The sequence below is a fragment of the Scomber japonicus genome, chromosome 2, assembly GCF_027409825.1.
Source record: "Scomber japonicus isolate fScoJap1 chromosome 2, fScoJap1.pri, whole genome shotgun sequence".
Lineage (NCBI taxonomy): Eukaryota > Metazoa > Chordata > Actinopteri > Scombriformes > Scombridae > Scomber > Scomber japonicus.
This window is the reverse complement of record NC_070579.1, coordinates 13,814,169-14,102,526: the sequence shown is the minus strand read 5'-3', so window position 1 is coordinate 14,102,526 and position 288,358 is coordinate 13,814,169. Positions and strand designations below refer to the sequence as shown.

General features: G+C 38.9%; 10 protein-coding genes across 10 annotated transcripts; 5 read left to right on the top strand and 5 right to left on the bottom strand.

Moving 5' to 3' along the window:
* Positions 1 to 97,060: 97,060 nt before the first annotated feature.
* On the bottom strand, positions 97,061 to 104,003 carry LOC128370519 (cytochrome P450 4V2). The gene is made up of 11 exons (XM_053330972.1): positions 103,730 to 104,003; positions 103,461 to 103,573; positions 101,559 to 101,644; positions 100,315 to 100,505; positions 100,096 to 100,165; positions 99,862 to 99,988; positions 99,596 to 99,769; positions 99,405 to 99,507; positions 98,590 to 98,724; positions 97,475 to 97,654; positions 97,061 to 97,345 (listed from the first exon to the last, which is right to left on the bottom strand). The coding sequence occupies exons 1-11, from the start codon at positions 103,920 to 103,922 to the stop codon at positions 97,182 to 97,184; spliced, it is 1,536 nt and encodes a 511-aa protein (XP_053186947.1). The 5' UTR covers positions 103,923 to 104,003; the 3' UTR covers positions 97,061 to 97,181.
* A 2,011-nt stretch (positions 104,004 to 106,014) lies between these two features.
* tlr3 (toll-like receptor 3) lies at positions 106,015 to 111,386 on the bottom strand. Its single transcript, XM_053334458.1, has 5 exons — positions 111,290 to 111,386; positions 109,639 to 110,100; positions 108,951 to 109,142; positions 106,957 to 108,812; positions 106,015 to 106,831 (listed from the first exon to the last, which is right to left on the bottom strand). The coding sequence occupies exons 1-5, from the start codon at positions 111,320 to 111,322 to the stop codon at positions 106,600 to 106,602; spliced, it is 2,775 nt and encodes a 924-aa protein (XP_053190433.1). The 5' UTR covers positions 111,323 to 111,386; the 3' UTR covers positions 106,015 to 106,599.
* Positions 111,387 to 126,700: 15,314 nt separating this feature from the next.
* On the top strand, positions 126,701 to 177,666 carry sorbs2a (sorbin and SH3 domain containing 2a). Its single transcript, XM_053329375.1, has 27 exons — positions 126,701 to 127,002; positions 133,495 to 133,681; positions 146,078 to 146,133; positions 147,417 to 147,506; positions 149,416 to 149,442; positions 149,588 to 149,712; positions 150,001 to 150,648; positions 151,262 to 151,732; positions 154,034 to 154,160; positions 154,796 to 154,971; positions 156,558 to 156,624; positions 158,373 to 158,423; positions 158,545 to 158,761; positions 158,916 to 159,030; positions 161,869 to 161,940; positions 163,373 to 163,429; positions 164,254 to 164,303; positions 165,356 to 165,534; positions 165,892 to 167,736; positions 168,865 to 168,944; positions 169,205 to 169,302; positions 169,703 to 169,817; positions 169,947 to 170,075; positions 170,414 to 170,608; positions 174,701 to 174,738; positions 174,923 to 175,029; positions 175,840 to 177,666. Exons 3-27 carry the CDS (start codon positions 146,124 to 146,126, stop codon positions 175,899 to 175,901), a joined length of 5,151 nt encoding a protein of 1,716 aa, XP_053185350.1. The 5' UTR covers positions 126,701 to 127,002; positions 133,495 to 133,681; positions 146,078 to 146,123; the 3' UTR covers positions 175,902 to 177,666.
* Positions 177,667 to 180,950: 3,284 nt separating this feature from the next.
* Positions 180,951 to 195,615, top strand: LOC128371670 (PDZ and LIM domain protein 3-like). The gene is made up of 7 exons (XM_053332044.1): positions 180,951 to 181,123; positions 186,707 to 186,858; positions 188,064 to 188,148; positions 188,232 to 188,419; positions 191,844 to 191,971; positions 193,476 to 193,587; positions 194,941 to 195,615. The coding sequence occupies exons 1-7, from the start codon at positions 181,031 to 181,033 to the stop codon at positions 195,128 to 195,130; spliced, it is 948 nt and encodes a 315-aa protein (XP_053188019.1). The 5' UTR covers positions 180,951 to 181,030; the 3' UTR covers positions 195,131 to 195,615.
* An 8,028-nt stretch (positions 195,616 to 203,643) lies between these two features.
* On the bottom strand, positions 203,644 to 204,759 carry npy2r (neuropeptide Y receptor Y2). The gene has a single exon (XM_053334622.1). The coding sequence runs from the start codon at positions 204,748 to 204,750 to the stop codon at positions 203,644 to 203,646; it is 1,107 nt and encodes a 368-aa protein (XP_053190597.1). The 5' UTR covers positions 204,751 to 204,759.
* An 11,469-nt stretch (positions 204,760 to 216,228) lies between these two features.
* Positions 216,229 to 217,371, bottom strand: si:dkey-30k22.5 (lecithin retinol acyltransferase family protein). The gene is made up of 2 exons (XM_053334964.1): positions 216,886 to 217,371; positions 216,229 to 216,384 (listed from the first exon to the last, which is right to left on the bottom strand). The coding sequence occupies exons 1-2, from the start codon at positions 217,369 to 217,371 to the stop codon at positions 216,229 to 216,231; spliced, it is 642 nt and encodes a 213-aa protein (XP_053190939.1).
* Positions 217,372 to 218,044: 673 nt separating this feature from the next.
* lrata (lecithin retinol acyltransferase a) lies at positions 218,045 to 220,550 on the bottom strand. Its single transcript, XM_053332710.1, has 2 exons — positions 219,885 to 220,550; positions 218,045 to 218,617 (listed from the first exon to the last, which is right to left on the bottom strand). The coding sequence occupies exons 1-2, from the start codon at positions 220,416 to 220,418 to the stop codon at positions 218,465 to 218,467; spliced, it is 687 nt and encodes a 228-aa protein (XP_053188685.1). The 5' UTR covers positions 220,419 to 220,550; the 3' UTR covers positions 218,045 to 218,464.
* A 7,640-nt stretch (positions 220,551 to 228,190) lies between these two features.
* On the top strand, positions 228,191 to 231,941 carry fgg (fibrinogen gamma chain). The gene is made up of 9 exons (XM_053329309.1): positions 228,191 to 228,320; positions 228,406 to 228,453; positions 228,557 to 228,743; positions 229,012 to 229,096; positions 229,811 to 229,941; positions 230,264 to 230,397; positions 230,805 to 230,989; positions 231,143 to 231,420; positions 231,583 to 231,941. Exons 1-9 carry the CDS (start codon positions 228,258 to 228,260, stop codon positions 231,765 to 231,767), a joined length of 1,296 nt encoding a protein of 431 aa, XP_053185284.1. The 5' UTR covers positions 228,191 to 228,257; the 3' UTR covers positions 231,768 to 231,941.
* A 2,186-nt stretch (positions 231,942 to 234,127) lies between these two features.
* Positions 234,128 to 242,727, top strand: plrg1 (pleiotropic regulator 1). The gene is made up of 15 exons (XM_053330973.1): positions 234,128 to 234,430; positions 234,656 to 234,762; positions 235,541 to 235,677; positions 235,908 to 235,961; positions 236,648 to 236,741; positions 236,837 to 236,927; positions 237,031 to 237,129; positions 237,238 to 237,330; positions 238,379 to 238,528; positions 238,661 to 238,762; positions 240,341 to 240,443; positions 240,586 to 240,694; positions 241,564 to 241,703; positions 241,835 to 242,028; positions 242,123 to 242,727. Exons 1-15 carry the CDS (start codon positions 234,422 to 234,424, stop codon positions 242,180 to 242,182), a joined length of 1,542 nt encoding a protein of 513 aa, XP_053186948.1. The 5' UTR covers positions 234,128 to 234,421; the 3' UTR covers positions 242,183 to 242,727.
* Positions 242,728 to 245,829: 3,102 nt separating this feature from the next.
* Positions 245,830 to 274,811, top strand: dchs2 (dachsous cadherin-related 2). The gene is made up of 20 exons (XM_053326198.1): positions 245,830 to 247,563; positions 250,490 to 250,681; positions 250,815 to 251,046; positions 251,975 to 252,211; positions 254,634 to 255,659; positions 255,753 to 255,940; positions 256,332 to 256,431; positions 256,518 to 256,687; positions 258,100 to 258,943; positions 259,040 to 259,279; positions 263,096 to 263,230; positions 265,429 to 265,638; positions 266,168 to 267,028; positions 267,129 to 267,242; positions 267,982 to 268,193; positions 268,286 to 268,437; positions 269,235 to 269,365; positions 269,513 to 269,799; positions 270,354 to 270,495; positions 272,203 to 274,811. Exons 1-20 carry the CDS (start codon positions 245,830 to 245,832, stop codon positions 274,809 to 274,811), a joined length of 9,816 nt encoding a protein of 3,271 aa, XP_053182173.1.
* Positions 274,812 to 288,358: the final 13,547 nt, after the last annotated feature.

The following is a 288,358-nucleotide window of genomic DNA, read 5'->3' as shown; positions in this document are numbered from 1 at the left end:
TTTAAGTGGCACGTGTTTCCACAGCACCTCATTCTTACCTGTTTGCCCACAACACAGTAACTCATAACAACCTTTTGTGTGATGTAAAGTTAATTAGCGCTGACATTTTCAGTCCATGCAGTCATGAATGTAGTGTTCATTGCCATTCTTACTTTTAGTGATCTTGACATTGCTCTGAGCAGTACTGCAGACAAGGCCTCTTGCTAGCCTGTGGATTATTGCCTGAGTTAAATTACACACCTGTCACTGTTTTAGTAGCTTTATTTACAGTTGCCTGTCTGTTTTCTTGTTGCCCTGAGCACTAACCAAGAATCCACGTTGAAGGATCTGTGTGCGTGTGTATGTGTGAAAGACACAAAGGGACCCACAGTGAGAGTGTTGTTCATTCTTGGGCATGCATGCTCACAAGTGGATGTTCTTGTCACTTCATCTTCGTTTTGATTGTCACTGTGATGTCTCAGAGCTGTCCATCAAGAAAATATGGGAGATCAAATGAGGGACATATTCCATAGCGATGCCTCAGACCGCTGAGATGCCAAAGGCTTTTGGCATAATGTTTTATTCTGTCATATCGTGTCTAAGACGGAAAGGGAAGGTCATTACATCTCTTATAGTAAGTGTTAACATCTTAGGCAAACAAACTAAATTGAGTGAAATATGCATGGCAGCATTCTTTTCTATGAGAATATGTCATCTTCACTGCCCTACACTACTCTGTTTATCTGTTTACCACTGGGAAAATAGAAAAGGGCAAAGGTTTATAAAATACAAGCCTACAAAGCCCAAAGGGTCAAAAAAAGATCCTTGTATCATTTATGTGACATGTTACCTTTGCAGTGAGAATGTATGTCTGTAGAGTGAAGATGAAATATACTTAGCATAAACAGTAAATATTTCAAGCACTGGAGCTACATGCGACTTTGGCATACTTTTTAAAAATAGCATCATGTCTGCAAACAATGAATAATTCAAGAACATATTTAAAAGCACACATACATGTTTTAGCAATGGAGGTCTAATGCATGTTCTCATACCGCTGTGGTTTGGTGTGTTAGTGACGAGCAATAGGCAACTCGAGACAAGAGGATAATTTCAGCATTATGAGTATACTCACATATTTTTTTATGTGTTCACCAGCCTGATAATTTTTTTAAAGTGACCGTCTACTGATAAATAAATGTTCATATTTACCTACCACTCAATAGTATATCATTATTTTGTGCTTGAAATTTACCAGCCGCTTTCATTTTTTTTACCAGAATTTTACCCATCCTGGACTATGTAACTTGGTGCAGAGCAAAATGGTGTTCTCTTCATTAGCAAAATCACAGCAGGATTTTAATTAAGACAGTAGACATTGGCCATGTATCCTTCTGCTAAATCTAGAAATGTAGTTAGCCATCCATGTTAAGCTTGAATTAATGGGAGAGCTGCACAATACATAAAAAAAGTTTAAAACCTCAGTTTTGTTGCAGACAAATAGTCAGTGAAATCAAAGATAGGTAAATGTATTCAACACCCCATAATACTCTAAAACCAATGTCATTTAATAAAACTTTAAACGGGCCAGCTCGAAAATCCACAGAGAAACAATTGTGTTAAGGAGATGCATCAGACATCTGTCTGGACAGTTATAATCTGTAATTTAAATTCTATTATGCTGAATTATGGACAGACTAATTGGGCTTGCCCCGCTTGGTTTCCCCTCAAGTCGTGTTGCCTGCTTATGCAGATGATATTATTGTTTTTATTGTCATTTTTAGGGATCTATTGAAAGTCCTTCTAGGCTAAAGTAAACTTGGAGAAGAGTGAGATCTTGCTGGTGGGGCTTTTGATATTGGGCAAATGTGTAAACAGGACTGAAATATCCTATACAAGTAGTAGTACAGTGCTTGTGTAAAAAAATACTCAGCTAAAATTAAGAAGTGGCTCAAAAGTACTCAAAGTAATAGTTACTTAAATAACCTTACACGTGCATCCCATGCAATGGACTGAAAAAGGAAGAGAGGTATATTATTTAGCTATTTCTTTGCCTCCTTTAGTAACAGGGCTAGGACTGGGCGATATGACCAAAATCTCATATCCTGATATATAGGTCATTTCATATCCCGATAACGATATCCATCCCAATATAGCACATTGTAATTCATTGATTGAATAGTTGGTCCGTCTTACAGACATATGAAATCTCTCAGTGGGACTTCCCTGCAAAACTAGTTAAATGTCTATTTTAGGGTTTTTAGATCACTTAAAACTGAGTTTTCCTAGTTTGTAATCTTGTCTTAGGAGTGTGGATTGTGTCAAACAGGGACACTACATGCAAATATATACTATTGACAAGGCAGGGGTATGTTGTCCTTCAGACTGCTACCTGAGGGTTTTTTGTCTTCCCTATCAAAACCCTGAACCATACTCTGCTTTAGCAAAGTGAGACTCAGTTTTGACCCCACTGATGAGAAAGCTCTGTATAAAGTGTCTGTGTCTGCTTAAGTGTCACTTGTGTTCCTTGATAGGTCTGAAAGTGAGGAAGGCTAAGGTTTTGAATCCAGTTTCAGGGTTAGGGTTAGGGTTTTGTGTTTTGTATTGCAATTTAAGTTCATGTATACTTTGTTGCCCTTTATGGTTCACCAGAGACACTCACCGTAGATAAATGGTGGTGTGTGAATATGGCACTTTATGAGATTCATATCCTGTCAGGCTGAAACATGTGCAAAGAGGATTTCATCTCAGGATCAGTGACAAATGGCTGCTACAAAGAAACAATCCCACTGTGCTTGACATTGGTATCTCTGGCCCCAACTCATCTCTTTCAGAGATTAACTCTACCTCGGGGATCAAGGTGGAAATGTTGTGTCCCTGCTCTTTCAGACAGCATTGACCTCATAGTCAACATTCCTCATCTGGTGTATGACCACAAGTTTCATTGCAACTTAAAGAGCAATTTGGAACCAGAAGATAAAATAAATACAAGTACTTTATCTCTTGGTGATAACTGCCTCAGGTGAGCCCTCAGTTATACAGACACGGTTGTTGTTCTTGGGCCTGAAGCAAATAAGTACTGGAATCCATTTTTCTCTTCCTTGGACCTGCCTCCCAGGACCCGAGAATCTAAAACTGTCATAATTTGGTCAGAGGCAAGAATGTAGGACGTTGTCATCAAGAATAAAATATGATAAAGGATTAATAGTTAGGACATTAGAGTGAAAATAACCATCAGTCATGTAGCTTATTGAAGCATCAGTGCATGCATGATCCTGATTTCAAACACTTTGAAAAAAATGCCTGCATCCGTCACTGCAATACAACTGCTCCTACATCTGGGCGGCTTCCTGCAGAGACTGCATCTGTTCATATTGATTGTCTGCTCTGATTCACATTGGGCGTCACTAAACACATGAAATGAGAATAAACACATACAGCCTTTCATTCGTTTGACAAATAGATATGTAGTATACAGATATACAGCTGCATTTTCTGCAGGAGCTTCTTCACAATGGTCACCTTCAGAAATATGAAGGAGAATGTGTTTGTGTTAATACTGTTTGTGTTTTGCAACATAAAAGGTGTTTTATGGCGTATGACTGATTTTTGCCTATGCTTATTTATACAGTTTCATCACCAATTTTACTATGTTTCTGCTTATTTGGTGCTGTGTTGAAGTCAAGTAGAGTTCTATCTAATTAGCTAATTATGCCTCTTTGCTCCACTGCTCTCCAGTCAGCAAGATATAAATCAATCAAGATGCACCATCTTGAGGATGATGTCTGTTCCCACAAATGGGATGAGGACTACCAAGGGAGTAATGTGTGATGAGGTCTCCTTAGAGAGAGGATACTAAAGAGCACCCAATGCAGAAGTCTTTTTTCGAACTGACACAAGCCATCATTGGAAAACTATTAGTGACTGGCTTTTGCAGCTTGACATGTAGGCTACATCCAAGCTTAGAATACCAGATAAAGACCAAAGGCTGTAGTTGTAATTAATTAATTAATTAATTAATTGATTAATTTAAATTGTGTACATTCCACCAGTCACATAATGCAAAGATACACGGCTAGCAATAATGTTTTAATAACGATCCTGAAGATATTTCCTTTATAATGATAATGATATTAAATGTCCATTTTATAATTACAAGACACATTCTATAATATTCTATCATATTCTTTTAAAACATTAACTGGGTTTGGATTCCTGAGGCATTCTTGCAGATTGTGATCCCTCCTCACCTAAACAAACAGCTGAAGTCATAGAACAATATTCATTATAGAACTGCACATGGAAAATTGAAAACTGTAGAACCTCACTGGTCACATAATTAAAACTATTTTTATCCACTCTCCCCCTGGGACTACACTTTGAAACCTCCAGGAGTCACCAGTCTGTGACCACAAAGTGATGGCTCACAAATCATAATATGTGATTCAATTAACTATCATCTAAAATATTTCCCCCGCCTGTTTTCCACTGTACCCATCTTACTCTGAAAACAGCTGGAAAGAAAAGGCACCATGATGCTCTTTAAGTGTCCAGACTACGTTAAAAAAACAGTGTGAGATGCATTTGCAAATTTCAGGCATAGTTAGTACAGACATTAAGCTGTCTTTCCTTATCTCGTGGTCTCTAGAGAAGATGGATATTACTCCACCAACTGCTTCCAGGAGGGTCGATGATGGTCGCTTAATACTCTAATCCACTGGCTAATGATCATTCTCCAGAGATGAGATGCTCTTGAGATGGTAAATAGAATGAGAAATACCAACAGATTTATATAGTCTTTGTTTTTCTTTTTTGTTTTGTTTTTTATTTGAATTTAGTTCATGTTTTTATAATTTTGTGGAAACTAAACTGGTTCAAACTACGTAAAAGTCTGCCACTGCACATTTTGTGCCTGAGAATCCCTCCCCTTTTATCCTCTGAATGTCTTTTATTTCTGTCAACACCTTTCGTTTTCATCCACTGGGCTTATGTGTACTCACTCTGTCTCTTTCTTTCTTTTTTTTTTATTAGAGTATCTCCCCTTTCTTTTACTTGACATCTATTTCTCCTTAGTTCTGTGAGCTCGTTCCTCCTAAAGCATTTTCAGAAAACTCATCCAGGGGCAGAGTCATAGATACAATGGTTAAAAAAATGTGAGTGAGTATTATGTTTCTTATCTCTACAGACAGCTGACTTAAGAAACAAGTAACGAGACTGCAAGATAGCTAGCGATATTGGTCTGTGTGGGGGTTTCGTTCTTTTGCGTTTTAAAAATAAATTGCTGCAGATCCAAATAATGGTTCAGGGAATGATCACAGACAAGTTGCTGAGGACATGTCCTCTTTACACATCTACCTTTTTGCAGACACAAATGGCCAGTGCACCTGGGGCCCTCTGGCCATTGATACACACATTGTGATGTATCACTGAATCATACAAACTACAGGATAAGCACAGCAAAAGCAATAACAACAATAACAATAATAATAGAAATATGACTAATGAGAATAATTAATGTCTGGAATATCAATAGGATAGAGAGGAGTGAATGCTGTAAAGGCCTTTACTCAGCAGAGATTACAAATTAAGAGTTCTAAAAAAAAAGGACTGTAGAAGAAAGCAGGGAGTTTCATGGATATGGACAAAACCAAGTTAAGCTGAAGTAGGTACCTGCTGTGCTTCTAGTTCTTTGCTGTAGGATACAACTAAAATGCTATTTAACTTTGTTACAATAACGAGTCGAGTGAACTTAGAAAATGGACAGGAAATACCAGGCTCTGCAGAGGGTAATAAAAACTGCCCAAATAATCATCGGCTGTTCTCTCCCCTCCCTTGATGACATTGCCAGTAGCCGCTATCTCAGCAGAGCCTCAGCCATCATCACAGACTGTACGCATAATGGTCACCATCTGTTCCACCTTCTGCCCTCTGGGAGGCGCTACAGATCACTCAAAACCCGGACTACCGATTCAATCGCAGCTTTTTTCCTACAGCAATACGAACCCTGAACAGACTCAAGTAACACAAGTAAAGCATTACTCCTTCCGTGCAATACAATAACTCAATTGACTTTTCACGTGCACTATTCTTGTTTTTATTGATTGATTTTATTTTATTTTATTTATTTATTTATGTATGATCTGTGATTGAGTGTGATGTGAATCCGCTATTCCGGCACCTAACAGAGCAGCACTTTTAATTTCGTTGTATTGTTCACAATATAATGACAATAAAGACTTTGACTTGACTTGACCCTCATTTTTTCACAGAGAAGATGAAAGAAACGCTACATGAGAGATTGCGTTGAGCTACAGAAGCTAGTGGAATTGTGGCTAACTGGATGTGATGTCAGCTGAGGAAGTCACTGAGGATGACCCTGGTGTTTAACTATCAATCTTCAGCAACTGCAGAGCAGCACACTGATCACATTAGGAGGGTCTGTGTGTACTCAAAGAGCAAGGGTTACACTGCGTAACCCTGTCTCTATTTCACACATTAGCTGTGCCGTCTAATGGACTATATAGGGATGGAGACTGCACTGCCTGTTCTGACTGACCCAATGTTTCCAATAAGTATTTCTTGTGCCACGTGTGTCACTAACAGCCACACTCTAAAACCCTATTGACTGCTGTGAATGAGTGAATTGAGTCAGCAGCATCCCACTGCACACTTTCACACTGTGAAAATTGCATGTGTGTCACAGTGCAAACCCAGTAAGATACACACACCTCACAACTATTTCAGATGAAACAGACTTGGGGCTTGCCCAGGGAGGAAAAACCAGGACTGAACAACAGACCCACCCTTATCGCCTGGGGAAAGGTAGTGGATGCAGTGAAAGTGGAAAGTATGGATACTGTGACAACACACAGTTCGATTCACAACATTGAATCCCACAGAGATAAGACCGCACTAAAGGGCAAAGCACAGACCAAGACATTTTGACTGGCGTACTCATTTTGTCCACACAGAGCAGATCACTGCTGCATGGCAAAAGGTAGATAACATACAGATACACTCTTTAAATGTGTATTTGTAAAACTGTACATTGTTTTAGAGGTCACATTGGCAGTTTTCAGAGAATACCAACTGCAGAAATAACATGACTTTTGTTTAGAAGATTTTTAATTAACAATGTATCAGCAGTGGGATTTTCATGTGCCTCAGTGACAGAAAAGGTGTTTGGGCATGAAAGAGGAAAATAGAGGGAACAAAACTAATTACAAAAACTGCTGACACCTCTACATACAAATACTCATTCAATTGACAAGCCTAGTACTAATCCATACAGAAAGTTGAAACTTAAACAAATAGGCAACATTTTTAAATTACACTCATTACCTTTCTTTACAAAGAGTTACATGAGAATAATGATGTAACTAGGATGACTGTATTTTCAAACCTCCGAACCGGGACTCTTAAGTGTACCATACTTTCATGCACACACACATATGCACTAATGCATGCACCATAGGCATTTCAATTCCATGGACAATGAAAAACCCGAGAAGACAGAAGTAGTTTTGTCTCTAAAAATCCACAAAGTACTGTCAACTAGGGATGGGCATTTGAATACATTTTCTTGATTGATCATCGGGAAAATTAACAATCAATTAATCATTATTTTTTATCTTAAAAATGTCATGATACAGGACGCTTGTAAAAGCAGCTGAGCCCAAAGCTCCGAGCCAAACTTCTTCACATATCAATCAATAGAGCACTCTTAAAAACAATTGAGCCTCTTTTAGAAACACTTCCAAAAAAACAATCAAATCTAATAACAACTTAATCAAAAAACAGAATATTACTCCGGACTGACAGTGTTTGCCAAAATGCACCCAGCCAAGCCGAGAGAGAAAGAGGGAAAGTGAGTGACAGAGATAGTGTTACTTATTTCTTCACAACGCTCTTTAACTAGAGCCTCATAAAACAACCAGAGTGACTCACCTAAAGGCTACAGTGGTGACTGTCCACTGCTAACAAAGTAAAGTAACTCCAGCCTACTGATTCTTGTTGATTAGCATGTTAGCATGCTCAGGGATCAATGAGCGCAGCCTGGTGACAGTTGGTCGAGCAGCTGAAACGCTCTGACAGGACCAAAAGTAGCCGGGATGCAGAGGCATTGTCGTTCTATCCTGGGTAGCCTGGCCAAGGTGCAGGCATGTTTAGTTTGAAAAAATCCCACGCCAAACTTCACCTTGACCTCTTCATGTTTACGTTTGATATCTACTGCAGCTAATAGGTAGCTGAGCCGTTTTCTCTGTCAAATATTGCCCCCTGTTGGTAAGATGTCTCATTGTTGCCACATAGTGAAATTCATTGCATTGCTTCAAGACTCACACTACGCAACACAACTTCTATTTGAAACCAGCGTTTGATCGATAAAAATTTCATGTGATCGACAACATTTTTAACGATCAATTATCGATCATCGATTAATCATGCCCTCCCCTACTGTCCACTATATGCCAGTGTGCACAAGCACATACAAAACAAAAGACAAAAAAACGAAAGACACTATGCCACAAGCTGGTCATGAGTTCACAAAGATTAAAACAGAATTCCACCCCATTAATAACAACAACCCCAAAAGGGCCTTGAAAAAAAAATTACCTATGAGAAGTACTTTACACTTTGCAGTCTTTCTTCTTAGAGTTCCTGGAGCTCTCAGCTCTCAGGGAAACCACCACTTATGTTTGACTGTCTTAAAATAATCTTATATAGGCATTTCCACTGTGCATGACCAAACATGTACCTTTGCTGTGTGTGCAGAAGACAGCATTTCCATTGCTGGGTGCTTGAAGGAAGGAGTAAGCTTCCTGGAGCTCTTTAGAAAAGAGCAACTTTATTTTTGGCATGACAGCTAACCGTTTCCACACTGACAGATTCTGCCAGAAAGACCTGCAAGTGTCATAACTGATAGATTACGACACACTGATAGATTGATATACGGATCCCCAAATCAGTATTGAATTCAGACATGTGGTGCATTTTTAATGGTTATATATTGGGTTAGGTAATATGAGTTGGACAGAACATGATTAACATCTATGTAAGCACTGAAGACAGTCTAATATTTTAATTGATTTTAATCGTTGTGTAAACTGGGACTATCTGAGTGTTCTACATATATTTGATGGGTCTCAGGACACTCGGCTAGAAACAATAAAGACAATCCTGGACAAATCAGAACATCTGGTCAGCATAAATGACCAGATGTTCAGGACTGCAAAGCCTGTACAGTAAATATGTAGCTAGATCTAGCAGTTAAGCTTAGCATGACAAAGACTGGAAACCGGGGGTTGTATGTATTACAAAAGAGTTATCATTTTGCACATCCAAATCCAACCAACTGGTTGGATTTGGATGTGCTGGTCGGCAAAATAGCTGCTTCCCTGTGTTTCTAGTCTTTGTGCTAAGCTAAGCTAACCAGCTGCTGGCTAACTTAAAGTTTAATAGACTGAGGTGAAAGTTTTGTGTTATTATACAGTAACTGTCGATAAGGAAGTAAATGAGTTTATTTTTCAAAATTTCAAACTATTCCTTCAAGCTCAGAGAAGAACCATCACAATCACATTTTTACTCATAATTTCATAAAACTGTTAACTCATCCATCATACTCTACGCATTCATAAGATTCACATTATATGAATTAAAGAAAGATACAAACAGAGCTACTAAAGGCCCTATAAAGCACTTGAAAGTAATTAATTAATGTTCTCATTCATACTTTGCCATACATTCATGCCAAGGCATGTTTTCTGTTCATTCATCATTATGGTACTCACATCCATATGCACACTGTCACCGGGGAGATGACTGCCTGTGTTCCACAGTATGCAGCACAGTGGGGGTCGGAGTTGTGTGTCTGATGCTCATTCTGCCCCAGGCGTTCAGCACATGCAATCTCCCAGTGAAAATGTATTCATACACTCTCACTTATTTTTTTTCTTTCTTTCTCCCTCCCTTCAATGAAACATGCACTTGAGTATGCAAACACACGCACATGCTTTCTTTCAAATTGTGAATAACAGACAAATAATACACAGCACTCAGTCAGGATAATAGTGACAACTCACAAGCACATTTATATGTGCTGAGCTTCTGTTTATGTGTGCATGATGCCACATGCACATGTTCATTGATGTGATTTCCATTCTACCATTGGACAGTAATACATGGTTGGTGTTAGTTCAATAACCTGGATTTATTACTTCAGATAGTCTCCATTGTTAATAATACCAGCCTTCACATCTATTGACATGTGGATCCCCAATATTAAGCTAAACATACTGCATATTGAAAAACATAAATTATCTTTCAAGCTACTCTATACTGTCTCTTTTTGATAATGAAAAAACAAGTGTAACCTTGGTGTTTACATATGTACTGTGCAAGTTGTTCAAAGGCTTTTATATGGTATTGTCGTATTGTATTGGGCTAAAAAAGCTGTTTATCTGTTCAAATAATGCTCAGATGTTTCTTACCTCTCTAGTGACACATTTCTTGTTTTCTCTAGTTTCTGTGCCAATTGATATTTTTACACTTAAAAGACACGTTAAAGGTTTTTAACAAAGCAGCTTTCCAGTCAAGGTATTTAGTAATGCTCTAACATTTCAGGCCCTTTAGTGTGAAAAAAGCTCTCCTTGAAAATGAGAAAAAAATTTGAGTCAAGATCTACTTATTGACCTTTTACAACATTTTCAGCTGCATCTTGTGGTTTTAGCTCTGTTTTTAGTTTGTGCCAAATCCCTGAGAGAAATATCTGGATCTTTAGCTGTTAAATGCTCCACTTGTTTACCAGCTGTGTTTGTTTGGCTCAGTCTTGTGAAGGACTCTTTGCATGGGTATAGTATGGTCTTAATCAAAAATATCAAGTGCAAAACTTCATCCAAAACGACCCTAACCAAAACCTGCGTGGGTCTCAACACATTGTGAAATATAATTTTTATTTTTACACAAACCTTACAATGTACCATGGAGGTTTTTGGAGGGAGACTTGAACTTTAGATTTTTGATTGAGACCATACTCTACGCATTCAATGAGCCCTTCACAAGATTGAAGATGCACAATGCACCTGAAGTATCTAAAGAGCAGCTGTATGTTATTACCACAAAGACCCAGCAGAGCTTCTTGTGTTTGTTTGTCATTTGGTACTGGGTAGATAGACTTAAAATTATACCATGAAAAGTGTTGAGGGTTAATTAAAATGGTAAAGTTGTGGGCTAAAATAGAAAGGTAAAGGTTACTCTCTTAGATTTTGCCCACTCTTAGAAAGTTGTGGGCTAAACAGCAGACTAGAACTCAATATAAAGCTTTCTAAAGCTGATGGAAGTTGCAGTGTTGGGAGACAGCTCTCTGTTGGTTCATCACTACGAGGGACATTAGGGCCTATTCAAAACTGGCACTAACATGCGTCTCAGGTGATCCTGTCACAAGTGGACAATCGAGACACATTGCTGTTTACACCAGTCTCTATTCTTTATCTCGAGCAGTCTCAAGTTGACAATTTTTTTTGTTTTTAGTGCAGACTAAAGAACTAAGAGCTAATTAAAATGTTTTGAGAACTAATTTAAATGTACTGGCTATTCCCACTATTTAGATTACTCCAACCATGTACATCTGTGTCCATCTCCATTCTTTCAGTCGTTTATCAAAACACGATCCGCCACGTATTGTACTGATGATGTATATTCCTGTTACATCCTTGCCAGGGACATCAGGACACTGAAGCGTTTACACTACAAAAGCTGTGCAGTCAAATGTGTGATGAATGATTGGATCCCAACGCATCTCAGAAGTCATTTACACTTGTATTTATCATTGTCTAGTTGTGATCAGATCACCTCAGACGCATGTTAATGCCAGGTGTAAACAGGGTATTACTTTATCCCTTTACACCTTGTCATCTACAATATATATTTAAAAAAGGATTATAACCATTAGGACTTCTGCAGTGTATATAATGTTGAAGTATCGCGAACCTAGGGCGCGAGGAAAAAAACACTGTGAAATTCAGTCTGACAATACTGTTAATTTAATGGTAGGAAGTTTGACATGGCCTATTTTAGTCTTCATTAAGGCAGATCTAAGAATCATCTGCGCCTTGTGCCTCCAGCCACATAAATACCAAAAGTGCACTGCCACTGCCTCTTAGCACGATATACTTGACTGCACTATACACTCTGTAACTTGAGTCATGAAATTAGTGCCCATGGTGTCACTCACAAAACGCAGGTCAGGCCAGATGGTGTAAATTAAAAAGATAATGTATTCCAATATTTTTTTTTCTAAGTTAATTTTTTCCCCCTCCTCCCTTCCCCCCAGGGAGATCGGAACAAAATCAATGTTGATGCAATGTAGCTCATTGTGACGTATTAAAATGTGCACTGGAGTAAATACACAACAAGTCTAGTGTGTCAAAATGTTGCGATCAAGTTCATACAAATTAAACGGTACAGTACATACAATTTAGGAAGTACTTGAGCAGAGATACAGCTCCACTGGGTAAAAGGCTTTTTTTGCTCTGAGGATCCCAAATATGGAGAATTTCACCAATGAAAAGATTAGCTTTGGCTCTCAACGGTTACTGTTAAATATGGCCCCACGTGCCTGCTGCTGAGTAATCCCGTGAGTTTTAACAAAGATAGTACTGATGATGTTATTATTATTTCTGGAATATCCTATAATAATACATTATAGACCTCAAAATTCTTCAAGGAAAGTAGCTGGAAATCTGGTGGTAGCTCAGACACTCACAATTCAATCTAAGATCTGTGGTTAAAATTACCTGCTGATGTGTCAATGACTCTTCTTAATCACTTTCAATTGGACTCATATTAGAATGAGACATTAATTTCATTACACCTACTAAATTAGATTTCATGTTTCTAGCAGATTCATAGATTCATGTTTCTGCAGCAGGATGAAGTGTGTTCTCATAGTTATGAGTTTATTCATTTTCCTAGAACTAGCGGCTTCAATCAAGGACTTGCTGTTATTTTTAGCCATGCTAGCAGTTGGAGGATAGTAATGTCAGTCTGTCGGTCCCGACAGAAATAGCTCAATAACTACTGGATGGATTTCCATGAAATTTGCTACACACAATAATATTCCCTTCAGGATAAATTATAGTCATTGAAGTGATCTCCTGACATTTGATCTAGGACCACATATAGTCAAAATTTCAATTTATACAGACCAAATATCTTCAAAACGGATGTTGTGTTTTGTGCTACTTAGTTTGGCATGTTAACATTTGCTGAGATTTGCTGGTAAACAGGACACCTTATATCTGCTAAACATCAGTGATTTTGTTTAGCTCAACACATAACTGTTAAATATGGACTGGCGTACAGCCTCACAGAGCAGCTAACATGGCTGTATACTCTTAGGGCCTGATGTACTGAAGGTTTGCGTGTGGAAAAACGTGTGGAAACTTGACCTCACTCGCAGTTATTCTTAGTAGATCACCTGCAAAACCCATGCTAACGAAACACGCAATCTATTGCACTGTGCACGCAAATTAGGTACCCACTATTTGTGATCTTAGTAAATCAGGCCCTTAGTTTTGTTATCCAAGTCTCCTGAACAACATGCAGTTTTAAGTATTAATGTTTAGTTTGTTGCTGTGCTGTTACTATAGGGTTATATATAAATTAAAGATCTACCTTTTGAACCTTCTTTTGACAAAGTAGTGATTATGTGTCAAATGACTTTGCAGCTAAGTTGTCAAGTCTTAATATTTCAAAGCTCTCGAGACCACGGTCATATCTTAATTTAGTTATTACCCGTAAGCTGAATTTTCACTGTTTGGTCTTGGAAGATTAAAGTGTGTGCAATCACAGATGCATTGTGATTAAATCTAGATCGACAGCTGTGCTTCTTCCTCTCACATCTTTAAAAGGTCTAACCAGTCAAACATTTACCTCTGTATTTGCCACATCAAGTGCTTTTTTTTTCTTTTCTAACAGAAATGATTTGTTAAATTGTTATGATACTGTACGTGTTTCTCACTCATTCATTCCATTCTTCTCTTTAAAAATTCCAAGCATATTAACATACCCTTTCGTAAAAGCCTAAGTATGGGTATACAGTATGTTGCTTCAAACACACTGTAATGGTAGCCAAGTAAGCATACCAAAGTCCTTGCGCAATATTTGCATAAGAATTTGTTATTTTACCAAAAAAAGAAGTTATTATTTAACCTGATTGCCCATTGTGTTAATCCCGCTACTCTTTGTGTCAATGGGTTTTCAACTCAGTGACACAAGGAATACTGAGACAGTTTTAACTTTCTTTTGAGGTAAAGGTATTGAGGTTATGAGTTCATGCCTTTTTCAAAATACAATTAGTCACTTCAAAAAACAGTTGGATAATATGTAACCTCTCATACGAAGTTTTTTTTTTGACAATTTACCAACTCTTTCAGATCCTGGTCTCTCTATCACGTATAGCTCCTTGTTATACTTTCTGTTGTGCTTTTGTTGTGTTCTTGAATATTGTAAGAATGATAAACTAAGGTAATGATTCTTCTTATCTCAATAACTCTATATCGAAATGAACTTTGATTTGCAAATTATGCAGACAACTGTTACTATGCAACCCATGCTAGTCCTGGATAATAGCATTTTTGGCAACACTCAACCTATTATTATTGTTGGGGTTGTAAATGACATCTTGTTAAATGCTGATGCTGCCAAGAACACTGTATTTGTGCTCCTTGACATTTGTCCATCTTTTGATACTGCTGGCCATTGCATTCTTATTGACAGATTGAGCCAGTGGGTTGGTATCTCAGCAACAGCAAAACTGAGTTGTATCTCCTCAGGTTTGAGGAGAAAATGCTGAGTGTCTATGGATGGATTTGTCTCCTGACAATGCCTCAAGGCTCAATTGTTTTCATCTTTGTATATGCACCTTTGGATCATTTAGTTGGGACACATTACATCTCTAAACATTTCTAAGAACATTACACAGTTATGAGTCAAAGGGTCTGGGAAATGGTTAGGACTAATTTGTAAGTCCACTGGCATGTATCGTATTCTTTCAATGTTCAACATGGATTCCTTTATGCTCATCATGGACATTTCTGCCTCTTAAATTCTTAAAATCGCAAATATTTGGTATACAGCAGCATAAATCTCCAGACATGCTGACGTGATGTCAAACAGTCGCTGAGGTATGACGGTGGCTGCAGCTGTAATTAGTTTGCTGTGTGTTTTGTTACAGTATATATCAAGATTATTTATTACCAACATCATACTGTAGTATGCTAGGAAAGTTAAGTCAAGAAGGTGCTTAACAGAAACTGTTGGTATAGCAAAATATACCAAAATGACTAAGACTACAGTAGAAAAGTAATTCCAAGCAAAAAATGTGTGAGAGTGTTTACAAAATGAGAATGGAGAAGGAGTAGGGGTTTCAGGTCCCTGTAAATCCTCATCAGCCTGGATTTTGGCAATGGGAAACATAACAGTTTAATATAAATCACCTTTGAATACACCAGTGATCAGGTAGCACCTCCAGGGGCTTCAGGGATCTGCCGGCCAACTCCTGCTTGTCAGAGAAAGATCAGAGACGAGGCGTGATACAGGTCAGAGAAAATTGCTCTAAAGAGAGAAAAGTAGACAGCGAACCCAGACCTTTTAATCAGGAATGGACACTCTGACCCTACACATATGGTGTTAAGGTACACTGTTGAGTCACCGGTATTTTGGAAGTGCTCAGAGCCCAATAAACAATGACTGTGGTTAAGCACATAAAACAAAGGAAAAACTTCCACGACCAGTTTGTCTCATATGCTCTGAGATCATGGCGATTGTGAAGCGCCACTTCAGATAAATAGTAGCGATCTAAGAGCCCAATATAATCAATCCACTTTATTTTAGGATGAATATGATTTCATTTTTAAGTGCAGCCCTTATTTTACTTGAAAAAGAACATGTATTAATTGTTACAGTACTTACCCTATTACTTATATCATATAGAATGCTAGTTTCTGTCACATTTACTATATTCATTCTTCTATGTATTGAAGTAGGGGCTGGAGGCTAAACGATCGGCTCATTCTTGACAGGAACATTTTGAACAGCATTGCACTATAGTCTCCATTAAAACTTACATGTTTTTTGTGTGTCTGTCTTGTAGTTTTAAGTATAATGTCTTTTTAGTTTTAGTGATGGCCTAAATGCCACTTTTTGCCATGTTGATTGATTGCTATCAAACTTTGCTGTTTACTTTGTGCCTTCCTCCCTGCAAACCCACAACACCTTGGAAAGAGAAACTCAAAGGTCAAAACCAAAAAGCAATTTAAACATGCCCTGTCAACACAATATCAATCACCCTTAGGTTACACATCTTCAAATACTAGCCCATCCCTGATGCTGGGTAAGAAGCAGGAGTCTAAATGAAAGCCAGAAATCTCATCATCAAGCCATCAGTTATTTTTGAATCATTTTGATTAAGGTAGATTATATTAGTGATATAAAGTAGATAAGGTGAGAAATAATATGGCCATTTTGTCCTTCAGACAGTGATAATCCGACCGTTATCTATTTATATGCACTCTATTTTTGGTCTCTACAATGGTGCCACAGAAACTGACAAATTGAAAAGCTCCACACGTGACAGACTTAGCCTTTGCAGTTCACTGCTCCCCCTCCCCTTGCATCCATCTTTCTCCATTATTTTTTTTGGCCATCTCATTGAGGAGTTTGTGTTTTTTTTCTCTCCCCCTCCCTTACATTATGTCTCACTCATTTTATTCCCCCATTCTTCCTTTACCTGCCCCTGCCATTCAAATCTCTCGCTCTCTCTCTCACTCTCTCTCTCACTCTCCCTCCCTCTCCCTCTCTCTCTCTCCATTCAGTCGTGAAGCACTGACTACACAGTCACGTTTTGCTTCATACTTTCACAAACCCCTGAAGGCAAGCCATATCAGGATATTTCACAGCAGAGCAACACACCAACCCTGTCACTCTCATAGATGTGGGCACACAAGCCAGTACACACACACACACACACACACACACACACACACACACACACACACACACACACACACACACACACACACACACACATCTTTTTGCTTCACATGTGTATCCTTAACCTGCCACAACTGATAGGGTTTTACCACACCAAGACGTTTTGTGTGCCACTTGCAAATAAGCCAAGCAGCAACAAAAGCAAGGATGGGATTTGCTGTAGGCAAGAAGCAGTGCAATTCATATATAGATTCATAAATGTATGAATGCAGCGGAGCTAAAAATAAAACCATTTTATTTATTTATTTTCTCCCAACGCACATACACACACCCTCCACACTCCCACTCTCCCCGCCCAAAATCATTCAGCTCATGCTTCTGCCTTGCTCTCTGAGGAGATGTGCTAAAAATAGAGGTGTTTCCCGTGCACGTTCCAGAATTATTTCCCTCAGTCTGCAACCCTCTCGCCTCCTCCTCCGCCTTCTCCTCCCTCCCTGTCTTTCCCTCTCACATGCACTCTCCATTCTCATGCAGTCCTCTGTGAGCCAGATACAACACACAGTCATTTAAGCTGGCTACTTAATTTATTCTACTGCATGGGCAGGTGGTGTTTCCTATCTAAGCACACACACACAAATAAAACCAACTCAATCTCAATTTGGTATTTGTTAATAGCTATGTGGGTTCCAGATCCAGGACAATCTAACAGTAATCACCTTGGCTCAAACATGCCGTACAGAGGTTTGTGAATTTGTGAGATGGATAATGGGAAGAATGTCGTTTTATGGGGGAAAAATAGGTTTATATGTTTTGCCTGTTACTGTATGTTTCAAGGTAAATGTAAATTCCACTAGGGTTATATTCAGTCAGAATGTTATTTCAAGTCAACAAAGTGCATTGTTCTTGTACATCATTCAAACCAAATCTGACCATGCAGGAAAAATGGTACTCTGCTTATTCAATTGAATTGGGGTAGTGTGTTTAGGTTGTGGGAGTGAGAACTGCAGTGTGTTCAGCAAAAAAGTCGTCCACTAAAAAGTACCAGATTCAACTTTTGTCGAAAGCAACCCGACATCACACTGCAAGCTGGCTGGCAATCATGCCAAAGACGCCCACAGGAAGAAGAACTTTGTTGACTTTTTGTCGGCTTCTCGACTCATTTTTAAAAAGACAAGAGAACAAAGAGAGAGAGAGAGAGAGAGAGAGTGAACATGCAGAGAGGACAAGTTAGAGAGAGAGAAAGGGAGTCTGCCAGATTTTCTGATGGGGGTCACATGCTGGCTTTGTGACGGACCCCCTCCAGTTGCCCTGTTCTCGCATTTTGAAGCAAGCTATTGATTCTCTCTCTGCCTGAAATCACTGAACTACTTTGTACATTGTGCTGCGGTTCTCAGAAGACCAGGTGCATCTGCAGTTACACAGGCAGTTACCTTGTCCCAAGCTCTCCTGACTTCATCAAGTCGAGGAGGTTTAGTTGTGGTACCAAATATTCACTCATGTCGGCCTTGAACTTCTTTTTACCAGTTCTCCAGTTTCTAACAAGGTAAACCAGTCCTGATGCTGCCTCTCCGAATTGGCCATTCTCGACAGTCCTCATGCTTGATTTCACGGTTTATAAAAGTATGTGAGGGGCATACAGATTTGATTAAAATACAGTGACTTATTCACACACCCTCTGCATATAATCCACTTCATGACCCCTTTTCATAACCCTTTTTCACTTATCAGATATTGAACCAAAATTGCTCTGTCCATTTGTCAAGTTAATTTGAACTCATTTAATAAAGCCACGATCTTACCCTAACCTTAATGGATTTGGGAATGTCAATGACTGCACTGGGTGAAATGTTCCTTTTAAAATGAAGACGGTAGGCATGTTAGTTTGTTTAGAATTGGCTACAAACACCAATAACAGCAATCATGTTTTCAGTCTTTGGAGAAGATAAATACCCATAATGGACATTAGAACATCAGTGTGAATTGAATCAGGGTACAGTACAATGAAAAATACATAACTAAGAGATGAACATGGTACATGGTACAAAAGGGGGTTGGGGTGAGTTTAAAATATGTAGAAACCATTGTTCAGGGTTGCACAGTCAGATATGGTAACTATTGATGATAAATCAAGATTAACACAGTTTAAATATTCCAATCTAATATGGATTTAAGTATTGGTGTGTTATTGTTTTATTGTAGCAAACTGAGGAAAATCCACAATAATCCAAAGAACCAAACAATGACATTTCCAGAAAAATGAGGCCAGATTTACAGTAGCTCCATACATGAAAGTGCAGCATAAAGAGAGTACTTTCATTCTATTTGTTAGAGCAAGCTGTAAGAAATTTGCATCAGATTTACTAAAGCAGAGGCTTATTACAGTCAAATACTGCAGCTGTGCCTTTATATATAAGCAGGTTTGCAAAATTAATGTAGTAGAGATAATGAAAAAAATGTAAAAGAAAATGAAGTACATTAAAAGACTGCTTAGTGCAGTGGCCAAAATGCATTACTGTACAATAAACTCTGAAGGTTAATCTAAAATGTAATGACAAGAAAGCCATAGCTCCATGTTCACTCTTTGTTTTGTGATAAGCTGGTCACTTTATCTTCTTTTGGTCTTTAGTTATTATAGGTATCTTGTGCCTTCTGAGTGGCTGTTATTTTATATTGGAACACGTCGAGTGGCGATCTCCTGCATACTTTTTATGATGCACTCACTTTTTCTGCTGTCATGGTGATTTCTATTGAGTAGGTAAATTAAATTTACTCGTCCCCACCACAACAATCCTTTAATATACCTATGCAAATAGAAGCTGCTTTTAGGCCTGCATGTTTTTCCATGAAAAACTGACCCTCATAAATTGCATGAACCTTAATAAATCCAGCAAACCTGCACACTGAACCAGAGGTGGATCTAGCTTAGCTTGGCCAAGAATCCTGTGGATGAGTCAACATGTGGTCACATGTTGGTCATTAAATATCACTATTGCTGCTATCTATGTTGGACTGAGACTTGGAATGGTATAGGCTGCTACTGAGGTTTGGACAAGTGGAAAGCCTCAAGGGATGGTGTGTGCAAGTTCTCATTTCCTCCTGTCACTGCATGTCACTTCTTTACCTCTCTATTCATTTGCTCATTCATTTCCCTTCCTCCCTGTAATTGACTTAGACCTCTCCTTCACCTATAGTAGAACTGAAATCACATTTAATCATCCCTTTCTGCAGTCAAGAAGACTTGTATATAAACCGAGGAGCTGATGAGGGAATGGGCAGCAGGTGCATACAATTTCAGTTGAAACAGGTGTGTAGATTGGAGAGAAAGTCCAGCGGTATCTGATGGACAGCTTGAGAATGGCAGGTCTGGGGGGTTTAAAGAAAGAACAGGGCCAGGGAGGGCCAGCCATCTAGCCGTGGAGAATGTTGAGGTCACAAGACAGATGTTTACATTTTGTGGGACTGGAGTAGGAAGCTTTAGGTGGAACTTAGACCTGCAGCTGGAGATGTTTGGTGATGAGACTGGTGATTATAGATACCAATTGTTATAAGTTAGCTGACATTTTCTTTCCTTGAAAATGTTAAAGCTAACAATTAATCTAGACGACCAACCAGTACTGATTGTATAGCCAAAACCCTGATATATCTTAAGCCTCAAGATGACTGTGGCTCAAAAGAGGAGAAGCATGGGGGGGTAAAGTAGCTAGCTAGCCATCTGGACATAAGCTGGGGTCTAATCAGCCTCAGCTGGGCCACCTGGAGGAGGCTGTATGATGTTGAAAGACCGGATAATTCCAGGTTCATCACTGAAGATGCATCAGCAGATGTACTTGCAGAGCTCTGTACCACAGAACTTAATTCAAGTATAAGACACAGCCCTTCCAACCACTGAGTCAACCTGGAGGGAGTGACACAATAATCAGCGAAGCTACCTACCACTAAAACCCAGTGTCATTATGGAAAAAAGCCTCTGGCTAAACGGGTTTGATGTTGCATTTAATGACCAATCCCCCGACCTGAAGTTGCATCAGAAACTCTCGTAACGCTTATCTGTTTAACGGGTCAAGCTAGTTTGTAGTAACATAGCCCAGTGTTTCCCACACATAGACTAATTCGTGGCGGTGCGCCACAGATTTAACACCGGCCGCCACATATTGCGTTTCGTTATTAATTTTTTTTTTAACGCTAATTAAAAAATACGCATCGTATTCGTTAAGCTGCATTTCCTTTTTCCTTTCTCTGCTCTCCCTGCGTCTCTCTGTCACTCACGCGTCTCTCTCACATAGCTCACACACATAGCCCCCCCCCCCGTCGGCCGGTCTACCGAAACCCCGTCGGTCGCCGGACTACCACCACACATTGCCTTCAGATCTGTGGGAAACACTGCATAGCCTACTGTTAGCCTATCAATGTGCTTGGATAAAAAACACTCACTTTGGCCATTTATTGAATTCAGAATCCCACACGTGTTCTTAACTGCCTGATTTACTTGCTATTATTTTTTATTGACCAACTTAAAGCTCTTTACATAGAGAACCCAAACACTTTGGATCGATGTAGTTGCTTTCCTATGTTGAACCTTAAACTTAAACACTGCTTTCTTTACGTTATGTGATAAACATTTGTAGCCCAACTGCTTAATTAGTCATTAACTTGAAGTCCACAAGGAAATGCATACTTCATTAGCCAGCATTACAATGTTAGCCTAGCTAGCAAAACATGCAGACCTCTTTACTTTAAATAAATCTTAAATTAACTACATTCATTATTATTATTATTACAATACATGTAACATAAATAAATAACTGCTTCCATTTAAGAAATGACAATAGAATGTACTCCTGAGAGTCACTTACTTGTGAAGCACCAAAGACTGTTAAATGTGTACTTAAAAAAATAAAAATAAAAATGCCAAGCCTTATTTAATTTGTGAATCTTATAAAATACAGATACATAATATCAGCACTATGTTAACTTCACAGCCAGGCTACTGATACTAATACGTAACCTGGACAAGGCAAACAAATTGGAGCCAAACCGAGATATAACAGTTCAATTTTCAGATATGTTTACGTGCTGTTTAGTGTGCTGCAGCTAGGTAGCTAATCAGCTATCCAGCTGTCTAGCCTGTTATCTGATGTTAGCAGTGCATTTTTTTTACCGTGAATAAACCTTAGCCGATTCATCAAGCGAGTGTTAGATGTTAGATAAGAGGGAGACTAATGTAAGTTGTTATTCAGGGGCTCTCATATAGCAGGATGCTATCAGGTTCAGTGTGACCATCTGCTCTGCCTATGATCAAACTCCACATTATTGCTTCATTCATTCATTATTTGATTTCTTGTATAAGGACGACAGCTACGTGAGCAGATGATGGAACGATCTTTCACTGTATTATGCATTCAATATTACAAAACTACAATCATGAAATCAAAGAATTTAAAACATACATTTCTCCCTTTTCGATTTAAATGTCAAATGTTTTGAAGGTGGTCCATGCGGCTTGTTTTCATCTGGGAAAATCTGTCTGTAACCCTGTCATAATCAACAGCAGCCAGATATTCTTTTTCAGTGGACACTGCTAGGTGGCGAAGCCTTTCTTGGCCCATGGTATTGCTGAACCACTCTGAAGTCAAGGCATTGTTAAAACCTGAAACACTTCCTTAGTGTCAAAAGGTCATGGATGTTTTTATTTTCTCCTTTCGATGAAGTGTTTTGCCACTGTGACCTGGAATAACTGGAGTTTTTCATTTCATTGCAAGCATCTTGAGAGACTTTTCAGAAATGTCTCTGAGCCAGGATTAACTGAGTGACTCTCTTTAATCAACTCTGCAAAAATGTTGTACTGTTATAATTCAAGCGGTTTTGAATATTTGTTGTGGTTGAAAGATATGCATGGAAGAATTCATAAACAATATCCAGATTATTTAAAAAAGTGGCTTGAAGGACAACCACGCATGTGTGGCAAAGCCCAAGTTCATGCATAGCAGTACACATACAGTTTGTTGCTTCTGTATGAGTCTATCAAAAGAAGGCTTGTGCACCTCCCACTGCTTCACTCCTGACTGATGCATCATAAGCTTGTACAGCACACATCAGATTTTGGAGGCCCTTTGACTGCAGTATCTCCTCAATAGCATTAGTAATGAATGCATCATTTCTTTGTTTCGTCTGCCAAGAGAACAAAGTGCATGCCCTCAGGTGTAATATCGTATTCACACACTGCAAGTTGTTCAGTATGCCTGTCTCTCACTTCATCTGACATGCAAGCGTACTTTTGACACCCTTTCATTAATGATTATTTCTAGGAATCTTACTGAGCAGCATGAAATTAATGGCTTTTTTGAGGGCTGAGCGGGACATATCGCTGTATCACTATCACCGAAGAAGTTTCATGTTTCATGTAAAGTAGCCTTGATTTCAATTTGACTCCTGTTCAAGAAAGAAAGTTAAAGCTACAGTGCTGTAAATATTCTCCAATCTCTATTATTTGAACAACTAAAGTTTGAAGTTGTGCCCCTGTGTTTGTGTGGTTTTATGATTTATCCAACACATCATGATGGCCTTATGCAGAGGAGTTGCATGTTCTTCAAATTACTATACATCCCTTTTATAGAAGGCTTTTGAGAGGTAGAAAGTTATTCATGCATCCTTGTTGCAATACTGAATATTCAAGCCATTAAAAAGTATTGTAATAATACTTCTTAAAAGCCTTCTGCTGTAGTCCAAACTGACTTGGGGGATGCTTAGGGAGCTGTTTTGGACAAGCTGAAACCATCTTCTGCATTTGATGGCCCTATGTAGCTGCAGCTCTGTTTCCAGGGGTTGATGTCTTTCTCCTCTCCCTTTTGGTTTATCCGTGACAGAGCAAATCAGTGAGCTTAGCTGCATGATTATTTCCAGTAATAATTAACCAGTAGTCTACTGCACAATTCATCAATCATGGATTCATGGAGCACAGACTACAATACTAGGAGCCTACTCTACATGAGATATTTCATTCAGGGAAATGTTATTATATAAAATCACGACCCAATTTAAGTTTAGGTAATTTATCGTATTATTGTGATACAGCATGCCTTATGCAACAGCCTGTCTGCTCTAGTTCATTTAGGTAATAGTCTCTATGTCACCTGACAAAACATGCAACATTCATTCACGCCATCACATGAGCATTTACATTAAAACATTGGCTTAGCATAGTAGCTTCTTAACCACACATGCATTAAGTAATGATGTTTGCTAACATCCACTGTTAAGCTAGGCATAACTAGGGGGCTTCACCGATTTCCTCAAACCACTATGTTAAAAAAATAAAATTGGTTTCCATTGTCAAGTCAAGTCAAAATATATTTTGATAGCACATTTAAAACAACCACATTTGAACAAAGTGCTGAACAGGCTGAAAATACCAAATAAATAGATCAAATTAAATAACACAGGAATAAAAGAAGATGGTAAAAAAAATTAAATAATAATCATTATAATAATAATAATAATGATCATTTAAAAATTGCAGCACAATAGAAGACTAAGTGAAGGAGTGAAGCTCAACTTGAACTCAAACAAGAAGAGGTGGGTTTTCAGCATTCCTGGGGTATCTTGGCCCCTTCCTCATGGGCAAAGTTCACTAATATTCTTGGGTTAACTGCTGCAACTGCCTTTTTCAAATCCCACCAGAGATTTTCAATGGGGTTCAAGTCAGGCGACTGTGATGGCCACTCTAATATCTTCCAGGACTTCTTCTGAAACCAAGCCTTGGTGGACTTTGAGGTATGCTTGGGATCATTGTCCTGTTGGAAGGTCCAATGACGTCCAAGCTTCAGGTTCCTCACAGACGGCATGACATTTTCTCCCAGGATTTCCTGATACTTGATTGAATCCATCTTACCCTCCGCACGCTGCAGGTTCCCAGTGCCAGAGGAAGCAAAGCAGCCCTGGAACATCACTGAGCCACCGCCATGCCTCACTGTAGGCAGGGTGTTCTTTTCAGCGTATGCCTCATTCTTTCTCCTCCAGACTTACCGCTGATCCATAGGCCCAAAAAGTTCCAGTTTTGTTTCATCACTCCACAGATCAGAATCTCAAAACCTCTTTGGCTTATTTATATAGTTTTGAGCAAATTGGAGCCGACTTTTCTTGTGCTTTTGGGTCAGTAGTGATGTACGTCTTAGTACGGAGTACAGGAATGGAGCCCTTCAGTGTTTAGTATGCGCCTTAGTGTGGAAACTGAAACCTCAGTGCCTGCTGCCACCAAACCTTTGCTGCAGGTCTTTTGCAGTCAGTCAAGGGTTTTTGACCATCTGCCTTCTCAGGAATCTGGTGGCAGCCATTGATAGCTTTCTTTTTCTGCCACATCCAGGTAGTGTAGCCACTGTTTGTAAATTTGCGAACTGTGCTTCCAACTGTATCTCTAGGAACATTCAGTGCCGTTGCTATCTTTTTGCATCCTTTTCCTTGTTTGTGCAAGGCAATGACCTTTTCTCTGAATGTTTTGGACAATTCTCTTGACTTAGCCATATTTCTAACATGCAATGAAATGTCACCGTCAACAGTCTAGGTATTTGAAGGGTCCTATCTCAAGCACACCTGATGCAACTAATGAAGCCCTTGATATGTTGCATCAGGTGTGCTTTAGACCACACCTAATTTTCAAATGTGAGGAATTTTATTCAGGGGGTTGAATATTTTTGAGACTGCAGTATTCATTGAAAGTAGGATTTAGTGTTGAATTTCAATAAAATCCTTATAATATTAGTTTTATTTAACTATTTAAACTGTTCTTGTGTAATTTGTTTATTTCAAACACCTGAAAAAATTTAAATTTTACCAATAAACTTAAAATGCAATGAGGTTTGAATAATTTTGATTGCAACTGTATATGAAGCATTATTAACAGAAAGTGATTTTGTAAAAAAGATTGGGCGGCTTAAGCCCATAAGTTCAACCCTGTTGCCCCCTGTGCACTCAACTAAACGTATCCTATCTTCTCCCAGGTATTTGTGTGATCTCTTAAATGCATATGCAATAAAGACAGAGGTGCACTCAACTGATTACTCTCAAAACATAGAGAGCCAAAGTCATGACATCATGTCTGGTCTAGCCTCTGTTTCACTAGCTTCCAAGACTCAAAGCAATCTGTCATTTAGTATTTCTTTCATCGGTCTTCCTAAAAAAAATTGAAAATTGATTTAAACAAAGTTAGATAAGGATTACTTGTGAGCAAAGAAAAAAACTACAGCTCCCATGAAAAAATACAGCTACAAACTAAGTGACTTCATGCATCACCATAACTTGGTTTTGTCCATATCCATAAAACTCACCAATCTTGTCTTTGAAAGCATTTATTTTAACTTTTTAGTTGTAATCTCTGCTGTCCTGCTGTTACTACAGAGCCAGTAGCTTCAATTGCAAAGCACATTGATTTTATGCCTATCGTATGAAAGATGCTAAAGGTTTAGCCCACAAAAGTTGAGGGCTTATAGGAAATGTTGAATGTATTGAATAAGTAGTGATTAAATCTGTTAGGCTGAAATTTTAGCTATGAGCATAATTACAAATGTCAAATGGGATTTTGAATTATGTTTTCTTTCTTGTAAAACTGAATACAGATTTTTTTTATTCATACTCTAAATGTAAGAAAAGTACTCATGACTATACAAGCAGCACAGTTATTATGCAAACCTGTACCTGGATTATGTATTTGAAATGAATGGCAGGTTTTTCTGTGTTGAACATACTGAATCATCTTTAGCTTTTCTTTTCTATTGCAGACTGACAACAGGGGTTAAGTGCAGTGACCCACACTATTGTCCTGCTTGGATAGACCAAGGACATTCAATAAGTGTCTCCTTCCTGACCCAGTTCTTGTCTGTGGTCATTCATTTCTACAGCTGTATCAGAGATGTGTTTGCTGGGTGAATTTAGTGCTACTACAAATTAAACCTTTCCTGCTGTTGCCACTGGTGCCGGAAGTAGGGGGGCCCAATTTACAAAAGCCTCACATTGTTTGTCTTTAATGAGCAGAGGTCAAATAGATAGAAATATGAGACGGGTGATACAATTTCAATAGAATTCATTCGTACATGTACAAAGACATAAGAATAGCCAATCATAATTAAGTAGCGCCGCACCGAACCGATCATGCTGGAATAGAGCCAGTCAAGTCAGGTTGAAGCACACAGCGCACGTGCTATAGTTTGGGCTGCAGCAGTGAGGGACCGTTAACGGAGATCATAAGCGAGAACTCGAGCGACCAGGTGCCTGAAAATGACAACCCAACGACAGATCAAGGTTCAAATGCTGAAAACATGGTTGAAAGGAAGGGCCTGAGAAAAGACAGCACACACACGTGGCTGTCGCACATCCCCCCTCTGATTAACTGGGTTGTAATCGTAACAATGACGACTTGGGTGAGTTCGAAGGTGGCCTTCACCAATTAGACAAATAGGCATTATAATAATAATAATAATAATAATAATAATAATAATAATAGTAACAATAATAATAACAATACTGCCTGTTTATATAACTGTTTCAGATGTTTTCATCTGTACATCTGTCATATTCAACTTCTGACAGAAAATAAATAAATCAAAAATAACCTTCTGATGTCTTCACAACTCACTTATGAGTAACGGATCATTTAAGTTTGGCAAAAATAGTAATTTGATTTATATCGTGATATATATCCATATCGACTGATATGAAAAAAATGATCGTATTGAGATTTTTTCCCATATCGCCCAGCCCTAGGTGCGCACACACATAGCTCCCTTTCAATCACAAACCAACTTTCATGCATTCTGCTTCTTTTACATATCTAGTATTTTGCATGTATAACAAAATCTACTGAAATGCTCAAAAGATCAAAGATCAAAATACAGCTATTAATGTGACTCAGACAGGTCTGAAACATGTTAATTAATGTCTGAATTTTACATTGTTGTTCAGTTGTTACTGAATGTTTCCAGGATGTTGCATAAAAATCAGTGCTGATGTTCTGTTTGTTGGCTATGCATCAAATTATTTCCTTTGACTTTATTAAATACCTGCAGCATCACACTGCAGCTGAATGCTAAGTATCTTTAAACTGAGAGTGATGTGCGCATTTATGCACGTGGCTCAGCAGTAAGTTCATAAACACAGGATCAGTCAGGACAGTAATTAATGTTGTGTGTTCTGCTACACATCAGGTCAGCTGTAACAGACAGATTCCAGGTTTATAAGGTGGGGTTGTTTGTAATTAGACAGCCTTTATGGATGAATCATGAGCCCCATCAGCGCTGTCAGGACATTTTTATTTTAAGTAGCTAAAACTCTAAGATAAGCGTGAAACTCCCCTTGGATTTCACCATTGCTGAAGACAGTCCTGTGAAAGAAATACGATTCAACAGTCTGATTGAAGTTAAAAACTGTGTTTAAAGGCTGCTCAGAAAACACCGCACAGCAGTTTGTACTGTAACACTCACAACTCTGGAAAGTTATCATGCTGCAGCCCTGTGTACTAGTGCACACATGTGGAGTGCATCTGAAGAGTATGAATAGAACCACATCCATGGTCTGCATGCAAGACTACAGTTGTCCGTTAATGCGGAGCACATAAAGTCACTATGAAAAGCCCTTAACACACATGCACATCCACTTTTTGGCACCGGCACTTCTGACATGATTCCAGTGCTCCTGGCTGTTGTTGCACATTAAAAGCTCTCCACCCGTGAAAGATGAGAATTTGCAGGAGACAGGCTCTTACCATGGGTTGTGCAAATCAGCACAAGTCTAGTACATCATAAGGTAAACAGTGCTTTTTACCATGCTGTACTATCTGTGCCCGCACACCTTGGATGTTTCAGGTTTGGCTACTGTTGACGCAAATTTTCTGCAAAGGAACGGTATGTTTCAGTTTGTCCAGAAGGCTGTATCACTGAACCAAACAAACATAGGCCAACATAAACATAATAAACAAAAAATAAATTTATATGACACCAGGCTTTCCTCCTCTCTTTTTCCACTGAAATTACTAGTAAAAAGTCAACAAACTGCTTTGAAAACCAAACACGGATTTGTATACAGATACAGTATATTATATAGTTTAATGTTAATGTTTAAATTGCATTTCTATACAGTGAAACATAGTTTCTCTCTATATAATTTTCACCCATCCATAGCTTTCGAGTAGCTAAACTTATGGCAGCTGGAATGAAGAGCCGTGGAGGCACAAGTTGCTTTCAGTGCACAGTAAATGTGTTAAAGCATGTTTGGACCTGGTAAAGTAACAACACAGTATCCTGACAACAGTGTTAGCTCGGAGCTAATGGAAAGTTTGTGTCATTGCACGGCTGATGCCCATGAGAAGAAATTACGTGTTGTGAACGATGAAATTGCATGAGCAGGAAATGGGAGTTGATGTGTTTTACATCGACATATATTCTGCCTGGTGCACCTGAGGTGGTCACTGAGTTCTTCCAACTGATAATATGGGGCTTCTTGACTAAAAGCTGTCTCGTTGAGGGGCATTTTTGAGTATAATTAGTCATGTAGTTGTCACTGTGACAGTATTTACATTACTGCTTGTACTGCAATTCATGTTTTTACCAAACCAAATCCTACATTATTTAAAATAAATAAACATTAAATGTTGAATTTGGTAGTACTAATTCTTCTTCGTATTATGTCATTAGTGTCAGATGGATAGATATTTTTTCAAGTTTCTTTTATTACCACTTGGCCGATGGAAATAGTCTCAGATGGAATAGCTGTAACAATCCATCATATACAACACCAGTGCAAACATAAAGGATACAGTCTCAGAGGAGCAGCCCCCTAGTTTGACAGACTGTGGTCTCCCCTGTGATCCAGGTCGCCAGGTTGGTGTCCACCCTCATCTCCTTCAGCTTGTCTCTCAGTAGGAGAGGAGGCTGACAAATAGTGTGCAGATGTGTAGCAGATAAAGGATGGCATCTTCCCACACCCACCTTCTCCTGATGAGCGAGCTGCAGTGGGTTGAGTGCATGGCCGACCTGAGGTCTAAGTAGATGGAGCAGCAGTGGTTCTAAGGTCTTCATTATACGGTAGGAACGACCATATCATATATAGAGGCTCATCTTGTCTGTATTTTAATCTACTGATGGATTGATCATGTTAAGCATGCTTATATCCTTCACTTTATATAACAGAAAACGTTCTCTCAGGCAATTCAGGTCAGCCCACTTCTCCTTTAGATGGTGTGCTTGTCAGTCAGCATCAAGTTAGTTGAGGTGGACTTCCTCAAACTGTTGACAGGCTTCTTGTGAATGGCGAGTATAGACATACTGGGGCTGAGTATAGACATTTTGAACTTTTCAGGCAACACCTGACATCCCTATAAACAAGCTATCTTAAAGTACAACGAGAGTCTCTTTGGTGGATGCTGAAGTTGCTTAGAAGGTGTACCTTATTCCACCACAGTGCTATAGGAGCACCATGGGTATTGTTTTATTATTTAGCCAGTAGACTGTACAACATTTACAGCACTAATGGTTTCAGCCTCTGAAAGCCAGGAACATGTTAAGGGATTATGGGAACAGGAGTCTTGAAAGTGCATGACATCTTCCACAAATACCTATATGGCATGGAACAGCGCCCAACAAGAACACAGAACTGCAATGAACATAGAGTGCAGCTTCACCAAGATTGGGTGGACCCGAGCTTGCCACCAGTTAATGTTTGGGAAAAACATCTTCTGAGCTCTTAATTGCTTGAAGAGAAAACTTGCTGGTGTTTACAGAGTTGAAATGTGTGGAAAATTAAGCCATTAAGTATTTTTAACCTGATATCACTGAAAGGTGGGGTTGGTTAGGGTTAGGTTTAGCATTTACGCTAAAATGTTGTTTATGTGTGTGTCTATGTAAAGATATGCTTAATGCACTTACAATTGAATTCATTATTATTATTATTATCACTTATAATAATAATAATAATCTATCAATTGCTAAAATGTTAGCCATATGCACTTGATATGCTAATTGTTGGTATAAGTTTATTGTAAAATTCTAGTTGTGAGAAGCCACTGCCTTGCTCGTAGACACCTCAGCAAAGGTAATGAAAGAAGGTGGTGATGCTGGTGTACTCTTTTACATCCTCACCCAGATTTATCACGCCAGTGAAGGGATTACAGTGACTGCCTCTGATAATTGATCATTTCTACCTCTTAACCATTTCCTTGTTAACCTATGTAACTATAATTAACTTTGGCACCTATTTCTTTTATGACCATTGCCATGTTCCTTCATGTTTCATCTTTGGAAAGCTCAGTGTTTTTGGTCAATTTGATTCAAACTAATTGTCTTCACCTTCCTGTTTTATCTTGACTACCATTTCATTTTGGTGTCTTTTTGTACCACCGGGTGACACCCACAGGGGCTTACACTCAGCCTGTTAATGTGCTCATTAGCATGCGATTCAGTGAGACCCGCACAAACACCAGGTTAATCCGCCCTCTTTTAAAAGCAGCTATAACAACCTTGGGTGTGGACCTTATTCGTTGAACTACACAATCTATTATTCACTGTTCCATGTTTCCCCCTTTAACTCATAAGTGTCAGACAATGAGATAAAGTAGGGATATACTGTAGAGGACATTCATGATTCTGAGGGTGATTTCACGAATGCACTGTTTAGTCCGGCTCAATCAAGCTCCAGTTCGTTTTCACCCCTGATGCGTTTCATTTAGGCAGGTCTGGACAGCATAATTGCACTCTAACGCAAAACAAAACAACTGTACTCTAGAGAAGATGGTTTAAATCTGGTCCCAAACGAATTCTGGAGTGGTTCGATTGTACTGGAAACGTGATCTGACCTTGATCAGAGCCCAACTACTAGGTGTACTTCGCATATTTCAGTCCTGTTCCCATGTGAGCTTTGCAAAGTGGGGATGCAGATAAGCAAAATTTGACAGTTTTTATCAACTAGCCGGAACATTAATTGAGGTTGGACCTGCATAAGCACAACATAGTATGTTGTGTTTAACCAGTTGATCTCCTTTAGGACCTTCTTCCTGTGCTTTCATTTTTGCTTCTGCCCCAGATACATCTGACCCCTGAATGAAGTGAGGGTTGTCTCGTGGCTTATAGAGTTGCATTTGGCTCGCTTGGATGTGTGAAAAGAAACTGAACCAAGGGAAAAAAATTCAACAACTCATCAACTGTTTTGGACCAGGGCAAACAAACTATGAGTATGAAAATGCCCTAAGATTGACTAGCTGATCTCCTTAATAACAAATTAGTCTTTTGACATAAGATCATTGACTTCTTATTCATCTGACCGAACCAAGCATCACTGTTGGCTTGGTATTAACCAGAAAAGGACAGTGTAGCTAAGCTTTTGAACTGGGTGTTAAATAGTCCTGGATGCCATATTTAATCCATGAAATGAAGCTGTAAAGTTAACAGTGTGTTACATACTTCACCAGATCTGTTTAATGTGCCCCACTTCTTTGCTTCCATGGAAATATTGTTGTTTTTAATTGTAATCAATATCTTCTTATTTAAAAAGCTTTGTGTCTGGAAATGATTCATATAAAGTTAAGCCCTCCAGTTAGTCACTGTAAAAGCCAATTGTGATACCCCTGCACTAGATTGTGGTTCTCTGCACATGTACAAGTACACACAAACCATATTCTAGATATCCTGAGATTGAGGTAAACGTAGGCTCATCTGACAATGTTCAACAGAATGATAATGGAAGTGTCAAGCTACTGTCAGATTAAGGAAGCCTGCCTTGGTGTGACGGGTTGTGTCTATCTGTGAGATTTATGGTGGATGATGGTCAGCTTATGTCTATGGTGCAGATAGGACAGCACAGGACTTGCTCTCACTCTCGTTTTTTCTATATTCTTGAGCTGTCTTGGTTTTCCCTGGATTTTTTGAGACAAAGGTGACAAATGCTGGAGAATGTGTATGTTTACATGATTTGTGTGAACAGTCAAATACTTGATTTGACAGATTTGACAGTCCATAGGAATTTGATTTTTATACCAAGATGGACCAAAAATACAAAAAATAAAGGTTATGACAAATGATAGTATTGATTATTTCTTTAAGCCTGGGATGATATGCTTACCTCCCGATTCAATACTTTCACCATGCTTGGGTACCAATTTCTTTCATAATCGTTTTTCGATTTAAAAACAATTTGAATGACTAGAAAAGGCACTATTTTAAGTCTCATGCTCCAGTATACTGTGTGCCAGACCATTCACTGGTGTCCTTTTTCCTCTAAAGTACAATATGAAACAGAACTAACAGATAAAATAAATAGCTTGCAGCCTTTTTATTTTAAAAAGTTAATTGTATTATAGAGTGAATGAATGAATTTGAAAGCATCTTACAGTCTCCTGCTTGTATGAGAATAACAAAATGCAGGGGAGGGGAGTGCTCTGCTGTGTTGTTATTAACGTCATGTCTCCAACAGTGGAGAGCGGCCTCTCTGCTGCACGGTCAGCTCCGGGGAAAGACATCGCTGTCCAAGACACTGAGTGGGCGCAGGGATTCTGAGGTGAAGCACACTGAGCACTGAATTATTTTTTCATCTCAGAGTTGGTTTAATTTAGTTGTTTAATGGTGCAGTGTGTGTTGGTTAGTCTGTCTCATTTGTTACTGCTGGAATAGAAAGTTCACATTATACTTCATGTTTATCTTGCAAAGGTAATTATTTAGCCAATAAATAAAATAAATGCTTGCAACTGCTGCCTTTCTGAAGATGAACTACAAGATAGCTGATGACAACTTTACTGTGTGCATGCTATAAACTGTCTGGGTACTGGACTTTTCGTCCTTTCAACATAACCTGTTGGAATTCCATCAAATTTCTGCCAATTTGGCAAAGTCTTTGAGTACTGGAACAAAAATCACAACACACAGTCATCACCAACAGTTTGATCTCTAGCTTAGAAGTATTTTTCTTTTTTTTCCTTTGATTAAAAAAAAAAAGACTAATGTGTCCATAGACAATAAATGCAAACCATTTGTGTCCTATATAGTGCAACATGTAAATGCTATTGAAGAAAATTAAGTTTGCTGTTATACTGTTGGTGATATACTTCAAACAGGATAAGAAACACTTTAAGCCCATTAAAGACCTCATTAATTTCACACAAAACACAACAAATCACAAAGCTGGAATTATGAGGCTTTCAATATGAGGACAATATGTGAAATACACATTTAACAAAACCTACCTGGAACAAAAATCAGCACAGTCGTCATCAATGGCGTGATGACAATTTGAATTTGTCTGCATTAGCATCAGTGAGAGACACTGAAAAAGACAAAGCTCTTATGATTGCAGCAAGTTCTCAAATCAAGTTGACAGCTATTGTCTCTCCTTTAAATTGTGCATTATCATAAAATGAAAATATCCTACCAAAATTTGGTTATCAAGTGGTTGCACTGAGCCATTTAATACACAAAAATGGGAAGATACGATTTAAATCAGAGAATCTGCAATGACTTATGAGTCTATTGTTCTTGGAGATAAAATGTATCTGCCTTGCCATCTTGGGAGAAATACATCAGAACATCCACAGCGAGACATCATGTTCTGTGTGTGAGCCACTAAAGGCCAGACAGATCAGCAATCAGAAATTATTTTTATGTAAAGGAAGAAGATGAGTGAATGTGGGTAAAATACAGGCGGGGAGTTCCGGTCCTCTGAAATAACGCCAACGCGGAAGTAACTTAGAGCTGCATTCTATCAAAATGCCACCAGGGGGCGACCATTTTGTGTTCAAAAGGACTTCCGTCTCTATACAAGTCAATAGAGAATTCACCAATTTCTAACTTGATTTCTAACCTCAGTAAACGTTTTCAAAATGTGTTTATGGTCTCAATCGCTAGTTTAAAGCCTTCTTCAATGCAGTATGATGTTCATTTGTGAAATTTTGACCTCCCTGATTTTAAATTTTATGATAAAGCAGGGTATGCATTGGGGCGTGGCTACGTCGTGATTGACAAAGTGTGTGTTGATGTCGACTGTATGCGCACATGAACATTTTCTGAACCAATATTAAGTGACTTATGTTAATTTGTTGATTATGTTTGTCCAATTAGTTTTGCTCCATTAAAATTCAGCTACAACACCAACATGCATAAAGGAACACTTTGACATTTTAGGAAATGCATTTGCTTGCTTGCTACTTAGATGAGAAGTACAATCCCACTGAAGCCAGGAGTCGCTTAGCCTAATTTAGCATAAAGGCTGTAGGCAGGGGGAAACAGCTCTGTCCGAAGTTCAGAAATATGCCTACTAACACCTTTTTAAAGCTCACTAATTACCACATTGTATCTCATTTGTTTAACTTACAACACATGGAAATGTAAAAATAACAGTTTGTAGGGGGTGTTACATGCTGTGGCTATTTCTTGACACGCAACAGACTGTTACTGACAGTAATTTATTACATAGTACACAGAATGTTAGTAATAATAATGTTTACATGATGGCAAGGTAAAGTGGTTATAGTAAACAGAGCTTGGTAGCACAGAGGCGTATCATTGCACAGCTCAGGCAATAGGGCAATATGTATCTTTATCCTCCATAAGCTACAATATGACGGCGAAATGATCCACTTAAGAAATACAAAACAATTAAGGATGTTTTCCTCTCTTCTGTAACAAGCAGCCAACTAAGTTCATCTGAGTTTCTAGTATCAAATTGACATGTTTAGTCAGTAGGGACATTGCAATTGTGTTTGTGCTATCAATGTCAATGTCAACAGACTCTACACACAGTAAGCATACATTTCATTTATTTATTTGATTTGCTAAGTATGTTCAAACAGGTGAAGAAGGATATAAGAAAAGTGAATGCAACTATATTTAATTGAATGTTAACTGTTTACTAAATGTTAATGTATATTTAGGCAAATGGTTTTGCAAATCTGTGAATGCCAGGACAAGAAAACAAGCATTACATGCATTACATATACTTAAGTTTATTTTGTTTATGTTATTATTTTAGTTATTATGGTGGGATGATGAACGACACTGATCTGGTGAAATTAGAAATAAACCTTCAGTCAAATCAGAGAACAGTTGTGCTTGTGGTTCTCGGGGGAGCCACAGCAACAACCCTGGGAAGTCACTGCTCCTAGGTTTTGTTGGCACAAATATACAGGATACAAGACATAACTCTTCCTAAAACCACAAATTTACATTTCTGCTTGTGTTTAGAATAAACTAATGAGATTCAACACTTGTGTTTTGGGAAACATATTTCCCAAAAATGGCTGAAACTTGCATGACCTTCTGTGTCTGTATGGTCCCCCTCCCTTGGAGATGCAAAAAGACTTGAATATTTTATTAATATATTACAGACAGTGTTGAAGACTGTTAACATTTAACATTAACATTCAAATGTCTTACTAAGTGGCCTTTTCCCTTTTCAACAACACTTTATCATTTTTCTGCCATACAGCTCCAAGACAGCTTTATCGTTTCATTTACTTGTATAATGTCACTGATGGTAGACTGTTGCTCTCATATGAACGTTTATCTCTTCTGTCACATATTAGCTACAAGGGTTCACAATCTCATCAGAAATAATTAGAGTAGTAATTTGTATTAGATTTTATCTGTAATAATAACGGTGATCAGCAGCAATTTGCATGCTATCTCTTTTCACAATATAATTTATTACCAAGTGACAAGTCACTCTGTACCTCAGAGTCCTGTGGAGAATGAAGCCATTATAGTACAGCTTTAAGGATTATGTAGTTTGCATCAACAATTATACTTCAGTAAGGCACAAACTCACATTTTTTTTGGTTGTTTTATTTGCTTTGATATACACAATATAATAGGATTTGGTGTGAGGTTCTGTATTTTCATTGCAAAATATCCTGATTGTCACATTTAATTCAGCCTTAATTGGCATAAAACATGTTCAGTGTTACTCCTTCCTACAACAAATTAGGGACATTTCAAACCTATGCTACATGTAAAAGCATATTGCTAAAACTGGATTTCAAATAAACCACCAGTGGTGTAAGGTAATACTCGTTTTACCCATGAAATATCTGACATAATGGACTAGTGGTGAAACTGGTTTATTTTATCATATATGGACTCCATTCCTTGATTATGTGGGACATCATGGGAATATCCAATATAGTCTGGAAGGTACTTCCCTAACCAAGGAATGATAACCACAGACCACAGGAAGTGAAGCTTAGGCTGGACATTGGTTACATTGAGCCAACATTTACTGGCTATTTACTGGTAAAAGCTAATTTACTAAAATTAAACATAACAAGGAGAAAGTCAAATCCATGTCTTCAGTGAAGCAGTTGGGCTCATAGTCATAGCGGTGGAAAATTGGAAACAAAAAAGAAAAAAAAAACAAAGAAAACTGAAATGAACAGAGCAAACTGAAATCAAAGTCATTTGGTTCACACCTAATTTCTCACAAGGGATTAAGAGGACTTCAGCGAAAGACCCATATGTAATAACTGTGGTCTCCTGGAATATTTTATGAGAGTCTGAGTTTGGTGTCATGTGGTTGTAATTAAATGCCTGACTGGCCTTTTTGCTAATTCCCTCTTTTTCTCACCCGCAGTTTCCTTTGTCAGTCCTGCGATTATCATAATTCATCAGTCTTTTAAAAGTCAATTTATTAGAAAGATGTGGTTGGTGTCTGACCCATCACCTTAATTTTAAAAGAAAATTGGTGATATGTCGGTGCATGCAGTGGGTGTAAAGTTAGGTACTCCTGCTTTTCAGGTACATTAAAAGGTATTTTCCCTTACCCAGAGCAGGCAAGGCCAAATTTCATATAAATTCATGAACTGATTATTTAAACAACACATTACCATATGAAATGGTAGGGAGTGATTGCTTCAATAATGGCATAAATATCACAGGACCACACATCACTGAAGGGTAGAATATCATTAGTATTATGTCTCTTGCTGAAGTCTGCAGATTATTCAGTATGTCTCAGTTGCCAGTAGAAACTGTAACCCCCCTGAGAAGCAGCGACTCCAGGCCCCCCACAGAGCTGGATTAAGACAGCACCAGGGAACTTTGGTGCACTGAAACATGTACAGTAATTATTATGTGTTGGGTTTCAGTTGTGTTGATCCAAGAGGAGAGCTATGCTTCTCCCAAGATAGACACCTTGAATAATAATAAGAATATAAAGGTGACACCTGAAAATCAGAAAATTAATCAACCGTTTATTCAGTCCAGCTGCCCTTACTGTTAAACTGGTAGTACTTGTGCAGCTTTATGCAATTTACAACAATAATGGGGAGATTTACCTCTCAAAATTCAGAAAAAGGTCTGGGCAGGCTTCTCTTTTCCCAGATTGTATCAGCTCTAGCTAGATAATTAAGTTAATGTATATATTCAACTCAAGTGAAAAATATTCTTTTGGATAGATTTTTGACTTATGTGCTAGTCAGGAACAGGGCTTTTTTTCTTTAAAAAAAAAACAAAACATGTATCATCTACCCCACAAACTAATGTACCCCAGGCCTATGGGTAGTAAGCTAGTTGTCAGGATATAATGGTGGTGCATGTTTGCAGCTAAGATTATAGCAGACAAACAGACTAATCTAGTCCATACAATTTTGCACGTGTATTCAGGATTTTGAAGAGGGTAAAAAAATTTAAAAAAGAAATGCCACCCAAACTGTGTGTCTTGTATTGTTTGTGGGAAAGCTTTAGTGAAGGGTCAATAGGTGTATGGGCTGTATAGGTTAAAGAAATACAGAGTAAAATCAATAATAGCTTGTTATCCCAACAAACTGAGGCCTGCATTTAACATTCATTGCCTTACTCTAGTCTGAGATTATAATAGATGTATCCAGGCTGTGATTTGCCAGGGGGATGATGGGGATCCCCCGCCCCTCTGGTGTATATATCCCTGCCTCTGCTGAATGATTTTTATCCCCGGTGGGGATACAAACATTTATTCCCCTCATTGTGAATTATGCTGCTTCACCCATAGACCAAACCAAATATCTAAAATAAAAATAGGCTGTTTAAAATATCTTAAGGGCTGCAATGTGAGAACAGTCTATCGAGCAAACAACAGTAGAATCAGAAATGGCAATAGAGATGATATCGTCTGGGCTAGAGTCAGGAAATGGACCAGGGGGTTGTTTCCTTCCCTGCTCGGAGATTTGCAGGGACGTGGGTAAAAACACGTTCAGACAAAATCTGGCAATGCATGAAAAATGGAAACACGCCACACATGACCCCCTCCACAGGAAACCGACAGACATCCATAATCCAAGCAGGTGACAGGTCTGGCAGAGTGGCACTATCCACAGTGCTCAAAGGAATGTTGGGAGATTTAATTCTGGCATGTTCGATTAGCATTTAACATTTTGTTGTACATGACCATATCTACTATGTGCCCACATACGGAAAGGACATGGCATAAATGTGACATCACATCGCTGAGAGTGAAATTACTGCATTACATGATGAATTAATTAAAAATGAAATTGATTAAAATATTCCTGGAAAATGCAGTGAAGTTCTAGATTTGTAATTGTTTTACTAAAGTATGTAATTATTTTATAAATGTTACTGTAAAAGCTGCAAGAAATAGGCTTCATAGTAGGCCCACTGTGATTCATGATTTATTTTCATGAATAAAAAGGTTTAACGCCTCCCCCCTCCATTTCTCCCTCTGACTTTTTCACAAATCGCACCATGGATGTAACCATCAGATGAGAGGATTTATTGAATGGAGTCTCCACACAGCTGAAAGCAGCAGAGCAATACAATGATACAGCAAGGGAGGTCATCAGTTGAGGTGTGCACATGCACGTACATACGCAAGCCTTTAACACTAGTTCCTTCACCATTTCACTCTAGGTCAGACTTTACTATTAAAGGGCGGTTCCCATGAGGAATCATCAAAGATATCCCTCCCTGTAATCTCCCAGGACAGAAATGATACGATTCCAGTTAACTGTCTTCGTCCAATAATGACACCGCAATGCCCTTAAAATACTGGATTGTGTGCCTGGTGTAATGCTGGTCTTCACTCTTTCAATGGAGGTCACTGTGGCACTGTGGGGCGATGTGATTCACTAATAGGGTGAGTTGGATATTGATGGAGGTCACACAGTAAAGGCGGTAAAGTGGTTTGGTAAAGTCAAAACACACGGGGAAAGAGACACATTTAAAGGATGTGAGACCGTTCAACCTGCTCAGTCTTTTGCAGGCTGGCTGTAAATCAAGCTAGTGGGTGTCCGCATTAGGTCAATATAGGTAAAGGTAAGTTAGTGTCACTTATAGTGCTTATGTGGTTACAGGCTTTCATGAACATACATTTCTTTGGCTGACAGAGCATAGCATATTGTTATTGTTCTGTGTTAGAAAAACAACTTTCCCTTACTTCTTTCTACCTGTCTCACCCAGATGTTAAACATCTGAATTGGTGGATTAAGAGGGAACTCCTCAATATGTATACAAGCATACCAGACCAGTCTTTTTCCAAAACTTAGGTTACTGTAGAGAGCACCCCTCCCACCACAGATTCTTTAATTTAAAAATGTAATTTAAAATGTATTAAAAGACAATTTACAACTAATCTAGGGAAAACAGGGGAATTGGAAGAAGATGACAGCATTAATCTCTTCTCACATATTTACATTTTAATAGTGGGAATTCAGTTAATAGAAGACACTCAGTCCTCTTGGCTGCATCACTTCAAAGTTTGGCTAAGATAAAACAAAGCCTGTGACCATATCTGAAACCACAAGTGTTCAAAATGTTTGTGTCGACAACATGAATCTCAATGAATTGTCAAAGTTGACACAACAGCACAACTGAGTCCCAAAGATCCATAAATCACTTCCAATTTCAGTCTAAAGAAGGCTGACACTTTGATCTTTTGAAAAGGGACATCTTTCCAAACACTGTTATGTGTGCTGGGCAAGCTAACTGAAACTGGTAATCAATTACACAAGCAAACAATGAACTTTTGTGTTGATTTTGGAGACCCCTGTGAACAAAAGCTGACTGTTTCCCTGAATGAAGACTTCAGTTTCCACAAGAATCATCGCCCCATGTAATAAAGGTCTTGATCTGGCAATTATTTTGGAAGCAAGTGAAAGAATAATGTAACTTACTATTTTTTTTTAAAACACAGTTTTCAGGATGTATATAAATGAGATAGTGTATATGTTTGTGGCTATGTATGGTTATTAATGGTAATATGATGATGGTGAAACAAAGTGAACTTTACTTTAGTACCGTTGACACACCTAGGCTACGTGTAGAGCTGAACATAACAGCTTTATAATTCATGACATTATCTTGGTTAATGATCATCTATGCAGGAGTGTCTTTGATATCTTAGCATCCCAGATGGTGTGTCATTTCTGTATTGAAGTGCAGGTATCAGTATCTGATTTTCACTGACCACATTTTATGATCTAATATCAATTTAATTCAAATTTTCAACAACTTACAGTGCACATTTAAAGCTAAAATATTGTTTTCTATAACATCTTGTATAGTGTATGCATTTTATAGATGTGGTACACCTGCAAAATCTCGGCAACCACTCGTTTCCACTTAGTAGAAACCAGTGGATTTTTTTCCCCCAGAAACATAATATAAAAAACATTTTTGAATGAGAGGATTGAATGAGTTGCTTGTATGTTTGCACTTCTTCCTCCTCCATCCTTTTGCTGTGTGTGCGCTGTACGAAGAACAAAAACAACCCCACAAATGGGTAAAGAGCATTTCAAGGTCAAGATAATCACAATGGTGTGCCGTCATGAAAATAGAAATCATAATCTCATTACAGGACGTAAAGCAGTCATGCATGGAAAGTATGTATACAACCTTGTAAACACATGCTTGAGTACATGCTCTGACATGTAGACACACATTCACACTCAGAATGCATCACGTCACTGTGATTAATATGATATTATGATATTATAATGTAAGCCAAGAACCACTTCCTGTATGTACAAAAACCTGTGTTTGCTCATCAAGCTCTTGATCCAAGTGGTAAATTACACATAATAGCGAGCGTACAATAATGAAAGCTATAATAATATGAGTAAATCAAACAGTGAGGAGCTCATCACAGGTCATATGTTGACTGAAGTATTTGTGTTATTGTTCTTGTTCACCCCCCTAATTAGAATGAGCATACTTGTAGATAGCTGTCAGGATCTCAGCATTTGCAGAGAAAAATTGTCTTTTATCGTTCTAGTTGGAAAAGAGGAGGCTGTACTTAAAAGGTTTCCGTAGTTGAACAGTTTTTCTTTTATCTGTCAGACGCCATTAAACACCACAAGAACACTGCCTAGCAAAACAAGGTTGGCTCTCAATACTCTCTTCTCGTTCTATGCAAATTGGTCCCTTTGATGTTGAACCAACAGCACAGGGAAGGACAGAGTGAGGCAGAGAAGACAGGAGAGGGAGGGCGACTGGGAGGATGACGAGAGGGGGCTTGTTTTTAATCAGGAACTGGTTCTAATGAGGACCTGTGTCAGCAAAACAACACCACCATGCTGCTGACTGACCCAAGCACAATTTCAAATATTTTTCAAAACCCAGGAGGCTTTATATGAATGGCTATACCATGGCTTTGTATAAATAGCTACATATTTTGTATAGATATAAAATATAAATGTGTATGTGTGGGTTGGGCGAGGAATGGAGAGCTTTTATTCTTCAAACTGAGTTGAATATTTCCACAAACCTCGAACCATGTAATGAGCTGACTTGAAACTTTTGCTGGCAGTCAGTAATTTCTTTTCTTTTTTTTTTGTCAAGAGAAAGAAGTAAGAAACGATATTACAATTGAACATCCTCACATGTGTGGGTCTTGCTGTACATTTCATTCGACCTCGACCAATACTGTTTCCTTCTTGGTTCCTTACCTCTTCTGGGGGTTATGCTTACATAAAAAAACACTAAATGGAATCTATATGTCTACATGTGTATATTATTAAATAGTATTTCCATTAGGCAGCTATAATTGTAATGGCAAGGGGGCAAATGACTACTATAAACACACATACATGCTCAGTTGGAGTCTGTATGACACATACATATGAACTTACACACACCATCATCTTACTCTATCAGGTAATAGTAGCTGGCAGTTTTTTTTAATTAAAAGTCTGAATGACTTGAATGAAAGCTGTTACTGTGGATGCAACTGATATATTGTAAGTTATTGCAATTTAATTGAAGAATTAATGAAAGGAGAACTCAATTTTCTCCCAGTTAAGTACTATGCAGCTGCGGAACAGTGGTATGTATGCCATCCATACATATCTGTCGTTAGAGAGATCGAAAAAGGGGTGACAGGTGCAGAGATGATGCATGCAGCAAAAGAAAACAGCTGGAGAATATTCATGGTACATTACTGCTTCAGATGTAATTTCCACCTGCTGAATTAGATGGTATTATAACAACAGACATAGATAATAAATAATACATTTAATTTGTACCACATTTTTATTCATAATGAAACTCAGAGTGCTACATTATTAATATCATAAAGAAAACAGTACTGAGAGTTCAGTTGATGAAGCCCTAAAAAGCCCATGGAAAATGATTTTAGGTCTTTTTAAAAAAGAGTCTGTGCTGCTCACAGATGTTTAGGAAAGCTGTTCCACAAACATGGTATAGCAGAGCAGAAGGCTCGATCCCCCGTGGTGCAGAACTCAGGACCGGGGGCCCAGAGGGGCAAGCTGCTGGCAGATCTTAGGGTGCGGATGGAGGTTTGTGGTAATAATCAGTTCCTGTAGATAGGGAGGTGCATATTTGTTGATGGATTTGTATGTGAGTAGCAAGAGTTTGTAGTCAGCCCTGAAGGAGACAGGGACCTAGTGCGACAGAAACAGAACTTATGTTATATGTTCATGTTTTCGCACTCTTATCAGGATCCTGGCAGTGCTGCTCTGAATGTACCTGAGCTTCTGGGTGCGCCTGCCAGGGATCCCTATCTTCGAGAAAAGGTCATTGACCAGTTTCTTTACATCTGACAGGGTTAGAGAGGGGTAGGGTTTAATGATGTTTTTCAGATGGTAGAAAGAGGTTTTGCATTGATGTCTTATTAGGTCATCAAATTTCAGCGAGAGTCAAACCTAAAACACAGATTCATGACTCAGGAGAAAAAAAGGGGATGTCCTGGCCATCAAAGTAGTGATGAGTTAAGGAGGATGACTAAATCTGGGGTGGAGTGACCTTATTTTGCTTAAGACAGGTGCTGAGATGTGACATGGCTCCAGAAGGGCTTGGGGCAGTCTTGATGCACCACTGAGTATCATCAGCATCGCAATGAAAAAAACATCTCAGACAGTCCAGTGGTGGTGTGGAGGTGCTCTAAGACAATCAGGTCAAGGAAAATCAGGAAAGAAGGGTGAATTGTGCAACAACCAGGAGGTACTGATGTCTTCATGTCCTATTATGTTACATGAATATACTCATTTAGAACAGCATAATGACTGGCTGAGATCAAACCTCATGCTTTTTAATCTAAGCAAATTCACATCAAATAAATCTATTCTGTTTTCACTCACTGTCTAAGATCAGCATACAGACAGTGACATTCCCCCATGTACGCACACGAAGCAAATTGTCTTCCGCTCATCAGCTTTCCAATTAAATAAATGGATTGAGTGATTCTAAAACCAAGTGAGAAAACATCTTATAAGTCCAATTATGGGTTGCTCTAGTTTGCATGTCAACCAATTTGAGATGTATGAACCGTATAAATGTATTACTCATCAGAATTATATGCAGGGCACAACTGTTCTATAATTAGAGAGTAGAACTCCTCTGAGGAAATGGTGTAAATGTTTCTAATTAAAATGATAAAAAAAAAAAAAAATAAGCAAAATACTAATTTGTAACATGCTATGTGAACTTGGGAAAGGCCAATTAAACAATACAAGATACTGAGTCATCATGACACATAATGCATTTACTCAGCATCATCAGTGTTGTTTGGGACTGACAGTTGTGTGAGGATAATAAAGATAATTTGGAAATAGGTACAGTGCCTGAGAAATCCCACTATGCTGTGACTCCAGAACAGGGAGGCTTGCTTGACCTGAGTGTGACCTTGATTGGAGTTCCCTCTTCAACTTTGCTTTGCTCGTAATAACCCACTACGAGGGGCTCAGGGCAACTGCTCTCTGTGTGTTTTTGTATGTGTTTAATTCCTTAAAGGGGGCATATTAAAGTCAGTGTAAAGTAAGAATAAATATGTTTTCTGAGTTTGACATACCACAGAAAAGTGTATTGTTAACCATCCTACCAAATTTGAATGATTCAAAAAATCGCCAAATATATGAAATTAGGCTTCAAAGTTGTGAAAAGAGCAACCTCTTTCTCTGCTCCCAAACGCTGTGGGAGTGCCCGCCGAGTCCGCTGAAACCCCGCCCCCTACCAACTGTCACCTGTCAATCAAAGTCTCCACCTCTACCAGTTCAGCTACTAACTCGGCTGCTAGTTCGGTGGCTAGCTCTGCGGCCAACTCGGCAGCTAATTCAGCTAACTGGCTAACTGTAGACTGTAGTAGTAGTAGTAGTGTGCGCTTAATGTATTTATACATCTACAGCAGCAGGGGCGGGTTTATGCTAATCACCGCCGCGTAATCCTGAACACAGAAATCTTGAAACACAATGTGTGAAGCCTAGCTCCACAATTCAAATCTAAATGGTTGAAGCGCTTTTTACACCTTTTTTAGAAATACATTTATGACCTATTTAATGTGTTTAGAAGAAAAAGTCTGAATTCACTTTACGCAACCTTTAAGTTTTTTGTTTATTAGTGAATTTGCTCATTATAGACACCATTCAGAAAGAAAAATCATGATCCAGGGTAGTAATACAGTAGTCCTATATACTGCACAGTATATGTGTATAAGATGATCTGTCCTTATTTTAATATTCATCACTTGTTTTTTTCATGGGAGATAGCTACTCCTGCTATAAAAATCACTATCATGAGCTGATTTGTATGGACGTCCCACACACATCACAAATCTTTGGCTCATATGAGAAAGTCGGACACATAAGCATCAACAGAACATATTTTTGGCCAAATTCTAAATGTCAACAGATTTTCACGAGTGTGGTTGGGGACGTCACACAATCAAACAACAGACTGTACAAGTCTCTAATTTTGATTTGGAGGATCAGGCACTGCTGGTTCTAACAGTCCCAGTGTAGCTGTCTTTCTACTGGCGTGTTCGTCATTTGTTTTTTCCAATCGGCTGGAGCTGTCACAAAGTCAATCCAAAGCAGCTGCAGATTGTGTGTGGCATATCCAGGGGCAAAAACTAACATCAAACATCGTTGAGAGTTCATTTGCATCTGCTGAGAGGCTTTTTGTGCTGCAGATGATTGCCTCGATTAAAGGCAGTTTGGAAAATGGCAGGCACAGAATCGAACATTTCACAAAGCAATGGGGACATCTCCATGAGTGTAAGCTTTGAATATCGCACACACTCAGAAGGACTTAATTAAACAAATGCAAATATTCACACTCTTTAGAAAAGTCCTGAGTACTGACTTCATCCTAAACAAATTCAGTTATTTAGTGTCTGAATACATCCTCAAAATGTAGACTTCCAGGTGAAACAGTTGTCCTCTACCCAGCATTGCACTAATTTATGCTTCATTATTGCTTGTGCCTTGTCCCTTCCTGCTGAGCTCGTGGGCAAAGCTACCAAATTACCAGTTGATCTATGTTCCAACCCTGACTTGTGGTCATGAGCTCTAGGCAGCGTCTAAAAGAACAACATTCTGTATACAAGCAATTAAAATTCATTTTCTTGCAGGTGTTTGTGTTCACCAGCAAAAACAAACTGAGAAGCCTCTACTTAGCATTAAAAAGAGCCAGTTGCGGTGGCACTGCCATCTGATTACAATGGCCTCTGAATGCATTCATGTTGGGGTCTATCTGGCATGTTCAACTGGAAGGAGAACCTGGTGCAGAGCCTAAACACGCAGGAGAGATTATATATCCCATCTGGCCTGGAAATATCTCAGGATCCCCTGCAGTTACCCTGTGTACCACTGCAACTTGGTCCTGGACAAGTGAAAATGAACGAATGGAACTCCCTGTCAGTCTCTTTACTCAAGGATTCACACACATGAACTGGATTCAATTACATGTTGTTCTGTCTAAAAAGTTTAATCTTTCCTCCAACCAGTTTCAAACAACAGTTGTCTGTGTTCATGTTCAAAAAGAAGAAAGGCCAAGCCTGATTTACCAGCCATCAGCTTTCAGCCACAAATGAAGGCTTCACTTGCTGTGCCGTGTTTGAACACAGAGCCCAATGATATGAGCTGCCAAAATTCAGACTCCATTATGGCTGAAATAATGGTGTGTGTTGGCATCTTGGGGCTCTGGGATGATATGGAGCCTTCTGAGAGCAGATTGATGCTCATTGCCTCTGCTAAATAATGACTCACATCTCTCCAAAAAAGGACGTTCTACAGCATTTTGAAGTGAACTTTTGTGGAAACTAAAACTGCACATCTCAATCATTAAACTAATGCGTTGACACATAATAACACAGCTGTGACGCCTCATGCTAAGACAAATAAGTATAGCTTTAATAAGCACTCCACAGAGCCATGTTTATAGAGTTTCATAAGCCGTGTACTGAAGTAAAGCTCTTCTTCAGCTGTGAGGTGGATACAAAACTGGCTTTGAAGCTCTCATCCGTCTGCTCCCTGATGACGCTTCTTAATGTTACCGTAAAGTCTTTATTAGGCTTCACACCTGTTTCATCAGAACTTTCATATCCTCTATAAATTATTTAAAAAAAACAGATATACAAGACATCAGTGCAGCTCCACAAAGTTAGACACATAAGCAGGGAGATGTAAATACACACACAACATATGACTTCATAAGGAATGGATGTTTACACTGAAGGATGCCAATTATCACAGTATGTTGACAGTGGAAGGCTCACACTTATACATCGCATACCACTGACCTCCATATTTGCAGTGAGATACGTGCTGTACTGTGAGAGATTTGTTTGGAAAGAACATACAAATGTTCATATGAGTAGTAAGTATTAAAAAAACAAGACAAGTAATGAAAACAGACTAAGACTTCATCCAGTGTGGTAAAAAAAAGAGCTTTGTCATTGACATATGGCTTCTTTATTCTATTACCATAGTTGGAAAAACTAATTTTCTCAATGACCACACGCATCAAACAAGAGAAAATGTTGCTGACACTCGTACCAGCAGAAAGCCACCATCCTTTCCTTTCAGATCATTCAGCACCACATTGAATTCTCATGATTCACATTAGTCAATATTCAAAATAAGAACATCCCCCTCCTCCTCCTCTTTACCTCCCAGGGGTTGTACCTTCAATGTGCAATTGACAGGTTCATTAATTAGCTAGTTCGAATAGCGACTCACTGGTCTCTGTGTAATGCTGAGTAGTGCATCACAAGAAATAGCACTGGAGAAGTCTGTCTATATGACTGGATTTTTTCCAATGTTTACAATTCAAAGTAGGGTATTTGTAGTGACCGGTGGTATGCAGGGAGTGTTATGACAGCACAGCTACTCTGTGCAAGGTGAGGGTGCCAGTGGTCAAGGGTTCATTTTACTTTACAGTCAAATTAAAATGGCAATTGAACTTACCAGTGGGGTGTTAGAGGGTAACTTGGGGGCACCTTGGTTGTGACTTGTGGTAAAAAAAAAGCATGGTAGTGTCCTGTTAGGGCACATCCTGCTTAAGTACCTATACACATAATTTGAGTTTATCCTCACCCTGTGTAAAAATGATGTCCTAGCATGTCTTGTTGTTTGAGAAGAGGTTGTGTAGCCCAGGTCGTCCCTATGTTTGACAGTGTGTTGGCAATCTTCCGGTTATTGTCATTCTGTTAATACTTTCATTGTTTATGTCTGTTCTATATGACATCTATTGCACATCTGTCTGTTCATCCTGATGATGCACCCCTCTTGTCTTTTTCATATACTGAATAAGTGGGGGGGGGTTTGTCCTTATCTAACAATGACCTTAGTATCATTGCCCTTGAAGGCAAACTAGTGAGTGAATTTGGGCTCTAAATGCTAATAACACTGACTTGGTTGTATTTGACTTGAGAGCTTTTATAGTTTTTTGCTTTATTTGTTAATTAGCTCCACCTTGACCAACTACATAATTAAAATGATGCTTGCACATGGATGTGTCAGTAATGATAATTTAATAATAAATAATGCAACACTTATGCTGCATTCACATGGAATCAGGCAAACGGCAGACGGCAAACCGGATGTCATTTTAGTGGACGAGAGAAGGACGGTAAAACTTGGGCGAGGCAGGCAAAGAAACCCATTGACGGCAACGGCAGGCGGCTATGCCGAATTCAGTACAGGATGTGACGTAGTTCCAAAAGAAAACAAAAAATGGCTTATATATATATATATATATATATATATATATGTATTGCTATGATAATAACACTAAATAATACACAAGAATATATTTTCTATATTTTTTGTCGTTGTGCCGTTCCGTCCAGCAGATGTCTCCTGTCTTCCGTTTGCCTGATTCCATGTGAATGCAACATTATAAGGGTTATTCTTTAACCATGTGAGTACTTTTACATAAACGTTTTTCACTTTTAGATATATTTTGCAGCTATTACTGCAGTAAAAATATAAATACAGGACTCCTATTTGTAATAAAGTATTTGACATTGTGGTTTTGTTGGCTTTACTGACATAAAATATGTGTGGTTCTCAGCAACAGAAGTGTTTCTCCAAAGAGTTGGCAGTGATACTATATTAGTTACTGTTAATTAGACCACACATATTTTACTACTAAAAACAGCTGAGGGGAAACATAATAATAAACAGCTTGTTGGCATCTCGAAATTTCAAATTCCCATCATCTCAAATACACACACACCACAAAATACAGGCCTCATGGCAATTTATTAGTGGGTGTGTGAGGAATCAATTTTGTACACATAACATTAAGTTGTTCTGTATTCCTGTTGAGTTCAATCAAACTGTACAAAATTACATCACTCCAATAGATAATTTATGTAATCCTATTGCCAAAAATCACTCACATTCTTTTAATGAAAGCAACCTGTCCATATCACACCAGGGTGACTGTCCTGGAGTCCTAAAATATGTTTTTACCAGCACCTCCACTCTCAAGGGCTCCACTAGCACTAATGCAGAGCATGATGCATGTAGTAGCATCTACCCTCTTATGTCTGCTGGTTCAATCTGCTGCTGCAAAGATCATCGAACACCGATATTTCTACCGAAGATAATTACATTTACAGCCTCTGTTAACCGTGTGATTTTGGTAATAATGTGAAATGAACATTTCTTTGCCCTCATCCAGTCAGCTCAAGCATAATGACAACTATGGTCTCTGACATGTCATACCTTTCAAAGTCAAGAGCAGCCTATGATCATATTGCAGCTGTGCACTCATCCTTTCCATCCCAGTCAGCAGTGTGTGTGGTTTATATGGACTGTAACCCCCTGAATTCTCCCCTCATCCCCTCTGGTTCATGTTGCACTTCACGCCATGACAGTTGTAACGACCACTTATCCTTCCCAAAGTCATAGATGTTATGAGTCAGCAAGGCAATGTCACTGTGGAGGTGACGGTGACTGCAGCGAGAGCATGTGAGCTGTTTTTTAAAAGCATGACGGTCTATGCAAGGGCAAGCTGCAGGGGGAGGAAACTGTAAGGTAAGCATGTCAATAACTGTCACGTGTGCATGATTATGTTTGGCCATGCTGACAATGAGAGTTTTGCAACCATTGTTTTCAGGAAACGGAAGGGTCAGTCGATATTAAACATTATCTTTCGTGTATAAAAATATAATAATTTTAAACCATTCACTTTACTTTATTTGTCATTATTCTACATATAATCTTTAGTTGCATTTCACTGACCAGTATGACACTCTATAAGCTCAGGAAACTCTCTGCAGAACTAGGGCACTTTTTTTCATTGTGTATATTCAGATAAAGCAGCACAATTTACCACATAAATGAATAATTTGCACTCATTTCTCAGTTGTGTTTCAGAGTCTGCCGAGCCAAAAAAACTGGCTAATGTATTCAAGCAAATTCTAGGAGCAAGATATCTCATGGCTCCAGGACTCTGGCACAGGACTTGGTATGGATCCACTTCTGACAGGATGCCCTCGAGTTTGAGTGTCTGTGTCTGTGCATGTGTGTGTCTGTGTGTGCACAGGCTCTTATGTACTTACAATTGGCCAAAGTGGAACCCAGAACAGATAGAAACTTGGCTTCAGTTTTCAGCCCTGGTGTGCTGGACTAGAGGTCTTTGAAGAGCTTTTATCTACATAGATCAAAGTGAGTTATAGCTTTAGTTTCCCATGCAGTAATAGATGATATTGTCTAGTTTTTTTTTTACATGTATTTATATATATTATTGCTGCCATTAAATTATTATTGGACTGTTAAAGAAAACTCATATGTGTCTGTATATGTTTGAAAACTACGTGGAAATACATGTGAAGACACAAAAGCAAGCATCCAGTTTTTGAAGCATTATTTTATTATATTTAAAATATACTGCTGTTATAAATTGTGTCATGCACTTTCCATCAAAATATACTGCACTGAAAATTGTGTCACTGCACATTCATAATTTGCAATATTGCACATCTTGGATCAACGAGCTGACAGTCCATTAAGAGAACAATTATCATAATGTGCAATTGTGCTTTGTACAATATTTAAAAATCTTATTCTTTGACACTGCTCAGTTTATTAACAGGAATTCAATTAAACTGTTATCTTTATTTTCAAGTGCCCTACCTATACAGCTGTGTGTGACAGCAGGATGACGTTGATTGTAAAAAATGTGCTCAAGTGCTCAAAGGAAGGGATCAGAAAATATGTTCTAAAGTCAGTAGTTTTATTCTTCACAGAGAACTTCCTGGTCAGTCTGAATTTACTGCATTTCAGTTCAGATACATTTTCACAGCAGAAAAGAGAATCAGAATGTCCAAAGAAACTTCTAAAATTATTTCTGCAGCATAATCTAATTATCTGCTGTCTATACATAAGCTCAGTGTTGTCCAAAATCTTGCAGTTTTACCAAAATATGGCTTGATGTGCAACACCTGTGTTATAGTGTTTCATATGAAGGGTTTGTACATTTTGAAAGCTTTTAACATACATGTAATAACCTTTTTTTCTCTCCTGACTACTTCTTTAAACATCGAATCCTAAAAAATATCTCACCAAGTAATGTCAGCACATGTTTCCCCCTCACATTTTGAATTAAGGCCTATAATATATCTGCCACCTTGACTGGAGACGCTATTGGCTTTTCCTGTCATTTACAAAGTGCTGATGTGACCATGTACTCTCTCTGTCTTACTGAGACCTTGATGTGCAGCGTTTTTGAACGAGGATCACTGAAGAGAGAGTGGTGAGCATACAATGCAGAGTTGATCGCATGTCAGAAAATGTCAAACTCTTCTCACAGAGAGGCTATAAACAGAGCTCTCCTTGAATGTCTAACAAGAGGTGGTCAGCTGAAATCGTAAACAGTGGTCATGTTTTCAGATACCTTTGGCATTACCTTTAATATGATAGATGTATCCCAGACCTCTGCCCAGAGGTGTGAAACGATTTTAATCAGTAGAGAGGATGATTTAATAGCAAAGGGGGTTTTTCAGGTCAGGCAGGTACTTAGCTGGTTGACAACTGCATAGTTCTTTCTGTGAAGCTTCAAAACTCATGGCATGAGTCAAGCCCTCTTACAAACAACCATGCCTGTGACTGGGTGCACATCATTCAGACATGATAGGAAATCACTTCAGACTTTTAGTCATTAACCATTTATACAGGTTGAGGAATCCCAGCGTACTTTTACAAAATGGTAAAAACCTGCCTAATGCTGTGTTTGTAAGTCATACTATCGATTCAGGGCTGCTGTGTTGAAATTGTCAAAGTTTTCACTTGATACAAACACAAAGACATGCACTTGTGTGACAGTGTGACATAAAAATCTGGGTACATCATTTTCATTTTTGATATATAACATTAGAATCAGAGCAGCTATAAGTTAACATTCACTCTTAACTCCCATAATGAGGAAGGGGACAGATGACACAGCAAGTACAGCTTGACGAGGAATGAATGGAAAAAGATGAGGGAGATGACTAGCACTATCAAGGGTGATTTTCTGCTGAGAAAGTGGATGTACACGCACTACAAAACTGATAAAGCTGATAGCTGCAGAATTAAATGGAGCTTGTGTCAGTGTAAAAGATACAGATAAACACTGCACGCTCAGTGTGACTCATGGTCATTACAAAATGTTGTGCAGCATAGAAAGTGTCTGACTAATATTAAATATGTATGTGCCATTTCACATTATTGTCTGAACTGCTGCTCTATGCTGTTATACTTACTTATGCAGTTACTTCCCATTACATTCATTGTTGAATATTACAGTAAAAAGCGTTGTTGTTGATCTATGTAGAATGTTCATTGTGTTTAATAAGAAAATGTCATTTATGGTGAAACTACTCAATGTTCCTCTAACTGCCAAAAAAGTAAAATACTACAGTTGATATGTCAATATTTAGTTAGCACTAAACACAAAGTAAAGCTGCGGCTTAGGATCATGTCTTTACTCTTTAATTATAAACTAAAATATATTTTTGAAGGCAAAGCATGAATTTTTTTTTGGCAATCCATCCAATTGTTGTTGAAACTCATATGTTCACACTGCAGTTGAAAGTGACCTGAATCTGATTTGTTGGCTCAAATGTGACCCATATCTGATTTGTTTCTGACAATGTGAACAGCACAAGTCACACTGAATCTGACATTTCCAAATCCGATTCAGGCCACTTTCAAATGTGGTACAGAATCGGATACATATCAGATTTGTTTGAATGCGACCGCAATCTGAACAGTCAGGTCTCATTTAATGCGGCTTTGACGTTATTCTGGAGCAACACACACTCCTCTGTATGGATGTTGCAGCTAATGCTCCACATAAAGATATCATTGAAGTATTAATTTTCTTTCTCCTCTTCCTCCCTTTGAACATCATCCGCTCACAAATTTGCCAGCTGCCGCCACACACTGTTTTTAACATTAGACCATAAATGAGACTACCAGTAACTTCACCAGCTGTTGCCATGTTCGCTTCCGTAAACACCGTTCTGTGCGTGATGTCATTAATGATCAACTGAGCATGCGGGTCACTTCAGGAGCGTGAGCTGTTCACATCGCAGTCCGCAGACAGGCCACATTTAAAAGTGTAATATGAACAGCCAAACAAAAAATGGGATTTGAGCAATAAATTGAGGAATTGAGCATTACGGCCTGCAGTGTGAACGTAGCCATAGTGACACTACAGAAAAAGTAATTATACATATTCTGGTAACCATTAATGTCTGCACAAACGTTTCTGCCAATCCATTGAGTAGATGTTGAAATGTCTATCAGGATAATTGAAAGTTTGACTAGCTGGTGGCACCAGAGGTAAAGTCAGTAGGATTCATCCTCTGGGGAGCATGAATGTCAAAACTAAATTTCATAATAATCCATCAAAAGTGGTGAACTGACTGACCAGTATTGCCTTCTTTAGAGCTGTGCTGCTAGTATGAATAAAAATACTGACAGTGATTGTTCAAACATGTTTTCACTGAATATAACCCAGTCTTCCAATAGCAGTGTCCTGCTCTTGGGCAAGCTCAATGTCCTGCAGGAAGTGGAGAGGACAGTACTTGCTTGGTACTCGAGGGAAGTGCTGTACCAATCCTCATGGCTCAGATACACAGTACGCTATGTGACTGAATGGTTGGTTAGTTCAGAGCACTTGAGGGTGTACATTTGTGTAGGCATATTGCACAAAGCATACTGTAGCTTTCCAGTGTATTCTGGAGCCAGAGCAATATCTATTCCCTCATCTTTGTATGATTTATTGTTATTTATTTTCTCATATTGTGAACCAAAGTAGGAGGAGAGATTACAGTTCCACTTTTTTGTAGAGTTGTGTCAACAGGATAATAACTATAATTGCTGAGTTTAAGCAACCATGTAAAAGACTCCAACAGATTATTGCCTCACTGAGAGTTTGACAGTAATGTTAATTATTTGTGCATATAAACATAGCAACATTAGTCACGAGCAGTTGTTTATTATTTAATTTGTTGAATCCTAATATCAGTTGTGGTTGTGTGAATAATTATGTTTCCCTGCTTCGACAAATTTAATCATATCTTTGTAAGTGGAAAACTACATGAATTACAGACTTACCAGTGTGAATATGACCTGTGATTATAAGCTCTGTAAAGGGATAAATTAACTAATGACCACCATTCGACTGCAGCTCACCGCACTGCTTCAGCAGGATATTCTCTGTATGATGCCAATCACACACACCAACCACGCATAGAGGGGTTTGAATATTTAAATTGATCCACCACAGGCCTGTGCCTCCATCTGTGTGACTGTGAGATATGAGGATTCTACTGCTTTTTTGCTCGCCAGCCAACAGCTCAGATGAGAGCTGCTTTTATGTGCTGCGGGAGGACATTATTTACTTTCTCATGGGTCATCCATGCACCTCAGCATACAGGACATAAAGAATATCAATTTACTAATGAAACCAAGTTATACTGCCATGCAATCTTTTGCCATAAATGGTTTAAATCAAATATGTTGACAAAGGATTTTTTGGTTCTGTACAAGACACAATGGCTCATCTGTGCTCTTTTGAAACACCACACCATAAACTTAATTGTTTTGCATTGTGGCTTGAGGGATGAAGATGAATGCGATTACAGTGTTTGTGAATAGCGCAATGATATATTTAAGTGCACCACATCAGTAATGATGAAAGTAATACAGCTAATGTATTAACTGACATAATGTGTCACCAGATTTAACAGTGAAACATCTGCTACACTTCCACTGTTTGTCCTGATTGCAATTTTCTGATATCCATCACACACACACACACACACACACACACACACACACACACACACACACACACACACACACACACACACACACACACACACACACACACACACACACACACACACACACGCAAACATTACATAATATGTTAGATAACTAGCACTACAAGGGTTATTTTTCATTATAGGTGGCCACCAATTTAACAAAATCCCCCTGTGACTACTATATTAATTTCACTTATTTAAATTAATTGTACACAGAAAGCAGTATGTACTTGTCTGAAGTTCACCTCTTAAAAATGACACTGTAAGACTGTGCCAGAGGAGCCAAGTGAAGCCGCTGCCTCCAATTAATTTTCAATGAGGAGCTACGAATCACTCAAGCATAGCATGATGGGATTTCCGGAGGTATGAGTGGGTGGGGCAGGAGGAAAAGGTTAATTCAATTAACTGTGACCCCTGGGATGTTAACCAATTTCACCTGAGATCTGACATGTATTTTAATCCTGCGATTTCACTATACATGCCTGTTTGGAAAGAAGCTAACTGAAGTTACTGATCATGATGATTGTCTAAATATTTTTGAAAATGTATTTCAGCATCTCAGTTCTGTAAATGAAGTTAATCCTATTTAGAAGTTCATAAATGCTTTGTTTAAATCTGCCTCAACTATGTCAGTTTCCTCGTTTTTGAATATTTTTGAATATCTCCACAAAAACAGGGCAGCAATGTGCTTCTTATGCTCCAGCAATGTGGCATTAAAAACAGATGGTAGCTATTATAACCCACTGAAGGCTTGGATGTCTTCTTTTACCAGAGGATTAAAAAAAAAAAAAACATTATAAGAGCAAATTGATTTAGTATTAAGCTGAAAAATCTGTTGGATTGACATAATGATGGATCAGAGCCCTTCAGCAGCCAAAAGTGGGGTTGTTGATGAACCAAATTCACCCATATCGTGACAAACTTATGATGTTAGTTAGGCTGAATAATACGTTGTTCACAGTCAACAAGAATTAATAACTGAAATAGGCTGCAGCTTTCAAGTATCTTCATGCACATCTGACTTATCCACATGAAAGATCAAAGTGTGCTGACAGGTGGTCATTATATCAATTATGTGTTTTTGTCCGTGTGCATACCATGTTGGATGAGGTCATCGGATCAACTTCTTACATGTGAGCCTAAGGACCAAACCAGCTAATGCCGCTGGTTGAATTCCAGCTGTCTAAACATGATGTCACGTGCTTATGCTCCTCTGTTAACTCCACACACACTCAGACGATTCTCCAAACCAATCCCTAGACCACTAGACTATCACTGATGAGTGTTACTCTGTATGAAGACACACTCCAGCTGTGGTGGGAATTCTGTATTAAATGGGGGGGGGACATAAAAGCAGGTCGCACTTGGGATGCACTTCCCACTCTCGAGCATGGGCAAGTATTACTGTTTTATTGTAGAGGCCTTTTTAGTGGCTCATGATCTCATGATAGCCAAATTTAGATGGGTAATTATAAACAGTCCGTTTACTGAATTAATGACTTGTCTCTACTTGTGCTACTGCTGTGTTTTAGCATTTAACAATATAGCACAATTGATGCAATTGTGGCTGTAATAGCAGAAATCTCATTTTAGAAGTTAAATCTGCAGTGCTGAGCTTTTACATATAAATGTAAGATAGGTGGCGGTGTTTAGCTCAGTGGGTAGAGCACCCACCCCATGTGTTGAGGCTACAGTCCTCACTGCAGGCGACCCTGGTTCGAATCCTGAACGGTCCCCCACGTTCCTATCCTGCATGTCATTCCCTCTCTGCCTCCAGTTTCCTGTCTCTCTCTACTTATCTGTCCATTAAAGGCAAAAAGCCCCAATACTTAAAAAATAAATAAATGTAAGATAGGAATGTCCGTCACATTGAAGCCCTTGCCAAATGAGCTCACATAGTGCTGATTAAACCAATCAACACCAGATCAATCTCTCTGTATTTAGACGCAACATTTCTAAACTGGCTGTTTGGTCGTTAGTCATGTGGCTCTTTTCCACGTTCCAAATGTTATTAGATGTATCAAATTCTGATAGTGAAACAAATTATTTTGTGGGAGTTGTGTCTATTTATCCACTGTCTTACAGCAGCAGTGTTTCCCATTAATTATGCAGACTGTAGCAGCCGCCATAGTCTCATTTGTGTTACCCACAGTTTCATAGTGAGCTGAACATGTCTGTACACTCCAAAATGTTAAGTTGTTTTAGGGCTGAGCAGTATATTGCGTTTTAAAGATATATCGACGTATTTTCTTCTTTTGTGCGTATTAAATAATTACATTACTGAGTGAAGTTATGACATCTTTCCACCGTCTCAGTCTCTGGTGCACACAGAGGTCTCAGCTCTGCCGCTACTTTATTCTGCCTCGCTTTTCTGTATAAAAAGGTCCGGACACTGAATGGGGGGGGACTCAGTTACTCGACCAGTAAGCGGCTACAGAGGTAGAGGTTGATGCTGTTGTGTTAGCTGTGGTCAAATGAGCTAGTGAGAGAATGAAGAGCAGGCCAGTGAATCAGATCAATAAAACATTATTTTCTGATTGTTTCACAGAGGTTACGTTCAAATAAACTTCCCCACACACCTCCACCCTGAAGCTCGCGCTCAAGCCTCTGAATCTTAAACACCGGCGTCTACTGTGTAAAACACAGCAGCAGCGGTATGATGCTGCTTTAGTTGGTTCAGTGTAAAAATAAGTAAAGTCTTAATGAGAGCTCTTTATTTCCATCTGTACAATAAATTAACTATGATCCTGATCCACTTCCAAGACATCTGGAAGTGGGAGTCTTTTACTGATAAGCAAAGGCAGTTAGTTTAGTTATTTTAAGAAATGGAATGTAGAAAAAGATATTTAATGAAACAGACAAATCCTGGTGTCCATGCTTTTTGGACCGGTGGACCATCAATACTTTTTTCCAGCCCTCTGTGTTTTCCCTCCAGGTGCACATGAGAGCTTTCTGCATGCTTGTGTCTGGCAATCACAGCCAAGTGCCCAGCTCCACTGCCAGAAGGGGGGAAAAAAAGCCCATAACAAACACACTTTAAACTGGAATTCATACAAGTTCATGACAACAGTGAATAAGGTCATGTGATACGATCAGGAGCTCCAGAACGGTTACTAAATCAACTTTGAGGTGAGACTTTTTGGTCAAATAATCAGATATATTTTTACCAATTGTTATGGTAATTCGTGTCCTGTTAACCCTCCTTCCTGCCCCAATGTACCTGCACTTTTACTGTCATCACTTCACACATTCTCTTTGTCACCTTATGCTGAGTGCTGCAGTATTTTTCTGTTTTCAGCCTGTCTGCCAAGATTTTTATCCACTTGTTCTCAGTACCCAGCCTCAACCGAGCCCTATAACTTTAACTACGCCTTTTGATTTAAAAGATGAGGCTAGCATTACTTTTTTTTTTTTTTTTACTTTTCACAAGTCTTACAAAAAGACATGTATACGTGCGACTCACTCTAAAGAAACTACAATGCCAGTGTTCAAGGGGATGAAGAAACATATCACCCAGTGCGAGTGAGGCCAAGTGACTGATTGTCTAAGTACTTGTCGTAGCATTACTTCATTGTTGGTTTTGACTTTTCTTTTTATCTTTTGGGGGGGTTTGTTATATAAATATACAAATATAGAACCAACTCATCTCATTATTTAAGTAAAGCTGACAGACGTGAATTTGATCATCCTGAGTCTGGTTTTCTTTCACCTCCTGAATGTATTACCAGCAGACATGCAATGATTGTTTCCTCCATTATCCAGCAGCCCAGTTTCAATTTAAGCATATCTGAGTATGCGACAATGTGGAATCACTGTCTGAGGTTTTTATGCGTCTACAAAATGTGCAATGACTCTGCCGGAGCGGACAAGGAGAAGGTGTAGAAGCTGGATTGAGACTTCTATATTATATAGTATAGTATAGTATAGGATTGAGACTTCTATATTATATAGTATAGAAGTAAGAAGTGTGCAGTCACTCTCTTAAATACACAGAGAGAGTGTCTCATTATTTTCCCTCCTGAACACTTGTTTGCATCAGGAACAGTGCGTGCAAAACAGAAAGTTTCATATTCACGTGTTGTGCACGCATCAAGGAACATGACATTTGCAGATGTTATCGTTTGTGTGACAGAGACACAGAGTGAGTTGAATTGGTAATGCGCTCATTAGAAAACGGGCGGAGGAAATCTCATTAGTTTTGACCATTTCATAATTAGACAGGGGATTTATTATTAATCAGGCCATTAAGCATGGAAAGGCTCAGTCTTGTCCCATGCCCCTTCACACTGCTCCTGTTCACATGGGCTTGATTGACATTGCCAGAGATGTGACTGTATGAAAATGAGACCTCAGCTGCTCGACCTTGGCACAAGCAGAATACTAAAAGGACACAATGCAGGCATGGAAAATCCAACTTCCTATATAGTAAAATCACAAAGGGGAGATTTGCTTACAGATACAACAAGGAGTTTACTTACCTGTTTCATGCACACTGATTGATCAGGCTGTCATCTCAGTCACTGTCACAATATTTTTTTACCACCCTTAGAAATACACAAATATACATAAACCATCACCCCTCCTCCACCCTGTCTCCTTAACTGTGTTTTAGGTCTTTACCCAGTAGACTGTGCTGTTATCCAGTTACACGGCATTATAAATTAATCCTCCTCAGCTGTCTAACCCAGCATCCTCCTCCCCCACAGCACCAGAGTGCATGCAGTTTTCTGACCTCTGTCATTTGTTTTATCAGTGACCCTTATTAGCCTATACTGGCCTTGCAATTATAGCGTTTGAAAAATTGTCATTTCTTAAAAACATCTATCGACTGGATGGTAATTGCGCTTCATTCCTGCTGAGGGAATACTGGTGCAGATATTTCTACTCTCCTCTTGTTTGGTCTTCTGCACTTTCTAATGAAATCTTTATATCATTTCTTTCAGCTTAGCTTACTCTCTCTCTCTCTCTAAGCCAGTTAGTCTGGCTGTTTTTCTGTGGCTTTTTACAACACACGCACAAACACAATCCTAAGTCACTTTTGGGTACATTACATAGACTTACACTCATTTCCTGGAGACGTAGCCTAACCATAACCACTACTTGCCTAACCCTAACCCAAACCTTAACCACTGACCCAAACAACCAAATCAGCTTGTGGGGAGATAGCCTTGAGCAAACTGTCCCCAATTAAGTCCTGGAATTTGTCCCTGAAAGTACCTTTTGACAATACACACTTACACACACTATTTTTTAACCACTGCTTACACCAGCATTTGTTCTTAAACTGCTCAGAAAAATCAATAGATGACCTCAGGAAAAATCGCCGTCCTCTGATCGTACAGTTTCAACTTGGTTACAGCTTTATTTGATGCTCTGGAGATTTAGCACCACTATCCTGCTGTACATTACAAAGTAACTCTAATAGACAGGATATGACAAATATGAAATGTTAATGTGGGGCAAAGTACTTTTATCTACTCAAATTTGGGGAGCAGCATACTTACAAGTCTGAAAATGGAAGTTATGGTGCACAGTGCTGCATATGAGGACAAAAATTAGATGGACGGATGGATAGATGGATAGATGGATGGATGGATGGATAGATGGATAGATGGATAGATGGATAGATGGATAGATAGATAGCTAGATAGCTAGATAGTCTTCTGTTCTGTCAGGTTTTCGCTTTGATAGTTGTCCACACTGCATTAATTACAGCTTCCTTCATGCTTGCATTACTTGAACAAAGCAAACCTAAAGGCATCTCCCTGATTGGGCAACAACAACCTCATGTGTCATCAGCTCCATGCAGACAATAAACCATTCTCATTGAAAATGTATTGAAAAATATTTGTGTGTGACTGGACCAAATGGATCTGTTTGGCTGTTTCTTCACCATGAATGAATCTCTGTGTGACTTATATACTAGGAAAACAGACATGGAGAAATGTATTGGTATTTATTCTGAATATTATAGATACAATATATATTCAAATGTACGGTATGCCACTATTACATCTGTTAAATGATCCCTGTGAAAAATCTGAGTATATTTTGCTTTTAAAGCTTTCATCTTAGTGTGAACCAGTCAAATCCTGAGAGGATGTGGCAGCAGTGTGCATTGCTGTCTGCCCGTGTGTTTTTTGATAATACAACTGGGAACACAATGTTTTTTTTCTACACATAGCTGCTGTAAAACATACAAAGAAAACCATACAAAATCAGCTAAACTGTATTTTTGAAGCTCTATTTGCATGTAGTTACTGTGAAAGGTAATCAAAATTCAATTTGCATGTTCTTCCCCTAAGTGTTTCCTTTCCCTCTCTATTTCCAGTAGCTTTTTCTGAACTGTGCCAATCTCAACAGGATGTTACTAACTGTAAAAACTGTGGTACACAGCATATTCTTACAACAGGGAAACACAACAATTTCCAGTCAATTGCAGATAAAAATCTAAAATCTCTACATGTATTTCGAGATGTTGGTGTTTTTTCAGTGGAAATCGCTAATTAAAAGAAAAACTAAAATAATTTGCTGTGCTCAGAAAATAAGCATGTTGAAGTGAAATTTGTATTAGCTGACATAGTGGTCACTGGCAGTTTTTTTTTTTAAAGCTTTCTGTTTTTGTTTGTGTCAGGCTTTCAGTGTTTAAGAAAATACTGCAAATAATGTGTTCAAATAGGGAAAACATTACAGTGGTATATGTGTGAGGGTTTCAGTACTGTATGTTTTTAACGGTAGGCTGTGTCAGCATCTCATGTACTTGGGAGAATACAGGAAATGCAGTTTTTCTATATACATAAACAAACATAAGCTGTTCTGGCTCATTTTCCTGTCTCAATCATAATGCACATCTCTTCAAGCAACAGGGACATTTTCACCCATGTATGTGTATTTTTAATGTGTGCAACAACAACAAAAATGACAAACACCTGAATACCAGAAATGATAATGATAATGTAAAAGGTTTTTACACTTGGCTGAGGTGGAATAGTTTGCATATGGAAAGGGAGAAAAGAAAATATAGATGAAAGGCTGTTCACAAATTGTCCTTGACTTCACAGTACGTTTGTCTGCTTCTTCTACTGTAGACAAAGCTTTCATGACACGCTGCCTTCCTTCGTTACAGGCCTCCACTCAAGCAGAAAGCCCAAAATATAAAAGCATAAAAAGAGGAGAGGTGCAAGAACCAAAAGGTCCAGATGACGACCCTTGTTACATGTCACTCCCCTCTCTGTTACTACAGTAGCTGATTAAGACTCATTCATTTGAAAAGAATCTTACGCTGTGATCATAATTACTGTTAAGTATGTAATCTTGTCACATTGTATTGAATATTTCTTGTTTTTAAAGAATTTTAAAGTGTCTTAACATCATTTGCAGCTCTCCTCTAGAAATGTCGGTCCTGACACTGAATTTTGTGAACCATTTTTTTCCACTAAGTCTCTGACAATTTGGAAAGGATTTAGTTACACCGTTTTGAAATGTTTTCAAAAAAACAACTTGGCATTTGCATCTCTGAGAGATCATTACAGGAAGAGCTCATTTTCATTGATTTATTTTTACATTTAAGGGCTCAATGAAAGCCTGAAATTAAGTACACCTAAATTAGATAAAAAGCCATCAATGGTTAAGCCCCCTCATCACTTGATTGAGGAAACATAATCTAGGTTAGCGCTCTGTGGACCATCCTCCTCCCACACACATGCACACTCCATATAACACAATAGACCACACACGTTTCTGCTATCTAGAGCTGTCTGACGAGGATTAGTGATTGAAAGGCTGAGGCGTGGGAACCACTTCCTCTCCCAGTGTTTCAGGCTGAAATCAGGTCTCCTGAGGGAAATGACATCAGAGAATTTCAAAGAAAGTTTGGTATTGAAACAAAAGGATGTGCAGCTCTGGGATTTGCAGCACGTCGTTCCCTAAGCTACCGCAGGCGGGAGGTGTACAGGTCCTTGGTGATGAGACAAGAGTTTCAAATGTGTACTAATCCAAATCAATCATATATAGTAAAAAATGTAAAAAGAAATGAGGAAAGGTGTCCCTGAAACTAAGTAAAACAAGTTATAAATTAGTCACAGCCTACTCTGTGAGGCTGAGCTTAGGCAAAGCTGCACTTTGAGGTAACGCTGACATAATACAAACCTAATTTTGACCCAATGATGTCATGAAGTTACTAATGTGATTAACATATATCATCTGTGAACAATTGATATTCGTCCAAACTTTTGTGGCAATCCATCCAACAGTTGGAGCTATTTGGATTGACCAGCCAACATGCTGTTCCTGGATGTCTGGACATCTTAAAAAGAAAAATGACACAATAGTCATAATATCAGTCACCCAAAAACGACATATATTTCCATTTGACTCACAACTGCCACCTAGCAGCCAAAGTAATTATGACATGGAGCAGTGGCACAGTTCAGATGATGTTTAAACGCACAGTATGTCAATAATTCTGTTGTTATTTTGATAATGTTGATAATTAATTAAGATATCAAATTTAGAATTAATTATTTATGAGACTGATTAAGTGAGTTGGTTATCCATTATCCAGTAGTGCTCCAAGGTGGTTTTAATGTAATTCTTAATAAATTAATTGATGAATTCATTATTTCTAATAACCAAAATTGATCTCGAAGTAACCCTTTACACCAGCACAAACCAATGAGTGATGTCACACCTCACTACGTCCATCTAATTACCTTTGCTGTTGAGCAATTGGTAAAGCGGTGTAATTAATTTCTTAATGAGTAATATGAAATGTGTGAATGATTAGCTCAACACTGCTCCAGCCTTCCGCATTATTTAGTTCATTAAGGTTAAGAGGCTTAATTTGATCTTTGAATGTTTGGCACAGAAACAGGTCTCTACATGTTCAGGCTTTAGCACTAACATCACATCACCGACATATAGCTTAACGCAGAAGAAGTGGAAAATCAATATATTGTTGTTTTAGGTGCAAGTCCCCATTGAAGCTTTTCTAAGACAAACCGCTGTGCAGAAGATTCAACCCTCCTGTTGTCACAGTAGGGTTTCCAGGTTTGTTGTAACTCATGAACAGAACTAAGATACTTTTTGACATATAGCTTAAATGTGACAGCCAGCTTGGTTGGGCACGTCTTGGACCTATCTTGGTATTAAAAGGCTGCACAGAGAAGGAATTGATATTGATCTTCTCAACTGATTTAGGATTTGTTGGCAAACAAGTATATCCTAAACTGCATGGCTTTTCAGTTAATAGCCTTGAAGCTTGCTAACAGCTCATAAAATTGCAGTTAGCCGAGACAAAGTGTCACAAATCAAACGTGTCCACAAACCATTTGGTCTCCTTGATCCTGTCATTCATCAACTGCTCAATGGACATGCCATTCTCAAATATAATCTTCTGCTTTGAAAGACTGAAAATATCATCTGTTAATATTTCTCTCATCTCCATCCTCCACCAGAACCTCTAATTTTCCGGAGGATTTTGTGACCTACTTTGAGACGGTTTCAAGGCCATTTTAACCATCTGGTCTCTACTACAACTACTCGCTCTCTCCTCCTTTAACCCTATGTACTTTGGCTCAACATGTCATTCAATTACCATGATAACAAAAATCTTCTGCTACTTTCCCCCAGGTTTCTGTGTATTCCCTCAGTGCCATCCATTCCTCAGATATGTGCCTGTGATGCTCCCACTGTTCCCTGCTTGTTGCCAAATGTACCCATCCAAGTTGTGATTTATCCTCTCAAACAGTGGCAGCAAGTAAATAAAACATAACAGATTTCCTCAGACACCTTTCCCGGCTGATGTCACTAATATAGCCATAGTTTGTTGACATCTATTTCAGGCCACACTGTCTTTTATCTATCTTGCGTCTAATGTAAAGAAATATAATTTTGTTCAACTGCTACCTTCATTCAAGGTAGGTCCTGATAAGAGTAATACTCTGAAAGGTAAACATAGCCTCATAAGTACTGAAACTAAAACTGCTGAGCAGTAATGTTCTTAATCGATAATTACTACCTGAGCAGTTCTTTCGTTTAGTACCTTCACTTCTGCAGCCTTCGCATCGATTTTTGCAGCACCGTCTTTTATTTACCCAGACCAGCTCTTGTTTACCTTTGAAAAGTTATTTCAACAAAAAAAGAAGAGAGCCCTTACAAAGAACAGCTTCAGGATAATGCTTGTAAGCTCCGCTCAATCTTGGCTTGTCACGTAGACACCAGCTAAGAAAGGGGATGTGAGGAAAACAGCAGAGGGGAGTAGAACGGAGACTGGGACAGGGACACAAGAGAGAACAAAGATCAAGACAGATATACCACTGGAAAGAAAAATCTTTTCAAATTAGGAAGTGGTATTTGTCCGTTTTGAGTCAATGTGCCAGTATCCATAAGACAGTAGAGAAACGGAGAAACAGAAGGGAAAGCCTCTCTCGAGTGTGACCTATTAATCATGCCTGGCGGCGCATCCGTGGGTGGAGCTTAGATGACCAGTTTAGACAGAGCGAAAGGACAAGAGCAGAGATATAGAGGATTTACCGATGGCAGACAGTAAGTCACTGGGGGAAACGTGACAACAGCTATGACTTGCAATTACGGTGATAACCAGCCAGAGGAATCCAAAAGTCTGAAGGGTGTTCAATGCGGAGGCAGAGGATGAGCGTGTATCCTCTGGTCCAAAGGCAATCAGTACTACGGCAAACCGACAGACATTTACCGGATGTAACAGCGGACAGACTGATGTGGAGGAGAGATTTTCCCATGTGGCAATGCACATCTGCTATCAGCTTCATTAGTGTTAATGACACGTATGTGTGTGGCAGTATTTGTGATGCTGTGTGATATATATTACTTAATATTCAAGATGCACTGATTACCTTTATCATTTTGACAGCAAAGGTTACAATATTTGATCATGCAGCATTTAACACCAATTCTGTGGGGATCTGCTTGTGTGTTTTAGTAATGGCTGTGGCACTTAAAACACTGATGGTGTAGATTATTGTTGGTTTATTGGTCCAAGACATCATTACATCTAAAATAACCAAATAGGATAATCACTTTCAATAATTTTCCTAGTAAGGAGGACAGAAGTGGAAAACTGGAATAACAAGGTAGAGGTCTTTGCTTGGTCTCTTGTTTTCTATGTAAGGACACTTACATGGAAGGGCGGCATTCAGACACAGCACTGTCATTTTTGTGCATTAACAGCACTGTCATGTCAATGCATTAACGCAGTGGGGGTGGGTTGGTGATCAGGGTCTGGCAGAAGGACAAAGGATCGAGCTGCAAAAAAGTTGTACAGCATCTGGCTCACAAAACGTGACAGCGTGACACAACTTGACAGTGTGACATCATTTGGCAGGATTCTGCATCGGCCAATTATGCAAATTCCTGGTGGATTACTTTGTGACGTGAATGTCATATTTCTATTTACCTTGTGTTCGTTATCGCTGTGATAACAGTCTAGAGTAGTATAATGCTCTTTGAGTATTACAAACGTTTGGGTAATGTTCTGGTGTCTGATGAACCTTTTAACACACTAGTCTGTAACGCCAAATAGACTATTGAGAACATATTTCATTGTCTCACTGATACCAAACAACCCACCCCCCCCTTAACCAATGCAGCAGTAAAGTGCTGTTTTCAGTCTGAATCCCTGCTTCCATATGTATTTTTGTACTTGAAATGTGTTTTCAAATTGTCCAGCTCTTTCCCAGTTTATCAGTAACACTGTACTGTCGTACAAAACAGATGTAATGTTGCTATGGTTACCTGAGGCTTGATATAATTGTGTACTGATTAAACTGTTTTTGTTTTTTTGATTGGCCTGTTATGTGATTTTAATGAACACCTGCCAATCAGAAACACATGCTGGTGTTGGTTATGATATTATACGTTTTGTCTTTAAATGATGAACTAATGAAAACTTTGAAGAGTTAACTAAATCATTTTCAAGAAGAGCTGACTGCTATATCTGTACTACTATTCTTTATTCTGTATGATCTTGAAACAAATTGATGTCTGATGTCTGCACTGATGCAAGTAAGGCAACTGTAATTTGGACCCATCATGAGTCTGCTATCTAGCAGACTGGGGGATAATCATCAGATAATAGCAGTCCAGTCTGAAATTACATCTCTATCAGTTTCTACATAATTGCTGTTTTATTAGTGGCAGATTGATCCTTATGTCATTCACAGGCAGCTATACTAATTCCTAAATGGGGGCTGTAGATTCATGAGATATTTTGACCTTGATATAACCTTGGTGAAATTGAATCAATTACAGACACGATGCCATATAAAGCAGGAAAATATTGTGTGACCATGCAGGGAGTGGGGTCATTGAATCCTGGCCTATGCTATTCCTTCATTGTTTTGTGGGTTTAAAAGGCTAAAAACAACTACTATACTGAAGACTGAAATATTAAATTGGTTTAAAAATGAATAAACATTTTATTTTGACAATAAACTTTGTCAAAAAACAATTGGTGGGTTTATGTTTAACTATCCACTAGTGGTTACTGACCAGGGTGAGGGCTACAATCCATTAAGACACAGTTTCATCTGCTTATTATTTTATCTGGGCTCATAAAAACATCTAGCGAATACCTTACCAATTCTTCTCGGTTGCACGGTTCCCCTAGTTCATGTGAGTATCATAAATCCCAGAAGCAATGGTGGCAATTATATAGCGAGTGTAATTATCAGGTCATTTCACCACTGGGGAAGCAGGAGGAAGAAGAAATAACGATCTGTTTCCTGAATGCATTTTAAGCCTACAATGATCTAAGACTACAGGCCAATATCATTTCAGCTTTAGGATGCTTTTGGGGAAGATGAGTCAGGCCTGACAGTGCACTTTGTGTTGTAGGGTTGGATCAAGACCACTGGGACGTGGATCAGTTTAAAGCCTTGTGTACCAAGTGGGGATGTGCAGAGAGCCTAGTATTTAGATTTCTATCTGGATTTGTTGATGCAGGAAAATTATTTGTATTTGTGTTTGAATAAAAGTTAAAATAGGTATAAAAATCCTGTTTTTATTACACTTTTAATTTAAAGCTGCAGTTGGTAACTTTGAGGAGAGAGAGGACTTAGCATCAAATTTGAAGAAGTACAACTTTCAGATGCCTCCCCCTCCCTCTCCGCTGCACTCCTGCCCTGCCTCCAAAGTCCCTCCCCCAACACCGGCGGCACGCGACCATGGATGTGCACGTGATTGGTAATACATGAACTACACTCCACACAGCTAGATATAAAACGCTTTACAGTGACTTTCACATGGCTATACCTTACCTAGAAACTCGGAGATATGAGCTTGACCGAGCTGAGGAGGAAGGGGGAGGGGGCTGTGTGCGTGAGCAGTGATTGACAGCTGTCAGACACTCCATCAGACACAATCCTGGCTGTGATTGGTTCTTTTTGTCCGGTCGCAGTGGATTCTGGCAATTTGCAGTAGGAGCAGTAGGTGGGGCTACATGAGCCTGTTTTTTTTAACAGATTACTAGTTTCATGTAATGCTGTCTTTACATAGTGACAGTCTTAGCAAATATGACAAAAAAATACTTTTATAAAACTTACCAACTGCAGCTTTAAGGCTATTAAAGTGTTGAAATAAGTGTTAAATAATAAACTATTTTGCAAAGTATATCCCCACATTGTGTCCCAAACTTAGGTCTCCCAGGCTACGGATGACTGCGCTGACAACCCAGCTAAAACTCAGAAACGAACTCAAAACTTCAAAACAGAGACCTGCAGCTATTTATACATCCATGGCACACAGACAGCACAGCAGAGCAGAGGAGACAGACGGGGACAGCGATGTAACTGACCTGCATGCTCTTATTTGACATGTTTTTTTTTCTTCCTCTCAAAAACAAAATAAATATCAGTAAAAACCCACAATGCTTTTCCAAATACCATATCCAGATTCTTCTCCACCCAAAATACTCAGCAACACTAGAATAATGAGTGTGATTTATGGGAAGCGTGGAGTGACTGAAATGGCAGAACTTGTGGCATTTAAGGACCAAGAGATTAACATACAGTATTGTGGTGAGAGCTGAGAAGGAGCTGCTGTGTCTAGAGACCCGAGTTCAAATTGTTTGGACTTTGATGATGACCTTTAATGGAGCAACCAAATGCAGCTTAGTATAATGCAATGGCAAGATGTAAATATGCTGTTTATTTGTCCTTAGCATATATTGTATCATATATTTCTGTCAGTTTCGCAAGCAAAATAAACTAGAAACAGTCACAGTGTCATCTCAGTTTTTAGACATGCTAACGGCTAGGCTTGGGGACAACAGTGGTGTTGATCCAGTCCGAATGTTACTCTAACCCTAGCTTCAACCTTGCATTTTTAGCTTACTCACACACTAAACTATGATGCTGAAAATGGTAAACATGTTGGTACTGTCAGTATGAACATGTCAGCATGCTGGTGTTAGAATTTAGCGTCAAACTCCATGTCAGAGCTTTCCCTCTTTATCTCTATCATAGCACAGTGCTGCTCTGATGACACATCACTGGCAGCTGTATTAATGGTTTTGAATTGTTTACTACTACTTGCTACTACTGACACTCATATATGTGTTTGTCTGTAGGTTTTTGAAGGCAGGATTTAAGGTTCTGTGGTGGGAAATTCTTGTTTTTATTTTTTGGCGTATTTATATGTGAAAAATTCACACTTCCATAAATAGGCCACATACCAGGAAAACTACAGTACTCGCTTTTGCTACTGATGTGTTCTTTTTAACACACCATGCATGACTCCACAAAACACTTTTAACACTTTTTTCTAGTTTCCCTGTGTACACATACACAGGGAAGAGAGAGAGTAAGTAAGAGTGTGTCTGAGTGAGAGAGAGGAGAGCAATTACAAAAGTGACATTTCCACTTTCACAGGCCTAAATTAAGAATACAATATTCCATTGTCATAAGCCAACATAACCAAGCTCAGAAGAAATGAACCTATAGGACCATAAGCAACACCACTGAAGGCCACAACGAAGCACACAAAACTTTTCAAGGATGACAGCAACCTTCATGAATAAGCATGGACATAATGACACTCATCACCATCTACATCAATCGATCCACCACAACAATATGGCCAATTCACGGAGCAGCACCACAAAGGCAGGAAGATAAAATATGCTTTCACTTACCAAAGCTGACAGCTCACTTGAAGAGAGAGGAGGCAGCACTGTGGTTCATCCTCCAAGCAAACTTTGCGGTGACTTTGGGGGAAGAAGTCCTGAAAATGCTGAATCAGCTTTCGATGGGCAGCATGGCAGATAAGTTGAGTCACGGCTGTCTCCTGGTGTTGCAATAGAAAGTCTTTGTCCTCTTCAAGGTGGAAAAGTTCCTGTTTGATGCAGGTATTGTCATAGGAGTTGAGATTGTTGAGTTGTGATAATTTTCAGTAGAGTTAAACTCAGTTGTTCTCGTGGATGAATGTTAACATAGACAATAGTATGATGCTCTGTGTAGTGGTACAGAGTGGTCAGCTCAGACTACAAATTTTCTGTATTTCCTCCAGGCCAAAATTTCACAGCACAGTCAAGCTCAGATGTAGGGAATGACATAACAAGTGGATGGAAAAGCGAGTAAACCACCTTTGCAGGTGGTCAGAGAGAGGACTGTGTCATATGCACACATAGTCTCCAAAACATATCTGAATATTCATGGATTCAAAGTCTATGGTTTGTCATGCTGTTTCAATTTTTACTCACTTTAATACATATGATGATCTGACTAAGCACATACCTGTTTTCCTCCACTTTGTTTGTTATGCTGCCCAACTGACAGTGTTGGGGAGTAACACTGTCAGTTGATAGACCTTTTGAGATTTTTCTCGGTAGGAGCATGTTTTTGTCATTTTTTAACATTGAATACATATATATTGCTCTTATTCTAGGTGTAGTAAGCGATAATAATCAATACATTTTTGTCAAATCACCAAATCTCTCCTCACTATCCGCTAGCTGTCCCTTCTCAGTGCGCGCTGATAAAAAGTCAGGATATAAGAAATGGACGTAACATCCGTGACGTCACCCATTGGTTTGTGGACTGCTGCTCGGAAGCCAATAGTATCGAATCTAGGCAGCGCCATCTTGAAAATTTCAGGTGCATGCCGGGAAAAAATGAACACGGATTCTACTTATATGGGCATGAGTCAAGGACGAACGTATGGGCGGGACCAACGGCGGAGCGGGGACGCTGCGATTGGTTGCGAGGGCTGGATCTCAAGGACATTGGTCAATCAACCTGTCAATCACAACGTAGCCACGTAGCTTGCTTTATCGTCAAATATAAAATCAGGGAGGCCAAAATGTCACAAATGAACATCAGACTGCATTGAAGAAGGCTTTAAACTAGCGATTGAGACCATAAACACATTTTGAAAAAGTTTACTGAGGTTAGAAATCAAGTGAGAAGTTGGTGAATTCTCCATTGACTTGTATAGAGCCGGACGTCTTTTTGAACACAAAACGGTCGCCCCCTGGTGGCCTTTTGATAGAATGCAGCTCTAAGTTACTTCCGCATTGGCTTCTTTTCAGAGGACAGGACCTCCCCGCCTGGATTCAATACAATATACAGCCTTGACTGTGAGATTCAGAGCGGAGAGTGAAGGCGGACGCTGCTCTGCCGGACAGGTGAGTAACATCAGCGCTGCTTCACATAAACTGTAACGTTACCTGCTGACATTCAGCTCACTGTCTAGTTAGCCATGATATGTTGTTGTTGTTGTGATGTTAGCTGTAAAGTAGCAGAGTTGTTACTACAGCTGTTTGACGCTCTGCACGTTAGCTTTGCAGCTAACGTTAGCAGCGTGCTAACGTGACCTACAGTGTCGATGCTGCGTAGTTGCTCGCTGTGTATCTGGTGTGTTTGTTCACTGCTTTCAAAGTGTTTACAGTCATGAAGACATATAAACACAGGTTTGCTATCACAATAATCTCACATGAGATTGAGACGCGGTCTGGTGTTAGCCAGGCTAGCCACCTGTACTATCAGAGAAATACATGCTGCTAACTTACCGTCTCACTTTAGACTCCGCCATGTTGGTCAGTTTGCGTAGTGGTCACGTCCGTTGCCATGACAATGCGCGTCCATGAACTTCAGCCCCAGAAGGAGCACGAAGGGAGGGGGGGTTGTTTTGGTTTTCATTAAACTATCAACAACTTTTCTCCTCGTTTTCCCCTACATTGCTTACTATACCTTTAATTCATCATGACGTGCACTTAACCTAATAGTTGAAGACATTCGTTAGAAAATTAATCAAATGCAATATGTTACATTACTTTGATTAAGTAATTTAAATAGTTACATTACTTATTACATTTTAAATAGGGTGACCTATTACATCGCCAAAGTTCCCAACCCTGCCAATTAAGCACAGTTATTTCTATTGACATCAGGTGAAGCTACACCCCTCCTGTCCCTAATGACCAGTCACCAGTGTTTGTGAATGATGTCCACAAACAGACCGGAAGATGTAGCCTCAATTTTAGTGTCACTGATTATGCTAATGATCAAATCTCACATTCATCAGGTTGAAACGAGCTATTTATGACAAGTTTGAGCAAGTTTGAGCAGTGTTAGTTGAATCTGATTTGGAACACTCATATGAGCAAAGTCAGAGAAAACAGTCAGTTTTTGGTGAAAAATTCTAAAATATTTTTGCATGAGACCAACATTTTTTCCTTTACTGCAAACACATGACCGTATATTAGCTGGTTGGAATATTTATGCAAATGCTTGATAATGTTTGTGAAATTCATTCATAAAACTTTCTGAAATGGTTCCCACAAAATGGATTGCAGGCAGGTTGAATACAGTTTTTCTGTTCATGTTTAGGGATGTGAGAATATCATTCATGCTCATTTCCATACTGATTGTACTTCTCTGTCTTTTGCCTAGTGATCACACAATCGCTTATATTTCTGCTTTCTGAAAAATCACATTCCCAGTCATGAAAATCAAGCCACAATATAAAGTCTGTTTCTGTTTTACCACAATTCATATTCCAAAACAATCAGATCACATCATGTAAAATGGGTCTAATCTGAGATAGAAAATCTCTTGTTGCAAAATTGTACAAATGAGGACTTTATGAAAATATACTGTATGTTCCCCTCACATATTGAAGTATATGACAAAGGATGAACTGAACTTATTAATTTTGTCACATGAAATATAGATGGGTGACAAATTATGGTCTGTATGCTGTGGGGGGCATTTTACCGACATGGTTTGTTTTCACCTGTCTGCTTAGAGGGAAGGGTCACTGCAAATCAATACTATGTTATGATGAAACATTTCTATTTTGATGGCTGTGGTGTCTTCCAGGATGACAATGCCCCCATCAAAAGGGCACGAGGGGTCATTTAATGGTTTGATGGAAATGATGTGAATTATATGCTTTGATCTTCACAGTCGCCAGATCTCAACCAACTTGTCAGACAGCGTGTCTCCACCACCATCATCAAAATGCCAAATGAGGGAATATGTTTTGGAAGGATGGTGTTCATCCTTCCAGTAGAATTAAGAGACTTGTTGAATCAATGCCACGACAATTTAAGCTGTTCTTGCAGCACCTGGTGGCCAAACACCTTACTAAGAGAGACTTTGATATATAAATGAACATCTGTTGCCTATCACTGCCAGATAAAGCTCTACATTTCACAGTATATAAAGTTTCTAAATCTGGTCTCTATGGTGACATTCCCACACTGGTGCACTGGTGGTGCTGGTGCCGAAGGTATCTCACCAACTAGCAGTGATGGCTGTAGGACTGTTAATATGTCACTTTTTTAAGTTGTAAATATTAAGTAGGTAACCATTTAGATTCCCAATATCTTAAGTTTATCCATATTTTTATATTTTTGGTAAATATAGAGCATACGCCACAGAGCGTTACATAGGCCAAGCTGGCTGATTTCCACTTTAGAGTATGATGTAAGCATGTGACAACAGTGTTTTTTCTAATCATGCTCACCACCAAAAATGGAGACAAAAGTTCCACACTTCAAGTTTAATAACCCTAAAAAATAAGATAAAATTTTAAAAGTTTTAAACAAAGGTCTCATTAAGTCCTACAGAAAGACAGCTTACACATAAAAAATATCTACATGTACTTGAAGAGTTAATGCTTAGTTGAGTCATTAAAGTGTCTGGCTTGATGGTTGGACACTTACAGTCTGTGTGATAATGAGCACATTACTCTTATAGAGTTTAAAAGTTGGACAGCTTCAGGCTCTGGGACAGGTGTTTCTCCATCTAAGGAAATTGAAAAGGGAACGAGAGGAATGTGATGGATCACTGATCCCATTCTGCCCCTTGAGTTTGGACCAAGTCTCATGAGGGGGGGAGTGGCAGCCCATAATATTAGATGTTATGCACTCATCTCTTTCCAAATGCTGTCTTTCTTGGGTGGGTAAGTTGCCATAACGCTGTAACTGAGAAAGTGAGAACTCTTCACCACCGTTCTGTTCAAGTGCTTCGCTATCCACCCACTTTCCCCAAATTATTTTAGCTGCCACATTAAGACAAGTCTAGTTACATACTTAAATATGAGGCTTCTGTTCTTTGTCCCACTGGTATATTATAGAAGCTGACAATAAGAAGTTGAAATGTGTTTATCCTGTCCTATATGGCCATTGGTGAGCAGCTGTGGAGTTCTGATTGAATATTATAATTCAAGTTCTATGAACACAGATGGAGCTAAGCAAATTTCATATTTGGCAAACCTTCATGCAAAGTAGATGGAAAGACAAAAGTGGGTGTGAGAGGATGCAAAATTGCTCAAGGCAGCGTCCAATGAGCCAAAGACATGTCCTTGAGTTGAAAAATGTTCTAGCAAAACATGTGTGCACATCAGGACACATGACTGAACTTCATGGATATATAGAGATGAGAAATGTTGTTGTGTCAAAACACTCACACAAGCACACACAGCCACATGCCACATATAAAAAATGCATGGATAAATAAGTCAAGTAAGATAGGAGATACTGTGAGTGCATACAACTACGGCCAGTACAGAGCTGTAGGTCGAAACTGTACCAGGAATACAATATGCATGTAATGGATCTTTATAATTGAAGTTTTGTTTCATAATTTCACATTTATTTCCCCTTTCTAAATATATTCACCTGGGTGTTTGCATACGACTGTGTGACCATATAATTTCTTCCTCATGCTGAATTATTTTTAACAATGTTGCCTCTTTGATATCTCAGCAAAAAATGCTTGTAATCATAACCTTTAAAAAAAGGTTGTCTTTGACAAGACTCTACATTTGACTCAGCATAGATTGTGGGTCCTGATGGTGCAGTGAATCCAGCAGCAGGATTCAGCAACAAAAGCAGCCGTCAGTCATGAAAACTGGTTGCAAAGGGCTTCAGATGCCTTGACAGCAGTGAACAATGCAAGCGACAAGAGCAATGAGTTGAAATTGAGCAGAGTTTAACTTTAACGCTACTGGAGCGGCAACCAATTGCAGACTGGCAAACCTCTGCACTAAATTTCCTCGCAAACATCTGTACCATTCCATATTGACAGTGGAAGAGAAATTGATCAGTGTGGTCTCTGATAGTAGAGATGTCTGATAGGAGATTAGACCTGCTATGCAGTGTACTATACAGCCTAAATACAAATGCTAACCATGTGCCAATTATGCTTGGTAACTCAGAAAGCACATATTTCACTCTTTATAATGAATAGTTTAAGTAAATGAATAACAAATCTATCAACTTCCAATAATGTTTTCTGTAGAATGTAGAAAGATTATTGTTATTTCTTTCATTAAGTCACATCAAAACAGTTTGGTGAACTAGCTGGTTTCCCATAGCTTTTGCCCCAGTGGCTTGGTTTGAATTATTTCCAGTATTTGGTAACTGATTGCGATTGAGTTTAATGATCTTATTTATATCTTCATATGTTATCCATACAGAGTATCAGTCTTGTATGAATTTCTTTAGGCTGATGTATATTAATATCCCTACAGAGCAAGAGGGAGAGGTATTGATTTTTCTTTCTGTTGTGATTTAGTTGAAGATTGTAGGAAGAGGTGAAAAGCTTGAGGGACACAATGAGAAGAGTAGGAGTGGTGCCGAGACCTCTGTAAACCTGCCATGGAACTACAGCAAAATATGAGCTTTCCTACCCTTTCAAGAAGCAGAGCATCACCAGCAGCGATATGCCTGCAAGGAATGAGGGAGCCAGCCAGGTGGGTAGCCAGGGCCAGGAAGGAGAGGAGAGCAAGCAGTAGAGGCTACTACTGCTACCACCAGCCAGGTCACCACAGAACCCTGCAGTGAGGTAGAGCTTGAGGAGATTATCGATTGGCTGGCTGCAGTATAGGCCGTAAATCTCACCACCTCCATCTTTTCAGATGGGACATGAGCCAAACTTTTTTTTTTTTTTAAATCAAGGTACATGTCAGTATCAATTTTTCCCAAAGATGCTTTCTGTTATTTTACTTCATTCTTATCATGTTGATATTTGTCCATGTGCTCACTTTTCTGATAAGTTTCATCATAAATTACCGCCACTCTTAAACCTCAATACAGAAGTGCTAGCTGGGTCGTCTATATTTATAAACAGCATCAGTATATTTTTAAGCCTGTACATCATTTGTATTGTAAGAGCAGGAAAGCTAGAGGGCCAATCATTTGTCTTGCTAATTTTAGGGTCTTCTAAGAAGTCTCAGCTCTCTATGAATCTCTTCAGAGATTACTGAGACTTTAATGCTCAATTGCAGCAGTTGAATCATTTCCTAAATAGGATTTCTTATATCTAGTATGACAATAGAATGGATTGTTGTTGAGTGCAAACATCTGCGTTTGATGAAGGCCAGGCTTTAATTCTGTCTATAAAACAAAATTGAAATATGGTGATGTGCTCTGAGTGTTGGATAAATGGCTGACCTTGAAACACAAATGCTGTGTGAACAGACCTGACTAACTGTGGAGATGTGTATCACATATGGATTTCTGTGAGGCCCCGCAGTCTTATTGGAATGGGAGATCATCTTCAGTAAAGAGTGCCTGCTTCATCATAACTTTAGGCTTGAGTTCCCATGCGGTAAATCAGATATGGGCTCATCCATTCAACCCTGAAGTGATCAATGTGGGTCACATGACAATGGGGGGCTGATGAGCTTGTGTCTCACATCTCCCAAAAACAGCACAAAAATTAGCGTTGCACATGAGTACATTTTAATTTGAGGAGGAAACGTGATTATTCTCTCAATCTATTCTCACTTAACACTTGATTTTCTGTGAGTAGCAATTTTCACATTGCAGCTGTAATTGATTGATTTTCTGACTGATCTATTATTATCATCATCCTCATCATTTTTAGATCCCAGTCATTAATAACTTTCCTCTGGTTTTTTCTCATCTGAATCTACAAAATACACGTGCAAGTGTACTTGTAGTGTAGTGTATTGCACTTAGACCAGTGACTCCAAAAATGTTTCATTTCTGACATAACAACGGCATTACTTCTGACCCCTTGTTACAGGTACAAGTCCATTTTTATTTATACAGCCCAATATCACAAATCACGTATTTGCCTCAGAGGGCTTTACAATCTGTACAGCATAATAAATCTTCTATCCTTACTCCGTCAATTCCAATAAGGAAAAATCCCCCCATATGAAACCCTTTTTCAGGGAAAAAAAATTTAACAAACCCCAGGAGGAGGGGTAACGGGGAGGGGGGGGGATCCAGGAAGGACAGACATGTAATAGATGTACAGTACAGTTACAGTAAATACAACAGGCTGAAAAAAATATAGTTAAATTGGTAACATACGAAGAATATGATTGGGAGGGCATCACGCAACTTCCAGGTGCCACCGAACAGATTCAAGATTTAAAGAAAAAAACAATATACACATTCACCAACAACATACAGTCATGAGAGACATGTATTAAAAAGTAGTGACAGCCTATTTGGCCCTGTTTGAAATGGACATCACAGTGGCAATGAATGTTTTTGGCCAGGGGTGCTCTGTAGTCCCTGCCTGATGGAGTAGCTGAGTCTGCCTTTTCTTTTTTACTACATGACAATAAAGGTCTGAGAGTTGGGTTGGAGTGGTATGGGTGATTTAGGTTGAAAGCTTGATGATTCCTGTGAGCTTTTTCTTGCTTTTCTCTATCAGTAAGTTGGATGCAATGTTGAATGTGAGGATTGATTCAATGAGTCACCAGTATACTGCTGTTAAAATGCTCTGCCTAACATTTAAACCTTTCAGCCTCCTCAGGAGAAACATTCACTGTTGGGCCCTTTTGGTAGACGCTGTCTGCATGTTGAAGGACAGGTGGTGGTTGAACTCAGTGCCCAGGTACTTAAAGATTTTGACCTGTTCTGTCACTGTAGCCTGAGTGATCCAGAGAGAGGGTGTGGGGTGTCAGGTGCCTGTCACCCCCTGCAACATACAGTGGGGAGAACAAGTATTGATACACTGCCGATTTTGCAGGTTTTCCCACTTACAAAGCATGTAGAAGTCTGTAATTTTTATTCAACTGTGAGTGATGGAATCTAAAACAAAAATCACGTTGTATGATTTTTAAGTAATTAATTAGCATTTTATTGCATTACATAAGTATTTGATACATCAGAAAAACAGAACTTAATATTTGGTACAGAAAACTTTGTTTGCAATTACAGAGATCAGACGCTTCCTTTAATTCTTGACCAGGTTTGCACACACTGCAGTACGGATTTTGGCCCACTCCTCCATACAGATCTTCTCCAGATCCTTCAGCTGTCGCTGGGCAATACAGACTTTAAGCTCCCTCCAAAGATTTTCTATTGGGTTCAGGTCTGGAGACTGGCTAGGCCACTCCAGGACCTTGAGATGCTTCTTACGGAGCCACTCCTTAGTTGCCCTGGCTGTGTGTTTCAGGTCCTTGTCATGCTGGAAGACCCAGCCACGATACATCTTCAATGCTCTTACTGAGGGAAGGAGGTTGTTGGCCAAGATCTCGCGATACATGGCCCCATCCATTCTCCCCTCAATATGGTGCCGTCGTCCTGTCCCCTTTGCAGAAAAGCATCCCCAAAGAATGATGTTTACACCTCCATGCTTCACTCATCCTTCTTCTTCCTCCAAACACAGCGAGTGGAGTTTAGGCCAAAAAGCTCTATTTTTGTCTCATCAGACCACATGACCTTCTCCCATTCCTCCTCTGGATCATCCAGATAGTCATTGGCAAACTTCAGACGGGCCTGCGCTGGCTTGAGCAGGGGGACCTTGCCTGCGCTGCAGGATTTTAATCCATGACGGCGTAGTGTGTTACTAATGGTTTTCTTTGAGACTGTGGTCCCAGCTCTCTTCAGCTCTCTGGTCTTGCTGATTTTCTGTTCCAGGAAGCTCTCCTGGAGCCAGAGGACCATGGTGTACACATGGACAGGGGCTGCCAAGGCCATAATCATCAGCATTTTTTTTTTTTAAAGTGACAGTCCATCGCTATTATAAGTTATTTCATTTGTGTATATGGAGAAGACAATAGATGAAAAGACAACACCCCAGTATTTAAAACAATGTTGCTGAATTTAAAAACATTCACTCTGACATGTAAGGGTTAATAATAATTCTGCACAAACAAGTTATTTTAGTACTCTGTCGCTGCCTTCTTGTTGGATAAGTCCATTATTGTATATTGTTTGTATGGCAGCACTAATCTCAGGCTCACTTGCCGCAGTGAACACAGCCCTCACAGTTTCTGCAAGAAATGAAGGAATGAATGAGTAAGCTGTGAGAAGGTGATAGCACAACATAGACACAGTATATTTAGTTCTATTGTGAAGACACTATGGTGTTTGTAACATGCAGATTAGCAAGGAAGTGACTTCAGCTTTGATACATTTTGGTTTGATTTATTTTGGCCTGGCCTCTGTTTCACCAATGTAATCCATCACAACTACTTTTACAATGTGTTCATTATAGCTGCTATCCTCTATCAAGCAGCAACCAGTTAAATGAAAACCAATTAAGATTAGATGAAAACCAATTAATTGAAGCCAGTTTGACACTAAAAAACTGCATTAGTTTTTGCTTTTCTTAACATTAAATACAGCTACAAACCCACCTACTGTGTGCTTTTTAAAAAAGTAGTCAAGTGGAAGTCACTGTCTCCTTTTTCTTGAATGATCCTTTCCATCTATCCAAATGTTTTGTTGCTTTTTAAATAAAAATTTCATTTTTTATAATTTCTTTGAAATTATCTGGAACAGAGAAAATACATTTGAATACAAACATATATTTAATAAAAATGACAGAAAGAAACTTACAACATACAAATATAAGTACCTAAAATAACATCAACAGGGATGCAGTCAATGCCTCTGTTTACAATCTATTCTATTTTCAGTGCCTCATCCTCCAAATGTCACAGGGCTATAAGGAAACTGCCCCTCTGAACGTACTCATACCTTGTATCACATATGCCATTGCTTGTTGAATTTGCTGTTAAGGACAAGTGATTAACTGCTTATATTCTTACCCCTATAACAGTATCTTAACCTATTTTAAACATCCTCCTCTGCTGTGTAAATTACTTTACATCTGACTCAAAATTGTTTCACTGCCCTCTTTGACTGAAAGTTTTTAAGTCTGTTGCACCTCAGAGAGCACCCAGCTCTAATATCATGACACACCTACGAGAACACTTTCACAGCAAGGTGAGAAGTCAGAACGCTAGAGGTCAGCAAAAACAAGTTTTAGTTCATGTTAAACTGCTCTTAAAAAGGCACGTAGATGTTCTGAAAGCAGATAAGGCAACAAGCCACGACAAATATTTACAAAAGGTTTTAAGTTAGCCAACTGACTGAAAATGAAATGTTGCTACTTTAGACTTCTGTTCAAAGTATAAAACACCACAAATATCACTATAAACAATGGTTGTCAGTGCCAGGTGGAGCCCTCCACAGGTTTTGTTTTAGTGATCATAAAGTCCTGCAGTGTGTTTTACAAGAACAGAGGCCAACAGTGAGAGCTGTTTTTCAGCAAGGAGTAATTTGAGTGTGGTTATCTGTCTCCCCTGATGTTTTAATTGGTGTCACTTTGAATTGAGAAAGTTCCCAGAGATCAGAAGTTCTAACGTCAGAGGAGCCAGCAGGATAAACTCAATTACATGTGAAAGCCCATCTTTCCCTAATCTTCTGCTCATAATATTCATAACTGATTGACATAATCAGTCAGGTCCATGCATGTGTACGATACAGTAGTGTACACAAAATTAGTTGTGATTGTAATATTGGTAACCCCCATGGATTCACCAGTTCATCATTACAATTGCATGTTGTGAAGCCATGCACAAGGCTCGTCATGAGGATTGCTGCAGATGGACCAAAATGCAGGATGCAAAAGCAGCAGGAAATGAATAATAATTCTTAATTCAGAATTCATGCAGGCAAAGCAAAACTGAACAAAACTAATGATCCAACAAGGACTGAACAGAGCAACAGGACATAAATACAAACTAAACTGACAAGGGTATGAGAAATGGCCAGGTGGAGAAACGGCCAAGAAACTCAGGTGAGGGAAATGAGTTAATGAAACAGGAGCAAGAACAGAGCTGATTGGCTTATGGGAACAGAACAAGGCTAATGAGGCTGATGCAGGGCAGGTTTGGAGGGACAAAAAGTCTAGGACAGGGAAAAACAAAGCAAACAGAAAACCAAAACCCAGAAATCACAATTAAACAGATGATTGCACTCGCCTGCTGGTGTGAACACAAGGGAAATGTATGTTTTTGTCACTATCTTGGAGGTTAGTATGGAGTTTTATTGGTTTCAATTATGAGTGCACAATCTACATACATCGTACTTAACCACCATACATCAAACTGTCCCAGAATAAACATGAATTTAAGGTAAATAAGCACACAAATAACACTGAGCAAAAACAGCTAATTATTAAGTATGTTGAGCTTTTTTGAAACCAGATAGAGAGAGGAGAATGACCTGAAGCAAAGGTCCCTGGCTGGATAGGGACGCTGCGATTACGTGGCATGTGCTCTAACCACTCAACCACCAGGGGGCTCCAGTTGTGATATCACATGCAACAAGGAATCAAAAATCATAAAGTGCTGTTAAAAAAGATAAAGTGCTTTAAAGAAAAGGATAGGTTAAAGTGCAAGTGCAGATAGAGCACACGGTGGTAATTCAAGATAAGAATATTGTGGTGAGGGAGGAAGGGGGATGGGGCTGAGAGTTCAGTTTATGTATGGCTGAAAGAATAATAACTGTTCCTCAGTCTGAAGGTGCAGTATTTCAGGGCCCTCTAGCGTCTTCCAGAGGGCCGTAGTGTAAACGGATGGTGGAAGGGGTGCGTACTGTCTTTAACAATCCTGCGGGCTCTGCTGTGGCAGGGAGAACTGTAGGTGTCTTCTGTGGGGGGGTCCAGTGATTTTTCGTGCTGTGTGAAGTCAATGATGAGCTTCTTTGTCTTCTTGGTGGTTAGCAACAGATTGTTCACTGCACACCATTCTGTTAGTTTGCAGACCGCAGACCTCGTCTCTGTAGGCTGTTTCATCGCCACTCGAGTTAAGTCCCACCATTGTTGTGTCTGCAAATGTAATGATTGTGTTTGTGGGGTGTGTAGGTGTGCAGTCATGTGTATAGATGGAGTAGAGGGCGGGGCTAAGCACACATCCTTGTGGTGCTCCTGTGCTGAGGGTCAGGCTTGGGGACATGTAAGGGCCGAGTCTCACTATCTGTGGGCGGATACTGAGAAAGTCCTTAATCCACAGACACAGTTGGTTACTGAGACCAAGGTCCTGTAGTTTCCTAACCAGCCTGCTGGGGACAATAGTGTTAAAAGCAGAGCTGTAATCCACGAACAGCATCCTAACATATGCCCCCATCTGCAATGAAAACAAGAAAACAACTTTAAGAAAATATTCTCCTATGAAGCTGATGATTGGACAATTGATTATAATACAAATGCTATAATATATAATATAATATAATATAATATAAATGCTTGCGAAAAAAAGTTCCAGGAAATTAGAAATTGACATGGCTAACGGCCTTTCTTAAATAAACAATTCCTGGTAATGATTACAAAATAATCTGGAAAAAAATAGATAATGATGATAATGAAAAGGGGGACTTTAACTACAGGGGAAGGAGAGGAGCACAAGGAGTTCATTTAATTATAGGGGCAAAAAAAAAATCATTATCCAATTCATTATGAAACTGAAAAACAAGTCTACACTGCCATGCAGTCATGTTAAAGTGCATAGAAAGACAAATACTGGAGTGCACAGAATTAATAGGACTAAATTAGTATGGCTTAATGTGGCTGAACATACAGTGCATTAATCATCGTAAAATTGAAAATGTTATTAATATCAATGTTACAATATGAGGTCAGTACAAGACAATACTGTGATAGGACAGACAGCACAAAACACGAAACATTTTAGACCTCATTCATTATATTGTTCTCCTGGTCCAAGCAGGTAAATGGTGCAAAACAAATGTGTATTTGAGCCAAAATTGCAATGATTTGCAATAACGCAGTAGTGTGAAGTAATGGGCATATGTGAGGAAGATGCACCTTTCACTATTCATCTGCAAGAAAACAGGGACTTAATAAGAAAAATATTTGGTGTAGTCACACTTCGGACCCGAAAAGACAATTAAACACTAAGTTGGTAATAACCTGGCCTCATCATATTTGACCTAGTTGCCCTTCACGTGAAACCCCTGTTATTGGTCTCTTTGTGTGATTTCTGTTCTCCTGTCACTTATGATTATGCCTTTAAATCACGAGTGGTTTTCAATTCTAAGATAATGATACTTTTTCTTTGTTGGAGGCGTCATCAAACGGACGACCACTCCACAGCAAGTAAAGGGGCCTTGTTCTTCCACTTTGTGACTTGTGAGAGTTCATTGGTGGCTACTTAAGACACTAGTGAAGTGAGAACTGACATTGTAACCACAGACACAGGCAATTTACAAGTTAGATCTTGTCTTCTACATCTGCATACCAAGACGTGGGAAATGAAGAGGAACAATGTTTCTTGATTTGTTTCTCTTCACTTTATTTGAATACTTACCAAATAGCTCTCAATGCATAAAAAGACAGTACATTTAGATCAATATGAAAGGTATCACTTGTAGTAACGAACCCACAGAGGTTTGAGAGTGGGTGTCACAGCTGTCAATCATCAATCAATCAATCAATCTTTATTTGTATAGCGCCAAATCACAACAGAGTTATCTCAAGGCACTTTACACATAGAGCAGGTTCTAAACCGAACTATTCAGGTTTTAATTTTAAAGAGACCCAACATTCCCACATGAGTAAGCACTTGGCAACAGTGGCAAGAAAAAACTCCCTTTTAACAGGAAGAAACCTCAGGCAAAACCAGACTCAGAGTGGGCGGCCATCTGCCTCGACCGGTTGGGGTTGAGAGGAGAGAAAGGAAGGAGAGGAGAGAGAAGCACAATGTTATCACCCCCCTTTTATATGGTCAAATAACAAAAAAAAAAACATATCAGAAAAATTAGCACTAAAATCAGCATAATAAGAACTACCTAAAATGACAGAAATCATCTTAGGAAAAAAATTATGTGACATATACTTTCATTTTTTTAGTTTAGCTTATGTCCCATCCACTAACATCACGTGGCTAACATGTATGGTCAATACTGCAGCGAGCAACCAGGGGGCAATCAAAGCTCTGCTGGAATATCTTTCAATGAGTTATACTTAAAAAAACACCTTATTTATCATATACTGGCCCTTTATGCAGTCCCTTAGTTCAGCCTCTGAAAAGAAGTTTTAGCCCCCCACCCGATATGCCCACTCTGAATGGTTAGCTCATTGGGAGCTGATCCGAAAAGTGAAAGTGGACCACACCAACAACTGAAGGAACAACCGAAGCAACAAACTTATGAACAAAGACTATGTAATGGACATCTGCTTGTGGTCATGTGCATACTGTAACAAGGTAAACCTGTATCTGCCTGATTTTGAGTACAGTGATCAACGTTATTATTGTTTGAGCACACACTGTAGTCTTCACGTGTGTTGTGTGTTGAATTGCATGCTGTTGGGCTGATAGCATACAGGTGTGCTTAGGTGTGACCTCGAATCTGCAGTTTCTTATCCAGCAACACACACACTAGAGTCAGTTATTTGCTTGTCTCCTTTTGTGTGCAGTGTGCTGCACCAGTTGCTGGTTTTCCACTACATGAAATGGCTTGGTGGATATCTGGAGAGCTGTCTGGTGCAGACAGCAGCTGATTAGCAAGGCCCCCCAAAAATACAGTCTGACATGAGACCGCGACAGACCAGCCATGAACCAGTGACCAGCAACAACACAGCAGTCCTTGGCATGACAGGCTGGGCTTTTGGAGCATTTTTTACACATGTTCACCTTATGTTTTGGTAACTATGAGAATGTTTAACATAGACAGCTAAAATTGTAACAGTAAATAGACAACAGAAAATTACAAAAAGTCTGTTAGGTCCCCTTTAATGCATATTTTAAATAACAAATAGAGGTTAATGGTTTGACAAACCCCTACAATGGATTTTGTGGTTTTCAAGGGGTCTTGTATGAGTTAGACCCCCAAGGACAGCCAGTATTTTGCATTATGGCATATCCTGTAAACTAGGACAGAGGAAATGTTCAGTTTCAGTAATAATACATAGTCTCTTTTTAGACAAGTATTTGCAATTTTGTTAAATGTCATTTTATAGTGGCATTCAACCATTTTTGTATGACAAAATAATAACTTACCACAAATCCTAAATGTCACAAGTCATTTTGCCTTCATCCAGTATAATACAATTATGTCCAATTGTATTAAGGACATAACTGAAAATTATTTATATTACATCATTATATGATTTATTAGTAACTTGGTAAATTTCCATCACAGTTCAGAACCAACAAATGGCAGTCATGCCATGATTATGTCATCAGGGTTGTTGATAGACTGGCTACTAATATTAACATTTCCAGTGAAACATGACTTACAGTCACAGACTATTACCAGCTTTGCTGACTTTGAATCAAAGTGTGTTCAGTCTCAAGTATTGCCTTTTATGGTAAGATAACAGGAGTACTAGAGAACTGGAATGAGAAGTGGGATGGGCATAAGGTTAGAATGGGGTCATTGAATTTTTGTATTTATTTTTTTGGTGCATCATTTTATGTGCAAAGAGAAGACATTCAATAAAGACATTCAATAAAGACATTCGCAAGTGGAGTCATTTAAAATGGCACATGAGTAATATTCCAGGAGTCAAGTGGCATCAGTTAAGGTCGCTCTGATTTTGTCCATGCAAGGTGAGGATGGACAGAGCATAATAACATCTGCTTCAAAGCCAGATAAACAGGACACATTGGCTTTCACAACATGCACAGTTAATGTTTGTCTCAATATGGCTGCCAGAATAAATATTGCATGGCACTTTTGGTTGTTTGGTCAGGCAGTTTTGACCCATCATTTGTCATCCTGAATTTTCAGTCTTGCTGTTCTCTGCAGGCAGGTTTTACTTACCCAACTTTTCATTTCAAATAAAGCCAAGAATAAAGAACTGATACAGCGACTTAGTAGAGAGTAATATCACATAATTATTGCATTATATGTGTTCATACGAATAATACAGACCTTTTACAAGGTCAAGCACAGACCGTAAATAAGTAGGCTCAGCAGACAGAGAAAGAGCTGGAGGACATGATGTCTAGAATGGGAGCAGTTATTCTAATTCAAGCTCTGTGATTAAAGAAAACAATTTGCTTGGCAGAAAAAAGTCAGTGGTTAGAGATACCCTGAAGCTAAAGTTTTTAATAACCATCTTTGGAGAACTTATTCAACTTTGAGACAAGAGAGTACTGAAGAGGAGTTTTTCTTATACTTGAATGGTCACCTTACTGTAAGTCTTCAGCATATATGGAGCTGGAGATGCGGAGGATTCAGTGCTGCTTTAACCTTGGTGAGCTTCAACCTTGCCCCTCTTGTGTATGTCAGCACCTAGTTAATGACTTAGCATTTTGTTCTCTTCTGCCCTGAAAATGATAATCACACACCCCTCTCTAGTTCAGAACAATTTTGGATGGGGCGCTATCCTTTTCTGCATGCAGTTCGTCTCTTTTTTCGGGCTTATTGGGAACCCTGAGGCCTTGTGGAGAAGCTAGTCAGGAAGAGCCTGATAAGGTGCAGACATTGAGAGGCACTTAAAAACCTTCTCTTTTTCCTTTTCCCTTCTGTCTGCTTCTGTCTTCCAGTATAGTTGGGAGAACGCACACAGAGGTCACTTATCAGATGTCCCTCTGCATTTCTCCTATTCTATATTCAAGCTCAGCAGAATGGTTGGTTTGACTGATACTGACTGAGCTTTTCAAACAATATAGTGGGATGACATTTTCAACCCTGTAGTGATTTTTTTTTAAACATAGCCATGAAATGGCTGTGGTAAAAGAAACTGTGTGAAACTACACTTTTCACATGCCATCACACAGTGTAACCAGCCTCGTAAAGTCCTATAAAAATGATCTTGGGTAGTAATAAAATCTAAAAATGTAATAAAAATCACATGATCATCATCTAGAAATATGTGCTCATATGGGTGAAAAATTGAAGGACAAGTTAATATGAGAAACATAATGTATGGAGATGCTGCCATGCATTGCATGCATGATTTGATGAGTATGAAAATTATGTGAATTGTATGCTATTTGACCTCCATAATCACCAGACCGTGACCCATGGCGGTTTTTGTTGCATTCCACGCCATCATTAAAATGCCAAATGAGGGAACATTTTTTGAGTTTAAAGTACATAAAGTAATTTCTATATATATGCAGCACCAGTCAAAAGTTTGGACACACTTTATCATCAAGGAGCACATCATACATCATACATAGCTAACTTGCTTATAATGATTTGTGTGGTTACAGATTACATAAAAATACTTACGTAACATTAGTGTCTCTGTCCAGCTTCTTATTCCTTATACCTTATTCCCTCATCATACTTATAAAACTAGGATCAACTTGAAGTAATACTTTTATATTTCATATAAACTTTTACATTTCCACAACTTTTACATCTCCGCCTACACAGTTCAATTGGTGAGGATACAAGGATGAGAAGTTTGGCTGATACATACACACCTTTAACCTTAGACAACATTTACATTGAAAATTCAGTAGGAAACAGAACTTAGAACCAACTCCTGGAGCAATATTTATCAGTCAGTGAGCCATAGTTAATCAAATTTGCCAGCGACAGTTGTTATTCCAGATGGTCGGTGTTTAGAAATGAGAAGCCAGTTCTTGTCTACCATTGTCTGAAGTCAATGACCTATTGTTTGAAGGATTATTTAGAATTTGGGGTGGTAAGTCTAACCCTGTTATCATAGTGAATTGGATATGTGCCATGCAAAAATGGAAAGACAGGAAAAGCAGTAACAAGGAGGCTAAGCCAGTGATCAATACCTTGACATAAGCATCTGCAGTGTTTTAAATGCATCCAAAATAGTATAACTCTCAATATCAGCACAAAACCACAATGTTTTCAAAAGTATAGTGTAACACTATAATATATTAACTACTAAATACATTGTGTTTTTTGTTTATTTTTTGAAGGAAGAAAAATATAAAAAGTTGTTTTTTTAACATTCACAAATATTCAATTTAATTTCCCTCTTTGAGCTTCTCATCAGCGGCTTCCAATTGTTTTGACCCCAATCCAACACCTTTGTTTACCTGCGGCTGCTTATAATTGAAATTTAACACGAAACATGTCCAGAAACTCTTCTGATTAATGAGAAATATGAATGATATGAATATAGAAAGACTATTTTGGAGTCAAGGTACAAGAGGGGACTAAGCACTGCTATATTGAGCAGTGGTTGGTTTTTAAGTCTTACTCCACTGTAGTAAAATTGGAGCCATGATCTACATTTCAAACAATTTAGCTGTGAGATTAAGTATTGGTGTACTTCAAAGGAAGTGAAGAATGCGTGGCCTTGGCGCCTTGAGCAATGCACACCCGTCCACCTCAAAGTTGGTGGCTTACCGGCTCACATGTTTCTATGGGAACAGTAAAGATGTCAGGCAGATGGGTTTATTTTAACTCTATGACTGCCATACCCTCAGCTGATAGTTGTGGAAAACAGATTATCTGATTTGTGTGATCATTGCTTCACACTGATCCTCATTTTCAATTTGTCCTTCCTTCAGACTTCTGCTCTCACGCTTTAACTCGGCCCGATATCTCATTTGCTTTCCCTCTATCTAATCTCAGCTACATCCATTATATCTCTTCGTTTCTCTCTTTCTCTTTCACTCTCTCCTTCCCATCTCCCTGTCTCTTTCCGTATTGGATGACACAATCCTGATCTGAGTTAGGTTTCTAATTGAGGAATTCACTTGATGCGAAAATAGACTGGATTGAGGTTGACAGTAAAAGGAGAGTAAAAGGGAGAAGGGTTGAAAATGAGTGGATGGTTTAACGGTGAGTGCTGGTGTGGTGTTTTTGAGTGTTTGTGCACATATACTGTACATGTGTGTGGGAGACTGACTAAAAGCAACCAATAGAGATAGCAGTGTGTCATGAAGCTCCAGCATGGTGCTCAGTCAGATCCAAGGGATACTGTCACATCCTGTCCTCTTCAACACTGGTCTGTGTGCTCTGTGGGATGGTGAGGTGTATACGACATCACAGAGATGTAGATATAAATACTACACCGTCCGAGCTATACCTTCTTCCAGTGCCCTGAGGCATCTGCAGCTTCAATCTACTATAGCTATCTATCTTAATGGGTCATTAAAAATGAGTTGACTATAGTGAAAGGTAGTATAGTTGAAGGTTGTATTTATAGTTTGTAGTTCATGTGAATGGGTTGTTGGAATATATGGTAACATACTTTAAAGCACAATATAAACCATACCATATATACCATCATATATTCTCCAGAAAATATACCAGTTTGTGTTTTGGTTGCTCAGTTTAATAATTGGAAAAAAGTTTTAATTTCATGTTTCAAATTTATTCATTTTATTAAACCACTTAAAATAACCCTTGGTGCTCTAGTGAGTATTTACGGCACTAGAGCAATGCTTTTATTTTAACAGCATGCGTATTAGATATATCTGCTAGGTCGCTAAATGTTCAGTAGTAGTGTAGAAATGTAATTTCTCAAGGAAGGGCTCACTGATTTATGTGTTTTTAATAGTTTGCAGACAGTAATTGAGGGTTATGTCACAGTAGAATAAGCTATATTAGGCTTTAACTACATAATTAGTGGGAACAAATAATTGTCACTTTCAGGATAACATCAGCTACACTATATACTTTAATTCTGCATTTGACTTCTTAAATTGATCAATACTGGCCTTCCTGATAGCAAAATGGTTAAGGGGGATAGGACATGACCACAACATCCCCAATTTAAATGTGGAATCTTAGAGAAGGCTCATAGAGATGAAACGATTATCCTCAAAACTGCTCCCCATAATCATTTTTTAAGAGGATGAGTTCATTCCTGAGAAAAATTGAGAAAATCCAGAGGAGGACAAGATGTATTCAGTCCAGGTCTGCTACTGAAAGATGACATCAAGTTGTTGAAACAGATCTGTGCTATTTTCACTATGTGTGTAAATCAGTGTAAAAGTTGTTTTCAGATGTGATTTGGAAACTACATTTTTATTGCAATCAGTCAAGAGAACCTGCACTAAATGTTGTGAGTTACAGTGTTCCCAAGACTGGACATGTGTTAATGAACCCATTTTAAAGGGACACTGCCCATTTATCATGTGTCATTCAAGTGTCAGAACACTGAAAAACTAAACTCACAGGCTATAAACTGTACACATGCTGCATACAGCTGTCACTCACATCAACATGAAGCTGCTGGGCACTGAGACAGAAAAAAAAATGTAAATACATTCTGCTGTTTGTGCTGTTCTTCCATTCCCCTCACACACACACACACACACACACACACACATACATACACACACACACACACACACACACACACACACACACACACCCAGCAAACTTGCCTATATTTGCCTTGAACGCAGTTAGAAAAGCATACACTGCTGCCTCTCTCTGGACATTACTTTGAACTACACCGTATTTATAAGCAGGACAGCATAATGATGGTCATTTTATAATCTACTGCTCTTTACTATCCTGCATGCCAAGCCCTTACTGTGCCCTAGAGCATAGAATATATGGAGCAGCAAAACTTCATAATCCATTCAACAAAATTTCAATTTCAGAAATGAAATGGGAAATCTATCATCATTTTGCACCTCAAAGTGGTTTCATTTAATTTCATCACAAAGCCCAAGGGCGTATGTGTGTCTTGAATGAAACTCGGTGACATTAAAGTCTGATTGAAGCCTTTCATGTTGATTTTATTGTTACTGCATGTGAAACACTGTGAAATATCTAGTGGTATGTATTAAAGGAGAGGAATGCAGTATAGATTAAAAGCAACAGCTCTGGGTTTATGGGTAAAATTATAGTGACAGAAATCTATCCTTGTTAAAAACTTTTGTTGTCTCAAAATTAAGCAATATTTATTTGCAATCCCTTGTCTAAGATTGCATACAATGTTTCTGTTAGCAAGGCTGTAGCTACACAGAGGGCATGTCCTCCGGATGTTTTTCTGAGAAAATGGAGATATGGAGGTCAGCATAGGTTATATTGTATGATAAAAGTTACGACAAAAAGGCAGTTACCAACATTTTTAACATTAGCAAATGTTTGGCAAAATGCCATGGTAAAAATCATATTAGAAAACAGCTGTTACACCATCACATACAGAAATATCCAGGCACGTAGGTGCTGCTTGGACAATTATTATCTCAGTGTTTCTGGCTAAGGTCCTCTCTGTGAGCAGTTTAACTCATGAGTGATTTCTCTTTCCCAATTTGTTTCATTTGAACATTTGTATAAGGAAAAAGAGATTAAATTATCCTGTATTGCATAAGAACTAAGCAACAATGAGAGAAACATCTGAATAATACATTTTTTATGTCAGCAAATGTACATTTTTGTTTTTGTTTTTTGTTCTTTCCTGTGCTGTTAATCATCTCTGATTCATCTCATGACTCCATGAGGGGTCCTTGACCCTCAGGTTGGGAATTGGTGCTTCAGTGGGTCATATCTGTTTTTTGGAAACTGCACACAGACTTTGAACATACTGCTGTCAGATCTTCAAAAACCTTCCTTGGCACTCAGCGACATCTACATTTGCACTGATATGTGTTTCAAAACAGCAAATACACAATTTGATGCCTTATACTCTGTGGAACAGAGCTGTCAGATATTGCTGCAAGTAACTGAAGTGTTAAGATGATTATGTAACTGCAATGCACAGTAAAAAAAAAACAACAACCACATGGCAGTTTTGAGGGACTTTCAGAGGACTAATGGGATCAGTCCTGTGCACCCTCAGCTTTTTCCATTTTAGGTTGTTTACTAAACTTCAAAAAATGTTGAGAAACATGGTAAACAGTTAGTATCAAAAAAAGCATACTAAGCAAAAAGGAAATATGACTCTGCAACTTTGCCAATAAAAGTTTGGAAGGCATCTTTAGTGTCAAACCGAATGAATTAGATGACAAAAACATTAAGATAGACATAAAACCTAAATAATTAGAATTACTATTACAGTATGTGCTATTTTTACTATTTTACTATTATTACCATTAACATTTTCACAGACTACTTTGGATTCATACTGCAAAATCAAATGGATGCTTTATCAGAATAGTAAAGTGTCTTGAAAGTTAATCTCATGCAATTCACCTACTATAGCCATGCACTAAATGTGACCAAAAGCTCTTTCATCCAAGCCATTTATTAGAGATTCTCAGATAAATGAGCTCTTCCTGCTTCATTTGGAGCTCGGATGCCTCAGCTCTGTCCAGCCATTGATTAGAGGTGTGCTCAATAATTCAAATAATAGCATCGGAAAAGAGCATGCAATTGATCATTAGTCATGTCACTTTTGTGTTAGGCAATGACCCTTTCAGTCATGCCAGCTAAATCATTCTATGACATTATGGATGGGGTCATTTGTAACTGTGCCATGCTATGATTACTACTTTGTCACAATGGATCCTTCTGACCTCAATGGGATTCAGTAAGTAAAGAGTTTTACTCATTATATAGCTGAATGTGCACTCATAAGAGTTCCAGACACCAGGGTGAAGAGAGGTCAAGAGTACTGTTGATGTGTTCAGAATTAGATGTAACAACAGCATATCTAATCACATTTTAATGAGTACTAAACAATATATATTTTAAATCTGACTCTCATGAGTAAAATCCATTTAACTCAAAATTGGGAGTATGACTTAGCCTGTAATAAGAGGCTGTAGGTGTTTAATGAAAGGTGCACGGAAGGTCTAATGAATCTGGGGTGTGTTTTAGGGACATGATAAGGCTTCTGTGTCCTCACTTTCTCCCTCCTAGTCAAAAAGAAGATGTGCATCCACCACCACATTTAGCAATGTTCTTTGGGTTACCATGACAACTGAAGACAGGTCAGGAAGTGAATAATATCTTTAGTAGTGGCATTATGGGAAAAGGCAAGCTCTGGCCTCTTGGAATAATAGTCTGTCATTGTGATGGCATACCTGCAGGCAGGAACAGCGATGTCAAAGGGTCCAACAATATCAAGGCCAAGTTTCTTCCATGGCTCATGAGACAGTGGGACAGGTTGCAGAGGAGCAGGGGGAGTACATGCTTTTTTATCATTAGGATGGCAGAGTATACATGAAGCTATAAGACTGCACTTGTGAGTCAATTTCTGGACACTGCTAGAGGTCTAGAAGATGCTGCTTTGTGAAGACAATCCCTTGGTGACTCTTATGTGCAAACGTGATCAGTGTATACTGCAGAGAAAGTGGTGAATTGAGTTTTGAGCCTCTGAGGATGTAGTTATTCCTTGCTGAGAGCTCAACACTGATCTTGTAATATGGAGCCAGTGCACCAGTCACAGGCTTCTCTGTGCCATCAGGCTGTACTTATGCATAGACAGTGCCAAGTCCGTAATCACTAGCATCTGTGGACATCACAGGGCATAGATAAGTGCAGGACTTTGTTATGAAGGAGTCCACGTAAAAGTTTCTTTGTCACTGGCACATGCGTATATGGGGGCCACAACTATTGCAAAGTTAGGCAAAACTACAGTGCAGTACACTGCAGTGATGATATGACCTAGAAAGTGTGGGCAGGGCCATTGATCACATTGGAGGACAGTGTTGAGGTTCTGGTCATATTCAGTGACTCTGAGTATCTGAATCAATTCAATTACTGTTGATTGTCTAATAGTTTAATTGACTAGTCTTTGCAGCTCAATTTAAAACACATGATGAGGACTGTTCCTGATTAATGAATTAACTTCTTGGCTGTGGTCCTGCTCCAACACATAAAGGTGAATGATAGTTCAGTTCCTGTTCTCTCTTCCCTTTGGAGAAATTGAGTTATCTCAGAATACAGATCTTGCATCAGATCTTGTCCTCAGTGTATTTAAATTTGAGTCTTTGTGACAAAGACCTGAGCACACCCACACACAGCACAGCATAGCAGAGCACAGCAGAAACAGCAGCAGGTGGTAGTTGACAATAGGCTAAAGACATTCAGACGTAGTAATGACTTAGTGTGAAAGATGCACTGCAGAGAAGTCAGCCCATTGCTGAGTTAATAAACTTTGTGTTACCTGAACATTTTTCACTGTGCTCCTAAATTTCTCTGTCTGCTCTTAATTTTTTTCATTTAGGAGCATGTACTCTTGGAGGCACAGATCCTTTCAGGGTGAAGCATCAGTTCTTTTCAATGATGCTAGCTTTCAGCAAAAGGTCCACTTCTGCTTAAACAGAAGCCCTAACAGCAAAAGGTGGGCAGAATAGTTTCTGGCATATTGCTTTAACTGTAAGGTCTGATGTCAGGAGCAGCAGGGATGCAGGAAGCATGCAGAGTTTATGGACAGGAGCAGAACACAGGAGAAGATGTATTTGTTGGAGAAAGGACAGTATTGCCTTTAATGCAGATGTTTAAGGCAGTCATGAAATCTCTTCCTACGAGAGAGGTGCCTTCTTTATAAAAAAAAAAACATGGCAAAGCTAAAACTGCTCTACTCATTCTGACTTATAGGTAGCCAAGCATTAGGGAATATTTTCTTTGTGTAGGTCACTAGCCATTTAAAAGAGGTGGGAGCAGTTGTTTGTCAGTTAAGTACTGATCATAGACGTGGTGTGGCAAAATGGACATTGCAGAGCTTGTATCTACAACTTGCTGGCAAGAAAAGCAGGTGTAACAGATAAAAGACTTACAAGCTGAATTTGCTGCAAGGCACTGAGGAAAATTAGCTAGATGTTTCTCAAAACCTGGAACAGCTATGAGAAGATGTAGCAATGTTGTGTGTACTGTTTCTATTTATTTTTGGGCCTGTGGACAGGGCTATGCAGCTTTGGTTTGTTGAACAGTAGATTCTACTTGTGTAGCAGTTGTAACTACTTTGTTCGGGCATCAGCTCTGGGTAAAACAGAAGCCTTTCTTTTAATGCTGGGTTTTGTCACATGTTCAATTAGCTCATTGATCATTTTATCCGTTTTATCATTGTGATTTGAAGCAAGGTCATGCAATATATCCACATACTGTGCAATAGTCTCATGAAGTGCCTGTCTTAGCTTTTATGAAGGCATGCCATTGTAGCCATTCCACAAAAACATTAACTTTGGGTGTGAAATGTTTCTCTAAAGCAGCAACAGCAGAGGGAAAAGTGTCAGTTGTATCTAGCAATAAATAGAAAATCCACTGTTCCTCAGCCCAAAGACAACAGAGTGAAATAGCTCTCTTACTAACTTCAGGCCAAACATTCTCCATTGCATTAATCACCAGCAAGTAGTTGTTGGAAATTCACATCCACATTTCAAAAGTGTCGGAGACTCTCCTTGGCAAGGCAAAAACATTGGGGGCGGAGACGCATCTCCAGCTATGTTGAGAAACCCATAGGTTCACTTGTCTTGAAAATGTTTGGTGGGCTCATAAATTAGACAACATCAGAGTCTTTAACAAGCACTGTTTATTTCAACAGGCCAACATTTAAGCAAAACATAGTTCTCAGTAGCTGTATCATATTAGTAAGTCATATTATTAACAGGAGCAAGTTCTACTTTGATCAAGTCTAAGGCTTCCTCTTTTCCAGTTTGATCCAGATGCCCCTCTCTGGACGGAGGATGAGCTCTCCTACTGGACGCAGCTCTTCACGTGTCTGACAAGCTTGAACATTGAAGTTACGCAGGACGGAAGCCAAAATCACCTTTTCTTCCATTAGTGCAAACCGCTGACCTGAGTAACATTATAATGGAAAGAAAACAGCGATGATGCTCAATGTGTGATACAATGATTAAGGAGCTTCACTCAGAAAACAAAGTATACATGGAGACAAATCCAGTAAACAAAGTGTTGTGATCTTACCTATACAGTTGCGGAGTCCAGCAGAGAAGGGGATGTATGCATATGGAGGTCTTCCCACTGAATTCTCAGGGGTAAAGCGTTCTGGTCGAAACTCATCAGGCTCAGGGAAGTATCGTGGGTCACGGTGGAGAGAGTAGGTGATGATGATAGCGTTTGCACCTTTGGGGATTTTGAAACCATCTACAGGGACAAAAGGTAGTTAAGAAGGAAAATTCTCTACTCTAAACTTATTTTTTAGATATGTCACCATTCATTTCAAAGCCAAAAAGGTGGTTCTCAATGCACATAATGAAGTGCAAGCCCATTATTCATGTTGATCGCTTTTTTGACCTATCATTAGGTCATGCAGTGGGACCAGGCTGGGGTAATAAAGCAGCTTTTATAGTTCAATTTTCTGAGTGCAGCTCATCAGAAACATTTTTTCAATCAACAGTAGATTCGGGGAGTTGTTTTTCATCAAAACTTTTAATCGCTGCCATCATTGTTGTGTTATATGTGCCTTGTAAGGTGACCTTGACTGCTTTGAAAGGTGCCTTTTAAATAAAATGCATTATTATTATTATTATTATTATTATTATTATTATTATTATTATTATCATCAATTGCTACTAGCTGAATAGTCTTACAAAAGCATGGTAGCTATCATTAGCATTACTACTGTAGATAACATGCTAACTCAGTTGTTGCAGTTATTGAATTTGAACAATGTTGCCAAACGAGCTATGAATTGGTTAATATGAAGCCATATTTTAGGTGTATTCTCTTCACAGTTTATTTCCTAATACTTTTTAATGAATGAATGCCAACTTCAGGTGGTTTTCCATTATCACACTTAAAATGATCATCGAGCAGCATTCATTGAAATGTAAGTGATATGTAACACATGTTCTGGTGCAGTTCAAATAATAATTTGATGAAACTATTTGAACATTGTGGAAAAGACATCATACAATAAATGTTGCTTGAAAAATACACTATTTTCATATGAAGATAACAGAGGAAGTCTGGCCTCTCTTTGCTTGTAAAAAAACCCCAACTAATTCCTTGGGGGATTTACACTCATTAAATGAATGCATCATTTAAGTGTCATCACTCTTCACTCATCTCTAACTCACTGATATGGCAGTCTTCGCCGATGCTGCGGGCAAAGAAAGGCACAGAGGGAAACAGTCGCAGGGCCTCCTTGATCACACACTCCAAGTATTTGAGTTTCTTCAGGTCCTCTGTGTTAACAGGCCGGTCAGATGTACCTTTGCACACAACACAGGAAACACTGTTCAACAAAAACTTAACACTGATAAACAGAACCTTATGTAACCTAGCCCTTGACATCTTCTCTACATTCTCCCACCTTCTACAGATGATAAGAGTTAAGTGATGCTATATTGTTTCAGTGACAGACCTTGTGTTTATTTGATAAGACCCAGGTTTATGAGTTAAGAGCCATAATCTTTAAAAAGAATGTTAGTGTTGGTGGGGAAAGAAGTTCCATAATGATTGTTGACCATATCAACAATCATTTATACTCATTTATATCAGGAAACTATAACTATACTATAACCAGGTGTTGTAAGATCATGTAATTAATCATTTTAAATTGAAAAAGAGGAAATGAATGTTTAAGGACCAGTTTAGATCCTTGTCCTAGTGCAAACTTTGCATCTGTTATAGCTATAAAGCCATCAGGCTTACATCATGGAAAAAGCATGGAGGCCACAGAAAATCCACCCAGGAAAATAATTCAATTATTCTTCATGCATTTTGGCAAGGATTTCCACAGCTATTATCCCTGTATGAGTTCCCCCTTGAATTGTAAAGAGCAATTAGTCTGAACAAAGATGAGTCAAAGGGCCTTTGGGCAAGAAAATAAATGATGTCATGAAAGTGAGAAGAAGTGCGGTGCGGTGAGGTGAGGGCATGTTACTGTTACCGAACACCTCCTGAAGCTCTTGTTGAACTTTGCTGTGCGCCTCAGGGTGGGAGCCCAGCAGATGTAGGACCCAGTTCATAGAGGCTGCTGTGGTATCATGACCCTGCAAAAGGAAGGCAGTTAAATTGAGAACACAAATTACACACAGTCAAGAGACACACTGTTGAAGTAAAAATAAAACAAAAACCAACCCTAAACATGAACGTGTCCACTTCCTCCTGAATGTCCCGATGGTTCATCATGTTGCCATCCTCATCAGTAGTCTTCAAGAGCATGTCCAGAAATGCTCGTCTTTTCCTCGTGCCCCAGTCAGACTCGCTGTCTGATTCAATGTTAGAAATGAACTCTGCTCTTTCATGTATCACCTGGGAAGGAATGAAAATGAAGTTGGGCATCTTCTGCTTCTGCATCATAAACAACATTCAAGGATTTTTGGACCACTGGATCCGTCACTCACTTTGTATGTGAAGGAATGGAGGATTTTGAGTGTCTTGTCATGGTCCTTGGCCTCACCAAAGCAGGTGTACATAAAGTCAGGCCAAAACCAAGGTGTCCTCTGTCTACGGCTGATAATGTCAGTCATTCTGAGGATGAAAGGTTAGATAAAAGATAATAATCATTAGATAATTGGTCAGATACTTTTCTCTTATTATTGCATGTATTTGGAAAGAAAATGAAAAAAAAAACTCACCTGTACACACTCTTGACATACTCGGAATCAGAATTACTCTGGGCGTAAATTTTCTTTCCCATTGCAGTTTCTGAAACAATATTGTTTGGGGGTATTTGAATGCCCTGTGTATATATTCAGCATAGTGTGTCTTTTTTATTGTGTAAGTTAACATATGTTATGTGAAAACACAGGTGAACAGCACACATGCACATTTTAATATACAGCACATACACTCACCACAGATAATGTCCAGGGCACACAGGGTGATGTGATTGAAGCAGTTGAATGGACCCTTCCCTGCCTGCTTCTCCAGCTTCTCAACCAGGATATCTGCCTGTTCATTCATCACTTCCAAGAAGTCCGTCAGGATGGAGAAGTGGAAGGTGGGTGTCAACATCTTTCGCCGCTGACGCCACTTAGGGCCAGTGCTTATTAAAACATGAAGATGACAAAGAGGATAATACTAATTGAGTGATTGCCTGAACTTACATCAATCATCACCATCATGTCACAATTTATAATAACGACAATGGAAACAAGTCCTGAACTTTATTGTGTCATCCTTGATACTTTTGTGGGTCAGTGTCCTCCTTAACGTACTGTAAAAAAAATTGTATTAAACTAAAAACCTTCAACACTGTGGCCAATATTCAGGTCTTCTAAAAAACAAAGGCATGGAACTTGCTGAGTGGACATAAACAGTCAGTTTTCGTTAACCCCTTGACCTCTCCAAGACTGTAGCTCCATCAACTTGCACAAAACAATTAAAAATATTTAATGAGCAGATTGCAACACAACACATTGACTAAATTAATGAAGCCCAGATTATTAATATCGCTTGTTTCTGTTTTCATTTATTTTAAATTGCTTTATTTTACACTGTAGTTGGTTTTATCTTTTATAGCTTGATGATTTTACAAGTAATTTTAATTTGCCACTCTATGAGAAGCACTTTGTAAAATGGGTTTTGACAAGTGTGCTATAAATAAAGATTATGATGAATCATCTTTCAGACACTAAGTAGTGCTTTCCTAATGTGCTACCTTAAAGTATACACCTAAATTTGACTTGGTGACAAACCTTTCTGTGTGCATTGGTTCCTCAACTTTTCCCACACTCAGAGCAAAATTCCTTCTTATAAATAACATATCTCAAAATCAAACTAAAGATTGAATGGAATTTACTTTTTACTTTTTCATACTGTAAAATCTCTGTCCATGTTAGACATTACATGACCTTTCTTCTAGTACCACCCACTGCACGCTATTTTTACATGTATACATACAGTTTTTCCAGCGTGAATCCACTATACACTCAAACCATGATCAGACTTAGTCTACAATGAGCGTATGGGACACATTCCTAGGTCTTGCTATTTTTGTTGGTGTATTAAGTATTAAGTAAGTGTAAATATTTCTTAAATTTGTCAATATTAATGCAAGCATCACACTATTTTATCAAACTGTGCAGAGGCTACATACCTAGTGAGCAGACCAGTTCCAAGCCAAGGATGCAGGAAGTTGTATCCATAGGCTTTTTCCATATGAACAGGATTGGTCAGAATCGGCTACAAAAGACAGTTTGCAGAAAAAGACATAAGATAGTAAAAAATATGTTATACTTCAGCCTTGTAACATCAATCCCATGATGACAGTTATTTAGCATAACACTGTAATCATTTAGGTACTAACAATGTACTGATGCTGTAGCTGCCATATTCACATACGGGTGGAGGTGCCTTAAACACTGATTCATGTACGGTGAGCAGTAGTACTTAAAGTGACTGCAGTCTGAGCAGTAGTAGTAGCATTATGAAAACGTCTAATGGCATTCCTTCATAGACCATCTTGTTGGGCAGTTAGCAATAAGATTAGAGATAAGGATAACTTAGGCAATCTGGCTGAATTTTGTATAAATTAAATTCAACCTATACTTCATTAACCCTTGTGTGGCGTTCGTGTTTTTGTTACTCATCCAGTGTTAGCAGATCTGGTACTAAGGGCCATGAACTCAATAGGCCTGTTCTGTGTAGTCAACAACTGAGGTGTGAGCTCTGACTTGTTTTGTATTCCTACCATTGTTAGTTTCCTCTTTAGGAGCTCTTGTCCCAGCTTGTGTGAAGTAAAAAAAAGTTAGGGTGTAAGATGTTGTGGCCACAGAGTCTCTGTGTAATGTCCAAGACAACTTGCATCCCTTGGCTTCATCTGGTTTCCTTGTATACACATGCAAGTTCCACGCCTATGATGACACATCATCACAGGTCGCCCAGATTTTAAGTCCATATTTTGTGGGTTTAGGTGGTTTGTACTGTTGGAACAGGCAGTTGCCCCTGAATGGCATTACCTGCTCATCAACAGTAAACCAGGACCCAGAGCTGTACTGTAAAACAGGGGAATGTGGTCCATCCACTTGTCCCACACTGATGTGATGGCAGCTGGCATGATACTGTGCAGCTGAGCTGGTCAGGTGGCCTGGTTATTGAAGCAGATAATCCTGGAAATAATGTGAAAGTTTTCCAGAGATGTTGTTGCTCTGAAAAGTTAGCTAGTTTTTGCATGCCACAGGGATTCTGTGGACTCACACCAGCAAGGATAAGAACCCTTTGCATGTAACCCCTTGCCTTAAGTATGCTTGTAAATGGTTTGGTCCATCTTCTTCCACCTCTCTCCAAAAACATGCCTTCCCTCCAAATAAGTCCAGTCCAGAATGAGTTTTCTGGATGGTGTGTGGAATGAAAAGCACAAAGAAGAATTTATGTCCTGCATGAGTAACCACCATTCGCTTCAGCCCTGGTTGCATCCTTATCACATTGGCAGCTATGTGGGGTGGCTCATTCCTTGGGCAAGAAGACCATTCAATTTCACAATTTCTTGGCATCCATATTTCATATTGCTGACGGGCTGGCCCTGGGACTGGCTGAGGGTCAATCTCATCCTCTTATCAAACTAACTGTCAGACTCTGAACTGACAGAAATGTGATCCTAATATTCTGAAAACTGTTCAATGTCATCTCCCAAAGCTTCTGACTTCGACTCTTCTAAAATAATGTCTAAGACCCTTTCAACAGGGAATCTTTTTGCATATGCAATTTAAATGTGGGGTGGGGGCACTTTGTGCACTCATTGTGAAAATGTGTTCTTCACAGAAGACAAGCCAATGAGTGTCAGGTTGGAAAATAATTCACTGCATCATTGAAAACGGGTGTCACAAATCCAAACACACCACACAAGGCTTCAATTTTGAATGCGTGAGCTGTTTATTGCATGAAAATATGATATTCAAGTACTTTAGTTACATCTGTTCAAACTTCGACTGTTTTGCTAGACATATCACGAAACAGTTGCAGGATGTATGAATAAAAATATGAATGAAAGTTACTTTACCTCAACAGTCTCAGCATGATACAAAACCACAAATGGCACTGGTCCAACCCAAAGTTTAAGTAGTGGTGCATTACAGAACTCATGGGTATAATCCACTATTTGACGAAAGAAATCTGAAACAAGAAAATAATTTTACAGCAACATTTTACAGGATTTACAAAGCCAGTTACTTCCACTGTGGTCCCAGTCAACTGTCAGTGCCTTGGAAATCTGCACATAAGAAGTAGTCTATACAGCCTCTTGTAGCAGCATGTGGATTGCTTTCTTACCTCCTGCATTGGTTTTGAACTGCAGTGCATTCCCAATAAAAGGGTATGTTCCTTCCACCCCTGGAATAGGCTTCATTTCAAACCATTTGTGCAAGTAACTGCTGAGCAGCTTGTAGGTGATGTAGGTCAGAGTAGCAATGAAGATGCTGACTCCAAGTAAAGGTACTGTGAAACTACCAAGTAAACCTGTCATATTTTTGCAGTGTGTAAGTAGAGTTTATGCGTGTGTTTAAAAAGCAGCACCAGGCTGTCTTTGTGTCTTTGTGTGCCTCCAGTGTTAAGAGGCTGTGACGTGTCTACTTTGCTGGGGCTCCTCCTCCCTTGTGCTGTCAACTTACTGGGTTAATGGTCACCAACACTCCTATTACTACTCCATTCAGAAATTCAGTGTTCTTGGAAATAATTATTCTACAACTTTTTATAACACTGTAATAGAGTGATGATGGGGGGAAAATAGATAAAACTAAAATGTGCAAATTCAGAGTAAAAAGTAAATAATGGCATAAATTGTATAATGAAGATGTTAATTATTTACCATATTATAACTGACTGTCCTTCACCATGACCTTTGGCCTATTTGCTAGTTGTTGTCTGGCATGTGTCACCATCATTTTATGTCCCGTCAGACCTGGTTAATAAATAACAGGCTTTTATTGTTTATCTGGCATGCCTGTCCACAATAAGTTTCACTGCTGATATATATGAAATGCATATTGTATATATAACCTTTATTTAATCAAGCAATCTTATTCACATCAAGATTTCTTTTGAAGAAGTAACCAAACAAACATAGCCAGACAAGCAAAATCATATACAGCATCAGAAACAATCACAGACATCACCAGATACATTCAAAGTTAAAAGTTTGAAATTAGATGGGACATTCAAGTTTTGAAATAATGTAATTAATTGCATTGATTAAAGTGCAATGGCATGGAAAGTCAACTCCCCAGGTTCAGTATGGGGTAACCAAAATCAGACAGTCCGTTTAAGACGGACAGTTCTTACAAAAAACCTCTTTCCCCATTTTTGTGCATAAGTCTGAAAATAATATACCCAAAAATAATAAGATTACTGTTTTTCAACACTTTTGATTACATTTATAAACCTGGCCTAATCTGAAAGGTAATTTTTTATATTTTACATGCAAAAAGTCAGAATAGGTATAAGTGATCTTGAAAATAATTACACCATGGCTAAAGTTTGTCAACAGTGATACTTAACAGGTTAAATGATCGTCACAAGGGGGCAGATTGTGTGTATTGGAAGATAATTGTTCATGTTATCAGCGGATCCACGTTTGTGCCTGAGCTGCTTTCTGCTGGCATTTTACCAGTAATGAGTGTTAAATTAAATATATCACTAATGCAAGTGAGTGAGAAATGGAGTACTCAGGAGAAGGCTCAGGATGTAAGGATCTAGACTGTCGTCTTTAAAATTGTTATTTTGTTAATTTGACAATCATGTTATGATTTAGAAATACATTTTTGTATATTTCAGTATTAGTAGTTTGTATGGATTACCTATACATATGCAATATTTCTCAAGGACTCTTTATGACATAGAGAAGTACTCTAAGTCATTAACTTTGAGTTAACATTAAATTTGAATTAATGACATACAATATTAATAGATTATTCATGCAATAAATTGTATTTAGAATATATTAAAATAAACATTCATACTTCTCAAAGACTTCCATAAAGACTAATCAACATACCTTCACCCTTCAAGAGTGTGAAATCTTTATAAACATACTTGTGTGAACAGTTTTGTTCATAAATTGAACCAGGTTTGCAAAAGTACATACAGATGCCTCATCCTTTTAACATTATGAGGTCCTCACTATTAGAAAAAATCAGTTAAAAAATCATTACTGTTGGCCTAAGCAACTGCACATATTCCTTGAATCTGGCCTCATTCCAAATTTCTATATAATTCTAATTTCCATAAGCTCACCATTTCTATACCAAGAATGTATCTGACAGTAATTAGCAAATTAAATAGTAACAGTGTCCTGCTTGTGGATATGGTGTCCCTAAGACTAATGGCACATCTAATTTGCATTGGAAGCATAGAAAATACTGTAGTTGCTTAATATTACCACTAGATGTCAGTATGACATAACATTAAATAGGACTATGGGGAGTAGAAGATAGAATTACTCCTTCCACATAAAAACATACTAAGCTTTATTTCCCCACACTAATCACTGCTACCAGCTTACCAATTAAAATGGAATTATTTGTAACACAACTTTTTCAACTTAAATATACATAAAACAGTTAATGTTCCGCCATCAAGTCTGTGTTAAGGGTTTATTCACTTATTATTATTTTCATTGCAAAGAACAACCTTTTTAAAAACCCCTTTATTAAGAGACTGCGTCATTAAAACTGCACTTGCCATGAATTTCCATTCTACAGTAGATATTTTATGGTACATTATACTATGCAGTAAATTACAAAGTAAGGATTATCAGAATGTTACGACACAACACAAGAGAACGTTATGTTTTTGTACCTCCACCTGTATGTAACTTAAACAGGCAAATAACAGCAATAAAAACACATACAATGCCAAAGTTATTGTTGCATGAGTACATGAGCGCGCGCGCCCACACACACACACGTACACACACACACACACACACACACACACACACACACACACACACACACACACACACATATATAAGCTTGCCTGTGTTTCCCATTTGCTGAGTTGTAACTGCAATGCAATATGACTTTTACAGTAAAAAGCAAAGTCAAATTGATCTATTGGTAGAATTGGTAGCAATTACTTAAAATGTTTAACATTGGTAATTATTATTACAAATGGTGTTTTGCATTACTACTTAGGAAAAACAGTCACTGCTGCAATCGATTAGTCATGCTGAGTGCTATAAGGAGCTTCTGGTGAAAGGCTGGCACTCTCTCCTTATGGATGGGCCAGTTGAGGATGCAGCATGGGCGCAACATGCCCCTGCGGAGGAAGAGAGATTGAGATAACTTGTAGTCGTGCACATCCTGCAGGAAGACCAGAATCACAGAGTCCCTGCTGTCTTCAATGACCTGGTGAAGTGCTTGATGGGCTGTAAAGCTGAATGAGAAAAGACAAAGGGGGTTTTTAGAAAACTCACTCTTCCACAAATGTACACCACAAATACTTATATAACCCACACAACTAAATATAAACAGATAAATAAGTGAAATTCAGTAATTTACCGTGTACACCAGGGATCTCTGAGAAGCCTTTCAGTGATGACAAACAGGATTTTTCTGGACTTTCTAATATTTTCCAGAATTGATTCAAGCTGTGACATGCCAGGGACTGAATCCTGATCCTCCAAACAAAACTTACAGTTCTCATTCCCTAAAGAGGCTATTCTTTTCTCAACCCAGCTGGCATCTTCTGCTGCATGTATGACATAGGCGTCATACTCAAACTCCCTACCCTCTTCAACTGTGGCGTCACTAAATCCTAATGTGCGATTGATTACAATGTTCCAATAGAACTGAATCCTCCAGCCATGGAACCGCACCAGGAGTGCAGTTACAATCAGCATGATAACGACTGTGCTGCTCAGTATGTAAAGGGCCTCAAATGGGGCCATATCTTTGCAAGAGAGTGTGTCAAAATCCATGATGGAGTGGTTAAAGTAAGCCAGAGGAGTGTTGCACTTATACTGGTCACTGAGACCTGGCACAGTGGTTGTATTTGTGTTATTCAACCATGTCACGAACCACAGGATGCTCTCACAGGTACAGTCAAATGGATTTTTGTCCATGACGAGCACGCTGAGGTTGCTCATAGGGGTTTTGAACACTTCAGGCCTCACAGTTGTGATAAAGTTCTTCTGTAAACGTAAAACCTTCAGTGAGCTCAGATCATCAAAAATTGAGTCCTTAAGACTGTTAAGGAGATTGTTGGCCACACTTAGGTCATGGAGGTTACTCAAACCTTTCAGAGCCTCCTCTGGGATCTCATCCAGCCCATTACTATCCAGCTGTAAGGATAACAAGCTCTGTGTCCCTTTGAGAAACAACACTGGCCCACCTGGGTTGGCACTCTTCCACAACCGAGCTAAGTTATTGTGCTGGAGCTTCAGGACCTTCAGGTTAACAAGCCCATCCAACAGATTCTCTCTCATGTTAGCAATGTTGTTGTTGCTGAGATCCAGGGAAGTGAGGTTGGACAGGGATCTGAATGGAGAGGGATCCTTGTCCAAGGCTGAAACTGTAAGGCTTTTCCCCAAAGTCAGAACCCTAAGACTGGGTACATTCACAAACGATGTGGAGTTTAGGTTGACACTCTGGCGATTATTGGAAAGGTGGATCTCTTGAATTTGACCCAAGCCTTCAAACTCTTTCCCAGTGAGAGTTTGCTTGATATAATTGAAATCCAGAAGAAGAGTGGTGAGGTTTCCCAAATTGGAGAAGGCTCCAGGATTAATCTGTACTATAGCTGTTGCTGTCAGATTTAGCACTCTGAGAGGTGATCCTGCAAGAGAGGCTAGGGTCTTTTTGGTGAGGTTTTTGAGTGATGAATAACTGCTCCAGCTCATGTCAAGTTCTGTAAGACTTGTCAAGCCTGTAAAGGTGTGTTCTGTGAGGTCCCGAACTGAAGTTCTCTGTAAAATTAAACTCTCCAAGGTGCTTAATGGTTGGAAGGAGAAATCATCAATAATTGGGGTAGAGGAGGTATGACTTTTCACCAGAGCTTTGCTCAGGCTGAGTTTTTTCAAACTTTTAAGCCCCTCAAATGTGCCTTTTGTTAGGTGCTTGATGTTGTTCTCTGCCAGAATTAGAGTCTGAAGTCTGGACAGCCACTGAAATGAGCCATTTTCAATTTTACCCATGCCATTACTGGACAGATCCAGGGAGGTTAGATTTGTTTTCTCTAGCCCTATAAATGTTGTGCTTGTGAGTGTGACCAGCTTCATCTTCTGCAGAGACAGGGCATTAATGGCTGTTCCTGACAGCTCGGAGCACAGTTTAGAAATAACCAGAGTGCCCATATTGCTTTTATCCATGATTAAAGTATGTAGACCTGAAATGGACTCAAAGCAACCAGGCTCCAACTGAAACAAAACAAACATATCGTGCAGTGAGACAAAAAGGGAAGCAAAACAGACAACTGAAATTAAGGTGCAGCTACCATATAACTCTATTACATTTAGATAACACTTCCATTTCCTATTTCTTAGTAAGTTTCTTACTGTTTTTAGAGATACAGATGACAGGTTGAGGAATTGCAGAGATGACTGGTTAAGGAAGTAAAAGTCATGTTTCGTCAAAGTGGTGAAGATATTCAAGGCCAAATTGAGATTTTCCAGCCTGGGTAGCTGAGGCTGAGAGCCAAGCCTGGCTGACAACAGGTTGTTTTGTGAAACATCAAGAAATTTCAGGCTCTGTGAATTATGAAAGGAGAATAAAAATGCAACAGTTATTTTAATGCAATGGTGGTTTCTTGCTTTCAATGTCTAGTTCCACAGTATATTTCAGACATCATCTCCCTCCATGTCCCTAGAGCTTACTACCTAAAGTATGGGCAGCCTACATATTGAACTAACATATTGAGTCTTATACAATATATTCATTTAAAAGCAAACCTGAGGTATTTTAATTCAGTTTAGCATTCTCAGAAATTATTCAGAAATCTGCATCACAATAAATACTTTTTCTTCTTTTCTTCCTTTCTGTTGCTAAGTATTTTTTTTATGTTATATTAACCTGTGAAGTACTTGGAATGTGATATGCTAATATGCTAATATCAATCTTCTCTTCATTACATATCTTTTTTTTCTTAATTGTCACCTTCATTGCAGCCTAGCTCAGGACATTTTCAATCAATTTCTCTCTCCAGCTTTTAGTGACATAACATGAACATCTTATGGAAACATCTACCTGTAGTACAAGGAAGGGTTCTCCTTTTGGCTTCAGCCTATTGCTACCCAGATTCAACCCTGTTAGATTGGTACAGTGGATGATATCCTCAGTTTCCAGCACATGCACTTCGTTGTGTTCCACGTTCAGTGTCTGCAGCAGAGACAGTGTCTGGCACAAACCCTGGTCCAGCCTGGTGATACTGTTGAAACCAACATTGAGGTGGAGAAGGCCTTGATATGGGGTTAGCGACGGTGTGGGAATCCCCACCAATCTGTTGTGAGACATATCGAGGCTAGTGATGTTCCTTGGGAGATCTGGAGGGACTGCACTCAGGCTGAGGCGGCTGCAGTCAGCTCTGCCATCTTGGACAGTGCAAGAGGTCTTTTTTGGGGACGCCACACAATGGCCTAACATAAAATAACATAATATGATCACTGCAGGGAGGAGAGGGAAATGAGGGATGCCCATTGCTTCAAAAACCTTTAAGAAAAGAAAGAGACAGCACAAAATCTGTGTAAGTCATAAACCTGCATTAACTCACATTTTCTGGCTACTTGTGGGTAGCACAACAAGCTGGAAAAACAACATACCCTAAAAGTCGATAAGGCAAACTTGTTAGCAAACCGGTGCCCATTTACACATTGAACAGACACAGGTTTCTGGCTAAATGTAAGCTTTGTCTGTCTGTTATTTGGAATTGGCCAGATAGTGTGCAGTGTTTTTATCAGACCGTCTTCTTCTTCTTCTTCTTCTTCTTCTTCTTCTTTACTGAGTCAGAACAATAAAGTTGTGGGAGTATGACCAAAACAACGAGCTGAAAGATGGCACTATTTCAAGAGTTCCTCAAAGTCTGCTCTATTAGTCAGTGGTTGCCAGCGTTATCGTCTAAGCTGCGGTGTACTGGGGAGGCAGTGTGTGTAAACAGCTTGACAGGCTCCATAGTGGGCTTGAAGCTGGACTCTCTGGTGATGGTTTGCAGAGAGAAGGGCTCTGAACAAATTACTGTCCATCATGGACAATGCCAACCTTCCCCACTGTCTTTCATCCCCAGTGCCACTGGGCTCTTCGACACCTCGAAACAGACACAGAGGATGTGAGCCCTGATGGCCTGTGCTGGACTTTGTTCTGTTTAAACTGAACTCATTTAGCACCATATCTTAAAGGGCAATTATCATGCACATTTCCAGGTCTACATTTAAATCCTGGAGTTCTACTGGAATCTTTGTGTAATTTAGTTTAAAAAACTCTATCTGTTGTACACTGGTCTTTTATGTCACCTAGTGTATCATGTCATGTTCTGCTTGTTATAACTAGTCTTTTTAAATAATCTATCTGTATGCTTCATAGAGTTGGGTTGGGGAGAAATGATTCAGTGCCACTATGAGTCACAACTTGTCCATTACAGAGTCATTTGATAGTCGTATAACACTATTGATTAATGCAGCTTTACTGTACAGTACCACATCAATGTGTTATTCAAGTGAGAACAAATGTGATCATCCTGTTCCATTTCTGACTTAACAACATTCCCAATATGATTTAAAGTCATATAGCCTGGTACTATCCAAAAACAGTATATAATTATTATGACGGTATGATAATTACAGCACGTTAGCATTCAACACGTTTAAAGACTGGTTATCATTTTGAATAGCTGCAGGTATCTTACCAGATTTCCTCTTCTTTGTATAGCCTGTTGCATCTAGACTTCTTGCAAAACATAGGGCATCCACTTCCACCACCACTGTCTAGATATTTCCCCAGTAACCTTACGAGTCAGGCTTGTGTGGCGACAAAGCTAGCAAATAAGGAAATGAGAAAGTGGTAACTCCGGTTTCACTTCCACAACAGTGCCCGACTTCACTGGAGAATTAACTGTTTCATGCAAAATGACCAGACATGGGGAAATCAACTTTAGATGAAGGTCATGCTCACCCTACAAACCAAACTGGTGAATCTGCCATACATCAATGATCACTGATCAGTATGTCTCGGCATCGGTAATGGTTCAAATGTGTTGTGAACAGGCAATGTTGTTACACTGACTCACAGCGAGGGACGAACCTGAACTTTAAGGAAATGCGGGATCTCTCTCTCTCTCTCTCTCTCTCTCTCTCTCTCTGTGTGTGTGTGTTAATAATATGACAGATGGCAGAGATCTGTATGTTGTCGCCTGTAGTAAGAGTTCACACGAATGCGTGTTGACACAAAACAACACTGTGAAGAACGACTACCGTAAAACAACGAGTAGACGAGTAAGCTGCAATTTAGAGTTATTTAAAAAAAATTAACTTATAAGTTTAAAAGAATGTATGGATTTTGGTAGATCACAGTTATAACTGTAGCTATGACTTCGGGAGGCAGTTATCTTCCATGAAACTGCATGACTGCACTAAACCTATTTTATTCTGGTTATATACTTAACAAGAATGAACTTGTTTGGAGTCCATAATGTGTCATCCATTCTCTCACCCTGATGTGTAGAGTACTAGAAATGACAGCTGCTCCCATCCACTCTATAAAAAGTTATGTTTTCATGATTTTTGATATATTATGTGGATTCAACTAAAACAGTAGGCTATAGGCTATTTGACTGTGCCTTTAAAAAGTACAAAAGTATTTGGATCTGCATCTGCAAAGACACATTTGGAAAATGGGCTTCAATAGACATATTCAGTGTAAAACTGCTCAACAAATAATAAACAATTCAGGATATAAAAGTGGACAATGACAATTACGGTTTCATTTTATTTGTGTTGTCCATAGTTCAACTATGAGGTGATACATAATTCACACATTTATTGTAGTCACATTGGGAGGTGAGTATGATCATTGACCTATGACCAGTAAGTGCATGTCTTTGTTTTTGTATCAGCAGCTGTCCTGTACTTACAATTTAAAGCTCAACATTTTTTCCTAACAGATTGAAGTGAGTCATTTGCTCACCTGTTTCACATGAACTGCAGTCAAAATGCAGAAGAAGGTGAATCACATAAAAGATTGGTTGGGTGCTCAGGGTGCTCTATAGAATCCACTGTACATAGGAGTTTAGATCTTCATCACTTACTGAAGATCAGTTTATTTTAATACATACTGAGAGAATATAAAACTCAAGCAATATTTTTACAATCAGATGCAGATTGTATTTCACCAGTTCCTTTGAGCATGCCTACTATTCAATATCATAACATACTTTATAATGGTATCAGTAGATCTAAACTCTAAAAAAAATAATGATTGCAAATGCATTCACAACCTTTATTTGGGAGCTGCTAAGTACAACAGCCTTTTACTGGCCTTAAGTGAGCTAAGAAAATAAAAAAATTAAAAAAAAAAGATCTGGGATTGTTTCAAATAACCACTAGAGGGCAGCAAAGCATTTTTCATGCCACTCCACACTCCTGCAACATTAAATCCCTATTTAACAGTACTTCCCTTCCTTATAAGTGGAATGCTTTTCATATGAAGCAATTTTATATAAAAAAAAACACAACAAATAAATAGGTATATATAGACTCTATAGCACAACAAACTACAATTTCAAGCACTTATTCTGGGATTTACAGCATGATGTATGTGACTGTTTCATAGAAATATATTAGGACTTGCTCAACATGAGTTACCAAGCCTGGACTAATAATGTCTGAACTCTAAAGATCAGTACGACCAGCAGCTGGGACTGACACAATGAGGATTTAATGTTTTTGTATCCATTTACACAAAGAAATAAAACTTATATGTGACTTGCCAAATGCTAAGGGGTAGCTAAATAAAATATGGTGATGTGATGTTAAAAAAAAAACAACAACAAATTACTGGTAGATATATGTGATTCATGGACACATCTTAGTCTGTGGTCATTCATTTTTAGCTTTTATGCAAATGGGTTTGGGTCATCGATAAAACATAATGCTTTATTGATAACAGTGGCAATGACTAATACCATTGACGCTTTCTCTTGGAATAATTAATAATTATCTAAAAGTAATTACTATGTATAAATCCAAAGACTGAAGTAGATGTAATTGTGTGTGTGTATATATATATATATATATATATATATATATATATATATATATATATATATATATATATATATATTTGTTGTAAATAAATGTAGTGGGGCAAATTTATTTATTGAACAGTGAATACCGGCTTCATTGCAGTTCATGGCTGTATGTAAGTGCATTACTAAAACAGTCCAAACACCAATAAATCTGTAGATAACCACATGGCCAAACCCATTCTGAGTACTCAGCAGTAATGTAAAAGCAGGAATTACCTGCTGGTACTAAATGACTCATGAATCTGAATAACAATAAATAAAAAAAAGCCTCAACCTGCAAAAGAAATGTATTGTTATTGATGTGTGTGAGTAATATGCCATTGTCATGAATTGATTATTGTCCTTCAAAGTAAGTATTTTCAATTTAAGTGAATCATATTTCACACAGAAACACTCTCCTTTTCATATTTGCTTCAACATCCTGTTAACAGTTGGCATATCTCTGACTGGTATATCTTGGTGTCATTTCAAATCTTTAATCAACCATTTCAAATCACAGTCTGTTAATAAGCTTTACGTCAGCTGTCATACAGCAGATCACATCTCCCATGGTTCACCAAGAATGCCTTTAATACTAACAGACAGGGTTGAAAACTGCACTGTCTCAAAAATGCTTTTGAAATGAAGAATTTATCTCAGTGGAATCAATGAGGAACTTTAATTAGAAGACTGTCATTTTTCAGGCTATATCATCTGTACTTCCACACTTTCATGCATATTCTATCTTTGCAAACCTATTTTTAACACCAAAATGAGCAAAATCATAGACTTACATTAAATTGTAATATGCTTTACATGAATATTTGTGACAAATGTAAGTATAAGGAGTGTGATAGAATTTCCTTAATCAATAACATATCAAACATCTGCCTATATAACCATAAATTATGGCTTTTGACAGTATAATCTCTGCTTTTCCTCTTATTTACCAGCTCCCTTGGTAATAGATTGATTATGTGGAGATGGAGATTTATGAAGGATGGACTTTTGACCCCGCTGTGACCTTTCATCACAGTATGTTTCCTCTCTCTCTTAAAACTCTGGATGGGGATAGCTCTGATTTATGCACCCCCTCATCCTCCTTAGTCATACCGACACAAACATTTATATACACTTTTTGCACCCACTCTGTTTTCCTCTTTATCCTCTCCTCGGATTAATAGAGCAGGTTCTTCCTGGGATAGACCTCAGGGCACCTGATTGGTTTAGCCCAGTGCTAAGCCAAGGCAGCTTACAGGGCTTTGTGCCAATGACTGTATTGCTGAAAACCTGTAAAAAGTGGAGAGAGCTAGCATGTTGAGCACTGAGATGGTGGTCAAGTGAGTAAAGTTACAGATAAAACAAAAGGGCCACGCTGAGAAGCAGAGCAAATGATGCAGCAGGGAACTGCTGTTCTGCTGTAACAGTGGCTGAATCATGAGGTGCACTGTGAACATCTCAGGAGAGGAAGGAGGCAAACAGAGACACAGAAGCTGACAGGAATCAGCTGCAGATCAGATTCCTGCAGAGAAACAACTTGGCACTGGAATGAGGGATTAAGAGTAAAGAGAGCACCGCACCCCCGCTGTAGTGTACTGTGACCTGAGTGACAGGCATTGCTGTACACGTTTCACTTAGTCGGAGAGTGGCTAGTGCGTGTCATGCGTCCGTGTGATTGAATGCACTCATGCAAAAGGGATAACTTGGGGGTGGGGAGGGGGGGGCTCCATCAATGGGAGTGTGTGTGCCACATTCTTCATTTTACCAGCTTGGGCAAATCTCTTCTCCCTCATTTGCAGACCGAATCTGTGGAGCATTGGAATGCCTAGAAACAAAAGGTGAGTTTTGCCCTTTTGGCCCTTCACTGCTAAATATAGTGGATATTAACCTATAATGTGAAATCATGTCAAATAACTCACATCTTACTTGATTATAAATATGTCTAAATCTTTACTTCACACTAATCTATCAATGACAATTGTACACAATAGACAGTGTTGTGTTTGTGTATGTTCATCTGTTTATACCCTAACCCTAACCCATAAACATTATTAAGTGGCCAATGGAGGTGATAGTAATCCCACAGCTGTGCATTGTCATTGTCTGACATGATAGGTGTCTACTGTTCATGTGTGGTGTAAGTGCGATAGGTAGAAACTGGAGCAAGAATTCTTAAAAAGCAGCAAATTGGCGATAGTAGAAATCTTTATCAGCTTGAGTTTGCGCTGATATTTTAAGAAGAGGGGAGATGCATTTCCTGTTTCATCTCCACACACAGTTAGGCTGGTGAAGATGAAGAAGGAGGGGGAAAGGGACAGCTGTGAGATGAATAGATTTTAGATAAAGGGTAGGAAGAGAAGTGGAAGAGGGAATGGGTAGCACACATACAAGGAGCTGCAGGCAGGACTGTAGCAGCAATGTTGTAGCATGTTCTCCCTGCCCTCTGCAGAAAAAAAGACACTGCAGTGTAAATTGCTGACCAATGATGTTTAGAGGTCAGACTCCCAGCTCTGTCACTGACACACAGCTTGTTCAAGAACAGTGGTTATTACACCTTCAAGGAAGGGAGGGGCACATGATGAAAAGCAATATGTGTTGTGTGATTTCAGTCACATGCTGAAGAGAATACAGAACATCAGAACGTGGATGTATTAAGCTTCGGGTTCATTATTGGACGTTGCCCTTAGTTAAGGAAACAACACACGCACTACATGGATGATTTCACTATGTGTCACACTGCACACAAGATGACAGATGTATTAGCAGTCAGTGTCAGATGACAGAGATGTAGCATCCCAGAGGATTCAGTTTTGACCCACATGCAGGCTTTTATCACTGATTGTGATTACAGTAATTCAACCCATGTGATAGGAAAACAAACTTGCTGCATTTCTGAACACTGTAGAGGTATTTGCTTATCATCAGTGAAAGCTGCAAATGCAGTTCAAGCATTGGCATATTCATTGTATTTCTTTTTTTTAGCATTAGCTGATGGTATGTGCTTCTCATCACTGGCTAGTGCTCACTAAGTGCTGACTCAAGTCTCTTCTCACTATAAGTGGTCCCCAGGGGTGACAGGACATCAATACTGAACTGGAATCAGCAGCGTGGATCTACTACGGTACTGTTAACTCTCTGCAGCCTGCTAAAATATAACAAAGAGACAGTTCAGTGTGTAGGGTGTGCTGCTTTTTTTGTGATTAATCAATTGAACACATTTTAAAGCCGCATTAACTGATATTTCACCAACTTAGGGGCAGCAGAAACAAGCTGTAAACACAATGTAAAGTTTATATTTTATTTATATTATTGCCTATTTACACATTCAGCAGATACGGAGCAACGCTAGCATCCATTTGGAGTCATGTTTCTGGCAGTCAGGTGATGATTTTTTTTTCAGGTTCATCACTACATGACACATAATTTATTGCTATTGTAAAATTACTAATTAGAGCAACTTCAAGGAATTATTAAAGTACAACTATAATAATTATTTGCTCCACTCACAAATGCTTGTCAACATCTAACAAAAAAATTACTTTAGGGTTTGTATGCACGATGGTTTTCATTTTAAATTGTCATGAACAGATCATCTTGGAATGGCTGTGTGATGAGATAAACAGTAATATGTGCCTGCAGTATACAGACATTGCCTTAAACTGTTTACCTATAATTTGTCAAGGACGTGTGAAGAGCAAAGACCTCAAGGCTTTGGCCATGTGCTAAAAGCTGTGAGACAAGTGGCCTTTTCAGAGGGAGATTACACTTTTCTAACACCAGACTGGGTGCATGTAAGGCAGACAAAGCTTTGTGCCAGCACCATAAGCTTTGGCTACAATAGTCTGGTAGTGCCAAAAACCCAGCCTATCAGTGATAGTTAACAGATGGACCTTAAGCCATAGGGATCGAGTGATCTGTAATGGTTGCTTTCGACATACAAATATAATAAACTTAATACCAGCAGAATTGAAAAAGTCGAGTTACAGAAGTTAATTGTCTCTCATTGTCCTCATTCATGAGCATTATGATGCAAGTACATCTGGCTGCAGATTTTCCTAGCATTTTCTCACATGATTTGTAGGTGCTGCTAGAATATTGCTATTGCCCAACAGAGGACAGTGTCTCCAAACAAAATAAAAGAGGCATGGAAAAAAGATGGGACCAAAGCAAAGTATCCCTTCTCCACTATTTTGACAGGATTAAGTAGATTGAAAATTAGTGTGAGTTTTTCCAGCTGATAAATAAATAAATGTATTTGCGATGTTATTCTTTCATTCCGTCCTCTTTATAAGTTCATTCCCCTTGGCTAAACACAACAAATATTTCTCTGGGTCATGTGGTCAAAACTGATTTAGCTATTTAGGCCTCTTTTGATGTAGCAGAGGAGTGCTGTTACCAAAGAAGGAAGAGGGGGATTCAGGGGTCACATTCCTCATCCTAAAACATTCAAACTCAGACAGATTGCCCCAAAGACATCAGAACAATTTGCTGCTGTATGTTACCATTATTCCCATTTCCTGTCCAAAGTTTGTGCTAAATATGTACTTATTACACCACAGGATACTGAAATATAGTAAAGGATTGTGGCAGCCTACTGTATTGGCATTTTTTTTCTGTAGTTCATCTTGTTTAGAGGAAGAAATACAGTAAAGTAATTCTTTACTTTAACCTATCTTTCCCATCAACCTATGAATTATTCCTGGATGTCTTTTGTCATCTTTACTTCTGTTTGGATCCATTATTGACAATGACTGTGAAGGCTCAGACAGGTTGTTTATTCATTGATTTACATCTCCATAACTTATCGTAGTACCCGCTAGTGTGCACCATCCTGTACCCTATTGTGTACCACTACTATTGTATTGTGTGGTCTGTATTAATCCCCTCCTGCTGGTCCCCTGCTCTCCCCTCTGTAAATGAAGGTTTGATAGGATTAATTGACCCATTACTTAATTACAGGCCGAAGAAGAAGCTGAAAATCTATGAAGAGGATTTGCAGCTTTACTCACAAATCAAGTACAGAATTCTGAAGCGGATTTTTTTTTTCTTCATAAATACTTTCGACTAACAGGCTAATTAGCAGTACTCAGTACAGGCAAGCCCAACTGGATTCTCCATTGTCATTGAATATCACATAATTACTCATTTGAACAAGGGTGTGCGCAAAATATACATTAAAATATGGGTTACTCTGAATCCCAAATATATGTTAGATATGGCAAAAAAAAGAAATTGGTCAATAAATGTGTTTAATAGGGATACAAGTAATTTGCAAAAAAGTACCACTGTAATGCTGCCCAGAGTTGTTTTGAAATTTTAATTTTCAGAACATTTAAATGAAATTTTGTGAATATTACATGTAAACTAGAAAACACAGCACTGCAGTACACAGAAAAATATGACAATATTAGATGATGACACCCACCCCCTCCATTCTGAGTTCAAGCTGCTTCCCCTAGGGCGGCGCTATAAAGCACATATGGCAAGGAAAAAAATCTACAAATACTCTTTCATTCCAAATGCAATTTCCATGGTCAACAATCTATGGAAAGCTAGATGAAAGGGAGGTGTAGCTAAGAGCACTATAAATGGGATGGAATTGGTGCTTCCTGCCTTACACCTGATATGCATGCATATGTGTGGGGGCTGGGAGGGAGCTGATGTGCTGTGTCCATCTCCCGGACATATGTCTATGTATATTATTTTTACCAGTGAGACCAAAGACAATTTTCGTGCAGGACATGACAATAAAGTAAATTTCTATTTCTATTTCTAATAACTTGATATAAAAATGGTCTAAACTATTACTAATGAAATACTATATATGATAAATTAAAGTGCAAATGAGTGCCTTAAAGACACTAACATTCTTTACTGTACAGACCTACGGCTAAAAATAGCTTGCACCCTGTCCAAGCTGTCTCTCAGCCTTTTCCCCAGTGCATGCTGGGAAGGACTGGAAAGGAAATAGGGTATAGAATAAAGAAAGAGATATAAGAAATTAAGTTCTGTGGAGATGGTCCCTGTGTTGCCCTCTACTGGCTGTCTGCTAAACAACTTGATATTCTGTCCACTTCAAAATTGAGAATGTTTTAAAACAAAACAAAGATTAACTGATTGCAGCATGAACAGTAGCTTCCTGTACTGTCTTTTATTCCCTCTAAGACTAACACAAATGTTATCTCCTGTACCACCATACAGTATTCCCTGTGTTATTCTTGCATGTTTGCTTGTGTGTTGGTTTGTTTGGTGCTGTCACTAGGTACTGTAGTTGTGCATAGTGTAGTGAAATGAGGGTTTACAGAAAGTCCCCACCTTTAGATAAAATCAGTTTCTCATTATTTCTGCTTCTCATCAGGACATCTATTGTAGGATAGCATCATGTTCAATGTAACATTTCATTCACAGTTTATGCTTCATGATGTTCTCAGACATAATTGTTGGCTAGACTATATTCTGGTGAATTAGTTGGAACAGATGTTGAAACATCAATATAATATTAATTCATAATTCAAATTCTGACTTTTTTTGTGACTCCAATTAAAGTGCACCAACACTTGCACTATGTAATGCATGTAATAGTTCTGAAAGACAAACTATTTTCCTAAGTAGGGGATATGTGTACTTCATCAGTTATAAAACACTATATGAATTTAAGAAAGACAAAGAGCATATCCACTTAGTTGACTGTCATTTTTTTGGAGATACTCCTCACTTAGTCATATCCCTTTTAATTGTTTCCTACATACTGTTTGCCTCTGCATACTCTTATCTCACCGTCTCATTATTTTAATTTTCTCAGAGTTTCTCCATCAGTTTTTTTCTCCTCTTTTGTGTTGATTTTGAGTATGTCTGCTTTGTCTCATCTTTCATCCTGCTCTTCTAGTGAGCATTCTGGCAGACATCACATCCAGCTATGCTATTTCATCAGCCACAACGCCACTTATCAATCCACTTAGCAGTCACACAGGAGAGGCTTGGCTTACCCACACTAAACGGTATTGAGGGGGATGAAGTGCGAGAGTAATATTAGAAATGTGTTCGGGAGGGACTGTCTGTCAGTAATTGTGTTTGGAAGACACACGTGGGAAACATGGAGAGGAATGTTGCATAACAGGAGCAAGCTACTGTGCCTTTGCTCCATGACCTGATAAGGAAAAGGCGGGAGGCATGCAAGGTTGTGAGCTGCAAAAGTGAGATTAAGTATTCCAGTATCAGAGTGGAGTGTTAACAAATTATATTTAATGCTGTCTAAATATGTAAATAATTAAAATGATTAGGATTGAATATAATCACTCAAATATATGACAGAAAGGGAGAGAAATGTAGCAACATTAAAATACTAATCATGAGTACATCTAATGATAATTCTAGCAATTAAATTGGATGAAAGTAAAAATTCACACTTGACTGAATGTTTAAGTAATCGAGAAAGTCAAGTGATTTAAGAAAAGTGAGTTACCTGACTACCTGAGGACAGTGTCCATCTCTAACATTTGGGATATTTAGAGGCATGTGTGGAATGTTGTTAAGGATTATATCTGTCTGACAGTGAAAATGTTCGGTTTTATTTATTTGTCAAGCATGTAATACCACTGGAATTTATTGCAACATAGATTCCATTTAAAGGCAATTTCAATGGCATGTAAGAGCCCTCAGACGAAAACACATTTGGTGTTTTTGTCTTGCAAATATGATACTGTGAGTGTAGCCTCTCACTTCAAAGTGCAAAGTGAGATAGACAGAAACATTAGCGCTCTGGTGCTGAAGCATATAAGCATCTCTGTGTCCTGCTGTTGTAATTACAGTGTTTGACTGTGCTCATTATACAACTACAGCCTCTGTTGGTGTGCACTGCCTCTGAATGTTTGACAGCTGCTGACTCCTCATTTGAAGCAGGGGAAAAACCAGGGAGGTCTGCCCTGCTGTGCTATGCAGATGTGCTGAACTTGAAATAGTGTCACTAATTTGAGAGTGAGCATTGTTGTCATCTTGACAGCTTAAAAAGAATGCTCGACTCAGTATGAAATGAAGAAACCGCAATATCTGACTCACAACAAAACTGAAAATACAGTCTGTGTCTGTTTTCACAGGCTTTTTTTTCTGCTGGATGTTTGACCTCCTTAACCAGCTAGTTGTTAACCTTGTACTGTATGTTTAACTTGTGGTGCTGGACAGGAAGTGTAGAGTGAATATTTTAGAGTTTTATGGGGTTTTTTTGCTCATTGTTTGACTTTCTTAGCCAGCTAGTTGTCAGATTTGTGTGTTCACCATGTGGTGGTGGTCAGGTAGCGTACAGTGGATAGCTCAGAAGTTGGGTTTTTTTTTTGGTGAAAATTCCTGCCTGCTGCTGCTTGAAACAAGGGATTACAACAGCCAATTCAGTGGGCTTTGCAACCAAAACAATGAGCTAAAAGAGGCTAAAAAGCTCAGTAGAGCTGCAGAGTTGGTTGATTCTTTGCGGCTTTGTCCCTACAAGCAACCCTTTTCACCTTACACACACCCATTTGATCTGCTGTTATTATGGAAAACACTGATTAATGGAGCTTAAGACTATGCCAGCAGTCCAGGGAGACCACAGATGGAACCTGTCAGCACCATTAACACCAACTGTGTGGCTACTTTGAACCAGTTAGGTCAGCACATTTATGTGTATGTTATAATACTGAAAAGGATATCAACCACACACATTACAGAACTAATTTCCTCCTCTCCAAGCCTAAAGTCTCACCCTGTCAAACATCTTCCGGACTAATGGTTTACCAGTAGTTGAAAGTGTTAAGGACAGGTCTGCAGTCGCCATCTTTAACAGGGATTCAGACAAGGAATTACTGCAATATTACATAGAATAATGCATTATTCATTATATGTTATGCATGGTTGTATCAGTTTGTCATCAGCATTTTTCAGGTAACAATTTTGCCTAACAATTCATGCAACATTTCATCTGAATTTTTGTGAATTAAAATGACTGCTTTGTGAAGTTGTATAGGAAATAAATGGCTTGATAGATGGATCAATATTAACATAGAAACCTGTGTGATTCATCCTGAGCATGTCAACTCTACAATTAACCTTTTATTTGAAATGCATTGTATAAAGCAGTATGTGTCCAAGATTATTTTAGCAATAATACGCCTTGTCATACAGTGAAGATTTCCATGAGGCAATCCTTTCTGGCCAGATAGACGAATGATGATGTCAACTTGTGTAAACCAAAATGTAGCCTATGACTCTTATCTTGCCTCCCTTTTCCTCTGTGTCCTTCACAGTGTCATTTGTTATTCTGTTATCCTTCATCTTTTCTATTCCATCATTTTTCTCTATTGTGTTGTGTCAGCCTCTCTCCAGCATCTGTCGTGACACTGCAGTACCAGTGTTTAATGCGAAGTGAAGAGGCATGAGTGATGTTTCACCGGGCAATATTCACTCTTTTTGATTGATACATCACAGTAAGAGGACAGAGGCCATGGTGACTGTTGGGTTAGATGTAAGGTAATTTGTATTTTGGAGGTTGAGTGATGTTGGTTGACAAATTTAGGGTTTTGTCTTCAAGCACACAGTGTAAGGCGGGGATGGGTCTTGTAACTAATTGGAATGTCAGTAGCTCCCAGTAGTGCGTAAAATTATGAGAGACATCCAACTTACAACAATTAATTGAGGGAAACTGAGAAAATTGAAAAAAAAAAGATTAAGAAAACACAAGCATACAATAGGTAACAGAGAGAAGGTGAAAGGTTGACGTACGTATCTATCTAAGCACTTTCCTCAGTGACACCGTTAAACAGAGAGATGATGCAGGACTCCACGTCAGCAGACTGGCCCTTTCAGAGATTCGCTTACACGTTTCACCTGGTCAGCTCTTAGAAATCAAAGCCAGTCTGGAACGTAAGTGGAAGTGGCATGATGTCATTGCCAGACAATGTCCTCATGCACTCATATGCCATCCACTCATTCAGCACCACTGTGCTACTTTAACATTGGCCAGACGAGTGAACCTCAGTATCAGCTGTTCCAAATGTGGATCTCTTTGGAAAGCAACAGTGGAAAGATGTGACAGGGTGCCACTTCTCAGATAAAAGAGTTATTTTCTCACAAGATCTGTGTGCCAGTCTGCTCTCCTTTGTGGGCTATTCCATGAGAGGCCAAGAGCAGTGTTTTGTGGTAATGTGCATTTGTGCTTGGATATTAGATAATTGCAGGCTTGATGTGGACAAAGATAAGTGGCTATGCTCGTAAAACCATGACACATGCCCAATGATGTCACGCCCTCTAAGATAAGGTTTGTGCTGCCATCCTAAAAGGGAAATACTATTATGGGAAGTATTATTACGTATTTGCATTTGGATGAAGGTCTGGCATACATCCAAATACTATGTGTAGATTGTAATGTAGTGGTTTTCTTAACCAGGGTCAGGCTTGGTATATCTTGTATCCAAGGTCAGCTTTTGGATTGCTTTCAGGTCAACACTTCACTATACTATAAGTGAATGTTGAACAGTGGTGGCCACCTCTACTACCAATGCTTAAAGCCCATTCTTGGCTCTCAGAGGGGGTTGGTACAGATTCCTGTGACTATATGTAGCGACACAGTCCAGCAGGCCTTGCTATCCTGGTTTTCTTTTTCTATATTGTGCCGTAATGTCCTAAACTCTGCCCTTAGTATGTCTGCACCTGTATCACATATGGATTCCTGCATACCAGACATAAAGTATCGTCATCGTCTTCCCAGGCCCCGTTAGAATGGATAGCTGAGAGTCTGTGGATAACATGCCACCTATAAAAAGGCACCTACTTGACAACAGTAAGATTCAGTAAGGCTGCCTATACTGCGCATAAGAGCTGGCGATAAAAGACCAAACACATGAATACATAGGTACACACTCACAGAACCGCACAAGCACACACACACATTCACACACTCACACAGTAGTGGTTTCGTTGACACCTCAGAAAGGTCAGCTATCAATAACAGTCTAAATTTGTACACCTTTAATGCTGACAAAAGAGACGGTTCTTTATTGCATGCAACAAAATAACACCGCAGCTTGAAAGTACATTACTTTAATATTTGCTCTTAATGTCCTCACTGGTATTATTTATATCTAAACTGACATGTTAATTGATGTCAATGAGAAGCTCCCTACATTTCTGGCATTGAACAGTAAAAACATGGTCATGTCATTGCAGTAATATCCACCATAGTCAACTGACAGGAACATTGATTAAACATAATAAAAGTGAGTACTTTTGATCATTTTTATGGCAAACAAGATAGTTTATCAATTCAAATACACACGATTTACAAAAAGCAGCTCAGGTTATGCTGGTATTTGGTTGATTATATGGGCTATAGCTTTGCATTATCAGCTTTGTAAGAACTGATGCATTCCTGAAGTGATTTTTCTCATCAGGCAAAAGAGCCATATCTTGGCTTTGTCTCTGATTCCATATCAACTCAATAGACCATCTCTAACAGGCCTGCAAAGGTTTTTAAGAATTAATGAGCAATAGGGTGCCTGCTTTCAATTTCTCACTCGAAGTCTGCAGATTTATGTCCTGACTGTTCTGTACAAAGGCTTGATTCGTATTTAGCAGAGCAAGAGATCATAATGGCTCAAGAAGAAACTAGATTACATGCTATTTCTTACAGAGGAAAAACTGTGTGATAAATGTGTAAAAGCCATGTTTACTGGCATGGTCAAAATATACCTAGCATAGATTATTGGGGGCTACCAGCCAGGGTTTAAATAATTTAAGAGTTCAGTGTGTGAGCACGAGGTGGAAGAGACCGACACAAAAGAGGCAGAGTCTAGACAAGGTTCAGTTTCTTTACTGAATAAAAATAATATAGCAACAGGGAGACAAGACCATAATTCAGTTTACAGTGTTTACCGAGCAAATTTAATATAAAGTAGTATGTGTAAAAACCTACATCATGATATAAATCCACACCAAAATAAAATGTCAGTCCTATGTCAACAACCGAAAAATCAACACTTGTAGTGCAAACACTGGAGTATTTGCTGCCAAGTCAGACCAACCACCATAATGATTAATCATTGGCAGAAAACCCTAACTATATTCATTCATCCAAAGCACCTCACCTGAATTAAAATAACACCTCAGTTTAATACTAGTGAACAAATACCATAATAAATCACATTTGTGCAGGTTGTGGTCTGCAAAAATCTACATGGATATCATCAACAATGTCTCCAAAGAAAACATCTTCAATAGCTTACTTGATAGTTGACATAAATTTGAGTATTGATAAAACAGTGTATCATCTATGCATTGTGTGTGCAGGTTTGGGCCGATACTTGAGTTTAGTAGATTATTCTCTAATTGCTGGCCTTTCAGGCTAATAAAACACAAGTTAAGCCGACCTCCACAACTGTCCAGTTATTCTAAGGAAGCCAAGCAATAACTTAGGCCGCTTGTCATTTATTAATAGCTCAACATTTCTCTTGAAACAGTTTGATGACAACATGATATGCTGCCAAGGAAACATATGCTACACATTTTGGCAGGGTATACCTTATTCGTAGCATGAATTAATAGCTAGACGTCTCCAAACACAACAACAACAGCACATATCTGTCTGGGGTGGGTTTTGTTTAGTTTTTTGACGTCTATTTGTGCGTTTCTACCGGAGACAGCTATTAAAGTGGCACTTTCCTGTTAGCAGTGAGCTGTGCACACACAGACCGACTGACTGTGTGTGTGCGTGTGTATGTCCGTCCTCTGCCAGCACAGATTGAGCCGCGGGCGTTGCCATGGCTACACCACGACCCAATGAGAAACTGGCGGTGGACTGTTGCTGAATGAAAATAACAGAGGCCATTTTGCGCAAGAAGCTAGGGCATCATTGAATAATAATATAATTAAAAAATATATTTAAAAAAACGGAAACGGGAGGCAGGTTCAGTCCATTTGTGGGCATAGCGGTGTGGTGTGGGGTGCGACTGGCGCTTGTCAAAAAATAAATTAATTTCTTCCTTCCTTCCTCCCTTCCTTGGAGGTTACGGGTATAGTGAGGGAAAAAAGGGGGCAGGACAGCTCCGCCGCATTGCTATGTGAGAGCCCTAGTGACCCCCGAGAGAGGGAGTTGCCTTTACTTAGCTGACCGACACCGGCAACATCCATGCGTGTCTACAAAAAACAGGTGTACGGTTTCATCACACGGACACTGCACTAGCCTCTGTAGCCGCCTGTGTGTCTGTGTGTGTGCATGTGTGAGTAGTTCAGTCATTTCACATGGAAGAAGAAGAGGCTGATTACCTGGCGATATGTTGCGGAATTAGTCGACAGAGCATGCATGCAGTCGTTTTAAGGTAAGGTTCACATACACACAGTAACCTATATCAGCAATGTTGTTGTTTCGGGAGGCTAATATCTCTCCTTCCGCGCCGCTTCTTTTTTGTGTAGCAGCTGCAGCGTATATCTGACTCAAGAGCTGACTATTTGAGCAGGGTACGAGGAGGTAAACAGGTTAATTTGAGTGCGTTTTTAAACAACAATGATCCCGTTGTTATTGTCGACCAGAATCAGGAGCCAGGACTAATGAATCAGCTCATCCGGGATGCAGTAAGGTCGCCTGTGTTTCCCCCAAAGTGCATTCCGGTGGTGGATTTCTGTTTCCAGTGCTTTGAAGGGGGTAGAAGAAGATGCGGTTAGGGCTGGAATTGTTAAATATTGAAACCACAAGTTTCTAAGCTGTGGAAAGATTGCTTAACATTAGCAGAGAGGACCGCCACAGCATGCAGAACCATATCTACAATAAGTAAGAGCTAAGCTTGATACTGTAGCAATAAACATAAATTGAGACATGCATGTTTTAACCTAAATCCCAAATGCTTAGGATAATCTCTATTGTTAGTGTATTAGTGGCAATGTATTTAAGTGTAACAGAGGGAAAAAAGAAGCTTAATTTGACTCTGTTGTAGATTTCTTTAATTCTTAGTAAAGCTGTAGGATGCTTGAGTTTGTGGCCTGAGGAGCTACTGTGTGTACCAACAATATATTTGTTTCCCCTTATGATTATGGTTTATTGTAAATGCTTCACATGGGCTCTGTTGGTGCCATCAAGGGTTTAAATCACTCAGGATGTCCCATTTAGAGGGCTGTAGTGCTAATCCAATACTGCATTTTATTGTCATGTTTTAAAACTAATGTGTTGCCTGTCTTATCCATATATAAGGTTGTACAATCCAGATCTCTTAGAAAACAGTGAGGAATAGTCAACCCCCTTTGTTTCCTTGGTGCTACCTGCTAACTGGTATAAAGAGATGATGTCATGAGAGGGAAAAAAGAGCAGGCCAGCCTAGATGGATGCTATCTGTAAGACCCATTTGAATGCTGGGTACCCAGGATGTACAAAGTGTAATACTATCTCTCCGGGAACCTCATACCACTCCCAGTGTGGCCTACCTGTCCTGTCTGTGTGTGTCTGTGTGTATGTGCTGTAGGCTATACTGAATGGTGTCTTTGATGCAGTATATAATGTGTTTCTATGACTGCATGCTTGTGTCTGGAGGGGGGGAGAGGAGGAAGCGGCACAGCGGGATGCAATATGACAAGCAACAGTTGGCTGCTATCTGTCTCATGAGGGGCTTAAACAGCATTTCGTAGAGGCTTAAATTTACACACTTAATGGGCGATCATAGCATTTTTTGAGTTGATTGATGGGAAATGAGCCAGAAAGTATGTCTCAGTTAGTGTTAACTCAGTTGCACCTGCCAGTTTGGAGTTGCTGCTCAGAGAGAGAGAGAGAGAGTGTGTGTGTGTGTGTGTGTGTGTGTGTGTGTGTGTGTGTGTGTGTGTGTGTGTGTGTGTGTGTGTGTGTGTGAATGTTTGAGAGTGAGAGGAGGAAAGGGGATCAAGGCAAGCCATCAGGGAATAGGAGAATGTGATACATTTTCTGTGTAAAAGGGGGTTACTCTCTCACAGTTCACTATTTCTCTCTCTCTCTCTCTCTCTCTCTCTCTCCCTCTCTTTCTCACTCACACACACACACACACACACACACATTCCTTTTAATTTTCCTTTGTTATGTTTATTTCCTTGTTTTGGTTCCCTCTCCCTTCTCATTGTCCCTCTGTTGAGTTTAGCTCCTACGTCTTCCCCTCCTCTGCCCTTCTTCAGAGGCTGATGTCATGGCTCAAGTGATGTGTGAAAAGCTCGCCTAATTCTTATAGTCTCACTGATAAAAGGGGCCGCCTGCAGGACATGCTTACCCCCCTGAGCTCTCTCAAGGGTCAGTTTCTTATGAGCTTACCGTGCTGTTAGTTGATGGGGACTTCTTTTTTTTTTTAGCTAAACTGCTGAGCCAGTTTATTTTTTTTTGGAAAATGATGGTTTGCTTTTGAAAGTGGACATTGGCATAGATGATGAGCCAAGATATGCAAAAACTAACAATAAACACAAGTGATGCGTCTCCATGTGGCTTGACGATAGCAGCATACTGGTGCATATGGAGACAGAAAAAGAAGCAATTTAAGAAAGTGTATGTTGTTAAAACTAAACATGCTTTTCATTTATAATGTGTTTTAAAATTAAAAAAAAGAAATGTCATGGACCCTTTTAGTCAACCAATAGACCTGAGTTTAGTAGCTTTATTGTCATTATATTGATGGTCAGACAACAATATAACCGAATTTAGACAGCACTCCCTGAGCCATAACAAGATTTAAGACTTGAATAAAAATCAACTTGAGACATAAATGCAACATTAACGATCTATAATTTCATGAAATGTTTGCAAAATAAACAGTGACAAGTGATTAAATCAATTTACAGGCACATCATTAGTTTAACTTGTCATTCCCAACCTGGATCCCTCATTTTATGATTTAAAATTTAGATCCAGCCTGGCATTTAATTACTATTCCAGTCCAGACGGTTGTAATTCATCCTTTTTTAGCGGGCTGAAGAGCAAACGTGTGTTCATCACAGTGAGTAGTATAATAGTATAATAGGCTTTTTTTTTTTTTTTTTTTTTAGAAAATGGCTCTAAGTAGTAGAGGATTGGGACATGCTTTAAACTGCTTATCGACACAACACAGAGGAATTAAGTCCTGTGTCCTGCTAAGCAAGGAGAAAGTTTTAGGAGACTACCTAAGTGCACAATACAATCTATACAATCTGTCATGTTAGATTACATTAAAGATGTGGACTGCCTGGTGCTCGAAGATCATGGTGAATTGAGCGACACCTGCAGAATGGTAACAACTTTGTTCTTTATAAACAAAAATTTCATCACTTTCTGTGCAGCACTTTCAGCCCAGCCCATCATTGATCAAAACAGGTCATTTTGAACGGTCTGTTAGATGAGCTAAATATTTATAATGGTAATAATAATGATGGGAACTTTATTTATATAGCCCTTTTTGAGAAAACAGAAACATTAGAGTGTATGAATCAGCAGTGTCGGAATAATAGATATAAGTTCATATACAAGCTAGCAAATAAAATAAATGACCTCATATAAAGCAGATAAAATATGCTTTATAGATGGTTTGAACTGTGGTATGTTTTACTTCTATAGTCTTGATTTTCTCTGAAAAACCAACAGAAGCACACAGTTCCTAGCTCATAGTCCACTGCAGCCGTAGCAAGGCATCAAAACGCTGGACTGCCTCTGTTGAACACTGTATTTGTGGATGATTCTCTTTTCCTTTATAGATTTGGTCCCAGGTTAAAGTGTTTTCCAGTAAGTGACACTTACTAATGTGTACATGCACAGCTCTCCTGCTTTTTATATCCTGCCACTTACTTAACTGGGAATGGCAGAGCCTTGCAGACGCTGATAATGAATTAGGTGTTGAAACTGTACGGACGAGACCATGTCGACGCGGCCACTGTAGTCCGAAGTGGCTCATAGGTCAAAGTGTCGGTGTGTTTGAACGGGAGCGTGTGTCAACCACTATAAAAATAGTTTGCTCTGGTACTTTAATGAGATCATTCCTAAGCTGCTTCTGTGTCATGTTAGTTTAATTGTTTTTATGGATCATTCCTTCACACACAAAACTTGCAAGAAAATGTTTAACAAGGTCAAAATTTAGCTTAAATGGGAGGCGGATGTGACCCAAAAGTCGGGAACTTTGTAGCTTGTGAGATGTTTGGTTCAGATGTTGATGGAGATCTTGTGGGGTTATCTCCTGTAAAGTCTCACGCAGGTTGAAGGATAAAGACTGGAGTGGCTAGACATTATCTCTAATAGGGAACTAAACTCAGGTGCTTTGCTCATTTAGTTCTTTATTGGTCCTCTGATACTGCCCCAAGGTTACATAATTAGCACCTGTCAGTTGTCAGCTTTTCGCCATACCTTGCTGATCCGTGGCACGTGACCAGAAGATTGTGGGGGGCAGCTGGTGTTTGATCGTGTCTGCTGACACACCAATCACTGCTAGCGGACCCCCGAGGTCTGAGGGCTTGTGGGTGTTGTGTGGGACATAGTTGCAGGAGTTCTACTTATCACCGCAGCCATCTGTGCCTGTGTAGATGGGATTTTTACATTACCACTTCATCATTGGCACGATGACAGCAGACGCGGATAGTGTTGACTCAACCGAGTGCGTCCGTGCTTGATTTGATTTAAAGGTTGGTAACATGTTGACACCACGCTGAGCTTGATACACTCGCAACAATGGATCCATTTACGATGTACACCCACTTAAGTCATTGTTTGGTTTATTTTCAGTAGAATAAGATGAGGCCACTTCACTGTTTTAATCTAATAAAGTGTAAAATACACCAGACATGATGGGACGCATTGTGTCAGTGGGGTGGATCTGTGTTTTTTAGCCTACCTGCAACACAGATTATGTCTTTATAGCATCTAGTTGTGTGCCAGCCATTAAGTTTTGCCAAGTGATAATGCAGTTGCTTATACAGGTTTAAAGGCATATGCTACTGTACATTAACTGGTACTGAATTAAGTCACTAGATCATTATAACTGCAGTTAATGGATACACATCGCTTTGGTTGATTTACTTTAATGTACAATGAAAAAAAAACCCCACAAGGTAGCTCTGCTGTGTTACATTGCCTCTGGAGCAATGAGTTATTTATTTTAGTCATTTTTAAACAGATTGTACTCTTTTTAACACAGTTCTATGTAGTTTTTACCATTTGGAGGGATGTGTAGCTACGCACAGAGGGGAAAAAATTGACCACCCCCCCATAAAAATAGACTTGGGCAGCTCGATGGTCAGCCTCCATGGTCAGTGGTCTCTGCTACGGCCATGCTGCGACAGATGTGTTGCATCTGTGCCTGGTGTATTTCAGCCGTTATAGGTTAGAGGTGAAACGATCAGTTGGTGAGTCGATACATCAATCAACAGAAAAAAATATCAGCACCTATTCTGGTAAGTAATTATTTGTTTGAGTCATTTTTTAAGCAAAACATGAACAATTCCCACATTCCAGCTTCTCAGTTGTGAGTATATACTGCTTTTGTCTTTTATATATTGTTAAAAAACTAAATATCTGTGGCTTTGGTCAGATAAAACAAGTGATTTAAAGACATTTCAATGGACATTTTCTGTATCTGACATTTTATAGACCGTTAGTTCTCTATCTTTTGTTTGTTCTTGAAAAAAGTAAGTCATCTTATCAGCATTCACTTTTCATTAATGAAGCTTCATTAGCATAAGTTAATGAATGTCTTTTTTTCTTTCTTAGTAGTGACTGCTGAACTCTTGCTGAACCCTAACTGCAGTACTTTCTCAGTTGCAGATTTTTGTGTCCGTTGTTTATTGTGGAGTATCGGTGTAAAGGGAGGAGGTGTGGAAGTGGTCCAAATAGCATATTGCACAGTAGCTTCCTAGCTGGTTTTAGGTGTCCAGGCTCTAAATATGAGATGCTAATAGCAGTAGTTACATCATCATTCTGGGAATAGCAGGGAGTCTGGGGTCTAGGTGCTTCTGGCTGACCTCTCTCCCTGTGTATATTCAGCCTGTGTGTGTATGTGTGTGGTCATTTCCAAATATACATTCCCATATGGATTACACAGCAGTAAAATTATTAATGATACAGGTGAGTGGACACATAATTAGTCTGTATATATTTACAGTCAGATGTGACACTGACTGCACATGCTTTATTTGTGATTTAAAAACAGAAAGTGTGTGTGTGTGTGTATGTGTGTGCCTGCTTCCTCATGTGTGTGCGTGCACATTTGCAAATCTCTTGAGCGAGCTGGCCCTCACCCGTCTTGACAGGCAATCAAAGTGTCAGCAACAGAAAGTGAATGAAAATCTCATGTGAGAACAGTTTGACACTCCTGTCAGTTTCCGTGTGGAGTTGTCCACTTTACATAGCCGAGCACTGACGACATCAGCTACTGTGTGATATTAAAGCCCAGGAGGAGAGATGTGGAGCCTCCCTCTGTCTGCTCACGCCCACTGCTGCTCCTAACTTAACTCCATTTAATTATGCATCATTTGCCCAAGGTGAATCTACCTGGTGTAATCTGTACCATAGGATGACAGTGTATGTGATGTGACTCTGTTGACAGTATGTGAAAGAAAGTGTGTGTATAGACATAGCCTGTCTTTGCGTGTTTCTGTGTTGCACACTGTATGGTATGCATGCATGAAAACATGTGTGCGTGTGGTAAAATAGAGATAGTCAGCCCTGTCACTTAGCCCCCACCCATCTACACTGGGGGGTAACTTTCCAGTCTCATAGACGAGCATGCCTGAGTCTGAAAATAGCCGTATCTGATCACTGCTTGACCCAAACAGGGAACTCTCTTTCCCTGTCACTCCCTCTCTTTGGCTCTCTAACTTTCTCCTCGTTCTGTTGTCTCTGTGCTTCCCAGGCATTAAACAGGGTCACATCTCGGAATAAAGCTTGACCGGGAAGAGAGACTTATTCTGAGCAGTGGGAAGAAAAAACGGGAAAAAACCTCAATATAAGAAGAGAGAGGAAGGAAAAGGCATCTGGGCACACGGCTCACCTACACCTGACTCTTCTTAGCAAGTCTTCAGTCTTTTGGTTTTATGACGGTAAGAGTTAAAGTTTTACTGCTTGATGGATTGTTGCACCTGCACTTTGCTGGTTGAGAGGTCAGGCTTTGGGGGGGTTAAATGTCACAAAAAGACACTGCTGAGAATAACGAGTGAATAATGTGCTCATGTGATTTTTTGATTTTTTTTTTCCGCCAAACAGAGCAGAACTTAATTACATTTTTAACACTTTTTAAATGAATTTAAGCAAACATCAGAGCGTTATATAGACTCATCAATACAGATTTAATTCCTATAGTATCCATATAAAGTTTTATTTGTATAATTAATTTTAAAGTGAAGAAGAAATCTTAAATGTGGCAGTACACACAAACAAATCATACAACACTGTTTACTTATTATTTGTCATTTGTTACTTTCTATGAACACATCTTTGCTTTAAATAGAAAGCAAATTAGAAGACAACTTTTACAGCCCGAATACCAAAAGGGAATTATATTTCTCGCTTCTGCCAAAACCCACAATTATAGGCTGAGAGTATATTTTTTGTCTTTTGTGACAGTGGACAGGGGAATTGGTGTCAAATAAAACAGTGGTTTCAACCGCTACCACCTCGGAAATAGCATCAGTAAATAACTTTGATTACAGTTTTGAGAGTTGAAAAGTTGTTGTTTTTTTGCATGAACCCAAGCACATTTATTGAGGCTTGAGGAACAAAAAGATAACTGAAAAGGGAAAGTTAGAATGAATATGTACTTTGTATACAACAAAAATTCCCCCGTTGTACTTTGTTTTATATATTTTGTATCCATTTAGATTAAATGTGGACAAAAAGTTTCATTTAAGTCCCCCCAAACTGCCTTGTCCTACTTTCTTTTTCTGTTCACCACATACCTTCCCATAATTTTGCCCCAGAATCTTAATTTTCCTCCCTCTGTCCTTTTTACATACTTCTATCTTTTGTTACGCCCTTTTTCATGGTTTCTTCTTTCCAACTCAACAATAGCCATGCACCAATCCCTCCATTAGACCAGTCTCAGAGGTGTTGTGGAATGTCACCTTGACCCCTTTGGTACACAGTTAGGGATGGTTCCCAGCCTCGGTTCGTGGCTCAGTTCATTTGGTTCCCTTTCCCCCGGACTTATACCGAGAGACACTTTGTTCCCTGTAAACATCACAGGGAACACACTCCCATTTATCTGTACTACATGTGTCATTATTAATACAGATAAATCAATAATTCTAGTCCTTCCAAAACTTATTGTGTTTCCACTCTCTGTCCCAAATAATGTTTGGGACAGAGATTGATTGCCTGGCTGAATCTGTATCACTGGTGATGTAGGTAAGTAGCTACTCTTTGAAAGAGACAGAGAAAAATAACATTTGAACAAACCTTACATCTACAGTAAACTACAAAATGTTTGGAGATATTTGGTTCTGCAAGTCACGGAGCTTAACAAGGCTATACAGAAATACCATTGTTTCAGTTTTCAGCCGCTTTAAAACTTCAATTCCCTTGTTACTGTCACTCTGTTTCGCCCCTCCTCTTCCTCATTCCTTTCTGATACTGGCTATTTGTTTAAAAGCTGATGTACAAAAGGACAAAGACATTTAAGAGTAACCTTTACAGAATAACAGCAAACACAAAGGGCTTGAATTTCAGTCTCCTTGTGAATGTGTGATACTCACAGTAAACAGGAGTCTTTTCTATCTCTGTCTGAGATAGATAATACCCTTTTTAAAGATGTCTTTGTATTTAGGAATGTGTTCATTCATATATCTGTTTGCTGCTTGTTTTGTTTGTCACCATTACACCAACAAAGCTTCAAAAAAGGCTCATAGTTAAGGGTTTTGTTCACTGACCGTCACATACTTATTAACACATAAACACATAAAAGTTCTTATGCAAAGCAAGTGATGTTTTGTTCCTCTTTTTCAAACTGACGACTTGATTAAAACACATAAACCGTCATCTTTTCTGAGAAACCAAATATATTAGTAATTAGAAATGTTAAAATTACGGTATTTCCTCTTGCCTTACACCCCAAGCACATAAAGATTCCTCAGATAGATTTTCCTATTGCTCCAGACCACCTTAGAGGGTAAAGGGTCCTGTGTAATGGCAGTAAATATAGCACCCCTGCTAATCAAGTTCCTCTTATCTTTATGCTCGACACTTAACACTGGTACCTGGGGAATCCAGACTATGTATGGGGAATGTAATCTTAGCCACCCCTGATAGCCATTCTGCTTTAATGAACGCCTCGTTTCAGATGACAAACTCTTATCAAGTATTTTGATACTTAGATATAGAAAATGTTAGAAATCAACAGCATGTAAAGCATGTGCAGTGTTAAATTGGGGTGTAATTTACAGCTAATTAACTCATCAAATCATCCTACAAGACCAGCTTGACCTTCACAGTCATTAGAACTCTTTTCCTTTTTTTCCAGAGAACAACCTTCTCCACAAAAGTGATGAATAATAAACAGTGTTAACAAAGAATTTAGCTGGAAGTGCAAAGAGCATTTTTTTTGCTACTACTTGACTATCCTCCCTCATTCTTTAGATAGGAGTGTTTTTTTGTTCAAGTGTTTGAAAGAGCTCACATCTGCCTCCCCCTGAATATGTCTCTCTCCATTAGGCCTCTTTCAACACAAAACCGTGGCATGTACAGTTAAATCATTAATTAGTTTTCATGTTAGAGGCTAAGGACGTTGTATAAAAAATCCCTATTACTTGTTAGAGTCACATAAAAGGTGCAGTGTGTAGGATTTAGTGGCATCTAACAGTGAGGTTTCAGTTTGCATTAAATTGAACCTGAGAACCTACGATGGCCACAAAACTCATGAAAACTCATGAAACGCCCTCTTTATAGAGCAACATGGCGGACTCTGTGGAAGTGGACCCGCTCCTTATCTAGATATAAATGGCTCATTTTAAGGTAATGAAAACACAACAATTATTATTTTCAGGTGATTATACACTAATTAAAACATCATTATGAATATTATAATCCATTTCCACCAAGTCTATGTAACTATATGCCACTAAACTCTACACACTGCATCTTTTAAGTGAAGATAAATTAAGTATTTAGTCATGCTGGACTGTACAGCAGTTGAATCATAGTCATGAAAAAACTTTGGAAATAATTCAAAAAGCCATATTTAAACACTGACATGTACAGCTTCATGTCTTTACCCTCAATGTGTAATGTGTTTTTATATAACCTGTTTATATTACAGTGCCAGCCTCAGATCCTCTCCAGTTACTTGTTATAGGCAATTTGTGTCTTGAACTCCCACTCACCCACTCTTATGAAGAGGAAAAAAACAACTGAATGTTTCTGTTTGATATAAGCTGACGTTTCTGTCTTGTGAGCTTGATAATGTGTTAAATGTAGTGGTTTTGTTTGACTTCAGGAGACAGTTGAATAATCACATTTTTAAGCTAAAAATGGTTCTTAGGTGATTCTGATTGATCGTAAATCAGCCATGTGGAAAAGTTAAAGCAACAACTGGAGCACAGCTACTGCATAGAAAGTCGAAATGTCTGGCCAGGAAGAACTCAAGCTTCACTATTTAAATTTGGCTTTGCTTTCACCTCCATGAACATAGTCAACATTGTCATCCTCTTTCTCATCCTATCATGCCTTTGTAACTGTGCCCGCATTAGCTTGTTGTGTTTGTCTCCATTTGTAGCCCGGGTCTCTCTAATGCTGTAATCACTAGCCTTCATTACAGGGCTCTACATGTTGAGCACTTGGAGAAGAAGAGAGGAAACAGTGGCAGCGCTCGAAGTGTTGTTTACTGGTGATGTTGTGTCCCCAGACAGCTTTAGTTAGACAGCTTACATAATACTACATGCTAATATCAGCTTCTTTCTGTTTTCAATAGCGTGTAATTTATTCTGTGGGCTTCCTCCAAATGTTTTCCTGTTTGTAATTTCTCCTTCTCTCTGTAGACTGCATAATCTTTTTTCATCTGTGTGTTTTTTTCATTTGCCTTTTTATTACATTGTTTATTACGCTGTATCTCTCTTTTCCTCTCCATGAACATCAGAGCACTGTACAGTTAGTGCATCTTTTAGTTCTATGTAGACATGGTAAGATAACAACCCCTCGAATTGTCACATTCAATTCATTCTTCTCCCAAAGCTCCGACTCACAGTACGGGGGTTTGTGTTGCATAATTGCATTAGCGCTCTCAGGCCAATGGCTCTGCTCGTTAGTGGGGTTGTGATGCAATCTGCAGAACACACGGGCCTCTGTTATTTGCAGTATGGGCAGTGAGTGGGCATGCAGGGTCAGTGTATTGACCTCCCCTACCCATTCATACAGCCAGAGGGGGGTCGGCTAATGAATGGCAAGGTTGAACAAACAAGGCTGATAACAGAGACTTTGTTGGAAGTGGCTGTTGTTCAGCTAGTGGCAGTAATGTGGTGTTAGAACAATTGCACAGTGCTGATAAAACCTACCTTGTAAAAAAGACCTGACCTAACCTACCGTAGCTATTTCTCACTTTTAAATAATTCATTAAAACCCCTATGTGGAGTATTTATTTTGATTTAAACCTTACCGTATTTCTTAATGGCTAGAGTGTGGGGGCCCAAACTGTTTAGTGCTTAGGTTTAGTCATTGTTGTTGTTAACCAACCTACAGTACCTAACCATGGCAGTGTGCTGAATTGTCAGCAACTCAATGCATAAGCTTAAGAGTCCAAAACGATCACCAAAAATGTGTGATGTTTTAGATATTTTGCAGATGATCTAGGTGTAAGCAGTATAATCATTCTGAACTGTGCATTAAAGGATTTTAGTACTAAGAAGAGGCTAAGAACTAAACTCAGCAAGGATTTGAACACATGGCTTTCCATTGCGTATTAAAATCCTTTAACCCACCTTGTTGCTGATTAGGACTTAAGACCACACTCTCCAATTGATTTCATTTGTCATTTTCCCCCCCTGTATGATTACACAGCCTTGGCATAGTTTGAGTTGTGCTTTGGTCTTTTGTTTTGCTGTTTGTCACAGGATATGATTTGGAACAACTACACAGGGCTGTGGTACACTGATAGTGCCTTAAAGTGGACCTATTATCCTCATATCCTTTATATTTTTATTCTGGGACTCCACTAGAGTAGCTTTGCATGATTCACAGTTTTAAAAAAAAGCCTTTATCTTATTCTGGCCTTTTTATGCAGCCCCTTGGTTCAGCTTCTGTCTCTTCACAGGCAGTCTTAGCTCCTGTCTTCTTAAGCCAGGAGCTAAGTTACAGAAATGTTTGAATTCATTCCCCCTCCTGTTCCGACATTGGCAAGGTGTGTGTGGGTAGGGGTTTTCCAAAGATGTTTTACTGTCCAATGAGCAGTCCTGATTAAGTATCTTCTTAAAGGACTCATGAGGGTTACAGAAGTTATCAAGTTTCTTCTACTTATAATAGCTTTATGTAGGGGATTATATGCATCATCACGATGTCTATGTTTGCTGACTTCCTGTGATTCAAAATATAAAATGAACAAGCTTTATTATGTCAGTGTAATTCACTTGTGATTACTTTGGAAATTTGAACTGCTATTAAAATAATAATTGTCTTGTATTGTTTAGCACGGAATTATATATTGTTGAAATGTGTTTGCTTATTTTACATACTTTACATACGTCTGGATTTTGTCTAACATGAATACTTGTAGCACAGGAAGAACTGGAATCTGTCAGTTTAAAGCACATAATGGATAATTCCTTATAGCTAGACTCTTGTTTTGATTCCCAAGCCTCTAGTCCCTGCACCACAACCACAACCCTGCACTCCCCACATTTTTGCCACAAAAACGCACCACTAAAATAACTTGGCTCCAATTCAATAATCAAGGAATGAAGCAATTCTGAATTCTCCCTTTTTTGGAAGGGTCATTCTCCCCGTCAGCTGGGTTTCAGACTTGCCATGTCTCGACTGAGATTTATGTTTGATCTCCAGGGACATTCTATTGACTTATTGAAAAGAGATTTTCTCTGATTCCTGGAGTAAGATTTTACACAGATTGCTCTGCTGTGCCCTTCAGTTTCATCCCAATCAGTCTGAGCTTGTAACTTCAGGTCATCAGTACAGATAATAAGTGGTCTTAACCCCTAACCCTTTTCACATATTATTGCACCTAGTGTGCATTAATATTTCTACCAGAATTGTATAAAGCTTGCAACAGCTGATAGACTTTTCTGTGTACGAATACCTGAGTAGAAAATGTCCACTATTAGACCACTTTTGGGTAGGGTCTTTAAATAGATTTTCTAAGGAGCTTAATCTGTTGACATCCTGTGAGTATGTCTCAGTCTGAGTGACCACTTGAGGGTCAAAACCTTTGAGGCCATAGTCGGCTTATCTCCAATAACTGTTCACTCTCTCCTGCTGTCTATACATGCGCACACACAAACACACACACAGGCTTTTAAATGCTGAGCTCAAATGATGTAAGGCAATAAAAAAAAAAGCTGTGATGTGATCTTTACAGCTAGTATGTTATTATGAATATACAGTCAAACCATACCAGTCAAAAGTTAAGACATACTTTCTCATTCAACGAAATGGGAAAAGTGTGTCCTTACTTTGTGCTGGTACTGTGTATAAATAATGATTTTTGTTCGAATTGTCATCCGGAATGTGAGGATTGATATATTCTGCTATATTTATTAAAAAGATCATTTATTTCATATTATATCTTATAGTCGTATTTCCGATATAGATGCAACATACCTTGAGTCTCTCCCTCAACAAGCTAAGTAAGGAAGAAATGCAAGTGAAGGAGGAATGCATCCATAAATGGAGATTTAGAGTCCTCTTTAAGGCATTGTACTGTCTGCAGCATCTTAAAATATGTTAGACTCAAACGAAAATCAAGGTCTTGGGATTGAGGACGGAAAACAAAACAGCATTAAAAAAAGGAGTAGTAAAAGTCTCTCTCACTTTTTTTTCTATAGACCTTCCGACCACAATACAGGATTTCTGGTACGGAAGTGGTCTCTTTAACTAGCGTTCATCTAATTTGCAGGATAAGAATGGTTGGTTTGATGACCTTCAAAAACAACATGAGCATATATAGAGGCCATGTAGTGGCAAAAACATGTAAAATTCTTAAATAGGATTTAATACTGCTTTATTCGATGCCAAGGTAGACTGCCAAGGGCAAGATTTTGATCCTTTCCCCTTGTGTTTCTATAGCCGTTTTTCTTCATGTTATTGTTTTTCAGGATGTTATTTTAGTGTTAGAACTTTGAAATTGAAAATGTCCTTGTTTAATAAGAGCAAAGATAGTGGAGGATAAATTCCTGCCAAATTCCAGTATCCTTTAAACTCAGTCTCAAGTCCTGATCTGTCATCAAGTGCTATCTCCAATAATTTTGTCAGATCATTTTAATGCATACACAGACATAGTTTACATATGGCAGTCCAATAAAGAAGTTGCTGTTTTGTATCTTCCATTTTTCTAATGGAATATGTGCCCAAAAGGTCAATATTAAATATCAATATTAAAACCCCTTTGGTGTGGAAAAGCAACATGTTGTCAAGAGGATAAACTTCCTATGGTATTGACTACAGCATTTTATATCTCAATATGATTCAATGCTCAAACCCTATTTGTCCATTGATATGAACCAAATGGGTCCCTGTGGGTCACTTAACAGACTAATGAGACTTGATGGGCTTGTGCTGTTGGACAACACAGCTTTCTGTGGCTTATAGCTGTGACTGGTGTATTTGCAGTCCCAGAGCTATTACACTCAGTAATTATATACGCACTAGTCTCCATGGTGGCCTACCAATGCCTAAATTACAGTCGATGGATAAACCACGGCAAAGCAAGGAAATCAAATGACTCGAAAGAAATTTAACACACCAAATCTTTTTGGTCAGCTAAACTAGGACAGGAATTGAAAACAACTCCTTGTAAATTGAAGTTTCTTGTGGATTATTCGTTTACTTAGCATATTTCATTTTCATTTTGTCAAGATATAGTAGAGTTCAGTGTAGGGAAAAGGTCAGGCACATATAACACATATACAAGTTCAGTTCAAATGTAAGAAATTATAGGATAAGTGTTTGATCTGTTAATTTATTCCCACTACTTCCCATGTTAGTACTTTAAGTGTTACATTTTGAAGAAGCACCCATCTAATATTAATGGAAACATTTGGTGCCCCTCCAGTACTGTATACATGATATTAGTACTGAAATGCATACGCTGGTAATGATCTATCACCAGCTTTAGAGAGTGCTGTAGATTCTGTATTTAAAAGCTTAAAAAGGTATATGAGAAAGATAGTCAGAGTTCCTCTGAGGTGTAGAGCCTGGTGGGTTTCCTTCCAGGGTCCAGCCATAACATTACACCATGGCCACAGCTGCTGTGTCGCCGCTGATCTGTCCCCAAGAAACATGATCCTGTTTATAATCTGACCATCATTTGGACGCCGACAGCCTGCGACGCCAGGCCCATGATTTACCCCAGCGTGTGTGTGTATGTGTGTTTCTCAGAGATAGATTTACGAGGACGTACTGTATGAGGGTGAGGATTAGGTCTTGAGGGACTGAAAGAATCCCACGATGCATGGCTTGATGTAGTCCTTACTACACTTCCTTTTGCCACCATGAAGGATTCCCAAACCCTTCAGCCACATAAAAATGTGGGTAAATTACAGTTTAATAACATAGGTACATTAAAATAAAAATCTAATATGTAGTAGTGCTCTACACTTATTTTGAGTTACTGTCAAGACTATTCAGTCAGTTTACTAGTATTCCAATGGGTTTTTCTTGAGGTAGTTACAAAAGCTTATATTTATTTGTCTCTTGAAGAAACTTTTATCTAACAAACTCAATCATACATTAACCAGTTGTTCATTATATTATGTGTTATATTTGGCAACACAAAAACTAAAAGTTAAATTCACTTCTCTTTTTTAAAGTTAGCAGTAGATTCATTTTTGATATTTGTGTAAGTGGGACTTCTGTTCTATCATCTCTGATCATTTTCTGGTAGTTTATCTGAGTTGCTATATTTACTGCCGACTGGTTTTATGTGAAGATAGAATAGGACAAGGGGGCAGCAGTTTGCATCAAAGGGGGACTTCAGTTTCACTTTTTCACATTTTTACATGAACCCAGTTGTGTCAGGAGGTATCATATTTTCTGTACAGTCTCACATAACACTCCTCTCATGCATAACTATTGACACCTTATACATAACTACGACTTAGCTCAGTTAGTTTTAGGTTTCTGAACCAGGGCTCTTATACCTCTGCTACAATACTTCCAGGTATTACGTCAGATCAGAGAAACCTTTTGAGAAGGTGAGCAAACAAAATACTTCAGATACTTTCCAATCCTTTTTAGCTTCTAGTGCTAATGAGAAACCTCGTAATGATGCTTCACACTGTGTGAAGTGCTGCCACAGCGGGAATAATTTCTACAGCTTCTTGCTTCAATGAAAATGTGTTCCTGTTAAAACTTGACAGTATAATGAGACTGTTTCATAAGAAAGTCTTTTTTACTTTACCCACTGTTAAAACAGGATGGAGATCTCAGACACTACTTTTCTCAATTAGTTTGATCTTTAGCATCTTCTCATCCTAATCAAGCCTGTAAAATTGTCAGCAAGGTCTAATATATGTTAATGTTATGCCATCCATCTAGTGCCTCTCATCACGTCAGCCAGCTGCTAAGACACTTTCCACATTCATGTCAGAATATGGTTGCATGCCTTTTCCAAAATAAGCCCCAGTAAATGTTAGCCACAATTATCAAGACTTAACCTGTCAATCTGCAATGAGGCCCCAAGTTGTGTTTGTGTTGAAGCAAATGTCCTGTAGCGCCTTTTCAATATGTTCAGATCGCTGTGAAATTTAATTGAACACAGACTGTCTCACACAGGTATGCACACATTATTACATAGCTTCTATGCCTAGTAGAGATCTTTACCCACCTACATGCAACTGTTTACATAGACTGTTTACTGTAGGGCAACATCACTTTTGTACAGATTGGTAAGAACACATCCAAAATGTTTGACTTAACTGAATTATACTCAACATAGAAACTGAAAGAAAAAAAATTAAAAGAGCATATTCTGATTGATAGGAGTGTCTGAAATATATGTTTTTATACTATATTTAACATACATTGGACAGGATTAATCACACTGGAGGAAGTGGGTTATGTGTTATATGTTATACAGTATCAGCAACTGCTGAATTACATGAGATTGTTTGTATTAGACAAGAATATTTCATGGAAAAATCATGTGGTTCAACCCACCCAAATAAACACACATGCTCTCTGGTTGGGATTAAATGTTCTGATCAGCATGCATTATTAAATTCACCCAACCTTCTCAGGAGAAAAAAAATCTTGCCAAATGGGGCTTAATTTAAGTATGCACTAAGTGTTCAGGGAGTGTACACCAACCATTTGGGTATTTATATTTATATAATCCCTCCTCTCTTATTTATTTCTGTTATCTGTGGTTGTTCAGATACTGAAGTTATCCCAGACATAACGTTCAGACTTAAGTTTAAGATTTCTGGAGCCATCCACACTAACATTTAAATAACAGCTACTATTTATATACAGTATATTATGACTCTCTTTTACAGAAGTTTTATTTAATCTGTGTTAACCTTTTGTGTCACTGATTGGTTTGGAAACCTAAATATGTCCAATAATAATAGACTTGGAAGTCTTGTTAAAATGGTCAGTAAAATTTCAGTAGGGGTCACGCCAAGCTCTTGGTCATTTATAACAGACAGGTTCTTAGGAGGGCTTATGCTATATTGGACTGCCAGGACCATCCACTGTGGAGGGAGTTTAAAGCTATTTCCCTCAGGCCGTTGCTCCATGGTACCCCCTGTGGGGGACTAAAATATTCCATGTCTCCCTTATCACAAGTGCTATTGATATGCTTAATGGCAAATAGCACTCTGGCTGCATTCCTTGCACATTTGTACTTGGAATGAATTTCCATTTTCCCTATTTATTATGTTGATGTGTTGTTGATGTTGTCCTTTTGTATTCTGTCTTTATGTAAGTGCTGGCTGCAAATCAAATTTCAATAAAGATAACCTAATCACATTCCCAAAATGTTAGCGATTTGTATGTCATAGTTATTTACATACCAGACGTGCGTGATCCCCTACCGCAGCCACTGTAGGATCTCACTTGTAGTATCTGTTATATAATTTAAGTCCTGATGACACACATGTTGATGCATTCACACAGCAATGTAACAGTTTGTGTTGCGCCTTTGTCTTTTGATGTCTGCCCCATCCATATCAATCATGCACCCATAGTGTTACAGTTCCAAGAAAAGGTCTCCATATAGCAAGAGACGGTCATCACATACAGTATGGGTGCAGTTAAGTAAACATGGCATTCTGTATCATTATCATTTAAGTTATTTATGTTTCTTCTATGTGCAGTGAAGCATTCGCTGAGGACATTAAGTCTCTCACTCAGCTGGAAGAAGTTATGTTCCCACATTCTAGGCTATGGTATCTTTTCAAAGCATGACAGGTGCTATGTGTTGATTTAATTTAGTTAAATATTATTTATTTTTATTATACAGTACAGTGCTGTAACTGAAAGTGTATAAGTGACAGTGCCTATAGTGATATTTACTGCTTCAACAATGCTTTATGGAAAACATAATGAACCGTTTAGAATAACTTATTTCCCTTTTTAACTGCATTGAATATCAAATAGTTTGATTTATGTTCACATCAAAAACAAATGCAGTTATGATTTAACATTTATGTGTTAGATGTCTATGTAATATTCTCTTCCTCATTATTTATGTAGTTAAATACTCTCAGGATATTTCCAGTTCATTCTGGTCAGTAGCTGTCCATCATTCACATTTATGCCATCATCCATCACAACATTTTTTTTGAAACACTTACCCTGTTCAGTGGCCCAGCGTACATTGGGCTTATGCTACTTTATTGCCACTTTATTTCCCCTTTAAATCCAGAAGTGAGTGCTGAAGTTTATATATCAGATGTTTCTCACATTTCATGTCAAGGAAGTCTGCACCATATCACAGTTTTTCTTAAGATGGAACAAAGTAAAATGTGTGAATGGAGTTGAAATGGAGCTGACTTCAACATCTATTTGCAGTATATTATTAAAGGCAGATACTGTAGCCCTCATACAGCTAAACATCTTTCATCTATTTAGACTCTCCCTGCACAGACGTTTTTGACTCTCTTAGCAGTGTGATTTGAATCAAAGTGAAATGTTTGTACTAGTGGGCAGCTGGACAAAATATTTGCTTATATTTGAGATTTAATACAAAAGAATTGATTTAAAAAATCTTCTTGCTTCTGTTCATGAAGTTATTTTTGTATGATATGATTCTATGTCTGAAAAATGTTGTTTTTGTTTTACAGGAAAGTGTGTCCCCCTGCAGTAGACCAGTAAGAAGTGCTCTTCAATATGAATACAGGTACAGGTATGCACATAAATACATACACAAACCATATACTATATGTTATTGCTGGGGTATTCATCCATTCATCCATCCATCCAGTCCATGTCCATTCAGAATATGAATAAATATGAGGTTTAATGTTTAGAGGTTATCTTGTTTATTAACTGGGCATACAACTATTGTTTACTTCTAATGCTTTAAAATAACACAGTGAATATGTTTCCACTTTTCAGGCCACATAGCTATTTTAAAAGCTGCTATGTGTGCTGGTTTCTGTCTGCCACAGGCATGAGTCTGTAACTCTAACCCTGACCCTGTTTCACCACTTTGGTGTCGGTCCATTTTGGGCCTGGGTTATTGTGACTAAAAGCATCAATAAGTATAGTAAGCCTGGTGCTTTTGACCACAGTGACGTATTCCTCCCTCAATATATTTCCAAAGCTCTGTCCTGAACTTGGCAGTCATCCTGAGCTGAAGTGTGTATTTCAGCCTGTGAATCGATGATGAGTAATCAGTCTTTGAGCCTTCTCCACATGCTACACAACAGTCTGTGGAGCTGCCAGTGGTTGCTTGACTCACCTTGGTCGTTTGCCCATCGTATATTTATAATATCGCATACTACACAAAAATTGCCTCATCATGAGAAGTTGGTGGTTGTCAGATGTAAATAACAGCCAATTACCTGTGCTAGAACTAAAAACAAGGCAAGTTTGACTTAATTGCTCAATAGCTCAGATTGTAAAGACCTGATCTTGGTGTTTGTTAAATAATTGTAGCTTTCATAGACCTTCATTTTAGCCGTGTAAGCAGCAGGTACAAGCCAGTAAACAGATTTGATCATTTTTAATCTTATTGACACTTGGTTTCTCAAGTGTCAACATCTGCTTCCTATGTTAATCTCATGTGTAACATTAGCCTTTGTTTAAATTGTGATACTATATGATATTTGAAATGTAATTCAGAGGCATCTAAGGTCATAGAATTGAATATTATCTGATTACTGTCATTATTTCTCTCCAGATGGAAATATTTGATGTAAGCCCATATAAAACATATTCAAACATAGAGTTATATTTATCAAACTTTAGCCAACAATTTTTAATAGCTGTCACCTGATCTATTGCGGTGAAAAATCAGGCTCTTTTATTGCATGTGCTTTGCCTCAACTTGTTTGGGTTTTCTTTCCGGCTGGATGCATTTGTGTGTGTGTGTGTGTGTATATCCATGTCTTTGTTTGCATGTGCATGTGTGCTGCCGCTTCTGCCTCTATGATCACCGGCCTGGCTGTGATTTCTCAGATAGCGGAGGATACGCTCGCAAAAGTGTGGCCTTGTCGCTCATACTCTCTCCCGTGAAGAGGGTCCAGAGCTCACCAAATCTAGCCACAGGTACTAACACTCACAAACACACAGTAAATTAACACTTGTTCAAGAGAAAATTTAATACCTTAAATACAGGCCACTTGAGTCACAAAATGGTCTAGACAGTCAGTCAAAAGCATGAGGTAAGTCTTCAAAAAGTGGCTTTGTTGCTTTTCAAAATCAACTTGATATGGCTCGAGCAAATTTGAAATACTTTCCAATGGTCTGCGGCTGCCCCAGTATGCTTAAGCAATATTTGGACTGCAAGATGCTGTTTTTTCTAATCCTTTCATTGTATCATCATTTTGTTTCCTATTGTTAATTCTGTTCCACCTTGGGCTTGTTTTGCTTCCTAAATCAGTTATGAATCATGCGGTACCTCCCAGCTGTTGATGTTAATCTTCCTCCGGACAGCTCTCATATGTCATGCTCTCACAATGCTCTTTGCCATTTTCCTTTCTTCATGTGATGTTTATCGAACTCTTCCTGTTGTTTTTTGTTTTTTCCCGCCTGTTTTTTGTTCTACTGCTATTTTTACTCTGTCAGCGTTTAATGGTTAGACATGGCAGAGCCCCCTGGACCCTAAATCTTGGTGAAATATGGAAATGTTTTTGGATGGGCTTTTGTGGTGACTAAAATGACATCTGCTTAATTCTTCCAGATTAGTGGTTTGGTTTCATGCAAGCAAACTCACAGAAAATATACTCTATGGTTTAAGCCCGTAATCCAAAAATTGTTACGTATTTCTTTTCATATATACTTAAAATTTACAGGACAATTCAAGATGAATAACTGAAAAGCTTTTTACACAGCAGATGGTTGTAACCAGCTGCCTGTTCCTTTCCTCTGCTGAAAGAACAGTGTTTATGCCTCGCAGCCTTGCACCTTGTCAGCACCCAGGTTAACAGCTGCACCCATATAGGGATTCTAACTTTGTCAGCTTCCTTTTAACAATAATGAGAAACAGTCTGGTAAGCTGTTGTTAGATGCAGAAGGTTTTGGAGCATGGTTGTAATGATCGGATCAGTACCCAGAGGAACTTATGACCTTGTGTATAGCCACTACTAGAACAAAGGAGACGGAGGAATTAGTTTCTGAAAGCCCTTTAGCCTTGACAAGGGTAAAAGTCCACCTCACTAAAATGGATGCATGCCTTCATTCTGTAAAAGTGACCCCCCCCCCCCCTTAAACTACCCCCAGTGTTTGCCAACTTTAAGAAGAATTTGGTTAAGAAAGGATGTCTTCTTTCACAGTTGATATTCTGTGTAGACTTTAATCTTCATATTCAAAATTATCTGTTTGTGTTGGGAGTGAAGTAGTATGCAGTTAATACAGATTTTTATATGCTTTTATATTAATGATTTGATGTTAAATGATATTAAATAATATTAAATATTTGATATGTACACTTTACATATGTGTCCGTGGCAACCTTTTAATTTAATCAATTGGTAGTTTGTCCTTTTATTTCTGTTTATTTTTCTATCATCAAAATTTGAAAAATAAACTGGGGAAAATGTCTGGGCTAGCTAGGAATTACAACATTATCATTACAAGTAATAGTAGTAGAAGCACCAGTGATCAGTAGGTAAGTGAATACAAGAACTGGTGGTTACAAATTTATAACAAGGTGGTTGCTGTTTCAGAGTTTTGTGGATGTTAAAATTGCGGTACAGCAGGTATCAAATCAGTCACAAGTCACATAATCCTCAAAGCATTTTTCCTCCACTGTCTGTATCAGTATCTTTACACAGACCTAAGTCTACTCCCTCACCAATACCACTGAGTTTCTCATGGTTACACACTTTTTATGAGATGACAACTACTTAGAATATACTGTAATCCACTGCAGTGGTTGTGACATTTGTTTCTGGGATTATGAGACCACACATTCACTCATATCACTTATTGTTGCTGTGTCTTCTCTGTTCCCCAGGGAGTGAGTCTCACTCATCAGACTTGGGTGAGTCTATGTTCTTTCTGGTGAATTATGTGGGGACTCATAACATTGCATAAATTTAAGAAGCTTAAACACTTCACGGGAGACTAGAAAATATGCCATAAACCGCTGCAGGGTGTGACATTAATATTATTAACTTTGTCTCCAGATTCTTGGCGGTCACGCAGTGTAACAGATGGCCTTAAGAATGGAGATGCCAGCAGCTCATCTCTTGCTGCCAAAGGTTTCCGCAGTGTCAGACCCAATCTGCAAGAAAAAAAGTCACCAACACAGGTAAATGTCTCACACACCACACTGACAGATGTTAGCAATTGCATTTCTACTGTTTTTACTGCTATTTTGAGTTGAATTGTAAGATTGAGGGTTTGGCTTGTAAATCTGAGAAAGGGGTATTCTGGATGATACTGCAGACCATCATAATTATGGATAATTTACAAAGAACTACGTTGTATTTCAATGTATTTAGAACAACTTGATTCTTTGTATCAAGCTTTGAACTGATTATTTTGTTTTTGTTGTTGTTTGAACCTCTTTTGGCTGTTTCTATAATTGGCTGATAAGGATGTTAATCACGTGCCATCCCCACCCCCTAGAAGAGAAAGTTTTCACTTCTCGTCCACTGGCACTGATCCACCAGCTTACAGTTCCCTCATTGCTCTGGCTAATGATTTGAGTCCTGGAACGCTAACATTCACTCAGAATGAGAAATCAGTTTTGAAAGAGTCCTACACTATTAAGAGCACATCTTCTTACTCCTATACAGAGAGCAGTTCAAACCCAGTCCAACAGGTTGAACAGTCCACTGTCCCGAATGATATTAGCAACTGTAGTACATCTGCCACCATTAATACACAGGCTCAGGAGCGTAAAGTTTCTTCCCTCAAACTCACCCCTGTCACCATCCCTGACCCCCCGGCTCACTTCAACTCTTACATTAACCCCACACCTAATACCCAGACCACAGGTTCCCCTTCACCAAAATCCCCACCTTCACAAAGAGGTACCACCCCCTCTCAACCCTCAACACAGACAGCCTTGCTTTCTGTCAATATGGACCCCAAAAACCTGAAACTTCCAGAGCCTCAGCCTTCCAAGCCTACAGTGGTGCCAAAGGTCCCAAATCGAGTCTCAAGTCTAGCTCCATCCCAGGTGGAGATGACGAACGCTCCTCCTGCAGTACCACCGAGACCTTCTCCTGCAGATCTGTTGGTACATAACTGACTACATACTGTAACAACAAAACCAAAGGCAGCAATGATTGTGCAACATTCTAAGATCACTAAATTGCCAAATTTTTGCTTGGTGACATCAAGATGTAATAAAGGGCAACACACATTAGCTGTGCCTCATCATTTGACACCTGTAGCACACATTGGATAGTCAAAATACTGGGGTGTTAACATCGACAAAAGTCCGACAGTGGTATTCATTTACAAAACCTGTTTATGGCCTCACATAGCACACTGTAAGCACAGGTGTTTTGATATGCATTGAATGCTGTTAGTCTGTGTTGCTCTTTAGTTAGTTAGACTTGATGCTGCCATTCAGCCAACCAAACTAACTAACTGTGATTCTGTATGTGTGAAAATTATGTGTGATAACCAGCAGTTTAATCATTGTATATCAGTGTTACAGTCTCTATTTATTACCCTCCACAGAGTTTGAACTAACAGAGCCTCTTCAATCCACAGTGTTAATCATGTTTCAGAAGATTGTGCTGCAGTCCCATGACACTCACAACAGCATTTCACCTTCTATTAGGCTCTCGTGTTACATCCACACATCCTATATGACAGCGTGGCTAATGAGCGATATCACTAAGCACTCTCCTCCTTTCCTCCTCTCCCAATCAACTCCCTCTCAGGGACCTCCTTCCCCCGACCCCACAGCACGGCACTCCCCTTATCGCAGCCACAGTTCTGACTCACTCGACTACCTGTCAGGCCTAATGCCCAAGGCTCTATCGCCCACCCCGTATGTCCCTAGCGGAGCTGGCAGCACTGCCAGCACTGGTGCAGTCAGCGGGCCGAGCTTTACTACTGTCAGCAATGTGAACATCGGTGGCGTTTCACCCTCCGCTTCCCCCGTGACGGTGTCAGCTCTCAGCCACTACTCTTCGTCCACGGCGGGTCTGCTGGACGAGCTGCAGATCTGCAGCCTGGACTCACCTGGCGCCTCACCCACACCATCGCCCACCCTCAGCCATGTCTCCACCTACACATCCACTGCTGGCCCTGATGATGTGCTAACAACCTCTGTGGCCTCCACTACTGCAGCAGCCACTGTCACTAACGTAATTATCCCAACAAGTCACTGCTGTAACACACATCATCACCAAAAACAAAAATGGTTCACTCCTTTCCCCAACTCACTTGGATGGCTGAACCAAACCTCCACAAAATGTGTTGTAGCTACTTATTTTTACCTTTCACTAACCATCAGCTACAACCTACCTGTCCTGTGCCACAATTAAACTCAGCTCACTATCAGCCCTTTTCCATACACATGCGCTGGCTTTGCTTAACACGGTTTGGCTCTGCGCGTCAGCCCAGCGTGGCAGGGATTTGCATCTCCATTACAACAGGGCTACCTACTTTAATTGATGATGCGCTTCGCTTGAGTTGATACCGTTTAAAAGCAGTACCCTCTTTAGCTCTGTTTTCTCAAGCCCTCAGGAATTGCTCCAGGCTGTGACAAGTGGCCAAAGGACAGGCTGTAAAACAGTGGACACATTTTTTTGAGCGCCACAACCCCCGAAAAATGACTTGTTTCACTATCAGAATTTGATTCTTTTGGTCTGATAACATTTGGAAAAGTCTAGAAATGCTGCACAATTAAATCACTATATCCCCATTCAAGTTAGCGCAGGGCTAAACTGGAAGTTGATCGGCTCGTCCCTGATTGATGACAAAAGCCATTTGATGTCACCGCACCCTGCTTGGAGGCAGGTCGGGGGCATTTGACCCGGTTTTGGAGCTGGTCCATCTTGGGCGCGACTTGGGCCAACTCGGTGCATTTAAACTGGTGATGGAAATGCAAATCAACGCGGCATGGTTTAACTCAGCGCGGCCCAAAGTGCCAATGGAAAAAGGCCATATGTTCCCTTGTCATGTTAATGTGTCTGTACTCATTACACTCTGTGTCTACGTGTGCTTGTCTGTGTTTCTCTCACGCCTTTTTGGAAACTCAATATACTGTTTTGCAAGGCCCGCTCATATCAAAAATTCTTGACAAGACAAGAAGTATGCTGTTAGAAGTTGTTGGTATGTGAAAGACTTAACTTGTCCAGTGAGAGGTGGAGGGTTTTATAAGGTTATTCGTGTCAGGACTGCAGTTATATTTCCACTCAGCTCATTATATTACCCTGAGAATAGATGTAAGGGACACAGCTGACACAGAACAGTATATTTCTAGATTATGGCATGAATTTGCTTGTGCACCTCGTCTTCCCAGGACTGCTATTGAAACTGAATTGCCATTATGTAACGACCAAGCCAATCAATTGCATTTCATTGTCTCTGTTCATACCATGCCTTGTGTCAAGCCAAATCTCTTCATTCACTTCCACTAAGGAAATCAAGCAAGAAAAAACAATTAGTGTTTGATGTTATTTCATTTATTTGGATTCTACTGCGGATAACAATACCAAATTAATTTCCACCTACAACCATTACACACAGGCCTTTTGAGACACCTCAACAAAAACAGAGATTCAGAGGTCTGGAACCAGGATATTTTATCATGGTTAGCCTCAAATCCTTGGCTTAAGGTTGTTTTTGTGGCATTGTGAGTGGTAAAAGCAGCAGCAATGCACTCACTGTCGCTGAATTATTCATTTTGCTCATGTCCAAGCACTGAATAAAAAAAAGAATTAAGACAGATACATTGGCAGTAAGTGTTGTAAAGTAGCAAGGAGAGTGTGTGCTTGTCGCTGTAATGGATCTTGGTCAGTTGCTAGGTATTAATTGGTTGTTGAGTTATCATGAATATTTGATTTGAATGTGAAGGCCTTGAAATTAAAATTAGTTTTTTTTAATCCATTATCACATGTAATCGTTTGTCATTGTGTCATGTTGAATGGGAGAGCATTCCCCAGACAAGCCTCCCATTCTAACTGTATCATGTCCGCTGTCTTGTTGATGTCATAATCAAAACTAATTTATAATTGAATGTATGCTAATCTGAGAGAGTTATCACTGTTTTAATCTTTTCTGTCTGTGAAGTGAAATGATTCATTGTGCGGCCCTTTCTCGCTCACTAACTGTTCTTCTGTCACCTCAGATTCAGCAATTTCTATAAATCACGCCAGAGCCAATATCTGTGTATATATATGTGCATACATTTCCATCACAACTGGTTCCTTAGCACCTTTTGAACCTTTAAGCTTTGTAGCAACATGATGACTAATGTTGGATTTATAAAACTAATCATCCTGTTGTTTCGCTAATTTTTACATTTACACTCCTGATGTAATGTTGTATGGAATAACTACAACATTGTCCACTATTGTAAATGGAAGAAAGTACATTTTGCTTTATGTTTGTGATTGGTAGTGACTGATAATCTCTATTTCTGGCTTGTGGATCACTCCTAGGGCCAGGTCCTCTCTCACGCTATGAATGGAAGTACTGGCCATCCACAGAGGCCCCTCTCTCCACCATCTTATCCTCCTCCCCCCACCTCACTCCACATGAGTCTCCAGAGACAGAACCGGAGTTCAGGTGAGACACTGACCTTTTGTCACTTGGTATGAGGGAAGGATACCCTGACTTTCACGAATGATTCATGTGTGATATTCTTAAGTGCAAGAACTAAATTTCAGACTACGTTTAATCGACAGCCTGCAACACTGTCTGAACACAGTTACATGCTGTTAGATAATTGCTTTGAAAATCAATTAACCTTTTAATGGTTCTGTGTCATATTAATAAAGCCTGCTCTGAAGTTGTCTTAGAATTACCAAGGGACTTTTGTGAAATAATCTCATAATGTTGGTGCTGAAATGGATATCGCTAAAATTTATTTCATCATTTTTTCTTACATCAGTTGAAGAGTTGATGTGTATTTTGGGAATGGGTTTGTTTATGCAGACATGCAGAACATAAAACCATTCAGTTGTGGTGCACGATCAGAAATAAATTACTAACCACAGAGAAACAGATAATGCTTGTTTTTTCTCTGCTCAAACTGTAGAGCATAAAAAATAGAAGTTACACTATGTTCTTAAAAATACATCAGTGGATCAGTGCTTGTTTGTTAAGCTGATGTCAGTTTGTGTACTTTGATCTCTCTTTGACTATTTAAAGCGTTTGCTTATGTGTCTTTCTCTTCTTCTCATCTCCCTCGTTGTATCTAGCAGGCAGTGAGTCACTCACAAGAGAGTCTGTGGTGTCCGGCCACACCACCGTCAGCAGCACGGTACCCATTGCTCGCTTCTCAGAGGAAGAGAAAAAGGTTTCTGTCATCAAAGCGCCCCATTATGAAGGCATCGGCCCTGTAGATGAGTCTGGCATCCCTATCGCCATCCGCACGGTGAGGTCAAACATAAGCAGAGCTGAACATGTTTGTTTGTAGTGGACTGACTGTAGTTGTTGTTGTACAGAGCTGGCTTTTGACCCATTTCTGTTGTCCTGATATGTGATCAGGCTCATGAGAGGGGATTACTTTCAACTGTCAGCAGCTTTTGACCCCATATTAAAAGCCTTTTCTCTCTCTCTCTCTCACTTTCACTATCTCTGTTGCTCTCCTTATGTGTGTTAGTTATAATAATGAGCTCTGACAAGGTCTTTGTTGTGTTGCTGCGAGGTCCTAGCTGCTTACTTATCAAAGTGGGTCTGTGTGTTATCTCTGTTGAGATTTTACATGTATGACCGCTCCACTCATTTATCCAGATTGAATGAACAAGAGAAACCCAGTTGCAGTAAAAGTGAGAGTGACAGGCAATAAAAGCTAAGAGAAAAGGTGAAAAAAAAACAGGGAGAGAAGAAAAACAGATGAGCCTTGTTGTGAGCGGACAAACATTTTTGTGGACACTCTATTTGGTAACCGTGGAGAGTGAAGTGGTAATTGGCCCGTCTCTTGGCCCGGCTAGTGCTACATGCACAGTCACATACACGCCCCTCTCTGTGCAGCCAAACTGCCTCTTCTCTGACCGGACTCCAGACACAGTGTTTAGTGCTACTGAATAAAGAGAGGATTAAGTCTCTCTGCCATTTGATAGCTCTTTTTTGAAGTGGGTGTTAGATCTATACTGTCTATACACAAAGACACACATACCAAGGTCTCTCCTGGATTTTCCACGCAGGATACCAGGAGCCTTTTGTAGCAGCGTGGCTTCTGTAAAACCAGCCACATTGATGTATGAAAATGTTACTGTTTATAGACAGACAAGAGAGTCTTAATGTAGTTATGTTGCATATTTGCCTCAAGACATTGGAACATTGACTTTTTAAAAATGCGTGTTGAAAGAGGTTGTATTGTACATCAGATCATTGTTGAGAACTAAGGGTTAGGGCTATTTTATACTATATATTTTTATAGTGATATTTAAGTCAATAAATTAACTAGCTAGTGGATACGGAACTGTAGAGGACTGTCGGCCTTCACCCATATCTCCATATCAGCTGTGTTGTTCAGGATCAGGAGGATAACGAGGAAAAAATTAATCATACAGTATTAATGAAAGACATCCAAACACACCACACTAAATTATATATATATATTCTTTCATAGATGTCTAGGGTATGAACGTGAGAGCCATGTAATCTACTTAGTTGAATACTCTGACACAAATTGTGCTTGACAAGATTTTTAATGAGAAAAAAATAGATTTTGTCATCTTAAAGTAACATACAGTTTGCTTTTCCTTATTGAGGTGAACAAGCTGCACCCACATTCCTAGAAGCAGACTATGGAGAAAGTCTCCAAAAAATCTCTCAGCATAATAGGTTAAATTCTCTGTGAATTATGGATCCAAAAAGGCTTGAGAGGGTTTTTCTCTGCTCTGTAATGTCCCATAAAACAGTGTAAATCCTTTCCAGATGATTCTAAATTCAGCAATCCAGTTTATGTTGAATTTCACAGCACATAAATCTTTATGATTATTTTTCTCTTCACAGACAGTGGATCGGCCCAAGGATTGGTACAAAACTATGTTCAAACAGATCCACAAGGTTCACAAAGCAGGTAAGCCTCAAACGAATCACTGAAAGACAGAAATTTCCATCCTCATTATTTCCCGTGATTTGATCGTCAGACAATATGAGGGGCATTGTTCATGCATGCGTGCTCTTTGTACACGTGCACATGTGTGTGTGTGTGTGTGTGTGTGTGTGCGTGTGTGTGTGTGTCTGTGCATACCGTTTCTCGTTAAACCAAAAGACCCAAAGCACCTCTGAGCCAGAACTCATTAGATGGGAGAGTCTGGAGAGGAATTGAGAGAAACCTCTAATAGACACAGAGCTGTCCTGGGAAATCTGCTCTAATTTTGTGGGCTTGACAGAATCACACTGTCAGTACAAGGCTTGCTTGTTCTAAACTGCTCAGGCTTTTTTCTACTGCAGCACACATACAAACACACACACACACACACATACTTTTTTTCATCATTGTGTGTGCCTGTGATGTTTTTTAGGCATCTGAAAGAATTCCCATGACTCTCTGAATATTCACATAGTCTAGTAGATTTATAAAGCAAGGATTAATACACTGTTTCTGTGAGGTGCTATTTACCTCCTTTTAAACTGAAAAAGAGACACACTGAAACAAAACTAAAGATTGTACAGCTGTGCTAGCATCTCTGAGAGGCTGTATGTCGGTGCAGTAGTGCTTTAAGCTAAATGCACATTTCAGCAGGCTAACATACAAACGCTAAGTAGGCTTAATATTTACCATGTACACCATCGTAGTTTAGTGAGTAAGAATTCTAAAATTATACACATACACACGCTACAGCTGATGCTGATGGGAATGTCATGAGTATTGGACAGTTTCAAGTTTTGACCTGACGATGACACTAGATAAAAGTCAGGGAATCAAAGTTATTACAGTTAATCTTTTGGGGACTTTGATGTACCAAAATTTCACTGAAACTCATCTAATAGTTGTCGGGACTTTAAATTAAACACCCCCAAAAAAACCTCATGGCAGTGCAGTCAGTGAGTCATCCTCTGGGAACCATGAATGTTCTTACAAAATTTTGCACCAATCAATTGAGTAAATGCTGAGATATGTCACCGGATAAGTGGAAACTTTGACCTGCTGGTGGCACTAGAGGAAAAGTTAGCAGATCACCAAGGTTAGTTATATTCCCCATCTGGGATCCATGAATATCTGCCCCACATTCCTTTACAATCCAAGTATTGCTGACATGTATAACTAAAACCAAAAATCATCCTCTGGTCACGGTAGAAGCCTGTACAAAATTTGATGGCAACCCATCCAATAGTTACAGAGATATTTCAGTCTGGAACACAGTGGTGGACTGACCAACAGACCCGACATTACCATCCCTAGAAAAACAATTGTTTGGAACATGCTGAGCTTGTGTAAGGACAGAGGAGAGAAGAGGATTATGCTCCATGAGTGGTTTTGATACATCTCAGATGTGAAAAATGGTCATTAGCGGAAATGACTTTATAACACACTACATTCAAGCTGACCAAAGGTGCTGTATAAAGCTATCTTTGAAGTCAACAGGGTGTAAGTGTTTGATAAAACATATATTATAAGTATTATAAGTGAAGTGTGGCTTCAAGGGCTTTTTGACATTAGTAGACTAATTCAGCCACATGGGAGAAAAAAGGATTTAAAAAAGCAAAATCAATATTAGCAATAAAAAACATGCCCAGCATGGAATAACAATATATACTGTACTGTATGTGTGTGTGTGTGTGCATGCATCCCAATCAGTCTTTTTTTCCTTTCCTCTGCAGATGATGACTATTCTGACACATACAATGCAACATACGCTGTCATTAACAATGGTGAGAGATGCTTTACAAGTAACAAAAAGTTGTGTCTTCCAACCTACTTGTCTCCTCCTTTCTGGCATGCTCTGCCTTATTACCTTTCCCTCCGATATCCCCTTTCCTCCGTCCTTAACAGAAGACTACAGCCCATCATCCACCACCACCACCATGGCACACCCAGCACCACGGACACATACCTACAGACCACTTGCTAAGAGCCCCTCGGACAACGGAGGGCATCTGGGTCCTCGGGAGCCTTCGCCATCCCCTGTACCTCCACCACCGCCACCCATGCCCTCCCTCCTCCAGCTGAGGGCCAGAGACAGCGACCGTGATAAAGACGCACCAGATATGTAAGGAACTTGGCCTTCATTCAGTACACCTCTTGAGTATTAAAATACTGGCACTCAATCAGTACAGGCAATTTGATTTATATTAATATAAAATGTTGTTATTAACTAGTCTCAAGCTGATTTTTAAGAGTTGTTTTTGATTTAATTGCGGCAGGAATGAATGGGGTCCTCCTGACAGGAAAGTGGACACACGAAAGTACCGTGCCGAGCCCAAGAGTATTTTTGAATACGAGCCTGGGAAGTCCTCAATATTGGAACACGAAAGACCAGTGCGTATTTATTATTTTCTTTCACAACTATAATGAAGTTTGACATTTTCCTGTTCAAATCTACTGAAAGGTTGATAGCTGTCATCACATTACTGCATTCCCTCATGTGCGATTACACCTGACCTGTCAGAGCTGTAGGAGTCTATCTGGAATCAACTCAGGCTGTAAAAATGCACTGTTTATACAATTAGAAAGTGAGTTGCTTGCTTTTCTAGCTGGATTCACACCAGCAGCTTGGATAAATATCTCAATTACTGTGAGAGTAAAGTGATTTATATTCCTTTTAGTTGTGCTTGTTATTGTTCCATAAGTATACTGCTCTGAAAAGAAAGCTCTAGAGACATAAATGACTACACATAAAGTCATATGAATTTAAATTACACCACTGAGTGTGAGGTTACAACAAATACCTGGATGGTTGAATGAAGTAAACATATTTATATTTCTTACTTGCTAGTTTTTGTTGATGTTATTGTGTGGTTAATATACTTTCATATTATGGGCATTGGCAAAGATGGATTTTCTCTCAGAGACAGTGTGGGTGTTGAAAAGCAAAACCTTTCCAGTGTTGTATCCTCTAGTGGTTGCACTGACTGTTCACTGTGTGGGGTGAATGACAGAGCAGACAGCAGAGATAATTACTGTGTAAATGGACAGGAGAATGGATATATGTTATAGATGAGGAGTCTGCAATGTGGGGAAAGAGTAGGAAGAAAAGGCTTTTCACAATGTTTAATGTGATGACTGCAGAGAGCTCTCCTAGGGCAATAATGTATGAGTCAGTCCCTGATAGATAAAGGCAATAAAGGGAAAAGGCTGTGGAGAACAGAACTGAACCCACGCTGGCTAATCTTCTGTCTGAGAAACTTCATGTACCCATTTCATGTCATTATTTTGTATATTTAAGTCTTTGCCCTTAAAGAAGTCTTAATGGAACAATAAACACCCTTTTGGACTTGGAATTTGGGCATTTACAAACCATAGCAAACAAAAAATGTCTTTCTAGTGCGCTCTTCTTCATGCTCCTTCTAGTGTGTGTGTGTGTGTGTGTTTGTGTGTGTGTGTATTTATTGTACAGTACTTGTGTGATTGGCAGTCTGTGCTCTAGGCCTAACTTTTTTTTTTTATAGGGTGACTCATTTGTCTCAAAGCAGAATTCTCTTTTTAGCAAGAGAGCTGTGATACGACACCACATTCAAAACATCCCCTGGCAGTGTTTCATTTGATGTGAAAACTCCATTTCCATGTAGGAATGAGGTTAGAAATAGCAACGTGATACAGCACTGCATCATCTCTACAGTGAAAATTACAATAAATTCTTTCTGATTATTAGGGAACGTACAGGTTGTGGCTCTAGCACACTCAAATAGATAAGTTTGTTGGAGTTTAACCAAACAACACGGTAGATGATTAACTTCCTACACAGCAGTAACCAGTGTTTTGCCTTATGTCAGTATTTTTGATGTATGTAAATACTTCCACCCTAGCTGACAGTTTATTGCAGGTTTATTGGATATGAAAATGATTCTCTGTATGATACAAAGGAAGAGCTATTTATAATCCATCATATGACATCAACACAGATGACCTTCTGCTTGCTTAAAGCAATTTCTCCTTAATTTACATCCCATGCAGGCGATGCAGCAAGCAAAGTGTTACCGGATATACAGTATTTCTCAGCCATTAATATTTAACAAAAGATAATGCATCATTATATAACAGCTGTCAACTCTCTGTGTAGTCTGAAAGGGAGAATATGGCAGATTTGTGTGATGGCTAGATGGATTATATAAGGCATATAAAGATATCAAGATCAGATTTAAAAGAAACATGTGATATAAAAAGACATAAATAGGATTTGATAGAGTGAAATAGGAAAGGTCATTTTCAGTTTAGTGGTTTACTGTCCTCCTCTTCTGATGGCGTTTCTGTTATCTAAGTAATTAATAAAACCACACAGCAGCTCAACTACAATTAAGAAAAATATTCCAGTTATAATGACTGAGCATGAGCTTAAATTACAGTACAGCATTATGTGGCACAGGGGTCAGTTGGCTGACTTGACTGTGACATCCTACTCTAGCTATTGTAGAGGTGAAATTTACCCCATGTTAACAACCCCTCATGTCTTTTCCAAACATGTTTCCAGTATATGCCCCTTCATCATCCTCTTAAACATAATGAGCTCCTGTGGTAGGAATTTTGCCTTCCTCTGCAATTCTCACATACAGTATTCAGTAATTAAACCCTCAAAGCCTGCACAAAGGTGTGAATTATGAAGTTGGGTGTTGTGCTGTTTTATAGAAACATGCTGATTTTCATTAGCTGTCACCTGAATAAGGCAACGATAATGTGATTCTGTGTGGTGTTCTTAGTTCCACTCGTTTTTATAAATATGAAATGAATTAATATAATATTAATATAATTTTAGAAAGGACCTAGTTGCATAATTATACGATATGCATAATAAAAAATGTAATTAGATTATTTAGTTTTAACAATTTTACTGAATGTTAATGACACTGTTGTGCACTGCTTAGAAAATTGTTTGGATATCCTAAAGTTTTGTAATTACTTTTAAAACCAGTGACAGTAGGGAAACAAAATATTCTCAATATATTTGTCCATAGTAAATGGGTTTTGCATCACTCCTTTTGTCCCCATGAGCCAGTCCAAATCTCCTCATCCTGGTTCATCCTGTGCCCATCTCCCTGTGCCAACTTTGCCCATTCCTAACCATGAGGTCCATGTCTCTCTTTGTGTGTGACTTCTTTCCACACTTCCTTTCCTCTGTCTTTTCTTCTACCTACTCTCTCTGTCACTGTCATGCTTTCCCAGACCTATGATGACATAGATTTAGAGAACGAGCCTTGGTATAAGTTCTTTTCCGAGCTGGAGTTTGGGCGGCCGGTAAGTCAGGGCCTAGCTACTCCCTCAACCTTCCCTGCCGTAGGCATACTCCCACTTTCTCCACCCCACTCTTGGTTTTTTTGAAATAATGTATCTACCAAAAGATGGGGTGGGGTCAGTTGTTTGGGCATGTGGTACTTGTTGGGTGCTGTGACCCCTCTCCCCCGACCCTTGTGACAGGCTGTGTTATGTCTTTGCGTTGCTGGGTTTTTTGGTCTGGTGGCTAGCAGGCACTGAAATGTTCATACACAAAAGCTGGACATTTTATTTCAGTTGATTAATTATTGCATCAATTCTTGCCCAGAAATAAGCAGGAAAATGGGTTCAAAGGCTTTAGATGAGCTGACTTTGCAATCAGACTTTCCTATCTACAAGCTAAATGGCTTTAGTGCCCTCTGCTGGATGGTGGTGGTAACAGCGTGCAAATGGCTCAAGGCAGGGGTTGTCTCTAGCCACATATCTGGGATCAAATTACCCCAACCTCACTGATTTACAAAGTGTCATCAGGACATGCCTGTGTCCATGCTAGAGCATGACATCAGGTGTCAACTTACTGGGCTTATTCGAAATGTTCAGGTGGAAATGTCACATGTGGAACCAGAATGACTTTGTGTCTTCCCAGAGTCATATTCGGCTGTGTGTTGACATTTCTACCTGCAATATTCTGAATGTTTCACGTCACTGAATAAGCCTGTAGAGAGTAGATGGTTTTACCTTCATGCACTGACTGGTCCAGCCAGGACAGAATCTCACAATATGTTTAGTGTTTGAGTGTTTATTGAGGTGACATGTCACAATACGTTTTGACCGACTGAATGAACAATAGTTTATCTGCACTAGTAAACAATCACTAAATCACAAGATTTGAGGGTGCAGGTCGTTGCACTCTCAAATAAACACAACACTGCAGCTTGTGCTACACTTGGCTTTCCGCTCACAGCTTGCTCTCACACTCTGCATGTGTGTGTGGTACATGGGCACATTTCGGTGTGTGTGTATGTGTGTGTGTGTGCAGTGTGTAGTAGAACAGTTTTTGCTCAGTTTTGGCTTACACTTACTGTGGTATGAATGTTGTTTTAAGAACAACATAGGAATATATCAATAGATCATATTAGAATCTGCATATGAATGAGTGAGTATTATGTGCAGGTGTGTATGTTTGTCAAGCGTGTTGGTGTTTATAGAGTTTGTGCACATGTATAGTATGCAGTGTACATGCAAAGCACATGTGCAACGTTTGTGAACTAGTCCATATCTGGTTTCTCAGATTCTCTAACGGGTGTCACTCTCTCCACATGTTTCTTGTTTTTTTTGGTTTCTCCCCATGATGTCACCACTGCTTCTCCTCCTTCACCTCATCTTCACCTTCCTCCTATTCCTCTTCCTCCTCTCCTCTCCTCCTCCCGCTCACTGCTGCTGCTTGGGGCTCAAGCCTCCTAAAAAACGGCTGGATTATAATCCAGACATCTCGGCTCGCCAGCGCATTGAGGTAACTCACATTCATGAGTGTTTTAGTGTTGTTAATCTCACAATGATAGGAATCTAGTAAATTGTTAAGTTAATAAGAAAACTGTAAGATGTGATTGCTTTCAGTGAAAATAATGCTAATTATTTTAGCAGTACAATGTGATCTCATGTTAACATGCCATCCATTCAAAATGAGTGTGATGCTGCTTGGAGTGTGTTGAAAGAATAACTTGAAATGTAATTCATCCTGTTTCTTGTGATTGTATGAAAATCAGCAGGTTGTGCTGTATATAAAATCATTTTCTGATTACTTCTCTCTCATTGAAATTAAATGTAAGTAAGAAAGTAAATAAATGAATAACATGAATAGATTTTTTTTTTTTTTTGAGCTCAAAAAATAATTTACTAGAAGTCATATTTATGTCTTGGACATGGTGTGTGATTGCATTGGTGATTATAATAGTATTTCCTCGGAGAAGCCGCAACTGTTAACAAGGTATAATAACCATTCTTTATCAGTAAGACCCATTCCAGCTGATCCATCCCATGTTTTGCAGGGCAAAATTTGCCCCCTAAGCTCATAACATCCTTTGCTATTTCACCTTTGCCATCATCCTCCAGAGCAGCCCAAGAAAGAGCAGAAATTTATCCTCGTCACATAAACCGGTAGGCCTCTTCTTGGTCAGGTGTGCCATGTGGAACCGGCATTCATCGCACCTTACATTGGGGGAGCGTTTTGAGTGTGGCACAGCAACAACAGCATGCAGGCTGTGCATTGTGAGCTGCTCTGCCTCAACTCTTTGTTCTTGCGGAGCTCACTTTTCTCTTTTGTCTGCCCTATTTCAGACATCTCTGCACATCCCTCCTGCTGACAAGGCTCCAGAGAGACCTGCAAGGTAACCACTGTTTCTTTTATTTTCATCTGCATCCCACTTTTCCCCTCCCCCATCCTCTCAGCAGCAGTGGTCCTTGCTGTGATTCAGCACAGTGTCCAGAACTCTGCCCTTTCTTGTCCTGTCTCTGGCGCAGATAGCCTCCGTGTGTAGTATTTATGATAATTTGCAAAGGATTAATGTTGGTCTTTATTTGCTCTTGTCTCTGAAGGCAGGACACTTTGCATCTCCCTCTTACTAACTGAGCCAGAATAAATTAACCCAGCAAACCTATTGATTCTGCCCTTCACTTACTACCCTTCCCTCAACCCCCCCTTCTTCCTTCTCTTGTCCTACTCCCTTTCACCAATGCCCTGCTTATTCAGTCGCATTTTCCTCGGTGAACAGAAAGAGCAGAAATTAAATGTGATGAATAGGCCATATAATTCATTTAAGAGCCACTGAGTGTGTTTGCTCTGAATAGAAAGTACAAAAGTGATTTAAGGTAGCATACAATGTTGAAAGCTGAATGATAGATATATATGAATATCTGATGATTGTAGAGAAGGTACACAATTTCATAATATAGTCTTCACTTTTACAAAGGATTGATATATTGCAACTGTTTATTGTCATATTTTTAGGAAATTAAAAGTTAATAGCAGCAGAATCGGCTTGTATATACTAAAATACCTTCACCTTGCGAAAATGCAACCTTAAAATCATCTGATTTAAATTTAACACGTAAATTATCTTGAAGTAGAATTTTGATTTAGATGTACACATGGTTTATTTGTTTTGAATTTACTTTTTGGGGTTAGAAAACACTTTAAAACCTTTTTTCATTTTCATATATTGCACAGTGGTGATAAAAGACGTCTGCAACACTATTCAATTGACTATCACAATTTTTTTTACTAGGATTTGCTTTGCACAGTGTTTTTAAGTGGTCTAATTGGTACTTGTACTGGTACTGGTAATTGTATGCATAACACACAAGGTAAAAGTAAATACAACATACCTACTGCCATCTGCATTCACCAGTGTGTTGTCCTTTGTTTGTCCCTGTGTTGCAGTGTTGCCAGCGACTACAGGAAGAGAAGGAAGTCTGAGCCTTCAAATTCCCAAGCTAATGCCCAATCTCATCAGGGCAGAACTGTGACTTCCCCTAAACCAGTGGATGCCTATAGACCTAGCAGCACCATAAAGAAACCTGTCATTCGTTCCTCACCATCCTCACCCTCCAGAGCCAAAGGTATACACACACGCACAAGCATCTTCTTTTCACTTGTTTTTTTTTTTTTTTTTTTGTTTAGTTTCTCTCTTTCTCCTCCTCTGCCCCACACTGTCATACATACATGTACTGTACTTGCCACATGACCTGAGGATCAAAGAGGATTTGTTGTATTTCTGTTATCGTAATGTCTGTCTGGTCGTAACCCTCTGATTGGTTTTGGTGAAAGTCTGACGACAAAACTTGGTTTTCCCTCTTTTTTTCTCCCCCAATTCTTTTCCTTCTCCCCAGCTCTTCCACCTTTTTGCTGGGTATTACTGCTTAACATGCTTTCCTCCTTCTCTTTCACCACGCTGCTTTCTATTGGACATCTGAAAGGTGGGGACGCATGCAACATGTATTCAAACAGTTTGACCTCCCCAGGTTCTTATCAAGGCCCCTATCTGCCCCCTATCCCTGCTGACCCTGTTCATTGCCATGAGGATGCCAGCCAGGACGGAAGCTCCTCCTCCCAGCAGACTATCTGTTGTAAGAACAGTTGGCAGACTACAAACCAGGATACTGACACATGGAGCAGTGCAGAGGAGGCACTGCCCCCAACTGGCAAACTAAAGTCACGCAGCTGTGATGATTTACTCAATGATGGACGTCCTGGCTCAAGTGGGCGCAATGCCATGCGCTCAGAAAGTGCGGGGTCACTGGTGTGTGATGGTAATCCCTCAGGTACAACTGGATCCACCTCCTCTCGCTCATTGCCTCGTCTCCACCGGCGACGGGCACATGATTCTCCGGGCTTTCTCCAGCTGTATCGTAAGATGCACCACATTGACCGAGCTCAGCTTATTCCATCTGAAGTCATCCGTTCTGTTCGTGCCCGCATCCTGGAGCTAGAGCGACAGCCTCACATGCATCGGCATCGGCTCTCTCCTTGGACACCCTCTTGGGGTGTTGATGTGCCACGCGATATGGTGCCAAATCGCATTTCTGAATATGAGCAACTTATTCAGAAGTCCAAATCGATGCCCAACTTGGGTGACAGTGAGTTGCCGTCAGGCACTACCACGCCAGGTGGCTCCTCATCTCGAGCTAGCAGTGGTGGTGGTGGCACACCCAGTTTCCCAAAACGGCGTTTTTCCATAGAATCTTTACTAGAGGAAGACAACAACGGCAACAGTGCATCAGTACCTCACACTATGGATCACTTGCATCGACCTCGTAGCCCACCTGAGGGCCAGCCCCGAGTTGGGCCAGAGCCTGGCCGTGGGCGGCCCTTTCCTGCTCCTCCTGTTCCTCAAGGCCCACGAGCCAACCCAGACTACTCTGACAGTGAACAAGACGCTGTTGCGTCAGACCTCAGTGACTTCATCCAGGTGGAGGGCTCCTCATTTTGCAGCGAGAGTGACTTTGACCATTGCTCACTAACGTCCTCTGAGAGCTTGTACGGCTCTTCCACCCTCCACCACCAGCACCACCACCTCCGTCATCATCATCACCATCATCATCACCACCACCCTGTCCACCAAAGTCTAGGCCAGAGCCAGGGCTACCAACACCGCCACCTCATCAGCACCTGCAAAGGCCGCTGTCCAGCCTCTTACACCCGTTTCACAACAATGCTTCGCCATGAGCGAGAAAGAGCACGCCAGGAACACCAGAGACCTTCACAGCAGAGCCGCAGCAGCCATTCCCAAATCCAGAGCTCACAGTCCCAGCAAGCAATGTCCAAGCTGGCCTTCCTGGTCAGCCCAGTGCCTTTCCGCAGGAAAAAGGGCTCACCACCTACCTCTAGAAGAACTAGTTGTGGCGAAGGTCGGGGTAGTAGACCCAAGTCCAAACAGGCCATTTATGAAGCATTAGATGCAGCCTTGAGAGACATATATGAGCACATCCAAGCAGAGAGAGGCCACAGAGGCACTAGGGCACCTGATGAAAGCATCCTGAGGAGAATACTGGCCGAACTGCTGCCAAACGTGCCTGAACGAAGCTCCTCGTTACGGGGGAGGAGGGGGGGTTGGCACGGAGGTCCCTCCTCCTCTGCATCATTGTACCCAGATGGGAGCCCCACTGGGTATGCCTCATATAGAGGGGATCCATCAACACCACGGTTACAGTCACCACGGCTACAGTCACCAATCAGTGCCTGTTACGAACGCCATTCGGACACCTCAAACAATAATGATTATGGAGAGGAGCAGGGCAATGGAAATGGTCTCTGTTATTCAGGTGGAGATAATACACAAATAACACCTCAAATATACACATGGGCACTTTGTCATGTAACTAGTCATACACATATTTTTTTTTCTGCACAAACATACACACATACAGTACATGCATACACACATAATCCAAATATGCATGCACATTCCTTTGCTCCCATGTCTCTTTCAGTATTGCCTGCAGTCATCGTCCTATTCACCTCATCGGTCATCCAACCCACCCACCACTGTGTTTTTTTTAAATATGTAAATGGCATTCATTGAGGCCCGTTTACTGTAAATTCTCAAGTATAATCTTGCCTTATGTCTTTATAATTAACCTTTTTCGTTTCAGTGTAAAACTAATGTCATGATGAAAGCTCTGCCAGTAAATATAAGATTATAACCTTTGTGCCACTGGAAGGCTTAACATTGCAAAAAACGTGCAGGAAATGTTGAAGGATGAACAAAACTATTGAAAAGTACTGTAACAACAATAGGAATTGAATAGTGAGGAAGGAAAATGTGTCGGAAAGAGAGATCCAGAGCGACAGAGTGGAATGACTACTTTGTTGTACTGAATGAAATAGCAAATAAAAACGGGAGCAGTTCAGAAAACAGGGAGGCTTCCTAGCAAAATGTAATAAAATATACTTGAAACCAGGAGATCATGTCAAACAAAGGCCTGATTTTCTCTGCAATTGAGGTAAAGAAATATATGAGAATTTACAGTACTTTACTTTGGTTGGTGTACATAAATGCGAATGCTCCTCTATTTGTTCATAATTTGATTATTGTTTGGTTGTATTTAATTAATTCCCTTTTCTTTCCCTCAGATCATTTGCTTGTATGTTTGTAAATGAGAATATCATGTTTTTGGGCTGTTTTCCCCTTGTTTCATTTTGTTTTCCAGCTACTTGTAGGATTTGCATGTGTCTCATTGTGTCATATTATGGAAATCACAATCACCTTGTTTTTCCTATGAAATGGAAATAAAACACGATTATGTTTTGACCCCAAGCTCCTTCATTTACCTGTTGGAATGGCATCATCAGTGTACCGTTACAGTACTTTCCCCAAGCATGTTTGTATTGATTGTGGCATAACCATAGTTATTACGGTGACCGTTGTCATTTGTCTCTGCCAATCACAGACCAGGATGTCTCCAGGAGTTATTCCACAATGGATGGACGCCGCACACCCCAGAGTAGAAGACCTACTCCAGACAGAGAGGTAGAATATTAGCAGAAGCTGGAGAAATATTGAGTGTGTCTTTTTTTTCTTTCACATAATTCCTAAATAACATCCACATTTTAAGTTAATACCTGCAGAACACCTCAATAAAATATGATGATTGGTTACTATAAAAAATATTTCATAACGAATCCCAACAGGCACAGTTTGTCTTATAGTTTCACAATACTACAGCACAGTATTTTATGTTATGCCTGGTAATAGTTGCCGGCTTTCTTTCTCTCACTCTCATCTCTTAGGTCTCCCATAAACAGATGACACAACTTATTCTGTTCTCTCTCCTCCATCAGAACCAGCCCGCGAGAGCCATTTATGATTTTAAGGCACAGACAGCTAAGTGAGTACAGTAAATGCACAGTGCACGCACAAGGAGGTAAAGCATGAATGTCTAACTGAGCATCCAGACATCTTGACTCGCTGCATTAATATTATTATTTCAGATTATTGAACATTGCTTTCAGAGAACTTCATCATCACATGTTACCCCCACACTTGTATGGCTTTAACTGCTTTATTTTTTTGCCGTCTTTAAATGTACGCATGAGAAAAGCTGATGTCTGCTGTGCTGGATCTTCCTTTATTGTACCTCGGTGTCTAAGACTCAGTAGCTGATGCTGTTTATGTGAAATGACCTCTGCTGATTGACGTGGCGGCGTCTTGTCCAGTTCATGTCTTCCTCGCTCCTCTATGGAGGTGGTGCACAGTAAAGGCAGTTTTATAACATGATTGTGTTGCAGGGAGCTGACATTTAAGAAAGGCGATGCAGTGAACATCATCAGGCAGATAGACAACAACTGGTATGAAGGAGAGCACCGTGGACGGGTGGGAATATTTCCTATATCGTATGTAGAGGTAAATGTGCAGCTGATATAAGCTCCTTGATTGTACTAAATATGCATCACTGTCTGTCTTCAACTTAATCGTTCATTTGACTCATTTCTCTCTCCTCACTCATTTGCACTAATGCATGCACACACACAGAAGATGCCGTCCTCAGAGAAGCAGCAACCGATCCGGCCACCTCCGCCAGCACACGTCAGAGAGATTGGAGAGGCAGTGGCTCGCTACAACTTCAATGCTGATACTAATGTGGAGTTGTCTCTCAGAAAGGTAAATTATTTAATGTTTGTGTGTGTAAATAGTTGCATGCTGGAAGGTTTATGCTGCTCCTGATTGTTGTGGCAAAAAAAATGTATCTGTTTGGAAGCTAAGAATATTTTCATTAAACCATTCAGTTTTGAGTTAATCAACAGGAGGATTTGAAGAAGTTAAAGAGATAAGCCATCATTCAGTTTTACCTAAAGAGTGAATATGTTTGGTTTAAGTGTGAGAGGTAGTAGAGGAGTGGTTTTTACATCACTTTTAAAACGCTGTGTGTGTGTGTGTGTGTGTGTGTGTGTGTGTGTGTGTGTGTGTCTGTGTGTGTGTGTGTGTGTGTGTGTGTGTAGGGTGAGAGAGTCATTGTGATCAGGCAGGTAGACCAGAACTGGTATGAGGGGAAAATCCCAGACACAACCAAACAGGGCATTTTTCCCGTTTCATACGTTGACATCGTTAAGCGTTCCCCGTCCAAGAGCTCCGCCCACCATATAGACCCACATGGTTACCCAGGAAACAGGACACCAAGCTCCACACCCATCAAGGTAGGGGAATCACTACAACACTGTTTATAATGTAGAGTACAAGAAACCACTACAGCATAATAAATCAGTATGAAATGGTGTCAAATCAATTTTTTAAATATATTTTGGGCTAATCTGATGTATTTAAGTTTAAAAATAAGGTTGTAATGCTGTCAACCAACTTTACAAATGTATGTCCTCAAAAACTAAGATTGCAAAAACTGTCTCCAGTCTAGTAAAAATTGTTATGTTTCAGTCGTAAAACATTTAAATTAAATACAGCTTTTATAATGCATGAAGCTCTGTTCAGCCCTTAAATGACATACTGTACACACACACTGTACCTCTCCGTTATAAGTCACATTCTGTTCCTTCTTTTTCACTTTATCTTCATGGAGCCTTTCTACCATCTACCTCCATCCTCCACCCCCCGTGACCTCCCCTCCCCTCACCCCTTGTTGAGAAAGGTTGACCTGCACGCTGTCACCAGTGAGTGGCTCTCTCTCACAATGGAACCGACCCCAGCTCCCTCACTCACGGCCACCCCTATACCTCCCACACCACCCCCTCTTCCATCTGACTTCACACCTTTCCTAAAGGCTCAGGAGTCTAAACCACCCTCACCTGCGCCATCACAAAGAGTCTTCACTCTGCTGCCCCAGACTTTTTCCAGAATCCTTCCTTTTAAAGAAGAAAGACTCAATTTAGGTCAAGCCCCAGTTGCTCTGCCTTCCTCCCAACCTCCTCCTCCTCCCCATCCTCATTTCTCATTAACCTCTCCACTGCCTGACTCTTCGTTCCGTTACAACAGCGGCAGAGGGCTAAACATCCCTGAAACAGCCCAAACGTTACCCATTACTAAGCCAGAGGTTTTGTTCTGCACAGCACCAGAGCCAATAGAGTCACCCACACACGTTCCTCAGCAGCACAAGTCCATTGTGCAAGTACCCAGAAGCAGCAAAACCCCTGAAATTGAGCTGCATGTAAAAGACCCTTATGATGAGCTGTTGTCCATGATTCTGGATGGTTCCAGCTCTACAGACGATGATGTTTCGTCTCCCGTACATTCTCCACCAGCTATGCTGATGGACACATTTCAGGACAGGTTTAAGTTAAAAGCAGAAGAATCCCATCAGCCTACAGTGAAACCTCTTGCTATCCAGCCAGCCAGCGAATCGACAGGCAGCGTTCGGTTAGAGGTGCAGTTTCACAAGCCTGTGGCGATGGAACCACTGTCCATTACATGGGAAGGGCAGTCGAAAACTCTGAATGAGCAACTAGTCGAGTCTGAAAAACCACTGTTGGTGGAAGGAAAGGAATATACTGAGTTATTCATTGTGGAAGAGGATGAAGCTAGAGAGGACAAAGAGGAGGATGTTTTTAATGACAGACTCGGTCCACAGGTAGAGCATGGTGTGAGCTTAATCTATTGAGTCTCTTATTGTTATGGGGCCCTGGAACGGACATGGAGGTAAATATTTTTGATGTTGAGAGAAAAGGACTTACTTTAGCCTTTATTTACACAAAAGTAACTTATATATACTAATGTATATGGATATACAGTAAGCATATGCATTTGCAAGGAAACAGTACATAATATAATTAAAGAGCTGAACAATCAAGGCCTCTGTCAATATCCATGGTACTTGGTCCATGGTAGAGTTTATCTGTTCCTCCACAGCAGCCAGTGTGACTTCATGCAGATTGAACCTCTTTAGAGAAGGACTAGGGAGAAGGGACTGTGGATAAAAGTAAATTTACAACTCATTCATTTAAATTACATAAAAATACTTTAATTAACATTATCACAACTAGATATTTATGGACTGACAGACATTAAATGACAGTGACTCTGTTCCAAATCACTCCTTCCTATAAAGTAGACAGTCAGTAGTTTACAGTGAGCACTTACCAATCATCTTCATCATTCACATGTATCTTTATAATGATGGCTCAATTCCAGGTAGCTGTCTCAGTTTCAGAGTCCTGGTGTGGTCCATGCTGGCTCACTAGTACAGTGTTGTTTATGTTATTAGTTAAAGATGTGCTTGTCTTACTATGACAATTTGAAATGCAAAGTAAAAGGCCTATTATGGGAATATTTGGAGTCAATTTCATACTCAGAAATTGGACAGTATTTTTAGTGCTCTACATAGTGAATAGGGACGCAGCCAGTGTGAAGATAAAGTACAGAACAGGTCAGGAGGAATATGAAATATCACCATTATACAGTACGACTGTCTGTGGTTCTTTTATTACACAGTTTTCTGGTAACATTTTTGTGGTGATGACATTTTTATTTTAAAGGATCCAAACTCTTGCTAGCGTGATACAATTAGAATATTGCTCTTGGCAACGCAGACATTTCCTCAATTTAAGAGAGAACCCAAAAGTAGGTCTTTTTTAAAAATCTCAATCTAAAATATTTGTCATCCCTTCCAGGGTTCCTTAAAATACAGTATTTTCTACCAGAATCTAATTAAAATTTCTGTCTTTATTCTGAAGTTCTTTAGTATGTAGTATCAATGATTCAGTGTCAGCATTGATGTGTGTCGTTGCCTCCATAGGCTGATGTCTGTCCTTCCACTCTGACATGGCTTCCTCACCCCAGCCTCCCCTCACCCTGCATTACACCACCTCTGACCGCCTTACCTCCCCCTCCTCCTTCTTCTTCTTCTCCTGCTTCTTCTGTCTCTCGCTCACAAGAGCAGGACACCATCGCTCCCTCTCCTCCTGTATCCCCTCGCCCCCCATCCCTTCCTCAACTCGCAACATCACCACCACCTCCACCTCCACCTCCAGTCTCTCCCTCCCCACCTGTCTCACCACCTCCACTCCCCTCATCTCAGCCCTCACCCCTTTCTCATCCAGTCCCACCCCCCCCTTCATCAGGCTCGCCTATCCCTTTTCCCACCCTCTCTTCCCAGCTCCCCTCATCTCCTCCCCTCACCACTCCACGCTCTCCCCCCACTGTACCCCATCCGGGACGTAGGTCTCCCAAGGTGAAGGTAAACCTGGAATGTGGAGATGATGGTGCTGATTTGACGTTTGCAATGCTAGGAACTCATTTTAACAATACACTTCCCTAACTTTAATGGCGTTGACTTTTGTGGAGTTTAAATGATTAGTTGGTTAACTGATTAATCAATCCATAGAAAATGAATCTGAAAAAATTTAAATAATCAGTTCATTGTTAAAGTCATTGTTTCAAGTGTCTCCAGTGTGAGAATGTGCTGTTTTCCTTCAGTTCTGGACTGTTAGTGAGCTAAATGAATAAACGATTATTTGACATGTGTTGACAAATTAACAAATATGGAAATAATTGTAAAACGCAGCTGTGCCTGAGACTACTGCGTGATTTGTGCACTAACATATTGTGTACACTAACTCCGAGGTGCTATGGTGCTGATTTATGGACAGAAAACTTAATTTACTTGAGTTGCTCGTGCTGGTTTTACTGTGGTGCGTTTAGGAGGATTTTTTATCAGCATGTTGATAGATGTTGCTCTGCAGCATGTCATTAGCCTACTGTGTGCGCTTGTGTGTTCATAGTGAAGGCAGTTGAATTGGTTACTGTTGACGATCATACATGTAGGTGTGTCGCTTCTGGTTTTTTCTGCTTGTTAAGCAGGATCCAGTTGTTGGTGGTAAACCTCCTCGTAGCCCCATCTTGTCCCGGAGGTCCTATCTGTCACCCATTAGAGGTCGAAGGGTAGGGGGGCATGTCTTCATTCAACCATGCTCGTACTGTTCTCATGTCTCTGTGCAGGAAAGAATCGAAATCTTCCACAAAACATCTCATACATAATGGCTCACCACATATCTACAATATAAGATGCATGAAGAAGTGTGCTGTTAAACGTAATAGTGTCATTTTGTCCATAGGGAACGGAGGAAATTGTGTTATTTCTGCTAAACTTATTGATTTTAGGGCCGGTTGGTTGGTTTGTCTTTCAATAACGTTTATTTTCAAAGGAGTTGTTCTCACCTCTGGATATAAAATCATCCCTTACTATTATATCTTTATCCTTTCATCCGCAATAAACTGAAATCAAAAGCTCCACAAATCCAACAGTCTGATTTGTTGTCTGTTTCTGTTTCTTTCTTTCTCAGCGATTAGTCCAGGATGCACTCCACGGTGGAGGAGACCCGTAAGTAATATTTGTTATCATTACAATCATGATGTTTCCATTGAACAGCTGTTATCTAATAAAAAAAACCTACTCTCTTCACTTAATTCAATCAATTTGTAAGTATGTAAGCAGTAACTGAAAAAATGAATAGTTGTTAAACCAGTTTTATTACTTAAGCAGATCATACATTTTTCCAACACAGGTACCAGGCCCTGTACAACTACCAGCCTCGCAACGAGGACGAGCTGGAGCTGAGGGAGGGAGACATTGTGGATGTGATGGAGAAGTGTGATGATGGCTGGTTTGTTGGTAAGAAGAAGGAATATATCAACTTATTTTAAAATAAAAATGACGTGTCTGTCAGTGATTGTTTGGAAAAAATGGACTACATATAGTCATAGACATGATAGATGCCACATCTCCTAAAAGCCACAAGGTGACAGACAGACTTATTATAACTGAGAATTGCTGACATATAAAAAAAAAATCTTTAAACTGCCAATATACATACACACAGTGCTGAGAGCAAATGTACATGAATGAATAAATACAGCCGAAGCAAGAAAAACAGAATTAAACATGTAGTCAGTTGTGGAATGCAACAAAGTGCATTTAGTTAAGTGCACATAATATAACTATTATATAAGTGTGTATGAAAATAGATAGATTATTTTTTTTAAACAAACATACAGGTCAATGAACACTGTATTATGTAGTGTATAACAGTATATGGTATGTGGCCTGGCTGGTATTTCGCTATAGATGTATTTGAAAGTATATATATATATATATATATATATATATATATATATATATATATATATTAATAGACCACGGCCACTAGATGGCAGTATGGTCTAACTGTTTCTAACACAGCTGTCCTCTGTAGAAGTCAACTTTATTCTTCACGGTTAAACTCTGATAACCCTGAGAATGTTTTTTTCATATTGACCTTTACCTCCTTGTATGGAAATCTTTGCTGTCTAAAAATATTCTAATGTTGACTTTAATCTCCATGTTTGGCTGATCACCAGACTGCAGTCAGCTATAATTGTTTTAGTAAGTCAAGAATACTATCAAGCACTGACAATCTCTCTCTGTCGCTCTTTGTTTCCGCAGGGACCTCTCGAAGGAGCAAGTTGTTTGGAACGTTCCCAGGAAACTACGTGAAGCAGCTATAATGATGATTCCAGACCCCTTTGGCCCCGCCTCTTTCTGTGACACATTCATCGCCCGTCAGCACAGCACCTGCAGGCCACCATCATCCCGAGAGTGGCCGCCCCAAGAACCCGTCGCACATTTATGTATTTGCGCGCATGTGTGGCTGGTCGGCTTCACACAGACAGAACGTTTAGCTCTAACTAGCCATCTTTGACGGAAGACTTCTATAAAATAATGTTGTTTTTTTAATCTTATCTTTTTATCCTTATTTTTCTATCATGGAGAACTCAAACTTTGTGCTCCAGTCAGTGACCTTTAACTTTTGACACTGATGGAGGGATATTGAAGGAACTTTGCAAACGCTCAATGATAGTAAACCGTTGTGAACCGCTGTCGTGCTTTTCTTTCCGTTTCAACCATTTAAGGGCAGTAAAATCACCACAATCACCCTTTTTTTTAAAATTTCAGCTTCATATTTAAAAAAAATCACTTGTTACAATTCATTTCAGTGTTTAATCACAAATATCCCCAAAGACATTCAGTGCGGAGAGTGTTGTATAAACAGTATTCTGTCAGTAGGTCTGTTGTGCAGCCATGTCAGGTAAAAGGTTATTACTTCCCACAGTTACATGTGGAAAGACATGCATGTGTCAATGTTATGTGTTACCCAAGGTATTGATTGGTTGATAAAAGCGTGTGGATATATTTTATCCTAAAACACTATCATGAATTACTGCTAATATTGCAAATGAGAAGTGGAGAAAAAAAAAAAGATCATTGACATGTTTCTTCCTGCTGTCTAAAATTAATACATTAGATTTAAAGTTTTACATTAGAAAATACAAAAAAAACTATTTTCAACTTGTTGGTTTCAATGTTCTGTCATCTTCACGCTAGGATTGATGCACTTTAACGACTCTTTAACACAAATTAGTGTTTGTTTTATGTCAAAATTTCACTTTGGATTTTTACTTACACACAAGAGGTTACTCTGACGGCGGGGCTTTCGGGGGATCTTGGTCATGTGGGGGAAGTGTATGCGAAAAAAAAAGGTTAACAGCCTTTTAGGTATTATATTTATTAGAGGGAGAACGCTGGTCAAACTGTGTTAAAAGACTATCGTAGAAAGGATGGGACAATATTATGCGTTGTACTGTATTGAGGAAGTGAACATCTTTCAACAGCAGCAAACCCACATTTAAAGGATTGTTATTTTATTATTACATTAAGTACCATAACAAATAACACACTGTCGATGGGCTATAATGGATTGCCATGTTTTATGTTGAATTTATTTATGTCAGACGCAGGATGAAATGGTATCTTTCTCAGAGACTCCGGTCATGTAACTGCAGTTTTTCCATTAGATTGCAGTGGCATGTTGTAACCCTGCTGTCAGAGTGAGAGGGTAGTGTGTCACTGTTTCATGTGTTTATATAATATTTTACTTATTGGTAATTTCCATCTTAGCTTGTCTTGCTCAGTGAGTATGATTTATTTTTTTTCTCATTTTACATGTTTCACATAGAATGGACACTGACAACAAAGCTATTGTTAAAGCACCTTAAGATATATTTTGTTTTATCATTCATTGTCCCTCACGTCACCTCCTGTCATTCACTATTTCAGCTGGTGTGAGAACACTGTGTGTGCGTGTGTGTGTGTGTGTGTGTGTGTGTGTGTGTATGTGTCTGTGGGGTTTTTGTAAGCCTTTTGTATGAGAGCTGTAAAATGGCCAACATCCACTTGCTTTATAAAGTCAGCTTTTTCTCACCCACCATCACATTTGGTTTCTTCTCTTTCTTTCTTCCTTCATGTTTTTCTTCATCAGTGGTGCTACTTTTCACTTTTTTTGAAAAGCTGTTATCGTAGCCGGGGCATGTAGGCCTTTTTTCCTCCAGTTCTTTGTGATTCAGTTGTTTAAGAGTCAGTGACGTATTTAAACAAAAGTTACTGTTAGGTAGACTGAGTAGAGTTGGTGATTGCTGCCTTATAGCCAACTCACTAGTTTAATAGCCATGTATATGTAAACCTCTTCTGTGATGCAAAAAATTAATTTATGCATATATGTAGTCTAGAAAACATCAGGAAAGTGTGCACAGAACATAACTCCATAGTGTTGAAACGTACAGCGAGCCTCTAGTCAGCCTTTGATACTACGATAGGAACCGATTTGGAACGAAGACGTGAATTTGACTCCTGATATGTTTATACATGTAACAAAAGTGTAAATCTTATATGTTATTCATGTTATTATCAAATTCAATGCACACACTTGGAGTATTTCTACAATATCTTAGCATTTGTTGGATGATTTTATGGGGCTGTATTGCTAATAAAATCCAGCTGTTAGATGAATTTTATTATTTATTTATGTTTTCCTTTCAGCTAAACAAAAAAAAAAAGACAATTTCTTGAGTAAAAAATATTATTTATAAAGTTTAAAGGTATTCCACAGGATGTTTTGGTCTGTGGCAGCACAGAGGTTAATATACATGTCCCTCTACTACACACAGCAGCACAGTTGTTATGACAGGTGGTGAGTAGTAATGAGCGAATAAAGGAGAAAAATGCATGCTAATGTAAAGAATGCGGGTTTCAAAACTTAAGGTATTTCTATTTAATACATTCAATTTAAAACAAATACTTATCACAACATAAGTAATTATTAAAGTAAAAAAATCAAAAGAAAAGTATGTTAATCTGCTTCATGCGACCTGTCAATCATAACATTTGATCATGGTTAGATTCTGATTTATAATAAATATTGAATGTTACACAGATGTATGTAAAATAACTTTTTTCCACCTTAGCCCTCCGTACTTCAAACCAGTAAATTGAGGGGAAAAAAGAAAAACAGAAATGCCACATGTTAAATAACTCCAACTTTGATGGGAAACAGCGTGTTCAGTATGAAGCTGATTGAGAAGATGTGTTTTCATTGCCTTGATTCTTTTAGGAAGTTCATTTAAAGCGTTGACGACATCTTTATGGAAAGTCTCATCAATCAGCTTCTTAACAGCAGCTTCAAATTCCTGTTTATGCTGACCTCCGGTGGTTTTAATGTCACACTTTGCTGCGGTGACATCACTGTTAGGTGTCGTTTCACAGGTGCAACACAGCACGCCTCTGACCACAGCTGTCCACACTCATCAGTCACAGGTGCAACAGTCTTGAACATTAATCTATCTTGGCTATACTTTAATACTTATACTATTAAATTTTAAATGAAAACCAAAAATCATAAATATTGGAGTATAAGAAACGTATTTCCATGTCTGAGGAATAACAGAAAATAGCCTAAGTTTGTTTACTTGGTGCTGATTCCTTATATTTGGGTGTACACAAAGCTTTTAATTTGAAAAACCTGGTAACAAATTACACTCTAGATAATTCTTTAACTGACAGAAATTACGTAGTTTTCAGTGTGTAGTTTTACATTTCTATAACTTCCTAAAAGTAGTTGCTGTGTAACTTGCAATTGTTTGGACATTTCTTTGAAAGGGGTTATTCAGTTTAACATGAGTCATTACAAGTTGGCTCCTTCTTGCAACACAAGATATGTAGTTTGACACATGAATGTAGACACTGAAAACCAAATACTTTCTGTCAGTTGAAAAACTGTCAAGAGTCTAATGTATTTAAAAAAGCTGCAAATTAAAATTTTATTAATCCAAATATAATAAACCAGCACTTGTCAAGTAACCCATTTCTTATCATTTGTATCAAATTGCACCACCCTCTTTTTAAAATGTCTTTAAAATGTAACCCTACAAATCATTCAGAAAATTTGCATTAATCAGTATTAAAGGACCTGTAAAATGAAGTGCTACAGAAATATGTTTTGACAGCTATCAGCCACTATAAAAAGTTCCATTAATGGTCTTTGGTGTGTTAAACCTTTAATGTACAGGCCTTACTTACTGATTTAAGTGGTTAAACATACACAAGTGGACACCTGTGTGATAGATATGCGTCCATGTTTGTGTTGCAGGTGTACATTCATTTATGTGTTTATTGCAGACAAACTGTTACATTTTTGTGCAGAGAGAGAGAGAGAAACATTTAGAGAGTTTGAGCGCTGCATTGTCGACAGACCAGAGAGGAACAATGAATCTGTTCCACTTCAGAATACTAAAGTGGAGAATTATTTTCAAGACTTTACAGAGATGATGGATTTTGTGATATGATTCCTAATTTGCACAAATGTTTAAACTGGCACTTGTATTTACTCGATGGTAACTTGCCCTAGAGAAGCGCTGACATGGATTAACATGACTTACTCACAGCTTAATGACATAGTGCTTTGTTAGTCGAACAAACCCATTTCTTGTTTTTATCATTTTGCATATTATTCAGTCATCAAGGGCATGTAACAATGAAGAGAGCAACAAATCACTGACTACAAAGTGTATGAGGGCCAAATAGTGGAAGAGGAAGTGTTTTGACAAATTGAAAATGAGTCATTTTATCACTGAAGAGACACAGTTTGTGGTATCAACACAGAAAAAGATGTGATATGGTGAAAAAGCCCAACTAAAAATGAACTTGACTGTTAACAAGCTCAGGAGTGAGAGTCCTGGGTACTATCCAGATCAATAGTGGCTGGAATGTGCCTGTGGGACCTCCAGGGCCTCAGAGTGGAGCTGCGCCTCCAGACCAAATAAGGAAAGGAGCAGCAAGACCCGTCAACCAGAGTGAGAGGAGGCCAGCCAGAGTCTGAGCTGCCCAGGGATGAGGAGCGATGACGGGGGCTGCTTTACATCTTTATTCTGTCTGCAAGTGTCCATGTGTAACAGACAGTGAGCCAAAACTGGATTTGAGTAACACGCTGGAAGCTTTAACAGCAACTGATTTGAAAGGAAAAATACTGAGATGTGTTTGCAGAGAAGAGTAAAACAGAGAGATAAGAAAACAGAAATAGGAAAACTGGCGAGCAAGTGCTGGTAGAACAGACTGGGAGCCAGTTCCCAAAATCTGACCAATTACTTCACTCCTGGGGTGGGGTCTGTGTGTTCTCCTCCCCCTCCACATGGTTCAAAATCTCCATCACTTTGATATTCCTTTGCTCTCCAACTCTGTTCCCCCGCAGTGAGCAGTTTATAGTCTGCGCTGCTGTCGTCTAACAGCAGGGAGACATTAAAGGGTCATGCCACTCAATGTCGTGTTGGACGGCCCGGCCCCCTGGGGGTTTCGGCTGGCAGGAGGGAAGGACTTCAGCCAGCCCCTGACCATCTCCAGGGTAAGTGTGTGTGTGTGTGTGTGTTATGATGTCTCTAGTAGAAGAACAGAAGGCTCAGTTTTCTTCTTAATATTAGTAACTTAATCAAAACCAAACTTTTTCTGAGTTTATTTATTTATCTATTTATTTATTTATATATCTGCACAGTTTATTGGGTTATGATATCTGGGGAAAATGTCTTCAGCGTGAGTTGCTTTTAATAGGTTGATCAACTAAATCTACCGTTGTTAAAACAGCTAAATGTCAAAAATGTGATTTCATCCTCTGGCAGTCCGCTCCTAAGACGTCAGTGTTTGTTTTAGTGTCAACATTGTTTCCCAGGAGGGTTCACAAAAGTCTGTCTGGGCTTTGGTGTGTTATGAAGCTTGCACCTGTGCAACAGTAAATGCAACAGGCTTAGATACAAATAGCAGCTTACAGTATACTGTGACATGCACACACACACACACACACACACATCTCACTCAGTGAACTTCAGACAGAGGAATTTAGGAGCCTTTAAGAGTGTGTGAATCCCGTTTATACGTGTGGATAAACTGACAACTGACTGAACTGATGTTCATGCTGGCAGCTGAGGTAAGACAGCGAAGAATGGATGATGAGCCCTGTGTTATACTCAGCATCATGACGTGTCTATTATAATGGTGCAGCTGTTCAAGAGATAGTAAACCTCCAGCTTGAGTTCAACTCACAGCATCATGCAGGTTATTAATATGGCAGATTAACAGCACAGACGGAGCTGGGAGGTGACAGATAATATATATGAAAAGTAAACATTACTGTAAGTCATTAAAGAAAGCTCACTGGATCACAGATATGTAGACAAACAGTTGATTTATTGCACAGGTATTCAGTGAACAAAGTAAGGATCAAACTTTGTGGATGGTCATGGCAAATTGATAAACTAGAATTTACCTTCAGATATTAATGAAAGCAATCACTTCCCTGTTTATCTAATACAGCAAAAAACACCTGCTGCATCAGATAACTGGTTATGTTTTGTCAACTTTATGTTATTTTAATGACTGTTACTGGTGACACTAGAACTAATATCCACAGCTTTTGCACTCATTTAATAGTTATGCCTTTATAAAGATTCATTAAATTAAAAGAAGCCAATCCCATCAATAAATTAATTTAAAAACATAGTAAAAAAACAAAAGAAAGGGAAAAAAAATTGACAAAACAAGAAAATACATTATATGACACACATACAAAAACAGATGCGGCAACCAATACTTAAAAAACTATCTACCAACAAGTAAACTTATCACTACCACAAAACTTTTGAATATGAATATTAAATGGTGGTGGTGTTTCCATTTTCAGCATCCAGACTCATTTCTATACAATGTGCAGTATCACACAGGATCAGACTTCAGTTATACTGCTCTGTTAGGGTTACGTATATCTATATTTAGGGGAAGACATCAGGAACTACTGACTAAAAGCATAGTGAGGTTTCCCAACCGGTGGCTCTGTCCAATAACCTCACACCTGTTGTGTTAGGAGACACTCAGTGGTCTATATGAGAGTGGTGATGAGAGAGGACTGGGATGGACGAGGTGGAAAAGGAATGGAAGAGAGAGAGAGAGGAATCAGTGAGGGTAAACGATATATGAGCAGTGATACAAGAAGCAATGTGTGAAAAAGAGATGTGAATTAAAGAAGGGACTGACAGAACTTGGATAAATCTGATAAAAACTTTACTTCACTGTCTACGTGACAAAGTGGAGGAACTGTTTGCTGCACAAGCTTCATTCAAGCACATGTGAATACAGTGTCTCCCTTCACTGCCATTTTTGGTCAGGAACATCTTCCTCCTTCCTTATGACCCGCTGGTGTTTCCAGCTGGTCTGGGGAAAGTAAACACAAGTGATTATCATCTTTTTCTTCAGCAGACAGCAGCCTTAAAGGGACACTCCGCTTTAATTTGCACAGCAGGGTCAGTTTACTTGTAATGAGGTGTCCTATTGAACCTGTGAATACCTTCTGTGTTTCTGGAGGAGCTTTGTTACAGTAAATGTGAGAATAACTGGTAATGTCATTAGGGTGAGCTTGACTTGTTAAACTGTGGAAAGTAAAGGGTCTGGCATCAATCTTGACCATTCTTCTTGCATGAATTGACTGTCGGCCCCTGTGAACTGACATTGACATATTATTAGCTTTTTAAAGTCAAATTGTCAGCAAACAGTTGCCTATTACCACATCCAGCATACACGAAGTAACATCAACATTGATTTGGAGTCATGTTTCGGCCCACCCAGTAAATGTAAGTTTATATTCACTATAATTATAGCCCTGTGTTGTGTCTCCACCAGCTCCTGATGGGAATAGGTGTGTTTTTAGCTGTTAAATGCTCAACGGTGTTCACCAGCTTGTTGCTAAATTTGTCTGTCTGCTGCTGAGTACTGGACAGGTAGTTTACAGTCAGTACATCCAGTTTTTCACTCAAAATAGCTGCTGGCTGGCTGGTGCTGCAAAGGAGGTTCAGGAGAACAGGGCTGTGAACCAAAACAAAGAGTTGAAAGACAGTAAAAAACTCCACATAGAGCTGAGGAGATCTCCAGGGTTATTTGTCACTACTAGCAACACTTTTCACATTACACATATACATTAGATCCATTGTGAGTATGAAAATACTGATTTATGCAGGAGGATTTCATTTTACTTCCAAGACAGTCTTTATTAGGACCAGTACCAGTTTATTTAGTGGACTCTTTCATTCCTTCTTTAACACTTGGCTTCCTCTTTTGTTACTGCTCTTTAGCAAATCTCACTATGTGCTATGATATGTAGTTAAAGACTCAAATACTCAACCTATCTACCTTAAATTAGTAATTTTGTATAGAAAAAAACACTATTACAAGTAAAAGCCTCAAAATGTTACTTGGAGAAAAGTTTAGAAGTAAAATGTCAACATACATATCAAGTACACAAAGTCAACATACTCATACAGAGGAAGAGTAGTTTTTTGTTTAATGAAAAGCTTCTTTTTCTTTCTTCCTTCTTCAGTTTAGGAGATCTGCATGCTTTCAGATTAGTTGACAGAGGGAAAAAAAGAGAAACTGAAGACACACGGATGTAAGAAAAGAAAAAAAAGAGAAAGAAACAAGAAAAACACCAAGGGAGGGGGAAGCATGAAAGACAGAACGAAGGACAGAGGAAAGCTTGAAAAACAGACATAAGAAAACACAGACAGAAAGAGTGAAGGAAAAGATGGTTGTAATTTAAACAAAGACAAATGCTTGACATGACAGCCGGGCTGCGTGAAAACAAAAGAATCCAATAAAGACCAGAGTTGTGTGCAGGTATCAGACATCAGTGAAGTAAAACATACGGTCACAGCAGCGGTCCAACAAATGCTCCTCTGTAAATTACTGCTCCCTCTTTGGCAGCATGAGACATCCCCTCAGCACTTTCATCCAGTTATTTATAGGCAGATGATCTAATTCAAGTTTCTATGTAACATCCCAGTGTAGCAAAGTTTCCTATGTCCAGTAATGCAATATGGCTAAGCATAGGTCATGCCCTGTGTAGTGTAAGTAGGAATGTTCGGTTCGGTTTGAAGATGCCTCCTGAGGTATTCCTGCAATCCCGATGGCTTTTTAAGAATCCTTATTGATCTTAATCGTTTCCTGGCCGACAACATACCTATTCCATCTGGATGCTGTCACGGAGTGGGAAGCAGTGCATGTTTATATTATCTCCATGACAAGGGACGGACAGTTTATATGCAGGCATACCAACCAGGGCAATGGATCTTTGTAATGGGAACCCTGCTTCTGCATCTCAGGAAGCATCCAGTGTTTTTGCAGAATGACTTCACATAATTTAATTAATCAATCAGTCAGACTTTATTTGAAAAGCACTTTTCATACAAATACAATGTATACAAAGTGCTGGACTCGAAAAAGAAACTGAAAGAACGCGATCATGACTCTCATAAATTTGCAATGAGGAAACACCAGAGGTAGGATAAAAATATAAAAATTTAGAGTCGTCAAATGAAATTATGTATATAACATAATAAAATATAAAAAAAAGAGTATTTAAAAGTGAGTAAAACCAGAACTGTAAGGCAGGGTATTAAAAGGAAAACAAAGTTAACAAAAATATAATGATAATAAAAGGAAGAAATAAAACTCTAAAAGAGAGGTGTGGAGATGTAAGTAAAACCTGATATAAAAAGTAGGTTATAAAAAGGAAAGCAGAAGAGAAAATAAAATACAATAAAAGGATTCATTCAATTCATGACTAAAATATTTTCTTTGGTTCTGCTGAATAGTTGAATTCTTGGGTCTGTATTTCGCAAGAAGAGTGTTAAGGTCAGGTGAGACTCAGAAAAAGAAAAAAGAAAATCATACAAAGCTGTGATCCCAGCAGGGGAACATGAACAAGGAGGCCTATGCAGCTGAGCACTGCATTAAGAGATGAAGTGTCAGTGATGGAGAGCAGGCCAAAACGTTTCACAAGGCTGCTCCATCTGTACATACAGTACTCTCTGAATGTTTGAATGGGTTTAAGAGGAAGGAGAAATGATGGGGAGACAGACAGACAATGACAGCAAGGCTTTTCTACTTCCTTGCTGTTGCTCTGAGAAAAACATTAGCAACATACTTTCACATTTCTATCTCCTCTACTAAAGTGCCAGTTCAAGGTTTGTCACCTTTTTTTTGCCGCATGAGCCTGTTATTGGTCCCAAAACTCTCATGGCCCCTGCTAACTGTAAGTGTTGTTTTGTGAGAGATTTCTGTTCATGAGGATGGATTTAATTATATATAAATGATTTATTTATTGATTTGTTTCAATGGATTAAACAAAACAGAAGGAGGAATAAAAATAAAAATAAAGAGAACTGTCTTCTTGCTCGTCTTTTGATTACATTTTCAGCGCTTCTGCTTTCTAAATATACAGTAGGCTGACCACTTCAAGGAAAATCTTGTGTCAAGTTAGTGTGTCAGGCTACCACGAGCCTCTTCTTCTTTTCTTCCACCGCCTTCCATAAAGGATACGGCTGGTGATCGTCCATTCTCTTACTGTCAATAAATCTCATGCGCAGAGCCAAACTAACAATGAATTAATCCTAATTACAAGTATTGCGTGTGTATCATATTCTTCTGTGCTGTAGACCTCGCTCGTTGTCCAAAAACTATTAAAATCACACCAATGAGTCATGCACTGGGTGACATGTTCCTTCATCATAAAGATTAATTGCACAGTAGTTTGTTTAGTTGAACTCTGCCTTACATGGAAGTACTCTCTGGGGACTGAAACCATGATTGCTATAGTCTTTAGAGCTGTTTTACACTTGTTAGAAGGATTATTCATTGTCAGTTTTGGCTCTGCACATGAGATTTGTTGCCAACAAGAAAAATATGGAAAATCAACAGCTTTAATTTTGTGCATTGGTGACAGTGCCTCATATTAGCACAGTTAAAATCTGCTGACTGTGAAGACCGTAGTGTGTGATTAACATAATTCAGTCACCCCTCATGCCCCGTAAGGAATGATCTGCATCTCATCTGAACACAATCCTAAATTTGTTGTTCCTTCGTCTCCCCTGCATCTACTCCCACCCAGATCACTCCGGGCAGTAAGGCCTCCCTTGCCAACTTGTGCGCTGGTGACCTCATCCTGGCCATCGAGGGAGTCCCAGCTGCAGACCTGCTGCACTGTGAAGCCCAAAACAAGATAAAGGAATCCACCAGTCGGCTCTGTCTGACGGTTGAAAGGTTGTCTGCACACTCTACGAGCATACACATGGCACATAAACAGGTGGAGGCCACAATAAAAACAATGCCTGCACAGCATCATGAAATGTAATACATTAGCCTTACAATAATTACTGTTTGTGAAGCTTGTATCGTTCCATTTTTGTGTCAGGCAGCTGTTGATTCATCTCTGAGTAAAGTGGAAGGTCATTGTTGTGGTGCTGAATTAGATTAGAGTGCAAGTGTTGTTTTTACTGTGTCCACCTTCTGTTCTACAGTAGGTCCATATATTACTGTGTATAACAGCCAATTGTTTTAGCATGTGATGCTTTAGAATAGAAAGCTTTATTGTCATTATATTCAACATATACTGAGATTACAGGTGCCACTTCATGCTTTTAAGACAATAAAAAACAAGACAACCAGATGAAAACCAGTAGAATCAAATAGATTAATAAAAGAATAAATAGAAGCAGTATTGCATAAGATCATTGTTTGTTGAAAGGAAATGTCTACTTGAAACTTCTCATCACTGGTAGTACAGCAACAGATTGTGATTAAGGGGTGATTTTTTTCTGTGTTTGTTTTTAGAAGCTTAGAGAGGCAAATTTTTCCATAAACTAATAAAAGAAAAAAAAACTGGATGTCAGAAATATGTTGTTTACAGCTCTTCTGCCCTGTTAATCATCACACTAGCTCTAATTGTTTATTGTTTCTGCAATCTTTTCTACTAACAGAAAAATATATGAGATGTGCAATGAGATGTCAGTCAAACTGCTGTTCTTAGAAAGCCACTGAAAATACAAAGAGAAAGCAAAAAATAACACTACACTAATTTATCTATATATTATCTACCTGGCGCTGCACTGTACCAGCTGTATTTTGGTTTAAGCATTTCCAGCTGTGACCATGTTTTTACGCTTCCTTTGTGGATTCCTTTATCAGACAATAACACATTAAAAAGTGAATTTAGTGGTCCTGTTATTTTTTCAGTTCAGATACACTCAAAACTCATTTCACACAGTATGCTATGGTATTTCTAGAAAAGGCCGATATGTAAGCAGAAGTTTAAACCACAGTTTTAATGTTATATGGGTTGGGATTACCTAAAATACACACACACACACACACACACACACACACACACACACACACACACACACACACACACACACACACACACACACACACACACACACTGACCAGGATCTGTTTTTTGCACCCAGGAATCAGTCCAGCCTGTGGTCACCCCGTGTGGTGGAGGAGGGTAAAGCTCACCCATATAAAATCAACTTGGAAGCAGAGCAGCAGGTTTGTCAGAGAGTGTGATTAACGATTACGGCCATTCAGCTTCACATCATTATCTCAACACTGTTCCCTTTTTACCTATTCAGGAGTTCAAACCTATTGGCACTGCTCACAATCGTAGAGCTCAGCCGTTCGTTGCAGCAGCCAACCTCGATGACAAGCGTCAGGTGGTCAGTACAGCCTACAACACTCCCATAGGGCTCTACTCCTCAGGCAACATCCAGGATGCCATGGAGGGTCAGATCCGTGGCATTGTCCACCCCAAGCCTGAGAGGTGACTGGTCTTCACGCTATCCACAGCTTAAGGTTCACTCAAAGCCCTGCACCATAGCAACTAACAGCATGTGAGTTGTAACTACACTGATTATGAAAGCTTTGTTTTTTCAGCAACATTGCACCCTGGACCCATCAGTCTATTTATTGGTATTGGGTCCAAAGCCACATACATTTCTCTGAACATTACAAACACTGTAATTATGTGAAATTAAGAATTGTAGTTATTAACATGACAGAACAGAAGAAAACTCCCCAGGGGAAACAGAATTGAACTTTTAACCTCTGAAGTAAAATAGTTAGACAGCTCTGATGGAGATCGGAGCTTATCAGGAGGAAGGCCGCCTAAACAATTTCACTGTATGAACCTGAACTGTGTGTATGTAACAGCTGACCTTTTGTATGTGTAGAAGAACACAGAAAATGAATTACCATTAGAGCCTGACTGATCCTGTCTGTGTGCCTGGATATTTAAATAATCGAGGAAGTTACACTGCTGTGCTTCCTGCGTAAATCTGCACATGCAGAGTCTCTGCGGGGGGAATCACTGCAGGTATTTAATACATTCAAAAACACCCAACTTTAATCATGTCCCCCCCGCAGCTTTGCTTAAAGCTGCAACTACTGACTGTTATCACTACTGATTATTGAGCCTATGTTTTGTAAACTATATTCTGTATTCAAGTCATACAGTACAATGTTTGGGCACACTTTCTCAACTGTGTCTACATTCTTGACTGATACTGTAGCAGTCAAACACCAGAGAAAAGCACCAAATTATTACATTTAAGAAACCTAAACTGTTTATTATTGAGAAAAAAACACATTTTCAGTTGATTGAATAATAGTTTAATTGTCAATTCCCTTTCCTCTGGTGCCACCCTCAGGCCAAACTTTATTAAAACATATTTAATCATAAGGTCCACTTGATCATCCTCAACTGATAGAGTTTCCCAATTTCTGTAGAATTGCAGATGTCAGCTCAGTTCAACTCATCTTTATTCCTATAAACACAGGGCCCAAAGTCCTTCACATAGCCAGATTAAAACAACAAAGGCAAAAAAATGCTACAAATAATTAAATACAAATTAATAACAAAAAAACAGTTATTAAAACATTGGCTATAACATTACTGTAGATTAAAAGCTAGACTAAAAAGATAGGTCTTTCAGAATCCGGCTTGTCTTTGTTTCCTGTCTGCATTGTTGTAAATTAAAACTTTACAAATGTCAAAGTGAATATGCAGTTTGGTTTTCCTCCATTGACCAGTGGTGGATGGAGGAAAGGTATTCACCAAATCTTCACTTCATTGTTACTATTTTGCTTCACAATAAAATTATCTGGACAGTCATTTAATGTAGAATGATTGATGTTAAAAAATGAATAAAAATGGGCAATGGGCAACATCAATACCCCTAGTAATGACTAAATTTGGTGTATTTTCATGATCAGTGTGCTTGTTCATAAAACTCAGATAAGAAGTTGATGGACAGTCAAAGTGAGTACAGGTTAGTGTGCTCTGATAACAACTGCTAAGTATTTAAATTGTAGAAAATTGCCAAAAGAACATTGAGTACAGGTAGAACTGTTTGAGAAAATAGCAGCAATCATAACCTCTCTTTTATTTTGTCTACCGGAGGATAAAAAGGTCTCTATCAAAGTAGCTGAGGCAGTTGAAGTAAGCTAGGCTTCATTTAAGAACTAAAAAGCTACAACCATGCTCAGAAATAAAATCATCAATATAAAATGTCTTGCTAAATAAGGGTCCGATATTTAAAAATGTGAACTTCATTGGCTGGGTTCTGTGCCTTACATGAACTGAGTCAGACCAATTTTCACTAGGTTGTGTGCATTTCTACCATATTGAAGGATCAGTGTAATATAAATGTAAAAGGCTGAGCTGTAGTGAAGAGTACCAGCATTTCTTTGTGTTATGGCGATGGCTAATTATAACAGGAATAGAGAATATGTCACTATTCTCTTTATAAATAAAGCTTGACTTCACAACTGTGCGGTGCTGTCGGAACAGGCAGATATTTTTATGGGCAGATGTTGCAAAATATCTGAACCGAACTGGATAGCTTGATGCAGCCACAGATGTGCTACAGTATGTAAGCCTCCAGCCTTCCAGTACAGTCATGTGGTTTTCATTAAGCTACCTGATATATGGTGTGTTGCACTCACAATATATTACCACAGCACACAGGAATGAATCTTTCCATGGCTTAACCACAAATTCTGAAAACGACATAAATCACATCAAACATAGACTCACTCTGCATCAGCTGCTTTACATGGACATAATGCATTCACAATCACTACTATTAACAGACTGGATGGAAATATTATATATTAAACCATGATTACGAAGAAAAACTACTACAATATGCTCAAAAGGGGCAAGTTGATGAATCAGTAAAGTGTAATTTATAGCTAAAAGCATTCATTAATCAACATCCTTTCTCATTCTCTTTTTTCTTTACTCACACTACATATAGCATCTAACTCTTTTTCTCCCTAACTCAACATGTTGTAGCTCCATAATCTCCAGCTGCTTGTTCTCACCTGATGTTGCAGTTACTAACCATAAGATTCAAGGCAAAGCAGTTATGATGCATCATTTCTGGCAGTAGCATGAAGCAGGTTGCACAAGTTGTTCATAAATTCAAACTTTGACTAGTTATAACATAAGTCTTTATTAAGTGGAGGTTTACGAATGACTGTATTAATACCAGTTGCACCACACAAACTAGCTTTTACATAGAGATATGTTGTCTTTACATAGACTAAATTGAAAAGTAAAAGACGATGGTCAACATTTTCTTACCTGCTATTTTAAATGTCACAGAAAAAAACACCAAACCTTAAATTATAAAACTTTACACCATTAACTAGAATAACGGCTAGTTAAATGACCAAATGACGTCTAGCTCAGCATAATTGGATTTCTTCAGGTATGTACAGTACATACAAATAAAGTCATACATTCACAAAGGATTGGCAGATAAGTTTATTTCATCTTTTGGTTTAAATTATGCTACAGCTTGTGATGCTATGTTGACTTCCTGTTTACACAGTGTGTAGCTCCTTACCACACATTGTACATGTTTTCTAGCCACTGATTTACACATTACCAAAGTGTTTACTAGATTATGTCATTTCCCAAAGTTTTTTGGTGCTACCCAATGTAGTAAATCACTAATTAGCTTACTAAAAATTTGGGAAGGACTTTAAACAAAAACTGGTGGAATTATGAACAGCTGGTGCAACCCAGTCCTGATGAACTGGACTTTGGGTGGTCTGTGAAAAAGATGCCTAAGTTTAATTTGTCACAGTCTTACAGACCAGAGCAGTGTGTATTTATATTTGCTTCCCATACTGCATATGTGTGTCTGAATCTTTGTGTGGTTGATTGTGCTGCTCAGCCCCAGGACTTTAACCAACATTGAAGAATCTGATGTGTACCGGATGTTACTGAAAGACCAGGAGGAGCCCCAGGAGCCTCGGCAGTCTGGCTCTTTCAAAGCCCTGCAGGACTTTATTGATAGTGATGGTGAGCTCTTTCCCAGATGATGCATTTTCTTCAAATCACCCAGTGTAGGGGGGATTTATTTGTACTTTTACCGGTAGCAAAAGCAACAGCTCACTCTGAGTGATTGGATTCTATATGAAGACTTTTTTTCCCAAAGTTAGAAAAGTGGCAAAACTTTTTTTATTATTATTATTTTACATTAAGGTCGGTCCAGATCAATGATTTGCAACAAGTATCGGTGAAACTGCAGAAGAATCCTCAGACTTCAGATCGTAAATGTTGTGCTGTTCACAACGAAGCACGCACACAGACATAAATGTCCGTTTCCATAGCAACGATGCACCGGCATTCACCACTACTTCTATGTTGATGCATTGTGACTTGTCAGGCACACCCTGGATGCTTGCAATCAAGTAAAGGGCGATGTTTTTACTAATTTTATTGAAGTATCTTTTTTGAGCTACAATCGTAAAGCGATGCTCTTCAAAAAGTTGGATGAGCTGGTCCTAACTCTCCTCTTTCCAGAAATCTGCCATGTTTTTGTCGAGGCCTATGCCGTTTCCTGATTTGCTGAAGAGCTGAAATAGCTGCATCCTTACGTTCCAAAAGTGTTCTTGGCAATTTGACAAGGTAGGTCTTTTGAGACCCCAGGCAATAGCTTCAGATGCTCTGCAACTAACCTGGCAATTTTATCTGCAACATTTTAAAATCATTTTGACTTGTTGCAAATCGTTGATCTGAACTAGACTTTAGAGCTGTATGTAGGCCTATTCATTTTTTCTCTGCGGCCTTCGTACTAGATCAGGGTGGGTTGGACTGTGAAAAAAATGTGATGTCACTTACTTCAATCAAGATCAGCAACATTTGATTCAGAATCGGATAATTGGTCAATTTGATAAAACTGGATCAAAAAACACCCATACCATTCTCAAGGAGCATATTGGTTAATGAATTAAGATGTGTTTATTGTGTGTGTATTGATGTGTTTTTTTATGAGTAAATACACATACATATTCAATATAATACTCATGAAGGATCACATTGCTCCTTTAATCCCATATTAACGATACTTTTTATTCCAGTAAATCACATCCATAATGACAACAGGAAGCAGAAATACACTGTAATGAATGCATAAGTATTTATGTAATATTTTCACAGTGTATGATTAATGACAACTCACACCATGAACTACAAAAGCAACACTAAGCTACACAATATGTTACGACATGCCCCAGTTACCTTTACTATTAGAGTGCCAGGTTGTTTATGCTACACAATGTGTCATTACGAAAGCACTTCTCCATGTGTTTCCTTTATTGGCTGGGTGGTAGCGTTTCCTGACACAGTTGTAGTTATAAACAGTGGCCTGTAACCCAAGAGGAAGTGTCATTTAGGATTCAAGAGGTTCAAAGTGGCGCTGCCTCATACAGTATCTCTTGAGTGTTCTGTTTTTACGTATGTGCTCTAATCATGAATGAGTACAGAGTTGTTGTGCTGAGTGGTTTCTCCCCCATGTGGACAGGCACTCGTCCCATTGTGACTAGAACAGTAAAAGCCCCGACAACCAAACCTACTCCACCCACAGGAAACCTGCAGAAACTGCCTGTCTGCGACAAGTGTGGGAATGGGATTGTGTGAGTAAATATAGAATATATCATCTGTGATTCACATTCAAACCCTCAGTGCATTTATACATACAGAGGGTGGACAATGTTACTGGAACGACACGTCCACGACTGCAACTTCACAGACTGCAGCATCAAATGTTGCCATAGATACACATTGAGACCTCTCATCTCTTCAGAACAATCATAACATTATATAATATTAACAATAATAATAATAATAATAATGATAATAATAATGATAATAATAAAGCACTCAAGGACACCTTACAAGGCACATATAACACAACAACAGTACATCAAACAATATAAATCAGGTAACATTTAGTGCAAAGATAAAGAATAAATATGAATGTGACTACAAAGTGCATTAGTACAATAAATAAACAACAATGTGATTACATAGTCAGTGTGAGACAGAGTATGCTGCTCTGAATAGGTGCGTTTTCAGGCGGGATTTAAAGGTGGAAACAAAGTCAGATGTGTGAATGTCTGGTGGAGAGAGTTCCATAGGCGTGGGGCAGATCGGCTGAAAGCTCTTGACCCCATGGTAGTTACATGATGGGGCAGAGAGCTGGTTGGCAGAGGAGGATCGCAGAGGTCAGGAAGGTGTGTAGATATGCCTGCAGTTTCCTTTTGATTGTTCCCCTCATAAAGCTAAACCAAAAAGAAAAGAAGGAAAAGGAAACTGCTTTTGCTGTAAGCATCAAATTACCTGTTTTTGAATATTGATGAAGGCTTTTTGTTTTTTCACTGTGTTTTATGTTTAGCAAATCAGATTCTAATCATAAATAAAGAGCGTGTGCGTGATTACAAGAATCAAGTTTATTTGTCACATCCATTCATATAAGGTACAATCACAGTGAAATGTAATCCCATCAGTTCCTTCAATTCATGCTTTAATAGAATATATTATAGAACCGAATATATTCAGTAAAAGTAACAAATATATTAGTATGCGTTGAGGGAAAACAGAAACAAGATGTATTTATGTTTATGGAGGAGGACCCACTCTCTATGTTGGGCTCATTTTAATCTAATGTAAACACAACAGTTCTTACATTCAGGTGATTATTAACTAATTCAAACATAGTTATGAATATTATATTCCATTTGTAACAAGTCTGGTCCACTAGATGCCACTAAATTCTAAAAAAAGTCTAAAAACTGCTTGTAAACCTGATGTTTAGTTACTCTTTAAATACTGTGAGCTTGTCCACAAAAAGGACAAAGTTATCCTTGTCCATCCAGCTTCAATTAGACTATTTTACAGCACACACTTCAAATTTGTAAATACTGTAACCGAACTGTTTAATATTTTAATATTTCACATCAACTCTCTATCTGTTTTCTTCACTACAGCGGGACAGTGGTAAAAGCACGAGATAAATATCGTCACCCTGGTTGCTTTGTGTGCTCCGACTGCGACGTCAACCTCAAACAGAAAGGCTATTTCTTCGTGGAGGGTCAGCTGTACTGTGAGACTCATGCTCGTGCCAGAACAAGACCACCGGAGGGACACGATCTTATCACCACTTATCGTTCTGCATAGATTACCATGTTATGAGAACAGACACGAACATACATACAAATAAGCTACTGACACGCATGCATACGGAGACACACTTTGCCAAACACTTCCAGGTTCAATATCTGTTTTATCTTTTGTTTGTGTGCAATAATATTTCATTAAGAATAGGCTACACTTTGCTCTATTTACATAACACCATAATATTTTTTGACTTATAAATAACCTCTGTGTATAACAATGTGCAGGTGATAATTGAACGGTTCTAGTTGTTTATTAAAAGAGCACAGCAGTAATGAGAACTAAACAGACATGCCACTTTCATCTTGCCAGTTTCTCACAACTTGATGTCTTTCCAATAAAGACCTCTGTTCATATTGTAAGATTGCATCTGTATGTGGAGTCTCAAGATGGAAAGCAACACCCAGTGGGTATTAATAGAAAACAGCTATAAAAAGCTAAATATAAGTATTAGTATAGTTATAAGCACAGAAGAGAAGGGAGAAGAGAATGTTTACAAGTTTATTTTCTAATATATTTATCACTTTACACTTTTGTCCTTCATCTTCATGCACACCAAAAAGTCACGGGTCATCTTTTCAATTCTCACATTACGTTAAAGACTCAACAAAAGCTTTATATTTTTTGCCATGGTAGCAGCATGGTGAAGGCATAACAAAGTCAGTCCACGCTAAAATATATGATGGACTGTATGTATTGACATATTCTTATATTATCTACAAAGACTTTTGCTATTGTGCTTTCAGTGTCTGAACAACTACTGGATTGATTGCCATGATATTTGGTTAAGCCACTGATGAAGCACCCTCTTCAAGTCTAACTTTTAAGATGTCTGATATTTCAGTACATGACCTAATACTTAAAATAAATGATGATGACATTCCCATCAGTCTCAGATGCACAGTGTGTAATCAGCAAATATCAGTATGCTAATGCACAAAACAAACAATGTTAACATGTTAAATCTTACAGCTGTACTTTATGTTTAGTATTGGCAAATGTTAACATGCTCACATGCCAAGAAAAATAGATTAATATAATAACTATTACATGAGCAAACATCATATTGTCTTTGTGAGCATTAAACATGCTAACATTAACAGTTAAAGCACAACGGGGTCTATGTGTAGCCTTAGAGAGATGCTAGCATGGCTGTAGAATATTTAGTTGTGTTTAATGCGACTACTCACCCACTGAAGAGTTAAAATGTGGCTGTTAAATGTTGAAAGAAACCCTAACCCTTAACCCTAATCCTGCCAACAGATTTAGCATACAAGGACTACCGACTGTGCTCCCTGGGGAATCCAAGAATAAACCACTGAAGAAACAGTATAACAAAGACCTGGTCTGGGTTTCTACTCAGCAAAGATTTTTAAATAGTGTGTGATATGTTAAATTAGGACCCATCGTAAACATGAACTAAATAAATAATTCCATCTATTAAAACTGCATAGGTGGAATTGGGTGCCCAAGGACTCTAATATATCAGTATTCTTAAAAAGCACTAAAACAGAAACAATGATATGAAGTCTTTAGAAACAAATACATCAACAAAGTCATCAAAAACTGTAATGATAGAATAAAGCACCTCTGGGGTCTGCAGGTACCCTATTTGGTACGGTTAATTGACTATAAGCAGTTAACTGTGGAACAAGCTGGGGACAGAAGCAGTTTATTTAGCCATATTTAAGCATATTGTGATAAAAGTATGTCTGGAACAAAACATTTTAAGGATATTTTGATACATTTTGATTTACCATGAAAACCTGTCACCATAGTCTTTATTCACAGAAGACATCTTGAAATGTAACAGGTGTTAATAATGAGTGATGGATTATTCTGCTTCATTGTGCATCCTGTCTCACTGTCACACTGGCATGACTTACTGAGACTCTTAAACTGAACAGAGGCAATGTTACTGTTGCTGTGTAAAAGGCTCATTGTAATCCACTGTAACTGAACTGAACCGCTGTGGACAAGTAAAATTGTCTACTTTTTACATCCACCTTTCAAGCCCACACAGGGGATAATATTTAATACTAAAAGGGCATCTTTTTTTAAAATTACTTTATATAATCTATAAAATCCATTACGTCTGACATACAGATATTTCTGGGTATAATTTGAAGGCCCTGCACACCCATGGTACACCCACGAAGGTAATATCACTTAGTTGGTTGAATAGACCTCTTATCAAGACTATGTGGGCGTGTACAGACTGTTGACCATTGACATCTCCCTGACTTTCCCTTTAACTTTGTTGCATGTGATAATTAATCCATTATCATCCTAATTATTACGTAGGTGACCATGAATTTATCTGTACAGTTCCACCCACCTTCTACCTGAGCAGGAGTCTAATCAACACAAAACTGAAAACACCAGGGCATTAAATTCTTTATCTGAAATGTGTCATGCTTACAACAAGAGGGGGCAAATCTGTTTACTTTTGGTGTTTTTTTAGTAAAGAAACTACATATCAATTTTTGCTACGTACACACACTCTAAAGAGTTTGACTTTACTTAGTCTATAAATGTAGCTAAGGCAAAAGGACAACAAAAGGGCTGATTAAACTGTACTGCCTGGTCTTAGTCATCTGTTCTTTTTTTGGAAAAAGACATCAGCACTGGCCAGCAGCCACCATGTGAGACCATTTGACCACCACTGTTGAGCAGAGGGGAGGGCTAGACTCCAGGATGCAATTTACTGACAATGGGAGCTCTGATGAAGTGACAAGGAATTTCTAGAAACAAGAAAAGAGGATAATAGCTGAAGTAACACAGCTCTTGAAATAACAGTATTGATCCTGTAGCTATTAGCAATAGACAGCATCTGTCTAATGGTCAATTTGGCGTAAACATAATCTTCTGTGAGAATCTGCTCGTTCCCTGTTCTTCTTTGTCTGGTTTACTTTGAACGAATATCAATCACCTGAATAACTCAGACAATAATTTATATGTTGTGAGTATTTACATTGCCAGCCATGACAACCATGCCTCTGCTACGGATAATTAAACAAGTATGTCTACTGAGAATAAAGCAGAACAAACTGACGGGTCCATACGCACACATCATGCTCTTTTGTGCAGAATTTTATTTTGAATATTAGTCTTCCATGTGTCAGACTAAAACTGAGGGTACAAAGTTAAAAAGAAAAGAAAGAAAGTAGATTTGATGTAATAGTGCAGTCTTTTTTTTTAAACACATGCTCAAACACCATCATGCTACCAGGTTTACCATCATTTACTCAATCTGCAATAAAGTGTTGAAACAGGAACTATATTTTGTATACTCATACAACCTTCATACAGTTATACTGGTTGTCAAACACAGGTCTCCATCAGTTGCACTGCAGCTGTGGGCTAAATACACATAAAGGTACATGGCTCAATAATAAAAATTAAGAACCAACAGTGGCATCAATATAATACTTAGTTTGTTCTACTGTGTATATAATATTGGGAGAAGTGGCCCCTGCTGCTGTCATAAGACCCTTCTGAGACAGTGGGGGGAGCTGCAGTATCATTCTTTAGCTCTTTCACACACTGCAACAGAAAACACTGCAGTCAAACTGTGTTATTGGTACTGAGTTATTTGTTTTGAAGTTAGGAAATGCTTGTAACATAATAAATAGCCTGCTGTATATATAGTACATATAGTAAGCATGACTGTATTGAGTTTTAATACTGCAAGTTTATAAAATATCAAAAACCAAGAGATTTTTGTGTTTCTGTTTGCTGATTTTGAGGGTTAGTATGTTTGAAAGTCAATATATTATTAATTAAATAAACAAAACAAAAACAGACAAATCACAAGTCACAGTAACAGAGTCAGAAGTGATGTCTTAAAGCTCCCTTAATCTTTTCTTTTATTAACATTAGTGAAAAGGTAAATACATAGAGGATTATCACCCAGCACTGCAGCTTTTTAGTCTGTTAGCTTAATGGTTCATACAGTTTATGGTTGAGTCACAGCAACTCATATTAATCCCCTCAGACATTTCCATTAAAAAAGCTCTGATAACTGTACATTATCTGGAACACCAAACTGAAGACAGACAAAACAAATTGGGGAAGAACGTTTAAGATCTAGTAAACTCAAAAGTTGGACCAAATCACATCCAACAAGTCAATGAATATACTCTTCAGGCAACACCCCTGAAACATGACTAAAAAATAAATGCTCACATTGCTTCATGTCATCAAGCTATTTTACCAGGCGTTGCGTCAGTGCTGTGCGTATGTCAGCTCATTTCTGCGTCCACGTGACCAAAAATCAATGGCGCTTTAAAATGACATATTTTGTCAGTTGAGGTGTCCAACAAAAAAAAAAATCCAAATTAATGTGATGTGACCCAAAAAAACAAGCAAATCCAAACATTTGAAAAGTTAAACCCTGAATTTCCCGTTGTTTTACATCATAAATGATCATGAATGTTAAGTTTTCAATTTACATAATTGATTAATGCAACTAATATTTTCAGCATTACTCCACCATTATATAATATTACACAATATATCATATCATTTGTACTGTAATATAAAATATATAATATAAATATTATGCATACTAAGAACATCCCACTTGATTGGCTAAGCTATACCATGAGCCGCCATTAACCAAAATGACAATGTTCTTTATGTGAGTCATCACTGATGATTCACTACCAGTCCACTTAATTATTTCACAATAGACGTACAATTAATTGACAACATCAATACTCCCTCGTTGGACAAAATGGCATTAATCAAATATTATTACATATGGATGGAGAGCCAAGAGTCTGACATGGGGACTGACTTAAATGCTTTCCCCTATGAAAGCCAAAAGACCAGACAGTCAGAAATCAAGGATAAATTGAATTAGTTTCAAAGCTATTGTTCATCTTACTTAATTAGTAAATATTGTCCTCCTGAGGGTACACTTTGTTATAGCAGCAGCTGCCCAATAATGTCAGACAGTTGAAGAAACAATTATTGATTTAGTGCTGTATACGTTGTGAATAGCTTACTAAAAATGGAGATGTAGAGTTAATGTCTTAGTCCCCTGGCTCCTCACGTACGCACAAAGTAAATCAGTAAGGACCTGGTCAACAGGAAGGGCTCTTCAAAACCTGAACACTGCTGTAATCACTGTAAAAGCAAATCGTGGTAGGATGCTTGCTGCAAACAAAGACAAATTGGGGAGGGGGAGGAACCCCTCTAGTCTGTCTAATAAGAAAGCCTATGTCAGCTTCCTGCTGAATCCATAATGCAAACACACATAAACATTTGGATCCCTCAGCGACTGTCGCTCAGACCCAAGTTAAAAAAAAGATCACCAATAAATGTCAAAGCAGAGACAAAGTAGATTAATTGGTGGTTTTTACTTCATATGTCAAATTGCCCATTTTACATGTGCCATCAATTGTCATGTATTTTACATCTATCTGTTCATTCATTTGAATATTTAACATTGACTAAAATTTACCATCAAAACTTGATTGCTGACAATATATAGAAGTTATCATGTCCAACCAGACTCATAACATGTGTGACATTATGGTGTGTCCATTATAAACGTCCATTAAACAACATGTTTGTATAATAACACTGAACTGACGAGATCCCACTGAAAATCAACACACATCTCCGCAGGTAAAGGTAAAGTTTCTCAGCACATCTTCCAGAATAAATGTAGCTGAATCAGGTGTGCTTCAGTTCAAGGAAAGCAAACTTTCAGAGAACAAAAGGGACTCAAGCAACAACTCGACATCTTTTGCTAGTTACCTTGTCCTTATATGTTTGGATTCTTACAGTTATCATTCACCCTTCATTTAAAAACCATGTACAGCCATTTCCAGCAACAGGAACAAGAATTAACAAGATGCCCAAAATCAGCCAAGCAATCACATTCAACAGGTTGTACAATATGACATAGGGGACAGTTCCATTAATGGGGTATAAACAATTGTCTATGTACTACTACTTTGCTGAGTAAAAACCAGGTCTGGGTCCATATTCAGGATTTTGAGGGTATTCCTGGATAACTTGGTAAACCTGCTTATTGATACAGGCTCCAATAAGCTTTATTATTATTATTATTATTATAAGGCTGTGATCTTCTTCAATGAATCCATGAATTATTTAGTCTGTTATATGTTAAACATTTTGAATTGTGAAAGAGGTCCACAAGGCCAAAATGGCATCTTCAAACTCTTATTTTATCCAACCAACATTGTCAACACAAGCTGAAATCATTCACCGTTTGGCATATTTGCTCAATAAGAGACATCAATGATTAATTCAATTATTTGTTTTGGCATTATTTTACTTACGCTACCCAGAAGCCTTTAATTTGCAGTTAATGTGTTAAGAGTACATTGCTATGAAAATCACTTAAATGCAAGCAGCTTCATGTGGAAAGGTTGTTTTTCTCAACACTTGTGTTACCCTTAGTCTTCATACAGTTTAGTTCATATTATTGACCCATATGGACACAAATATAATTAATACACTTTTAGGATATTTAATGACTGATCATTAGCATTAACAGGCTGGGTATTGTTTAGTATCAATAAAGAATACTGCACGTGAAAAGACAAAAAAAGACATACCTATATCAATTCAAGGAACTCGTGCCTTTTAGTTCTGTTGTTATTTGTTTTGATGATGAACCATAGTTTGCTAAATTAATAATGTCTTTGCATCCTTTGATAAATGCATTGTTGCAGTTGTGAGATGCCTCAGTGTAGTACGTATACACACTGATTAACTGTATCGCATTCATTAAAGCTTGTACTAGTTATACTGTACCAGTTGTTATGACATTAAACATAATGCCCCCCAAGAATATCACATATGATAAGTGATAATTGTTAAGACATTACTAAAAATGTTATTATCAAGTATTCCAGTTTAACTGAGTTACATATCATAAAACTACCTTGAGATGATTCCCAGTGTATAGATGTAAACTATGATATTGCACAACAGACAAGAGAAAAATACTGAGGTTTTAATATGTTCATGTGACCCCTAAACTGCAAAAAAACAAAGCATTTAATATTAAACGTGGCTGGAGTCCACACTCTGAGAGGCAGATATGGTTTGGGTTAAGGTTGAAAAAGTTAGGGGCAGGTTCTTGTTCAAGATCAAGAAATGCGTCAATGATTTAAATATGCTCTCTGCTTCATTTAACAGAATGAGAGGACTGTGAAGGCTTATTACCTTGACAGAAAGTTGGAAAGCGGTTTATTGGATATGAGCCTTTTAATTTCTCTAAAGGCTATAACTGCCAATTACCAAAGTCAGGAATTCATCTTAATTGTGTGTTTTTCGGTGCTTGTGTTGAATCATGTCAGCCATGAAGTGGTCACATGTCCAGATGGGGTGTGTGTGTGTGTGTGTGGGGGGGGGGTTCATTCTACATGAACAGATGGGTTTGTTATATTTGCTCCCTGCTCTACAGGTCTAATGCATTTGACTTAAATACTATTGACATTGAACCAGATGCCAAAAATAATGATGTAGCAATAATTATAGGTGAAAGGGTTAGGGTGCATAAAATGAGCATTTACAGGATTGAATATGCAGGAGCCAGTAAGGTCAAATATCTCTATCATCATTTTACTGATGATTTAATAGATACATACTAAATTATACGTTGATGCAGTGTAACATTCATGCCTCATGTGCACTACTGATGTAAAACTGTGTGTTGCTCATCTATGATGGAGGGTTAGAAAGATCAGTATGCAGAGACTTGCAGAAACTTAAAGTCACTTATAATGATGCTATGAGGACATTACTGATTGTAAAGGGGTATTCATATGTAAATCAGCATATATATGTATTCATACAGTATGGGCATGGTAGAGAAAAGCATTATTGATCTGAGATGTGGGAACTGTGCAGCAGGATGCCAGGATGATGTTTTTATTTAATGTGTTGTTTCCTGGTTCTCTAAAATGTTTTTGGTGTTTGAATGATCCTCTAGAGTTCAACTGAACTAATGTTGATGTCCTGGTAGATTAGTTATGAGACCAGAAGTTAATTAATGTTAACTCCTCCATGATTGTGTAATCATAGATACAAACACTGCTACATAAGTGAGTTATGTTACACTGAATAAGGGCAACATTTGTCAGCAACAAAAAGGAGAATTTTTCCTCACTTTTCCTCTAAAAGAAATTGTTGCCAGTTATCATTGTCACAAATGATCGAGCTCTAAAGGTTGAGCTATTTGTGTGCAAATTTAAGTTTCCAATTATTTAATGCATCAAGAGGAACAGACTGAAAAATGATTACAGCCAGTGTCAAACGCAGACAAACTGCATCAACAAAGAGGAATAGCCATCGTAATGTGACTCACAAACACATAAGGTTGACACGCACTGCTGATTGGAATAACAATTGTAGCTGTGACAGTAATGGCAATTGACCTACTTTACAGTTGAAGATGAGTCCTATATACACAAAACCAAATACATACTTCACATTTCCACAAATGATTATTATTTAACCATCTGTACAACTTAGACATTTGTTGATTTGCCAACTGTACAGACCCCATCTTCCTCTTTCTGTGTCTGTCTGGACTGTCTCGACCTCAAACTGAAGGGCTGTTGACACTTAAACACGGACAAAAATGCTGTCCTGTAGTTATTGTTCATCCACCCATACAGGATGGGATTGACAAATGTCGAGCACATGGCCACAATGTGGAACACAGTGAAAAGCAGCTTAAAGTCCTTCATGTACAGAACACTGCTATCGATGTCGACAGCCAACTGAAATGCGTGGAAAGGCAACCAGCTGACGGCAAAGACCACCACCATGGTCAGTAGCATCTTGGTGGTTTTCTTCCTGCGCTGATTGCGGTCTTTTCGACCTCCACAAGCCATATGGTTCTTCAGCTTATTCCAAATGCGGATGTAAGCAACAGAGTTGATGGCCAGAGGTAAACCGTATTGAACCAGGAGCATTGATATGCTGTAGATACTTCCGTTCATGCTGCTTTCTGGCCACTTTTCTGTACACACCTGAATAGACTCATCCGGTGGGAGATCGAAGGTCCCGTACTCCCTGAAGATGGCGAGCGGGCTAGCCAGCAGGGCACTGACGGCCCACGTGATGACAATGACTGCAGCACACATGTCTTTGGACATCTTGGTTTCCATGTGGTAGACGATGCTCCTATGACGGTCCAGGGCAATGATGTTCAAAGTGATGGTGGACACATGCACAGCTATGCCTTGAGCACAGGGTAGCATGAAGCACAGGACCTGACCGAACATCCACTCACCATAGAGAGTGTAGACAAGTGTGAAAGGTAAACACAGAGTGTTCACCAGCAAGTCCGCCACAGCCAAGTTTACAATGAAGAAATTGGTCACGGTGTGTAGATTTTTAAACTTGTAGACGACATATATCACTAAGCAGTTTCCGATGACTCCGAACAATATGATTGTGCTGTAAGCGAGGATGAGAATAATTTGCACTCCAAATAGCTTTGTGCTGTCTTCCAGCTTCAGAAAGTTCCCATCATTATTCAGGGTTGTAGATGAGCAGCAGTTGGAAGATTTAACTTCAAGTTGAGACTCTTCCACTTGAGTCATGTTCAGTTCATCTGAAGTATCCATTGCTAACAGCCCCCATCGGTCAGTCTGTGAAAAGATGGACATGAGTTTGCCATGAATATGCATGCTGTGACCCAGACAAAGTGAGTTCGATCTTCTATGAGTCGACAGACAAAAATCTGCCAATAATTGTTTAAATATTTCCCTGCACTGTGTCTGTAAAATGAAACACAGTTTCAACATATGAAAACCAACTTTTCAAAGTCAGCATTTTTTATATAAGTGGGGGGTTTTCAGGCAGTTATTTCACTAATGAGTGTACTGATAACTACTTATATCCAACTTGATTAACTATGAATGTAAAAACCACACATGTACAAGCCTCAGATGAGATGGGTGCATTGAATATATTTTATATATTTCATATTCCGCCATGAACCAGAACCAACATTATGCCACATCTTTAATATTTACAAAACATTTCGTGAATGTAAATTTTAAAACTCATGATAAATTGAGCAGAACATCACAGAGAGAGAGACTGCAGTTGAAACCTTCAACAAGACAAATCATGAAACTACACAACAATGGACAATAGCTTTGGACCCTCTCTGACAGCATACATTGTGATTTTACAACAATATGAGCACATGTTCCTATTCACAGCTGTCTCCATAAATTGTTTGTTGTTGCTTTATGTCAACAGAAAACTATCAGCCTCTCTACACTACAATGACACCTGATGACAATCATCAATGCAAGTCTGTATGCTGTGTTTATGACCCTGAAGATTAACTACTGTTTGTGTTTTTCAGTCATTTCTATCATCAGAATACATCTTCTTTCACAGATTTCCACTTAAAAAAGCTTTTGGGAAAACACACTGAATGCATGAATCACAGCCACATTTTCTCCTTGAATGACAAATACTGCAGTTATCCTTCGGGTCACACCAATATGTAATTGATTATCAAGAAACAGAAAACCTGCTATACGAAAATCTTGCATTTGTATGTGTAAACTTTAAGCGAGCCTTTAGTAGTCGCCCAGTCTTTATTATTTTCTTATATTTCTGCGCTCATATCATACTGGAAAAAATCATTTATAAGTTAAGTGCAAATAATTCAATCCTTTTGAACCTTGAATTACCCCTGGCAGTTTGTGATAATCATGCTAATTTATTAAGAATTTAACAAATATGTAAGTTAAAAAAAAGAAAGAACATTGTACTACTAGTCCACTTTCATGGTGACAGTGCAACAACAAGCTGCAGCTCAGCATTGTTCACACTGGAAAACTGTACGGCTCAAAAGATCAAATGCATATCAGCAAATTAAACCATGTCTACTTTATTTCCAACAAGCTTAATACTCACGTTAAGATCCACTCACCTCAATCTGGAGAATGAGATGTTTTAGGTTCTTCTCATTGTTTATGCCTCCAGTAAAATGTCTATGTTTTAAGGCGCTTTTTCTTCTCGTTGTTGTGATATCCAGAGAAACAAAAGAATATTAACTAGGAAATAATCTTTTTTTTGGATGAACAGCGCGCAATATGGAAGCGCGCACCATTTGCCAGTGCTCACTCATGCAGCCTCCTGAGTTTGGCGTTAAGGGTGCATTACCTGCCCTGTGAGACTCCGAGAGACCGACAGATGAGGCGGGTTAAGTAACAGGGAGGAAACGCGTCCTTCCCTGACCAACAAGCTTTAAAACAGAGATTTTTTGATGTGCTTCATTCTGAGCGAGTATGCGTCTGCTCGATATCCACACGTGCTGGGATGGCAATGTCATATTATCGCCTCCCTGTGCCAGCAGCGTTGCAGAAAGATATGAAGCAAGGCTGTATTGAGAATTTTGCTGGAATTCAAATTCCAGGTTCTACTATGCTGGAACACCCTGCCTTTTCCTACTTTTTAAACACAACCCAAAGTACAGAAATAAAAACGATCACATTCATCAGTAAGGACCTTGCGAGGTTGACTCCTCGTTGTAAAGGATCAAGGTTTGAATAATAACTTCGAGCTGGTTAAAATAACACAATAGGATACAGTGGCCTTCACATTTTATGTTGACACAAAAAAAATGTGCCCAAGATTTTGAATTTCACTCTCACATTAAAAGTTTAGCAGTTCAGACATCAAACATATTGTGATCTACAGGGAAGAATACATTATACATACAGCAGAGGAGTTAAATACTCTACACTCATGTGCTCAAGGTTACATTTGGGCACTGACTTGAAAAGTACACACTGAAACTAAAATAATTATTCAGTTATTCAATTATTATAAGGTCAGACCATGGTATATAACTATTAGGCATAGTGAGTCTCAAAAGATCTGTAAGAAAGGTGCAAATCTGCCACAATCAACAATTTACAGCCCCATGAATATGAATCAAACACTGATTACAAGGTTATTCTACAGGAATTTTAAAGACTACAGCAGGATTTTGGTCCATGCAGGCGAAATTCAGTCATCACTAACTGGAGCTCAACAGGTATAATCCTGATGCCTACTGACCTCAAACACAATAACTGGAGACTTGATAAGGTCAGACACTTTATAATAATGTCAATAACTAGGATATTTTACACTTAAAAATGTGGTACAATGTTGCTGACCCGCATTAAACTGTTTAGCCTCTGGCTGGGAATTGGGCTTGTAATTTGATTACCCCTGTTATAAAGCAAGACACCATGTGGTCATTGGAAATTGAGTTACTTGCAGTCTCCTAGGCAAAAACCCACTTTGCCCGTAGTGCAACTACACAGATGGCGAAGTAATGAGAAAAACCAGGAGACCCTGAATAGATGGGCATGTTAAGAGTTTCCTCTGTAGGGAGGTGGAGCAGACTGTACTGAGATCCTTGTTATAACCTGAATGTCAGCACAAGAAAGGATTCTCCTTTTGCTTATCAATGGATACCGTAAAACAAACAAGTGTTTTCAGGTTTCAGCCCAACAGCTACAATGTATGTACTATACTGACCGTTTTCAAATATATAGTGCTACACAATTTTACATTTTGGGATGTATTTTTCTTTCCATTCCATGCAGCTGTTGTTTTGCATTCATGGTCTCACTACAGTAAAGTGTATGTAGACTTGACGTTCACTGTGATGATTACACAACTCAACTATAAAGAGGGCTGACAGGTTTTCATACTATACCAAATAAATAAATGGAAATCAAAAGGTGCCTCAAATGGCAGGAAAAGTACATTTAAAACATGTGTGCTGTCATTGTTATTTAAAAGGAATGTCAGTGGGATCAGTGGTGTATGTGATGCATGGGTGATGTCTCTGTGTGTTGGTGTTTGAAGGTGCATTAAAAACAAAAGAAATAAGACAGCATAACTTAACTAAACCAAAAACTAATATCTGGACAGCAGAGAGCTGCAAGCAGCAGCAGCAGTGACCAGCAGCCAGAGGAGGGAGAGAGCACTGCCTCAGCTGTAGCCCAGCAATAATAACCTGACAATCATGGGCCCTCAGGTGTCACCAGTTACCCTAACGAACACCTGCGGAGACAGAGCATGTTGTTCCTCTGCAGGCAAATTCATCAGTGAGGAGCACACAGAGCTTGACCAGTTGAGCTCTCAGTGTGAAAGATCATGAGTTGGATTGTAATTTGCAACTGATTAAATTAACACCGAACAACATAGACATGTTAGGCTGGAATAAAAATTAAAAAAGAGCCCAGGATTTTGAAATCACCCTTTAATTATAAGTTTAACAGTTTAACATATAAACATAATATACAAGGAAGAATACATTTGACTGCAGCGGAGTTTAATACTGTACACTTGTGTGCTCAAGGCTGTTTGCTTTTTCCCATTTTTTTTCACTAACTTGAAAATTACACACTGACACAAAAGCATCACTCTGTGCACTTATAAGGTCAGACAGCGATATACAAATATATCTCAAGTGTGACTTGTAGCATATTGGCACAGTGAATCTGTAAGAGATTTGCAAGTCTGCCACCATCAATAATTTACAGCTCCATAAATATGAATCACATGCAAACACTGATTACAAGGATATTCTGCAGGAATGTTGAAAACAACAGCAGGATCTTGGCTCATGAAAGCAAAAATCATCATCAACTTGGAGATCAGCAGGTATAAATCTTCAGTTGTCACGAGTTTCCTCCACGAATACCTGCAGAGACCGAGCAGACAAGTAAATCAGAAGGCCAAACAAAGGTGCCACCAGGGGTCGTCTATTCCCTCTCTAAAGATGGGGTCAAAATAGAATCACCACAAACTCAATTTAAACTAGTCACATGATCACAAAGAAAAAAGAAAACAAAGTATAAACACATTACATATCCTGCCCTGGTCGACCACCTGCCCCACCCAACTGATACCTGAGAAGTAAGCTAAGACAACAGGTGAGTCAAGGGCAGTCCAAACAAACCACATTATATGGCAAACCCCTGCTGGAACAAAGTGTTTGGCATTCAGCTGGAGGACCCGAGGCTTTAGCATTCGCTGACAAATCCCATCCTGCTGATCAGGATCAGGAGCTTTTAGGTCCCTCTAACCATCCACACTGCCAACAAGACCCTCAGGCTCTGCAAATAGAGATGAGTTAGCCTTGTAACGCTTCATCCAATTCTCCCTTGACACAGACAGAGGAAGATCATGTACTGAAACCAGGCTTTCATCATGCATGATACCCTTACTATACCCTGAAACAGGCAGGTGTAGATCAGACACGTCACAGACACGCCACAATGCCACAAACACTAGCAGACTATTTGGAAATAGTCACAGAAGAAGATACCAGCTGACAATCCAGCACAATATAATGGCCATAATATCATTACAAAATCCAGTGTCATGCAACAGCTTAATCAATACTTGCTCCTCACTACCAATCAATGACACCCCAGCGTCAGCGATGGTGGGTTCAAAACCTATATCAGGAACCAGTTTTGGGTATCAAGCCAGAACCAGAAGCAATACTTAAATCTACATAAAATAGTCTCTGCTCCAAAACTGTAGAGCATAGCATAGCTTTAGCACACAACAGCAAACTACGTAAAAGCAATTTGACATTGAGGTGATGATGAATGATGCTTAGCTCTTGACATCAACAGCAGACACTTGACCTTCCAATGACCCTCCTCATGGCAGTAATTACACACTCTGGTACACTCAGGTGACCCCAGGCATGCTGGCTTATACGAGGAACCAGGTGAAAATTTACCACAAGTTACCACAGTTGTCATCCGCACTCCAAGAGTGACAAGAAACAAAACCGCTTTTCTAATCTCACCTTCACATCTTCTCTTTGCAATGACAATGTTGTAATGGTCCGTTATATGCATGTGCTCATCTGTTTAACAGTCAGCTACAAATGCCACTGTTGCCATCCCAAAAAATCCTGACATGGAAGCCATTATTACAAATTACCAATGCAGACAAGTCTTTATCTGCTAAATTCTCCACTGTGTTAACCAGTTGATTGCTGACTTTGTCTGTTTCAGTGGGCCTTTAGAACTTTTACAATATAAACAGCTGCCTGTAGTGAGAATGAACTAAAACTAATAAACTAATAAAACCTTAATAATTGGCCAAAATATGTTACAGTGGTCCATAGAGCTGAATACAACCGCAGTAGTAGGATGATAACTATCTGTGGATTCATCACTCGTGAGACTTCCTTCACATGTAAGTAGTGATTTTTACGGTGGCCGAGACCCGCCATAGCTGCAAATAAAAGTAACGCTGCAAACAAAAACAAACGCTGCTGCAAATAAAAAGAAACGCTGCTGCATATAAAAGAAACGCTGCAAATAAAAAGACACACCGCAGCAAACAAAAAAAACACTGCAAATAAAAACAAACGCCGCTGCAAATAAAAGAAACACCGCAGCAAAAAAAAACAAAAAAACACCGCAGCATATAATTAAAAAAAACGATGCAAATAAAAAAGCCACAAGGGAAGTGGATTACCGGGGACTGTTTTTGCCGAAACACCGGAAGAAGAAACAACAACAACAGGACTACGGATTGGAAAACGAACTAGAAAGTAAGTGAAAATGGTAGTGTTTAATGTCGCTACATGTACTTTTTAATGTGTTATTTGGTCAGGCGATGTAGCCCCAGGTTTGAAGTTGAACTGGAGAATGCCGGTGTATTGTTAGCTTCGGCTGCAGACACTTAAAACACGCTGTTCCGCCTACGGGACGGGTCAGAGGTTGGGAGGTAGCCACAAGTCCTTCTGAATGTTTTAAACACCAACCCTTAAACATATTTATTCATGCCGTACATTGTTAGAAAGCATAGGTTGCCCCGATTCATTCAAGACCACTCACGAATTATATTGGTTGCTCACAGCCGTAATAGTATTAGCGATTGGCTCGGCTAGCCACTCAGCTAAAGTAAAAACAGCTATAATCTCTACATACCTTCAAAGTCTTCCCTTTATCCACAACGATCATCTTATGACTCAGGACTTTCTGTACAGCTCGCCAAGTATCCATTCTTGTGAAATATGAAATCCGTTTCCATAACATCGAAATACTTTCCTCAATATGTCCATGTATTTAGTCCAACACATAACGTAATAACACAAATAACTAACCATATACGGTCCCTTTTACGTCTTTTCCTGACCTGCACGTACAAGCAACAACAACAACGACAGTAATAAGCTGCCGGAACTATGCAGCCGTCAGTTGTTTCCACTCTCGTTAGTGGTCTCCCCGTGTTAGCCGAAGCTAACAATACAACAAGTTCGTTTTCCAATTCGTAGTCCTGTTGTTGTTGTTGTTTCTTCTTCCGGTGTTTCGGCAAAAACAGTCCCCGGTAATCCACTTCCGTTGTGGCTTTTTTTTATTTGCATCGTTTTTTTTTATTATATGCTGCGGTGTTTTTTGTTTTTTTTTGCTGCGGTGTTTCTTTTATTTGCAGCGGCGTTTGTTTTTATTTGCAGCGTTTTTTTTGTTTGCTGCGGTATGTCTTTTTATTTGCAGCGTTTCTTTTATATGCAGCAGCGTTTGTTTTTATTTGCAGCTATGGCGGGTATCCATTCTTAATAAAAAAGAATATTGACTATTGCAGCTTGAAAGAGGATCCTCTAATTATTATGTGCAGCTACAAACAGGATTCTGCAGATGTTCACACCCATTTTATGATATATTTATAACTTTAGACAGTATGGAGTCTACAGAAAGGGCTGATTTATTTTTAAAAAAAACATAGCTTCTTAATGTTATTATGTAAATGGTTTGAAGCTACTGATAAAATAGCAGAAGCCTTAGCATAAGAATATGTAACCTTTATTATAATTAAAACATTTGGGTCCAAGTTTAACTTGTATCTCTTTTGAAAAGAAGTTCAGAAATGACTGAACATTTCTGAGTCATTTATCATGATTAAACTATTCATGATTAAGGAGAATTTCAGCAGATTAACACAGCAGATCATGAGCTGTAATAAGAATTAAAAGTATATTCTTCATAATGTCCTTTTCACTGAAAAGTCAGTGCATTGATGTACATGTAAATAAGACTAAATCTATTTTCTAGTTACATGTTGTATTGATCTCAATTTGTGCAGGGTTGTAGAAATCATTGTCTCAACTAATGTTCTCTGAATTACGTAAAACTGCTCAGCCACCGCACTGAACAACAACAACATGTTCTCCGCCGATAACAGAACATGATGGCACAGAGTAGTGACTGATTATTGATCTCCACAATCTAAATGGAATCGTTCTCCAGCGATATCTGAAATGACAGGAGCATACCTAAATACCTGCGAGAGCTTTCATGGCTCATACACAGAGTCTGCAGAGGACGGCGGCACATTCATCATTCTGAACAGCAAAGACATTCATATGCTAAGCTGCACAGGGCCTTTATGTCAGGGATACTTTATCATAGCCTATTAAAAAAAAAAAAGTTCCCTGTCCTCTTCAAAGCTGCAGACCCCTGTCCAGAACATAATAACACAAGTATCCTTTAACTACACACCAAAAATTTAGTGAAATCCTACTTCCAGCAGAAATAGTAAGTATTCTGTGACCAAATGCATTTCATGCTGCCTTCAAATCAGAGAAAGAGAATTGAAGGCAAACATTTGTGTTGTTTACTATCAGTCACAGCATTCTAAAAGATGTGAACCTAAATTGAAATGTTGAACAGCACAGTTGGAAGGAAGATAATCATTTAATTAGGTAATTACTAGTCTTTTAATCATGTGGGAACATTTCGCAGTTGGAATGTTTGGACTAATATCCCTCGAGGCTGTGGTGTGGGAGAAAAACTGTTAAAATACAGAAGTAAACACTCACTGTTCTGCTCAAACAGCAAACACCAGCAAGAGGTTGCAGCTGTCGAGTTTAAACATCTCTCCTACTAGCATGTACATAAATGTCAAGAGTACAAGTGCAATAATGGGGTAAGAAGCCCTAAGTGACCCTTATGAATGGCACATATTGTAGCCTTGTTTATGCTCGCTCTAAGGATAAACATGGTCCCACTTTATCCTTGAGCCAGTTTGTTTGTGCTCTCTATATGGATTTCCTTCACTCTTTTCTTTCTGCTTGCCGAAACAGAAACTTGACTTTTAAAGCAGGCATGTGATCTGTGTTTGACTTATTCAAGGGCAGCTAAAAAAGGGAGACCCATGTGGGAATTTAGATATGAAAATCAGTGAATCCAGCCTACAAGTTGAATGTGCGTCAATTTTAGAGGTGAAAAAACCTGGTTACTGTTCAGTCTCAGTGGGGGCTGAGTGTCTGCTCTCCACTTAATAGAACTTGTGGGATTCAGCCCATAACGTCAGCCTCTCTTAAATCAATACATAGTGCTTCTCTGCATGTTTAGTGGTGTAATGGCAAGGCAATTATTCTTTCTCATGGTCTTCACCTGTGTTGCTCAAAGCACCGATACATCCTTAACAACTTGGACATATAAGAGTTTGATAGAGAACATCAGTTTGATTTATTTGAGCCGAGGGTGAGAAACTCCTGATAGTTCATTACAGATTTATATGGAGCTCACTTGACCTTGCAAGTGGTATTTGACAAGCTAATGGTCAATTTATGAGCTTAAAATGCAGTAATGTGTTTTTATAAGGGTGTCTTTACATGATGTGTGGATGTAATGTGATGTTGAGATATTACCATTACTTGTTTTACATATTTTAATGAAACTAGTGGAAATGATTTAGTTAATTCATAATATTGTAGAATAATGTTATTGTATTGTACTGAATAAACCGAAGTGCTTAAACTTTGATTCATTGTTTTAGACCATCAGAGGCTCTTATGAAGGTGTTGTGAATTTTTGCATCCACTGAATCCAAATAGCAAATAATGTGCATGTTGCATTTGTAAGTCTCTGACTATGTCAGAGTATTTGCAATTCTACTTGTAATTGCTTTTCTCACCATGAATCTATTCATAACTTGTGTGTGTGAATTTTCTGTATTTGCCCATGCTTAAACTTTATATATTTAGGTCTCTCTTGAGAGATCATGATTTTGTTGAGACTATCTGTTAAGGTTAAGAATTTTTTTTTTTTTTTTAATTATGTTATTATGGTGGAGAGGGTGAGAAGTGACGTAGAGTGTTCAAATTGACTGCCTTTACACATAGCAAAAGCCTTTCTTTACAGCATGTTAAGAGATTTGCAGTGGTTACAGTGTCATGTGTAAACTTTGTTTCCAACAATTGCGTAATGCATGAAAGGTTTCACAACAATGAATCTGAATGGTAGTGATGTGTTATTTGTATATTTTCCTGTCTGGGGCACTATATCCAGGAATCACTATACTGTATGTCATGTCTGCAACAAAAAGATCCTGCACAGACACGAGTACAGCACTTATTTGTACTTTACTGAGCAGCACATTTATCACATTTGGAAACCTTGACTTTTGGTCAGAAGCAGAGTGAATCATTTATAACACTGGTCCCGAGATTCTTCTGATAATCAGGAGATTGATAAGAAACCCAGAAATTGAATGTGACTCAGTGATTGTGTCCCTGTACAGCAGTGGCCTCTGTGTTCCCGCCTTTCCATGTAACTGCGCTGCCAGCACCCCAGCACGCCTGCACCTCGCTCTTTCAAATTCAGTATTCTGTATATTCTGTATAGTTGCCCACAAACAGTAGTCCTCTGTCTTTTATCATTGTGCTCCAGCCTGCTTTTCCTTTTCTGGATTTTTCCCTGTTTGTTTGTTCTTGTTGACTGACAGACAACTTCTCTGGACACTGACTAGGAGTAAATCTGACTCTTATCTGACTGTTCTCCACAAGTGTTCAGCTTTTGAGTCGAAACTCCACCGACCAGGGTTGACAAAAGGGTTAATTCTCAACTTTTTAGTTCAGTTTGAAGTCCATTTCATCACTTCAAAAAAATATTGATTAAATACATATACCACACTTTCTAGACACAGATGGTGTCAAGAAACGTTTTATTGATTCATCATTAATGATATCCCTTGCTCTCCACTTGGTGATTTCTCTGGATCATGAAATATTTTCACTTCAACTAGAAACAGGATTAATAATTTACAAATCTGATCCTCAGATTCTTGAAATAATGAATCACCCAAAAATGGACTATTCCTTGGTCACCATTAAGCATCCCCTGTATAAAGTCATTTTATTTGAAAGACTGTTCTGCATGCTTGCTTTAATTTTTCAGGGAAAATGCCAAGAGATGCTTTAGGAAGAGTGTTCAGTGTATAATGCTATTCTTGTTGCAATGACAGAGAGTTTGACCACAGTCTTTGTAATAATGAGAAAAATATGAAACATTGTTATTTTTTCATCAGACACTGAACAAAACCTTTTAGTGGATATGATGATAAACAATATTTGAGGTTTCATACAAGAAACACAACAGGAGCGGGTATAAATACATGTTTAATTGACTATCAAATAAACTTTTATATGACGTGATATATCAAAACTACATTACATAACAAGAAGAAACTTATTGCACTTTGTCCAAGCCATCCTTTAAAGCTAGATCATAATGTCAGTGTAGTAAAACACTGATGACCTTTTGCATTTATCCTCTATGACATTCCTATAAGTTTTGGCTGCACCCACCATCACTGTGGTATGTTTCCACAGGTCAGTCTCTTCTTTTTAATATCTCTGTTCAGCTTTATCCCAGTCTTGGAGCGTTTGCCATTGTGCTGTGTCAGAGTTAATCCATAATCTATGAGCTGCTATAAGATTAATGTGCCTGATGAACTAAATGATGAATGGCATATAAAATTAGAGATCCAACTTAAAATAAAGCAAGTAACAGCACCATAACTGGAAAGAACAAATTACTGTTAGATTCAGTTTTGTCTTCCTAAGACAAGAAAATAATAAATCAGACGACATTCATAAAGCAACAATAGTCCAAAGAATGTAAACAGTAAAATACATACATTTAACTATAGTTATAGTGATATTTGCAGTGGTCACACAGCAGTAGTCACACAGCTAAAACTACAGGACTTCATTTCAGCACCCACTGGAGTGTTAAATTAGAGTCTTTTCTCACTGAGGGGTGTTAGGCTGCCATCCAGATGGTGAATGAAATGAGCAGGGTTGGTAAAGCCATCATCAGCGTCACTGATCCCAGATACAGCATGGTCCCTATACCACACAGGGCGGTCAAATAGGTGCTCATCCTGCTGAACACAATCTTCCGTACTGTTGTGCAGAACTACAAAAGAGAGAGAGAGAGCGAGAGTGAGCATTAGATAGTGATCTGGGGCAAAGTGATAAATAGATTAGTAGTGTAGTAGAGGTTTATTGTCGAGAGGAAAGTCTTCATTACCTCCAGGATGACAGTAATTTGGACATAAAGTAACACTAGATGGAGCTACTCGCCTCATGGCTAAATGGACTTAATTTTCAGTCCAGTGAACTGAAACAAACAACTCTCTGCTGTGAAAAGATCCATCATAAGAACATTCAGATTAAGTGTTGCAACTCATGGAATGACTCTTAAACCTTTTTGCTTAGACATGTGACCCTTCCTCATGCTCAGAGATGCAGAGACAGTAGCATTTGTGAAGAATTAAAAAAATTAAAGAATTAAAGATTGACTGTGGAAACACAAGTCAGCCTTTCCATAAATAGAGAGTTTATGAACCACACTTCTTAAACTAATTCAAACCTACAGGATGAATTGATGTTAATATTTCAGTGCCAGTAACTCTACCTGGTATGTCTGGTAGCTGATAGCCATGCCGTATCTGCAGTACATGACATAGTGTTCACAGTTGTACCACAGTAGACTGTAGGTGACAGATCCCAGGAGTTTCTCAGCTCTTCTAGCCACCTCGTCCCCATCCAAGGGGGGCTGGCTGCACACCTTATCCATGTTGTTGATCAGAATCTCTGAGCCATAAGCAAAATCTGCCACGGAGTCCACTCTCACACTGGCAACCTTAGTGATAACCCCTAGAAGCAGACGGTTATTTGTCACCATCTTGGCGATTGCAGATTTATTCTTGGAGATCACAGGGAGGATGTCCGGAATGAGATGAGCCACCCGATTGTCGCCCAAGTAAATGCCAAAGTGGGTGAATAACGTCCTGGGTACTTCCAAAAGGTCACCACGCTTGTACTGAGACAGATCATATTTGGAGTCCTCCTCTTCTTTGGACGCTACAAAGAAAAAGTTGAATAGTTGGTAGAGAAACATGATTGCGGTGTGCAGCAAAGTGCTCGACACCTTAGGATTTTATTCATGTTGGAGGTGAGAAGGGAAGGCGTGGTTAGCAGGATTAGTTATTGGTCAATATTTCAGTATGATTTTGACAGAAATAAAGGAGCTTTCTCTAAGAACTCTATTGTGCGGTTGGATTTTGAAACTCAGGCGTTGTTTATTAAGGTCAAGGGTCCTCATTAAGAACGCTGACTTGGCAACAAGTTAAATCCTCTTCTTAAAGGTTGCAGATCTTGAACAATCACATCCAGATAAAGAGCTTTTGTTTTCTTAATAACACTGGTGGACTGAAATAGTCTGCAACAGTTTTAATTTGTCTCATCATTATTCAGCACTTTCTTTTATATTTATAAATTTATAAATATAGTCGCATATCACACAGTCATAGAAATGTATGAAATTAATTGTCAAATTGGCTGAATTAATCATAATATATAGATAAATGTATACATAATCAAGTAGAACTAAAATGAGAAGACAGTTTGATGGCACAGCTTTGACGTCATCTGGAATTGGGTCATCATTACTCAGCCATTTTTATGTCCAAGCTGTACAGGAATGACAAATGACACATTTAGGGCTCTGCTTGCTCTGGGATGTAGGTGATGTATGTGTGGAGTGTCACTCACACAAGACACGCAAATAAAAAATAAAATGTTTATTAAACATTTGTCATATTTACAACATTATATTAAGTATGCTACTATAAAACATCAACTTTACATACAAGAAATAGTCAGTTATCCTCATTTCGTCATTGTATAGTCACTTTTGTGGTAAGCATGAATGTTAGGGAAAATGAATCACAAACTATATTCATTTATAAAGAATTAACATTTACTTCCAGTTTTATGAGCACACACATATAAGGCATATAGTAAAGTATTCATACATATAACGAGACAAAACAGACAACATTCATTACATAGTAAGATGAGAGTACCAAGCATTTTCATAAGGCACTGGAGACATGGAGTGCAGACGAAATGCTGCCCTGATGTTTCCGTCAGTATTTGCTGAGTAAAAGTACAGTTCAGTTTGATTGCAGGTCTTTTTGCTGAGCTCATGTTTAACCAGCCATCCACAGCGTGAAGGGAATAAGAATTGTGGGTAATGTAGTCAAAGGTGCCATGCCGAAACACACAATAGAGATCATTCCAAGCAGTCCTGTAGCAATGACGCTCCGCTGGTCTCTGATTATTGATTTTAGACACTCACAGAACTGCAAGGTAAGAAAAACAGTTATTAGTTTAAACTTGTGCAATTCAATAAATTAAAATGTCTCATTCATTTAAAGGTTACTCAATTAGTAGACCAACAGACAATGCATTGGCGACTGTTTTGATAATCAATGTATCATTTTGAGACATTTTCAACCCTCCTGTAGTCAACAGGTGTCACATCAAAAATAAGGTATAGTTTCATTTAAATGAGACCTATTGACCATCATTTCCATAATTATATGTAAAACCTGTGGTAATAAGATGGAATGAAGTTGGCTAAAAGGTCTAACATAGACCATGCATTATAAAAAGTCATTGGGTCAATTTTGACCCAGGAGGACAAAAGTTGCAGGTTGATGGCAAGACAACAGGAGGGTTAAGAAAAAAATATTAAAATTATACTATTCCAGCTTCTTAAATGTGAATATGTTCTTATTTCTTTAGTTACTTCTTTACTTATATAATAATAAATTGAGTTGCACCTTTGGCTCTATGTAACAGTGATTTTATATTACTCTGGTGCATAAAACATATATTTTTCACTGTCGCTCTAAACCTTATACAGCCTAGATATTACTTATGTATTCATTTTAGAACTTGTGTATATTTATTTATTTATTTTAGTACTTGTGTATTTACAATACTATGACACTAAATTTCTATAAAGAAAATAACCAAAATATTAATCAATACTGAAAATAAGCCTTATAGTTGCAGCCCTATATTCTTTAAAACAAACCAGTCCGCAAATCAACAGTTTAATCACAAGTCCATGTGCCATAGAAACAACACCTTTTACTGAAGATGAAACACCTTTAACCCACTAAGATGAGAAACTAGAGTGAATAAATAGTGTATTTGTTTATGTGTTGATTGGCTATAGTGTCAGCCACTCAGGATGCCAAGGACAACAGGGAAATGAACAAACAAGATGTGAAGCAGCAACCAGACAACCCATATTGATGTTTACCTACCCAGGGTTGCTGGAAAACCTTCATAGTGGGATAAAAAAAGAGTTCAGTAAATATGAAAATCACCCCTGCTTTCTGAGGGAGAGTATGTGTGGTGGGGGCCTAATGGTCCCAGCATTTCTAACACCCCTTAACACAGCCCTGCACCTATTGTAGGAATGTGGGATGTTAAACTTGCAGATAGCCTATCAATAATAATAGACATGCAATTTACAGAACCAGTCAATCAATTAAATGACACTGGTTAGGTTAAGCATATATTCCAGCACTAATGTAATGAAGAGTGTGGGGCTACCTTCTCTGTTTGCCGACTCGCTGCACATCCGTATCTGCAGTATGTCACAAAGTGTTCGCAGTTATTCCACAGCAGACTATACGGGATTGTTCCGATGAGTTTCTCTGCTCTCTTGGCGACATGCTCATTGTTTAATGCTGGCTTCTTCATCATTTTATCCATACGGTTAACAACTATTTTGTCACCATAGGCAAAGTCCTCCAAAGTGTCCACGCGCACTGAGGCGCACCTGTACATGCAGCCGAGGATGAGTCTCTTGTTGGTTATGACACAACTGATCTGCTTCATGTTGTTTGTGAACACAGGGAGGATGTCTGGGATCAGGTGAGCGACTTTATTGTCGCCTAAATAAATGCCATAGTGGGTGAAAAGGCTTCTGGGGACCTCCAGCAGGTCTCCTCGCTGGAGGGGCGGCGGGGGGCCCCGCTGCGCTGGGCGCTCCTTGTCCTCTGCGTCCGACCAAGTGGACTCAAAAAGTTTAAAGTTGGAGAGAAGAGAGAACTTCCCCACCAGGAAAGATAACAGCTGCAGCATCGTGAGATTCTCCCCGTGGAAAATATACTAAAAGTGTTCGAGTGAAATGTGGTTTTTATCCTCACTGGCACGAGGACGAGAGCGCTGAGGAAATCCCGAGGACACGATTGGCCACGAGTGACCTTGCTCACGTGCGCGTTCTCCTTCCTTCACCTCCTCAGCATCTTGCTTTTTTTCTGCTGTTTTTTTTCCAACTCATAGACCTGCATATCTCTCTGCAAACACTTTAATTTGGTTCTCACCAACTGCAGCAAATAAGAGGATTAACTGGTTATTATAAAGGAAATACTTTTTAATATAAAATGGGAGAATAAAGCTGAAGTTGAGATTAATCAATCAATGGCACAGAGTTGATAGTAAAGTAGTTGTTAAAATTAAAAATAAAGTTGGTCAGCTGTGTGCAGTATAGTTGCTAAATATTGTTTTACTGTGTGTTTTTTTCTCCAGCCACCACTTCTGGAGAAACAAATGGTCTGATAGCAGCAGCATTTTGTCGTGTTCTCCTTAAACCAATGCACTCACATCAAGAAGCTATTACTTCACAAAACCCCAAATTCAATGTTCTTTAACTGCACTTTTCAGTACTTTCATATAAAAAACGATTACATGTAATGTGAAAGGTGTTGTCGATGAACTCTCGATCAACTCTCCGTATCAGTTTAGTATCTTTCACTTCATTGTTCTGGTTTTGAGACCCCCCTCTTTGCTGTTTTGATTCACTCTGACAGCTCTCAGCAGCATCATTTCCAGCCATAGAAGCAGCTGTTTCCAGTGAGAAAAAAACAAACTCTGGTCCAGTTTTTCAATTCTGTCTTAAAACATCTGGTGCCCATATGAACACTGAAACAGTGTCATTTCAATCATTTCTCCTGTTAATACTGGACATTGGAAGATCTCCAAATGTTCTTTCAATGTCCTTTTTTGTAAATATATCTTTTAAAGTATATCTGAGAATAATATGAGGTTTCAGCGATCTAGTCATAAGTAAATAAACTTGAGTGAGTTGTGAATCTTCTACAGTTACACTCTTTTCATCTCTACAGACTCAAAGCATTCAGACATCAAATTGGGTTCAAGTTGGCAATCGAGTGTGGCAAGTGCAAATTGCTTGCTCATGTGTGTTCTTTACAATGTCAACATGTTAATTGGAGTTATGAAAAGTTAAATAAAATAAAAACATTTCCTCATTTCAACATCTGTTTTGTTGTAAATCTCACAAACTCTGATTATTGTCCTGTTTTTGTAGTACTACTATCAAAATCCTAATTAGACTATTAAGCTGATTACCCCACAGCCAATAAATGTGCAGAGCAGCTGTTGGGCGGTGCACTTTGTTGACTCACAGTGACCTCTCTGTTCTGTCCCAAGCAGTCTGTGTTGGATGGCCTGCACTTTCTCAGAGGAGGCATATGATGAGATAAAAACATTCCTTTGACCAGATTACCTTAATCCTGTAGGCTTCACTTACATTATCATCTTCTAGCCTAAAAACCCTTTCTGATCTTGTGCCCTTGAATAATTTGTTAGATTACATGCCCTGACCTAGATACTATAAAATTCTTGCAAAAAAAGGATAAATGATCGCTGTTATTTAAATTAGGCCAGCCGCTTTTCCTGACTCGGAGAAAGCTAATTTGACCCAAAAAGCATGCCCTACTTTTGGGGAAGTGTGTGTGATTAATGAGTATGCAACACTGCAGAACAGCTCAAATCTTGAACTTCTAACATGGAAAATGTGCAAGTCATAAATGTTACATTCACAAATTATAAGAAAGGACGGGCACTCTCACTCTGTTTGAGTAGTGGCATGTTATCAATGCTACCACTAAAACATTAAATTAATTCATTTAAATAATATTAACTCACACTCAACACTCATTGAATCCAATTTATGACTAGTCAGTGATAAGATTCATCATCAATTAAACTTGCTTGTAAACATCTAAAATCAATTATTTAGGTTGAAACTGGGAATTCATTTTACACACATAAAGCCATTTTTAGTGCTAGCCATTAAAAAACAACCTAAAATAAAGATGTTTTTTTGTTTATATGTCCTATACCTACACCCCCTCATTTACTGAGTTGCTTTGTTGGTTGTAAAAGTATAGTTAAATGTAAACATATTGATTCTAAGAAATACCTCAATTAGCCTAAAAAGATAATACGGTATAGCTACAGCTGCAAGGTGAAACAACTGCTATGTTTTCATTGTAGAAGCTTCTTGAATTCCTGAAGAAAATGTAATATCAGAGCCTAACATAAAGGTGTGCTCACACATTATCCATGGACATGTCAACTTAGACTCATACATAGACACATAAAAGCACTATACTGAATGAAAACTCCAAATATGGGCTTCCACTATTGAGCACAAATCAGCTATCAAACATCAACCTGATGACCTAATGATGATGGGCCTAAAATGTTAAATGTATCTGATATTTTTCTATTCTTCAACCATTTTTTATCTTTGACAGGTTGATCTGGAACAAATTATTATTTTTCTAAATCTAATGTTATTTGATTTAGAAGAAATGAAATGAAAACATCAAACAACATAAATCGACCGAAACAAGGGGGAGCAAGGTTAACATTAGAAGTAAGTCCCACATGATTGTAGCACAGCAGCACAACAATATGAGCCCACTCCAAATCAGCTAACAGCAAATTATACATTGAAACAGAGTAAACTACATTAAATACATATGACAGTGGTAATATTAAGAGTAACATAGGTCAACTCAGTAGATGATAAGGTACTTCAATACAGTAAGTGGAAAGCTAAGACTACAACATCTTAAGGAAGATTTTTCAAATATTAAGATCATGTATTTGTCACATCTGAGTCATATTTGTTTGTAACTGTTTGTTTTTCCTTGAATCATACCATGCTCAGCTGAGTTGACTTACCGTCTGTGACCGCCAGTTGAACCCTGAGGTGGCATTACAACAAACCTTTGCCCTCTGTCCTGGGGAGATTTACACCATGGCCAAAAGGCTCCAGACTTATAGTTGTGGCCAATGAGGGACCCTAACAAGGCTCTTTAAATTTAATTCCTGGTCAGACCACCTGTGGAATATGCTGACTTTGTTCCTCAACTGTTAAGTTGATTAGCGAGCAGTACATTTCCTATGCTTTCAGGAAAAACAATGATTCTGCACCTTATTACTATAGCTTGTTTCGGGGTAAACATTTGGCAACGGTTAATAACTGTACCGCTTCTCTGTTGTTTTGCATCCAAGTAAAAGCACACACAATGTAAGCCTGGCATCAGTGTCCAAATACATCAATTAAACCAACGGCCCAAAACACATCTTAACATCCAAGACACAGTGTTCAGAGAGAGTGCCCATGTCTTTATGGCACTTAGAGAGAGAAAGAGACACTTTCCATCTGGTGTTCCTACACAAAGAGGCCAGTTCAGCAAAAGTTCAGCACTGTTTAGGTTCATGGGCCTGGCAGTTCATTCTCAGGTCAGCAAGGCTTTATATCCGTCCTGGGCCTGTTTTTTCCCACATAATAAAACCAGGTCACACAGAGGTAGTTAAGGTAAGATTTATCATCTAATGTCAACAAGAGGCCCACAGATAAAGCTTTATTAACCTTTATTTTGTCATATGTATCCTCACCGTTTGTTCTAATGTAATAAAAAAGAGGTGTGTGTGTGTTTGCCATGAGCTCCCTGAAGACTACATCACTTTTATACTGTACGTACAAAACATTCATACAAAATATTGTCCAGGGTCCAGTTGCCTTGAATAGTATGAAACTGACTGCAAACATTCCTCAGTCAAAAAGAAATATAGGGTTCTTTACTCAGAGATATCACCATAACCCACTTTCACAGCAGGAGTAAAATTGCATATAATTTGTAATGTTGAACTAATAGATCCATTACCCTACTGACTTTCTGACCTTGAAATTCCACAGTGGGCAATCTTTTTTTGAGTGTGGGATTCTTGCTAAAAGAAGAGGCCTCAAAACTTATGTGTCACATGGGAAGAGGTATATACCATAATTCAAGCAACCAAACTGGGTAAATGTGACAAGGTAAACATGACTGAGACAAGATTTTATTAGGCCTTTTTACTCTCCTGGGAATGTGAAATGAGATATGTAAATCCTCCTGAATTTTCATTCAATTTCATGTCTTTGCACATCGAACAGATCAGTAGAGTCATTTTTTTCCCTCTACATCAAAATGTGAAATTTTGAACAGCAGTGGTAATCACTTGTCATCAACACTGAGCTCACCGTCTCTACTCCATTTTACTGGCATCAGGCAAAGCCACATTGAGGAAATCCTCAGGAAGATGAGGCCCTGTACTTGAGCCCTGGACTGCATTCCCACAGATCTGCTCAAATCATACAAGCCTATTCTAGCCCCTTGTTCACCTAAACTGTTATTCTGTCCCTTCAAACTAGTGTTGCACCATCTGCCCTCAAGTTCACAGTCATTCGACCCCTCCTCAAAAAGTCTGCCCTGCCCAGAAGGTCTTGCCAGCTACAGACCTATCTCCAAACTTCCTTAACTGTCCAAGGTGTTGGAGAACATGTTCAGGACCTCATTAAACTGCAGCACACTGAAACAGCTCCACTAAGGGTTGTAAATGACCTGCAGATGTCAGCTGAAGCACATGGCACTGTGACACTACCCTCTAATGGCCTGATTTACTATAGGTTTGCATGTGTGAAAACGTGTGCAAAATGGTGTGCAAGCTGATCTACCTATCTGTGCAAGATAACACACACTGTCCATTTAGTATGTTTGCCATAATGAATATGCAATTTGGGGCGTTTTAGGAGAAAATGTAAATATGTTATTTAGCACATTTACCAAACTTCGGGGTAGTTTTGCAAATGGTCTGGTGTCTATAAATAATACGTTTGAAGGGCAGGTTAACCGGCTGTGCGCTGCGCACAGATGACTGCTGTTACAGTGGTGAAGAGGCGGAACCACAATGACAGAATATGCAGAGAAGAGTTTTTCCATCCGTGTTAATATTTTTGGTTTTAGTAACGGCATTGATTTTTCTGGTAATATTTTTTGCTATATCTTAAAATCTTCCACTAGAATCTCTAATTCCATGGGATCAAATGTCATTGTGCGCTTGCAGGCCAAAAGCTCCATTAAGACATGCAAAACCCTCATTTAAACACTGCTGTCTCCACCCTATTGCACCTGTTTTCATTTACACAGATATTCTTAGTAGATCACACGCAAAACACATGCTAACTAAGCACGCAATCTATTGCACTGTGCACACTATTTAGTACCCTTTATTTGGGATCTCAGTAATCAGGCCTTACACCACCATTGGACTATCAGACTCTGTGTTTAAGTGTTTTTGGCCCTACCTTTCCAGTAGGACTGAATTTATCTCTCTGGGAGTTAGCAGCTTTAGATCTCCCTCTCTCCTGTGTTGTTTCACAAGGATAGGTTCTAGGTCCCATCCTGTTCACCCTCTACATGCTTCCCCTTGGATATATCAGCAGTCTTTTCATTGCTATGTTGATGATACCTAGTGGTACATCAAAACTGTCCCAAGCCCTTCGGCAGCCATATCACAACTCAGCACCTGTTTTAAGGCAATAAAGGCCAGCAGCAAAACTGAAACTCTCCTTGTCGACTTTCCAAACCAGATTCAGTCGTCCCCCATCTCACCTTTGATGGCCAATCTGGATGTTGGATTTTACCCTCAGCTGACTTTTGATGACATGCAAAACCTCTTTCTGCTATCTCAAAAAATTCCACCTCTCCATAACCCTGTCAGATGCAGAGAAACTTGTCCATGCCTTTATCTCCTAAAGACTGGACCACTGCAATGTGCTCTTCATAGGGGCATCCAGAAGCTCCAGTACATTCAGAACAGCACTGACAGGATCCTGATTAGATTGCAAAAACACAAACATATAACACTAATTTTGTTTTTATTGTTATGGCTGCCTGTCTCCATCAGGATTGACTACAATACTCACATACAAATTAATCAATGGACATGTGCCTCCCTCCTAATAGGAACTGATCATACCACAAATCTCCTGCAACCTTGGATCTGCCAGCAGCTTGGCACCTCCAGGACCCAGGCGCTAAGCTCCATACCATGGGAGATTGAGCCTTCTGCTGTGCTGCACCACACTTGTGGAACAGTCACTCTAAAATATCACTTGAAATATAAACCACTATCAATTACACATAAGATGCCTGCCTGGTGTTATTTGTTAGGCTTTGCACATATTTGAAACATAGAAACTGTCATGTTCTGGCTCTGATGAAGAAGATCATAATAGTGCAACATTGTCTGATATGTTTCTGATGTAAATAGGAGTTGTCTTTAAGGGGAATGCTGATGAAAACTCACATTCAATACTCTCTTTTATTGACCTGCCTTGTACCAGTGTATTTGGCCCCAGTTCAACAACAGCTCTGCTGCACGTGTGCTCCTTACAAAGTAAGCCTGAGAAAAAGCTGCTTTGTATTCTTGGAAAAACAAATCTGAAGATTTTTTCCCCAGAATATCTGAGGTAAATCTCTGTTTGTGAATTAACAGCCATTTTCTAAAGAAGTAATATATTTATTTGAGACTACAACATCCAGTCCAGCAGTGACAAACTCTTTACTTTAAGTTCCACAACAACAACAGAGACTACATAAAATCTATATACAGTATATATTATATTGTTATATTATTGTTATTATATGTTATTATAATTGTTATTATTATATTATCATATCATATACTTCTGGAAATATACTTTCCCTCTGCATCTCACAGAAACTCTAAGCTAGATAAATTGACGGTTTAATATACTTGCACCCTTAATTAGAATTGTATGTTTTATGGAGATCCAATTCTGCCAGAAAAGATACAAAAACAAATTTGGGAATGACAATGAAAAATACTCTTGGTAACCTAAGGTTATGACTCAAAATTTGCGTTCATTTTATTATGATAAATAATAATAATATTTATATATTTTTAATTTATACAGCACTTTTAAAGACACACAGGGCATTTAACTTTTGTATTTTTTATAAATAAATAATAAAAAAAATGTTTTTCTTTTTTTCCTGGCATACACAGGCTTAAGTACAAACATACCAACAAGTTCTCCAAATCAAACAACATATACATAATTTGTCCTAAACATATACACATGCAGAAATGTTTTCTGATGTGAAGCCCCTATCAGCAGGACAGCTTCATTTGTTGGCGCCATCCGAATCACTGTTGCTAAAATAGTATCTCAAAAAGTAAAATGGTTGATTTAAAATATCATTATATTGACTACCTCATATTTTTGAAGTGAAAGAGTGACTTATATCAAAGTTTTTACTTACTATGACTATCACCTAGACTGTTGTGTTGTTGTTTCACAAACAGTGTTAATATTTTTAAGGACACTTAAAATGACATTTTGTCTTTAAGGAATGACTCATTCTGTCATTTGTCTTTAGTTTTTATCTCATGGTAACTTTCTAAATAAATAAATAAATAAATGTTTCTAATCCTGAGTCCAAAAATGTTATCACATACTTGATGAATCATCATTTCTTCAAATTGTATTCGTCAGAAAATTACCGTCACTGAGCAAATATGGAGTATATGGGGCACGTAACAAACAGTTATCAATTACTGACCCTGTTAAATACGGGAAATGGCCGCTGTTGGACATTTGAGTCACAGCTTTGTCCCAAACAGTGAGTGGGATGTTTGCATATGAACCTCTTATCAAACAGTGAACTGAGGACCTTGTTCAGATAAATATCCCACAAAGTCGAGCAACTCATCATTCTCCAAGAAGACAAGACCACAACTGGTGGTAACAGCAACATGACTTCATCACTTCTAGCAACAGCAGGAGGACTTCTGTTACTTTTCTCCTTCTCATCAGCAGTAAGTCACCAATATAAGCTAAATATTATACTGATGCTATTTAGCTGAGCAACAACCATTAAGTTTGTGTTGTTTTTTTGTGTAGCAAACCAGAGGAGACAGCCTTGCAGTATGCAACCCAAATGACGGCTTTGTAAGTATGCAGTTATTAACAATGACCTATCATCTTTTTGCTGTGTGTACATCAGAGAAAACACTATAAGTGACATATTTTTATATGCTTTGTCTGTATTTAGGGAAGGTACTGTCCAACTACATGTGGAGTGGCTGATTACATGCTGAACTATATGCCAGTAGTGACAGAGGATTTGGACCAGATGCAAGAGGATTTGGATAGAATTGCCAATTTGACACAGGGGACAGAAGAAACGGTTGTCTACATGAAAGATGCTTCAACTGCAGCTCAAAAGAGTACTGGGCCAGGTAACATATTCAGTTTGATTTATATGGTTCATTTGTGTTTTACTCATTATGAATATGGCTAGATGGTTGCTTTAATTTTGTTATCTACCAATTTTTGTTTTCAAAGTTACTTTCCCCAGTTTAATAATATAATAACAAAAGTTTGCGCTTATGTCAATTTATTCATGAGCACATTTAAAAAAAACAAATTGTGACCAAAGTGTTTTACAGATTACGTTAATATAAATTTAAAGCAAAGTCCATTACTGAAACTGACTTTTTATTTCAGACCCATACTTCAAGAGGTCATCGAGTATGCTGGAAGATGTACTTCGATTCGAAAAAACTATCATTTCACAAGAGCAGCAAATGTTGTAAGTTACAGTTAACACTGAACTCATACACTTATAATGATTTGCTTGTCATGACTTGGCCCCTTCATATAGTGGGGCGGAAAGTATATCAGCACATTTACTTAAGTATGCCTTTGTAAGATTTTGAGCTATGCGATATATAAGTTATGTTGTACTCTGCTCTACATTTACTTGATAACTATAGTTAGTAATTGCTTTGCAGATTACATTGTCCATCCATAACACATGATTTTTTTTTAAATTTGTGATCATTTTTTTTGGATTAGGGTGTAAAACATAATTTGGCTCCACTTTGTCCAGCTTTAACATGACAATTGCAATTAAATGAAATCCAATAGAATTATTTTTAATGTAACATATAACACCTTAAAAACACATAGTACTTTTGATACTTCTTTCACCACTGTTCAGATCTGTCTTTGCTCTTTCAATTGCTTGCTGCCACCCACACTCTCAGGTCAAGCACACAAACATTTGCTGCTAGGACTGAACATTGATCATGGTGCTATTTTCCACCCACATATGTTTACAGGACTTTTTTTAAAAGTACTCAAAAGAAATTAAGTTTCTCAGGTTAAATGATTACTTGTTCCTCTTTCTTCCTTTTTATAATTTATATTACTTTGTGAAATATCTCTGAGCTTCATTATTTTGTTAAAAATATATTTATAAATTAATAATGAATAATATTCCTAATAATTTTTCTCTTTCCAGTGAACTTCAGAATTTAATTTCATCCAACGAGAGAAGAATGGGAGACCTGAAACAACTCTCCATTCAGCTGCAGCAGACATGCAGTCAGCCCTGCAGAGACGAGGTTGAGATTCAGACAATTACAGGAACAGGTAAAATCAAAAAAATCAAAAAACAACTTTGACCCACAGGCCATTCCCTTTTCACATGAAGTTTCTCAATCATGCATCATCTGAACAACATTTGTCCTTGCACAGTGTTTAGTCAGAGCCTAAAATCAATAGGCTGCATAAACAAAAAGTTAACAGATTTATTCCAGCTGCAATTTGCTGTGACCTCATTTCACAAGTTTTTCTAAATGTTACGAAATGAAGTCAAACCAAAGCAGGAAAATATCTGGTGATTTTGTCAGAATCTATACAAATTTTAATTTTGTTGCACTAACTATCTACTTTTTCTCCTCTTTTTTACTAGACTGCCAGGATGTTGCTAACAAAGGTGCCACCACCAGTGGTCTTTACTATGTGAAACCACTGAAAGCGACTGAACAGTTCCTGGTATACTGTGAGATTGACAGCTTTGGACGTGGTTTCACAGTAATACAGAGGGTATGCATCACTTTAAAACTGCCTGTTTAATGTTCATCATTGATTACTGCAAACTGTTTGTATAAGAAGTAGAACTTATCCTGAAAGCAAATAACTGGTAATACTGATTAGGGACTGTACAAAAATTATTCATAGGAACTAAGGCAGCTGTAAGGCTGTCCCTTACAGATCCCTTAGTTCACCATTGATTTTAAAAGAGGTAAAGAATATATCCGGTTATGAAGTTAAGTTAACATTAATAATCTCATATTGTGTATAAATTCAACCAAATGACACTGAGGCCTGTTACGAATTAAAATCTATTAGGATATAAGAAATGTTTTGTTAACCAACGGAGTGCTTAAAAAAAGAATCAGTCTCCTCTGCCTTAACAAATTATGACTCTGATCTCTTTTTTGTGTCCACAGAGACGTGACGGCAGTGTGGACTTCCACAAGGACTGGACCCAGTACAAAGAGGGCTTTGGTTATCTCTCCCCAGATGACACCACAGAGTTCTGGCTCGGTAATGAGAAGATTCATCTGCTGACTACCGGACCGACCATCCCAACCGTGCTGAGGATAGAACTCGTTGACTGGGAGGGCAACAAAAGGTACATACTTGCACATGCAATAACAGATTATGTAAGAGATGAGCAAAGAGACTCGCTGACAAGGCAAACATGGCCCTGATGATGAGGTTAGCTTTGATGACGCAGCAGAGGTTATCCAAGACTAAATCCTCCTCTGTGACCCCCTTTCTCTAGATATGCTGACTACACCATGTTCAGAGTTGGGTCAGAGATGGACATGTACCGTCTGACTTATGGCTACTACTTTGGTGGTGATGCTGGAGATGCTTTCGATGGTTTTGACTTTGGAGATGACCCTAGTGACAAGTTCTACACATCTCACAATGGCATGCAGTTCAGCACCTTCGACAGGGACAATGACAAGTATGATGGCAACTGTGCACAGCAGGACGGCTCCGGCTGGTGGATGAACAGGTGTCACGCTGCCCATTTGAATGGAAAATACTACCGAGGTAAGACTTAAAAGCAGTGCCAAGCCTTGGCATTATTGGTGCAAAATTATCTCAGTTTAAAGTACTAAAATATTTCTCTTTATTAACCCACAAAGTCAAAGAAAAAAGCATTATTCATGCATGTACACATTAGTAAATATTTTCTGTTTTCTCTCCATCCAGGTGGACGATACACAGAGAAGGACGCAGGTGAACATGGCTTTGACAACGGCATCATTTGGGTCACATGGCACAACCGCTGGTACTCCCTGAAAGAAACCACTATGAAGCTCATTCCCCTCAGCCGCATCACAGCAGGTGGACAGCAGTCTGATCTGAAACAGTTTGGCGGACTTGGAGATTCTTAAAGAGTAACATGCTTGTGGTCTGTTTAGGCAGCAGATATCTGAATTCATGATGTGTCATGGTGTGATATGAGCATGCTTTTGCAGGTCCAACCTGATAGTACACTGATGTTCACAGTTTGCCTTTCTCCTATGGTGTTGTTTTGACCACTAAATAAATATTTTCTCTTTGCCAAATATGGTGTGTCAAACTTGACTGAATCATTTTATTTTGCACCCAAAGGGTACTAACTACATGCTGTGGTAGATTTACTTCCTCTATGGGCAGAGGCTACATCACCAGAAATACTTTGTAATGTGTAGATTAGACAAAAACACTTAGTACAAAGTAAAATATCCAGAAAGTATATATGTATCTGTACAAATCTAGTGCTACAAAACCTTCAGATATTTTGTCATACACTGAGTGACCAGAAATGTGGAAAAGCCTTGAATTGTAATGAATACAATAAAGTTCAGTCTTGTTGCCATTTCTACAGTAGTTTTTTGCTTATTGACTCAATTATGTACTATTTATGTGTTGTTGTTGTTGTATTGGATTGCTTCATACTTGTTAACACAACATCAACACTCAAAAAACACTGTCATCTACTTTTCAAACAATGAATTATGTTACACAAATTACCTTACCCTATACTGTAGCTGTTTGGTAATTTGTAAAGACTGGTGGTTAAAATATGTTTATTTTATTTTATTTGGAATACATGTATACATTTGTTTTTTTTCTATATCACTATTATTTGAGCTTCTGTAGCAATGAATTTTCCCCACTGTGGGATCAATACATTTATCCTTATCCTTATTCTTATATTAGTTATTATATATTTAATTGTACAGTTTACATTTAAAAGGCTGCCCCCATGCCAGCTTTTGCAGAGAAGATCCAGATTGAAACATCTCAAAAACTAACTGAAAGAACTATGCAGTTTATTTTAAGTATTAGGACATCAAAATCTATTTGTGACTTACCTTCACATTTACCATGTTTACTTTGATCTACGTCTGGACAGTTTATTTATTCTGTATTGTGTACTGGAGGTACTTGTCTCCATTCAGCTTCACGCTCACCATGATAGTTGAGCCAAAATGACTCATGTCTTTCTTATGCAAGAGGCCGAGCACTATATTCTCTAAAGTCAATAAGTGTTTTCGCAATAAATAGTATTCATCGATTAAAAAGAGAAACATGGAGTATGTTTGACCTGGCCACAATTATTATTGGTTACTGTGCTACAAAATAACAAACCAAACAAGTTGCACAAACCCTTTTTACCATAATTTTAACTTGGATAAACATTAATCAGTGTACTCCGTTAGGCAAACATGGCCTGGTACATGAAGCAAGGAAACCAAACTTTGGCCTGTGCTTAGCTCCATCAATACATGTTTTTCAACAATACAGAAAGCCACAATTGCAGGATAAATGGCCAACTTATAATTAGGTTCTTCATATCAATATGTTGGAAAGTATTATCTGTAAAAAACACAACAATAACAACAACGCTTTAGACATTTTAGGAATAGATTATCTTCAGAAGCTACGAATCTATCGAAGCTAAGAAGGGCTGTGTTTGCAATAATTTGTTTTTAATGTTGTTATCTCAAAATCACAACTTAATTAATTCATTACCTTGGCAAAACAAGATAAAATCAACCTGTTATTATGAGAAAACAAAAGGTTGTTTCCCCTTATTACTTATAATGTTTATCAGAGATCAGAAGTACCATGCCAGCATGAATGGTGTCTCAACAACTGTAGCAACTGATTTAACCTGAAAATGTCAGATCAAGGAGTACCCATCATTATTAACAGCACCTTTATCAATGACATCTGTGTAACTGCCAAATGCCCTAATAAGATGGGAACAGTACCAAACTATACAGAGGAGACCACAAGAATGAACAAATGAGAAGGAGCTCTACCTGTGATAAATCTTGTGATAAATTACTCTGCTATCTCAAGAAATAGGCCTTTTTTTTTCTTGCATACCAAGATAAATTAGCTTGTTATTTGCAGATAACAACACCAAAAGAAATAATTGCAAACACAGTCGTTTTTTAGATTTGCTTCTTTAGATTTGCATTATTTTGTCACTTTCTCAGAGGGGACAAGCATAGTTTGAAGGTATATAATATAATCAAACAATGGCTACAGCACTGGGATAGAGCAACAAAAGGCAGATGCTTACATGAAACACAAAACATCAAAGGAGTGATAAGAAATAATGAAATCGACAGGAAAGGGCAAGTAGATTAAGAACTTGCAACCTGAAAAGTACACTTTTTATCACAGGAAAACAACCAATTGACTGCTCCTTTGTAGGAGACAGTGGGGCACAACAGCGCCTGATTAAATCTGGAGAATGGAAGTAATGCGACTTAAAGGACGCCAGCTATTTTCCTAGGATAGCGAAGCCAATGAGAGGCAGGCGGTGTGTCATGACCTCATCGTCCTAGACAAAAATATGTACCATTGAGGCCAGTAGGTGGCGCTGACAAAAAAAACAGCTACTTTATGTGTTGTTTACTTCCGAGGCGAATTCGGTGTGTCGCCGTGTTGGTCATGTCTCTGGACTTGTGATATATTTACAAGTTAAAATAGCTGGATAAAATAGTTTCTTCAGCTGCGGTGCTACATCGGTATATTTATCGCCATCATGACGGAGGTAAGCCGAGGTTTGGCGTCTTTTTCGCGGCTTTCTTCTTTGCTCCCGCTCGCATGCACCGTCGGGCCCGGCTAATTGCTGGGACAATAAGTTAGCATTACATGTTTTTTTTTGTTAGGTTAAGACTTAGCATAAGCATCTTTTGAGAAGGGTGATTTGGCTCGTAACATTTGCCACCACATTGGTTAAATACAGTGTCTGATATATTGTGATTTTCCCCAACAGGATGTGCAGAAACACTCAGTCCACACGCTGGTCTTCAGATCTCTCAAAAGGACTCATGATATGTTTGTGTCCGACCATGCGAAGTCAGTCCCACTGGATGAGCACAGGTAAACCTCAGCATTCAACTCTGATCATTTATTGACCGTGTTATGATTTTACAAATACAAATACTAATCTGGTTCAGGGTTAGCCTATATAAGTACAGTTTAATGTCCTCAAGGAGGAAATGTGTCTTGGAAAGCTGTGTATAGTGGCTACAATCACATTAAATTAGATATTGCACATAGATTAAAAGTGACTTGTGCTGGAACCGATTTATACAAGAATTAAAACAAGTTGAGACTATTGTGCACAAGGTAGCTCACCCATAAGAACCAGTGGCTTAAGTAAGAAAGTAAAAGTACAATGATGCAATAAACCACAGGGCTGGGACCAAGTTTTTAAACAGTATAAAGTGCAAGAGTTCCAAGTTAAATAAATAAATAATTAGATTAAGATTGAAATTCGGCTGGTTGTTTATTAAGAAGAGCAATTGATGTTGGAAGGAAGGAGAGCCTGTAGTTGTATGAATAGTGAGATTGTCCTTATTATTTGTTTTCATAATAATAGTAAAGATAATAGCCTTATAATAAAAAATGATAATAACTTTATTTGTATAGCACCTTTCATACAATAAATGCAGCTCAAATGGGTATGGGTCCATCTCTATTGAAACTGTTCAATTCAGTCAGTGTGCTCCACTGTTTTGCGTTATATCAGACAAAACAACAAAATGTATAACAACAACAGAAATGTCTTGGCTTGTAAAGTGATGGCATGTCACGATCATGTCATTACTCATTTCTGAAATGTAAAATGATGCATCATTGTCCTCTGTGTTTGCAGTCACAACGTGAAGATGGCCGTGAAGCTGAAAACGGAGTATGATGCGGTATTACACATGCCCGTCCTGAAGGAAGGGAAAGACAGAGTCTCAGTGCTTTCTGGCAGCATGCAAGGCCATCAGAGCTACACACAACCAGGTAATTATGAAAATAACACTGCTTGTTATCCTCAGTGTGATAACAGTAGATTGATACAAAATGTGAAGCAAAACACTAATGCAGAAATGTTATTTTATAGCCCCAAAAAGTCCAGTATTCAAGCGTGTGTTGTAGTTTAGTAGGTTTGAACAAATATTAAGGTTATTTTCTATTTGTTTTCATGAACACTGATGCTTTAAAACTAGCTCAATGTTTTTTTAATGTTTCAGGAGATGACCCAGACTACCTGATCACTGGGACACATGCTTACCCCTCTGGACCTGGTAAATAATGCAATATTCATTTAACCGAGCTGCATGCTTGTAATTCAGGGTATCTGCAGGTCTTAAAAAATGGTAAACAAAACAGTTCAGTATTCTAAAATAAAAAACTCATTTGAATGTATTAAAAAGTCTTAGTTTAATTTATAAAAGTCTGCTGTGAGCAGTAATGTTAGTTATAACAGTTTTTTGTATCTGATTGCTGGCTGTCTAGTTTGATTTTGACAGTGACTGTTCAACCCTTTTTTTGTGGCGTTTCATTCAGCACCATCAGATTTTTAACAAACAGTGTCATTCGTGCTTGCTACAGTAACTAGAAAGCTTATCATTTTATATAATGTCAGAATTAGCAAAGAAAAAAGGTTTGATTTATTCTAGCCATTTTCTTCTGCTAATGAGGACCCAGGTTGTGTTGATTTGAATTAATTCAGGATTGAAGTACAGAAAAAATATGAGGTAATGATAAGTAATTCTAGGCCTTATTGTTCCTACTGGTTTTCCATCCCATATTGTCATACTTTGACCAATATGATGGTGAAACCGGTATCAAATTGGATTCTATGGTATTTAAAAAGGCCTAAAAAAGAAATTCAACTCTATGAAACCTGGAGAAACCAGAAACTGTTCTGAGCCCATTTACTGCACTGCATCGGCATTACACCAGTGTTTCCGTAATCTTCACTCAACAGGAATAGCGTTGACTGCTGACACAAAGATGCACAGGAATCCCAGTGAGGGAGGAATCCACTCCATGGCACTGGCCCTGCCACCCTCACAAGCCAGGTACAGTGTACAAATTATGAGTAATTGAGTTAATTCCATATATTTAGGCTTTTCACACAAATTAATAAACAATGTTCACTGTTGTTAAATTTCAGGCAGGACGCCAGCCGCACTGCTGCCAGTGTTGGTGACATCCATCGACATGCAGGCGGAGCAGAAAGATCTCATCCTCCATCGAGTGCTTTGGTATGTTACAGTTTTTTTCCACATTCACTCACATATCTTGTCGACTTTTGCCGTAAAACACCTGAAGGAAGTGCTGAGCTGATTATGGATGTATTCATTGTAGTCGCTGATGGAAGGAGGCGGCACCAGAAATTCTGCCCTGATGAGAAAAGCTCCCACCATGCCCAAACCCCAGTGGCACCCACCATGGAAACTGTTTCGGGTGACTACAAATCATTTTAACTTCTCCTGTTTATGCCGCTGTTCCTCTTGATTTTCAATATATGTGTATTTGTGTTATTTCTAACAGTAGCATGTTTTTGTGTGACAGGTCATCAGCGGTCACCTCGGCTGGGTGAGGTCCATCGCTGTGGAGCCTGGGAATCAGTGGTTTGTCACAGGGTCCGCTGATAGGACCATAAAGGTGAGTAACAGTATAAATCATTTTATATCTCAATTATTTCTTTGATAAAATATTTAGTGTATAAAATATAAAAAATATTAACAAACATTAACCAGAATTTTATTTTTCAACTTCCTTTATAAATACAAGAAAACTAATCTCAGCATTTTTTATTCTGTGGCTGCATTAATTCAATTGACAAATCAACCAACAACTGTTTTCATAATTGCATAACATTTGCTGCTTTTAGCCTCTGAAATGTGATGATAAACTGAATTTCTGTTTGGTTTTGGACTTTTTGGACTCATTTTATTCAGACAAAATAATGATAATGACATTTTATGAACAGAATAATTAATCAGTAATGGAAATACTTTCAGTTCATTTATTTGCACAGGTTAAAATCAAACGAATACATACCAAGGACAAGAAAAGATCAATGTTGCAGGGAGAGGAAAAAAGCCTATTAGCCTTATTGATTATTCCTACCTGAATACACCAAAAGTCCATTTTTCTGTCTTTCTGTCTGTTGAAGTTGGATCAGTTGTTATAGAGTTTGGTAACATGATCACTTTAAAAGAGACGAATACATATTGTAACAAGAACTCAACTGGATAAACAGTCTGTGCTTTTGTGGCAGTGTCTGTGCTCCACACACTGCACGGCTACAGGAAAACACAGTTTATTAGTAACAGAACACATCGTCAGCACTGCACATGCTCCCTGAATGGTGGAAAAAGCCTTCTTTCATAAGAGCAAACTAAAAACTATTAGAAACATTGTAGAGTTTGTGTGAAAAACATTTACACTAATCACTGTGTACCAGATCACATCTGTTCTGATTTAGGACACAATTTACTGTAATGTCTGTAAACACATTGTCTCAGAGCCTGCTTGAAACTCCGCCCACAACATCTCACACTCTCCAGTTACCGGCCACAATGTATAAATGTATTTTCAGTATCTATGGCTGCAGTATTCATGATAACATCTTTCCTGCTATCTCGAAGTGGCACTTTGGAGACACTTAAATTGAATTTTCAGTAATGAATGTTGTTGGTTTTGACAGATCTGGGATCTGGCCAGTGGGAAGCTGAAACTGTCTCTTACTGGACACATCAGTACAGTGCGTGGTGTGGCAGTCAGCACTCGCAGCCCCTATCTCTTCTCCTGTGGAGAAGACAAGCAAGTCAAGTGTTGGGATCTGGAGTACAACAAGGTACGCTGTTCAAATCAGAGGATGCTACTTTAAAGATGACTGCAGGGCTTTTAAGTTTTAAAGGCCATAAGAAAGCTTCTTATCTGTTCTGTGTTGCCATATTTTCTTGACCTCATCAATCTTGTGATTTAGGTCATCAGACACTACCACGGACACCTGAGTGCTGTGTATGATTTGGATCTCCATCCAACCATTGATGTGCTGGTCACGTGCAGCAGAGACGCCACAGCAAGGGTAAGCTCTGACCTAGAGAGAGTTTTGGAAACTTTTCATTGCATGAGAGTCTGGCAAGGATTGACAAAAAACCGTCTGTGGTCCAAAGCATGAGTAACTGCTGGCTATCAGATATCTGCATCTCACCTTACACCTGTACAATCCTTTATGGAACAATGGCTGCAGTTAGAGGAAACTTGATTGTTACGTGCCTAAAATTAATCCAGGGGATGAAGAGAGTAACATATAAAATGAATCCAAAGACAAAGAAGCAATGAGAACAGAAGTACATCAACAAACCAAGAATTTAGCAACTTAAATAAAGATTTACAGAGGACCTCACATAGACCAGAAACTATTTATTAATCGAATTTAAAGAAAATGTGCTCTAACAGGATATGTACTGTTATCAGGATATGAAATTACTCATATACAAGATTAATGGACAGTTTTTCACCAGGACACCAGACTGCTGATCTTTTAACATCTGAAATATGCAACACACATTTTAATGACCATGCTGCTACGACAGATATAAGTGACTATTTACACCCATTGCACATCACTCAGTACTATTACAGTTTTCATCTGTATATACTCCATACTCACAGCATCTATATTTCTATTATAACACCATTTATTTATCTATTTTTCACTTTTTCTATATAAATTCCCTCTCTGTAGTAGTTCCTGTCTTTTTCTTGAGTTATATTGTTATTGACAGATTTTTCATACAGACATATAAACATCACAAAAAACAATGCCTAAAACCCAAATTAGACATGTGGTATTTTTCACTTCTTTTTGGGGTAGTCTCACTGAGCTGAGAGCACTCGAGTCAAGTTGACATGTTGCCAGGTGTAAAACGTGAGCAGTACTCACTTTAAACTGAATCTGTGTCTAATATTTATTGAACAACTATGAATACAGGAAAAGTGCAGTCTTCCATATTTTATCAGGCTACACGGCATTCATTTCCTTTTCCTAAGCCTTCTTTATACAGCTGACAGTTACAGAAACCTTTGAAAAGAAATTCACAAATTTGGCAATCAGCTTCTTTATCTTGAGAGAAAGAGAAAACAACTTCAAAACAGTGTGTCTCTTAGAAGTGGACTCAAAATGGGGAATGTTTTCCCCTCACAAAATGCTTTAAGTTGCATATAATAGAAGAAATGAGAGCGAGGTACATTGTACATTATTGACTAAAAGAAGCAAACTTTTCTAAATGGAAGTCTCTTTTATGCACTAAAGCCCTTTTACACTCCATGAAGCAAATGTATTATACAGTGACACTGGAACAAAAGTGGGATTTTAGCAAAATGGTGTTCATATTGAAATAGCAGTGACTTTGATATATGATGTTTAATTTGAGTGAATTAGTACATCCTGTTTTTGTTTTTACTTTATATCTTTTTTTTTTTATCTCATTGTTATTTTGCAGAATTACTTTGCATGTGTCAGCATTTCATTGTGCAGATTTATTCTTTGCACACTTTTGTTTGAATTTGATGTTTAAGTAACTAGGGTTGATTGTTTTTTGTTTTTTTTGGTTGGCTTTAAATTAAAAACACACATTTGATTTGCTGGTTGTCCTTGCAGGTGTGGGACATCAGGACAAAAGCCAATGTGCACACATTAACCGGTCACACCAACACTGTGGCGACAGTCAGATGCCAGGCTGCAGAGCCACAGATCATCACTGGTAAATAAATATTTTCATTTCATTTCATTTTAATGTAATATGTGTCAGTATAATCCCTCAGTGTCACTTTGTGTAGGTGTAAGTGATTGGTTTACTTCTTTGTATTGATCCCAGACTGATCATTTGATTTGACGTCTTGCAGGCAGCCACGACTCCACCATCAGGCTGTGGGATTTGATTGCTGGGAAAACCAGAGCGACACTGACCAACCACAAGAAATCAGTTCGAACCATAGTGCTGCACCCCAGACAGTAAGCAAACACCTGCTGTTTAATAAATAAGTGCTAAAACAAGTTGCTTAATCAATTAGTCAATCAAAGCAACATTCATCTATAATATTTAGTTAATAATTTTAATTCCTTTATCAAGAAACGAAATGCCAAACCTACCTGTTTCCTGCCTTTCTCTGTTTTTTAATTGTTTTTTCAAACAAAATAAGAAAATGTGAGACATTATGTTAGAACCTTTATGATGGCCATTTGTCATTATTAGTTGATATTTCTATATATATTTAAAATAATCAATAGATTATGATCAGATTATAATCAAATAATCATTAGTAACAGCACTTGTTGACCACCCTAGTGATTATTATGTGCCAAGAATTAAATGGTAAAATGCTTTAAAGTAGATATGTTCTATATTTTTATAATATAGACAAATGTATGTGTAATGTGAGAGGCGTAGCTCATAGTGATGATTTTTATGGTGCTTTATAATGAGATTTAACTCATTGTTTATCTGTCAAGCTGCATCTTTCCTTTGTTGATTCATTCTCTGCGCTCTCATGGTGTCATTTTTGGCCACAGCTGGCCACTCTACATTTCCTGCTAGGCACCAAACGGCAAACAGACACAGGATTAACTGGTGAACATACTGGATCATCTAGGAGTTAAATAGTTAAATGATATGAATGAGATCAAAGGCAGAGCCAAAAGAAAATGAATATTGGGGTTTAAATTCAACAGGTGGATTGAAACACAATTTCAGATCAATACTGTGGACAAAACAGGGTTTTGTTTAGCTTGTCTCTGCTGCCCCCTAGTGGCCTAAACGGTTATTCTTATTTTAAGAATTTGTGTTTTTCTCATATTGTCATCTTATTTCCTGTGTTTTACAGATACACCTTTGCTTCTGGTTCTGCTGATAACATCAAACAGTGGATGTTCCCAGATGGAAAGTTCATCCAGAACCTGTCTGGACACAACGCCATCATCAACACTCTGGCTGTTAACTCTGACGGCGTGTTGGTGTCTGGAGGTATTAATAAGCAGCTGTGATGTTCTGTTTTTCATCTACAGATAGATTTTTACTTTGGATGCATGAGAAATATAGAGATACATCGATTTTAGACTCATGACCCATCAAACATGTTTATGTACTCTCTGTAGCCGACAATGGAACCATCCACATGTGGGATTGGAGGACGGGCTACAACTTCCAGAGGATTCATGCAGCTGTGCAGCCTGGATCTCTGGACAGCGAGTCGGGCATCTTTTCTTGTGTGTTTGACCACTCAGAAAGTAGACTGATCACCGCCGAGGCTGACAAGACCATTAAAGTATACAAAGAGGACGACACCGCTGTAAGTTTTACAATTATGTTTAAAGTCAGTTGAGGATTCAGTGTCAGTTCTCAGTCAACAGATAATTTAACAACTCATGTTTTCTTTGTTTCAGACGGAGGAAAGCCATCCCGTCAACTGGAAACCAGAAATACTCAAGAGAAAAAGATTCTAATGTTGTTTTTTTGTTTTGTTTTTTTATTTGATCTCGCCACAGTAATCATCTTGAAATGTATTTCTAACAGATCCCTGTTGTAGGTACACCCTTCAGTTTAGCTTGTTTGTGCTTCGTCATCAGGCAAACTTTTTCATAAACCAGAGCGACCAAATACAATTGTGTCCTGCATCATTCTAAAAACCATTTGCAGTCCTCGTTGTATGATGTTAGTCCAGTAAAGCTACCATTTTGGACTGCCAGGAACCTCCCAGAGTGTTTGTTCTTGATGATGATGGCTCTCTGATGGCTCTGGTCTGTGTGGTCCACCAACAGTAGCCACTCCTCAGACTCAGAAGGACTGGCCACAGAGTAGACCTCGTCTACTCTGGTGTCAAACCCTGCAGAGGGAAAGATGATTGTCCATCGTTTAAAAAGGATAATTTTGTATTGACTCATCAGAATTGCCGGTTGTACAGACATGGAAATAAACAGTTCCCTTTTTCTAGCCTGCAATGTAATGTTTATTTTGCTCCATTAATAATAATAAACACATTTTTCACAGACTTTCTGTTGTTCTTCTTGTTATTCACTAAGCTTCATGGATTCTGTACTCACCGAGGTATCTGTTGGTGACAACGTTCTTGTAGTATTTACAGCCGTTACCCTTAATCTCCTGCCAGTAACAATGATCACCAGGTGTCTCGTCCAGCTCCACTGTGTGTCTGGTGTCAGTAGCTGGGTGGATAATCTGCTCACCTGTGAAATCAAGTCGTGTATCTCATTGTTTTCAACACAGGTTTTACAATGTTTGCATTGTTAACTCGGTTTCAGTGTGCAAATCCCATAAATATTCTCAAATTAAAAGACTAGTGTCAGACTAGACCAGTGTCTCTACTCCAGAAGGCTTTTAAGCAGCAGTTATGTTGGATAACTTTATTTGACTGTGTATTGCTAAATATTTCTTTAAAAAAACTAAAAAGTATAACTGCACACAACCCATGGATAACAACAGGTGTGTCAATAATGTTATGTCCATGTAGATTTGGGAACAATTTAGCAATGTATGGGTACTCTTTTGTGCTTTTGTGTATTTTTCTGTTACCCAGCAACTCCAAAAATGTTTGCTAATTATTTCTTGTGTCATGTAAATATTCACAAAATTATAAATTCTTTTGGTGTGTGGTGTCAGCATTTCTAGTTAGTAAGAAGTTTTGTTTTTTTGTCAACTTTGCCAGTGTTTCACATCTACCTGACTCATAGATGTAGAGATTGGAGAGGGCATGACGAAAGCCTCGCCCTGGTTTCTTTTTCCGGAAGTGTTTCGGGGTCTCTGGCTGATCTACCTCCTCTGTTTGAGGTTCCTCTTCTACCAGGAGGTGACCGGCGTTAAACATGATCTCCTCCTCCAGAGACTTGACACACATCTCAAAGTGCTCCTCATCCCTTTCTGCATTTCTGGAAAACAACAGCATTGACAGCAGGTGCAGTTTAATTAATTTTAGATGCATGCATGATTGATAGAACTCCACTTTTATCCTCTCAAATCTTGGTGTGTGGTGTTAAATGGTGTCACCTCTCCCTCATTAAAGGTCTCCTCACCTGAAGTCCACCCACAACCGGCCAGCAGTGATCAGTCCCAGCCACTCAGTGGCCTCCCAGTTTTCGGCCAGCATGACCGGCACAATGATAACCTCCCTGGTATCGGCGTAGTTGAGCTCCTTCTTACAGCTGCGGGACGCCTGGTAAGCTGGAGTCATGAAGGGACAAATCACCACAGCCTCCTCTACACCTGCTGCTATCCTGAAAACACAGGGATTTAGCTTAAAGAGACCAAATATATCCCAATTTATCTAACTCCAAAAAGACATAACAAACAGTAATTTATCTTATCTGTAAGTGCCATGAAATTCCTTTATACTCACGCATCGTTAATGTTCCCTGTCACCCCTCCTTCAATATCCATCCACACTGGCAGCCCATCATCTTTGAGGCGGTCGTGTATCTTTTTCACAAGAGCCTGGTCATCCCACTGGTAGGAGAGCATAATATGAGATGGCATTTTCTCCTTTATTCCACAAAAATGGACAAGAAAACAATCCTGTATGAAGCTGGAGGTTTCACAGTTGCTGAACAAATGGATACAGACAAAGGGAGACTCAGTAGTTATGCAGCTTGTTTACTCAGGTATACAGCTTAGGTTACATCTGTTGCTTGGTTACAGCTCTCCCTTTCTCCATTGGGAGGGTGCATGCTGGGAACTATACCCTGCAGGAGCCACGAAGGGTCCACAGGGTGATAATAGAGCTGTGGCCCAAGAAGGTGAAGTGTTTCTCTGTGGAGGCTTGGATTCTGTATAACTAACACACTTTATTGTACTGTGCTAGAAGGTTACCATCATCTCTAATTGCCTTCTTTAAAAAGTTCTTAAAAGTTAGGAGGAAACACACAGAAGAAAGAAGTAAACTATCTAACTCTAAACTAACTAACAATATGCACACACCAAATGAAAATAAAGGGGTGTAAACTAAAACTACAAAAGTCCATTCATCTCAAAAGAAATAAAGAAAAGATAGAATAGCATACAATAAGAAAACCCACTATACATTTTTTTTTTGACATCTGAGAGCTGTAAAATCTTCCCATGTCTTTTCCTAATCTGACCCATAGTATACAATAATAGAAATAAAATACATCTTTTTTTATTTTTGTGCAGCTGATACAGTTTTATATATGCAAAAGTATATGTTTGACCTGTGTTTATTAAAAAAACAAAAAACAAATCATCAATCAAACATTCATAATATTCTATAAAATGTAAAAAATAAAATATAATCAAATATATATTAATAACTGATAGGGAATTTATGAATGTGAATTGGTAGAGAATAATTATGAGTCAGAATATGAACTGTATGTAAGGGTTAATTTGGTTGGTTGGTTGGTTGAATCGTTCTGTCCCAGTTATTTTGTCTTTGGGTTTAAATAAGTTTCAGACCGAATTTGATCTTGTGAAATAATGTTCAGAAATAAATTCAAAGCCTGTGGTTGTTTATCATCTGTGGGAAAAAAAACGTTTTTATCGCTAGAGGGAGCCACCCAAATACAACAAAACTTAAAGAAGACCTCGCTAAATCCATAACTCGCTCAATTTAATTTCAACCTATTTATTAAAACTAGGCGCGAATGACAATTTATACAAGTTAAATTTTAAGATTGCAGTTCATTCTGCTTGCGTTTCATCTCCTTCTTTCCAGCTCACTAACAGGTCAAATTTACTATGGCATGTCTGCACGCGGCGTGTTAACTAATCTCTTGGCCTGATTAAATCTTAAGCAATCAGGGCCACAGATGGAGCCGATCAGAGAGGGCAGTGCTCCCTGGCAGGAGGGTGTGTTCAGTGCGCACAGTTGGCACACTGTGGCCACTCAGTGCCGCGATGTGTGGGGATCCCAAAGGATTTATAGTCACCAAAATCCCTCAAGAAGCTGCTGAATTGTTGTAATGGAGAGTAACTTTTTCTTGTTTTCCTGTGCACAAAAATGCACCGTGCTTTTATGCGTTTTTATTTGGAGATGTGCTCTAAAACGTGAGTGAGGAAAGTGTTTTTGATACTGAAATATGTAGCCCTTTTTTTAACAAAGTAAAAAAAAATCTTTCAAGGAGCAATGGGCCACCAAAATGTCTCAACTTTGCTCCTTCATACTCTCGTCCTGTCGCTGCTTTGCGCGCTGTCGCTCGGACAGGTGTTCAACCTGACGCTGTCTGTTAAAGAGGGGTTGCCCGCTAAAACCATTGTTGGAGACCTGGGAGCTGGATTAAGCAGGCCAAGCACTGGATTCTTCATTTCAGAGAGCCGAGATTCTTATGTCTTCAGGGACTTGGAAATAGACTCGGACACTGGGATCATCTCCACAGCTGTGATCCTGGACAGAGAGAGCAGAGATAAGTATGAATTTGTGGCTGCCACTCTTACAGGTGAGATGATCAGAGTGAAAATAGACGTGAAAGATGTGAACGACCATTCACCCATGTTTCCCTCCAAGGAGGTTGATTTGGAAATATCAGAACTGACCCCACCAGGAAGTCGGTTTCAACTTGAAGGAGCTAAAGACAAGGATGAGGGTGAATTTGGTACCCAGGGATACAGAATCACAGATAATGAGATGGGAGAGTTGTTCTACCTGGAGTATCGTAGTGGATCTGAGAACCACCACAGCCTGGATCTAATTCTCACAAGCAGACTAGACAGGGAAACACAGGACTTCTACACCCTGACCATTGAGGCCTTCGATGGTGGGATCCCAGCCAGGACTGGGAGGCTTCATGTGAACATTCACGTCCTGGATGAGAATGACAACCCTCCTGTGTTCAACCAGACTGAATATCACGCCTCAGTGCTAGAGAACACTCCACTTATGTCTGCTGTGTGTCAGGTTTATGCCACAGACATCGACCTGGGCGACAACAGCAGAATCACTTATGAGATCAATAGGCGGCAGAGTGACTCAAATGAGGTTTTCTCCATCAATGAAACCACTGGTTTAATTTATCTCAACAAGCCGCTTGATTTTGAAACACAGGCTTTTCATGAGTTGATCATCAGTGCGAGAGACAATGGGGCCCAGCCTGAGTACAGCAGCACTTTTGTGGGTGTGAAGGTGCTTAATATCAATGATAACAGCCCCACCATCAGTGTGCTATTTCTCAGTGAGACAGGAGATGCAGTGGTGTCAGAGGCAGCTGGGATTGGGGACTATGTTGCCCGGATTTCAGTGTCAGACCCCGATATTGAGGAGGAGAGGGTTACAGTCACCCTCGAAGGTGGTGATGGGAAATTCAGCCTGAAGCAAACTGATGATTTCCTGTATGCTTTGTGTGTCAACGGTGAGCTTGACAGGGAAGAGAAGGACCTTTATGAGTTAAAGGTGCAAGCATCAGATCACGGGAGCCCCTCTTTGAGTAGTGAGATGGTCCTTCTCATAAAAGTGAGTGACACTAATGACTGCCATCCAGTCTTTCAGAACGATGTGTATATCATCAACATCTCTGAGGATGTTCCTCAGGGGAGTTCCCTCATCCAGGTGCAGGCCCGAGACGCGGATGAGGGTGTCAACTCAGATGTCAGGTACTCCATTCTCAAATCGAGCCACCAAGACGGGCTGATCAGCATCGACCCCGAGTCAGGGATGGTCACCACAGCCGCCGAACTGGACAGAGAGAGACAGATGGAGATGTGGTTCCTGGTGGTGGCGGTGGACGGAGGGGAGCCAGCTCTGTCGTCCACGGCTACGGTTACTGTGGTTGTGGAGGATGTCAATGACAACGAGCCAGTGTTCCAGCAGCAGCTGTACAATGTGTCCATCCCAGAGCACAGTGTCATTGGAAGCTGCTTTTTACAAGTATGTTGGAGAATATTTAGCTTAAAGGGCCTCTTCACTCAAAGAGCAAAAACAGATAAGCACGTTATCTCATATGCTTGTCATGCAGGTAGTTTTTAAATATCCACCTCTGATTTGTGCCTCTAGCTCAGTACAATTTAGGTTGGTGGAATTTCAACTATGGTGAACAAACCACTGAAAAAATACATTGTAAATATTAAGCAGCAATGTGCCTTTCCCAAAACTTTGTCCTGCTTGCTGTAACCTGTTTTCATGGTGACTATTTCTGATGAAAACTGTTGGCAGTTTATTCCCTTTTTCAGACTTTTCTCTAATTTCTACCCAACATTTATGATTTTTCAATGTGAAATGCTCTTAAAATGATTTTAATGAAAACAACCTAGAAAGGGAAATCACTCATAAATACGTTGGAACCACTGATGTACAGCACAGTCAACTGGATAGTTTAATTTTGACATGGAAATTCTAAGTTATATATAAATGAACTTTGGCTTTACAACAGAAAAATGCTGGACAATACAGTGCATCAGTCTCCTCTGTTGAATCGATATGTCATTCTCTCTGTCTTGCTGTCGTTTTCTTACATTTCACAAGACAAAAGTAGCCTTCAGTCAGTGTGCACAAAGCCGTCAGTGTTCTTCGTAAACACACACAACACTCGCACTTCTTCCACTTCAGCACTGTGACTTTGATATGACAGAAGCGATGCCTGGTACCACGACTCCTGCAGCCTGACACAAGCTGAAGCTCATTACAAAAGAAGCCTTATTTACCAGAGCGTTTCTGTAAACATAAGTGATATCTTCCATTAAATGAAATGATATAGGTGCAAACAGGGTTTTTGCTGCTCAGTGGTCTAACACCAGGCTTATATCTATAAGTGAGTGCTGTTTTTCATATACATCCATCTGTGTCTAACTATACTAATACAAAATACCTTCAAAAAAGTGAAGATTAAGCAAAGTGATATAAGAGAATCAGAAAAATAAAAAACAATTAAATTCACTGGTAATCTTTTAACAGTATTACACAGGTGTGGGTTTTTTTTTATCAGGTAGTCAGTTGCTCCGTACACAGATACAACACCAGTACACAGATAAAAATAAGAGATGAAAAGTGAAAGTGCTGCTTTAATTATTAATTATTAATTATTTAATCTCTAAAAGGTAAAAAAACAAAAAATAGCAACAAATGCATTACTTAACAGAGCCCAAGATTGTGTGTTCAAATTGCTTGTTTTGTTTAGTGTCAAAAACCAAAAGATATTAAATTTTAAAAGTTTTATTAAGACATAAAACAGAGAATATCAGTAAATCCCAACAGCTGGTAAGCATAAAATAAAGGACAATACAGCTGCAACAATTAATTGCAAGGTCTGACTGTGGTCTGGCCCTCACCATCTGCAAAGTTGCAGATGGTGAGATTATTCTATTGTCACAATAGTTCTATTGTGATAATAGAATAATCTTTTTTTTAAGCAAAAATTACAAAATTTGTCTGGTTTCAGTTTCTCGAATGAGACAAGTTATTTTATTATTATTGTTATTTTTAAGTTTATTTTTTAGACATTAACCTATTTTTGGGTTATGGACTGTTGGTCAGACAAAACAAAATGTCTGGAAGTGTCACATTTGACTCTGAGAACGGATATTATGAGTATTTTACAGACAAAAAAATGAATCGATTAATGGAACAGATAATTGTCAGATTAATTGATATTTCATCGCTATTTGAAGCCCTAATCAGCTTGTTTTAACACTAAAAGTCACACATGTAGTAATTACAACTGTATGTTTATGACTTGTTATATTTTAACAGTATACAACTTGTTTATGGCTCACTTAGACTATTGAAGTACTTTGCGGTTCACACTCACTGCTAATACTGTGTTGACTGTGCAGCTGACACAAATACAACATAGTATGTTACAAATATGTACCTCAACAGTCAGACTATGTATGAGCACACGTGGAGGTTCCCAGATCTAATGTCAGTTCAAAAGTACGTTGGGTGAGTCATACATCTAATCAGACCAGGATCCGTGTGTCTCAGACTTCTTCTGATCAGAGTTCATAAAGTCGGAGATCATATCATCTTTATGGCTGAAAGTGAGCGCTCTATCTGTAAAATGTGTTTCTTGTAACTGGCATGTTGAGACATGAAAGGAGCTCTGTTGGATCAAAGCCGTGTCCTTTGCTCTGTCTCATGGTTTCTACTGCAGTGATACACCTCAGCCTTTGATTGTGGGGATTTTTTATGCTTTTATTATATTGACCGACTTTCTCAGAACAAAACCACTGCTATGATTCACGACTACTTCAGAGGTTAAATCTAAACATTAACAGATGACAGGCGACACTGCTACTACACTGTTAATGATAATAATCATCAGTTACTTTAAAAGTATTGTTTGCTGTAAAACAAAAGCACAGTGATCTCCTGTTACTTTGGCAGAAATGCACCCACCTATCTTTTAAAGATGAAACTCTTTATCCAACAATGAACGTCCTTGACACACAATGGAGGTTTATCACTAACAAGATGATGGTTAGATAACAACCCTCTTGTCAAGTTGTATAAGCAAACATGAGTGTCAAACATGACTATTCAAAGCCCTGAGAACGTGTCCCTAAAATTATGTTATATTTTTATATTATTAGGTTATAATCAAGTGTTCTGTAATAAGAACAAATCATACTGCAAACCCTTTAAATCCACAATTTTATTTTTTTAAACTTTTTTTCCTTTATGAGACTACATTTGTTGCAGTAGCTTTGATCGCTTGACAAGTTTATTCAACTTTTCAGAAAATTTGATTAGCAAAAAAAAAAACAGATACCCTTCATGACATTATTACCCTACACACACCTACTGCATATTTCATTACTGTCCCTCTGATGTTATTATCTGTATATCTTCTTTTTAGGTTGTAGCCACAGATGCAGACAGCCCTGAGTTCAGCACACTACACTATTCTCTGTCTGATGGCTTCGACAGGCAGGACAAGCACCCCCTCTTCCAAATCCACCCTGAGACCGGAGAGCTGTGCGTCTCCCAGGACATCGATCGAGATACAGGACAGACGGTTCACGACATCCTGATCAAAGCTGAAGATCCAGTGAGTGGATTTCATTTGTCATGAATTAGTTTAAAGAAGCAGATACAACTAAATATAACTGCAATGAAGAAAAGAAGATTGAGGTGTATTTGACTTTTGAAGTAACAACTTCTTCTCACTTTTCATTCTTCAGGGAGGTCTGAGCGCTCAAACCTATGTACACATTGAGCTAGAAGACCTTAATGATAACGCTCCAGTGTTCAACCCTGAAGAGTACACCATGAGCATTAGCAGCCATGCACAGCCCGGCACAGAAATCCTCAACGTTATCGCTACTGATCGAGATTCTGGCACGTTCGGACAGGTCACCTACGATATCCTTCCAGGTGACCTGTCCAATTTGTTTGCACTGGATAAACAAACAGGTAGGTGGACATGGCACACTGTGCGTCTATGCATTAGCTTTAATCCCAAAGAAACTGGGTAAGTAAGTGTTTAACATAACACAGATTTTTTAGTTTTCAAGCAGAATGTTGTGAAAAAAAGAAAATCTGATGACCAAAGATAAAAGACAGATAACAATTCAAAAATCATGAACCCAAGTCACGAATCTCTTAATAATTGTGAGTCAAGCAACTTTTCAAGGTTCATTTGTCCCCTTTATTTTTCCATGACTCATCTAAGGCACTTCTTATTTGGACTACAATTATAATGTTCAACAGTCAGCAAGGCTGCAGCACTTAAATCAGCTTGACACCATATTAACATAAAGTAACACAGTACTCACACAGGATTTTGGTATTTAACTTAACGGTTATTTGAATGACATCTTGAGCTGCATCGACTTGACAGCTTCTACACATCCACTCGCTTGTCTTTTACTAACTTCTGTGACTGGCAGTCTCAGTATTCAGGGATAAACGACGACTTACTCTGTGTAAGTCCTGATGATAGGATTGCTAGTGTCACTTCACAGCGGGAATGCTGCAGAAACCCAAAAGCTTTATATCCCCACATGGCAGAATGTTAGATCAACACAACCACAATGTAGGACTGTATGACTAGATACAGTTTTAGAACATATTAACTATTTTTAAATGAGCGTGTTTGAAGTATTTCAACCTGCATGAGTGATTTAACAAACTGAATATAGTATCAGTGGTAGTGTAGATTATCTGGGGTTTGCAGAGTAATGGTTTTTCATATGAGTGAGATTACAAGTTAAATTTAGATGACAGAAATGAGTCCAGTTCGTGACCCATCTGTCATCATAAAGTTGAATGTCTACAAATGCATTAAACTAAATGTTGACAAATATGCTTCATTCACTTTTTTATTTTTCTGTCCCTGCAGGAATGCTCTACCTGGCCTCCACTCTGACCCACCTGGGTGCAGCCAGTGTGAAACTGTCTATAACAGCTCAGGATGGTGAGGGCCTGTCCGCAGTCAGACCTGCAGAAGTCACCATCAATGTTTTACGCAGCGCCCAGGCTCCAGCTGTGTTCCAGAGGTCACGCTACACCTACACAGTGCCTGAAGACGCACCTCCTGGCACGTCTGTAGGGACTGTGGAGGCCATAAACCCCGCTGGTGAGTTTACAACTGCCCACCTCATTGTTTTTTTTACACTAGTCAGAGAGTTGCTGGGTGAGAGGTGGATTTGTGAGAATGTTACCACTGTTAGGTGTGAGAGTAGTCAGATTAAAAACACTAAAATGATTAAATGATCTCTGCTTTTTCTGCAAAAAGTGCAGATTACTAATAAAGGCAAAGAAAGAAATAACCTTTAATGAATGCCAGTAATAACCCTAAAACCGCAACCACTAGTACATTTAGATTTATTGCATTTGGTTTTCTCTCACAGTCCAAAAAAAATGCAGTTTAAATCATTTCAGAACGTTAAATTCAATGACTGGATCAGCTCCAGCCAAGCAGTTGTAAAAAATGAAACTAAAAAAACAATTCTTAACACACAGGACAGAGAAAATGTTTGCTTTCACCTTCAACTTTATTAGGAACACCTGTAACAACTCTACCACAAATTCTATGTCTATGAAGCTTATTTAATGTTCAGTTTTTGTTGACATTGTCAGAAAAGTGATAATTGTACTTCATGATTATTACTTAGGTTATAGTGGATAGTTGTGTTGTACTAGACTGCTTTATATTGAAAGTATTTTTGTCTACCCCATTAATACACACTGGGGGGGTGGGGGGAGGGGGGTGGTATTCTAAACATTGCGATAGATTGTACAGGTGTACCCAATTAAGTGGCGTGTGAGTGTCTATGAGCAGGCAACGTCTATTCATTTTTAATAGGAGCATTGTAATGTACATTGTACCCGTTAAACAAAATTATGCCATTAAAGGTACTTATTATAAGAGCAAATTCTTCAAACTCTGTACATCACAAGATTTTAATCTGGATTAGTCCTGACACGATGATTGTGACAAAAACAAGCGATCTTTGTTACCTGAAGAGGCAAAGAAGAAGGCTGCAGTTTAATCTTTAATCCTCTTTAACCACATGAACAGATGACAGATGATTAACAGTCAGAGACAATTGCGCAGTATATTGTATCTCTATTGTTAGAGGTTAAAGATAATCCTGTCATAAATTTGCACCTTTGATGGCGTAGGACTTTTTCTGTCACTGTTAGTATGAATGTAAATTAAGATATTCATATAGTGTGGGCTCATTTGAAGTAGCTGAAGATAAAATTGAGTAGCATATATTGTAAGCATAAATACATTGAAAAGGAGGAGAAGAGAAGAGGAGATACAGCAGCAGTAAACAATATAATATTTAATTTAACATAGACTGGAGCCTCCTCTCTGTTGAGGGTTTTTGAGCTCCCCAGTTTTCCTGGATTATCTCCTCATAGTCCACTTGTTTTATCATGCCACTAACTCCACTGAGACTCTTCAACAGCTAAATCTCTTGACTGCACTAGACAGTCATTTAAGGTTGTCTAATCACTTAACAGATTAATGCTTGAACTTAAAGTGGAAACAACAGTAACAACAAGCTGCTGGTTCAAAGGTTTGCAGTCACAGTGCAAGGGCAACAAACACTTGGAGAGTATTAATGGAGGGGATTGATGGGACGGGTATTGTAATTACTTAATGTTGCTTAATGTGTGTGTGAGTGTTTGTGTGTGTGTGTGTGTTTGTGTGTGTGTGTGTGTTTGTGTGTGTGTGTGCGTGTGTGTGTGTGCGTGCTCTGTATCCATGTTCATGTTCTCTTGCATGTTAAAATAGCAGGTTTGCATTACTTAAAGTATGTTTTTCTACCATGTAAGCACATATTCATACCAAAACACACCAGAGTCAATGTGAATGAAAATTATGCTTTAAACACAATAGTTGAACAGCATTATACACTCATACTCAAAAATGTGGTTAAGTGTATTTGCCATTTTCTATTATTTATGTGTTTAGTTTTTACAAATGTTTTCCCTTCCTTGTCCCTTTACCCCAGTTTTCATTAATTTTCTTTTTCACCTTTGCACACATCCGTGCAAGCACTCCAACTTTTTTTAAATTATTTTTTAACTCAACCATATTCTCACATAACTCCTCTTCATCTCAGCTTTCAGGAGATTTGTTTAATTTTAATATTAAAAACATTAAAAAATTATGTCAAAATGTAACAGTAGCATTTCTTTCTGGAATTTGTGTCCCTGTTTCTCTGATTAATTCACATATCTTAAGGAGTTATTTTCTACTATGAAAATATTCCCTATAAAAGGAGTTGACTGAACTGTGGATTATGCAGAGTAAGGGAGGCACTTTTTCTAAAGAGAGATTTTTATATTGAATTTTTGAAGTCTAAATTTTTACTACCGCGACCACACAATAAATCTCATTAAAATCTATTGTACTGAGGTGCAGGCAGACCTCAAAACCTGGACAAGTAAAACAGGTTTTACATGTCAAAGGGAAGCGAGGGGAAAATGATTCCTTTTTTTTTTTCTTTCATCTTTTAATATGATAATCTTTCTCTTCACAGACTCGGAATCTGTATCATACCGAATCTCTTCTGGGGACCCTCAGGGTTTGTTCACAGTCCATCCAAAGTCCGGCCTGATCAGTAACGTCAAACCTCTGGACCATGAGTCGCAGCCATACGCCCTGCTGGTTCTTCAGTCCTTCACTGACACCTCTCCTGTTTACAGCACCACACAAGTCAACATCACTATTGCTGATATTAATGACAACAGCCCCGTCTTCCCAAAACTCAGTGACACCATCACAGTGTCCCAAAATACGCTCCCGGGAACAGTGCTGTTCATCGCTCATGCACATGACTATGACAGTGGAGACAATGGGAGGGTGCAGTATTATATCAGAAGTAGCAGAAATGGTATGTTTGTTGTTGACCCCAACCTTGGGACAGTGACATTAAATCAGAGTTTACAGATGGATCATCAGCAGAGGTACAGCCTGGAAATTGTGGCAAAAGATGAAGGAGAACCATCCCTGAGCTCCACACTGACCCTCACAGTCAACATAGACCGAACGGCCACTGAAGACAGTCTGGCCTTCGAGACATTAGTCTACCAGGTGGAGATAGGTGAAGGTTACCGGAAAGATTCACGGGTTATCCAGGTGAGGGCGCACAGGAGCCGTGGAGCTCACACATCAAACTCAGGCCTTACTTACTCCTTGGAGGCAGAAGTAGGGTTCCCTCTTGCTCCGTTTCGGATCCACCCAAAGACAGGATGGTTGTATCTGTCTCACAACCTCGACTATGAGGCAGAATCCATGTTTCGTTTTCGAGTGCTGGCCACAGCGAGGGAGGCCTCGCTGGCTAACACCACAGCCACAGCGTTGGTGATCGTACTGGTGCTGGACATCAATGACAATGCTCCGGTGTTCAGCAGTGAGGTGTACTACTTCACCGTGTCAGAAGGGTCGTCACCTCAAGGCTTGGTGGGAACAGTTAAAGCTGTGGATAAGGATTCTGGGAAAAATGCCCAACTGTCCTACATCCTGCTCTCAGATGGGAAGTTCTTCCGCATCAATGCTAAAACAGGTACAACTTTCACATAAATAACAAATCATTTTTTGCTTGACTGTGCAATCGTACAATCCTCACCCTTTATCTACCTTCTCGGCACCCTTCCAGGTGAAATCATCAACTGGGTGGCGCTGGACCGGGAGCAGCACAGCCAGCACAGTCTGAAGGTGATGGTGACAGACCAGGGCCACCCTCGTCTCAATGCTACCGCCAATGTTCACATCCTGGTGACTGACGTCAATGACAATGCACCACAGTTTACACACCTACCTGCCACCAAGGAGCTTAATATTCAGGTAAATGTTTGGATTTTACATTTACATTGGACTTTGAGAGTTTGTGTGACCCTGGCAGAGTGAATCCTTCTGATGATGATGATGATGATGATGGTCTTAAAACTATAATCAGATGTTGTATTTTATTAAGTTTTCCTCTGCTTTCACATTGCTTATAATATCTGTAATATGTCTTTTACGTTGCTTTCTTAAAACAGTGTGAACCTTTGAGACTCATCTTAAGCAGTAGGAGTTTTCTAAAGGCACTTTTTAAACACAGTGTATCATAAATCATTAGACTTAAATAGCAAAACCATAGATTTTTATTCTTTAAGTGTGCAGTTTGGTTAATAAGGTCACATATTGATATCAAATGTAATTCACACGGTACAACTTCATCTCTACTTTGCAGATATGGGCTGGTCCACCAGCAGGATCATTGGTGACCAACATGTTTGCCAAAGACTTGGATGCAGGAGAAAATGGAACCGTTATCTTCTCATTGGTCACAGGTGAGTTGTGAACGTCATGTGCAGTTACAGTATGTGTGTCTTTTATTCACGAGTTGCTCAATGTCACCATCTTGTATTTCTTTCAGTTAATCTAGAAGATGAGGCTTTTAGGCATTTTGAGATTGACAGTAAAACTGGAGACGTCAGGACAACAGAGCTTTTCAACCAGAGCGCTAAACCGTATTACACTCTGGAAGTAACTGCCAGGGACAGCGGAGCTGCACCTCTGGAGGACACTGCAGTCATTCATGTACAGGTACAGACTTTCTTCAGCTGAATACTGTGATTTATGTTTTTTAAGTGAACTTCCTGCTGCATTAATGTACTTTATATGTATCTGATTCTAAATCCATCTACAATTAGTCTTTGAATGATGTTGCAGGAGCCATATATTTGACTTAACTTAACTTGATGTTGATGGAAACTTGATGGAAGTAATGAGTATTTAGTATCCACTGGTGAACATTAGTGAGAAAACTGAATAGAAGACTGAATATTGTTTTTTTCTGAGTAGACATCTAAACAATTAAGCCCATTAGCAGCCAGAAGTGACTAAGGTGTGGGACTGTCACTGTAGATGTAATGAGTACATGATTTACTCTTTTATTGTATGTCACTGCATTAGCTTGGCCAGAAAAAACTCCATTGAAAATATGCAGTAAAGTTAAAATTTACAAAAGATCATTCTTAAAACCACACAAATGTCCCCCCTTTTTAAGATAGTCTGAGATTCTTAATGTTTAATGTAAGTTTTTTATGTTGATCAGTTTACATGTTTTTATTGCAAAGCATTCTGTCTTCAGTCTTTAATGATTATTTTAGCATAATAATCAACATTAACAACTACAGCAGAAACAGCCATCAGCTTTGGTGGGCATTTTCTTTACCTCTAAATTGAAATACCTACAAATAAGTACTAATACCTCTAAATATAGAAATCCTAAAATCTGGGATACTTTTGTAAATGTTTTATTATTTAGTTAGTTATTTACAAGTCAGTTAATAAAAAACCGTATTGCTAACTGCTAGTGTCCTTTTATCATGAATTTATATTGCTAACAGTTACTTTATTACTGAGTTTGTAGAGATGAGGGTGTGATAACTCATAAAAAGGAAAAAAGAGAGTCAATATTACGAGCTGTCATTCATTAACAGTGTATATGTGTAAAACATTACAGCTCCACCAGTGATGAGGAGATCATATGATACCAAAGTACCCAAATGATCTAATGTGTAGATAAAACCACAGTGTAACCGCTATGAAACTGACTGTAGCCTCTGCAGGAGATATATATATGATACACATTTAATAAATGTGCAGAGAGACAAGATATTTAGTACAAATCCATAAATAGCCCAAGTTTGGCAGCAGAGGGAGACATTTATACTGTATATTTATAAGTATTCATTTAGACCATGAAGTGATAGGTGTTCAGTGTGTTGATCCAGAAAGTTTCACGTTTTTATTTTTCTTCAAATCTCCACCACTGTTAAATTTTACAACCTTTCAAAGGGGACTATACAATAAATCTCTCTCTTTTGGCTTCTTCCAGCACATCTGTTGGAAATATATGATTCTTTCTGTTTTAACCATTTGTAATTCTACTACTTCTTACATTTTCTCTTCTTTTTGCAAATAAACAAACTAAAAATGTTTTTCACCTGCAGGTTCATGGAGTGGAGGCTCAGATTGTCCACTCTGACCACCAAAGAGTTAGACGTTTTTCGGTGAGAGAGGACGCGGAGCCGGCGACTGTTATCGGCTCTGCAGGCATTTCAGATAAAGGGAAATTCCACTATTCTATCACAGAGGGCGACGGAAGTGTTCACTTCGGTATCGACAGCTCCTCTGGTGACATTTATATAAACCAGCCGCTGGACTATGAGTCCGCCGTGCAGTATTTGCTCGTGGTACGTGCTGAGGATGTTGGACTCGCTCCAGGAGTGAACGTGTCAGTGCTGGTCAGTGTGACGGTGGAGGATGTAAACGACCACACGCCCTGGTTCCCTGATAAACTGGTGATGTTCGGCCTGCGGGAAGATGTTCCGGCTGGATCACTGGCGTTTGCTTTTAATGCCAGGGATGCTGATGGGACCTTTCCGAACAGTGCCCTCCGCTACTCCCTAACCTTTGACCCTGGACACAGTGCATCATCTTCACGCTTCCCCTTTCAAATAAACCCTCACACGGGGAGTTTGACTGTAGCGGCACCTTTAGACCGTGAGACGACCCCCAGCTTCGCCTTCACTGTAACAGCCACCGACCAGGCGAAGAGGAAGGAAGAGCGTAAACAGACGTCAGTGACGGCTCAGGTCTTCCTGCTGGATGTGAACGATAACCGGCCAGTGTTTATATCAGCGGACACAGTTCAGGTGATGGAGGACGCAGAGGTGGGGAGCCTGCTGCATCATTTTGTGGCCATAGATGGAGATCAAGGTGAAAATGGGGTTGTATCCTACGTCATCATGGCTGGAAACAAAAAAGGATTCTTCACACTGGAGGAGAAAACAGGTAGGATTTGGTTCATTCTCAAAATTTTCCAGTCAAACAAAAAATGAAAACCACTAACCGTCATTTTCAACCTCCATCTTGGTCCGTCTGCTTCAGGCCTCTTGTTTCTCTCCACCCCTTTGGACTATGAGAAGCAGCGTTTCCACCGTCTGACCATCCGTGCTGTGGATCATGGCCTGCCCTCGCTCTCCTCCACCCAGACCCTGACAGTAGAGGTGGGGGATGTGAATGACCAGCTGCCCGTCTTCGATCAAGACATCTACAACGCCAGCGTGGCAGAGAACAGAGACCCAGGAGAACCAGTCATCAGGGTTTCTGCCACTGATGAGGATTCAGGTAATAATTACCATTTTACAAATACAAAATAAATCCACAAATAAAGTTTAAGACTCTTCGACAAGCTTATGTATAATCAAATATTACAAACCATATTTGTGAGAGAAAATTGCCTTCAAATGGATTTATTTCTAATCCATTGATTGCCCAAATATAACAATATATGTTCAGCCGGACACAAAGAACCAGGATGGTCCAGCAGCATTAAAGCTATTTGTCACTGAAGAAAGATTTGATCACATCTGGATGCTTTTGTCCAGATAGAAACACAAAAGCATCTGCTCTGTACGTCTAGTAACTACCTCTGTCTGCTCAGGCTTGTCCCTTTTTCTGGAGGATTTCCTCATCTAAATCAAGCATCCGTGCATAGAGTATGTCATATATCGTACAGATTATAAAGCTTTCCGAGACTTTGGGATTTTTGGCAATTATAAAAAATGAAAAAATGCAAACAGAGACCATTAAGAAAGAAACTGAAGTATGTTTGTCTCTAAAAGTATTTTGATGAGCAGTACTGATCTTGTAGGATTCAGTTTAACCTAAAATAATCATCCAGTGGTAAAAATAGCAGTTTGCTGCCATGGTGCCTAGATGGCAGCACTAGCATACAAACTTGGAGCCAAATAGCCTTAAACTCAATATGCATTAAACCAAATAGTGACATATAAAATAGACTAAAACTAAAGCTATTATAACATTCATGTAGGAGTTGTTTTTCTTTTTCAGTGATACTTCAACCTGTTATTACTTGATGCGTTAAATTGTGAAAATAGGAAATTCCCATACAGCTTTTTCTCTGTTTAAAAGGTAACATAACAATCTCCTTTTATTATTTCTAAAGCGCAGCACCACATGACAAAATCCAGTTGAGCAGCAGATCGCCCTGCCATGTTTTGGTTTAACTTCAGCAGTGAATCAAGGTTATCGTCTGTTTAGTTTCACTCCATTAGTCGTTTAATTGAAACCAACCTCTGCCCCTTTCCCTCATGTGTTGCTCCATTTGTGTCTTTTTCATATGCTACGTACACTGTACATCCCACCAAATCTCATTCATCAGACCCCTAATCATATTCGCAAATCTACACATCAGCCCTGTTTATTTTAACACGTTGTGCGCGGGGCCCTCCTAAATCCCATTTCATCTGCTCGTGTTGACAGTACGAGTCCTTTTAAATACTGCTGGCACCCCAAGGTGGAGGGCATGTGGCAGGAGGATCTGTACAGGAGGGGTTTTGATGTGAACTAACATTCTTGGGGGTGAGAATTGTCCAAGAACAGCAAGCACACAGCTCCTCTGGGAGATTTGAAAGGTCCTCTCTCATGATGATTTCCATAATCCAAGCCATCTGTGCCAATAGACCCCGTGTTTTCATCTGTCTCCCCAAATCGCCCCGTCTGGCAGCTCAGCCCGCTCTCCCACCAGTCTTATTTGATTATCATTTGCGTTGCTTTTTTTTCCCCCAGCGCTCCCCAAAGATGACCATTGTTTTGCGCCTGTGTTGGTGTCTGTATCCACTTTTGAGAGTGACAGCTAAACTTTGTATCACTCTGCACTTCCTTTGTTCAGTAATTGTTTATGTGTTTGGAGGGTATAACTGTTCCATCTTTGGGGTCACAAGAAAAACACAGTTATTATTCATGAAATAATTTTTTATGGTAATATTTGATCACCACATCTGTATACATTCATTTACATTAAGGTGTGCTAATGTTTTTTTTTTTTTGGGGGGGGGGGGTTCTCTCACAATATTCAATTATTCATCATGTTTGTTATTTGTGTCTCTTGTTTTTTGCAATGAAAAATAAGAAAAGAGGCACAAGTTAGAGTTCATGGCAGATATTATACACATATATATTCCAAGACTAATCAATTTATTGCTTTGTCTTTAAAATATCAGGAAATGATGAAAACCTGCCTGTTATAATTCCTCAATCTGACTTCTTCAAATCGCCTGTTTTGTATGACCAACGATCCCAAAGATTTTCAACTTTCAATGACTTAAAATAGGAAAACAGCAAATCCTTACATTTTAGAAGCAGTAACCAGAAAACATTTTATGTTTTTGTTTGAAGAAAATCTGAGAAGATTAAATGATGATCGGAATAATTTCCATTTTATTTTATTTTGATCAATTAATCGACTAAACGTTTCAGCTGTATTAGGAGAAGACATTAGTGTAGCTCAGAATCCTGCCTAGCCGTTAGATATAAAACCAATGTAAGAAGTATTTTTCAATTGAAAAATAAAGAAATAAAGAGCTAATCATCAAGTGATGCACCTAAAACACAGAAATATATATTTAATTACTGCAAAAATGAAAAGTAAAGTAAAAAACTATAGCCTATCTTTCAGAAAGCACATCTTGGCGTACATAAATGGTCACTCATCACACTTTTTAGACAGCTAAAAACACCTTTCCTAATGAATCGAGAGTCAGTCCAGTTAAAAAAAAGCTTGCAGTAAAGTTATTACTCCAACCTACAAGAGCACGAACATTTAAGTTTACTCAAATTACAAAGCAAACAGATTTTCTCACTTAGCTCCAGTTGTATCCAGCCATGCGCCGAGTTTTGGTTTTTATTTGTCCAAATTCTGAGAAATATGTCTCTGAGATTTTTTGAGGTGAATAAACTATTGTTTGTGGTGATCGCAGAGTTTAAAAGTAACATAAGCAACATCTCTGAGCAGAAACAGACTGAGAGACAAGCTATGAGCAGTTTTTATAGTGACCTGTTTGTACTTTTGACAGTTTCTGCCGAGATTCTCGGAAACTGACGAGATATTTTTTTTTAAAATCCCACCCTATAGCAGCTATTGGGCACCAATGAGCTTCACTATCATAGTTTGTGTCTAAGTTAAGTGCTATCTTGTTTTCCTTTTGGTTGATGTTTGAACTTTAGAGAAACAGAGACAGACTAGAGCAGCACAGCACTCAGATAAAGGTCAGGTCCCCCTCCCCTCCCCCCGTCAGGGTTTGGAGGTGACACATGATGTTTCGTGATGGTTCTGTTTTCAATTTGGTGATCAGATCAGGCCTTTCCTGAAACTGAAGCAGCCATAAATATAAACTCACCTGATGAGGTGCTAAACCGAATCTCTGTTTGATTTAAAGAAAAAAACAAAAACAAAACAATTTTATCGGTACTGATGGAAAACATGAACTATTATAGGAAGATCGGAGCTTGTATTACACTGGGAAATTTGATGATTTCATAAATGTTGGCTTTTCTTGTGTTGAAAAAATCTTAATCATTCCCAGGCTGAATATTCCACAATCACCAAGGAAAGAAGATATTTGGAATAAGCAGAAGATTAGATGCTACAGTCACATTTAATATTATTACACAGAACCATACATGAAATATAATTCACAGAGAAGGCAGACCGGAGGTAGGCAGGTAAATGTTTGATTTGATTTGCTTATTTGGAAGAAATATGTTGAGTTGGCTTTTTAATCAGTAGATTTCTGACTGTTTTGGCAGCTTGTAGTTCTTTATATCTTTTATGATAGCACATTCCTCTCATGTAAATCCTTTTCAGATGTTTTTTTTAATTTGTGGATTTGTACAATAGTGTGTCCACTTGCCTTCGACTCAGCACTTCTGGCTGTACAGTACAATCTGACATTTGATCTTCTTGGATGTTGTGGCTTTCTAGTGTCTGAGCTCACACTCTGGGAACAGCAGAAAACAATTTAATCACCATAATACTAATAACAGGACCTGATTTTCTTTATTGCCTAGTTTGAGTAGTTGTTCTCACACTTTTTTTAAAATGAAGATGCATTTACCTCTTTGTTTGTTTTTGTCCCTCAGAGGAGAACGCTGTGGTGTGGTACAGTCTGCTGCCTGGTCCCGGCTACGAGCTCTTCAGCATCAACCCTTACACCGGTCTGATCACCACCACCTCCTACCTGGACAGAGAGCAACAGCAACATTTCACTCTCAGAGGTAGGACATTTGAGCAAGCAAACCTGCCAAAATACACACACAGTTAAAATCTGCTACACCAGAAATGACAGAAATGTAAGCATAAATGGTGGTGGGAAAAGGTTTGGCTGATTTTCATATTTCAATTTCACTATGCTTCAAAGGCTGCTTGTTTTTTGTCATTTAAGAAAATTCCTACAACTTTGTGCACACGTCACTGCTTCTAAAACCCCATTTGAGATAAATTAAGAAATATATTGATGATATTATTGAGATAAAAGGGTTTCCTGTAGCATTTTCTAGTAGAATTAACCTGCACCTTCAATTTTACATTTGGTTTATTAAGTTTTAATCACACAGCAAAGACTACATATTTAAAGAGTGAGGCGGCTGTTTAAATTGTGTTAGTAACTATATTGATAACAAAATGTGGCTTTGATTCAGCTCAGCAGGTGACAGTGATTGATTTATCTCATTATATATTCACTGCGCCATAATTAATCAGAGTGGCATGTTGCAGTGTTTACAACAAAAAGAAAAAAGAAAACCTGCAAAGTTTGGGAAAGTAATGACAAATAACTCAATCAGTCCCAAATCTGTGTTGATTTTCGGGAAAATAATTCATGGCTACATTGCAAGTCAGACACCAGGATGACGACCAGTTGGACAGGGTTAGGGTTAGGGTTGTTTAAAGCTGCATCAAGTCGATTTAGTTTAAAGTCCGTACTGTAGACTTGTATCATTGATGGCTGTGATCAGATGGTGCTGTAGTGTGGGCTGGCAGCACTCCGTTAACTAATATCCGTGGGGAAATCCTGGATAAAAAGGTATTTTAAAGATATCTCTTGATATTGCTGGATATGACCCTGAGGATATAAGCACATCCACAGCCGACTATTTGAAAGACTGTGATTCTGTTATTTGCTACAATGTTCCTTTTGTAGCATTTGAGTCAATACTTGGCTTAAATCTTCCTCCTAAAGGGTTATAAAAACATCTAATATCGATATTAAAACAAAAAATAAAGCGCGTAAAGACATTTTTCTCATTCCCTGCGCCACTCTGGTTCTCATTCGCTACTTTCTTTCTTGTCATGCTTCACAGCCAAAGTCGTAAAGAATTTCAAGGTCTGCCTCGACATTATTCAGCAGATTGATTTATAAACAGTAGACTTTTAAAGAGCGGCGGTACAGTACGTATATATCTAACCTCTACTGACTGCTTCTGCACCCGCAACCTTTTTGAAGTGTTTGCTTTCACTCTCTCGTGGGGAAACACAGTAATTACATTTAAACTATTCAGCAGTGTTTAGTGATAAACTGCTTTCAGATGTTTTATCATAATATTTGTACAGTGAGCAGTATGACGAACAATTAGATCTAATAACGAAATATAATAACAGGAAAGTCTGAATGTCTTGAAGTGGTGCCAGAATCACACAGGGCTTATTGGGAAATACCGAAATATGTGGGGACAATTTTCTCTGGCTGCGGATGAATTTTGGAAAGAAATAAAATACCAAGTTCTTTTCAGCAAGTATTAAAATCTGTCGCAGTGCACTTTATGTTGACAGGATTTTTTTCTCCTCTTTTTAAGACTCTGTACTGCTATTAAAAATGTAATCTGGTTTCAGTCTTCGGCACAGATGGCGCCAATAAGATTTTCTCACTGCTGTGTTTTAGATTGAGAGTACCGAGCAAAACTGTGTATTTCATATTACACGTAATACTTGTGTTTTCAATATATAGCCTACATTATATTATCATTGAAGGAGCTATTATAACAACACTCTATAGTCTCCTAAAATGATTTACTAATAGCCATATTTTTTTCGAGTCCATTTGGTTTTTAAATATAACTTTAAATTTAAGTCCAGAAAGTAAATTAAAACAATGAAATAAGGAATGTCATGGTGTCACAATGCTCCCGGTTCATTTTAGGCCAGTGATATTTATTGCCTGTCATATCACTTTCTCTTTCTCACCTACTGTTTCCTGTGTCTCTACTGTGGCCTGCTAAAAGGGAAAATTTTTAAATAACAGAAACCATTTTTTAAAATGAGATCCGTGATGTTTTTTCAAGCAGCAAAAGATCAGTTGCTAATAAAAATCACATTTTCAAAATGTGAACAATTAGATTTCTGATTTTACATGACAGTTAAAATTAAGTTTAAATGACTTGAATTGAGTTTGAATTGCTTTTTTAATTCTTGTCCTCAGTCCAGGCTCGTGACAGCAGCACTCGGCCTCTTTCGGGCACTGCCACAGTACTTTGCTCTGTGCTGGATGACAATGACAACGCTCCAGAGTTCATGCAGTCATCCTTCCAGATCAGCCTGCCGGAAAATCTGCCCCCCGGGATCATCCACACTGTTCAGGCCTCCGACCCAGACCATGGAGAAAATGGAACAATACACTACTCCATACTAGGTAAGGAACACAGATATTACTCTGTATGCCGAACTATTTGGATTATATTTTTGTTGTCTAATAGGACAAGAAACCAAGCAATCATGCAATCATCCCTAGGTTACCTAAAATTATTTGGAAGGAAAAACAAAGACTAATGGTAAAATTATTATCTAAACTGTTTGTTGTAAGCATCCATCACAGTTTATACAGTAGACTGACTTTCTGGTTTAATTTGGAGCTATCGTACATGCAATAGCTGTTCACTTATAAGTGACATTTCAGGTGCTCTCACTCTTTTACCTTACCTTAAAATAAAAAATTATCTGGCAAAATAACTGGCTCGTTTACAACCTCTCTGACTGCTCATGTCAAACTTTTTCATAGCTATGTTGTTGAATTTTTTAGATCTCTGCAATTACAGTGTGAACATACCAATAGAAATAATTGCCAAATATACAAAAACAAGCCCCCAAATTATAATAAACCAAAACTATCCTTTAATTTCTGTCCACTTTTGGGTTGTGACTACGTCTCTGAATGTCTTTAGGTGAGGACTACAGAGGTCGCTTCACCATCAACAGTCACACAGGTGCTGTCAGCACCACGCAGGTCCTTGACCGTGAAGAAAGTCAGAATTATACACTGGCCATACAGGCCCGTGACTACGGCCCCTCTCCACTCAGCTCCTCCACCCAGCTCCAGCTGGTGCTGCTGGACCAGAACGATAACATCCCATCCTTCACCCGTAAGAGCTACCACACCTCCATCATTGAGGGCCTACCTGCAGGAGCTGAGGTCCTGCATCTTACTGCTCTGGATCCTGACGAGGGGTCCAATGGAGAAGTAACCTACTCGTTGACAGAGGACAGCAGCCAGGGGGCCTTCTCAGTCGACCCTTCCACAGGTGTGATCCGCACCACCAGGTCTCTGGACAGGGAGAGCAGGGCCCAGTACACCCTCAGAGCTGTGGCCACTGACGGCTGCACTCAAGGACCACTGAGCTCTGTGGCTTCAGTGACCATACAGGTAGAAGATGTGAATGACAACGGTCCAATTTGTGTCCAAAATCCCATCAACGCTTGGGTTTCTATGAGGACTCTTCCAAACCAGATAGTCACCATAGTGACAGCAACAGACGACGACCAGGGTGAGAATGGCACAGTGCAGTATATGTTGTCTGATGAGGACAATCTGTTTGACATCAATGGTGAGACAGGTGAGATTTCACTGAGGAGACGAGTGAGAGCAGGTTTCTCTGGGAAGAAGCTGCAGGTTGTAGTTTCAGACAGAGGACAACCTGCTTTAACCTCCACCTGCCTGGTGTTCATCCACCTGAAGGGCGAACACGAGGGACTGCAGTTCACAAACAAAGTGTACAACGTCACCATCAAGGAGAACAGCAGAGCTGGTAGGTTTGCCCACTTCTTTTTACTGTTTTTTTTCTGTCTGTTTGTTTCTTCTGATAACATTCAATACCTCATTAACATTTTCATTCTGTTTTTGTAAAGGCACTTGGATTACAAAAGTTGAGGCCAGTGACCAAACCAACAGCAGACAAAGGATCACATATACCATTTTTAGTGGCAACGAGAATCACATTTTCTCCATTAATCGTCATACAGGTAAAAAAAACCCCCAAAAACATGATTTTGCTAACAGAAACGTGGTTTTCGTTGCTCTTTTTTCTGTCCATCCAAAGTTGATGAAGTTCATTGGTTATCACTCACAGATGGCATTCTTTCATTATGCATTTGCAGGACCGTCATGCATGCTTTTGTCTTCATTTGAATTATGTAAGGGCACAAATTGTCATTCAATCATCCGTTTTATTTTCCACTAAAGTATCCAGAAAATATCTTTAATATCCAGTTTCCATTTGTTTTGTTTCTGACCAGTGAAAGCTGCCAATCCAACCTCACTATTTTTTTGTATCTTTCTTCAAAAATCCGTTTCTACTTATCTTGTCCAATCTTGTTGTTTATATACAAGTATTTCCTAAAGATTGTTTCCAGCCTGATTGTATCACGTCGTAGCCCAAATCTTCAGTTTCATGTCTGCAATAGCATAGACACAGTTACACAACAATCAAATAACACAATTGTGTCAGAGTAGCACTGATTACTTTTGGTTTCTACAAAAACATGAAGCTATGTTCAGTTGTGTTTTTCTTTCCATTACGCCCTCTTAATTTTCTAAATCTTTCTTTTTGATCTAAAAAGGCCAGAGTAGAAACTTTAATTTTGAACATATTATATTTAAAAAAAACTTTCCACCTTGGCCTTGAAATAAAATGGGCTATTCCACTCCCGCTGTTTTCTGCAGTTTTATTTGGCATAACCCAGTTTTTTCCCTCTCATACAGGCGAGATCCGCATTCAGAAAGATAACTCTCTGGACTTCGAGGTGAGCCCTCAGATCGAGTTGGTGGTGCTGGCTGACAACGGACTGCAGACGGCTCACTGCAGGGTCTCCATCAACCTGCTGGACATCAATGACAACGCACCGGTGTTTGAACACAGCAGCTACAGAACAGCTGTCTGGGAGGGGCAGGTTCACAACACCTACATTATGCAGGTATACACAATGGCATATATTTTATTGTGATAACTGGTGAGATGATACAGTAAAGCCTTTTTATGACTTACTACCTCTCATATTTTCTCCAGGTGTTTGCATCTGATGCTGACAGTGGCATAAACGGGCAGATTGAGTTTGCAATTGTGTCTGGTAACCATAACAACGCATTCATCTTGGACTCTGTTCGTGGGATTCTTGCCACTAATGTTTTACTGGACCGGGAAATCACCCCTTCATACAAGTAAGCTGACATAACACATTAAATAGTATTCCTGTAACCATTTTTATTATGCATGATATTCGAGAAACATTTATATGCTTGTCCTTAGGAAATAGAGAACAAAAGTCATTTTTCTGTTCTAGTTCTCTGTAGCCACACATCCTTCTAAAGACACATCTAGTCTTTGTCATGAATGTACTTCAAAGACTCAGGAAAGATGCAGTTGTTGAATGCCATCACAATAATCACTGTTTAATCTTCATTAGGAGAGGGGAATAAGACTTATTTATTAATTTGAAGCAGTTTAATTGGGAAGTAAACTCTGCTACTGAGTGTGGTCACGGTGAGACAGCCAAAGTAGAATTATGGGGCCTTTTTTTTTTACACTGCCCACATGCAGATTGTAAACAGTGGCAGCAGTCATAGTTCACTAATGAGTCATTTGCAAAGTCCAGATACATGTATGGGTTACTATTTAAGTAGCGAAACATCTCTACTATAAGTAAGCGAGAGGAAATGAGCTCATGGTGCAACTCGCAGCTTGCACCTTGCAAATTTGGTGAGACGGGCCCCTGATCATAATTTCGTTATGACTATGCAGACAGATGTTTGACAGATTTATTGGCAAGGCAAAATAGGTACAAATTAAACTAAAATTGAATATCCTCCTGATTCACCTGTAACAGCATAACTGAAAAATGCCTCAACAGTCCTATACCTAAAATAACCCAATACTCAATACATGTCCAACATAGCAATATGCATCACTACACTATACAGTTAAATGTCATCATTTGTTTACTTCTCTGATATTGCAGGCTGGTACTGCAGGCAACAGACAGGGGGAACCCTCCGCTCAGCAGCACCACTACCATCAGGGTGCAAGTGGTGGACGTCAATGACAACAGTCCTGCTATCCCCCCAATGGAGCCCGTGCTTATAGCAGAGAGTAAGACCTACTCACACTGCCCTGCTCTCATACTGCTTTCAGAGATACAATATAATTAAAAATGACAAACTGTAGAACAGAACTTATGTTGGGTGTTAAAGTTATGATATATGTCCACTTATCCTCACATTTTCGGTTCTACTGCAGATCTGCCAGCAGGTTACATGGTTACCCAGGTGACCGCAAATGATGTGGACCTCAGCTCAACCATTACCTACAGCTTTTCAGACAACAGTAGCACCAACAGCCCCTTTGCTATTGATCGATACACTGGTGTGATTACCCTGACTCGAGCCCTGGACTACGAGGAGCAGACAGAGTACACTCTGACAGTCTGGGCATCTGACTCCCTCCACCAGACCACCGGAGAGGTCGAAGTTCAAGTACTTGATGTCAACGACAACGCTCCAGTCTTCAGCAAAGTCTTCTACCAGGTATAGATTATTTGTAAGCATCAATAAAGACAAAGGTCACACAAACAGACCGCTGTAGTATAACTAGACAAAAAATGCTTGTTTAGGGATTTATTAGTTGTAATTATGCTTTTAATAAAGATACATTTTGGGCAGTTGTGCAATCCATAACCCTTTGCTAATGTTTTATTGGTGAGTGCAGACTTGATGTATTACAGAGTCTTTATTAATAGTCACATGGTTCTCACTTTATAATGACCCATCAGGTGTGTAGTTACACTTCAGGAGTCCATCAATTCAGAAGCTCTAAATGCTAATCAATTTTTATTTTGGTCCTAATCTCTCAGCTTTTAAGAGTGGAACAGTCCATCATAATAAACTAAAGCGCAAGACAAGTTATGCACTATGAGAATTGTTCACAACCTGGCCACCCAAATGTTGTTCCTAAAATTACTGATTGATAAAGCATTATTTAAACATTGTATAAACCAATAATAACGTGTTATCTGAGTAGCTGTGCAGGATACATAATGCTATTGCTGGAAATATGACTCATTAGTTGCATTTTCTTTAAGGTGGAGTTGTCAGAGTTGGTCTCTGCAGACACATTTGTTCTGTCTGTGTCCGCCACCGACAGAGATTCTGGATTGAATGGCAAGGTCACCTACAGACTGCTCTCATCTCCTTTACAAGGCTTTTATATCCAGCCAGACAATGGTAAGAGCAGCTCAACACATGGAGAAGACACAACTCTGATATAAATGTCTCATGTACTGTTACTGTGTGTATATATGCATATAGAGAAAAAGAGAGAGGTTAAGAAGTCACCAAAGAAAAAAACCAATGAAATGTACTGCAGTTCTTCTGTTAAAGACATTACTTCATGCTTTACAAGTTTCATGACTGTCTGGTTGTCTGATTTTCATATTCATCCCTCTCATTCTCTCTATTAAAATCAGTTTTTTCTGGCATAGTTAAAGGGGCACACTCCACAAGAAAGGGCACAGAGAAAGTCTTAACCTGGTTATGAGAACCTCAGCGAAGTTGAGCCATCAGAAGTTGTTGAGAGTTTAAACTGTGCCAGTAGCAGTATATTTCTCCACTGTTTTATACTTTTATAGTCTTGGATATACAGTTAAGTTTCATGCATGGGGAAAATGAGAAAGAACGATTTGAGATTTAGCAGCAGCAAAGGCAATTAGAAGTCATTGAGATAAAGTGCTTTAGAGGAGCCATGCCTATCCTATTATCTCCCTTTTAGAAATCCTTAAACCCAAGAAAGAAGATAAATCCTACATAGCTGAAACCAAACCAGCACTCCTCAGTGCTGGCTAGTCTTTTCCACTCAAGAATGATTTATGGGCTTCTATCATGTTTAAGCCCCAAAGTTTAATATCAGAGAAATGTATTTGCCCTGTTTTGCGGTGAGGAGCACTAATGGAAAGTGAAATGTGCATCAATGTTGACTAAAGCTCTCTTAAACAAATCCAGAAAAATTTAATATGGTGCTTTTTGTGGTAAAGTGCTTCTCAGTTTTTCCATGCTTATATATTTTACAAACAATGAATGGTGCTGCTTTAGAGGAGAGCCTCAAAATTAATAAAGCCATCCTAGAGTGACGTTTAAGTGGCAATGAAGTGGAATAATAAATTGGATGGGCAAACACTTCATTGTCATCCAAGAAGAAATTTTGGTCTTATTGTCTGCACATGAAATTCATTAAATAATAGTCATACAGGAAATCCTGTTGCATTGCTGCATCTAATGACAAGGGCAATTATGCTTTAACTTGCAATGCATAGTCATACAAGCAGACAGACGTTACAGATCTTATTCTAAAGAGAAACAAATGCAAGAACACTTAGTGTTTGTTAAACCATCTGTTCAATCAATTGAAAAGAGCTTTATAGTTTTGTTGGGACCAGATGTCCCATTCTTATAGTTACTCTACCTTGTAAGCAGTTTGCCTGTAAGAAACTGACATTACAGTTTGTTTGTTTGTTTGTTTGTTTGTTTGAATGAATGCTGGATGTCTGTTCGGTGTTAAATGTATTGTACCTTTTACACTGCAAACATAAAAACCCAAATATATGAATGGTTTTAACAGAAAGCAATGCTTTAAGAGAATGTATTTGAAAAGCATCTTTAAGCTGTATTACTAATTGATTTCTCCTTTTTCTTGGACATTTGGGGTCTAGAGAACATGCTTAAATCGTTTATATTATCAGCTTATTGAATTGTTATGGCAAAGTAGTTGCCAGTTTAATGGCAGACACAGATCAACACAAGCAGTCATTTAGAGTTGCGTTTCTAACCACTTAAACAAGTCAAGAATGAAAAAATCACTCTTCTTTTAGATCAGATATTAATTATAGCAGCTTTAATGAAATTAATATACCCTTGAACACATTTTTTGTTTTTCAGGGTCTGTTTTCACCAACAAGCCCATAAAGGCCATCGTCAACGGCAATCCAATCCATCTTCTCGTTGAGGCCAGAGACGGAGGTGATCCAGTATGCTCCAGTTTCACCTCCGTAGATATACTGATTCTGGACACCAACGACCATGCACCTCGGTTCCACCAGGACCTCTACACTCTTACCGTCCCAGAAGACACACCTACAGATACCACCTTGCTGACGCTCTCTGCAGATGACCAAGACTGGAGCCCCGAAAATACCCATTTGGACTACACCATCATCAGGGGAAATAAGGAGAAGAGATTTTGTCTGGAAGTAAAAAAGATTCAGGTTGACAATCAGATGAAAAATGTAGGCAAACTTGTTCTGTGTAACCCTTTAGACCGTGAGACAACTGAGAGCTACGTACTAACAGTGACTGTGTCTGATCGAGGAACGCCTCCACTGAACAACTCTGCTGTTGTTATGGTGACTGTGACGGACTGCAATGACAATGCACCAATCTTTTCCAGCACAGAGTACCATGCACAGGTCAGTGAAAACAGCCAAGTAGGTACCAGGCTGATCCAGGTGAGCGCTCAGGATCCTGACCTGGGAATCAATGGCCTGCTGCATTATGACATTATCTCTGGGAACAGCAAAGGTCACCTCAAGCTGGACCCTCAGTCTGGCCTTTTGGTGGTCAACCACCCCCTTGACTATGAAGAAGACTCAAAATACACCCTCACCATCCAAGCAGCTGATGGCGTTGAATCATCTGAAGACCGTAAAGTGGCTTTTACAGTCGTCTTTATCACAGTGTTGGATGAGAATGACAACACTCCTTATTTCATGTTCCCTACTGTAAATTGTTCTGTGCTGGAAAACCTACCAGCGTTTAGTCACGTCTGTTCAGTCCACGCTGTTGACAATGACTTAGGCCACTACGGGCAGCTTACCTACTCGATTCTGTCCTCCTGCTTCATGGACTATGGCAGTGGCAACCCTGAAAGAAAGGAGGCATTTGCCATTGACGCCCACACAGGTGATATTCACACCAGACAGACCTTTGATTATGAACGTGAGAGTGAGTACTGCTTTGTAGTGGAAGTCAGGGACAAAGGCGATAAAGCAGCTACAGTGAGAGTGCAAGTGGCCATCAAGGGAGTGGATGAGTTCAGTCCTGTCTTCACCCAAAAGCAGTACCGCTTCCTCCTGCCGGAGAACGCCAAGCTGGGAGAGACAGTTGGCTTTGTAATGGCAATGGACCACGATGGAGGAGTGGACGGGCTGGTGGAGTACAACCTCGTGAACCCGTCACCATTTTTCTCGTTAAACAAAACTATTGGTTCTATCCATGTGTCAGGCCCTGTATTTCGCAGACGTGGCAGTCATACCAGTGATAATATGGTGGAGCTGGTTGTGTCTGCAGGTAGTCCGAGATTGGGCTCCAGGACCACCACCTCTCTGGTTTCTATCAACATCTCCAGCTCAGTAGAGGCACTCACTGGAATGCCTCTCGATGCGCACATGCTTAGTCTGAGTGTCTCACTAATCATGTTTCTCCTTGTCATCATCTTTTTCGTGACTTTGGTTCTCAGGTACAAAATCAAAGAAGCCGCCATCAAAAAGGCTGCTGCCATTGCCTCCAGTTTGAACCATAGCACAGGCTCATTTGGCAGATCTTGTGGCCAGTCACAGAGTGAAATCTCTTTGCAAGAGATTGCAGGGCCCATCATCGTAATGACCAAGAAAGACATATCAAAACCTTATACTCAGTCAGACTCAAGTGGTCGTGGATCAGCAGAGGGTGAAACAGCTGAGGACCAGGAGATCAAGTGGATCAATGAGTATCCCTGTCGTAAAAGAGATGAACCTGTGCAAGAGAACCAGACCTTAGAGATCTCGGACTCTGCTTTACCTGGGGACAGTATATCCTACCACTCTATTGATGTAGGGCCGGAGCACCTTTTAACGGTTAATAAATGTTTAATCTCAGGGATTGCCAGCACAGAAAGCCTCCACCACTTCAAAGAAGAGGGAGGAGGTGAGGGTCTACTTCCAGTACTAAGGGTGAGAGATCTGGAGGAGAATATGGGGACAAGAGGGTACGCTCCCCTATCTGAAGCCCAGGCATCTGCTGATTCTCTGTCATCACTGTTGTGTATAGATGAGCAGCTGCAGGGCAGCTACAGCTGGGAATACCTGTTGGACTGGGAGCCACGTTTCCAGGCCCTGGCCTCCGTCTTCACCGATATCGGGATGCTCCCTGACGAGGAGCTCCAAGGCGGCCATGAGGACTTAGCAGCAGAGATGAACTGCCTCATGCATCCGCCACCTCTTATAACAGGAGTGGCTCAGCCTGGCATTAGGACTGTGCCTCCACGAAAGCCGGCTCGCATGCCAAGCCTGAGCAGGAGGCCCTCTCACCGCAAATATGCCTATTCCCCTTTAGCCAGGAACACAGGACTAACCCCTTCAGCCATGACTCCCACTTTCTCCCCATCACTGTCCTCACTGACCATGAGGACTCCCACTGCTTCACCAGTTGTCTCAGAGACAGGGGTGGGGGGTATCAGACTTGACTCAGGACCCCTCACTGCAAGCCTATTGGAGTCAGAAATCCAGGTGTAGACATGAACATTGACTGAAGTGATCTGTGACATTCAGCTTGCTCTTTCTTTCTCAATCTGAAGGTATTTGATTCTCATGATCATGTCAGTATTTTAAGGGACTTCAAGGAATGCTTCACAGTTCAATTTTTATTTTGGTTTATTATCAACATACTTCAATATTTATGAAATGCAATGTATCAAACTCTTTCAGGAAATGGAACAATAAAGCCCCAGTTTTATTTCAGCTGTCCTTATTTTTAGGTTTTGGACCCATGGGTTTCATTAGTTTAACATCAAGAGGGACGGGCCCAGGCAAAGTTGTCATATGAACATAATTGTTTCATTACTTAGATTAAGGTTGATCATAACTCGCTTCTGTAATAAAAACTAATATTAGAAAAAGCCAGGATTCAGTTTTGCATTATATTCTTATAATGCAGCACTTTGAATAAGAGCAGATGTTTCAGTCAGCAATTAATTACTGAATATTTTATTGTAAACATGTTTATATGTGCACAAAATGAAACACTTTGTTATTGCAGTTGGTTTTAGCCTTTAAATGGAAACCTTTTCATGGTTGATTTAACTTTAATAACCAAAGAAAGGCAACATTGTTATGTGGTTATGTCTATCTTCCTGGAATAATAAAAGCCAGGGTTTTGAATTCAGATCCTTTTTTTCTTCTTTTTTTTCCTCATTCGTCTTTAACATATTCTGCCAATAAAAGCCTGTGGCGAACAGAACTTATTTTATTAGTTCAATATAAGACAGTCCTTAATTTCAATATTCAGCCTTTCAAAGCTGGAAAGGAATCAAGGCTTATGTGGGCATCATCCAATTATTTAAAAATATATCTGAGGATACTTTTGTATGGATTTGGGATATATGATTATATTGTCTTGCTGTCACTGTACAGTATAATGGCAGATTTTCTTAAACCAGCCCCATGTTGTGGCTGTTACTTTTCTCCATGAATACAAATGGTCTGTTGTCTTTATGCCTGTTTTGTGTGTGATGACTGTAGACTATGGACACCATGTTAATAAACAGCATTTTATTGAATGGTATGTTCAGTTTCCAAAGGAATTGTATTGAGCTTTACATACATTTACTTACATTTGCAAACATATTTGAAAAAAAAAACAGTTTGGTATTTTGTTGGGTTTTAAAGGTTTGCTAGTGTGGTACTGATTTTCTTTTTTTTTTTTTTTTTTTTACACATTGTCAGTCATAAGTGTATAATGTATAATGTTACAGTATATTCAAATATATGAACTATTGTGAATGAGAATCAATAAAAATCTAATTTAAAATGACAATCTTATGGTGAGGTTAATTAAATGACAAGTTTTAAAAAATCTAATAAAACTGTTTATCAGCTCTATTTTTTACCACACCCTACCTCAACAACCATCTGAGATGAAGGATGGGGTTCAGTCAACTCATATTGCACTTCATATTAAAAAGAAAAAATACTCTGTGACTATGTTAGAAGCACCATCTTAATGTCTTGAACCATCTTAACCTCTTGAACCTTAATGTTTCCCTTAAAAAGCCCCTAAGTAGCTTCAAAGATATAAAAACAGTTTTGTACAATGCTACCACATAAAATAACTCTGCTTGTGTTGAGGCTTCATAGACACTACTGCATGCCTGTAATGAGTAGAATATTAATTTTAAAGTCATTTAATTTGATCCATTTTCATTATGTTGATATTATTATGTATTTCACTTCATGTGTCAACGTAGTCAAATTATTTGAAGCAGTGTTAGCTCCACTCTACCTTCAACTGCATTGGTGTCTCTGCCAGCTTGAACAATCAAAAGCTCTTTCTGTAATTGTCTGCTTGGTTTGGCCTTACAATAATCTTAAAGCTGATTAACTGTCTCCTAAAATCAGTCACATTATTGGAATAGAAATCATCAATTTTCCTGTGTTGGAAAACAATGTCACATTCAAAGATTTTGTCTATTTTACAGACATTTTTTTTCAATAACTCAAAATTATTAAATTGTTTCTTCTCAGTGATAAATCATCATTATCCATTCATCCATTCATCTATTTTCCTCTTATTGATGAAAAGCTGAATATAGTCACAACAGCTTTAGGACGTTTGGAGCCAATTTCCCTTTCTTTGTCTACAACAGTGATCTGAACATCTCTGAATTTTGCTTCTCCAAGAAAAGCAAAGAAATACAAAGTAATTCAACATGGCTCCACTTGGTCTGCTGTTGAACCAAATGTGCTGCCCCTCAGGGAACATATGAGCTGAGGAAGCTGAGGAGCTAAAGTCTTTATCAGATAGTTTCATGAAAGATAATAAACAGGCAGGCCCCAAACGGTACCAGCCAAGTGTGTTCTGCATGTAGTCACTGATAGGTGCCTAATTATTTATTGACTCAGTTCAGTCTCTCCTCCGCACCTTAGTGGGTTTTGACAAGCTCCACACTCTTCAGTATTTGTGATTTCAGCAGGTCCTTGGCCTCAGGATCACGGCGATGGAAGAGACCTCTCGCCATATCAGGTAATCTGGCCAAACAGGCTTCTGTGTCTCAGCACATAGCTCAACAGTCCCTACAACTGGAGTAAAGAGCAATATAGTGGATCTTTATCAAATACTGCCTGTCACTCAGAACGGCAACAATAATTAGGAAAGTTGCAAGACGCTTTGTTGCAATTTCTTTGCACATAAAGACAAATGTGTTTCCGGACACAATCTTACATGTATAATATATGATTAAGATATTTCACATTTTTATGAAGCAGACAACAAGAAACTGATGGTAATCCCCCAGTACGATCAGATTAACCAGTTTGGGGTTCCCATTAACCCCATTTATATGTTTGCCACAGGTTTGCTCTGCTGTAATTTGACTAAACCCAAATGAGTAAATACTGTACATTACAGTAAACACAAATTAGTTTAGAAGTATGCAAGGTGACAGCACAATACTGAAATAATAAAAGGTCTTAAAACCAGGTTTTGACACTGATAATCAGACTAAATTGCCATTTCAATTTCACTTCATTATTCATTGTGACACAGTGTTCATATCAGCTGTTTTCTGTTTGGGTGGAGGGGTTATTTTACCCCAACTAATCAGCAGTAATGTACTTAGTTGTTTCTCCAAACAAGAAAACAGCTGCCAATGAGCACAACACCAGACAGACTTGAATCACTGCAAAGACCAGCTGTTGGGCAGCGATTCAGAGGTCTGGAAGCAACAATTTAGAGATCTGGAAGCAGTCTAAGGCTGTGTTTAGACATTAACACTGCATGGAAAAATGCTGCCCCTCATTCATTTCACTGAGGCCACTGCATTGATGCAGCCCTGGTGTCAAAGCAGAGGGGGGAAAAAAAAGAAAAAAGTTGAACCTTGCTCAACTTTTGTATCAAAGATGTTGCATTGCCTCAATGGAGGATGCAATTATTGCTGCTGTGATAACTTTACAGAGTTGCAAAAGTCTTCCTTGTAGCTTTATAAATCACTGTTTAGTTTGTAGGTGTCTGATGAGCCTTAAAACCATAGACTGTGTAAAAACGATGGACACAGCAAGGTGTGACTTCACCTATTGGTTTAGATTTGAACTGGTTTGAAGCCCAGAATTGAAGCTTATTGTCAGCTCCATCTTTTACACTTGGAGCCAGGACCTTCCCAATCCTTTACCTCAGACAAAAGCAAAAGCCAGCTTACTGCGAACACCAGCACAGCAGGTGCACAAACTGTCAATCATCACCCACACTGCAGACATCAAAGCCTACTTTAAGTCTTTAAATCTTATTAACAGAACAATGATTTCCAGAATGACCACTAGCAACTTATTAGAGGGGCCTAAAATTAGTGATTGAGAACATAATGACTCATTGGAAAAATGTTGATGCTTTTTAAATGGGAGTCAGTTGGAGCAATAGATTTTGTGGAGCTAGCATGCAGGGGCCATCAGTTGCACAACATAAGGTACTTCCACACTGGTTCCAGTCTCAAGCCGATGGTTTGGCTTCAAACTCTCTGTTCTTTTAGCCAAACTGTCCTCTATCTGTTGATGTCTATTGATATTTAATTTTCAGTTACTCAAATTATCCTCAACCAGTTAGATATAGTAAAGCAGTAGCTTTTGGGGACCCTTCAGTGGTGTAATTCCTGAGAGTAGTTGTCTAATTTTCCGCGTTGCTAATCCAACCTTTGGTGGACACAGTAATGTCAAGAAGAAACAGTCCAATCAAGCCAAAAAATGATCTCTTACCTCTGAAATAATGCATAGTCATCTATAATAAATCATCACTTGTCAGATCTGGTCATGGGTGAGCTCACAACTCTTTCCCCTCCCCCTGAACCCTCTTTTCCAGCAGAACAAGAAGAAAAGAAAATCATCTGATAGTCCAGTCTGATACTCACTTGGAAGAGGAGGCATGGTGACAAATAAAACCCAGCTGTATTCTCATCCTGGCTTGGATTTCATATTTATCTCTATTTGCATTCTATTGAGATATGTACTGGCCTCTACACAAGTTCTGCATTGTGGTTTCTGGCTTGTATCTCAGGAGACTTGAGGCTGTATGATGCTTTGTAGGAATTTAGGTTATATTCACTTGGCTGAAAGGCAGTTGAGAAGCAGGACAGTGAAGTCAGGCTGACAACTAATTTTATAATGACTTGCTGAATTGTTTTCATATCCAGTGTTGAAGGATTTGATGGGTTGCTAAATGTTCCATCTGGCTCAAAATATGACTTGATGTACTGAAGAGGATACACAGAACACACAGTGCATTGACATATTTTTTGTATTTGCTGTCTGTTACCTCACATACACATTTATGTTTAGCTAAACTGGAAGTTTTCACATAGACAAATGTACAATTGAATCAAATATAATTGCAGAAGTCTGATCCTGGTCTGTAATGTTTGGTGCCAGAGGTTTGGTAGGTTGTTAGACCTCTAACTAACTAACAGTGAAAAAGCAACCGTTGCTTATGTAGGTAATACAGATTTAAAGCATAAGATTTTCATTACAAATTCCACCTGTTGCAAGTAAAGCTATAATAAGAGTGTCTATAGGAACTCTTCTGAAGTTCTTTTACATGAAAGATGGTATAGATTATACTGACTGACCTCCGACTGGAAAATGAAAACAGCATAAGCATCTAATTCCAGCATACGCGACTGGCTTTCTGAGTTCAAAGACACTTTAATTGTGCTTTTTTATATATATCCTGTATATATTGCTGTTTTTCAAGTAGAAACATCCCATACCTTCCCTCTAAACTCTTTTAACATTTAATTTCATGACTTTTGCACAGCAGGCAAGAAGTAAACTGAGTATAAATCTTAATCCCTCATACCAAGTGTCAAAAACTGGCATCAAATGTCTGATCAGATTATTCACTTTTTTCTTTGATCAGATAGTTTATGATTTAAATCAAAAGCTTGCCAATTTTAGACTATATTTTATTTACATTTAACATTTGAGAACTTTTGCTTCTTTTGATAAATGAAAACAGTGTTTAGTAAAAGACTGGTATGTATAGCCATGTTATCGACTGTGAGCTAAATGCTAACATCAGCATGCTTACATGGTCCCAATGATAATACTAATATGCTGGGTTTTTTAACAGGTAATCTTGATACTGATCTTAGTTTAGCATGTTGTTGTGTTAACATTTTCTAATTGCATATCTAGGCATTATTGGACTTTTACCTGATGATGGCAGTAAATGAAAAATCAGGGGATCACCAAAGTGTTTACTGTTCATCTTGAGGGCAACATAAATGTGTATAGACACTAATTATATCATAGTAAAAGATAAAGCAGTGGTCCAACTGACTGACATTGCCATCCATAAAGCCCCATCACTATGGCAGGGTTTAACACATATTTATATTTCTAAGTATGGTATCACAAATAAATTGCAGATTAGTACTGAAAACATGTATTTATCTACATTGTATCAACAAATTACAATACAATACAATTACAAGACTTACACCATCAAGTAATTGAGTCCTTATTGCATCTAACTTTTTATCCTTCATTATTTATCCTTCATTCTGTCAGCTTGCAGTTGACAGACTTTGATCAGGATATCATCACAGAATTTATGCCAGTTGTTTTTTATGGAAATAAATGTCCACAGACACGATAATAAAATCTGGATATTCTTCATTATAAAAGAAAAACTCTGAATAGGGAGTAACTTTTATTGGACAATGTCGAGAGTGAAGTGTGACTGAAGAATGAATTTGGTTAGACAGCTGTTGGCCTAGCTGTAAAACAGAGATCACTAAACAGCTTTTATAAAAGAGGACCAATGAAAGTTTTAATGAAATCATCCATGTTTTATTTGCAAAATAAACACAGCTTTTTGTTGTTGTTTTTTAAAATAAGTTTATAGATGAAGTGATGTCAGTGTTGCAGAAGAATTATACTGAAGTTTTTTCTAAATGCTAAATTTTTGGTTTAGTGAAAACCCTCAGAATCTGTTTATGGTCTATCAGCAGGATTGAGGCAAAAACATAAATCATAATTTTCAGTATCATAAATCACCGCTGGGCCCTTTGACTCCAGCGTCAGCATATGTGCAGAATCTTGATATTTTTCCATAAATCTCTAAGTTCATCTATGCTGTGTTGCTGAAAGATTATATAAACATTGTCACACTAAAAGTATGCTTTATGCTTCATTTGCAAGCTGGAAACAATCCAAATGTTGTCTGTTTTCTCTTTCCTTCTGCCCTTTTTCCCCCAAAAAACCAAGGGGGCACTTTTGACAACAGAATAAAGAAATGTTAACTATCATGAATTAATAATGGGGAACAATTTATTTATAATATAGCCATTCTTCCCAGTGACATATATTATATTCAGAAAGCGCTCACAATGCAGTTTACATAGAGAATTAATCCCGGATCGGGAATGGGTAAACTGTGCTCGGTGACCATAGCTTACCTCTGTTTTTATCAGAACCATGTGGAACATCCTTTCTATGGTTTTCAGATGTTTGACAAGTGTGTGGGACGATATATGCCAGAGTGGGTTGCTGTGCCTGGTCATGATGGAAATTAATACAGACATGATGTGGGATAGCAAAGCAGAGCTGGGAACAAGGTTTTGAAGTGGGGATGGTAACATGCAGCGTGTAAGGGCTGGCTTGTTGCTGAGTAGATTTATTCCAGACTCTTATCGAGGCTCGTCTTTTTTTTAAATTGTAAGCAACTGTGGACTTTCATTTCAAAATAACAAACTTTCCATACCTCGTAAATATGCAAAGCCAGTATAGAAATTATTAGCAGCAAGCAGTGGAAATTAACTATACTCTCTACTCTCAATACCATACTATGATGTAAATATAGATATGAAATAGTTTTTTTTTTTCTCTACTACATTTATTTCAGCTATTAGGAATGCAGAAGTTCTACGGTTGAGAAAATGTGGTGCCAAAGGAAACTGCTGTCTGACAGCAAGGTGAAGCCGTGAAAATATGTTAAATATCGTACATACTTAAATTGATATTGATTTTTTCAAGTGAACCTTAAGAGATAATGGTAAATGCTAAAACACAGTGTAATAGTGTACAGGTAGAGTAAAGAAGTCAGGAATATATCTATAGCTGTCAACAGAACCAGCTAAACAGTGCCTGCAAAACACCAGAGTGTATTAAACTGAACAAGGGCAACTTTTATTGCTCATGAATTCAACAAGAATGTGTTAGATGTGTTAGATCGTCTTTCAAAAATTGACAAAATCTTGCTTTAAAGCAGTTATAATAACACTTTTTTAGATTTAGATTTGCAAAGATTAGTTGATTAATCGATTTGCAACTATTTTGATAAACGATTTATTGTTTCAGTCACTTTAAAAGCAAAGAAGCCAAATATCCAGTCAGCTCTGTAAATGTGAAGATTTGGCTTTTCTTTGTCGTATAGGATAGTAATACTTGAATCTGTCACCTTAGACTCTGGTAGATTATAAAGGGGGTTTTTTTTCTCCAGATTTTTAAAAAAGTTTTATAGACTAAATGATTAACTGAGAAAATAATCAGCATATTCAACAATATTGAAGTATATCATTTAATAGTTGCAGCCCTATTTTATATTAACAATGGATCACATGACTACTTGTACATGTATATGAAAGAAGTTGCTCAAAGTGATAAATCATCATGGGACTCCACAGTTCCCTTCACCTCTACAGAGTGTTTCAACGTCTTTCGGCACATTGTTTTTGTTTTATGACCTGCAACTTCACTGCTTTGATTCCCTCTCACCGCTCACATTAACCTCGTTTCCAGCAGCAGCAGACAGCTGTTTTCTGACAGACAAAGTTAGAAACTCACCGGTGAACATAGTGGAGCATTTAGCGGCCAGAGAGGCCTCAACCCGAGAGGAGGCTGTGGCTCAGGGGGTAGAGCTGTGCCATCAGTGTGTGCTTAGATTAGATCCTGATGAGCAAGTTGGCACCTTGCATTGCAGCCTTCGCCATCAGTGCATGTGTGTGTGAATGGGTGAATGTTGACGTGCAGTGTAAAGACTAGAAAGACCATAAAAATGCAATATATTTACCATTTACCATCTGGACTTGGTGTCAGAGAGGGAAAAACGTCAGGTTTAAGATGCTACATCCATTTATCTCCACCCACTACTTACCAACTTATAGCTAGGGTTGAATAACTTGTTTTAGTATTGTTTTATCAATCCAAATGTCACTTTTTAATGTTTTTGATTTGAGAGTGAAATGCTCAAAATGGTTCAACAGGTGGACAGACGTGATACTAAATGTATTCTTCACAGTTTGAACTAGAATCCACCTAACAGCCTTAACATTATGGTAGAGACTTTAGCTCGAAGCCCAATAAGCTGAGACAAGACTCAACATTCCCACACACATATACACATGCAGTCAGGCCTGGAGTCCCTTGAACAGGACCAGTGGGGAGAGGGAAAAGGAGCTTTGTTGATGGAGGGCAGGAGAAGGAGGGTCAAACAGGCTTTGGATGTATGAAGGAGCCTCAAGCATCACATTTGGGTCCAATCAAATCAGTAATGTTTTTTGGCCACAATATATAAAACAGATGGACCAAAAATGGGAGGAGTACAATTCTTTTGTATAAAAGCTGTTCAAAGTGGAAAAGTAGCATTCTTTTTCTTTTTATGGTGCTCTTGCAACTGTCATGTTTATTTTCTGAAATGTTGTTTGTTCTTCCTTGTCTCATTCTGTGGCATTTCTATAAACTTTTTAGTTCTTTAACGCTTTGTTTTGTTGTTATTCTTCATATAATAATATGTTCTGAAGCTTGTGTGGCCTTCTGTTAACATTTATAATATCTCAACCTTTGACCTGCCTGTAATATGAGATCAAATGGATTTAACCACAGACTTGAGTGTGAATGTCACCTTTAAAGAGTGTCTCTGAACATGCAGAGTTGTCTGACACCCTCAAATGACCTCTAACCCCTCAGGAAAGCAGCAGGGGATGAAGTGGGGTTGTTTTAGCCACAAGGTGAAAACATGAGGGCAGGTGCTCGCTAATGGGGCCTCTGCTCCCGGTATAAGGGGCCTTACTCGGTTGTGATGGATGGGTCTGGCTGAGATGCCAGGCCCCTTTGGGGCAGAGTCCACAGCAGGGGAGGCACCATCTGGGAACAGAATGTCAAGACCAGCCCTACGGTGGAGATTTATATCCCAACCTCAGGTTCAAATGGTTGCGTCTGACACAGAGTAGATGAGGTGGCAATGACAGCTTTCCTCCCTTCTAGTCCAAAAAGAGTCCATCCATTTTTATCTCTGAGGACATCAGTGGGGATGACGGGGATCAAACAACTTTAGGGTCAAGTTTTTCCAACCCAACAGTCTTCCTTTTTTTTCCTGGGTGTCCCTGAGTGTGCGCCATGAAGATAAACTTTAAGCATTACAGGTTGCAGATGACAGACACATGTGTCAATCATCCTTGTGGTGTCAGTGTTGAGTTCTTTACTCTGTTCAACAATAAAGAGCCACTGTTGTGTACACACAACTAAGGACAGACTGACAGAAAATATATCCAAAACTGCTACTTTTCCTCGGGCCTCAGAAGAAACCATTTTTTTCTTGGTCACTCAACCATCTTCTTTGCACACACGCAATTCAGCTAAAACAACCATGTGCCGTAAACACAGGTGGCGAGAGACTAAGTCCATCCACTGACCAGTGAAATCTCCATCAGTTAGCTCAGGCTAATAAGAATAAGAGGCCCCAGCAGTTTTTTTGATGGGCCTATTAGTGCCTCGGCTGCACAGGGAGGTTGGAAGGGGAGAGGTATTAAATTAGGACCGTAGACACAGATGTGGAAGACAGGAAGAAAAGGCTCAGTGTGTGTGTGTGTGTGTGTGTGTGTGTGTTGAGGGGGGGCACTTCCATGCCTAAGAAAGTGGTCGTGCAGGACTAAGCACAGTGTCCCATGTGGAGCTCATTTTATCCCTTCTCTTTGAGGATAATATGTGGAGTGTAGAAGCATAAAGCATGTGTGCATTTAAATTATTTAGTTTATGTGCATGTACAAGGAATGTGACTCTGTTTCTTAATCTACCTATATACAACTCAAAAAAGTAAAAAGGAAGACATTTTGTATATGTTATATACAGGGCAAACTAGTACAGAAAAAGGCAGTGTATAACAAACAGCCAAACAAATAAACAGGGCAAGTATATATAAAGCAGTGTATACAGTATAAGGCTCTTTGGTCACCAGTTGGGCTGGATGAACTTCAGCTCTAGAGGGTGAATGAGTTCATCTGAAAAGACTGCAACAGAGAAATTAGTCAATTTTAGTGTCAGGCACATTATGTGTACCTACTACCCACAGGAAGTGACATATTTAAAGGATTCATTTCATATTTGGGAAATAAATATGTCTGCTTTTATAATAATAATAATTCATATATTAATATGCTTCTTTTTTTTCCAAGAGTTGGATAATGAGATCAATACCCTTGACCATGCCTATCTGATAAGTTTTTACTTAGCTTATTAGCCTAGCTTAGCATAAATTGTGGAAGCAGGAGGGAAATATCTAGCCTGGCTCTCTCCAAATAAAAAAAAAGGTGTGGTGACTTCTCTGACTCTTGTCGTCATGGTGACATTGCCAGGTAACAAGTGGAGATGCTGCACAGAAGTTTTGTATTGTTCATTTAAAAAAGGAGGTATATTGTTGAACTGTGGACAGAGGTAACAGTTTCCTCTGCTTCTTGTCTATATCTAAAGCTAGGCTAATCAACTCCCAGCTTCAGTTCAAGTGACTAAGTTGATCTTTTCCTTTAAAGCAACAGTTCAACATTTTGGTGAATATGTTCATTTACTTTCTTGCAGGGAGTAATGGCAAATCACATTTTACAGGGGGAGTTATGTACTTTGAATTTTAGAGCACACCTACTGTAATAATTGGTGACAGAGGCTTCCCAACAATGAGAATCTTAATTATAGTATTATGCATTGTACATGACAACAACCCTCAAATTATTTTATATTTAAGGTCATCTGGAGGCAAAAGAAGTATGATTGTTTTCAACAGAGGAGCAGAAGCCAACATTTTTCTTCAAAGGAAACTGTCTATAATCTTGATGCTAAGCAAGTTTGTCACTTCATGCTTACAATTTCAGTTGTAATAGCAGGCTTAAAACCCAGACATCATGCATGGAATAGATTAGAATAAATGTTATATTCTAGCTTGTATACACTGATGTGTCATCTGATAGGTCATACGTAACTTCTGGCAATACAAGGCAGAGCCAGGGCAACGTTTTGGTTGGAACGCTCTAACCCGATTTTGTGCCATCACCATAATTTTACCACAACTGTCAAGCACTGACTTCAAGAATATTTAATTGATCAGCAGAATGAAAGATAAACATGGTCATCTTTACTCTCTGATCATGAGAAAAAGTGCCTTGTGGTGCAGTGATGATGCTCTAAAACACTTCCGCAAGCTTACGTTTCATCTGTTTGAGACAAAAACAACCAGTATGTCAAAGGATTACAGCGGAGGAACTTCGGAGGAGGTTGTTTTGTTGGATGTTTGAGGTTGGAAAAGCCCTTGGCTTTAAAGAGGAGCCATAATTTAGTTAAGGTGAGGCCAGTTTTTTAAGTGTGTGTGCAGTGATGTGTCTCCTGAATGAGTTTAGGGTAACTCTGGGTCTTTTCCTCCACTTCTCAGCAGGACTCTGCAGGTTTAATATGCACCGCCTCAGGCTTGTTCCATCTGCCTACACACACCATTAGCCAGAAACGCACGCACCCGCACGTACACACACTCTCACACACACACATACATGGTAGTGACACGGCTGTAAGTTGGTGAAAACATCAGGGAATGTACAAGAAAATAATAAAGGGCTTGGTGATTCCCTCTGACTGCGCTCAGGCTACTTGCCCCTGTTTACCACAGTCGGAGAAAAAGGTGCTTGGGGTTTTAATGTTGCATTCTCCAAATAAAAACAACAGGAAAGTAATGATGACATGTTGGTGGGTCCATTACACCACTGAATGTTAGTAGTTGGCATGTTTACAAAAGGACTTCTCTACTGGAGGAGAGAATGTGTACTTTTGGAAACTTGCTATAAAATAAACTTGCAGCCTGGTGAAAAAAGAATGCCAGACATAACATGATGGAAAAGTTTTACTAGTACAAAAGGATGGAGCGGGACAGAGCACCATTTCAGCAGTTGTATAAAATACATCAGTGTGCTTAAGGCAGCTACAAGGAGTTTTTAACTGCTTATGAAACACAATTTAATACTGATGCCTCTATAAGACCAACACAAGCAAACGAGACCACCAGCGAGAAGATTGGCTATTTCTATATAGTTATTCTAAATGACTGCCAGCGGGTCAGATTCCCTGCAAAGTCAGACGAAATAATTTATGACACGCAGACGGGAACATTTCCTGTGAAATAATACAGATAATTGTTAGCTAATTTAGTTTGTGAGGTTGAAATTAATGGATGAAAAATAAAGAGGAACCCCTGTGCCTACAGCTGTTTTTTGCACCTTAGCATATAATGCAATGGCTGTGTACAGTCCATATAGATAAAGGACATTACTGTAACACTGTCTTATGATGTAACATTTTGACTTATTATTGTGTAGATATAACATTGGAATGTAAGTTGTTTAGACTTACAGGTGTACAGGTGTAACTGTACTAACACAAATGTACCTTGTTTCATCATCACCATATTATAATTATTAACCTTTCATAGCCACAAACAGATACATCACCTCATCGCTATGCATTTCTGCAAGCAGCTGTGTATAAAAAAGCTAAATTGTACTGCAAATAAGTTGCATCTTTCTTTCACTCACTTCCAAACAAATGCCAGATCAAGATTTTTAAGTCATGAAGCCGTGGGCGGTCTTCGTGGGAAATGATGTCTTCTTTCTGGGAAATATTTCGCTTTTGTCCACAGGGGCCTCTAAAAATCAACACAAAATGATAGTTCCTTGTAGTTGCGTTAAGGGTCCAGTATACTCCATCAGAACTGTGTGTCAGTCCATCAAATAGCTTTGGAAACCCCTTCCACCCACACCTTTCCAACG

Excerpts from the sequence above, each read along its gene's own strand:
- npy2r (XM_053334622.1), bottom strand. The coding sequence starts at position 204,750 with ATGGATACTTCAGATGAACTGAACATGACTCAAGTGGAAGAGTCTCAA.
- lrata (XM_053332710.1), bottom strand. The coding sequence starts at position 220,418 with ATGCTGCAGCTGTTATCTTTCCTGGTGGGGAAGTTCTCTCTTCTCTCC. Across the intron at positions 218,618-219,884 it reads CGAGTCGGCAAACAGAGAAG|TTCTGTGAGTGTCTAAAATC; the intron begins GTAGCCCCACAC and ends CTTACCTTGCAG.
- fgg (XM_053329309.1), top strand. The coding sequence starts at position 228,258 with ATGACTTCATCACTTCTAGCAACAGCAGGAGGACTTCTGTTACTTTTC. Across the intron at positions 228,744-229,011 it reads TCAAAAGAGTACTGGGCCAG|ACCCATACTTCAAGAGGTCA; the intron begins GTAACATATTCA and ends TTTTTATTTCAG. Across the intron at positions 229,097-229,810 it reads TCACAAGAGCAGCAAATGTT|TGAACTTCAGAATTTAATTT; the intron begins GTAAGTTACAGT and ends TTCTCTTTCCAG.
- LOC128371670 (XM_053332044.1), top strand. The coding sequence starts at position 181,031 with ATGCCACTCAATGTCGTGTTGGACGGCCCGGCCCCCTGGGGGTTTCGG. Across the intron at positions 191,972-193,475 it reads GGACTTTATTGATAGTGATG|GCACTCGTCCCATTGTGACT; the intron begins GTGAGCTCTTTC and ends CCATGTGGACAG. Across the intron at positions 193,588-194,940 it reads AAGTGTGGGAATGGGATTGT|CGGGACAGTGGTAAAAGCAC; the intron begins GTGAGTAAATAT and ends TCTTCACTACAG.
- tlr3 (XM_053334458.1), bottom strand. The coding sequence starts at position 111,322 with ATGCAACAGGCTATACAAAGAAGAGGAAATCTG. Across the intron at positions 110,101-111,289 it reads TACAAAGAAGAGGAAATCTG|GTTTTTGAAGCAATGGGCAT; the intron begins GTAAGATACCTG and ends CTTTTCTTAAAG. Across the intron at positions 106,832-106,956 it reads AGAGATCCCTGGTGTACACG|CTTTACAGCCCATCAAGCAC; the intron begins GTAAATTACTGA and ends TTTCTCATTCAG.
- sorbs2a (XM_053329375.1), top strand. Across the intron at positions 163,430-164,253 it reads CGGCTCGCCAGCGCATTGAG|ACATCTCTGCACATCCCTCC; the intron begins GTAACTCACATT and ends GCCCTATTTCAG. Across the intron at positions 164,304-165,355 it reads GCTCCAGAGAGACCTGCAAG|TGTTGCCAGCGACTACAGGA; the intron begins GTAACCACTGTT and ends CCTGTGTTGCAG.
- si:dkey-30k22.5 (XM_053334964.1), bottom strand. The coding sequence starts at position 217,371 with ATGTTTCTCTACCAACTATTCAACTTTTTCTTTGTAGCGTCCAAAGAA. Across the intron at positions 216,385-216,885 it reads TCAGCTACCAGACATACCAG|TTCTGCACAACAGTACGGAA; the intron begins GTAGAGTTACTG and ends TCTCTTTTGTAG.
- dchs2 (XM_053326198.1), top strand. The coding sequence starts at position 245,830 with ATGGGCCACCAAAATGTCTCAACTTTGCTCCTTCATACTCTCGTCCTG. Across the intron at positions 255,941-256,331 it reads CCAAGGAGCTTAATATTCAG|ATATGGGCTGGTCCACCAGC; the intron begins GTAAATGTTTGG and ends TCTACTTTGCAG. Across the intron at positions 268,438-269,234 it reads GAAATCACCCCTTCATACAA|GCTGGTACTGCAGGCAACAG; the intron begins GTAAGCTGACAT and ends CTGATATTGCAG.
- plrg1 (XM_053330973.1), top strand. Across the intron at positions 235,962-236,647 it reads TGCTTACCCCTCTGGACCTG|GAATAGCGTTGACTGCTGAC; the intron begins GTAAATAATGCA and ends TTCACTCAACAG. Across the intron at positions 242,029-242,122 it reads ACAAAGAGGACGACACCGCT|ACGGAGGAAAGCCATCCCGT; the intron begins GTAAGTTTTACA and ends TCTTTGTTTCAG.
- LOC128370519 (XM_053330972.1), bottom strand. The coding sequence starts at position 103,922 with ATGACAGGTTTACTTGGTAGTTTCACAGTACCTTTACTTGGAGTCAGC. Across the intron at positions 103,574-103,729 it reads GTTCAAAACCAATGCAGGAG|ATTTCTTTCGTCAAATAGTG; the intron begins GTAAGAAAGCAA and ends TTCTTGTTTCAG. Across the intron at positions 97,346-97,474 it reads TGGACTCCGCAACTGTATAG|GTCAGCGGTTTGCACTAATG; the intron begins GTAAGATCACAA and ends AATGTTACTCAG.